Below are 288358 nucleotides of genomic sequence, written 5' to 3'. Positions count from 1 at the left end.
GGTCTCTTTATTGACATATGAAAGTTTTCTAATTACAACTTTAGCTTAACATGCACGCCTAATTTTGTTATTGTTTTGTAACTTTGTTACCAGTTGATAATACTGTTTCACATATCTCATGAATAAAATTGCATATTTATCGCTTACATAAATACAGTTATTAATCATGTTATCTGTCAAATTTATCCATTAAGGCTAACTCATTTTATAGCACAGTTATAATTTGGGTACAGTATTTAAATTCTATATAACAGTTTTCGAGTTTGATTTATTTTAGATACACTATTCTGGAAAACACTCTACCAGAATTTATTTAAAACAACAATTAACTAACAAGTAAAATACGTATTAGAACTTTATTTTTTTCAAAATGTATCTTCTATAAGGCACATTCAATAACCATCCCTAAAGGCAATGATTTTAAAATCTCAATCTATACTAAACAACCGTTAGTGTAAGTATCTCGATTTAGGCCTAATATAAGTGCGTGGAGAAGATTTTAGGGTTGATGTATTTTAAGAGTGCGCCAAACTGGCGCTTTTATCGTTTAGAAATTCGCCCCAAATTGGAAGGAAAATACCTGAGATTATGCATTTTATATTCCGATGTGAAATGTGGATGAAAACGTGAATTTTCTTTTCTGAAGGGGCTACTTTAAAAGGAGCCCTCAATTCTTGAACGTCAGTATAAATGTTTGGATTTCTTTGTTATTTGCATTAGAATATTTTGACAAAATAAAATATTTTAAACTTTTAATTGAAAAATAAATTGAACAAAATAAATGCAGATGAAATTTTTTCATAAAATAATTTTACACTGCGCCTCAAAATTATAGAGTACTTTCTATATTATTTTTTAAACGAATTAAGGGTACAATTTTAAGGAAAATCTATGAATATGTATTGGAAATGAAAAATGTACTATTAGAGAAATAATTAAAGTTTATATATACAATATGTAGTATTTCCACCACATGCGTTAATGTGTTTGGTGGTGGCTGAGGCGCTCTTATTTGTCTTCCTATATGGTCCCATATGTATTTAATCAGATTTAAGTCCGGACTTCTAGCTGGCCAGTTCTTCAGCGGAATATTTACCTCATCAATAGTCTTTGACAATTCTCGCAGTGAGAAAGTCGAGCATTGTTATGCATAAAAATAAACTCTTTACCAATAAATGGAGCAACGGTTACAACATGAGGTTCTATTATTTCTCTTATATACCTATCAGGCGTTAAACTTCCACCACCAATGATTACCAGTTTCGTATGTTACTCTAAACCAATGCATCCCCAAACCATCAAATGGACTAACAAAAAAGTAAAATATTAAAAGTAATTTATTTTATCCACTGTTAGAACCATTTTCAACAGGTACTATTACTATATTAATTTTATGTTTTCAAATATCTTATCCTTATTCATTTGAATGTTTTAATTAAGTTTTTTGTTCGCATCCACCATTTTTACAACTGTTGTTAAAATGGCGAATGCGCACTAGTCCAATACAGAAAAAGCTCCTTATTCGCGTTGGACAAATAAAAAAGTAAAATAGACCTCATTACAACTATGCCATAAGTATATTTTTAAATAATACCGATGCTATATTTTTTCGACCTTTGACATAAGCCGCCTTTGCCGAGATCGGTTGTTTATGAGAATTTAAACAAACAGTTCTATCCTTTGGTAAGAACCGCATTGCGCATGCATTTATAGTTTCATCTTTCCATTCGTTACAAAAATTGTGATCGAGTAATTGATCAATAAGAAAATCCGAAAATAAAATAAGGTAGTCTGTAGCTCAGACTCATTACTAAACAATACATGACTCTCCCCAATTATACTCTTAAGCAAAAATCAGTCGACCCCTACGATGTGTTGTAGTCAATGTTCCATATGGTACAGGATGATATTGCTTTCCTTTTAAGTATGGTGTTCTTGCTTAGTACTGGTTACATACCTTTGACTAAGCGCTTGGATTCTTAAATATCAGTTATGTTGTAGTGAATTTATTCTTTTTCGCCACTGTGTAGGTCAATCTTTCATACCCGTTTCGTAAAATCGTTTAATCAAATTTTAGTAAATATTTCATAATTTTGCGGCGCAGTTTAGTTATTGTTTTAAGTTAAATCATTATTAAATTGAGGTAACCTATTACTTATATGTTATTCAAATGTAATGTTTATATAACAAATTATATTTTTATAATATCTCCACTTGAAAATGAAAACATTTATTTAATATATAAAATCTAAATAAACGACTGGAATTTCAAATAATAATTCAATTCAATAAGAAAATGTACAAGGTATATCAAAAAGAGATGGTCAAAATTTGTGAGCAAGTAGGACACGTCCAAAACTGAATAAAAATATTATATTTTTTTCTGAAATTTTTTCTCTCTTTCTTGTCTTATTTTTATTTATTTATTATTGTAACGAATAATACTAGATAAATCTGTTGCGATCATGTATAGTATTGTATTTATTATATTAGTATATTCTAGAATACAATAAATTATATGAAACCTCAATAGAACTATAAAGATAATAAAAAAACTTGCTTCAAATAGTAATTCACCTTAAAATTTTATTGAAATAAAGATATTGAAAAATTAAAACATTTCTTCAATAAACGCAAGAAATTACTTTATTATTTGTTGACATACGATATTTGTTGACATACGATGTCATGCTCTTTATTAAACAAATTATTTATTCTCAATTACTCAATTACAATAATACAATACAAATTTGTAAGGTGCAAGAACTTAAATATTTTGAAAGGAGTGTTTCGCTCACACTACGAAACAAAAGTATAACTGAAATGGTAGAAATAAGTCGATTATTGACGTTTAGATTGCGAGATTCTTACGGTACCTAAATATTCTGGCGGAATATGTTCGTGATTTTAGGTTACACGCTATTCGTCTTAATGATACCTCTACCGGGTCCGTCGACGACATTAATGTGACTTAAACATGTATATTCCAGCAATTGTTTCCATACAGGACTATAAATAAGACAAACTTTTCCGTTAGGTGTTTTTTTGTTATTTTAACTTTTGTCTGAACCGTATGGTTTAATCGATAAGTCTTTGATGGAGAGATTGCGAAAGAAATTTATTTCTTACAAAAGACTTGTTCCGTATTTAATTACGAGTGGAGAAACTTAATTGCATGCATTTTGGGGCAATTAAAATGATATTTATATTTGTGTCAGGCTAATTATTTACCAACTGAAATTTATTTCCTTTGTATAAAATTGAAACCACGCAAATTTATCAAGATGAATATTAACATTGTAATTCCAACCAGTTAATTAATTAATCAAATTTATCCATTAACTAAATTAAAAATTACGTTGTTAATAACGAACGTTAAAAATAAAGAAAATAAGAAAACTAGTAATTATTTACATAAAATTTCTAACGCCTAGAAAATAATCTGATTACATTATAATGTAATTATCAGCTTAACACAGCATAAAACTTGGTGTTCCAACTCGTGCAAAATCAATCTGATGTGCGAATTTGTTTTTAATTACTGATGCAATATTCTAAGTTTTCGCTCCATCTTTCTTTGTTTACCTCATTTCAAACTCTAATTAGAACGGAAAAGTTTTTACCATTATTAAAACAAAGAGCATTAGGAGAAAACGTGATTCCCAAATTAAATTGTAAATTATAATTTATTAGTTATCTGATCAAAGTTTAAGGGAATTTAGCCATATTTCCCATGGCTTTCAACATTTTCCATGACTAAGACAAAAATGATTTCAGCTGATCTGTGGAAAAAAGTGACTTCTAAAATTTACCATTCCCTTAATCCGACAAATTATTCTAGATTTGAATTTCATTCATGAGAGAATTTAATAAGCCATTAATTAATTTCTTTTTTGTCTTTAGTCAAAAAATCATTCCAGTTAGTGATCACAGACCCTAGGCTTTTGTAATTATTAATAAGCTAACTTAATTCTAAACGTTTCACTGAAGACTCTTTGATTGGATTTATTTAAACAGTTCAAACTCGAAACGGTGAACCTTGATATTTGTGTGTCTTTTAATGTTACAAATACAATGTGAAATTTTTTTTTAGAAACATAATTAATAACTGGTAGGAAAATATATATTTAACAGATTATTATGAGTCATATCCACATTCAGCAGGGGGCAAATTAACCATACAGAAAAAAGCAAAAAAATCAGAGGCAGGGAATAATTAAATTATATACTAGCCAAACACGCCACTGGAAAAAGCCTTCCTGCACTGATGTTATATCAATTAAGGGCCCGTTTCCAACGTCAGGGTAAATAGAGCTAAGCAAACAAATTTTCCTGCTGATTGGCATGTTTGGATTGCAGCAGAAAGTAATCCGTTAATGTGGATTAAAAAAATGGCAATTAATACCACCTTTCCAAATAAACCTTTCTACATAAAACATATATTTTTTATGGCTATAAGTTTTAAAAAATTAATATTTGATCATGAGTGAACATTGATTAGAAAACAATGTAGGCTGAACTGCAGGTAAAACACATTTCGCGAAATATTCCGATGCAATTGCGGAGCAGATGTAATAATGAACTGTTAGATTTCCACATTTACATGATCGAGTAATTTTCTACAATGTCGGGATAGCCACGTAGCATGCACACAGCATTCGAACCACAAAGACTAAACCGAGTAACAACCTTGTCAAACGGACCAAATATCCATATATTTGATTGAATTGATGTGGCGCTTAGTTGAAACCTCGTAAAAGGGAAACAATAACGTACCAATTTCCATCCACTCGGGGGCCTGCAGTGGCGCACGTAATTTTTGAGAGGCAGGCGATAAATGTCTTTGGCATAGTGACCATATGTAATTAGGGAGCGGCATTGCAATAACCATCACAAAGGATCAGTAAACTTTTATTGCACGTAATTTCTTCTGTAAATAAGATATAATCAAATTTATTTCATTTATTTATTTATTTTTATTTTAGTTATTAATGTTAAAATATTCATTATTTTGCATTAAACAACATATAATTTTAAAACGAAAATTTGAGAAAAGTTATAAAAGAAATAATGGTACATACACGTGTATGCAAAAAATATCAAAAAATATTTTAATGTTGTATAATAACATAATAACATATTTTTTAAATAGAAGAAAATGTTAAGAATTATTAAATTGATATTGAAATTGAGTTGAAAATTTATTAAATATTGGTAGATTTAAAAAAGATTTATACATTTCAAAATATAAAACTTTATATATTAAAAAATAAAAATAACATAAAATTAGGAACTATTGATTTATGTGGAAAATTTTATTTAAATGGACTAATTTTCAAATTATTTATTGAATATTAAAAGAAATATAAAGAAAAAAAGAATCAGAAAAAATGTAAAAATATAATTTAGTAATTCAAAATATTAAAAATACCTTCTAATTTTTAAGTATAATTTTTATTTTTACTTCTGAAGCTAAATTTAGCATTAATAAATTGTATTGAAAATTTAATTTAGATCTATTTAGTCTTAAAATTATTTATTAAATTACAAATAAATTTAAATTCTGAAAAAACAGGAATATATAATTGTAAATTTAAAAAATTATAAAATTGAAAAACATTAGAAAAGTGAAATTATAATTTGATGAATTCTATCTTAAAATTCAGTTAATTTCCAATTTAAGAGAATTAGTAATTTAAATTTTCATTTAACAAAATTCATCGGATTTTAAATAAATCTAAAGAAGAAATATTTAGACAAAATGCGAAAATATAATATAATAATTTAAAATATTAAAATCTATAATAAACCTAAAAAATACTGTTTCATGCAGACATTATTTGATTTTTATAACATTTTTAAAATATATACAAAAAAACATTAGAATGGTTGAATTAAAAATATATATAACAGGTTTATGTAGTTTCCATTTTAAAATTCGGTTAATTACCAAGATTTTAAAAATATGTAAAAACTTCACTAACATTTTAACGTAAATTTTTGATTTATGAATTGCAGGAACTCTTACTGGATGATTAGAGGATATAATTAACAAAATACATAATATAGAGTATTAATTAAATCACATAACAAAGAATCAGTACGTCACTGATGGTTGATCGGTGGGCATATTTGAAAGATCGACAAAAACGCCAGACAAAACCGTGCTTATTAGTCAGATAAATGTCAATAATTGGATAAATCTGGGACGTTGTGTATTTTTGGTCCGCACCTGATCTCGGCTCACAATGATGCTAATGTTGGTTAATACCAACGGGACGTCCTGGACCTAATCCGCTCATCACTGCGATATTAGCCGCGTGCAATATTAAATAGCGGGTTTGGGTATTCAATCGGTGGGGGCGGTGGATGTTTCCGGGTCGGGGATCCGGGCCTTCCATGGTCATGACTCCGCCACTCTCAACCTGTTCATTTTCCTCTGTCTATTATGCATACGTTAACTAACTCCGTAATAATGTTGTATTACCGCTAAATTATATAAATCTTCTAATTGCTCATAAAATGTTTAATCGTCGATGACATGGCCAACATCTGGTGAAGGAAAATTATATTAACTGGATTATAATTTAACGTGTTACCCCAAATTTTGGACAAAACTTTTCGACTGGTTTATTACCAACAATAAATATTTAATTGTCTCGTAAATTCTTGTTCTTTACAAATTAATGTTTTAATCACAATCCAAACATAATTGAACAAACAAAAACTTAACCAACCCATTTATTATAAAATTGAAACTGTTTTATCGGCGTTTAAAATCTGTGTTTGGTTTTCGTTTGTAAACACCCATTTAAATAGTTCGTTGGAACTTCCGATCTATCTCTTTGTTCACGGGGTAGCGTGATGTGTTAATATTATTGTACCATTGCCATAGTCTGAACTTAAAAGCTTATCAGATAAATTTATTTTTATAAACAAAAAACATTGTGTTATGTGAAGTGCTTCAATGTAAAGAGTGCATTTGTAAATGGTTTCATGTTAAAAGCCAACTTCACTTTAACGGATATTTACTATTAATGGCTTTTTCAATTAAATATGAAAGGGTTCAGTTCGTGACAAACAAAAAGTACTATGAATTATAGTCCTGAAAGTAAGGAGATAAAACTGTAATGGCCTGATTACCTAAATACACACATAGATTACTTTTTAAATTATGTTTATTTGCACTATAAATTGCCCAGAATAGACAGCACGCAATTAGACTAAACGCTCAAAATTAATATTTATGGCGGCTTTTTAATATGTATATTAAATGGGGTGGTTTTAGTGGAATCTCATTGTTTCCAAATTAATACATATGGTCACAAAAAGAAATGTAAATTTTAGGGTACTTAATAACCCAATCATAATTTAGTCTTAAAGTTTACTCCAGTTGCGCCAACTTTAATTACAAGAAAATATTTATTGAGATTCAAAGAAGACACCGACTGAAAACAGCCTCGAAAGCGTTTAAGTACACGTGAAATGAAAATTAGATTTTAGTTCAGAACCGAGTGTTAAGTATTAAATGACAAACGTAAATAAAGAATCCTTAAATAGTCTGAGAAATAAATCTTACGAAACCATTTAAATGTTGAAGCCAAATGTCAATAGTACGTAAAGGATAGTTTTATTTGAATCAATACGTTGTATTTGTTTGGCAGATAAAATTATTACTTCCAGCAATGAATTGGAATCAGTTGTTATGTTTGAGAAGTAAATTAATTAACTTAATAATTGTCGAATATTAGTAATATCGTTGGAAATAGTGAAAATCAAACAGTAAATATTCATTCAGTAAATTTACAATAATTAGTTAACGTTCATTATCGGACTTTGTTAAACATAAAGCTCTTATTTCAGTTCTATCCAACTCGTTAATTCTACAAGCAAATCAAATTAAACTCTATTAATTTAATGTTTTTAGCTTATTTATAATATTTTTGTAACAAAAAGTATAAACTGAAAATATTTACCATGCCAACTTTATTATATTTTAATCGTTTCATAAATATTTTTTAAAATATCTCCGTTGGAAGTTGGTAAATTTTTAAACAAAAACATTTTGCATTGTTTTATTAGTTCGGCTCTATCATTTAAAATATTATTGAATAAAGCTTTTAATAAATTTTTGTAACAAATAACAAAATTTAAACATTTTCCAACAGAGCACAACTTTTCAAATAATAGTGAACAATTGTTGTATGGAGTATTTGCCTTGATTGTTAGAACAGGCGTAAAGCGCATTATTCATTGAATTATCTTAATTTAATTATACGTTCGCGTTTGAAGTTTTTTCCAGCTTTCGTTTACTCTAGCTCATTTTCATGGTCGGAATAATTGGGAAATTTTTATCTTTCAAAATGCCAAATAAGCTGTTTTGTAATAATGCCTCTGTGCATTTTAGTCTTTAATCATTTCGTGTTTGACTACACCGTTTTGATAACTGAGTAAGCACGACACTCATCTGTAGATTTGTTGGTATGAGTTAATTTTCATGGAATTGATATTTGTAACAACAATATTAATTTTAACTAATAGAATTTATAAATTGGTAAGAACATATAATTTCTATTTGTACAAATTGTGTCTCCATTAACGAGTTTTAAGTAAAACAATTGAAAACAATGAGAACAACCTGAACTGAAGCTAAAGCAATTATTTATTCTCTGACTATTTGCAGATTGATAATAGACGAAATGCGAATTCCCTTTTCTGTACTCGAAATGTACACATAGGTCTTCTTTCAGTCAGCAGTTAAATTGTATTTGAAAGCTCCCCTGACAATTTTAATGCTTAATAAATAATTACACTGCCATTGTGCGGATTCTTCGCCTAAAATTGTGTTTCCAAAGAAAAGCCAGAAATTACAGGGCTCTATATCATATATACGGATGCCAATTCATATTCATGTTTTTCTTTTTATATTTTAATGGGACACAACAAAAATACCCAAGGTTGATTTGAAAAGTGTGGCTTGATATTTTTTTCTGACCAATTGTAATTAAAGTATAATAAAAGGCAGACAAATAAAATTCTAACTTTAGAATAATATTTCATTTATACATTTTAATTAAAATATGAAAATAAAAAGGCTATTTTAGAATATAAATTTATATTTATTATTAAACTGTTCAAATTTTGATATCTTTGATTGTGAGTGTGAATTGTAATATAGGTGTAAAATTCGTTTCAATTTATTTATTTATTTAAAATGTTCTTTTTCAATATTTCCAGTATATAGTACCTATTTGAAAGAAAGAGAAACACGCATTTATTAGAAAGTTTACAACTCAAATTTGTAATAAGTCCTATTTTTTTTCTACAATTGATTATTTTCTATCAGTTTTTCTCTTTTAATTTTTAATTACCTCAATAATATCTTTCTATTTATTCTATTTATATAATTGACTGCTTTAAACAAAGGATTTTATTTTTTATTTTAATGTATCGTACGAAGACATGGTTGTCTAAGCAAATGAAATTCAAGTGAAACGTTTTTAGATCTAAATGTTAATTTAAGCCTATTCTAACAGTGATTTTATTCGAAAAAGATAAAGTAGTTTATAATAAATTTATAAACAAAATTTTTCCAAATACTTCAAATAAATCACTAGCAATATTTTTGAATATTTTATTATGATGTTGAAATACAAAATACAATAAAATTAAGTTTAAGTCGTTATCATTTAAACGAATAATTATAACAATATACGTTGAAATGAAAAACGTTAATAAATTGCTTGTTGATTTCAACGCAATTTTCAAGATGTTTGGAAATTTATAACTCGGCTCCAAGCTCGAAACCATAGTTGAAATTTTGAGAATTTATTGAAGATATAATAACTAACCTGAAAATTTGAAGTAAATCGAAGTTCCAAAAAAAAGTTTCAGCCTTCTAAAATAGCACTTTTTGAAAAATGGCTATGGATGGCCATATAATATCGAAATCGAGACAATTAAGAAATAAATGGGCAGATATCAACAGAATACGTCCTCACAAACAATATCAGCAGTTATTCAACTATATACTTTGAAAGCTGTAATTTTGAGAGTATTTTGAAAACAGATAAAATTTTGATAATACTATGGGTTAGTTGGAAGCTTCTAGCTAAGCCAGAAATGAGTTTAATGTTAATATTTATTTTTGTATTGAAAGTAGGGGGTCCACAGAGAAGAATATTATTTGGACGGTTAAGTTATATAGATGACTTGACATTTTTAAAATTTCTTTATTTTTGATATAATTTCAAGGAAAAAATCAGCGACGAAATCGGCACAGGAATTTCATAACTAGCGAGGTGGTACAGAAATGGTGTGGGGTGAAATGCTATTGGGAGAACTGATCTCGTTCCCTTCCAAGGATTTTTAAAGCAGTTTCTTATTTATATAAATCATATAATATTATATATAAATATTCCAAACAGTAGTAATTCCTTATCATGCAGAAATCGGGATGCAGGACACTAATTCGCCTCAAGTAAATAGGATAACAGGACCTTACTCATATAGAACGTATGTGGGGTAAGTTGCACAGAAAAGTTCTACATAAAAATGCTTTTTTTAATAACCCATAAGAACTAATAAACAATTTTTAAAGGGAGTGGAATGCTATTGCTAAGGGCAAAATTAATAATTTATTATCAGTTGCAAGGAGACATCTATATTTACTAAATTACAAGTTAAATAAAATAAAATAATTTTTACTAATTTTTTTACCAGAGTAGAAAAGTTTAATTTAGTTCACACAAGACTTATCTTATTGGAAATAATAATAATTGAATAATAATTAGTGAACATTATTCAACTTTAACTTTGTACAAGTACTAAAGAAAAAATCGAAATATATTTATCTAATTTCATGTAAATTTCGAGATATTTATTATTGATGTTTAAGAAGCATAGTAAAATAATTTTAAAATTACCAAATATGAAATTTGACAAAATATTATTAATGCCGACAACAGATAATTATTTTGAGGATTAGTACATTTTAGCAACTTTATAATAAATTCCACAACAGTTTTTATTTGAAATAAAAATACAGTACACTTATCTGGAAGATGTCCTGAATTTCATCCCCATTATACAGTCCTGAATTATTACTTGTCACATTTCTTTCACCCTTGTTATGCAATTTTGTTTACTTATTTGATAATACCCCATTAATTATCTCGTTTTCCGTTCAAATGGTAATCACAAATGTGACTGACTTCCTTATTCATTGCAGACAACCCTACAAATTACTAATAAATTATTTGCGTTGAACTTCTAACATTGTTGTCACGCAGTCGAAATTTGTTTCGTAGTAAGTTGCATGTAAAATCACAATCTGAGAATTGTAATATATCACGGGTAACGGTATGAAAATTGTATGACACAAGGCAATATCAATTTCTTTACACTTTCACGGAATAAATAATTTTGATTAACATAAACACATTTTATTAACCAATTCTTCCACAATGTCCTGTTGAGTTTACGTTTCCGAGGTGGCAAGTCCCAATTTCCTACTCTCGAGTTAGGCACTGTAACAAAAAAAAAATATATTCGCCGTTAAACTTCGCGAGAGCTTTGAACTTGAAACTTTCCGAAGAGAATTAAATCCGTGCTTAAGAAATGACAGACCCAACATCCAAGTCAAAACAACAAGGGTAAATAATATTGGGGAACGCCTGCGCTGCCATACGACACACACGACGTGCTTTTAGCCGGCGTAACCGAACGGCCGTTCTTCAGTCGGTATGCGGATTCGGTTCGAGCCAGGCGCTCTTTTCCATGGCTAAGGAACGCGCGCTATCACGTCTCGTGCTACTCTCGACCGCGATTGGATTTCTGACCGTGTCAGCTGATTACTTAGGTACGAATTTTTCATTTTAATAACCATTATTTTAATCAGGCGGTTTCGCACAAGTGAAATAAATAAATAAAAAAATTATTATTATTTATTGATTGACCACTTAAAACTATTATTAAACAAATTATTTTAAAAGCGCATCCACCAAAATTCCTCTTTACATACAAGATTATGAAAGCACATTGTGGCGTGTCCACAAAATATGGTTCCACTTTTATCATATTTTAAGTAATTATTATTATAATTATATTTTTAATGCGAATATTAAATGAGACAACTAAGAAGTTGTCAATTTCAATACCAGGAAAAACTTATATGCATGTATTTCATTCCAAAACTATTCTAATTAGTATAGTAATAAAAATAATACCATTATCAACATGGATCAGTTCATTCCAAAGATTGTCTAATTAAGATTTTATGTAAATGCTAAATTGTCAATATTTAATAATAATGAAATTAAAAAAATAAGTAATACCTACAGCATAGTTATAAGTTTAATATTAATATCATAATATGTAAAGAAATAAATAATATTTTAAAACAAATCTTTTTATTGCAAATATTAAATGGAACAACTAAAGATAATATAAATTTCCGCATCCATCAAAATTTTAATTCAAATAAAATATATATATATATATATATATATATATATAAATTACATTCCATATTACATAAAAAGTTGGGTGGGGTTGGGGTGCCCTCACCAAAATTATAATTGAATATACTCGCCTTCACCAAACAGAATATCGGGAAATCTAGGAAACAATCATTTATAAATATATTTAATTTCAAAAATATTTAGTAGTAGTAGTTACTACTACAAATTGTGGCCATATATCACTTCTCTCAATACATCAACTAAATAGAGTTTTTATGTTTGTGTAACTTATAAATAAATTATATATATGAGATAGTAAGGTCATAATAAAACGTAAAAAAATAATAGACGAGAAAACATATGTTTGATATGTATTACGTCTCATCTTTATATTATATTAAGAAAAAATGAAAACCGTTTTAAGCCAATCTATTAATATACTTAAAACATGTTCATTATATGTTAAGGAGACAAATATAAAATATATATTGCGCATTCACCAAAATTAAGTAAATATGCGCCTTCACCAAAATTAAAATTATAAATGCTTTCAAACGTATCCATTAAAATTTGCATATATTTCAGTATACAACTCACTTAAGAAATTACCTAATTAGATTATGTTTATTTAATCAATGAATTGTCAGTAAATATTAATAGTGAAATAAAAAAATTTTTAACATAATATTTTCATGAAATGTATTATAAATATTAAATGAGACAGCAAACGAAAAGTATTTACAAATATTTCATTACAAATAGGGTTTTTATGATTATTTAAATACTGAAGCAGTTACTAATAATAACTGTATTAATAATATATGTACAGAATAGTTATAATCCTATAATATGTAAAAATGTCATATGAAAAAATATATTTGATACGAAATATATTTCATATTACTTAACATGTTATGATATGCATTTGCTGCATATATCAAAATTTTACATATATTATTATTATTAGGAATACTGAATTTCACTACCTAGTATATAAGTGATTCTAATGTCCGACCGTTTTTTGTTTTCAAATTACAGGATGTTTTTGCACTTCCCTATTTATTTCCACAACCCATTGAAATTATAAATAAAAAACTTCTGTAACTTGAAAATAAAAAGTGATCGATTAAAATATAGCACCTCTTTTAATTATTTTTTGATTTTCTACCATTTGATGCACTACACATTGTAGTTTGTTCTTTGTCATTTCTGTGTATGGGATAGTTTATAAAAATGCAAAATAAAGTAAAAACATGTTTGATATGAAACAGGTTTTATATTACATATCAAGTTATCAAAGAAATATTAAAATTGTGTAATAATATTTTTAGAATATTCATATCATATCAAGTTAATTAGGGGTTTTGAGCAGTACGTTTCGTAATACGAGAAAATATCTCTAATGTTCGGGTTATTAATCTTCATAATATATTATTTTCAATTGATTTTATTTAAATAAAATATGTAATTGTAGCATTAGCACTGTCACATATAAATTATTAATCATCCTTATTAATTTGTTATAATAATACATTATTTATGAATGTAACTCTCATGTACGTATAATTTTATAAAGGGTAATGAGAAACTATATATCTAATATTATGTATATTATCATTATCATTATCATTTAATTATTCAAAATCCAAATATGTATTTTAGATATAATTTTAGATGGATTCTATACATTTATTGAGTTTATTTAAAAATATCATAAACTGTACCGTAATGTTGTTTTATTGTATAATAATGTAATTTTCTCTGATGACTCGCTAATCCGATTAACTTTTAATAATAACTTTTCTGGATTAACATGAGAAGTAATTTGTTTGGCACAGTTTTAAGCTTGCAGTCAACAATAGATACAAAACACAATATGTATATAATGTTTAATAGTATTTAAATTATGAAATTAATTAAATTGTTACGCTTTTAATAAATATTGTTTTGTTTTCGTAATTCATTTAATAGAAAATATGGTAATATAATTTTTATTTGACGCTCTTCAAAGTAATAGCAGAAGATATTACTCAAAATTTAAAACCATTGTATATTTAAAATTTTAATTCGGAACAAATCTAACAGAACAGTACTATCATAATACGTAATACTATTATAATTCAACTTTGTTGATATTAAATATTGTTAAGTTAAGTTTACTCCTGAATAAAATAAACTACGAGGCGGACTTTACATCTCTCCAAACACTATATTAGCTTGATGCAAAGATAATCTTGGTTTTTAAACCACAACTTAATCATCTTTATTGATCGAAATAAAAATCTTTCGAATCAACACATTTTGATAACGACAAATAAGCTTATTAATGCCGGTATCGTAGAAATCCGATAAACATATGTTGTTTTTCAACTTTTATTTCTTGCTTTACTTAATTAACATTTTTATTTTGCTTTGTTTATTTACATTTTCGTGTAGCTCACAACTCTCATACTTTTTCGATAAATTGAATGCTTGAACATATTTTCCTTATTCAACAACTATTCAAGTCATGAAATTTAATATCATATGCAATAATAATAATGAACGGTCTTGATTGTTTGGATGCACTGTAACTATTTGAAAGCTAGAAAGAGCTAAAGACAAAAATTATACTTACTCTAAAATTCAGAGGAATTTGAAATAATCAAACAATAAATGTAAATTCAAGAAGGTAACATTGATACAAAATATTTAGCAAGTCCAAAAAATGTTTATTATTTTTATTGCCTTTTGATTTTTTTAACTTGAAAAATTTGCTAGTATGATTTAGTTTTAGTTTTGATACAAAAATTATTTAAACTAGAAAATAAAATAATACATTTACAATAACTGTACCATAATGAAATCAGACCTGCATAAATTTTATGCAAATAATCAGAGTTTTGCGGAATTTAAATCCAATTATGTCGAGTGTGAATATATACATATATGTCATGTGTGTACGTAATTTATGTTGAATTGTAACAAAAAAAAATAAATATATTTTGAAGTTTTAATTTCACAACAATTTCTACCGAAATTTGGGCCTCTCAAGACAAAGGTGGGTCTTTCTACGATTCTTAGTTCAGTACAGACAAGGGTAAGGGTTTTAATCTAGAAAAATATTTTTAAAAGTCCGTGCCTCGATTTAATATATTTTAAAAGCGTTTCACTAAACCCGGTAAAAAAATTGTATCGTCTATTCAGCTTAAGCACTTTGAAAGTATATTTGTAGTAAAAACAGTAAAGTTATAAAAATTTTATATCCACTTAAAGCGCTACATGCAACATTAAAAACAATGTGTTCAAGACTCCGTATAAATTTTATAAAATCGTTTTTTAAACTCATTATATCACGTCGATGGATTAATTTAATTATAACATCAATTGGATCAACTTAATTAAATGTGACATAAAATTGTAAAAACCTCTAAAAGAGGCATACTGAAAATTTTTGACAATGTTCATTTTTAACGAAAATGCTACCGTTAATTATTACGCTGTTTGAAACTAAAATTTGTAAATTCTAAACGAGTGTTTTACCCTCTAAAATTAAATTTCAGTTGGGTGTGAGTATATAATTATAACTACATGCATTTACAGAAAATTTTATTTTCTATTATTCGCATCTCGAATGAAAAAATATTCCGTTAATTAAACACATAACAAGTTTATTAACTATAACAAATTAATCTATCACTTCCATAATTACCATCAAAGTCAATTCATTATGTATCATGAAATTCGATTCAACATAAAGTGAGTAGATTTTTGTTTGCATATTGTGTTTGAAATATAAAATCCATCAACTGATAATTAAATTGACCCTATAAACTCGTGTTAGTGGTAAAAAGTTTATTATGTTTATGATTATTTATTTCGAGTTCTTTATTACGGGAAATATATTTATTCTAATTAAAATTCTTAAAATAGCATTTCCAATACTCAGAAAATAAATATTTTAATTAACAAATCGAGTAAACGAGACGACACACACACGAGAGCAAATTGAGAGAGATTAACTAAATACTGAATTTGAATTTGACGGTGAAAACGTAAAGAGTTAATTAACTTACCTAATAAATGTGAGTAAACATAATTAGTACCTGTAAGCTGGAGAGTTTACAATTTTTAGAACATTAATATTGACAATTATTTTTAATTAAAACATCTTGATTGTGTTTCGGTTGCGCATTTCGAAGCGAAGATAAGAATAACGGAATCCAAAATTACTAGTGCTTAATCCTATTTTTATAGCCGAACGAAGAATGTTTACATTTTTATTATAGAAAATTCGAGTCTTGCGTGTTTTATTATGCAGCAAACAAAAATGGGTGGAATAAATGGCAATCTCACCTACATGAATGGAAAAAAATTCGGTCAAAGGTTGAAGCTTTGGGTAATTTTTACGCAAATTTATTATTCATTTGCGATAATTTGCAAATAATCCGGGTCATTATTTATTTATGATAATTTTAAATTGTCGTTTTCGATGTTTTTGAATATATTCTGAAATAAAGAATAACAATTTGCATATTTATGTTTCATTAATAAACTGTTAATTAAAGAAAGACTAATTTATTATCTTTTCTCAGTTTATTTTATTAATAATAATGTTAACAAATTAAATTTCATTAAATATAAAATTTAAAATAAAATTGTCAGTTATTTAAAAAATGAGAAAAATGATTGACGTTATTTGCTAATACGTGACAGATCAAAGTTCAAATATAAAAATGCATATGAATAAAAACAATATTTTATGTATTTCATTTATCAAAAAAATGTGTACATGGCAGCTTTAATACTTAAAATTCGATGTAGGGTTGTCGTCGGTTTTAAGCTGCATATTTCAATATAATTTTGAATTGAACATATAACAGGTATTAACAATTTACGTTCGAATAATTTGGTTTGTCACATACTTTTTTTAATCGTTTATTAAAAAATATGATTAAATAAAATGTTGGATTTAATTTTATTTCAATATATTAATTAATTTTTATTTTCAATATATACTCAATGACAAAGAAATTGCACATCAAGAAAGAAGTTTAACATTGTTTTGGTAAAACATAGATATTATAATAAGGAGTAAACGATTAAAATTTGGAAACAAAATATCAAAGATTTTAGATTTTTTTAATAATTTTGTTAATAATATGTTTGTACATCGAGGTTAACAACTGGATACTATTTCACATACCAATGTAGTCGTTCTCAATGGTACTATAGGCTTTGTCTTCGGTGCTCAGCAATCAGATATTACAAAACAAATAACAAAATTTATTTGAATTGTGGTAAAAATAAATTTACATAAGATACCTATACAAAACATTACCAAATTTTAATTGTTTAATTTTTGCTATAACATCTATGATTTACCAGAATAATATTAAATTTGAACACCCCCTTCTTGGTGTTGCATTTTCTTCGGTAAGTATATTTTATGGAGTATTCTAAAATCAGTGATTTTCTCCGGATCCATAAATACCGAAGATAAATTATGATGACGTGCTCGAGATTCTTTATTTATTGGGGGTTCTTTAATTTAATTTAATTGTCAAATGGTTGCCGAGACGACATTAAAGAGGTATACCTATTTTAAACACGTAGAAGAATAAATATTGTTATTTTAGAAACGTGGACAAGGAATGGCAAAAAAGTTAATATCGCATATTTGGTTTGCTTTGGTACCGGGTACTCATCGACTTGCATAATCCTACGTCATCACAGGGCAACAGGAATTACAATTCTAAACCAGGACCACCACAATATGTAATATAACTCTTAAACAAAAATTATATATAATCGAAAAATTATGAAAGGAGGTTTTTCATGTAAATTTTTCTGTATCCATAACATGAAAGCAGTTCAGTGTAGGTTAGGTGAAAGCCTACAGGAATATAAAATATCGTTAGAACGAGAATTGAAAGAAAATAAAATATTGGTGCGGAAAATACGACTTTATTTAAATTCGACTACATTCTATCAATAATATTTTATCTGTAATCAAAATATGCCCTTCGTTCAATGGATATTTCTTATAAATACGGGGTGGCAATAGTCAATATGCAATAAATTGAAAAATATGTCAATTTTTTGCAGAGTAGGATATGATACAGGGGATCAAATGTACTAAATATTCATAAAACGTCAGAACAGGGAACCACCTCATTCGAAACTATTATATCAGATATTGGATTGGGGTTGGAACACTCAACTTGAAAGGAAGACCCTCATTCATAACGTTGCGGTTTTATCGCCTAGTTACCCTGATCTAATTGGCATTTTACTAGGGATTGGGTTAACAAGATAACAATTTCCTATTTTTTCTGGTGAATTTACTGTAGCACCTCACTGTCAATTTAACAGAGAAAAATGTTAATATTTCTCGGGGGAAGACCCTTAAATTATTTCGCCGGCTAAAACGTTACGAAATGTTTTTATAACGAGTGGGGATATCAAATAAATGCAAGTCAGTAAACAAGTTGTAGGCTATTAAGGAGATTACTTTTTCAGACAAGGAGGAACACCAAAATAAAAAAAAAATGTGAAACACCACGCTAAAAGGAATGGGAGCTGGTATTTTCGCATTGAACTGATTTCATTTTAATGGTTTTAATTTCGATCGTGTGTGGAATTTTAACACGAATTTTATTGAATCATTTACGTTTCCAGCACAGTTTTAATTACGTAAAAATATTTAATTAATTTAATGTAAAAACGTTTATATTTCATTTAGGTTTAGAAGGAAAATATGTCAACGTTTATCGTTACTTTATCACGAGTGCATTTAAATTACGTGCAAACAAAAGTTGTTTATTCGTTCCCCAAAGATGTTGCCGTAGATTATTTAAAATAATCACCTGAAAGGAATTGTCAGCGTTCGTTTTCTTTTTTTCAACACGATTGTTCATTTAGGGAATCGAACTTTCGCCTAACGAGAAAAGCAATCAACAGTTTAAGCCAGTGGTTTTCAAATTGAAGTGCAAATGAATCGTCGGTTTCTAAAAATTCGGCAAGAATTCAAAAGCCACAGTGGCATTTGAAAAAACTTTGTCACTAAATTTCGTTCGTTTTCTCTGGTTTTCCCTGAATATTCATTCATCACCGTCGCAGGACAATTACATGTTTCGCAGGCAATGCAATGATGTATTTTAGGAAAATGTTCACCAATTCATCCATTAACGAACCGAGACGAGGTGTTTGATAATCGGTTGTATTAAAATCAGTTTTCATTAAACTATTTATAATGAACTTCATAATGATGCAATATGAATCTTAGCTTGTTTAGTGCCCTGATTTATGGACCTGGCGCATTGTTATGCTGCATAAAGAGTTTTTAGTGGATTAATGCCCGAATTTTAAACCGAAATTTTCCTAATTAGCGCCAGACTAAAAATTACCAGCAGCCACAATGAAATGAATCAGACGTTTTTGCTAAATTAATTTCTAGTTAAAATTTGATATATCTTTGTTTAATCTGAAATTAAAAAGGTCAGATAAATATGTTCAAAGTTACATGGCACATTTATAATACAAATATTTTATTATTCTCTCATTTTAATTTACTATTTACACTTTGATAATTAAATTAGAATTATTTATTGTGTTAAAATCAAGCTATATTTAAAATAAATTTGTTGGTGATTTCCGTAATACACTTTATGTAAATTACTCTATAAGAACTTGATTTAGTTGTTAATTCATAAACTTATATTATCGCTCCTTACGACATTTTGTCATATTAAAGAACTTCTTAGAAAAGTAATTTTCCGGTCTGAACAAAATATTATTTTACGAAGCTCAAAAGTTATAAAGCAGCAGCAGCAGGATAGATTTCATTAATAGCTGAATAAAATTTAACTAACCAACTTAATATTTCAAATTACATAAAGGCGTTTAACTCGCCTCATGTAAAATCATAAAATGCCGTGAGTTTTACAATGGACTTTATTGAATAATTTAATTTATAGTGTAATACTAGTAAACTCTACCTGTACACGCAAGTAAAATTGTTTTATAGCTTAATTTTATTTTATGCCGACAATAAACTAATAAAAAGTTGCGGTTTATTTTTGAACATATTTGATTTTATTCGTTTATTTAAAACTAAACGATGTTTGCCAACACAAATGGCACATATGGTACGTTATACCATATAATAAATTCACAATTTTTCCTCAATTTAATTAAAGTAACATTTAAAAAAATATAATGTTATTTGTAAGATGTCGGTCCAACTAATATTGAAAACGAATTATATTCTTCTGTGGGGGAGTCTGCTGCTTCCTTTACAACAATAAAATGTTGGGTGGCAGAGTTTGGTCATGGCCGTACGAGCAGAGATGAACAGCACAATGAAAGAACAGATCTGTTGACCATACCACCATTAATATTTAAGAAAATCCATAAGTGTACTACATCGCATATTTTTCAAAAATTTAGACATGAAATTATTGTGATAGAAGTAGGTTTTTGCTGATAATTTAACAAAAACTGCGTAATGGGGATGTTTCAACGAAGTTTTTTGCCGAAAATAAGACGAAAGAGTAGTCAAAACAATGGACTAACAGATTCTAAAGAAGGAGGAAACAGTTCCGACTGTTGGAAAAGTATTAGCATCAGTTTTTTTTGGGATACGTATGGGTACATTTTTATTGGAAAGGAAAAGCGTATCGGTTCGTTTTTATTGGAAAGGAAAAACCATAAACGCGGGTATTATATGAATTTATTGCTCTCTCCGATTAATGAAATTAAGAAAGACATGACAATGACAATGTTCAGGTCACACATTCGTTATTGCAGAGGCCAAAATCAATAAACTAAAAGTCGAATTGCTTCCTTATGCAAACCACTTTTAATTTTTTTAGATCGGGAGATTTTCAATTTATAAAAGTGTATTAAGGATAAGTTAGTACATGAATCTGCGGTAAATTCATCAAATTTTCGTAGTAGACGAAGCAGAATGTAAACGATTCGAATCAGATCATTGAAAGGATTATAGAGATATCGCGGCAATAAAGCAAAAGAACGTGCTCGAAAGTATGTTTATAAAAATGGGGATTTTATTGGGATATATTTGTTTTATGTTTTAATGCATAAGTTGATCGTGGGCATTACGTGAGTTCGGGCCGGGACGTGAACATTTACAAATTTAGTTTGGCGGAGTTCAGGGGTCAGCATCACGTTCCAGGTCCACTGGTGGGTATCCGACGATGTGGGAGATGATTGGATCACTTTTATGAGTTCCCGAGGGATAAACAACACATTTACCGACGAGAAAATACAAGCTAAGCGAGAAATGGCCCGACAGAGTGGCTGGATCACCGACCAACTGCATCTGCACTTAGCATGGAATTACGTAGCAATGCAACGTCTAACACTTTCACTTCCGAGACACTTAAAAACAACAACGAAACTATTACACGGTGGCCACTTCTACTCGAATTGCTGTATGAATTTTTATTAAAATTTCCGTTATGCATACAATGGTTTTTTAAATTGTTGCTGTAAACAAGGCGTAATGTGACAATTTAAAGAGATTTCCACGTGCAACCACAAATGGCGACGACAAAATTTTATTTTCGCCGTCTCAAACATTTCACGTCGTATTATTTTCAATTTATTACTAAATCATATCATAAAACTAAATTATAAGTATTTATACAAGGTGATTGACCTTATTCACAAGTTTATAGATCACTAAGGTATGTAAGAAATTTTTATTGCAGCCATACTGCCACTGGTACTTCCCATTCAAGCGGAACTGTCATTTATTTTATCTTTGTTTTCGAAATATTAACACACATTTTCATACATAAAATAACTAAAGTGTATTGGTATTTTCGCTTCCTTTTTGTAAATTTTAAATGCAATAATTTTTTTATTTCAAATGGAACCACCTTAAAATATTTATTCTCTATTGATATATTGTAGCATACCATTACACTTAATGGGTGAGCCTTGTATCTATAAAATTATTATCAAAGATTAACTATAATTCCGTCTATAAGTCTTGTTTTTGTTTTGTGCTTAGTTGTTTCAGTATAAAATAAATCTAATTATCCATTGGTGACTGTGATATTTTTATTTCATTTTATTATTACTATTATTATTTTATTTTATTTATTAGTTGAGAAATGAAAATTTGTGTATTCTAAGTTTCCGACCAGAGGTTTCAAAATCTAATAAGAAAATGTTCAAAAATTAGAGCTATCACCCTTTTTTAAAAATCTGTCAGCATTTGTTGATGTATACTAAGTGTATCAGAAATCAGATCAAAATATTTAATAGTGTACTTTGTTAGGTTACTAACTTTTTTCTACTTTAAATACCAGTATGGAACTAATTATTTTAACCACAAATGTTAAAACCTGCATTAAGTCTAAAATGGGTTATTCTGTATATATATTATGAAATTTCCAATGTTTAAAAGAATTTATATTTCAGTTAATAAAATGTTTTCTGGTTACTTGTTTCAATATAACTTTATACCCAATGTTAACAATGTATTCTTATTTTTATTAATTTAATTGGCAATAGTATTCTTATTTCAAAATATTTATGAAAAATTGAATCGGTTAGGTGAAACGGTCTGTACATCTATTTTATTTAAATTGTAAATAAGTGCAAATATTTAATTCTTCAGTATTAAAGCTAAAAATTAATTATATTTTACGTCGATACACAGTAAGGTCGTAAAAAAACGTCTCTGATTTTGAATGGAACAAGATATGAACCTTGAGTAAAAACCATATAAAATGTTGATAATCGTACTAAATGTTGCTATAAAGATAACATGTGTCAAATTACTCAATATAATATGGGCCTTATAAAATATTTTTAATGAAAAGTGTGGCACCTCGTTTCAAAGGTATTTTTATTTTCTATTCAAACCCATTTTGCTGGTAAAAATCAGATGAATAATTACGGAGTTACAGGTTGTTAATTTAATGTGTTAGATAAATTTGAAAAAATTTTAAATATTTAAAAAAATTTAATTTACACAACAGAAGAGATTTTTAGAACCTCATTTGAATTGTTAATTCAGATTTTTACACAGTCATGTAATATACATATTATGAATATATTCAAATACCAAAATAAACTAATTTTAACTTTTAAAATTATTATTTTTCAAATATTATGTATTTCATTATAAAATATAATCATATATATAAAGTATACACATAAATATTCATTAGAAAAACAAATTCATATTTAAAAAATATTTACAAATTTAAAATAACCTAGTTCATTATTTGTATGTTTCAGTTAAATTAGTTAAATTTTAATATGCCACATAATAAATGATTGTGGCGAGGGTAAAAAGCTTTTATATAATAATAGCTTATATTTTAATTAAAACTTTGTAAATTTTAAGAGTTTAATATTTTAACATTATCTGTTTATCAGTGCAGCGAAATATTTTTGCCTTATTTGAAATGACACGAGAACGTCAAAACAGTATTTCCAGAGATTTATATTATTAAAATTTTCAGTATTTAAAATAATATTAAACTTTAATCAAACATATTTTCATACAAAGTTTATATTTTAACTTGTGTGCAATGTAAATTTGTCAGGAAGGGTGGAAATAATTTAAATAAAATCACGAATTATACATAATCCTCCAATAACTTTATGCTGTTATTTTATTAGATGTAAATATTTACCCATTTCTGAAAATATAATAATTTGCAATTCCAAATGAACCTAAATAAATTAATTCTTTCACTGATTAAATTTAAACCCATTCTTATAATAATAAATCAATGGAGGACTCCAACTGGCAGTTAAAGTCTGTAAAGTTGTCCTATTTATGGAAATGAACAAATTCAAGTAAGGTCATCTTGGCAACTATTGCACAAGTATTACACAAACTTTTGTTAAATGAATTTGTTATGAAATTGTTTTCAGTTTCTTTTCAAATTGCTTTATTGAACAATGCGAGTCGTTTTATATGTCAGTTTATTAGGTTTTTGTTATTCACGCCAGTAGTGTTAATGTTTGAAACAATTTACAATCATATATTTTTGGTAACTCTTATATTATGTTATCTGGAACATTTAACATGCAAATTATCTAAAAATTTCATGCTCAATAGATTCACTTGAACGACACTTAAAGAGAACGGGCATACTATTAGACGTGAACATTGCGAAGGAAATTGTTGCATGAATTTTTATTAAATTTTCCTTTATGTCCTCAATAGCATTTTAAACTGATATGCTAAACAAAATGGGCTTTTGTCGCGATTTTTTAAAAACACTAATAGTAAATATTCAATTATTGTCATTTTATCAACGCAACATAACTCTTTATTTTGTGCATCAATGGAATATGAATTCAAACAAATACCTTGCAACTTTTTCTATTCAAAATTCGTGATTGGTAGACTTGGATCCCCGGTTGTGTTCGTTTATCAGTTCAAACAAAGAAAAATTGAATTTTTGCGCAACGATATGGGCACAATTAAATAACATAAACATCAATATAAAACAAGATTTATCATGACATATGGCGTTTTGACCTGAAATATGAAATATATAGACTCATGGTGCACAATGGGTTTGATAGAATTTTAATATATGGCTGATTTATTTCATTCTGTTGTGGCAGTAAGCGTTGTTTCGTTCGTAAACACAATCACGCCTCCAAAATTGCTAATGAAATATCTGTGGAATAAACCGTGAAACGTGTCCATAAATATATATCAGCGCGTATGTATTATTTTCTTCATTTCTCTTGTTTCCAATGTATGGAAATATTGATTCGCTCTGCAAAAAAATACCAAAACAATTTCAATTGGTTGTATTCAAAACTGTCTGAAACGAAAGGAGAATATTTAATTTAACATTGAAAAACGCTCAGAAATGTCAATTTTAATTAATCAGTTCGTTTGGACACAAAATAAGCGACAGAAACGGAAACGTTAACGGTAGCATTTTTATATATTTCTTTTATTTTCGTTGCGGAATTCTTAATTTGCGTCATAAAATAATTTATGGTGGCTTATAGAAGATTGAGCGTAAATTCATGCAAATTTGAATAGTGCATTGTGGTGTATATCCTTGCATAGATTAAGATAATAGCACGAGAGCATACTTTCCTTCTGATTGAGGTGTTTAGGTTAAATTAGGGGATTATATTACTTTATTACACTGTGCGTTTAACTAGGAAGCCGATTAACTTTCATTGTTTCTCATTATTATCTGTTTCGGTCGTTTATTATTTCCTTTAATTCCAATCCTTGCCCTGGACATTTTTAAAATTGCGAGTTAAAATACTATTGTTAGTGTTTAATTAAAGGAAAATACGTTAAAACAGTCACTGATTATCCAGTGCTCGAAGTGTAACGTAAGTGGAAATGTGAATTGAATAATAAAACGGAGATAATTATTTAGAGTCAATGAGTACGAATTTTTGCAAACTCATTCAGTTCATTTCATTTTTTCGATATTTTCAAATAAAAATAAAAAAATTAAACGAACGTTTTCCACATTTTCGCCTTTTAGAATAAATTATAATGTACAACGTTTTGTGTAATTTTTTCCCACTTTTCATATTTCAAAAATATACTGAATTAAAAAAAAATGTGTACACCTAATTTGATAGAATTTAATTAACAGATAAACATATATTTTATCTTTGCTTCTTTAATATTTCCCCAAATATAATTTTCTTTCCATTCTAACATACATTTTAGATTTACTGTTCATTTTTAATGTTCTGAATTGATAAATATCCACATTTTCATCACATCTAATTTTTCTACATAATTAAAATATGTTTATTTGAAATTATCAAAATAAAATCAATTAATATGTTATAAATATGAGTTTAAATATTTATAAAGAAAGTATCATTTACAATTAATGTACCTAATAGAATTATTTTGAGTGACATCTTATGCCTTTTTTTAAATTACGTCTGACCGTTATTTTTTTGAGCATTTAATTAACACTCTCAAAGCTTCTAATTCAGAAATATTCATTGTTGCTTCAAATTCTTTATCAATCATCAACTATTTGATTTAAGATAAAATGCTTTCCTTAATTTTTGAATCAGAAAATGATGGAAATTTTCGACACAGGTGCTATCACTCTTTTTTATTTAGAGAATTAATGTTAACTGTTTCATTAAACCCAATTTAATATGAACCGTAAGTAACAAAATTTTGTTATAAATAATTAAATTTTAACGTAATATATTTTTTGTAACAGGTTCGAGCTTAGATTCAATTGTTTTTTACGTAGACTAATTATAGTGTCCTACACTATACCAATCACAAAAAAAGTAACAATACTACTGTGCCAAAAAAATCCCCGTAATTTTATTATAAAAAGAAAAATCTTATTTATTCTTCCAAATCTATTTCATCGCCTTCACCGTACTCCTCGTCAGAAGCAATACACTTAGTCCAACGTTTTTACAGTAGCACTCTAAATAGACATTCTCCGGAATGGCCTTGAACTTCTTCTTCGATTTGACTTTTATCTCCTCAATCGGCTCAAAACGATGTCGATTTTTTGATGAAAAATTCACGTAAAAAGGTGTTTCCGGTACTAATCGTGATTTGACGAGTCCCAAAACATCTTTGAAAATAGTATTGACTGATTCTTTTGATATACCAACATCATCATCATGTTATTGTTAATGGATAGTTTTCAAGCACTAATTCCTTAATTTGACTGACATGTTGATGTGGATGGTTGTCCGAGGAGCTCTTCTTCAACGCCTTGTCTCTCTTTCTTTGAACATTATATACCAATCAAATGTTGTTGTTTTTGATCGAGTTTGTCCCCGAAAGAGAACATTTTTGGAAGTTGTCTAGGAACCAATTTTTCAGTGTCGGAAAAATTAGTCGATTTTTTGGTCCACCCTAGTGGCCCAATAGCTGTTTATGAATAAAAAGACATAATATAATAGAGTATGTAAGGTAAATAAAAAAAATGTTTCTTTTGATAATAGATTTACATTTTCATTAAATCAAGAGGGAGTTAACAAATCTTTTTCAATGTTTGATATGTCACTACCACTTCAATTGGCAAATTAAAAAAAGGTTATTTATATAAATAAATAATGAAATATATATATATATATATATATATATATATATATATATATATATATATATATTCATGTTCAATTGGTTAATTATAAATAAAAATTGATTTCTCTAATAAGTTAGTGGAGTTAAATCCCTAGGGTGTAGATAAAAATATTTATTCAGGGCTGCTTTTACTAATTTAGTTACATCAAAAAAAAAAAATGCTAAATTTTCTCAAAATAAGTAATGAAATATTTTAAAAGTACCGTTATTTGGTAAATTAAAAATTAAAATTGACGTTTTTTAAGGATAACTCCTATTAATAATATTTTGCTACCCAGTACATACATACACTCGTATAAACTATTCTAACACCGATTTCAATTTGCTTAGTGTGTTTAAGTAAAGTTTCAGTAAACCATTTGGCTGGTATAATTACGCGAACTTTTCCTATGCTCTAGTTAAAGTAAACTACTCAGTAATTTTCAAAGAATCATTTAAACTGCCGGGTAAGTTTGCCATTTTTAATTAGAATGGTACCAAATTTAAGGAAACCATTCATTTCCACAATGCATAGTTTCTAAATACGACGCGCAATATAACTTTGATTATTTAAAGCGGTGAGATGTTCAGGAACTTTATAACAAATCCCGGAAAATTTAAATAACCACTGTGTTTAACTTAGACTGTGCATGCTCGTGGCGCACATAAATTAAAACGAGTCCCATTTGATTGTTGGTTTAAAAATATCAATAGAGACAACATTTATTTTACCGAGGTATTTTGTCCGGACAATGTGGGTAGTTAGTTTACCCCGTGTGTTCTAAATAGGCGGCGCGGTTGCGTCGAATCGTTATACATGGAGAAATTGTGCCTCATAGTAAAGCACCATAATGGTATCAGGTACTTAAATAAAATTACGTTTTAAATACCTCATGTATATTACAATTAAACGGAGTAGTCACATACATCGTCTGCTTAAGCTGCGCGTTACCGTTACAACGATAATAATGGCTACCCACTTTATAATATTCTAAATTTAGTAATCATGCATTTCATTTATAAACTATTATATATATCGGGTTTTATTTTATGTGGCTTTATTATTGTTTTCATTTTTAATTAGTATCTAAAAGTTCATAAAATTTTTATCTGATTTCCTGAAGGACTTACATTACATTTTTTTTATAAATTTACTTCTTATGTAATAGAGTGTTTGGTTAAAAATTGTAGAATACGTTGTGAAACATTCTGTATATCGTATTCACTTTTATGCGAATTAATTATTTTTTTCTTTCTTAATAAATGTCTAAAAATGAATAAAAATGAAACAAAAAGTACCAAAGTACACTTGGATGTAACAGAAACATAATATATTGTAAAATGTTTTTTAGTGAAAAACGGACTCTGTTTTCAATTTGTTTATTGAAACAAAAATTAATTTTCCTGGTAAATCACTCATTGGTGCTTAAAATATGTATATTTTTTTCAGTTCTACTAATCCAGCCAGTTTTTAATAGAAAAATGACCAATGTTATCAAAATAAATAAAGAAATTTCTTAAATGTACCAATAGTTGGTAAAATACAAAGAAAAAATGTTTATAAGTTACTAGTGTCTAGCTTCTAAAGACCATCTTAGAAACCTAAAAGTATTCTTTAAGTGATACTTTTATTAATATGGAAAAATCCCACAAAACAAAATATATATTATATATATCGAATTTAGTTTAATGCGGATTAATTATAGTTTTTATTTTTAAATAACATTTAAAAGACAATAAAATTTAAACAAAGATAGTGTCATTTGGATGTGATGTAAAATTTTGTTTATCCGAAAATCGATTTTTGTTTTCAATTTGTTCCTTGAAATTAATTTAAAGCAAATTTCCACAACAATGCAACCCGGTTAAAGCGAAATTGGGGCAAGTTGAAATATAACGTAATTCAAATTATGGAGTCTTCCTGTTTACGGCACGAACTATTGCCACAGTACTTCGTATTTATTTCTCCCGACAGATTTTTAAAATGTTAAGCGTTCGCTGGTTTCTGACAAACAAAAACTTTCATATTATTTATTTACCTCTGCAATATCACTCTTGGGATTTGTCCCAGAATTTATTGTCATTACTTTACGAAATATTAGAATTATTAATGAAAAAAGTTTAAAAATAAACAACCATTCTAAAGAATATATTTACATCCGCACAATTCTGGGGTTGACTTGCGAATCAAAATTTTGATACCATTTGATTTAAGATCAAAATTAATAAAATGACGATGATAAATTCGATTTTAATTCTTCGACAGCACTAACAGTTTGTTATGTAAATCAAGTTCTTAAAAGTTAAACAAAATAAAAAATATATTTTTAAAGAGGACCAAAACTTTAATATTTAATTCTAAACTTCTCACAATAATAAATCAAAATTAAAATGAAATAGACGTGTAATTAATTCGTCAATGGAACATTATATTTCGTCTTAACGATAATACAATTGAAAATAAAAACACTCGCTAACATTGCTAAATGATAAACAAAGTGCCCACTTCCATCACAATATTACGCAAAGTTTTAATTACTAGTCAGTCTATCGGATTAACGATAAATCGATGCAATACTCTTATTCCAGGTATGTTATCAGTACTCAATCGGATCTGCTTTTCTAAATCAATCGGTTTTGTTTTTGATCCTAAAATGCGAGGATTTTAGAAACTAATTGAAAGGCGCTGTCTCTCGATAAAAAATGATAAGCCGATATGACGAACCGAATTTTAGTTTGAATATTAGTGGTTGGGTCAATGCGCATATTAATGTCAGTTAATCATCATTTTCTATTTCCTATTTTAATTTTAATTATAAATTTTCCTATTTAATGCTATAATACTGAAATTTATGATTTTCACAGCTCATACATATTTAATATCTACATTAAAACTCTAAAATATAGGTTAGATGCACTAAAAACATGCGGAAGGAATAAGGCTAAAATATCAAGCAGCATATAATGCATAATCTCAGATTAAATAAATTAAAGCCTCATCATTCCCTGGCCATAGAATGTTTAAGCCAGGCCAAGCAGTCAGAATGTGGAACACTCTACCGGTAATAAGTACATGCTAAATCTCATTGTAGTTCAAACCAAATGTGCTTTTGCACTATGTTATTTTAATAAAGTTAAATACTTCAATATGATGCACTGCAGAAGTTACAGGTAATATTAACCACATAAGTTAAGAGATACATTGCAATTTCTTTATTGAATCTTGATGTCTTTTTGGTGCTACAACTTTTATATATGGTAGATAATATTTTACACTCTGGAAATGCGATCGAAAATTCAAGTTTCAGATAGCTAATAATTCTCATAACTAATTGGGTACACCGTACATTACAAAGCAATGGAACCACATAGACATCAAACGTCTGCAGACGAATACGTACGTTCCTTCTTCGTTCTATTGAAAATGTGAAGGAAATGCAGTTTGTTATCGTAATTTGTAGGTGCTTGAACGCTTTGATGTGTACATAACTTTCCCAGTTATAGCTATATTCACTGATTTCGCAATTAAAGGGAGCCACTGGAGGATTTTTCAGTCTGATTCTTTCAAGAATTGTGCTATAATTTGTTTGCAGACGAGACACAAATAAATTTGATACTTGACATAAATCACCATAATGAAAAGAAGTAAAGTAATACAGGAAAATGATTCCATTCAAAATGAGATAATTGTGACTTTCATAAACCCTCGTTCATAATAAAGGAATAATCGATCATAATCTTTAAAATGTGTCGTATGGCGTAAATCCTGCATTCACTGTGCATTAATCTTTGTAGCTGGGATCGTTAGCCACCAAGTTCCAAGTATCAATTTCCGTGCTCAGTGAGAAATTAGAGAAAATTATCCGTAAAATATTCCGACGTATTAGTTTTACGATAATAGAATGTAAACCATCTGTTTGGTAAACTATTTGCTTTTGCCAGCTTAGCATAAAACGTTCCGGTATCCTAAAATTTAACAAGGATTACGCGCCTAATAAAATCCACATTACACAGCTTGTTAGAGACCGTAACCTCACATTAGAAGGCATTGCGGTGGTTTATTATCTGACCAACTTTATGGGCACTTTTATTTGGTATTATAAAGACATATTTTACAACCCTTTGGCGCGGCGACACTAAAAGCGATTCTATTAAACCTGGACCGTGATGGTTTCACACAAGAAACACATTTGTTGAATTTGCGATTCTCTCATGACCCACAACGATAAAAATAACGTTTCACGTATTTAGCAATGTCTTAATTCAAGTTTATTGTTAATGGGATTTGAAATAAAATTACCATTACGTTAAAGGAACATAAAGGTATCACTATTATATATGCATTTTATAAATATTATAATCATTTATTAGGATTTTTAAGATCAATAGTAAGTAACATTAGCACCTATAAAGATGTACTACGGTACATCGTTATATATTTTATTAGATACAGCAGGAACTACGTCAGTTAAGAGTCTGAATATAAACTCAGTTTATTAAACTTTTTCATGGAATCTACTCATTTTTTAAGAGTAGGTTTTGAACACGATTATTGGAGAAAGTGGTCTGATATTTTCTCTCATCTCAAGAAACGTTGCAAGGTTTAAATTTTTGGAAATTTTCTTTAGATCAAACGCCGTTGAATGTTCCTTCTGTTTCTCCTTTTGCCTGAACATCTAAAGATCAATCACCTTATATTTGGATAACGGAGCTCTTCAATTTATCAAGCTATCTGATAACCCAAAGGTTACTTTGCAATATTAGTAATGCTTGATTTGAATCCTGTTTATGGTCACAAATTCAAGAAACGAATCATAGATATTTTTGAATAAGTTGTTGCTAGTAAGACATTAAGAACATTCAAAGCTTTCTTCGCTGAAATTCTTTTTGCTTTTAGTAACAACTTACGCATGTGAAAGTAGATTTTCATCCTGGTCTTGATGAAGAGGAAATACAGCAATCGAGTGAACGCTAAATCTTAATTAAAATTAAAACTGAGCAAAACTGCTCCGTAAATCGACAAAATTTACGTCAAAAAACTCATATATCACATTAATTATTATGTTTATTTCTCTTTCATATTTATTTTTTAAATAAGTACCTTATTTATTCTATAGTCAAATTTTTAAAGGGGTAAACGATTGTTTTGAAGGTCTAGCAGATAGAGTAATTTGGTTTATATATTATAAGAATGTAATATATTTTATAAATTAAAATATTAATCTTCAATTCATAGTTTAATGAAATTTATGAAGTGTGCATAAAAACAAAGTATGCAAATTAAATAAATAAAGTTGATAACATTTGCAGTCCAATACACAAAACCCTGTTTTGTTTAAGAAATTTAATATAAGACGTTTTATAGTTGCACATTTGCAATAATGTGCATCATTTGGTTTGTTTGTTATATGGCTGCATGCGATAAGAATAAAAATTTTATTATAAATGGAGTTTGTGTATGCTCCACTGTTACATGGTTCTAAATGATAACCACGATAAATACATGGCTTTGAAAGAAATTTTAGAGAAGTATGATGCGCTTAAGGAAAGATGTTCGCAAAACTATTCAGAAAACACTCATAAAACTGAAGTGATGCAGATTAAAAAAATCTAATTTCCTGCTGAATTATTTATGTCAGTTCTTGAATGTAACTTTATACGACTACATAAATATGTCTATGCAAGATGCAGAATACAACTTTTCGAAGTAACATTCAAATATTATAAATGTTATTTTACTTTGTAATTTATTTAGAAATTATAAGTTTTGATCACAGACATGGCTTTGATGTTTAATATAGTATTACTCAGAAATATTTATATTAATTGGCAAAAATAAGTAATTAAAATGTTTAACAACACCACATATGTTTGTAATATATGTATATTTCTGTAATTGCCATTAAACATTATTTACACTCAAAGTAACTACTGAGTTCAAGTTAGTTTTCGGTTTGAAACTATATAAAATGTTCTGGAGAGCATCTGACTCAACAATCTAAAATATACTTTAAATTATGAATATTATTTCACTAATGTTAAGCATTTTAAAAACTAATGTTGCTAAATTGTTTATTAACTTGAATTTAACAGCATATATAATAAAAGAAATACTTATTCTTAATATAATTACATACATAGAAGTAATTTTCAGATATTGTAAAAGTAATGTAATTTTATAATGTCTTTAGAAATCCCAACGTTTGATGTTTAATATTACATTTCAAAGGAACATTTTATATTAACAGAAAATTAAATTAGAAATCTGATAACTGTACCAGACTTGCACAAATACGGCAAAGACCTACGGTAAAATGTATGAATTCGAAACTTGAAACAAAAATTAAAATTATATAACAGTGTCATATATGTGTTTGTGATATAACAGTGAATGGTCGTCCACATGCAAAATTATTTGCACGCAAAATAATTCCGGCGTATGAACTAGTTTTCGGTGTGGAATTATTAAACGATTTAAATTAAAGTTCTCGAAACTTCCGAAACCGGGATTGTGTTCATTTGTTAATTCAATTAGTTAAATAAGGGATCCAACTTTTTCTCACTCTCCCTCTTTGCTTATTAAATCAAGCATTTCATTTTTTAGGAGGACAAAACACTTTGATACAAAAGTAAGTTAGTAATAATATTTGTTTCGGAACTGGCAAACTAATTTATTAAGGCTAAAATGTCTATTTTAACACTTTCTAATTGAACAATAGATATGAGACCGGCTAAATTAATAGGTGAGCAGGAGTAGTAATTAACTTCACGCAATTCGCTATGAAGTTAAAATGTATTCCAGAGATACTTCATGATAATAAATTCCAAGTATTCCATTTAACACATATATTAATAATATGCATTTAAACTTTATGTCACGGAAAGCGATAAATATTTCAGTGGTGCACTTCCAAACATTCGCCTGAAGTACCGTAGTAAACAAATAATAAGTTGAGATAAATCTTGTGTTCATTGGATATGTAAATTTTTTGTTCGTATATTAATTTAAAGTTTTAAATCCGCATCTAAATTACAAGTTGCTTGTTTCAAAAAGGAATTTCAATGACACACGTATTAAAGCGACGACGAACAACTAGTGCAAACAGGAACATAAAATAAAGAATGTTAATTGAAAGTATCGGCTACAGCAAGGATTTAACATTTGCGAAATACAGGCTGGCAAAATAGCTCCCAGGGCTACAAATACAGGGATCGTTAATGAGAAACTCAACGCAAGAGTTTACGATGACATAAAATTTGTTCTTGTTTACCTGTAGTTTGTTAAATAACCTAACGAACACTTTTTGTAAACGAACTAAAAGTAGCAGATGCTGTTAATTTCTGGACTGAGGCCTCACTACGTGCATATTCCCAAAGGTTCTTGACTATTAAAGTGACAGCGGATGTTTTTAAATGCTCTGGGACCTGAGCGTGGATTAAAAGTGATTTACCTACATGTATTGACATACATAAAAACTTAAAACTTTTAATTAACAATTTGTGGAATAATATTATCATAATAATAATATCGTAAACATTAGGTGCTGAAAAAAGTTATTTACATTTACATTTATACTACGAAAAAAAATATAAGTTCTTGGCACTTAAGAATTAGACAACTTTAGTTTTGACCTCATATTTTAAAATTAAACCATTTATTACGTAAATAATTGAACACTGACTAACAGAAATATTATAATATAGATGAAGAAATATGGAACTTCTGTTGAACTACATAATCCAATATATTGTCTTTATAGTAACTTTCCTTTTGTATTGCGTTTATTTGCAGTTGAATTGACAGCTGGTCAATATGTAAAATCCCAGGGTCTGTTCACTATACAATCCCCAAATTTTTCCTGAATTAAGACAGTTTTTAAGTACTAAACAACTAGATTTACCAGATTCCCATTACCCAAATTGACGAGAAATTTAATCAACCCATATGTAACAATAGACTCAATAACTCATTTGCGTTGCGTGCAAGAAGAGAGTTGGTAATTGTTAAACGTCTAATTTTGTTATCGTCACTTAATTTATGATGTTATATAAATGTTATATGTCCAACTCTTTGATGAAATTAATTACCTGAAGCCACTTTCTAATACAGTTCGTAGTTTAGTGCTTGTATCTATTTCAGGACGATCTTGACGTGGTTTATCTTCAGTGCATTCATTTCCAATTGTAAACCGACGAAATCAAAATCCTGCTTCATTACTTCTTCAAATCCTTTGCAATGCAATGCGTGTTGTTTCCATTTCCGTTAAACTGATTTTTTCAATTTACTCAAATTTTACAGTACCAAATATGTAAATTGCAACTTCATATGATTTGAATAATTTTGGTAGGACTATAAAAATAAAAATTTATTGCACTTAATTTACATTATGCCGAAACTTCTGGCTCACATAAAACAGTTTCAAAGAAATAATTTTTTTTTTATTCCAAACGTGAAACAACATACAAAGTTAACGTGCTCAAAATGTTATAAAACTTGATACAGGTTACTCCATTAAAATAAATAAAACATAATAACTTTAATAATTGAGTAATATTAATTAAAAAATCATGTTAATTGATTGTTGCTACTTTTAAGCTCAATTATGATGAAAACTCGCTGGAGACACAACTTATATAATTTGATAAATTGACTACGCAAATTCGCGGAGCCGAAAAATTAAAGCGTACCATACGAGAAAAGTTTCGCTAGGAAAAAAAAATTAATAACTCAACATTTTATATATAACTGGGCCGGCGAAATAATTAAATTATATTGCCCATATAAAAATTAAAATTCATATTACCACTGACAATTTTAATCAACACAATGCGACCGTGGAAAATATATGAATGTTTTTAACGGGCACAGATCAAGTTTATTTCATACAATACCCATTAATTAAACAACTTCTTAATTTACCTTTCACATTTTTTACAATATTAATCATAGTTTAGCTTCGTTGTTCTAATATGTGTGTGTGCTTCAAAGTAGAGTGAATTGGATCAAACCTATCAAACCTTAATTACAACTGTCAAAACTTTCAATAGATTTATCGATTATTTAAGCAATATTTACTAATGGACTCAGTAGAGCTCGTCAAATGTAAGGAACTAATGGATGGGCGTTGAAGCAGTGTTAGATCATGTCAGGAAGGCACGATATTTTTCATTGCTCACCTTTTAAATAATGCTGATACGATTGTCTAACAAATGAAACATCAATGCGACAAATTTAAAACATACGGAATGGCACTGGAGAAGATTTAAAAGGGTTCATGACATTTTCTCGTCGAGTCACATACACGTTTATGACGGTACAAAGAAATACAATACTAAATTTTCAGTCAGTAACAAATAGCTAATTATAACTTGACTATGTGTCATATAAATGGAAACAATACAGTACGATAAAATTTTCGAAATAAAGACTTTAAAGTAATAAAACCGACCGAATATAAATGTTCCCTAGGGCACCTTCATATTCAAAGCAAATGCGGTAAAAACACTATCCAACTTTTAAAAGCTTCCCTATTGAAAAATCGTGTTATCAAAATCCAGTTTTTAGTTCATGCAATATTTTAGTATTCGATTAGGTTTTCAGTATTTTAAAGTTGCCAAGATAAAAGAACTGGGAAACAAATGTAATTTCGAATAGAGAGGCTCCTTGATGCGATAGCAATCTGATAAAACCAAAGTATGTGTATGGGCTATAAAATTACAGGTGCGGGTGTGTTTGTGTACCAGTTCGTAACATGCTATTTTGAAATCTATAAATTAAATGTGATTATCCCATTTCCGAATTAAATTCCTGATGCTGTATTGGGTGTGATTCATATCATTTTAATTTAATGTGCATTTTACTGTCAGTCTTCAGATTTATGATTGGGTTTAAATTATTATTTAATATAGGAATTCCGATCCGAACAGTCGAGTTTCCGGTTACTTTTGTTTTAAAAATGAAAAATAGGACAGTTAAATGTGCCAGAATTATCGATTGACATAAATGCGTATATCGGTTTTAGGTTTACTGTCCATTTCCGTTTTATTCCCAAATCTGCTTTAATCAGAACTTGAATTGTTAATTCAGTTTTTACCTTTTTGAAATTTACAGAGTGGCTCGTTTAAATCTACGAATAAAAATGGTATTTTTTATTCAAGTTTATAGATGAACGCAGAAAAACTTTTGTAACAAAGTTGTCTCTGCCATTGCATTAGAAGCATCCTGATTTGGCTGTCTACGCAGTTATTATAATTTGGCTCCCTTAATTTTTTTTTAAATTCGTATGAGTATTAGAAGTTTTTATGTGACTAATAAATAATTCCTTCTCCATTATTTTTTATTACTATAATATAGAGGTCACTATCTTAAATACCATAATGAGATCTTCTTTTCCAAAAAAGCTTCCCTCGTTCAAGCGGCAACGTCTTATAGATTATGAAATAATAAGTTTTCTTATTTCAACTAATTATTGACTTATATTCAAGCTGAAAAAAGCACTTATTTTATTATCCTATATTTTTTTCTCTAATTCTTAATTAATAGTTTCACACCTATGACTTTATTGCGGGTTGGGGCGTAGCTCAAATAAACACAGATTTCAACTATATACAAAATACTTTATTAATATCTAATTATAAATAGGAAACAAACAATTAATAATACTTATATTAACAAACATTTATACAAATGTCACCTTTAAGGATGATGATGACCTCTACATGATTGTACCCACAGTCATCATTTTATATTTTCTTTTTATTAAAAAATTCACGATTCTTATTAAAATATTACCCTTGACGATTCATCCATTCCGTATTTCGGTATTCCGTATTCCGAGGATAAATATTCAAAATGCCTTATTGTCCATATATTATAATATATAGAGAATATAAGAATAAATGTAAAGAAAATGTTCTAAAATCTAAAAAAATATATATATAAAAAAGGAAGATAAATTTAATTTTTATTTGGAGTATTCCGCTTTTAAATGGGTAACAGTATATGTGCAGACATTGGTAAAATACATTCCACACTTATTCCATGAGCGCGAACACATAGTAACTTTATGTTACATGTAATATTACTACGCAACATTAAATAGACATTTTATAATTCTCATTATTCCCTAGATACTATCACATACTCGTTTCATTGTTCGCTTTTTAATTAAAAAAATTTTAAATAAAGAGTTTGATTACTATCAACGAAATATAAGGGCGGTTGCATTTTCAGAACTCGACACTGAGAAGAACACAATGCCTTGAATTTGAAATTATAATACGAAACAAAATTTGTATTTTCAGAAAGATTCAAATTAAAACTCACTCAACCGTAGCTCATTCCTGATACAATGCGATGCAGATTTTTATTTAACATTGCATATTTTACGAGTGCATAGAACTGCACCGTTCAATAAGCCTGTCATTCGATTGGGAATTACGCCTGAATAATGTGGCAGGCTTTTTTCTTTAAACTTTCGTACGACATTATTGGATTATAATTTAGGATGACATATCACGGGATCAATGGGAGAGAGCATGGAGACTTGAAGTGTATTCAATCAATTAGAGAATTCTCCCCGGATCCACTTTGAAAGATTCAAAGACTGATAATGATAAATACCTAAAGGAAAGAACAACTGCAACCGGTACGACAGGCGTTCAATGGATTATTCCCCATCACTTACTTAGTTTCAAAACTTTATATTGAAGTTAAACTTAATTATGTCGACAAACAGAAGAGAGATTTTACCTACTCTGTTGAATATGTCTTCATGTTTAACTTCCTATATTTTTTGTTGAATAATAACTAAATGAAGTTTTTCAAATCTCTTTAAATGAATTAAAGTATACTTAATGTTAGAAAAATTAACTTATTTAATAGACTGGAGAAATGGCATACCAAAACTTTCTTAGGTGAAAAAAGTCTATGTATTTTTCCTGAAGAGAATAAATTACAAAAAATGTTTTTTTCTCATTTATTCTTTCCGTACCCTTTGGTAGTGTACGAGTAAATACTGGGGGTTGATATAATATTCTTAATCATTATTCCATTCATTGTGAACTTCTCTATAAGAATAATTTCCCGTAACTCATTTGAAAGCTAGACATCTTCAAAAAATTTATATTTTTGTCAGATTTGAACAAACTTCTTTTTCATTTGGAAAGTATATATATATATATATATATATATATATATATATATATATATTGCTTATGGACAAAATGTTTTTTTGTCTAAAACCAAAACCTATTGGATAATTCTTTGCATGAAAATTTAAAAAATCATAGTAGTAAATCTTTTACAATACGAGTATATATTAAAATTCATAGAAGAAATGAATATACATATTCATAATTCCGTGGAAAAATTACAAATTATATTTTTCTTTTGAATTTATTTTTGTAATTAAGTTGTCTATGGAATAAACTGTCAAAAAATTGCACAAATTATCTTATTTTTCAGCAATATTAGAATATTATTCTAATAATCATTGAATTGCACAGGTAGAAATAAATAAAATAAAAGAATATTAATAACAACTTAATCAATTAAATAATCAATTTTACTTTAGAAATTTACAAAAATAAATGTTTATATTCGATTAATTTTTCGTTGATTGTTTTAAATCAATTACATTCCCACAACATTGACAAATTTAATTTATTTAGAATATTTAGCAGAAACGCATAGTAATTACGTTTATAATTGCTTTTATTGATTAATTGCTGTTAATAATATTATGTTTTAGTGGATGCAGCCACACACGATTTTGAGGGTTTAATTTAAAATTATGTTTAAAAGCACTAGTTATAAATTAAGTTACAACATAAGAAGAAAAACATAAATATAATGGAAATATAAAATGTATCTAAAATGCGTTTTCGTTCAGGTAACTGTAAAAAGAATGACTAAATATAAGAAAAGATTATTGAATTTCTTTCGAAAAATGCTGCACAAATTAGGTTTATTGTGCTCCTTGAAGTATTAAAAATGTACAATCATAAAGAAAACAGCAAAACAACGACAAAAGCTTCCATTCGAATGTGGAAAAAATTCGCTGTCATACAAAAATAGATTAACTTGGCTGAGTGCTGATGGGGATATTACTTTATAAGCCGCCATACTCGTATATGCAACAATTCGCTAGGGGATTATCAGTAGAATTTTCAAAACAATATTAACAAAACATCCAATTCTAGTTGCACGATTGAATTTGACATTTAGATTTACAAACGGACTGTGAAAATAACATATAGCTAATAGGGAGTGCAATCATAAAATCCAATGCTTTTCACAATTTGTGGAAACAATACCGATTGAATCCGTGGGTGGATTTTTTCACACTGTGCTAAATGCTGATAAAAATGTGTCAAAGGATTATTAACATTCTATTTAACTAAAGGTATTTCAATGCACGCGTCACCCAATTTATTCAGTGCTCACCCCTTGTTATTTTTGTCGACCGTAATTTAATTAATTCCGTCAAAACGCCACTCGTAATGTCGCAAATCAATTCTTTTTAGGTCGATGTTAACGTACAGCTCAAAGAAAAACTTTCATTCTCCAGTTAAAATGAAATATATCATAAGAAACGAGAAGTAGTAGTAACTTTTCTGAATGATAAAAAGTTTCTAGTGAATATTCAATGGCTTGGAAAGTCTGGTTTTGCAACAGATTGTTTGATACTGAATGTTACGAGGACCAAAGCAAAGAAAAAAACAGAAAATTTTACGCAGTCTGTTTTTTGCCAATTGCTTTTATTGTGAAAAGAATAAACATATTTAATTAACCGGTTGAAGTGTTCCTACTCGTATATTTATCGATGGTTACAAATTTTCGATTCTCAAACCCGCTGAATGGTGAAATGGCCTAAATACATATTTGGGGAGACAGGTAAATTAATGTATTCACAGCGGCATGTGTGCACCAAACAATATTGCAATCACTGAGGTACCTTTGGCCGAATCAATTATATCACTTCGATTTATCCGAAGGATAGCTGACAGGAAATTAATAAATATTAGTCTAATTAAGCGACAATATTTAGGCATAGTATAAATCAAATTCCGATTACCGGTGACCAAGCATGCACAATGGCTTATTTATGTTTTGCATTGCAAATTAGTACAACTGGACGATGTAATTAACAATGTTTATGTAATTAGGTTTAGACACAGGCAAGCATAAGGCATTTAATATACCGCACTAATGCTGCTATTCTATCGTCAAGTCGTAATAATTGCACTATAATATTCATTGCAAATATTGCTCAAGTCAACAGCCACCCACTTAAATCCATATTCACTCCTAATGAACATTCATAAGTTACAAAACTGTTAGTCCGCATATAAATTCGTTTCTACCTCTGGTTATATATACATGTTTATCCAGATGCTTGAAACACAATTCGAAGTTTATCAACACAGTATCATGAATTTAATACAAACAATGTAATTTTAAGTGAATTATATGCAACTGGCGCTCCGTATCAAGTTTATGAAATTTCCATATGAGTAATTCCTCAGAGGTTAGATTTTCCAAAAAGGTTCAGTTAATTGGCTCGCGAAATCTCCGGACTTAACCCCGGCGAATTATTATCGCACAGATCATCGATTATTAAGTGAACACGTTCATATATAATGCAATATTGGATTTCTCTGGCTCATTGTTAGTCCAAACATTGATTAACTACAGTTTGTCGCCCTCGAATTTACAAATAAATTACGGGATCGCTTAATCTCTTGTTTATTTTTACGTAATTTTCCCGAACTTTTGCTAGATTCCAATCTTGGAAGTGGAATTGCTTTTAATGAAATATTAACCACCCTAATAATAGAAGACACAGATATGTGTAGATTGCGAACTTTATTTGTAACTTATAATTTACTTTGTAAATTTTATAGACGCTATTAAAGTCAGATTTTCTTTGTGAAAATATGTAAATAGAGTTATAGTAAATTAGTTATTCATTCAACCTACTCACGCAAATATGCTGGGTTTAGGCATTGATTTTGTTTCGTGGCAGGTCAGTTACAGTATTTGATGAAAATTTGAAAATAATTGCAATTGAATATAAATTGGATATTAAAGTGTAATTTTTAAGTAAGTACGTTTGGCAGATCATTTTTCAATTAATTTTTATTTGGTTCAATTTATAACTTTACTATCAATAATTAAGTCATAATAAGTTTTTTTTGCAGATTTACAAAAATTGTATTTATTTTTATAAACCACAATGTGAAGAAGAATTTTGCTATCTGTAATTTTTTAATTATTAGATTTATTTATTTGGTATTTACCAATAGCAATTTTGCTTATTTTTAAACAAGTCTAGTTCAGAGGTAAGTTAAAATTTTTACATTTTTCTGCAATATATATATATTTAAGATTTTGTATGCTTTTTTAACTAAAAAGACGTTTTTAGAAGACGATATAGAAAACTGGTCAATCATTAAATGGTCATGAATAGGTTTTATGTTTATCAAAAAACTTGTAGAAATATATTCGATCTAAATTAATTGAGTGAGTGAGGGTAACAATATTAGACGTGCGACAATTGCCAATTCTGTCTTTTCATGTAAAACAGATTAGCCTTTTATTTATATATTGTTACATGCGACAAAAAATAGTATGTAAAAAAATTCTTAAAGAAATAAAAAATTTTGAAGACTGTATGGCATTCCTTCCATGGAATTTTATATACCGATTTTGAAAACCTTTGATCCTACTTAATTTTGAAAGAGACATCATACATGACAGAAACAGTAAAAGATTCCCACAACTAAGCAAATTTCCAGGCTTCTACTGTCTCTATCGTTCATGATGTCTCTCTCAAAATTCAGTCGGATTAAACGGTTTTCAATTGGTATATTGACTACCTAAGAGTTCAAACTATCACTATAACTATAAAACTTCCATAAAAATGAACTTACCTTTAGAAAAGACAACAGAAGACCACATGTCCCATTAGAGAGTCAATTGTAGCTTAATATAAACATAAAAGCGTTCCGTCAATTAAATGCAAATTGCGTTAACACAACTCAATCTTATCATTATATGCACATACACAAAGAAATATTTTATCATATTAACTAAGATAATTCATTAGTGACATAATTTAATAAGGTTAAATATACGAAAAATTAATCGGATTAAATGTTTCAAAATAATTATAGATAACTTTAATATCATTATTCTAAATATTGCATCGTCAATCGTCAATCAAAATTCGTCTTTATATTAAAATTATATTTAATCATCTATAAATATTTAAAAACATTGAGTTAAAAGAAACTTAGTTTAAAATAAAAACTTAAATTTTTACAACTAGAATTGTTGGTAAGGGTATAAAATATCAAAATAGTGCCTTCAAACCATTTTCTTTAATATATATTATTAAATAAAATACAAATACAAAAAAACATAAAATAAAACATAATTATAATAACACTCTAGTAAGGTATAAACTTATTGTTTTGTAATTTAATATCTAAATGTTAAATAAAAGTAAGCAAACTCGAAAACAAAACAAAATTTTTATAATAAATCTTCACATCCAATATCCAGTATCCAGATATGATTAATCTTATTTAAATATCTCATTTATTCACTTGCGTTAAAAAAAAACAGTTTAATTCTAAAAAAAGTTCAAACCTGAAGAACTGGACTTCCAATAATTATTTAATTTTGCTATCAGTAAATATTGCAATATTTTATTAACTTTGATTAAAAATATAAATTTAGTTTTACTAAATTTTGTTTAAATCTGATTGACTGTTGTATGATAAACACACAGAAAGTTGTTAAATAACAAATTAAATTATCACAAATTGAAACAACCGTGACGGAATCAAAGCAAGTCGAAATTTCAATTCCCAGGCAATTTATCGAAAATATTTTATAAACAGGAACAAAACGGAGCATAAAAACGGCGGCTCCCCGTCTGGAATATTCCAAAAGCAAAGTCGTAAAAGACAATATAGATATGTGGATCCGAATAACGGCAAACAGGTGTCATAAAGCAAATACGTGCGATTTCAACATTTTACTGCTGCGTAGTCTCCAGAAAAATATGACAACATATACGGAAAATGTTTCATCCGTGACTCGTACAACTACGCCGCCGAGCCGAAAAACTTTAGCCTGCATCGCTGCGACCTGGGTATAAGTTGCATTTATTTTTTAAACTGTTTGCATTTAGATCCGCAACGGGATGGGATTTTATTTTTACGCGAACGAATGCATAATAAAACTCGACTATTGTCAGACAAGCAATTGTAAGTGAGAGTCGCACAGCGGAAAAAAAATTATATTTTGGGAATTACTTTCGTAAAACGTTATTTCACGTTATTTTTCGGGGTTTTAAAACTCGGTTTCGTGAACCGTTTCTTTTTCCTTTTTGAACATCTTTATTTCATGTTAGATACTTGTTACAGTCGTACACATTTACACCGAAAAGATTTGATACGTTCGGATAAATCCCGACCAAAAATTGTCGACAAACATCCAAACTGAAACTATAACCGTTTTGGAAGGAAATCTAATTAAAGCCGTAATTAATGTTCCGGTACAGATGATGTCAGTACAGCAGGTAGATCCAATAATCTCCTGGATAGTTAAATTTTCATTAAAGATTAATTCTGAGATATTCTGTGCTCCTGCAACATACTTTAATTGAATAATTATTAGTTTAACTTATATCCAAGTTTCCATAACGATGTATTATAGCCAAAGTTTGTATGGCAGCACAAATTAAACCACTGATACATATTAAATTGCCTATCAACAAATTACGACAGAAAAAATCTAGAGTTCACTCAATTTAATAAAAAAAAACGAAGAGCAATTAGGCTGAATATAAATAACGGGGTAGACGGTAGTTCTGATACCGTTGTCAGTTCATTTTCCAACGAATGCAGTAATTTAATGGAGTGTGTTAATGAGCCGCTTGGAGCAAACCAGGGCGGTACAGATTAGCGAATGAACAAAGCACTGCAGGACTTCCGGTCCAGAGCCCAGCGATTGTCAACCCCTGTTCCTGTCTACATGCAATGTTCTTAACTAATAGTCTTCATGTTCACAGGCCCAAAACTGGCCGCACTATGTATGTCAGACCAATTCATTTCAATTTAGTTTTGTAGCTCGTTTTAAATTCATTGTCAAGGTTTTGTATCACATCCATGTTTGAGTATTCGAGGATTTATTTCAGTCGGTTGCAACTGTGTTACAATTTAAGGGTGAAAGTTTAATAGTTAAATAGTCCTAATTGATTAATAAATTCAGTTGGAGGAGCCGCAACGTTTCCGCCAAGAGTATTGTGGGGTCGATAAGTTTACGTTTACAAGCATGGAAACCTTGCCAGGTATGTGAGCAATAAAATTGCTATAAAACTCGTCCTTAGGCCCTTCAGACGGTTCTAAAAAAGAATAATGAATAATTGAGCGACATTCAAAGATGACAATCTGCGTAACTGTTTTTTAATGACCAAGGCCAAATTGAATTATGTTTTTTGTATACGAGTGAAAGTAGTCTGAAGTCAGACTTGAATTATTTGCATGAGCAACCTGTTTTAATAATTGTACTGTTTGTTTCAGAAAATCCAAAATTCAGTGCCCCCATCACGAATGTGACAGTGCCAGTCGGGAGGGAGGCAATCCTTTCATGTCTAGTTGAAGACTTAGGGCAATTTAAGGTAACAATAAATCGTATATAGTATTTGAATTAATAAGTATTCTTAGAAAATTAAAATCGATTATTTTATAAAACATTATCTTTATCAAAATGACAGGAAACAGAGAAGACCATCCATGTATTGTTATGATTTAAATATGTTACAATCGGTAGTTTTCATTAATACAATATCTCCATCTCATCTTTGTTGGTACTTCTATTTTTGTTATGTCTTAATAAACAATGAATTATATAAAGCATGCAGGTGTAACAATAATTTTATCACAAATGGGACAGTATCAGCCGGGAGAGAGACAATGTTTTCACATACCTGTAATGGAAGATAATTTAAGGTGACATTAAATACAATAGAAAATTAAAACTAATAATTTCTCTTATAAAATGAAACTAACAATTTCCTCATCAAAATTGTATGAAACAAGCAAAACCCACTGTTATTAATTTCCTGATTTCTATCCATATATCACGATGATTTAAATACAATACAATAAATAGATATTACCTATCTCATCTTATCCTTGTTGCCTATGATATCCTTATTTGTGCCATTATTAATTACTAATGAAATAAACTTTTTATATATTTCATGAATTGTTTCACCCATTCAATAGTAGGAATATTTTTATAATGGAGTGACATCCTTGATCACTCTGCATATTTCACAGCCGTTTCATCCTTTATTTAGAACTGTTACGAAGTTATGTATTCACCGGAGTACAATAAACGTAAATGTTTATTCATAACTTTGACAAAAGGGTAACACGTACCACAATGTACTAGTTTAGCGCCTTGTTTGACAGTGATGTAGGTAGCAGAAGAAAAAAAATAACTTTATTTTAATATTTAAAAAATTTTTGTTTGACGTGGTTATATTTTTTGAATTTAATTCATCGGAAAATAAACAAAACTTCAGCGCGTTTAATATAACTTTTTGTATGAATATTTTCCGAAGTGACAGAGTAAAATTGTGGCACGAAGTTCGAACATTTTAACCTGAACTTATAATTGGCTTTCTGGTTTACTCGTGTATCATTAACTGCAACTTATGGATGAATCATCATCGTTAGCAGCTCTGTCAGTCACAGCCTTATTAGCGAAACTGTATAAGCCTGATGTATTAATTTGAGCCACGTGATCAGATTGGAAGTCTAGGGAAACATTTCATTAGAGAACCATAGCTGAATATGTTCAAAGGATTTTCTGTCATTTACCAGATCACACGTCAATTTGTATTATTCCGAGAAGAATTAAAATGTCAAGCGGGAGTACGTGCTGCCATCAGCAAAAGTATTAAAGCCAGTGTTATATTGATGTTTTGATGGGGGAATTCGCATTTTGCTAGGGTGCATCTGTAGATTTTCAATCACTATACAACTAAAGTATAAAACACGTATTTAATTGAAGATAAATTAAAATTGATTATTGGATTAATTTCATGCATTGTAACCTGTCACATTATTAGTGTATAATTTAATTTGTAATTATTGTTGTTGTGAGTTATTAATTGTAACATCAAAATAAAATATACGGCCGTATGGGAAACTGCGTTATTTATGCAAACCATTTATCAACAATAATTATTATAATAAGATAATTAAAATATATGCTGCGGGCTTGTTAGTCATATTTAAATTATTGTCCTCATAATTCAGTCTTTATTTATATGTTACAATTCGAATTGCCCCATTTACCGTTTTATTGTTGCAAATTTTAAATTGATATGGATAAAACACCAACGCACATATAAATATATCTATAAATCATTAACGTTTTCTATTGTCCATAAAATTTATTACCAATGACAAACGAATCTAATTAACTATTTGTCAGTCATATCATTAATATTGAAACGTACTATCGCGTTCATAAGTGGTCTGCCACTTTCCGAAGCGCTTGACCTCGACCGTCACATTCTGTTACAGTCTATTATTTCGGTCCGCGTAAAAATTAAAAACTGAATCTGAATAAGTTTTGACATGGTAAAAGGGGTATCGATTTTACAAAACAACATGCTACACTATAAACAGGGTTGTAAGGATTGGATCACGGCAAATTATGAACTAATTTTGTAAACATTAGTTATTCAGAAAATATTTGTTGTGTTTTGTTGAAATTGTAATGATAACTACAATATTTTAAACGATTATTTAAATAACAAATATTAAATTAATCTTAATTAATATTATTTTGATTTTTTACTAAATAAATATTTTTAAAAATGATTTAAAATAGTATTTGAGCTAATGTGATATATTTTAAAAATATTTAAAAGATTACATACAAGAAATAAAAATTAACTATTTTCATAACAAAACCAAGTATTTACGATATATAAAATAGTGCATATTAAAACATTTCAAATGTTATGAAATAATACACACAGTTATTTTTTAAAAACTTTATTTTATGGACAATTTTGTTCTTAATTTTTTTATGTAGATTAAAATTAAAAGAATAAAATAACAATAGTTATTAATAATATAACATACATTAACAGAATTTGGATACATGAATTCAAAAATGACACTTTGGTTTGTTCAAAAAGATCCTCACTCTTGTTTTTCGTTTATTTGAACATTATTTGTTATTGTATCTTATCCATGATCCATGATTTGTAATCTGTTTCTATAAATGGTATTCTTTAAATGTCCAAACAAAATGTAGTCCAAAGGAGTTGAGGGGATCTCGGTGGCCAAATTTATCTACCAGTGGCTCATCAGAGTGTTCTTCAAGAAAACGTTTATTTAAATTGTTTGAGATTCTGTACGTAATATTATACAAATATATAGATATTTGAAAAAAAAAAAAATAAATAAATGGAATTACTAAATTATATACTACTTAATTTTTATTATAATTATAATATTTATGTGTATATGTGCATTTTGTATTCGGAACGTTACTGCTGTATATATTAGACGCGAAGTAAACAAGTGTTTCTTCTTGTCTTTTTTATATCGCATTATTAAAATTGAATATGAGAAACTAACTACGAATCTACAACATTGTTGTTGATACATAATTTGAAATTAATATATGATATATAATTCACAAAATTCATGTCGCGTTTCGATTCGAAAACCAATACGTAGTTAAACTAAAACGAGCACTCGTTCCTAAATCTAAACTATCTCAGACCCCAGAAAGTCGGTTTGCAGAACGGCCATAATGTTTCCCAGTTCACAATTCATTTTATAATCACAAAATTGTATTTATTTTATTGTATGGAACATTCATTTGCAATATAAATTTTTAAAATTAAAATACTTGATAACAAATGTTATATTATAATGAAAAACCTAAAACATTAAATTATATATAGAGATTCTCTTCCTTCGCTACATATAAAATTCACTAAACTCGAGATCTTTTTAAAAATATCATGCAGTTTATCCCTGAACTATATGTAGAGGCTCTCTTCCTCCGCTACATATACAGTTCCTTAAAAAATAAATAATAAAAATAAAATTGTTGTACCAAACCGAAAAACAAAAAAAAAACGCACCCAAACTTTCAACAAAGATATACAACACTGGGGACATAAACATATTCTCCCAATTTTAGTTCTTACCGAAATATTTAGCTCTCTAGCTATTTCAGAAATATTCTTTCCTTGTTGATTTAAAAAGACGATTTTAAGGCGTTTTTCCTCGTTTAAATTCATGTTCGCTGTACAAAGGTTCGCATTCAATTGACAACACATTTAGGAATCGCATCTTACGATGTGGTGGGGAGTCGGCACTGCCGAGACGGTAGTGCACGGTAATACAGAATGTGACCGTTTACGGCCTGACGTCAGGAAAGTGGCAGACCACTTATGAACGCGATAGTACATGCTGAATATTTTAACAAACAAAATGTAACGTAAACATGAAATAAATCTCATTTCTTTGCAAACTTCTCTGAGCACAATTTTGATTTATTCCACAGAAATGTCCAAGTGATTTCAGTAATACATCAAGCGTTGACTCCGACATGCAGAAAAACTTCTGGGGTTCGAAGATATTTATTCCCCAATAAGCCTTATATCCAAACATTCCTCTTGCATCCCTCAGTACGTGTTCGATAACATCGACCCCCCGCCTACACCTTTTATACTAATCCGCACTGAGATATTTACTCAGTCGTGGGGGAGAATCTCTCATCGATTATTGGGCTTTTTTGCGATTTGCTTTAAAACAAGAATGGAACATTGTTGAAGGTTTAATGAAAATATCAGAACGTGATTTCTTTTGATGTCTGTGATTAAATAACAGGGATCTATTGAGAGCTGTAATCACAATACACATTTCGTTCTGTAACAGTTTTAATATGTTTTTGACGACATGTAGAGTTTTAATTGAGTTTCAAAAATAAATATGTCTATTTGATTGTGAACACATGCAAAATTTAAATATGTTAGTCAGGTATATATTATAGATATTATATTTACATTTTTATAGATTTTATTTTGGTAGACGATATTAATTTATTTATGTTTTCAAGTAAGCTTTGAAATTCTTGTTTGAAATTGAACACTTTGTTGAAATAAATTAAATGAATTTGTTAACAAATATATAAAAATCAAGCAAATCATCAAATGGTTTTTGCCAATATATTTATATTTATATTTTTTTTATCACATTTGTTTGTATTTTTTTAAGCAATAAGACCTTCAATTTTAAGGCACAATTTTTATTTGTTTAATGAAGAAAACATTTTTTTATTCAGTGGAAAAAATAATATTTATTTTTAAATGACATTAAATATGGTTAATATTTTTACAAAATTATATTTAATATTCAAAAATATTAACACAATATTGTGTTATATGAAATATTTTGTAATAAATTAATATTAAACATAGAGATGTTTTACCACCGATTTTCAACAACATGATTTTTTATAATATGTTAAATTTTTAATTAGTAATGAGTTTTCCTACAAAATTATTTTAATTTAAAATAATTTACGAACGGTATTTGTATTTAAATTACAGTCCAATGTAATTAATAAATAATTATTAATTTAATTATTTTTCATGTTACAAAATATTTATTATAAAATTATTTATTTTTAATAATAATATGTTTTTTATTTTTATTGTTTAATTGTGCTAAAACTTTCCAGTTAACCTATGACATAATTTTCAATTTTCATTGTTTTATGGAGCCGAAGTAATTTTAAATAATAAAATTAAAGTTTGTTTGTACCTTGAACTGTCACTTAAACGTTTAAAGCTTTTGTTTTAAATTGAAATGCATAATTTAAAACTCTATAAGCATCAAATGTCAGTCATAATCGTTTTCGCGTGCAGAATTGTATCTTTTCTGTTCTCGTATTTTACGATTTCAACCAAGCTATGTTATTTTTTATTTTCGTCTAAATATTGTTATTTAAAATTTCATTTTATAGTAGATACTTAACAAGTAGTATAATATTTATTGCCTTGTTTCGAAATTATGTATTGCTTCATCATAGTTAGAATTTCATAACTAATGTAAACTATCCATGTTACTAATTATATTGTATCAAGTACGTATGGATTTAATGATCATCATTCTATAATAGAAATTCCTGATTTAATATTGCTTGATGGTAAATCTTGAACTATTGTTCAATCAAAATTGTTTGTTTTTTACCATTCTAAGAAAGAGAAAATATTGCTTTAAAGTGGTTTGTTGTTTAATTACTTTTTCACAGTGTTTTATTTGTTGTCATTGTTGTTACCTGATCAATAACTCCAAGGAAATGAAAACAAATTAAAAGTTCAAGTACTGGAATAATTAATTTACTTGTGTTATGATTACAATTAGTGTCAATCGATTTTCATTAAAATGCCTTATTGTGATTTAGTTTCAGTGTCATTATAAAAAGAAAACTGAGAGACAGCCATCAAATACAAAAATGTTATAACCATCACAATATTTTAATATAAGAGTTGTCACCCGAACTCTTATAACAACCATAAAATTGTTTACCAAATAACAAGGAAATGAATAGGTCACAACTGAAGATAGAAACAAGGGTGTAGAATTGACAAGTTTACACAGAGTTAAAAAATTGGCTTGTATTAAGTATAAGCCTAATGTTAAAGTAATTTTTCCTGGGCGATAAAAATATGAAATTAAATTCATATAACTTTATGGCCAAAGGAAATGATACAGAATGTGGACAAAGAAAAGTTCACAACATAAAACTTTAATGGCGATAATAAAACGAAGAAGTTTCATGAATTTCATTAAAGGTTAAACTATATTAGGCATTTTTATTCCGGCGCGTCTCTTTTAATAGAGGACGCCTTGACCATATCCATATCAATAACCGTCAGCCATATTATTGCAGTTTAGCAGTTTCTCGGCACATTAATATATGGTAATAATAGACTTGTATCGCGCCTCTTTATCTGTTAACATATTTTTATGGCTTATTGCCGGGGTATACTAATCGTGAAAATTTTATTGACTGAGAATGGCCGTTTCATAACTGTTCAACAGGGGGGTTGGTAATTCTTGCCGTTGCAAGCGGATCACGGGAATTATAAAAATAGACTTTATGACATATAGTATTAATCTACTTCGTACTTTCATTGATACTTGCACATTTTCAATAAGCCGGGACTAGAGTAAACGTTTAGCTTACGGAAGATTTGCCATGTTAAACTAAATTCTGGGGATCATTGATTTTTATAGGGCATTCTTATACCTCAATATACAACGCTGTATCGTAATCTTTTATCGAATACATCATACATCAAAATATATTCCAAGGACCATTGAATAAAATTCGGATTCCTCACACAAATCCAATGTACTTTTTAAACACGTTTATTTACGTACAAAAACTTAGCTTTCAGTTTAATATTTATTGTGTTATTAACGAACATCTCATCATATTTAACTTTGTTTTTTGCCCTAACATCGGTGTTGTAGTGTAAAATTCATTACGGACTCCGGTCGTTTTGCCGCAGGTCGCCTGGCTGAGGGTGGACACCCAAACAATCCTGACGATACATAATCACGTGATCACCAAAAACCACAGGATAGGTGTGACCCATAGCGAGCACAAAACATGGTATCTGCATATAAAGGAGGTGCGGGAGAGCGACCGGGGCTGGTACATGTGTCAAATCAACACCGACCCCATGAAAAGTCAGGTCGGCTATTTAGATATAGTGGGTAAGTGGTTAAGTTTGGTTTGTGATTTGTTATGTGGCGAATTTATGTGTGTTTGCACTATTTTAATCAAAATTCATATTTCAATTTGGAAAATTATGATTTCTTAATAACAAGAAATATTTTAAAATCAAAATTATGGAAAATATTACCATTTTATTCACATTTAATTGATTATCTTTGGTTAAACTAGTCAATTTCTGGTCTATGTTTTGCTTAATAAAATAAAAATATAATCGATTTTGAAAAAATACTAATTTTTAGAATAAAATATACATATTATCTTTGATAATATTTAACAAAATATTTTTTTTTAAATAAATGAAATAACTCTAGATTAAAATAATATTTATAAAACTTTATAATTGTAGTATTTATTTTATTAATTTATAATTTTATTAAATTAGCATGTTTAAAATGTAAAATATAATTTCAATATTGACGAAAATTATTAATCAAATATCTGTTGCAATTTTTAAAAGTTGACATAAAATATAAGTTTCATATTTCATATTTACATTTTTAAGTCTTAGTTGTGGGTGTGGAAAAATGGACAAACCAATTTAATACAAATTAGAATTAGAAACAAAAAGTAAAACATTAATTTATTTAAACAACCTTTCATAATTGCTAAATAACAATATAACAGAATGATTAAAATATTTCTTGAAAATTTTACCATTTATTAATTACTATTAAGGTTATTAAATTTTCACACTAATTATTAATAACATAAGTATTAACTTTAGTTTATTAAATATTTTAATAATTAAATAAATTAATAATAATTAATTTATTCATTTTATAATATAATAATTTTATTATTCTGTGGTTAGAATTATATTGTACATCGTTGTTAAAACGAATCCAAAAATAGATTTCCACGTAATTTTGTGTAAAATGTATCTCTGAATTAATTATACAATTAAATGTTTACAAAACCTGATAAAGTGCATTATAAAGTAGTATAAACACAACAAAACTTCTCAAATATTATTACGTTTCAATTTGAAAAGTAATCATAGCAAATTAGTGCTTTCTCAACGATTTTGTAATTAAAATCTCATTACTAGAATTTATGATAACATCACTCGAACATCTTTTGTCATTTAAAATATGTATGTGGCATTCACAAAGAACAAAGTGCGGTGTTCTTGATGACAGAAATAACCTTAATAAAAGTGCAGTGAAAATATACACCCTCATATAATGTTCACAAATACCTTCATTTATTTACTTGAATTACATTATTACGAGTCGCTATACTTTTAATTTAAATGTGATTACGGTTTTATATTCATATTTTATTTATTTTGTTATAATTCTATTCTAATGGTGGTATTATTTTAAGCGGATGTGATTAGGTAAAATTCTATGCTTTTACATTGGTCATTTTAAATGTGCCATTGACGTAATAATTTCGAAAATATTCCTGTAACCGTGAAGGAGCGAACGTTATAAAAATTCATTTAAGATCACTATCTTACATTATTTGATTTTACTCACGCACGTTACACACGTTATGCTTATAATTAATACTGACGTTTTTACCAGTATGTTTAAAAATAATACGCAATTATGTGACTACTTTTTTAAATGATCTTAATTAGTTTATCGTTTGCAGTCACGTGTCAACAATACAGCTGCGAAAATTAAAAACGAAAGTTTTTTAGATTAGCCAGTCTGGTGTGAAAAATGTTAATTACGCACTTTATTGTGAAAACTCGTATGAATTGTTTTAAAGGATTTTTCACATAAAACTTTACTACATTTAACTAATTATTTTTTCTTTTAGACTATTTTTTATATTCTACAATTAATTTATTTCTAACAAAATTTTGTGCCAAAGGTGTTATACTCCATTATTAAGTACGAGTGGTCGGGAGTTCAATTAAATTTCTGAAAAGTTGAATTCCAAAGAAGCTAAGTGTTTTAAGTGAAGTTTACAACATATATAAATAGTAGGTGAAACGAGAATAAAACAATCCGCTTCCGGAAACCTCTTTCACTTCCTATTCAATACGTGCAGTGAAGAACCCTCTTTGGGCCGACCCCGATACTCCACTGAAGGATTTGTATACAATTTGACTCGGATTGGGGCATAAACAAGAAAAGAAATTTCTATTAGAACAAAGGAACTGTGTGTAATCGCGAATTAAAAATGAAATCAAAGAAAACACAGATAATAATTAAAAACGAATTGTAATTATTTGAAATGTTTTACAAATCTTGGAGTACAAATTTAATCTTGTTTGTTTTCTTGTTTTCATTCCTGTTCGGTTATATAAAATGTGTATACTCTTTTCATATTTTCTACATATAATCAATTGAATCAATCCCCAAAATTGTTATTTATAATAATAACTCAAAAAAGGGATTCAAACTTTTTTAAATCATTAACAAATTTGACCGTTTATCGATCATAGAATTTTATCTTGGAATTTTCAATTTACTCAATATTTCGTTAATTTATTTTTTATTTCTTCAGGAGAAATTGAATCCAATTAACCCATACATGGAATTTTAACAAAAAGTTACATTTGATAAAAACAAGAATTTTACGTCATTACAAAATGAAAAAAAAAAACAAAGATGTCCCGTATCTAGTCGTACATCTGGAAGTGTTTGTGAAAATTAGATGCAATAATCAGTATGATCATTAGTATCATTCATAATGAAACTTTGTTGTGTTTTCATTTTGAAGTAACTAAATCGTAGTTAAATCTTTTAGAAAATGACATGTATCTGTATAAATAATAGATAATAATTGTAATTATTGTTTTATGTTATATATAGTTGTAATCAATTTTAACAGCCTAAAAATTTTCATAGAATATTGCCTGTAAATTAAAAATAAATTACCGAAATATTAACTATATAGAATATTGAATATTTACTTACAGGCGACTATCCCACAAATATTAATAATTTCAATATAATAATTATCAATATAGTAAATTATGAATTGTGTTTGTAGGGTAGGCCTAAAAGGTTTTTTTTTTTAAATTTTGAAGATGACTGTGAACAATTTAATATCGTAACTTTATTCCGGAAGTCTGCAACAGAATAAAAAATAGAAGCTAAATTTATTCCACCTCCGTAAATTATTCTTTATCAGTAGTACATACACGATTAAATGGAATTAAAATTTGTACGAAAACAAAATATTCGAAATTGAATTTCAACATCACAAAATGTATTACAGTAAAGTTCGTGGAAAATTCAATGAATCAATGTGTTAAACATTTGTAATATAAGCCTAAACGTTTATGTATTCAGTTTGGGTATGAGTGAACGACACATCTGTATAAAGTCTTTTTATTTAGTCATTAGAAGACTAAACCGTACTGCAATGTGTTCTACTCTTTTCCGATACTTTCGAGTTGGAAAGAACATGTGGATCCGTAAATGGCGACCGACTTGAATTACAATTCGCTTGTTACCACCGAGGCTTGTGAAGTGAACACAAATTTACACTGCAACAATTTGACATATAAAATAAACAACGAAAAATGAATAAAATATGGAAAAGTTTAAGACGGCTATAGCAAACTGCAGCAAATTGCCGATATAAAATTAAGTTATTCTTTTACACGTCATTCCATGTGATAAATACGATAAACAAGCAATATTTTGAAGAAAAAAAAAACAATTCCGAAGACATTTTGGTTCGGCACATAACACTGTTTAAATGACAATATTTCCTATGCTCAGATTACCAACAAGTCCAATGTTATTCGAATTGACGCACCACCATGCTGACGTTAATTTGATGACCCGCTTAATGTACCATATTCACATTATGAGCAACATTGTTTACTTGTAATTTAATGGAGACAAAATCTCGAAATCTGAAACAACAGTAAATAATTTGTCCGCTATCTAATTTTGATGGAGTGCTGTGGATGCCTTTTAGGACAGCCTGTATATTTACTCGGTTGGTTCTGAGACAACAACAAATAGTAAAATTTGTGTGTTGCATTATAATTGCACGACCAAATTACTTTTAATAGCAGCACGCCAAAATTGTCAGCAAATTAAATTCAAATCGGCAATATTTTGCATAATTTTATATTGGCATGAATGAATTAGTATTTAAAACTCCATACCTATCTAACAAGACAATCCAAGTGAAGCAGTGGTAAAACGTTCTTGTGAATTGATGTTATGTAATTTGATGGCTATTTAGCATATATTTGCATGTTATTGGATGAAGGGGTGTAAAATGTTACCCCAACCGAACCACTAACCACACTGCCAGAGACATCTATTAGCTGGCAAATTTAGTGGCTCTTATAGAAGTGGTTTACCTGATGCCCCTTCGGATTAGTGGAATCCTCAAATACCAGCATTCATTATAACAGCTTTCCCTAATTTGATTATTAATTTATTTGGAAAGTTATCTTGGGTAATGTGTTAGTAAATTTAAACAATCTCAGCTAACCATAATTCAAGTAAGTTCCTCTAGTGCACTTTAGATTAAGGTAGTTATTAATTAATGTGTTGCTATACTAACTTTATTTTCTACTAAAAATTTTACATAAAGTCATACAATCTGAAATTGATTGTACATATTATTTTTAAATAGCCCAACTAAAAAAAAAAACCTTTGACAATTTGTTATTGATTTAAGTCGAAACTTTTACTCAAATTGTCAACACAACTGAAAATAATCAGATCCTTTTTATCCACAGCTTTTAGTAGTTTTACACATTAATCTAAAAGTTTGGGGCTAACTTATTTTAAGCCTTTCCATAAATAATTACGAACTTAAATTATATCAATATTATTTACCTGAAACTAATTAGTGTCATTCGCAGTTTGTTTGTAGCGTAATCGTATTTCCGTATTTTCTCAAGCGATATTGTCGGCTTAGTCCCGGCGCACCGACATTTACGACCGCACTAACCAATTAGTTATTTTATGACGCAACAGGAAACAAATCTATCGCATTCAATCACACTAGTGGACGTTTAAGCAGCCGCTAATTCCTTTTTGTCTTCCGTTTACAGTGCCCCCCGACATCTTAGACCACCAGACTAGCACCGACTTGGTGGTGCGTGAAGGATCAAATGTTAATCTCCGTTGTGTGGCAAAAGGATCTCCCGAGCCATCGATCATGTGGAGGAGAGAGACTGGAGAAGCTATAAAATTACAGTCCGGTGAAGAAGGTAACACACAACAATTGATTCGGTTTAATTTTACTTTCCGAACTTGCTGGCCCGCTTATTCTGTTGACGGAGTTTCGTGGCGGCGATGATTCTGATTGATGAACTAGACTGTTGGTGAACTTCTAAACAGTCAGTTCGGGGATTTATAAATTGAGGCGTTTTTGGGAGAAACTTTGTAATTGTAAATTTACATAAACGTTTGACTAAACAATAAAATAAAAGCTTCTCTATATTTCCTTTATTTTATGTTTTATTTCAGCAGTTCTAAAAATGGCTATGTTAAACAAAGTAATAATTAAAATATTTTTTTAAACACATGATCTACAATTTAACGTATATATAATAGAACTATATTAGAAATATTAGAAAAATACTGTATTAATTATAAATGTGTCTAATATTTTTAAAATTTTATAAATTTAAATTACTATTTTTTTAAGTGAATTATTTGTTATTACTATTTTTTTTAAATTAATTCGTTACTTAAAATTTATTAATTTTAAAAATAAATTACTAATTATATTATTATTTAATTAAATTAATTTGTCAATTTTATTTTATAATCCTAACTTGTTTATTTAATAAATTTAAATTATGTTGTTGCACAAATCTATAATATAATAACTAAACAAATAATCATTAAATAAGATACGTTAATAAAGTTATCAAATATTATATTTGGAAGCTTTAACATAGTCACTTATGTGAAATAGTATATTCCATATGTTTTAGAAACGATAATACTAAATATCCAGAAATATCATATTACTTAACTACAGATAATATAATATATCACAAATTATATACATTTGGAAAGTTATAAGATTTATTTCCACTTATACTTGCACATAGTTTCTTGAACTATTAAGAGAATATATATTATTCATATAAGTAACTTATAATACGTAAAAAGTGCCTTTGCCTAACCGTTTCTTAAAAATAAATAAATAAAGCTAATAACCAAATACCAATAATTTAAAAAATGAAATTGAGGACACATTTCTTCTTTCAGATCTGAAAATACTCGTAAACTTGAAACATCTTACATAAATAGTTAATTATTGACATAAACTTAAGTTAGAGAGAAATTAATCTTTGATTTATAATAATAAATAATTATTGCCCTATCTATATATTTTTATAAAATTCGTTGTAGTAGAAATAATATCTACAAACACGTCCATGTGAATTTGTGGTTATTTAAACTGAATTACATACTCGATATAATTGCGTTTAATTAAATTTCAATTTAAATCCGTAAATGCTAAATTGATAAAACCCAATTATTAACATAATGGTAACTAATATTATATAAATCATCCTTTTAATTACTCAAAAACATTAAAACGTAAATATTATTTTGTTTATTGCACACAAATTCGATAAAAGGATGTAACAACTAATTTTTATTAACAACTTTATAAAACTATCCATATTATAATTCTCTTACGTGAATATGTAAATTTCATATGCATGTTAATAATCCTCTTTTCCCACTTGAATTGTAAATATCTATTAGTTTATAAAGTTTGTAACACTATTAATGTAAGATAATACCTAAACACAATGTTTCATTTATATTAAATGTGTTAAAATTCTATCTCCATTTTAACTAAAATTGTGCAATTATTGTCAGTCACGTATATTATCCCAATTACACACTTCAAATTGTCAAAATTATATGGATGTAACTGTAATCATAGATTTAACTGATACTGTTTTGATCTGTGACATAATATTACGTTTTATACGTTTCTATAAATATTTAAATGTTTTGTAATACAGTTAAAAACGTTCCGACCCAATTTTTTATTGTCATGTCAACTTAAACTTTCAAAATTAATATCACAGAGTAACACACGTACCGCGAAGTCACTATATGGAAACTCTTATCGAATGTAAATAATTTAAGCGCAAACCCATGTAGAGAAACTTCACATACAAATGCCAATTCACCTGACATTTACAACAGTCCCATATAAATACCTTACAAAATAACGCGCCGCAGAAATTCATTGGATTTTATCGAGTTATACAAAGTATACACTTGAGTAAAATTAAAGAAATACAGCTGGCCTCATTCCCGATAACGCCGGCATTCACGCAATTTTCACGTGGAATATTCAAAACGAAAACAACGTTCTAGGCCATCGATATATTCAAAACAAAAACATCATTTCTCCTTTAATTCGTTTTGTTGTCGTGGTCAAAACTGAAATAATATTAACATGTGTTACCACAGTACCACACAAAACTGTCGAAAATCAAAAAAAATAAGCGACAATAACGAAACGAAATTTGCAATAAAGAGTCCAGTTGAACAAGGCTCGAGATTTTCGTCCAAACTGTGGACATTCATGGACCAGCACAATATTGCTGCAATGCCTAAGCGGATCCATTTTTTTTCCGGTATTGTGCATAGAGCTTGGTCCTTATGTCGGAACCGGAAATGTATTGCTCGTTTGTAGCAGGCCGGGCATATCGTCAAATAATGTAATCTGGAAATGCAATGATTTTACATGAACATTCGACCCAAATATCGTTCCTGAACGAAACGTTTTCGTTTTATTTTCTACCTTGAACTGAAATAATACCAAATTGATATCCATTATGCATAATTTAAATTTATAAACTGCATATGGGCATTTGTGAAATAACACATGACTGTAAAACTCTAGACGGCCAAAATAAAACCCCGAACTCTTCAAAATGGTTGAATGATTCTAACCAGCACATTAGGTAGTTTATAATATTGATTCAATATGCCCTTTTATGCAGCAACAAAATACAACGTATAATCGATTACACACTGCTATACAATTGAGTGAACATCAACCCTCAATGTAATTTTTCCCTACCAGTCTATGAGTTTCATAACGGGTTTTTATTCAAATTGGGATTTTAAATTAACGATGAACACACACATATTATATAAAATAAATCTATTTTGTTATTCTCCAATGAATTATAAATAATGCAAAATTTAGATTTGTAGATATGAAATTTATTTGTGCTAATAATTCCGATAAAATGGCTTTTTCAATATAGTGTGTTCATTAAATAATTTATAATAAAATATCCATGAATTTGTAATATTCATTTTATTGTTGGAATTATTTAAAGGGTTTCTATAACAAAATACACGCACGTTTTAGTTAAACAAACTGTGGTTATTATATTTTTATTCGAACTGTTTTCATTCATGACATATTTATATTAATATTTAAACAACAGTTTCAATTTAGTAATTGTAATTTCGTACGTATGTATAAATGCTTTTATGCAATTACTTCAAAGAACAACAAAACACTAAACGAATTAGACAAAAAAACACTTTAATTGCTTCGATCAATCTTGCAGTTTCAGATTTATGTTTTGTTCTGTGACATCAAATTAAACTAAAAGAATGTAAGATTGTGTTTTATTAAAAAGAATCGTAAGGAAGGAATTCTTTTAAAGATTGTTCTAAAAACCTATAATTTAAGAGGCAATTTCATTTCACTGGTTAACAATAGTGAAAAAAAAAATAATGTAAATTTTAATATAATAAATATTTTTACTAAATTTTTTTATCATAATTATGAAAAAATAAAATTATTAAACTAATTTGAAAAATGTATAATTAAATATAATACTAATCAACGAAATTAATAAAATAAAAGAAAAAAAACAAATTAAACGCTATATTTTTCATGTTAATTCTTAATCGGTGCCCATTTGCACACACTTTAAAGAGCTTCAATTCTCCTTGACATATTCAAAATTAGTGAACGAATAAATTCTTGATCTATAGCACACGATTTTTCTCTAAGCCTAAGCCTTAATAAGCTCTTCCAAATTCTCTCATATGTATTCAGGTTGCTGGATCGCAGTCTGATGAACGCGGTGGCTGATACGTCAAACACTGTCATCTATGAAAACGAAATTTGATCTATATTTTTTATTCAAACAATAATTATATTATATATTTTTGATTCGAATAATAATTGATTAAATAACCAAGTCCTGATATTGTGGAGCATTCAGTTTCTCGGTTTGATATGAGCAAATCCATATCCTCACCACGTTCATCCCATGCCTTAATACGGCTATCAGAATGATATAATTGATGATGGTAAACAGCTTACATTTATTTCAATGTCTGCACGAAGTCGAGTTTTAGAAGAACGTGTGATTTCGTCTAACAAAACGTCATTAGAAAACGTGAGAAATTTTGGTGTTCTAAATAATAGCTGGAAGACATGGAATGTTGTTTATTTATGTGTATTATATATAAATTCAAATTAAAATAAATTTAATATACTGCTAATATATGCTAGAAGTAATCAAATTATTTTTTTATTTTTATTCTTTTAATTTAGGAAGTTCAAATTATTATATTAATATTCTAATAATTTTTTAATTTAATTTTATATTAACGACCCTAATATATCTTTTAATACTCTAAATAAGAACATACATTTTATTTCTGGTAAAATATTTCAAAGTCAAAAAAATAAATTATAAATCTTACATATATAAAATTAAATGTTTATTCTTAATGCCATTTATAAAAACAAAATGTTTAATTAAATTAATTAATATTTTTTTGTAAAAAATGTTAAATTTTATTACGCATCATACATATTGCTTTTACCATTAATATAAATTATATTATCATTAAAATAAGACCTTTTAATCATTAAATATAGTCAATTTATCTATGTACATATTACAAAATAATATTGTTTTAAAGTTGAGTATAAGTGAAATGACTTTTCTCTCAGTTGGACAAACTCACATGTTTTATACAGTAATACAAATTATATTACAGTGAATAATAATAATAATAATAATTTATATATTTGTAATATAATTATTTTTAAATATCGTGACTTCTTTCTCGATTTATGGAATATTAGTGTAAATTAACTGATTGATAAAATGTAATTTATGTTTTTATTAATCAGACATATTAAAGATGTAATAACATCAAATTTAGTTCTAGTTAAGTAAAAGTTATGCGATTTGAATTGTTTTAAAAGAGTGTCTAGCAGAGAGTAAAGTTCCTTTTAGAATCCATCTGGACCGCCACGACAATCTGTTACTATGGAAACTAGAAGAAATTACACCTAAATTGTACAAATTAATTTGATAATTGGCCGAGGCCGCTGCAGCCGCCGCGCCTGCAAAGAAACGCGTAATTTCCTTAAGAGCTGAAACGCCATATAATAATCCTAATTTTAAAATTACTTTAATTATTTCAAGAAAAACGACACAATAAAGTAGGAAATAAGTTTATGTACCGTAAAATAATTCCGTTGATTAAGCTAATGCTTTCTCTGTGTTTCCAGTGCTGAGCGTTGAAGGGCCCGTATTAAATATAACCCGGGTGAGCAGGCAACAAATGGGCCCTTACCTGTGCATCGCTTCGAACGGCATTCCACCCTCTGTAAGCAAGCGCATCATGCTCATCGTGCACTGTAAGTACATTGGAAACCGTCTTTTTATTCCCCTCTATTGATGCTACACCCACAACACTTACATTTCCTAGACACATATCGAACATTACATTTACTACGGACTGTTATTCCTCTGTTCTTTCGTGTCTTAACAACGAGCGAAAACAAACCTAAAGTACCGGGAGGTAAATAGGATCGTCCATCAGTTTATTCTGAGTGTGTTCTATTATTATTTTTTTCACGAGAGATGATACCGTAATTCGGATGTTTGGTATATATTTGTTTCTCCTTTTTACATGGTTAATTACACATTTATCTTAGTCAAACCTCGATTAATTTCTACGCATCATTATCCACCCTTCTTAAACTATCTACTTTTTCAGTTCCGCCAATGATATGGATTCAAAACCAACTAGTCGGAGCATACGAGGGTCAACAGATAACCTTAGATTGCTACTCTGAGGCCTTCCCCAAGTCTATTAACTACTGGACCACTGATAAAGGAGAAATCGTTCCCCAGAGTTAGTACTTTTTTATTATTTCTGTATAAAAGAAAGACGTGTTGCTTTCAAAGATAAGCCGTGCTTTATGATTTATCGTTAGACACTCCTGACGTTGGATCTCTCAGTTGTCCAGACGGACGCTGCTTAACGGAATATTATCGAGATTCTCCCAGTTGCGTTTTTTTCTTTCCCTCTTTGTGAGATAATAATTTGCTGATAGAAAAACACGGTCAATTTAAAGCAGTCAAGTGCTTCTTTGATATGCTTCGTTTTGTACTATAATTGAAATTTTATTATCAAAGCACTCCGAGCAATAATTGACTTGTTATATTATTCAAGATAGTTTGTATCTATTAGGTTTTATCAAAATTTACAATATAACGTCTTTTGACACCGTGTCGCACAATTTTATAAATTGGAGATACAATAGAGCCAGCATGTAATAAATTCGTGTGAGCGTTTCCTTTGAATTTGTCTCGTAAAGTGCATAGAAAATTGGAGCAGTTGCGACATCCGGTTTCCAGTTGAGAGTTTGTGTAGGGGTAATTAATAATTGCACAACCTGATTCTTCATTGTGTGCAAATTTTCTATCGTCATTTAAGTTTTATAAAAATCAAAGTGTTTTCAAATCCCTTAAACATCCAATCTCGCGTAATTAAAATTTCATCAAATTATAATTATGAAAAGGTGTAAAAAATGTGTTGAACAATAACAACAAAAGTGAAACCAAAAGTTCTGACGCAGAAATTAATTTGTAATTCATCGAGAAAGTTTCGTTTCCATGAGGCATCAGTTTTTAATTAAATTTTGTGTATTAATACCTGAGCAAATGTTTAAAGGTTTGAACAGTTGAACAGGAAGACAACTGTATTAATCGCATTAATTAAATTATAACATTCTTCCCTCTTAGTTATCTACATTCTAAAAATGTGGGAATCTTTTGATTAAGTTTTGTCTAACCACAATGTGCGAAAACGGCAATTTATCATGGCTGATATAGAATTTAGTGGTACAATAAAACAAACGTTCAATTCATTCAAATCCGAAAATCATCACTTTGACATCCAGTACAGCTTCATGTGCATTTATTAAACGCCACAGTTTCACTTGCAGAAGAATGTGTCAATGCGCATAACTGTCGGGATTCCTGGCAGTGCAACCGAATGGGAATGTGATGAATTTATATGGGTCACATTATCGTGCTCATTCATTTTTACGCCACGCCAAAATCCCTCATCTCATGAGCGTTGTCACGGACGAACGTTAATATCTGTTCCAGTTCAGACACTTGCACGATTCGCGAGATTAACGTTTAATGACGTAAATATGAAGCGTTGCGAAAATACAATGACAAGTCCGGAGTTGGTTAACGCACACATCTGTTGAATATGTTTGTTGCTTTTAATTATGACCGTGATGCACCTAAAATTCAGCTGATATTGAAATTCGACCCGTTTTAGTCGCAAATGATAAAATGATGCATCAGTTTTCCTGCTTGTTATCATGGTTTATTACGTAGATAAATCAATTTTAAATTAATATATAATAATATAATATATTTCTGTTAAAATATTAATATAAGAAGAATAATCGTTTAATGGCATCGTTTCGGCAATATATTCTGCCTGTTAAAAAACGCAAAACCCAGAACATATTAAGATATTTTTATACAATTTAGTACACGATCAGTCAATCGAAAAAAGTATTGTCAGTTTTTTCTTTTATTTTCTTCATTTATTTAGGATATCGCAAACAAGGTTTTGTCACAATTTGTTTCACTCAGTAATTTATACTAAACGTTTAACATGTCTAGTGAACAAAGAAGTAATAATTTTAGCCAAATCAGTAAATTTGTTAGAGGTAGAATAGTGGGTTTGCATGAACAAGGAATTTCGATTCAAGAAATAGCGCTGCGTATTAAAGTTAAAGATATTTGAATAAAAGGGTTAAATAAAGAAAAATAATTGAATTTAAGAAGTTGTTATAAAATTATTTGTTTAGTATAATAACTTTTTTCTGAATTTGTAGAAATTTAATTTTTTGTTGAAAAAATTTTTATTTATAATCTTATTTTAATAAATTTTATTTTTTTAAATATATCCAACATCATAGAATATCTCTACACAAAAAGCATTGTTACTTCTAACATTTCAGGTTATTATGATTCACAGCACTCATTTACCGTTTTTAAGCCTTTTTTAAGGACAATTCCAAGTTAATTGTTACAGTAAGCGCCAGAAAATCGATTTCGTATCCATGAACTCAAAAATATCCCTTTTGGTTTGTTCAAGTTTATAAGAAATGTTCCAAATGTCATTATTATTATTCCAAGCAGCATTATTTTTACAAAAAAAAAACAGTAGGAACCCTTGTTGTGTGTGATAAAAAATTAATTACAAAAACAAAACGTCGTAACCCCATTCTGAATGCGTAGAACTGTATAATAAAGGATGTCCACAAAAAAAATAAACACGAATAAATTTACATATATATACATATTATATATATATATATATATATATATATATATATAATGAAAATAAATATCAATGTAATGTGTCTTGTAATAATTACGACACGAATAAATTTACATATATATATATACATATTATATATATATATATATATATATATATATATATATATATATATATATAAAATATATATATATATAATATATATATATATATATATATATATATATATATATATATATATATATATATATATATATATATATATATTATACTTTATAATGAAAATAAATATCAATGTAATGTGTCTTGTAATAATTATTTGTATAACTAATCAAATTAAATGAATTTAGTTGTTATTCATCGTCATGTAGATACTCTATCGAATATTGAAGCCAATTTCCTCCTGGTCTCCCTTATGGAAGATCATCAAAAGGAAGTTCTTTTCATCAGACATCGACCACCACACACATATAATAAGCATAAATATAATAACAATCCCCTCGGAGTTATCGCCACAACGTCTCATGAACAATATCAAAAACGATATACACACCGTATACATACTTCAATAAAAAAAAACCATCAATGTTCGACTTACTTTAAAGCATAAGAAACAATATAATTCTGAACAGCCGATCTCACATAATAACTTTAAAAACAGTGAAATCAAATTATGCAACGATATCATAAAAAATATTAACAAGATATTAGATGTCCGAAAACGCTGCTCACACTTAGGTCTTCAGAAATCCATACATGAGAAAAATTATTTTACGAGATCATATTGTTTCTAAATAAACAAGAATAACAATAAAATGATTGCAAATTTAGAAAATGCTGGAAACAGCATTTAACAGTGAATTGTAATAAAAAGCCACGACACGTACAAGTTTTACTCATTACATCGACAATAATTCGAAGATTCAAAATGAGAAAATATACTCTACGTTTAATCAAATAAAACAAACAAGATATTAATACAAACTGAGATAATATTAACAAGAAATATGTAAAATTCCTACCTAGATATTTTAAACAAGTAGTAACACGTCCTACCACTTCGAACACTTCAACGGAAGAGAGCGAATCATACCACTAGTCTAAATCTTTTTTACAAACTCATTACAGTCTTGCACAAAGATGATTTGGAACACTGACAATCAAAAATAATAGTACAATAATTAATTCGAATCATTAAACAATAAAAAACAATATCAATCATCTACTTAATATAATAACGCATATTTAAATATATCTAACAATAACAATCTTCATGGTTTTTTTATACAATATTTTTTTGAATGGTCACTCCGGCGACTCTCGAATATTTGCCGAATAAAAAAAAATGACGTCCAAACACGAACCACTACAAGGTTAACATTTTCACATTCCTGAGTCCATTGGGAGCAGTTCTTAAACAACACAAACTCTATATGGATGAAAATGTAATAACTTTTTTGCACATGGTGACATTACTGAGCTAATTGAGGCAATGGTTTCTGGGCACTGTGTTCCAAACGTTTTCGAATGTCTTCGGCGACTTTCTAGAACTGGATCCTATGACGATTACGAATGTAAACTTTTGATAAAAATTATTCGTGTTCAAGCTCAAAAACCATGGTCACAGAAGTAAAATAAAAAAGTTACATAAATTATTTTAATTTGACACAGACGATATATTTACCATTGTGAATCGCAAAATTACGAAGTAATCTCCAAAAAGACTGATATTATAGACTAAAAAAAGGTTTTGAATTTAAAAAGGTGTTTCCAAGATACAAAGAAGTTGGCGTTAGGTACTATTCATATTAGTAGAATTTCCTAGAAATTACCCGCGATGACAAAAATTGGAGTAAGAAATTGATAACAACCACTGCGGAAAGTAGTTTTTCCCGCACAGTATTATTGATCACTTTGTACATATTCCATATAAAAGATTAAATTTAAACAGGGTGCTCCTTAACTTATCCAAAAAATTTTGACCTATGCACTTCTAAATAAGTCGATTTCTTAAAAAAATTCTAGTTCAGCAGAAAACGAGATAAAAAAGGTCTCCATTGACCTGCAAGTTCGTCTAATTCAATTTCATCGTACTAGTTCCCACGTTCCTCCTTGCTGCTGTTCCCGGAGACTTAGATTTTAGGCAGTCCTTGTGATCCGTTCACGCAATTCACCGATATTTTGTACTTCCGTACGGTATACTTCGGTTGAAACAACAAAAAACCAGATAAAAATTGTTTGGGTTACAATAATTTAAAATATTAAGAATTAACCACTGCATAAGAAAGTACAAAGGTTTGTTTTAAACTTTAACATTTTTTATCTCGTTTTTTTTTAAGAAATCATCTTATTATTTAGAAGTGCATATCTGGTTAAAAAATTTCAGATAAGTTATGAAACATCCTGTACATATATAACGAAAATGAATAATAATACATAAATCATAGCTTTTTACGCATATAAATCAATTTTAAATTAATAGTATAATTTATGCTTACTTGTAATTAATTTTAGTATTAAACAAAATTATTTTTTCTTTTGCAGGTGGGAAATTTGAACCTTCCTACGTAACAAATGGATACAAAATCCACATGAAATTGACAATAAAGTCAATATCCCCTGATGATTATGGAAATTACAAATGCGTATCAAAAAATTCTTTGGGAGAGACTGACGGTACAATTCAAACTTTTTGTAAGTACAAATCAATTATTTAAGAGACTTTATCATAGCCATTAAATTTGATTCAGTTAAATGTATGTAAATGTAAATAAAATAGTAAGACTATTTATTAAAATTTGTTAATTGAAATTATTACGAGATCACTAAGAATTTTTTAAAAGAATTACGTATTAAGTTTAATTGACAAACATAAAATAATAATTTTCATTCCGTTAAATCTATATGATCAATTAAAATAAACTGTTAAATTATCGTGTCACTTTTATTTTTAGATTAATATTTTTTTAAATGTATTTTGTATAACAAAAATAATTTGATGTTTTAATTAAATTTTACAATATTTATTTAATTGAATAATTATTATAAAATAATTTAAACTTTAAATTAAATTAAAACAATTTCATCACAATACAATTGTTTCTCACCATAAATATACCAATCAAAAGTGTTGTTAATATTTTTATATAGTCCGTGTCATTCAAAATTTAACCGAATATTTCATACAGTTAATTGAAGATTTAATTAAAAAATTAGTGATACATTTTTATAAATTTAGAATCGAACAGTAATTGTAAGAAATTTGACAGTAAATCGATGAATACGGCATTATATAAAATTAATATAATAAAAATATGTCAATATTACTTTATGCTCTGTTATAATATAATATCATAAAATTTGTGAAAGAGTAATTGAAAAAGTATATTGCCCTTAGAGTCAAATGTAATATGTAGATACTTTGTTTGAAATTAGAATATTTTAAAGCATAACCTCTCGCCACCAAAATTAAATTGTTTTAAAGTAACATGTATATTTGGAAAGAAACAAAAATTTAAAAATTGAAAATATTTAACTTTTTTTGGTAAAAAGTGAAAAATAACAACTATCTAACAACTTGGTAAATTGTTCGAAAGTTGCATAAAATTCTTATTATTGTTCTGTTCTATGTAATATAAACGTAAATGGCTGTAACACGAGAACAACTTGTTGAAAAAAATCAGCGACTATTTAAATCTCAGTTGTGCCGTTTTGTTTACACGCATTCATAATGTTGAATAGCATCAAAGCCTACGTTATAATTGGTAGAATGCTGTGAATTTTGAAAACTAAAAGGAAGTTATTTAGTTCGGAATCTTTTGAGGCATATAATTAGATTATCTGGCTCGTTGATCAAAGTTGGAGAGTATAACTGAAATGGCGAGTCGCTGAAGAAAGTTTTCTTAACATTTGCGATTCATTTAATGATATAGATGTAATTATATTACTTAGATTAATTAATGAATCCAATATTAGATACAGCCGTTTAAAGTGGCAAGTTTCATTTACTAAATAGTTCGGCAACGTTGCTGCCAGACTAAAAGCTGTAAAGCGAAATTTGACGGGGCCTTTTTCCGTCCGGATAATCTTTCAACAACACAAACAGATATTTAAAACGGACGTTTTCTTAGTTAATAAATTACATAAATGAATTTAAAAGATTAAATATTGTGAGAACATTTTCATACACATCCGCCGAATTACATCATAAATTCAACTGGTTTAAGAACGACCAAGCGCTTGTCTAGTATCCTGAATATAAATATTTAATGTATTTTCCTCTGTCTGGTTGTTTTGACGTTAATACTGGTGAATAAATACGATAAATTGAATTCAATATGTCTTCCTGAGTGCCGGCTCCGTTTTAGTTTCCGGGTTTGGCATTGACATAAAACTGGCAAAATGTCAATGAACCAATTTTCAGGGACACGTTAATACCTAGAGAATACCAGGGTTACATCTGAATATATAAATATTTGATAGCGTATGTGATCGAACAACCATTAGTGTGAATTCATAAATTTATAAGTGGGGTGTAATGTCAAAATTAGCCCGGCACGCTAGAAAATAAAAAAGAACACATTCAACGTGATGCGAGTAAAACAAATGATTTTTATCTGTTCATGTTTTAGAAGTGCATAATTGATTGGAGGTAAAACCAATTAAATTTCAGGTCAAGTTGAATTGTTTTTTTAAGGTAATTCAAGTAGTTTTTTTTAAAGGAGTTCTTCCAATTGCAAATGATGATTCAATTACGCATGAAAAATCCTTTTATTAATTAAGAATACAATAGCTAAATCAAATAAAACACGGCGGTATAAAATAACAGACGCAAATTTTATAACAACGTTGCACTTTTAACCGACAATCGATAACACAAATTTAAAAATTCAATTAACCTGTATAAAGCACGCGGCAGAAAATCCGCCAGGTTTTAGTTTTTATTCCGGGGATTAACAATTTAAAGATCAATTTCACTATGAGTATTTAATTTAAATGCAGTGTTTAGTGCTTTAACCAGTTTTCCTCAAAATTGTTTGTCCGCTTTGCTTCATTTTGCTAATTATTTTATTTATTTATTTATTTATTTATTTATTCAAAAAATTACTAACCGAATTCATGTATCGCAATGGCCACCGGCCATAAAAAACTTATTTATATACATAACCGTTGATACTTTTTCCAGCTGTTCCTAAGCCATCAAAACTTTCAAATGGATTATCAAGGAAAGGTGAGTTTGTAGTGTTTAACTTTGGAAACTTTCGGCGTACGTGACGTAATTTATTAAAGCGAACATGAGCAAACCTTATTTATTATTATGCCGCGATGGCTATTCATGTTTTGTTGTTGCCTTACATTGCTCATGACAATCTATTAAGAAGAATATTAATTATTCGCCAAGATAAATTACTAGCGTGCGTTAAGCCCTTATTTAATTTGAAAGTTGATGTTTAGTACTTGGTCTTTTATACATATCTTTATATTAAGTAAAGATTAATTCCGACCAGAGTTACTGAATAATTAACATAAATTGCACATTTATAACATGTATGTTCTTTTGAAGTGGGGTGATTGTAATGAATATAAAATACTTTGGTCTTGATATGCACCAAACAATAAATAAAATTTTATAAGACTTTTAACAATGAAAAAATTTAATTTAACGACGACGTAAATATTTCACATGAGTTTAATGGACTTTAATAATAACAAATTCCTAATAAAAATTTTCTTAAAATGTGCACCATAAAATAAAAATTGCGGTTCACGTATTTAGCCCCGTATCCAGTTAAGATTGAAATTTATATTTCAATTACGGTCCGCAATCCAATTTGACGTGGCAATACACAATATACATCTATGATCAATTAATCATACTCTGCGCGTTTATCCTTCCGTAATTATTATTTTCCTCACAACCGTGTTGTCTTAAACAATTGCTGCCTGTAATAATTTTATGGTTGTGGCATTTAAAGTTCGCGCTCGGTGATTAATATACAGAATCTCAGCATGGTGCAGACTGTCACGATAAACAGCCACGATTCCTCACTTTCCAGTCACTTAAAATAACTGGGAACGTCATGTTAACATGCTATTCTATAATTTATTTCACTTACAAATCAACACGAATTATGTTGGCAAATTGTATTAGAGGTTAATACTGTATACCCTGTGCTTATTAGGAACGAGTTGTTTACATCTTAGGATGGAGTTCATTAATTCAGATTTCAATGGAAGGGCGGATGTGCAAAATTAAACGTTGAGTGAGTGATGGTTGAATGAAAAACCTTTCTGTATGTGGATTTAAACACGACACGTATCACCATTAAATATAGCCTCTCTGATTTATCAAATAATTAATATCAGGCAGCTTCAACACCACTATTAAAAATCATGTGTGGATTCAAAGCCAAAATTTTCAAAAAACATATGTGATGTACAATAAATAATTATTTTAATTGTAATCAAATCCACAGGGCAAAATGTTTTAATTAAAATAATATATTAAATATTTTTAATTGTAACTAAATCTTTGCACTCATGTTTTAATTAAAATTTATTAAATATTTCTGATTTTTACACATTACATATTTGCCTCATTATTCATCCAATAAATATTATATATACTAAAATAACTTTAATTTCCAAACTATGAATGTTTTTTGAATGTACATTTCTACATTTCCAAATTCGTTAATTTATTATATACATTCTAAAGGATTCATTTTAATTATATATAATTAAATCATACGTCCTGAAACTTTTAATGAACGAATTTTATTTTAAATATTTATGTGATCTTATAGACAACAAACACGAATACAATTTGAGGTTGTCCAATTTTTTTAATATTATACAATTATCTTTTAAGGCGCATTCACCATTTTTGTTCATAAATTTTAAATTCTCATCTTATACTTCATTTAAAATATAAATTTGGTCTTGTAATCAAGATTTCTTTAAGAGTATCCTCTCATCGTAGAATAAAGGGATTAAAAAGACCTCTTCGTATCCGTAAAAATTAAAACAAATAAAGGGTGAATATCATTGCATCTGCCAAAAAATAAGGCCCCGAATACATAATAAAATAGGCATCCGGAGATGAGCTCTTGACCATTTCGTGCTGACAACGTTGCTCATTAATTCCCTCTGTTACAGAATTAGCGGTAATTAAATTTAATGCTGACAATAGAATCCCTGTGGACCGTACAAAATTAAGATTGTGCCGACACAGAGCAAGTAATATACAAATATTTATCAAAAAAAGAGTTTAATAAAAAACGTCATACAAGGTTTTTAATAGCGAGCCCTATGATAATATTTTGTTTTTCGGTTAAGCGATTAAAATAATTAAGTTTAATCGTTCATCCGAGATCAATAACGATCCTTTTTTACAAACGTAACCTTTCACGTCAAGTCACATTTATTAATTTAGATAGGAAATGTTCTTACAACTACAGAAGTGATCGGATCTGCACGTGATATAATTAATAAATAGGGTGGAAGTCAATTTCAATGCTTCCAGCATCCAAATATAAAACTGTATCTTATATCCCGGATTAGGATCATGATAACTAATTAAATTCACCCAAACTTCTAAGGATAACAAGTAAGTTTGAATTGATTTTTTTGTATTGTAGACTGTAAAATAATGTGAGGCGTAGTTAAGAATTGTGGTAATTTGTATCAGATTATCATTGTGTTTGAATAAGGCTACGAATTTATCACTTCTCATTTTAATTCATGCAGAGGATAATAAGATTTATTTATAAAATTACTGCATTGTATGTTTTACGTGATCATTTTCAGTTTTTGGTTATTTGCATTGTAAGAAAGTGTGAATATAAATGATAAAAACAAGTATTCCTTATTTATTTAGGGCTGGGTTGGTTGTTAGCAAACAACAGCAAAGTGGACATAATGTTTCACTAGTAATTCAGTATTTCATACTAAAATAATGTATAAAGAAAATCTAATATATATAGTTAACAACTTAATAAAATATTTAATAATTAAGTTGAAATTCGAATATATATGTTGATTATGATATTTTATATTATGTTATAAAAATACATTAAAATATTTTAAAGTCATTCCTATTTCTATAATATTTTATATTTTACTGTTAAATTATTTCTATACTTTATCAATTCAATATTTGGAAACAAAACTTTTCAAATTATTTTATTTGTCGCATAGTGATGAATATTACCGTCCTATATTTGTACATGATTTTAAATTTAAATTTTTATTAGTTTTGAATATATTTTGTTTAATATTTATTTTTAGTGTAGTATAACATAAAAATCACATCAAGCTGGCTATTTTAAATTATTGCACATATTTGCATTAGTATGATAAAGCATTAATATTTATCTTCAATGTATAATAAAAATAACTCTAATATTTGCACAAATCGCAACGGAAACTACACAAAATAAAAATATCCTGTAAATATTTAATGTCAGCACGTTCAATTTAAATGTAGTCCATACACGCGGACTTCCAGATGTTAATTTAGTCAAAAGCCTTTGCATCTCTTTAATAACACTTCTTATTTGTTACAGACTTGGAGGATCAACCGGATTCCTTGTTTCAAGAGGACAATTCTTTAAATTCAGCCAGACAACTGAAATCACATTTAAGTGTTTTAACCTTTTTCTTCCTGCTGTTGCCTTTCTCCTTGTAACAACTGTCTTTATAAATTTTTGTACATAAAAATTAGCGAGAGTTTAGTAAATGACGATTTTTATATTTTTTCATAAACTAAAACTGTAAATTGCTTTGCGCAAAACTGTTATCAAGGGGAGAATCCCAGGTAATGCAACACAACGGTTGATATTGAGAACAGTGTTTAAACGAAATTAGTTAATCTGCCGCAAAGGAAATGCATTTAGGTGGCTAATTGCAGAAAAGTTAATTTGGTTACAACGAAAACTACCGTTTCCCCGAGGTCTAGACCAATAAAAATGGAGGCGTTTGGAATAATTTGAGTTTAATTAAATTAAAAATGGCTTTCCTATACGCAGTAACAAGTAGAAACAACGAAATAAAACGTGCACGTTACTTCTGTTAATTGATTACCGGTATCATTGTAAAACATAATAAAAGTTTATTTAGGTTTATTGAATTATTGATTTTTGAAATAATTTCATTCGCTTGTTATAACTGTGACGGTAAGCAAATAAATGAAACACATAATTTTAATTAAATTTGAATACACACGTATGTGAATATCGTATTGATTTTAATAAACGCATTAAAAATGTTGAGGTTAAATGGGGAAACAAAATTTTGATGAAAGTATTTAGGCCATCGTATTAGATTTCAAAATTGCTCCTTGATCTAATTAAATCCAAAAAACCCCTGTTCTGATTAATATAATTTCGTAACATTCTTTAGTTGAAGATTAAAATCATTGTTCCGAATCACGCGAGGTAAACGTAATTGTTGGGCACTTTGCCTAAAAATTATTCAATAAATACAAACGGCAATTAGCTAACAAAACTAATTTATGTTGTACGGTATTTTCTGAACCAAATCAAAATGTTTCGAAAGCGGATTGAATCCGATCGACTCCCAGTTGGTGAATGTTAAAAGCACAAATGTATGCGATTAACACGCTCAGTATTCAACGTGAACAACGATAACAGTTTTGCTGAACGATACATTTCAATAATTTCGTTTGAATTAGCGGCGACGACAGCTCTGGACTTTATCAATATCTCAACGAACATGCCAAATAAAATGTACTACGCAATTCCTCTTGTGTGGTTTTATGTTCCTCGATACCTATAGCAAACCCGAAGCCTAGCAAATAATTGAAGCAGTAAATTTCCTAAGAAGAGTGTGTTTCTAACTGAATTTATGCATTTGTTACGAATAAAATAAAATTGTAATTTTAAAGGACTCATCAACATATCATTTTCTTAATATCGATGTGAAATTATAATTTCGATTTAAATTATATATAACCGGAACAGGGTCTTACGTAAAAGAAGGCGAAATTGATTGTATGTTTTGGTTAAACCTGTAATTGTGCTTGTATAATGTGAAAATTTTGTAAATATAATCGATAATGTTTAGAGATGCTTCCTTATATATTGCTTTGAAGTAGGATATACAGTTTAAGTTGATAGATTTACAATATTGTAAACATTCCATTTTATATTACGAAAAGCTGTCTAATAAATAATAGTTTTGTACATATTGATTTGTTTTATTTCATGCTTTGACAACAGATCGCATCAGTTTTATTTGAATATTGCATATTGTTTATTTAAAATTGTTTCACCATAATATTTGTTTAAAAATTATTCACTATTACCTCCCAATTAATTTATATTTTTTATGTGACTGCTAACTTACACACTGAAAAAAACGAGTAAATGTCGAAATATTATAACAATAGGTAAGTTCAAAATATTTTAATTATTAATATAGCAATATAGTTTAAGAAATCACATATGAGTATGTTTAAAAAGAATTAATGTAAAAATCACAAAAATTTAACTTTAATAAAAATAGATACACGTGTTTAAAAATTTACAATAACTTATTCCTTTAAAAATAAAATTAACATTTTTTCGTTGGTTTATTTTAAGATTTTTTGAATAATAAAAGCTTGAAATTGTTTAATCATATTAAAATATATAATAAACTTATATTGTCAACTTGTTTAATATTTCTTATAATTTCGATTAAATTAGTATAAGTAAAATATAAGTTTCTGTCAATAAAAAATTTATCTTTAGATCACAATTTTTACACCGTTGGAAAGTCTTAAAGGCTTAATTACAAATTACTTTTTCAATCTTGGCCTTTAAAAATCATATAGTTTTTAAATGAACGAATTTTTTTTTTTTCTAAAATTAATAATCATTTTTTTTTAGAAATTATTTAACTGTTTATAGCATAATCATTAAAAAAATTAATGAAAAATTGAATTATGTGTAAAATTTTTTGTTTACATAAAGATTAATTAATCTTAATAAAAATATCTTAATAAAAATACATATACAGATTTATTTAATTATTTACAATACTTAATGTAATACTGCAGTTTTCTGTCTTTAAATATATAATTAAGATTTTTTCAGTTGGATTCTTTTCAATTTGTTTAAAATATAAATGTATAAAGTTAATTAATTTTGAGAAGTATAAGCGACTTATGTTGTCAAATTATTTAATAATTCAGTAATTCCGATATAAGGGATAAATTCATTAGAAAAATATAATTTTCTGTCAATTTATTATTATTATTTATTCAAAAAAAATTCTAATGAATCTTTATCTCCTTTTGTCTATATAATTTTTTAATTAAAATTGAGTAATAAATAAACAATTAAGGTAGTGTTATTAGTATCGCAAATAAGCTACCCCACATATAGTATACAACACGTTCCCCTATAATGTTTAAGACATCATAATTATAATTTTGGTACACAGTTGGGCAATCATTTACTTAATTATTATCAAATTATAAATAAAATAAAATTACATTACAATTTAATGTTGGCTTCTTAAAATGTTTAAAATTTACGTAGTTTTACTTAGAATAAAACTGACGAGCCTTTTTTTCTTCTAATAATTTTCCTTAGGAATTATTTAACTGTTCGTAGCATAATAATATTCGAAATTTTAAGTTCTGTAAAATATTTGAAATTTTCCATTTATATTTAAATAATAATAAAAATTTAATTTTACAAATACATACTTAAATGTTTACAATACTTTTTTACAAAGTTGCAATAATGTAGTTTCTCCTCTTTAAATATAACATTAATATTTATTTCAGTTGGTTTATTATTATTATTAATAATGAAAATAATCACCTGATCAATCTTTTTCATTTTTATTTTTACTCATGAAAATTATAAAAGCAAAAATTTCTGTGGTTTCTTCATCTTAAAAGTCACCTCCCTATATAAAATTTAAAATGAAATTTTAAATATATATATGTTTTATTGTTAACTATGCTTATTAGAATTATAAATAAAAAATACTGGTGTGTAGATTTTAAACGGAGCATTCTATATATAAGAATAAGAACATAGGGTGGGCATTTACTCAATTATTATTTATGTTATATATTTAGTATTATTATATTAATAATATAAAAAATTTATTTTTGTTAATAAATTATTTTTTTAATGTTGGTGACATTTAAAAATTAATTAATTTCTCAGAAATGAACGAATACTTTTTTGCTGAACTTAGTAATAATTTATTTGACTATTTCTATAGTAATTAAAAAACATGTTTATTTTAACTGTTGAAATTATTATTCAGAATTCAAATTCTAATTATTTGCAATTTTACTGATTGATATGCGTAATACCCTAAAAAAGATAAATAAATTTTAATTTAATGACCCATTCAAAAGACACAGGGTAAATTTATATGAATTTTAAAAAAATTATGTACGTATTGTATAAAAGTGGTTTATTGAACAATAAATTTGCCTTATTTATTCAAACTTGGAAGAAAATCCACGTATAAAGTAGTAACTAAATTCTAATCGAGCAGACGCTTTATTTACAATAAAATTTTATGTGTTGGGTTGAGGTAATAAAGAAACAATTTTTACATCCAACGTTTTTGATAACTTTTTTAATGGGGGTGAACAACGATAAACCAATTTATATGTAAAGACAACAGACACAGAATAAATTTCATTAGCACTTTCTGAAATGTTGCCGTTAGGACCCTTGGCACGCTTTTTCAGGGTAAGATAACGATTTGGCTAGGGTTCAGTAAGAAGTAGTAAAACTTCTTGTTTTACTTTTCCGCGTGGCCTATTATGTAAGGCTGACAGTGCCAAATAATTTCCCATGGATGTACGCGGAGGGCACAATGTAAATCCAACCCAGCTGAATTATTTTAAAGACAACACAAATTGCGAACATACCGTCGGAAAGGGCATGAGGGAGAGGACGAATGTCCCTATTTACAGTCGTGTTCTTTGGTGGGTGCGAGATTTCAATTTACCCGCAATCTTTCCTTCTCCCACGGGACCTATCAAAAATCTATGCAAGCCATTTCCACTTCTTTCTTTCTAAAACATACTGCCGCTTATTTTAATTCTTGGATAGACTGAATGACGTTACAAAGCGAATGATTTATTCAATGCACTATATAATAAACTGGGTAACGGATGGATTACACGTACTTTACGGTTGTACCTTCGGATTGCTAACATGAATTTTACCCACACAAGGTTAATGAATCTTCCTACGAGCAATTAAATGTTGAACATAAATTTCGACTGAACATGCATTACAAACATCTCTCTAATTGCTGTTTAATATCAGTTTAATATTATGGCTATAATATTAACATCTAATTCGACCATCAACAGCCAAGTTTCGTAATAAAAATAACAATACAAAAATTAACAATTGTTCCTAGTAAATCACCAAACAGGATTTTCCGGCATGCGTACATGTACATCGAACTTGGTGTTTAAATAAAATCGCTGAAATAGATTTTAATCTGGAATTCTCCCCCATTGTAACTGCAGAAAAGGAAATTTCAATCAACTTTATGAATATCGACTAGTCTCGCTTATTATCTTGTGGCAATATCAGTGATATATGGGAACATATGTGCCAGGTTTAAATACTGTAGCGATTTCTGACTGTCTAAACGTCGGTTTTGCGATATTAATTCATTTGACGTTTTCGATTTTACAGTTTCATTATTTTCTACCCTTTGAAAATGTTCCCGGGCTCGTTCCCTTTTATGTTTTCGAAATATTAATTTGAAATGCACTTTTTCTGGTTCCCTGTTTATCGGTTATTTCTATAACGTCAATAGGGAAATATTCATTCCAGATGTATCTACTGGCATACTACTCATTTGGTTTTACAGAAGCTTGCAAATATGCATGTTTGATAATTATATTTTAAACTGATTCTTTAGAATGCAAATGTAGAGTTTATAATATTTACTTTTGCATATACAGTAATTATATATTTTTTTTAATTCAATTTATTTTCTTTCAGTTACATACAAATTGTTTAAACCGTTTAAATGGTTTTCAAATATTACAAAAGTAAAATTTATATGCATAATTTAATTCCCATACATTTCTCTAAATTCAAAAATCACTCACTCGCTCCTGAGTAGAAATATTTTGATTACTTAGAGTTTACATCTGGATTTATTTACCTTGAATATAATTTACTATTTAAAATTTTGATTTTCATATTAACCTAAATGAAACGACAAATTTAATTTTTCATCACTGTAGAATTTTGAACATTGATTCCATCAGTTTATGTATCCCATTGATATTTTCCCAGACAGTCGGGCAGTAAATCTCTTGAGGAGGATCATCATGATTTTTAAAATTTCGTACCTTCTTTTCCATCATCTCTATAAACTTTCCATGAGGTGTAATTCATATGACGTTATGTGTTATCGATGAGTTTTAATTCATATTTTGTTATGTTAGCTCTAAGAAGGAGTATCATCTTGTTGGAGAAGTTTCTACATTGAACATCTCTTCAATAACTGAGGAAAAAAAAATAACCAGTTTGTGCCTCTTTCTACTGCAGCTTTGGAATAATGTCTAAAATGAGTTCTTAAGTTTTGGCCTTAACAAAATTTAAGATATCAAGATTTTCTCAATGTTCAACGCGTTTCTACAACATTATTTGAATAGATACAGTAAAGATTATAATAAAAAATATGGCAAATGTTCTCCAGTTAAACTGTCAGTTGTCTTTTAATTGGTAAATTAGAAAAAAAACATTGATTTTTCTAGTAAGTCGGTGTTAGGCCTTTATAAATTTATTAATAATCTTTTCTTGTGTGTCTATTCTATTGATAATATATTTTTTCTATACTATTCGATTAGTAGCTCTTAAAATGTTATAAATATTGTTTTATGCTTTAACTCAATATTTTTCTATTCAAAAAGACTCAAAATACTCCTATACACATTTTATTTAAGTGTGTTAAATTTTATTTGGTAATATATACCAAAAAGATTCTGAAGTAAATAATGGGTAAAAGAATCTTGAAACTAAAAATCTTCTTATTGGGTCAACGTCGAGACTGATAAAGCCGGGTCAAACTGGCAGTCTAGTTCGACCCGTAATTTCCATTATAATTAAACCAGTCCATTTAGGTAATTTACAATAAAAATGCATGCTCTCATACAAGGACTAATGCCAAACTTTTTAGCTAATACCTTGTAGAAGTCATTAAAAATGTCGTCGGTTTGATTAGATGTAATTTGTATGCAGGGGTTGGCGCGAAGTAGACTATTTGCAGCTGGCTTCAATTCGAAGTTTAGTGTTTTATGGATCGGAAAACTTTTACGTTGTTATGTTGGAAACCATCGTTGCATTGCTCGTGGTTGCTGACAAGAATGTTTGAGGATAGCTTCCTTTCTAATTATAACTTTCATGGTAATACCTTCTGCTCTACATTAATTCCTCGCATTTTCATTACTACGTGGGATTTTTAAAGTGAGCCTAAACACGGAAGGACAAAACTACTCTTCCATTCATACGGACTTTAATTAACTGTTTTTGTAAAATTGTAATTGGATGCATTATAATTATTGTTTTCGATAAAGTACAAATAAAATTTTAACGGTGTCTCTCTTGACGTATTTAATCAACAAATTCAGTTAATTAAACATGTAAATATGTTACTTGTACAATTTAGTGCAGGTTGCGAATTGTTTGTTTTCACTGCTCTATACTCAACGTTGCGAATACATTTGAAGCATTTAAACTCTCGACTGATGTTGTCATATTACTTAAACCACAACAAAGCAAAGTAATTGCTTCAAAAGTTTATTATTAAATTCGTGCACGGTGAATACATTTTAAAAATGTGAACGACGAATACATCAAAATACCCAATAACCATATATTGTAATATTTTTTTGTTATATAACATAAAAGTTCGCACATAAAAGAAATAGTTTTCTGGCCGCACATGAAAACTTATTCAATTAAAAGTAATGCGAGTTTAAGAGCTCACTTCTTTGTTCTTCAGACCATCTTTTACATAATATCGATTTTCGTTTATATGTAGTTTTATTTCGACAACAAATATCGTTTGTTTGTTCACAGTAGATGCGTCACTCGAAAAAGTTGCTCCGAATGTTTTAATAAAAAGCTCAAGAAACTTTCTTACTTAAATGTGTATTATTCACAAAGGAGTTTTTACCGTTAAAGTACGCTTATTGATTTTTATGATGGCGTAAAATGGATTTGGTTACATATTTTGATGTCAACCCCAAAATCAAACAATATACAAAGGCATCCATAAATTTAATTAAGCTACACACAAAAAGTTTTCTAATAGCAAACACATTAACTAAACAAAGATTAAATTACTTATGCATCATTCGAATCTGAATTTCATGCAAGTATCTATCGTGGGGATTTAGTTGTATTAAGTAACATGTTTGTGTCGATGTTTTATGCAGTATTACAGACTGTAGAAGGATGTCAGAACTCGCTTCCAGCATTAGAAACTTGTATAAGTAGATTTGTTCCAACAGCAGTTACAACCAACTATTACCGACGGTTCTGTACAAGTGCGATGGTAATTCCTATTTTACTAACTCCATTCCATTAAAATTGAGTGTTGCTTTTGCAAATAATAATAAAATACGTAACCATCAAAAGTATTTAAATTCAAATTTAAAATACAATATATAATGCAAATAAGTGCAACAAACTGAGAGAACTACATTTTAGCAATGTTTTTTCTTTTAGTTTTAAGAAAACTATTTAATTTTCATTTTGGAGCCATTATGTTGAGTCTTGAATTATTCTGATACGATTAGAATTTATCTCATGCCTCGAAATTAGACAATTTTAAATATTTCGATTTTTTTAGTATTACTATCATTAGTTAAAACTTACCTTTTTTATAAGAACTTTCTTTAAAAAAGTGTTGCACACCTGGAAACGGCTGTTCCAAATGTCACTTTTGTAAGATCAATACGATCTCTCGTTATATTTTTGTTGCAGTTACATAATTATTACTCAATAAAAAAGAAATAGTTTGCCAAGATATAGAAGAATGTTTTATGAAAGACATTTTTATAAAACTGGAAGTCTCCCACTTTGGGACAGACTTCTACTGTCTCTGTCATGCATGATGTCTCTCTCTAAATTCAGACGGGTCAAACGCATTTCCTACTATATAGTAATAAGTGGCCAAATATATAAATCATTTTGTGTGACCATAATATTGAAATTTTCAAATATATTATTATTATTATATATTTCATTCAAAATTTATGATTTTTATAATAAAATAAATTCATAACAGAATTATTTTAAACAGACAGTTAAAATTTTAATTTAAAATAAAAAAATAAAAATCGAATAAACAGTTATAAAATTAGATTATTGTAATTTTTATTATTTCTAAACAATAATCAACAAAATAATAATAAAAGTGATAAATAAAATATATATATCATAAAAATATGTTACACCTTATTAGGAGTGTATAAATCATTTTTTAAGTACAGGGAAAAACTATTTTTATAAATATGGGTGAAATAAAACGCTGAGTAATTTTTTATACATATTTATTACCACAACTTAAGTATCCACTATAGTAAGCGTATAAAAATAGCCCTAGAACTAGTTTATGACATATTAAAGTTAGAGGAATGTACTGTCGGAAATGTTTTATATATTACACCTTACGCTCTAACGATGACTTTTAGAATGGGTGGTCTAAAAGTTTGTTGTGGGTATGCACATTATTAAACGAATATGCAGTTTGAAAGCACACATAACCATAGCACTATAAGCAGTCTTGATACGGAGACACGATGAGCAGAACTGTAATATTCATTCTCGAGGAACAGCAAGTCAGCGCGGTCTATAATAATAAAATGACATAAACTTTTAATGACAGATGAAATATTTATTATATCTTACCTTTCTCTCTGCCTTGAGTTCGATATGTTACGTCGTTCATTTTTGCTGTACCTGAAATTTCCAATGGAATTTAGTCAGATCAGCTAACGTTAGAATAATTAATTAATTCAGTACACATTTTAACCAATAAACCTTTAAATGTTTTGGCAAAACGTAGATTCGTACAAGATTTTCTTTCTAAATATAACCCACCGACAGTATTTTCTGAGTTGTACTAAATTGTGAATCGTCTATCGAACTGTACCTAATACACTTCTTCATATCTTATTCGTGCTACCTGGTAATAAACTCATAATGACCCTTTTCTTATTCCCCAATTTCAATCTTATACCATCACAGCTGAAAATATTATAAAGCAATCGAGTTTTAATTAAGTTTAGACAGTTTATTTTTTTGTGTCTTAAGTGTTCGCAAAACATTTTGCTTAATTTGTTATGCCAGACTAAAATGTTAAAACCTCTGAAATATCCACCGTCAGATTCAGTTATGGAAATGTAGTTAAAGCGGACTACCATGATTTGCTTTAATTAATTTAAAAAATAGTTATTTAACGTTGTGTAAAAAATTAACACTGAAATGTTAAAGCTATAAAATGTCCACCCTTAGATTCAATTATGAAAATGCAATTGGAATGCAATACCATAGCCTGCTTTAATTAGTTTGGCGAAATGCTTTTTATAAAAATTAGTTATTTGTGATAGATCTAATCAGTCAAATTTCTATTGTTATTTACTGTTGCGTAAAAAGGAATAACACATTATTAACACTAAAATGTAAAAGGTTTTTAAATATAGAATGTCAGATATGGAAATGCAGCTGAAATAAACTAACACAACTTATTTTAATTAGTTTAGGGAATGTTTTTTTTTTTTATAATAATTAATAATTCTCTAATCAGTCGAATTACTATGGCTATTTACCATTATGTAAAAAAATAATAATTGACTATCACTAAGATGTTAAAAGTTCTGAAATATCCCCCGTCAGATTCAATTTTGAAAATATAGTTGAAATGAACTACCATAGTATGTTTTAATTAATCTAGGAAATGTTATTTTTTTTTATTATAATTAATCATTTCTACTAGGGCTAATCAATCAAATTACTATTGCTATTTATTGTTATGCAAACGGAATAACAAGTTATTAACTGACACGCATGAACTTCTGCTAGTTTCTAGAGAATTCCGGTTGCAACCATTCGAATAATCCAACATTAGGAGCTGAAAATTATTCATTTGATCATCGAGCAGCTGAAATCGATAAACATGACATACAATAATGCACATTGTCACGACGTACAAAGGTAAACCTAAATTAACCGTAGCATTTCAATCATTTGCTTGTTGTAAATTTATCGAATTGCGTTCTACGCCAGTTGTTTTTCTACTTCATTAACATTACGACAATGTCTGTGCCGATGCGATGCAGCAAGCAATATGATAAAGTTGTCATTTAATTGTGAACACACAATATGTGTTGGAATTATGTATACACGAACAATTGTTTGAAATGCATTCACTACATCATCGCGAAAAACAAAGTAAATGCATAAAACCGTTGTTTCAATCATTCCGTTCAACATCACAACTTGTGAGAAAAATATTAGTTCCGTAGTTGATAAATCAAAAAATTACCGTCGAGAACCTTACGTCGAAAGTGCTTGTTTATCTTGATATGTAAATAAAATTTGGCATGTATATTTATAAGTCCCGTTACACATTCGAAACACAATTCAGAAGTATTAAACTTTGTTTGACTTTGTTTTAATATTTTCCTATTATTTTTGTAACATTTATTTGTTTATCGTGAGTAATAATTTCTGTTACTATCGCGTTCGTGATTTCAAGAACTATACGATACGGGGGAAAAATATTAATAAACTGATATTAATACTCACGGCAAATCTAATTTTGTTGCATGCAAGTCCAAATTGGATATTTTTATATGCCTGCATTGTAATCAATTACCTCTTTCCAATATTATCCGAAAATACCTCACCTATGAGGTAAATCAATATTTTTTTTGAAATCGAATCATTAGATGTTAAACAGGATTAATGTATGGACAACCGGAAACCTCCTGATTTATTGTAAGCTATTTTGTTGTCATCGCATCGCGTGAAAAGCCAAGTTTACGAAACAATTCACCATTTAACTTCATGTGTTTATATTTGGGATGGTAATTAATGATTTGATATTGTTATTGACAAGAAAAGTATCTAAATTATAATAAATAGCCATAACATCATCTTTGAAACAGCTATTATGTCGCCCAAATTACAACTTCACTTTTTTATGATAGTGACGTGTGTATAACATATACGTTTTTATTAACCGAATTGAACTGTATGGTCAATAATGAAAGGCAATTCCAATTAAGAAGCATGCAATAAAGTTTATTGGTTAAAATGATCAATGTGTGACGTTTTAAAATTAACTATAACATGTCGACCGTTACTCGAGTTTAAAAACTCCACCGACATATTGTAGTAACTAGGGAGTTAAAATTCTATCAAATTTATATACTTGTACTTACTTTTTTCTCGGGCTGGTATTTTGTTGGGATTGGGTATTCCTGCAACAACAATTAATCATTAGCCAGCAACACTTAAACCGTGCAAGTCATTACTGACGTCCATTCAGAAAGAGGTAAGATTAATATTGTGTGGCCTCAATGCATTTAGCCACATTTTCCTTTAAAACGTCGGAGCTCTTATACCGGGGGATACACGGGGAAATGTAATTTTTATACGTTAGACCAATTAACGCACCCCAAACTCGGTTTAATACTCGACGTGATTATGTGGGGTGACTTTCAGCAGGGGGTAGTCAACAACATTGTAAACAATTATGTTCTTTGCCTCTTTTGAAAATATCAAGAACCGCTATTCTTGACGTGTAATTATGGAGAAAATTAAATAGTAAGCAATACTTACGATAGACATTTATTGTTCCTTCCATATCTCCTAACGAATTTTTTGATATACATCTGTAAATGCCGTAGTCTTGTGGTCCCAGTAGATTAATTGTAAGCTTCATGTGAACTTTGTATCCTTCTTCTATGATTTCAGGTACGTATTTATAATCTGTAATGGAACACGAATTTAATTAAGCATTTCATTTCCCGTGTTTTAATAAAACCGGGGTGATCCTTCTTTAATATTAGTTATGGATAAAACAGAATGAAATATGTTAAACAAAATTGATCGTTAATGACAATATCGCATGCATTGAAAAATTAAAAATTGATAAAATCTAAATATTATGTGCAATCTAGAATATAATTAAATTGACACTAGGGTGCTAGATACATTATAAGTAAAAGATTAATTGACAAAGAATTATTAGAAAATAAATCAAAGCGAAGGTTAATAAATATTATCAGAAGACTAAATGCATAATTTAATTTGTTGAAAACACTCGAATAAAATATAGGTAGGTATAAAATAGTGCGTTTCTTAGTAAATTATACAATGGTAAATAATAAATTTAAAATAAAGTGCTTACTGTGTGGGATTATCTCTCCTTTGTCTCTGGTCCAGTAGTTGATAGATTTGGGAAATGCTTCGGAGTGACATTCCAGAGTGATTTGTTGAGCGTCGTATGCCCCAATCAACTGATACTGGATCCAAACCGATGGAGGAACTGAAAATAAAAAAAGATTTAGTTTATATTTGTATTTATTATTGTGTATATCACTAACTTTAATGGTAATTGATGTTTGTTTATTAGTTTAGTACTATTTTTAATCGACTAATGATACTATTATATATAATTACTGAAATAGTGTTCAATGGAAAATGTCCAAATAACATTAGATCATTATCAGTGTTGTATTATGTACTTTTAAGTGTCCGCATATTATATATTATATTATCGTTATATACTTTTATGGGTGAAAATAATAAATAATTACAAAATTATCTAGGTTTATTTTTAAATTAAAATAGCATAAATTAGACGAAATCAAATATAATGGCTACTAATTTCAAGAAATTTATTATACACACGTTTCTATTATTTCAAATATGAGATATTCATTATAGCAGATATTTTTATACAACAAAATCCTCTGTGTTATTTTAATATTAATAATAAAAAAGTATTTTTACCGGGGGCCCAACCAAAAATGTACGGTTCCATGTGCTTATTATTAGATTAGTCATTTTGGAGAACTAACCATTAACAATGTTTTTTGATAAACTTTTTATCAAAATATAAATTCTGGTTAATGTGGTCGAAAAATGAAAATTAAGTTACCAAAATCAGATTGTTCATGATTAAAATTAATCATCATGTTATAACTAAAAATATTTTATTAATAAAAAATATAATTACTGAAAATTCTTATAGCACCGTTTACAGAGGTATAAAAGTTATTGAACCAATATAACTGTACTTTAATAAGCATTCCCGAGATATTAAATATTCATATTGTGAATTTTAAATTTTTTAAATTTCAAATTTCCATATACGCAGCTATGCATATTGTCATCTGCATTTCGGAGCTTAAATTTCACTGGAATATATCACGTATATCCCCAAACAAATATTTTCCAACGGGAGGTAAACGAAAATACTGCTTTGTCATACCGTTTGAAATGGAACTTACACGAACATGTACATTTTTTGTAGTTCAATAAAATCTTGACTTCAGCACACACATTAGTGGTACGAAAAAACTTATATTTCAAATATTGAATTTTTCATACTTACACTGTACAATTAACATAATACGTTTGCTAACGGAAGGCGGAATTCCATTGGATGCGATGCACAAATATGGACCCATATGATCCCTTTTGACTTTCGTCAAATTTAATATGGGACCACTTACAGAGACGGCTGCAACAAAAACAAAAAAATATTTTATCCGTTTTCACAAACTGGAAAATCGTAAATTAATCTGTTGGAGCCGGATAAAATGGGTTGTATTAAGTAAATATGTTGGAGAACGTGTATGATACAGGCGTAATAACCGCTGATAATAAAAATCTAAATTGAACTTTTATGAAAGATCTTGGATGGAAGGAATATAGTAATTTAACTTATGTGTACATCCAGCGATAAACATCAAGCAGTTACCGTCTAGAGTCTAGACCGTCGAATCAATAACACCATTACGAATAGATCATGAACGGGTGGTCCCAAAGATCGGACAACCGGTAACGCCACTGTTTTCAAATTATACACCTACCATCTAAGCCCGTCTGTAAATGTATTTGATGTCCATCCTCTCGTTTCCATGTGATTAGGGGTTCGGGGGATCCCTTCGCCACACACCGTAAACTGACATCCGAACCTTCATCCACCACCATATCGGCACTTGTTGGATAGTCGAGGATGTCAGGCGGGACTGGAACAGAATAAACGCGCTTAAATATTGATATGGTTCAATTTCACTCTTCGCATTTCGTTTTTTTCTCAAGCTTGTGTTTATCACTTAGGCCGACGAAAGGGTCTTTGTCCATCGTCGACGTTTTCCCTAGGACTTTTTGAATATTTTGTCTTTTATCTTACGTTATTATATTTATTTTTCGGAAATAATATTATGGAGTTTTCAAATGATTTGATGCAAAACGAATTGCAATCTTTACAATCTCATATATATTTCTAATTTTATAAAAATGTTCAAGATGTAATTTTGAATATTATTAAATATATTTTTGAATATTATTAAATTACTGATAATGCAGTAAAATTTAAAATTATTTTTTAGTGCACCACACAATCTATTAACAATCGCCATTGCTTCTTGTTAATAGAAAATATTTTGAAAGTACCACTGGTTTAGTACCCTAAATATATTTATATAAATACATTCTTGTAAAATTGCTGCTATTACAATTAAAATTAAAATCATATTTTTTAAAATATTTATTTAGTACGTTTAGTAATTAAGTAATTAATAAATAATGTTAGATTAAACTCCATGTTTTAAAGATGCGTGTTACGTGTAATTTGTTAAAGTTAAAGACAAAATACAAATTTTGACTAAATTTGTATACATTATACGTTATATTAATGGTTTATGCAAACAATTATTAACAAAATAAATCAAGAAACATCTTTAATCTGATTCTGACCCAAATCATTGCTTTAATTTTTTTTTATTTCACATACAAAATATTGAACCAATTTGAATGATCCACTTATTCACTTTGTGTCTCCATATACTTCATTCATATAAAAAGTACACGTGTGTTTACAGAAATATTTTATTTGAATATTTCAATGTAATATTAATTTCTTTACGATTTCTATAATTTTTTTTTTTGTACTATTAAATTGGACGTCGACTAAATTAAGACAACGCAATTATAAACAACTACATTAATAAAAATAAAAGTAATGATTCGGTGGAGTCGTCGCAATATTTCACATCAAATTAATTTACGACCATAACTGTAAAAATACCTTTACGATTTGTGAAATGTGCATAAATTTTACAGATCTAATCAGGACGTAATAAAAAATAACATAGATCGTAACCTGCGATTTGCCTTTATGAATAAAGTTAAAATCTCCATTTTATTATAACAGAATTGTGTGAGTGTAAACATTATATAAATAAACTGCATGCAGTCTTTGCGTGTATTTATTGTTTAAGACCGCTGTAGGATAATGTCTATATGTGTGTCGGGGTGTTATTAAAAACGGTTGAATATATCCGCAGTAATTGCCCTAAATATACTTATTTTTGTTAGCGGTTTATTTATAATTGCCATAAATTGTGAATATTCTTTTCTAGAATAAACAATTTAATTTATTGGTCCTTTGGACTTTAGGGATAAAAAAAATAAATATTTTTTAGCTTGAAAAATGTTTCGTTATTTCTAAAAGGGGAATATTAAATTTTATGTCCCCTTAACTTCGAATCAACTGTTATCAAAAATTTGATACCCCATTTTTAATCTGAATGGAATTTACATTTCAACCAATACATGTTTTTATTAGTGATATCATAATTTTAAAATGGAATCGATATATTTAAACCAGATTCACAATATCCAATCTAAACCAGAATATAAATCCATGTTACAAAATTGTTATATTATTCACAGTTTACGTAAACAAACAGAAATTCAATATAACATAATACGTCGAAAACAAGTTGTAAACACACCAACTTACCTACGACATTTAGATATCCCACTTGACTCTTCATAGGATCAGTATTTATTTGACACATATACCAACCCTTGTCACTTTCTCTGACTTCCCTTATATGTAAATACCATGTTTTTTGTTCGCTGTGAGTTACCCCGATTCGATGATTTTTTGTGATAACATGATTGTGTATTGTTAGGATTGTTTGCGTATCCACCCGTAGCCAAGCAACCTGGAACAAAAAGTCGAGGGTTTAGATTAAACGAATATTATTCGATGTGTTGATAAGTGGCAATTGTAGTTAAGATATCGCGAGGGACACAAATAATATTTACGTTTGGAATCCCACGGCATTCAAGAGATTATGTGTATTTAAAGGTGCTGAAAATTGCCTAAAGCTTTCCCAGCTACAGAGTATTAAAATTATTTTATATTCACATTTATAAATTATTTTAATTTAAAAATATTCAATTATATTGAACTAATGGATTTTATGAATAGATAATTATCTAATTAAATAATAATTGAATTAACAATTTCTCTTTCTATAACTATATTTATAAATTCTTTATATACAAAAAGTATTTTTTATTTTCATTTTAATTTTAATTTAATTATTAATAACATTTTTAGAGGGACTAACAACTAAACTTTGGAATAGGAAAATTAATATCCAAATATCTAATTATCCAAATATCCAAATATCCAAATACCCAAATATCCAAATATCCAAATATCCAAATATCCAAATATCCAAATATCCAAATATCCAAATATCCAAATATCCAAATATCCAAATATCCAAATATCCAAATATCCAAATATCCAAATATCCAAATATCCAAATATCCAAATATCCAAATATCCAAATATCCAAATATCCAAATATCCAAATATCCAAATATCCAAATATCCAAATATTCAAATATCCAAATATCCAAATATCCAAATATCCAAATATCCAAATATCCAAATATCCAAATATCCAAATATCCATTCCGTTTTCCATATTAATATACTTTTATAAAATTCAAATAAAACAATTATTTTTTTTATGTTATATGTGATTTTATTAATTTTTAGTGTTTAGTAATTAAAAAGCTGCTGCTTCCCAGCTGTTTAATTTTTATTTGACACTAATTTTCATATGTATGTTCAAAAAAATTATTTTCTAAAATTTAATATTTTTGCCTGTTCACATTAAAATTAGTACAAATTGAATTTTGTGTTTATAATTTATTTATCACTATACAAAAAATTAAGTTATTAATAAATTTTATACCATTTCATCCATGTTAACTGAAAGAGCTTTATCATGCGTCGTTTCAAAGTAATATTGTAGTATTCATATCAATATTATATTACGTAAAAAGTATTCCTCTGAGTAATTCCTTAAAACATTTTTTCATTAATCAGTTTGAAATGTATATAAAGAGAGAATTCTGTTTTAAAATAAGAAACTTCGCATTTTATATTTGCCGTGGTTCCATAAAACAAATATCTGCCATCAAAGTGTAATTAAATAACGCAGCAACCGTACATGAAATGGAATTTAAAATGGAAATTGGAAAATGGCAATTCAGAACAGTTGCTTAAAACATTTGTCATGTGGACTCTGGATTAACACAGAGCAGTCAGCAAAAGTAAAAATATTAAGCCATAATGTTTTACGAGGTGGAATAAAATAATAGGTCGGTGTTCTACAAGGCTTAAACCTCACTCAGTGTTCTCAATATGACGTATTAGATCCGGTCAGTTCGGTACCTGCTGCAACACACAATGGATATTGTTTTACGTCAACCACCAGTATATTAACCCGTTTGTATGGAAAAGCCGCCATGTCGCGTTTATTAAGCTCCCGCATTCAACACATAAATTATTGGACGGAGCGCTTCTCGTTTTTGGCTTTCAGCTTCGTACTCACTAATTTCAACCGAAACGTAAGTGTTATGAAAAGCCATTTCCACCCTTTATGTTTGTCTATCGATGTTCATGTTTTTACGCCAGTTAACTTTGATCGCCTTCGTATGTAATTTTCGTCGCTTTCACTTAATGCGCCAATCTTCATTGAACATTTTTTTGTACTCTACGACTCAATTCGACACTACCAAGAGATGAGTGAAGTGTCAATTCTGGTTTTAATAAGCTCGGCGACATTTTGCAATGCATTTATTTGCTATAGTCGGTTGACATTTCAGGCGGCGCAATATTAAATGTGAAGATATATAGGGCTTAGGGTTTGTGTGTAAAATATCATACACACAATTTAAATTTATATGTACCTCCACCCCCTCGGACTGAGGGAAACACATGTTCTGGCGGATGTAACATGAAAATTGAAATTGTTATCGACAACATGTGTTTCTTAAACCGCAATATTGGAAAAAATTTCACGTAATTTAATATTTTGTATTGCATTATACAACAGGAATTCGAATGTGTGACCGTGTTTTCATTAAATGCTTGAACGTCGGGATTATTTTAAAGCGACACGGAAGTTTATTTTTGGAACGCCCATTCATTTTACTACGGGGTTGAAAAAAAGTGGTAGATAAAAGTAATTTCCTAAACTTCTTTTGTCTCTTTATTAACTGATGACATTTTATTTGTAACACCACTTATCAGATGGGACACGAACATTTAAAATAATTTAATTGCTGTCAGGATTCAATTAAGATAACCACAAAATAACATTCAAATTCGCATTACATTATGCGAAAGGGATCTGAACTTATTTTAAAACCGGCGTAACAAATTAGAATATTCAATGTCTAACTACGGATTAGATATGCTTGATTTTGTAAAAAATATGTAAATATTTATATTGCATAATGTTTAATTTAATCTTTAAAAATAGTAGAATAGATTTTTTTTCTTTATGAAACTTAATTTTAGTTATATAAATTAAACACAACTAATTAAATTTAAATTATAAGTGTAATAAAATTATTTTTTATTAACAATTAACGATAATTATCACTTACAGTTATAAAAATAATAATCCTAAAATTAATAAAACTGTAATACTAATAAATATTTGTTGAACATAATTAAATAAAAAGCAGTAACACAATTCAAATTAATTATAAATAAAGCAAACGAAAACAAAGATCGTAACTCCCCTCAATGAATATACAAATGCTCAAGACAATTTTGTTATCGCCGCGATAAAATCTATAAATCTTTAATTTACGAAATAAATTAAAAATGCATTTACATGACATATTTCGTGCATTCCTCCACATATTTATAAACCCATTTGATTCATGCAAAGTAAATAAATTAATGCACACTTCACAAAACATGATGCATGGCCACTTACTGTATAAATAATTTGCTGTTTTGTGTATGAGTTTATATTTACTCCTTTCGTCAGATCCTGTAAAATTACAATGTTGCTTTTATTGTTTGTCTTCTTTGAGCACTTTGTTTTTTAATTTAAGTTATTGAATGTTGTACTTGTGTGTTTTCAAATCCTTTTGTATCGATTTACGTTGTTTATATATTAGAAGTTACAGGTAAATTGTTTCTGTTAAACTACATTAAAATTGGTTCCAAGTAAACATAATGATAATTTCAAAATTTACAATCAATTTATTTATTTCTATGTTTACTTTATTTGTTTGATAAGAAAATAAATGCACAATTTTCGTTGTACAACTCATGTGAAGAAAAATATTATTATTATTATTATTATTTTGATGTTACGAAACAAGTAACTGATTTAGAATTTGCTAATTGCAGAAGACCCATCGAATTTCATCTACTTTTTAAAATTTGAAAGAGGCATAAGTAAAAGATAACTTTTGAGATCAAAATAGAAATTTCATACCTAAAATCCAATCAACCCGATATATCTGAATTGTCCTTTATTCGACTGACCTTCTTACACTTACTTAATCCTCCCTGTAGTCCCATATTACCTTTTATCTACCCCTACCTTACCCGGCTCAGCATATTATTGAGCTTTGGGGAGTAAAATCATGCTATTACTTTGTACAGACTTTTGCTGTTGTTTAGAGTGAAAACAACAATGCCACAAAATATTACATATTTAAAACATGATTATTTCTTTTTTTTTTTTTTTTTTGTTGTATAGATTCACAACAAAAAGACGGATTCTTTGGTAATTGGTAATATAATTGCGCTGAAGAAAAGAACTATATATTGTACAATTAAAAACTGTATGTTCGCTTCTATTGCTGAAAGGCAACGACTACGCAGTATCATAATTGACAGAATACAAAATCTTAGAATCACCTGCAAATAGTAGCCATTATTATTATTATTGGACAATAGCATATCATTTATGAACAGAATGAAAAAGTCATCCAATATTGGTTTCCTGTGACACTCCAGATTGTGGTAAGTAGAATTTCGCAGTTCAGTAATGAAATTGTTAAATCCAAATTTCATTTGTTGAGAATTATAGTGGTTAATCTTATTGAATGCTTTCAAGAAATCTGTATAAATAACGTCGACATACCACCTTTATCCATTACACTTGACACATATTCAGTAAACATTGTTCATTTAGTTAATGTTGAGCGATGTTGAGTCAATCCGTATCGATAAGTAATACCATAAATAGTACCACACACAGTTAAAAACTATAAGTATGAAGTTGAAAAATGGCCTATGTAATGTATGGCGATCGATAAATTTAAAGTGAGTGAAGAAAGGAAAATCTATTTAAAATTGCAATAGTCTATATTGAAAAATAAACCCCTTAAGCTACTAAAATTGAAGTATCAAGCACATTAAGACATCGACTTATTGTGTCTCCGAAGCTTCTGTGCTCTCGGATACTGATTTATTCCTTTTTATTAAAATCTTAAAGCTTCTACGTTGATATATTGCCTGACTTTCGCCTTTATTAAATTTATTTACTAGTAAACTTTTATAATCAACTCGAGAATGTAAATTTCATCATTTAAAATAAAGCGAGACATGCAATCAACAGGGCTTATGATTTAAATAAAAAATCTATACTTAAAGAAATACAGATAAACCAACGTATTTGTAAATGATAGTTGAGTGTCTGTTTGAATTTTAAATAAACATGTCATTCACGTATTTATAATGCATCATATCGATGATTATTTAAAATATCTTTTACTTACCGTTTTTGAACAAAAACTGATATTTAATTTTTAGTGGTATATTCCAACAACTCAAACTGTGTGAATACAAACACCCATCAATCAGTTAACTGCATTTGGTAATGGTATGGCATTGTCGATTATCTGTAATGTTAATCAGCGAATGACAATTTAGTAGTCGGCGTAAAAATAGTCACATATATTTTTTGACATTAAAGTAACACTTGTTAGGCAGGGAGTTGTTTTAAAGACTAGTAAATATAAAGTTCCAGTTTACTTATTAAATCATCCTGAAAGGAATGTATCGCCTTTTTCCTTTTTACACGTTTCGTGTTGTGCGTGACAGGCTCCGCCGACTACTGATAAAACGTTCATTTTCCGACGCGTTTCTGAGCACTCCTTTAAATATAAAGTGAGAAAACCATAAATTTCATACGGATTATACACCCAGCAAACATATTTAGAATAAAAATCTAGGACAGTAATTATGTCGATCGATTTTAATGGCAAATCTGTCCGAACGGTGCTAACAAATTCCGGAGGCCGGTAAATATTGACGAAATCCTGTGTAATTGAAATGCAAACCTTAAATAAAATCTATAAAAGCATATTGTGAACGTGTACACATTCGCTATTTGTAGTGAAAATAAAATATTATTTCATTCAATTGGAACGCGTTCATTTGCGAAACGGATTTGTTTCTGTCGCCTGATTTAATTGGCTTATCCTCATTGGGAATTATATCTAAGCAAAAAAAGTTATTAGTTTCTTTAGATAATTGATAAGTTATATTAATAATATAAACTAAATATGAGTGAGTGGCTCTCTTCCGTTCGAACGTTAAAGTACTTAGGACTTAATCAAAATCTAGGTAGAAATTTTTAGACATTTCTTGTTAATAATGACTCATTATGTACTAATATCTGTGTTTGTTCAAATGTAGAGTATATTTTCTTAGTTTAAATCTTTCCAATCGTTGTAGGTGTAATGTGAAAAGCTTGTACGTAGTATACATGGCATTGTTCATAAGACGTTGTGGCAATTCCGAGGAGATTGTAATTATATTTATGCTTATTATGTGTGTGGTATTCAGGAAATTGGCTTCAGTATTTGATAGAGTGTCTACATGACGATGAACAATAATTAACAATTCATTTAATTTGATTAGTTATGCAAATAGTTATTTCAAGACACATTACATTGATATATATTTTCATAGTAAAATATATGATGTATAAATTTGAACAAACATGGATATCGATAAATGCCAATGATATCAATAAATCTGTCTATCTGTGTTGTATTTGTGGACCATCTTGATTATTCAGTTCTACACATTCAGAATGGGGTTACGATATATTAGCTATAATCGAAAGGTTAAATTGTGATATTTTGATGTAAATTAAGGGGCACCTTGTCCAACACGTTAAAATATTTAATTAGACTTCCTAACTATAAATTTTAACGTAACTATTAATTTTCTGACAAGCACTAACGTTGATTATTCAGGTTCGTCAGAAAATGATGAAAGTGAAATAAAAGTTAAGAATCAAAAGTTACTTATCAAAATTTATTTTCCTCATGTGATTTAATTGACAGATTCTCATTAGCAATATTTTCTAAGCAAAATAATATTAGTTTTTTAGATAATTGGCAAATGAAATTAAATAATTAAGGATTTTTTTCACCGTGTGATTTAATTGGCTAATTTTCATTGACAATGTTATCTAAACAAGAAAATTATTAGTTTTTCTAAATGATTGACAAGTTAAATTACTAATAACTGAAATATAAATGGCCGAATTTAAGATTTTATATTCATTTTTTCTGTATCTTCTATATATTAACTATAAGTTGACTCGCTAAATTTTGAGGACCTCGTCCAACACGTTGAAGATCGCATGTCCACCAGCGGGTCACTACGCAACAACATTACCGGCTCGCGTGCTCACGGGTGGGCACACAACACGTTTTATGTGACCGCTTGTTCACCGGTGGGCATGATTTAAATACAATTTATATACAGCAAAGATACTGTAAATCTACCTAAAATTATTGTACACTAAACAAACATTTAAAAAATAACAAGTTCTGGTAACTATTAATTTTCTGGCAAACAATAACGTTTATGATTCAGGTATACCAGAAAATAGATAATTGCCTATCAAATTAATGTAATTTAATTTTTACCAACTTTATTACCATTATCATCTAAGCAAAAAAGATTATATTTTTTAAAATAATTGACAAGTTAAATTTATAATAATCGAAACATGAGTTGTCAAATTTGAAATTTTATTTGCAATTTTTTTCAGTACTTTCTATACCTATGTCAACTATAATTTGTGTTGTAAATTAAAGGAATGCCTAACAAAAAATTTTCTCGTAATTATTAATTTTTAGTCACGCTTAGGGATTACCTTGTGATTTAACTGACTAATTCTCATTGCCAATGTTATTTAAGCATAATTTTTTTTAGATCATTGACAAGTTAAATTATTTTATTTTCAGTTATAGTCTGTACATTGTATATATCCATAACTAATTGTTGCCTGTGCAACGTATTTATTTTCATCGTGTGATTAATTATCTAAAAATGTTATCTAACAGAAAAAAGTATTATTTTGCTCCAAATAACCTAATAGGTCATAGATACATGCTATCTATTTTATTTAACTAAACTTGCCTTATTCAAAAGTTAATAACAGAAGTGCGAGTGATCAAATTTAAATTATTTTTTTTTAATTATTTGCGTTCAAAATATTCCATCAGGCAGTTTAAAATTATACATTGTTGCAATATGTGCATTAATTCAGCTTTATAACAATAAAGTAGCTAGGCCATTATACATTTTGCGCTTGTCAGGAAATTAATAGTTGTAGTAGTTGTTTTCAAATAACTAAATAATGGAAATATTGCAATAGTCGGAAGGTTTTATAGTACACAAAATGTCGGACGCGCTATCGCCTTCAATCGCATCAAAATTTAACTTTCACACAATTTTGCCAATACTGATTTATTTTATTTACAACTCGTAAGGCAAATTGGTACTAAAAATACTTAAACTTAAGTTAAAAATAAATTGTATATAATTCCAGGTGATTATGACAGCAATCACCACCTATATATTACAATTCCACCCACCCACCTACATAAAAAATTTGAATTTGTATCAAATACGTCTATTATGTTTCATTATCTGTGCCAACTTAATAGTATTAAGCCGCTTAAATCGATATGTGTAGGTTAAATTTGAATAAAGTAAATATTATTCAGCATTACATGAAACATCACTCTAAACTTTAAATTTTAAGTATGATGTGGGAATTGAAGTTAAATTTACAGAACAATTTTCAATTCAAATAATTAAATTCTGATTTATAAATAAGTAAAATAGGGCTACATACATATTACAACATGAAATTCTAATACTCTATTAATATGATTCATTCGTATTTTAAGTCTTTATCATAAACAAACAATACTGATGAATTTGAAAATATTTATTAAAATTATTTTATTTTCATATTGTATTATTGTGCAATCAAATTATAAAATGTACAATTTTATTTTATTATAAATTGAATTTTAATTCATTTTTCCTTTTAATACGATTGATGAATTTAAATTTTATTGTGCTACAAAATATGATTGAGTAATTTATATTTTTGTATTATCGTTCATTATTTTACCAAGAGGGAGGAATTAAACCTCAATAACGATCATTATGTTATGTAAAAGTAACGAAATATTCAATATTATTTAATATATATTTAACTCACTTTGTACGGATTTAAATTTTCCACTAAACACTCTAAAATTGCTTCTCGTCCCATAGCAACTGTCATGTTTGAAATGGGTTGGCTGAATCTTGGACTTTCTGTAAAATAAATAAATAATTATTATACATTAACATTGTAAAACATTCAGTCAAAATACATTAAAACACATCAACAAATAATTAATTCTCGCTAGGGAATTTACATTTTATTCACAACAGTAAATTCACAAACCATAACATATTAACTGAATAATTTCTCAACAAAATTAATATCAAAAACAATATAAATCATAAAAATTAAACAAACCCCAATTCAGTTTGTATAAATACCTTTTATACCTTTTCGTATAAGGAATATTATGATTAATTGACTAGAGCAGATAAGTTAATTGAACGTTAATTAAATATGAATTTAGCCAGACAGTAATTTATTATTTAAACGTTAAAAAGCTAGTTGTTAAAAATAAACAATACCTTTAAAAAATAATCGATTTTAGTCACCCACTAGAGGAATATACGGATAAATTATTGATGATTGCGCCAAATTTTCTTTACCCCGTGAAATAAATTAAATACCAACAAACTAAACAAATTGCTGCTGTTTTTAATTGACGCTCGCTCGTATTTCAAATATATTTTTCAGTAAATTTATAACAAACATTTTTTACACTAGTCCGTATTTGATGTTTGAAATAGGGTAGTTTTTATGGGAATTTGCACAGCTGCTGTGTATTTTGTAAATTCTATTTATATTAAAGATATTTTACATTCCCTTTGACGGCCATTTTTGCCCGGCATTAAAATATCGTTAATAAATCTAACCAAAATAAAATTACATATTTCTCCAAGTACTCGAAAAAAAATTTCGATTCATTCGCTATTTTTCAGACGAAAGTTGATAAACAATCTGTCGCGACGTTAAAAGAGTTCAGCGCATATGGACGTTTTTCATCATAAGCTGCCGTTTTCTTTTGTCTCTGTACAAAAAGCAATATAAGATAAGATTAAAAATTGTAAACGTTCCTCAATTGCTCCTTGAAGGATGAACTTCAGACCGCCACAAGATGCTAGTTATGTACTTTGATCATTTCAATATATTATACAAACAGAAACGGCACAGTTTCGAAGTGGAATTCGTCAAAGGGAACCATTGTTACATTTAAATTAAAGACAAAATCCGAAGAACCGAGTTTTTAATCTCGGCTGCAATTCCGCACTACTCAAGAGGCTCATTAGCAATGCAAAAGAGGCTAATAACAGGGAATATGTTGTAATTGAAGACACTCCAGTCCGTATTTAACCTGAACACATTTATTCTTAGTTGTAATTAACTCGGGTTTTGTCAGACATCATTCGGATTTCGAATCGAGTACAACGCCAAAAACTATTACATGACGTCGCCAATAAAACTCTTTTTTCAGCAAAAGAAATGTTTGCGACCAACTTCAGGTACTCGTGTAATTATTTCGGATGAATTAAAAGTAAAAAGAAAATTTCAATGTCTCTTGATAAATTATTCAAAGCTTATTAAATCAGTTTCGTGGGGGGCACAGGGTGAATTTTTTTTATTAAACAAAAACTCCAACGTGAAATTAAAACGCGGTGGCTGCCACAAATCACGAAGATTAAATTAACATTACGCCGCGTTTTCGACCTAATTTTCATAAACTCATTACAATGCAAGTGAAAGTGGAACATTACCTGAAAATACAGATATCAGTTCCCGAAACTCTAATTAAATAGTCGACATTTCCGTTTCTGTATTCTTGCCGCTTCACTCCTTTATAGTAAGATTATAAGCGAGTATTTTCTTGGGGGCGTTTGAAATATATTTCACGGGCAAATTAACTCGGAATATAAATATGATTCTATCTAAAGAGCATTAAGGGATGCTATTATTTAAAGCAGTATCTACTTGAGCAGTTCACTAGGATTAGCCACTGATTGCGAATGGGAACCAAGCTGACTGCGATACTCACTGCCTAATCAGCTTAGCGAATTTATTGTTTCCCACGAAGACTACGATTTACCTGTTAGTTTAAAGAAGGAAATAAGCGTGGCTTTTGTTTGCCGGATTAAAGTTATAACGATCACTTTTTTCTTTTTTTTTAATCGGCGGACCTGGTGCGAAGTTTTTAAATTGGAAACTCTAAGCTTCGGACATAAAATAGAGACTGTTTAAAACTACCAACTAAATTAAATATAGTGGATTGTGAATACGTTTTAATGACCATTCTATGCTCGTTTCATTTCAGAAAATATCATTTTCCACTTAACACTAAATTTAATTTTCATTCTATTAATATCATACATAATACCACATTGTTATTACTCGATACCACTCAAACTTATCAGTGCAAAACTATTTTGTATGGAAACAAAATTGAACAGGTAGCTATTTCAATAATGATTATACATTCAGATATATGTTTATTACACCGATTACAACGTAACTGCCCAATATCTAGTTAATTTTGTTGTAGGTTTGAGTAGGAAATTTCAGTTTGGTGTCATGTTATTGTGAGCTATTTTCATCTATCAAAATAAAATTATCATATTGCACGGAAAACAATTTCATTTAAATTACACGTCGCGCCATTAATATGTAAATACGTGTCATAATTAAATATTTCATTCCAATCTGGAAATGAAAACGTTTCAGCAGTAAATATTTACGTGGATCGTAGCTATGTAGGTACAGTGTCTAGTTTCTGAATACGGGGAAACCTTTTAAGAGTCCAGCGATTATTGAAATTTTATCGAATAACAATCTCTTTCAACATTGAACAAACTTGTTTAATGTCAGATCATCATTCGCCCATATACTTTATGAATGTGTAACATAAAAGCATTTCGTATTGATCGACCGAACTAAAGCAAACATGTCAAATATGCAATCTTTGATGATATGTTGGTCGGTCTTCTATCAACAAATATTTGTTGAAAAGGGATTTATTAACACGATGTTTATTCGGTCTTTTACGTTTAACCGGGGAAAAGTTTTATGCGTCGGTTTAGTGTGGGATTTATTTTATTTTCCTATGTTAAAAGGAACGAATCTATGTAAACAACCAAAAATTTGTTTCAAGCACATTAATATAATTTTCAATTTTCATAACATCAAAAGCAGAATAAATTATCTTTTGGTAATTTCAAATTTTACTAAAGGGAAAGTAGCACGTGGTAAAACTTCTAAATCTGATAAAATGCTATAAATAATAAATAACACGTCAACATTTAGATATACAAAATATTAATAAAAAAATTATTGCTTCAAAAGTAGAAAAGCACCATAAAAGTTAATCAGTGGGAATGCTCCTTTCTATAATGAATGTATAACTGTCACCATTGACAATGCGCATACACTTTCGTTATAATAAAAATAGGTAGACTTGAGTCTAAAACGTATGTTTCTTAAATTATTTAAGGGTATTTAAAATTTAAATACGATAGCAAGAATTGAGTTTCCTGGTACTAGATAGAGGCAGACGTTCAGTGTTTCGTATTATACACCGTTCAACAAACATAACGACAATTATTGACAGTGCTTTTTGTTTATATTTTTCAATATAACAATAAAGTATTTCAAATAAAATGTTTGCAGGTTTATTTAATTCGGAAATAACTCCATGGAAATAATGAATATAGTAGAGACGAACTGAAACAAACCAAGACTTGTTTTGTTCAGCATTGTTCAAACAGTTTGCTTTTAATATGATGAGATAAGTAAGTACACAAGTAAGTACACATAACTACGTTGGATCATATAATATTTGTACTTTTAGTAATTGTTACACATTTTGCAGACAGTGATTCAAATATAACTCATTTGTCTAGAGATGATTACATTTCAACAAATAGTACTAGTAAATTAGTAGCAGCACTGAAGATTATGTGACAATTATTATTGTTTTTAATACAGCATATGAAGTATGCAGAAATAAAATCACATTTCAAACTATTTAAAATGTTTTAGCTGAGGAGGATTCAGTACCAAAAGGTAATCTGAAAATAAATTAAATCTGTTGAACAAACCCTTTGACAATTATTTACCTTAAAAAATCTCATGAAAAAACTAAATTGCCCACTTGACATATTCCGAAGTCGTATTCTTATTTATCAGCTTCATAATTTACAATAAAATACTAATAAAGTATACATTATAGTTTCCAAACAACACAATCATATCGATTAGGTAAATATTTTATTACAACAATTCAAACAGATTAATTTAATATATTAATTACTATTAATTAGGCACAAAATGTGTTAATTACAATCTCGCTTTGATAAATTGCTCTTAAATAAAACAATATCACATTAAATAAAGGAATGTATGTAATAATATATGATTTTCCACCCTTAATAATTAAGTTTTTAAAATAGTGGAATATTTTAATGACATTAATTTAAATTTCACAAAACTTCTTTCACTATTTTTTTTGTTTTAAACTCATTAGGTTTATTGTCCGCCGTAATTTAGGTTAAAAATTGTTGTACCGATCGGATTGCACCATAAATTTTCTTAATATTCCATTAATAATTTCATTCCGCTATCAGTGCCACGTAGGAATGATGCCATTAACGGCAGAGGCTCGAACAAGTTTCGTTTCGGAACACCGGGAAATGTAAAATCAATATTTCTAATTTGAAATATTTTAGCAGTCAATTTAATGAGCTTCGCGTGCTCACGCAGTATTCTTTAAAGAAATCAGCAAATCCGATCAGTTGATTGAGATTTAATTGTTTCAGATTAAGGCGCAACCGAAATAACTAACCTAACAAAAATAGAGAACGGGTTTGACGATTCGCTTTGTGGGTTTCTAATTAATGTGTCATTTATACAATCGTCTACTTCAGAAACACATTTCCAGCCAGTTGTATTGGCTAATCTTTATTTTTGATTTTATGTAAATAATTTAGAGTATGTAAATTTATATTGTTCTTCCCCTGTGTCTAACTAGAGATTAATGATTTATAGAACAAATATTTCTATTACATTATAATTATAAGACATCATGGAAATTAATTAATGCAAACTATGTGAAAACCCGAGGAACTAATTTAATAAATTTTCAGCCATACATGAGGACTATTGATCACGTAGTGTTTTAACTAATTAGTAAGTTTTGGTTGAAAGAAGGAAACTGAACAAATTTTAGGAGCAGGTGTTCATCTCTTGATAATCAATATCAGTCGAGAATTTGCCTTTGCCAAAGGTAAGCTATTAATCGAACTGATTGTATACGAAGCTATTTGTGTACTTTTGGTAATCCCAAGGTATTAATTTCGATAAATTATTATAATAAAATTAAATATTGGGAAGTACTTTCACAAATAAATATAATGATGGTAATGTAAAGCATCTTTTATAAAATCATTACAAAAATTTAATATGTCACTTTAAATTAACAAATATTTTCATACATGGACAAACAAATAAATGAATGGGTCTGGAAATATAATATTTTGTAACCACATAACCAAAAACTGAATAGACCTCAATAGTTATATGGCAAATATTTTTAATCCATTTAAAATGAATCTTAAAAATATATAAAATTTAACTTTAATTTTATTTTTTCAAATTAAATAAATATTACAACATAACACAAAACAGTTATACTTACTATACTATAATTGATTTCCTAAAAAACACACATCAAATGTAGCAACATAACATATATCAATAAAACGAAATTTAAATTTGTAAAGGTAACATAAAACGCAATATATCTGAACGCTTGAAAGATTTGCTTTGAATTCGTTTTAAACGGTATTAAAGAAATATAAATGAGTTTTTGTTTGCTCCATGCCAATATCACGAAAAATTGAAACTTTGAGTTATTCATATTATATTGAAATATAAATTATTTTTCTGGCTATATTGACATTCACTTTATCTTTATATTTATCTATCACTCAGATAGTACACAACGAGAAAATTGTATTTTTTTTCTACCATCTACAAACGTTTCTACTTAACGAAACTATAAACGTCGTAACTTTATCGATGGTACGTTTAATAACTGGTTATTGGATTTTTGTTATTAATTGGTCTCGATATAAGTATCTCTATTAAAAAGCAGTTTTTCACCTATTCGCAGCTAATTAATTTTCTTTTGTGTTAAATGCTGTGTTTGACGTGAAAAACAACCTTGTTCTAATTATGATTGTGCCTGCTTGCACAGCCAGCCACTGTCTCCAATTATAACCTTTTATTGTTCATTATAAAGAATTATTCCATCTAAGCTCGTACAACGCGCCATTTATAAAATTAATTACAACATCAACGTGCTTATTAAAACCTAACGAAATAAGAATTCATTTAATATTTCTCGTTCCAAGACTACAAAAACCAAAATATTACCACGAAATAATACTATGTAATACTTTGTTTTACAAATTTATCAATATATTAAATAATTAATTGAAAACGTGTTAAATTTAACGCAATTTTTAGAATGAAAGCAAATTGGGGGAGACGACACTGATAAGACGAAATAAATTTCGAAGGATGACGAAAATTAACCGAAAATAACTGTTCGTTTCTAAAGATGCTTAATTTAAGTATGCTTTATAATTAAATCTTGTCGGTGAAGCTGAGAATTCTTATCTCAATTAGGACGCCGTATTGCTTGGAGCAACTGAAAATTCGTGGTCAACATTATAGAGACAGTTTATTTCATTAGTTCCTGAATTATTCAGCGAGGAAAAATAATTTTTAATAAATGTTTTAATTTTCGTTAATTAGGTATTTCGTAATTATTTTTAATGCTTATTTAATTGAACAACAAACGCGAAATTGGTCGGCAGAATTTTTTAATTAAAATTTAATTTAACCAGACTGCACGTAATTAATTGACAGCAAAAATATTAAACATTTTTCGAAAGTTACACCAATTTTAATCAGGCTACGTTTTACGGTCTTTTAAATAAAATATTTTACAGTCATGGTACTATATAAAAATGTACGTACGTAAATACAAACATACATGTAACGTTTTCTACCATGCAGACGCGGAGTTTAAATGCGGACAGAAGAATACAGCGTCCAATAAAAAGTGTAACGGCAGGTAGTATTTGATACGACATTCTTTTCGTGTTCCCGGAAACGTTTCGTCAAACTCTGGAGAGAAATTTGTAGAGCATGTTTGCATTATGTGAAGTTTAAGCGGACACCGTCATTCAACTGCGAGACGTGTGTTGTTCTCTTGTCGTTTTCCTTGGTATTCACCCGAAAGTGGGAGTAAATTAAAATGTGGGACTGTACGAATATTTTTCAAGCGGAAAATGTACAAGTTACATTTTATTAAATCCGTGTATGTGTGAAGTTATCAACTAGTTACACCACATTAAAATACGCTATACTTAATAAGCTGAAGAATGTGTTATGACTCCCAAATTGGTTGATCCTGTCTGTTACGAGTAATTCCAGACTAGATGAAGGAAAAATTGAAGTGGACTTAGCACTTATTATATATCTAATGGGATTATCGATATTTTCATGTGGTATCTTATCCCACACGAACTGATTCAGACGTCTTAAGTTCACTAAGAGTCCGCGGAGGGCGTTGTATGTTCAATTGGAGAAAGGTCTGAAGATCTGAGTGGCCAAGGCAGTAAATTCACGTGGGAGGCTCTAAGAACTTTAATGTGTTCCTCTTTGTAATGCTTTTGAATTTCGTAGAGATCATTCAAATTTCACAGACATTTTGCTTCAATTTTCTGATTAATTTCATCTCAAAGGTTTTCACTTTCGTTGGAGTCTAAGCTTTGTGCTGGCCAAGGCATGTACTCCTTGAGAAGCGAACAACTTAGTGTTTTGGATCGTTATTGAACAGGAAGATGCCCCTTAAACTCATGTTATCTTCGGCAGAGAAGCATATGATTCTACAGAATGTCCCGATAAATGAAACGATCGATTATTCCGTCTATCTTACCCAGTGGGCCCATGCCAAATACAGGAAAACATCCCCAAACCATAGCACCTCCTCCACCATGCTTCCCAGTGGGTCCAATGTACTTGGTATTATACCTCTCATTAATTGGTCTTCTGAAATGCCATCAAATTTGAACAATTGGAACCGATTTCCATTGGAAAATAAAATTGTTTTCCATTGCCTATCTGTCCAGTTCACATGTTTTCTTGCAAAAACTAGTGTCACTGCTCTACTTTTTGAAGAAATGAAGGATTTCTTTGCTGATTTTCTACCATAGAGACTAGCTTCTTTTAGTCTTCGTTTTATGGTACTCTCCAACACACTGGCCTCGTTGATTTAAGGGAGATAAGATAGTACTGATAAAAGGGTCGCAAACAACAATATTTTTTTTTTCCTATCCACGGTTCTGTTAGTCTTGCGTTTTCTACCACTTTTGGGAACTCCTTCCAATGTATTCCTTCTGCTAAAATTAGATAACGTTCTCGAAATAATCGATTTTTTAAATTTAAATCGACTGCAAGTTTACTGTGCTTTTCACCATACTGGAATTTTCCTACAATTTTTGTTTAATTTATACCTTTAAACGGACAGCTCTAGATATTTTTAGCATTAAGGAACGATGTCGGACACAGAAATAATTTATGAAATTAACCGTATTGAATAACCAAACCGTAGGTTGCTTTACTTATGAACCCCGCTCGAAATACAAAGATATCTAAAAACTATGTAAATAAAGAAATTCGTATATAAAGGGAGGTACGAAATGTTTAAAAACTTAATAATTATAAAATTAATTTAAGTTAAAAAGAATTGTTCTTTGAATAAAATGATTATATTTGTTATTTTGTTGATCTACATATGAGCAATAGTATATATAAAAATCGGGTAATCAACTTTTAAAAAAAGTTCAGTTGTTTTTTTATATTTATAGTGGAAATTCTTATAATAGTTAAAATCTAGGTTGATGTATGGAACACACTGTATAATAAAGATAATTTTTACACGACTGAAAATCGATATAAAATTTGGTCGTGAGCAAAATTAAGTGTTACTTACATGACACACAATAGGTTTCCATATAAAAGTACAACGGGTATAAACCGCTTACTTTATGAATTGGAGTTTAATTGAAAACGTATTTCCGATACGGTAGTCAGACGCAAAACCTCATAGGGCCCCCCCTATGTTTTAATTATCTTCCGAGCGCCCACGACAGGAAGTTATTCAAATTTAATCAGTTGGTGAAATATTCGTTTTGAATTTAGTAAAAGGTTTTACCATGGACAAAACTGTGGAACATGCCGATACGTACACACGTTTCGTAAATGGAAAACGTCTCGCAAACAGAACAATGGCCGGATACAAAAGGCACTTGTTTCATTCGATACAGATTTTTCTGTACTTACTGCGTATCAATCGATGAAAATTACATGCAAGAACTAATCATGTTCCACACGTAGAACTGTCAACGAATCACTGCGTCAGAAATATTATTTCTCCACTTTAATTTATAAAACCAACAGAGACGAATTTGCAAACAGCACAATCTGAAAATGGATTTGACACAAGTCACAATAAACACAAACTGTAAATCGTGTATAACCGTATATATGTTTTTATGCTAAATAACTGGATGTCTCTGGAGAAATAATGTGAATGGATTCGAGCTGGTTCTGATGGAATCAAATATTTAGCCTGAGTACATTTAAAATATTATTTTAAAGGGGAAATATATATTGCCACTTTTATAGAAAGGTTTCAGTGTGATTTTAGTGTATTTCAAAATTAATTTCATTAATAATTTGTTTTTCATTATGTTATTAAATATATTTCTCAACCGCAACGAATATGATAAACATACCTTATTAACTGAAGTATATTTACCTTTGTGTGATGCATATTTTAACAGACATGTAGAAAATGGCTTTTTCAATTTGTCATATCTAGGGGCGCCTTTTAAGACTATGTATTTTCCGTCTAGACGTTCATATTCGTATACTGTTTGTTTGCCTGAATAATTAAAACTTAAGTATGGTTTTATTACCGAAGAAAACGTCGTAGACTTTTAGGTTTTTGATGGAGGTCGCTTCTAGTCCCAAGCATTACCGCTAAATGCTGTGACAAAGAAAAGATTACATTAAATTTTCCGAACTTCTATATAATGATACTTGTTTTATCTCTACAGATTCTTTTGTGCACAAAATTTTTCATTTAACTATAATAAATCTACATAATTGTGTTGTTCTATTTTGTAAGATCTAAATTAATACTAAAAAATCTCAATAAAAAAGTTAATTCCAAAAATATTTCCATTTATTTTTACAAAAATTATTAAATTTAAATAATAATAATAATTTAATTTTATAAATTCAGGACGTTAGAATATATCAGTGTCATGTTAGCTTCTTGGTCTCTCTAGATACTTTCGTCCGCAATTTTCATCACACTTTTTGTAAATTATAATTTAATATTAGCAACTCCATTTCATATAATACTTTTTGAATTATTGCAATGTCAATTAACAATTGATTTAGGATACAGAGTTTAGAGAAATTGAATTCGAATCATCTACATAGTTGTAACATTCTACTTTGTAAAACTTAATTTGCTATTGACAATGTTATTTCACATAAATTATGATGATTTTAATTATATTTCCCTTTCAATACTAATCAACATATGTTTCAATAAAAATCAAACTATTAAACCTAAATTATTAAATATAGTTAGATTACTTGTATTTGTAAATTCATGTTTTTAATTTTTTTTTTCTTCAACATAACGATAAATTATTATCATATAATTGATAATTAATATTTTACTATATATTTCAACTTTGAAGTTGAGATTACTTGTATTTGCAAATTCATGTTTAATTTTTTTTTCCTTAACATAACGATATAGTATTTTACACTACAAGGGAAAAAAGTTTGAGATTCCTGCCCTGCGCGCCATATTGCCCGAGGCGCAGTGTATACTATTTTTGTGTAGTGTATACTATTTTTCTTACTACCTCGGTCGAAAGTACGTATTTTGCTCCCCGGTTCCACGACAGAAAAATACTATTTTCTGTCGTGGAACCGGGGAGCAAAATACGTACTTTCGACCGAGGTAGTAAGAAAAATTATTTTCATATAATTGATAATTAATATTTTACTTGAACTTCAAAGTTTCCTATGTTTCTAAAGTAACTAAACATATGGTACCTCTTATAAATTAACACATTTTTAATTAATGAAAATTTATTATTAAAATTTGATATAGATGCACATGAGCTTCTTGGTTAGTTCTAGTCCCCAGAATTACCGCTAAATGGCTTTTATTATAACATTTGTTCTATATCTCTAGATTATTTTGTTGATAATAGTTTTCATCAAACTTTTCCACTTTGTAAAACATAATTTAACAATTCTATTTTATATACATTATAATTAGAATCACGTTTCTGAATTTGTCTGCAATGAAATGTCAATTAACACTTGATTTAACATTATTCAACATTTTTGATATTGATAAATCTATTTTATGTAAATTTTGACTAGAATGATATTTTAAATTTGTTCTATTGCAATGTCAACAATATCACTTGATATTTTTTTATCAAAGTATATTCGAATACATAATTTTTTATATTTTTCATTTTGTAAAACTTAATTTAATATTGATAAATTTATTTCATATAAACTCTGCTAAATGATAATGCTGGATATGTCTCAATTGCAAATTAATTTTGCAAGTAAATTATTAAAGGTAAGTAGACTACTTAATTTGTATTTATAAATTCATGTCCTTAAAATTGAAACAATTATTACAATGTTTTGTTGATCATATTAAAATAGTCATGTTATCACAGAATATTAAATATAATATACAATAATGAGTATTATTAATTTGTTTTTCCATATGTATTGTTTCAATTACCATTTAATTTAAAAAAAAAAAATAAGTATTTTCTGAAAAGTACCATCTTATTATTCAATGTTGCTACGGAATTTCATTTCTCTTCAATAGGTCCCTATTATATAAATATTATTTTGAAATATTGTTAATACTAATATTTTAAGGAATTTAATTAATTTTTTATTAAATTTAAACTCATATATTTATAATGATACTTCTATTTCTTACATTCTTTTGTGTTTAATTTTTTTTATTGAACTATTCTATTTTGTGTAGTATAATTTAATATTGATAAATCTATTGCATATAAATTATGACTAGAATGATATTTTTGGACCAATATCCATTGCAACGTTAATTATTATTACCATTTAGCATTTTTTATATGAAAGAGTATTTTGATCTTGTAAGTAATTTTAATATACCGTATTTTATATAAATTATTATAATTATCTTCATTGCAATGTTAATTATAGTCAAATTAGCAAAAAATATGAACTATAATAGTTAAATTATGTAAGTAGATTGATAATTTAATTTTATAAATATACATAATATTCTTAAAATTGAAGCAAATATTGTAATGGGTTGTTGAAGTCATTAAAATAATCATGTTACAGAACAGAATAATGAATATAATATTTATGTGATATCTTTCACAGTCATAAACTATTGTATTTAATATGGATTGATTCGATTATAAGAAAAAAATATTCATGAATAAGGTTTTTTCTTTGTTCATGTTTTTTATTCGATTATTATTGCGCATCAAAAAGTGATGTCTTCCTAAAAAGTTATTTCACTAACATCATATTATAATCTATTAGATTTTTTTCCTTCATTACGACTATATAAATTACATCAATATTATTTTATACAAGGTCATATTTTTAATAATTAGCATTATAAATAATTTATTTCATAACATTGAAAAATAAAAATACAAGTAGTTTCCTGTGCTTTAGGAGTAAATAAATATATAATTAATAATAAAATTCACACACTTAATAAATAAAAACGATTGTTATAAATAACTCCATTTTTTTTTTAATTTACCATAGATTTGTTTTTGTGTCTATTAGATTGATTGATTAATATCGAATCGTATAAATAAAAATAGAATTTTGGTTTTGTTTATTTTTTAATTAGTGCCACGAATAAGCAGAGCATTTAAAAAACAATTAATCTATACTCCTTAAATATTTACTCAATTTATTAGAGCAAAGTTTAACAAACTTTTAAAGTCATGCACTTTGCGCCATCTATGACGGACGTCGCGAACACGATTGTTTATATTACAATAAATTTTGCTCTTTATTTTTATTATTATTATTTTTATTTTGTATAACGTTTTCATATAAAGTTTGTATCTTTAGAACAAAGTGCAATTATATGTTCCTAAAGCTGTGCGACTTCAGTGTTGAAATTTTCAGCATGTTTACAGATGATCAAACAAAAGCACGAAACGCATTTCGCTCCCGTGCAGTGCACATTTTTTCCTGTTAACGTCTCGGATTCACTCAATCGCATTGCGCTCAGTGTGTATTTTTTATATACGACGCATAAAAAAAATGGGACGTAGACAAAATGTTTTTACATGTGCCGGGTGAGTTACTCGGGGTGAATGGGGCATGCATAAAAAGGTCTATTTTCCTACCTAAGGGCCTAACGGGGACAACACACAATAGCAACACAAAACACGTCGATACGAGTACGAGGTCCGCGCGTGTCGAAGCCATGGAGTAGCAGTGCATCGGCGTCTTGCCGCATGTCGACTGAAGACACGACGCGTCTCGACGCTCCGCGTACTACGGCCGCGTCGGTTTGCAGGCCGCTTGCGCGTCGCGTACCGCGTTTTCCGATTTCTTACGTATATATATACGAAATAAGTTTGCATTCATATTTATTTTGGATTTATTGGGCCGATGCGAATGGGAGGTGTGTGAGGTGTGTGTGTACCCCGCGTTCTCGCGTGTTACCAGAACGCCCCGATATTTTCGTACACCTCGAAATATTAATAACCGGCATTTTATGCGGCGATTTTCTTTTATGGCATTATAATTATTGTCGGGATCGATTCCGCGTTTCGGCCTCACTGACGAACGTCAATCTTGTGGCGAATCAAACGGTTTTACGTCAGACCGGTCTAATAATCCACATACGACGTAAAGGTTGCGCTTTTTCTCTTTTTATTTTGACTGAAATTAAATAATATATATCTTCAATTTATTGTTATATTGTTATTTATTAAAACAACGTGATATTTAATTTAATACATATTACAGATTACAATTAAATGTACCAGTTAATAAGTTATAATAGAATATTTATTTAGAGTAAATTAAAAACTGATCTAAAATTTTATTGTAATATAAAACATTTTAATTAAATATACACATAATTGCAATTCATAATTTTTATGGGAGTACAAGGTCTAGAAAAAATTAATTATACTTACAGCGTTTATTGTCTCCTTTCTAGTTTTTCTGATAAATATAATTTAATTTTAAAATAATTATTATTTTTGTGAATAGAAAAAGTTAAAATACCATCAATTAGTTAATTAGTAATTATACCTATTTATAATTAAAAATAATATTAATTGTTGAAAAAATTGGGGATATGGGGAGCAGATATTTTAAATGTAATTGTTCACATGGTTCTTTTAAATAGAATAATTGCAATATATTGAAGTTGAATTCAGACAAATCGATTGAGTTGAATCAGAAGGATGTTGTTTATAAGGAAAACGTATATGCGAAATAAAAGCCAAATCATAATGGCTTACAAAATTATAAATAATTATGTTAATAATGATGATATTCATTATTTGTATTATAATATATTACAATTTTTAAAAATATATATTAGATAATATTAATATATATGCAGGATTTTTAACTCTATGGGAATTCTTAACAAACGTAAAATATGGTTAAGCAGCCAATGCAACTCTTCGAAGGAACTACATTAATATGAAAGCATTGCAGAATTAAAATAATTATATTTGCAAGATTATCACCATTCTAAGAATTTCAAAGAAACAAAATGGCAATTTATCTTCAACTTAGATTTTAACAAAATCAAAAATTGGAACGGAATCGAAATATAATTTGAATAAAATTATGTAATTTGAAGAAGAGTATTTAGATCAGATCAGTACTTGACTCTTTAATTCCACAAAGGAGTTACCCAGTTATTGGGGATACCCAGTATACGTGAATATAGGATACAAACCCAGACAAATCACAATATACATTAATAATAGTAGATGAAAATTGTTTTTAATTGAATTATTACTTAAAATAAAAACTTGTGCGCATAATAATTAAAATGTGTGTAATTACAAAATTAATTATTTGTTTATTAAGGATGTTTTTTGTTATATAAATTTAATTTTCATTTCAGTAATGATGAAAACTCCGGAGATAAGAATTACAAACCAACAGTGTTTATAAAAAAATAATAAAGATTGGGACAATTACAAGAAGCTCAGATATAAAACAACAGATATTAAAGCAGTAAGTTATTTTTTGTACAAAATTACACTAGAACGAAATTAACTGTACAAAATATGGACAACATTCAAAATAATTTGGCTGAAAATAATAAATACTTCACAAGTGTCCTTTTCTTTTATAATTGACAAATTTTCAGTGCAAGAAATTTATATAATCATGAAACAACTGTAAATTTTTGTTAATACTGTTTATAAATTAATATTGCCAGACTGCAAATTTAATTCGATTTACATTATCTTTAGTAGAAAATAGAACTATATTCTGTTTTGCTAATGACATAATGTAGTTTAAATTACAAATATAAATGATTTAATCAAAGAGATTAATGAAGATTTAAACATGTTTAAACGAGTGACATTGTAATAATGCTGTGTATTAATTTCAATGAATGTAAATATAATTTTCCATTTGACTTAGTTTATTGTCATTGTAACTACATTATGGCTGATGGCTAAGTAATTTTCTCATTTGACAATATACATATTAACGTTTCCTCATTTTTAAAATTATTAAATGTTCGTTGATCTGAAATTCTACTAACAAATTCATGCCACTACAAAAAAATTCTGGGATGTCGAAACTGAAAAACAGATCAATATCAGTTTAGAATTCCTTTCTTGAATTAAACCATTTATTATATAATAATATATAATATTTAGACAACATCGTAAACGAGATACAAGTTTCTATATAATATTTTGAAGTTTTCTTTAATGCATCATGTGGTTTTGAAGAAAAAGGTCATTTTTGAGAAAATTTGTCATAAACTTTGCTAGTAAAGAGATACGTCATCAAAATCATTCTTAAGTTAAAATGTTTTCATGTACTGCAACCGCCAAGTTTACCAGCTTGAGATGATAGTTTTTAACAATTCATTTTTAGTTGCATTTTTTAAATGCAATGTAGAAAAAAAGTATAAAAACGGTATATGTTTATATTACATTACAGTTTTATATAAAAAATATTTCATTACTTTTGTCTTTAACATAGATATATCATATCAAAAGTGAATTTCGCAATAAACTTCTTACAAAACTTGTTCATTTCATTCACCCTTTAATAAATTTGATACAACACCACACAAAAAAAGTAAAACAAATGTAATATAGACTGTCTGTCGACAATATAATAATTTTCCCAACAATAAAATTTGTAAAATATCCTGTCCACATTTGCGTGCCGAATACACTGATATTTGGCGTACACCTACAATAACAATAACTGAAGTTTTATGCGACGATTGTCTTTTATGGCATTATAATTATTGCCCTAGTCGAATCTTTCATGTTTGGTATCGTATTAAATCTATCAATCTACGCCAGATTGTAGTTATAAAGAAAGATAATGTTGGCTATTCGAATTTCTTTTGTGCGCTTTAAAAAGCAATGTCGATTAGCCAACCCCCGATTAGTAGTGTGGTGACTTTAAAACCGAACCATTAATTCCTCCTTAACCGATTAAACACGTAAATCATCCCACATATCTTGCCAGACGATAGACTGTCCCCTTCGAAGTGGCGGAGAGGCCCTTTAAAATTGTATCAGATATTTCAAACAATGAAGGGGGATCACGGACAACGTTTTTTTCTTAGTCAACAAATATGTCTTTTATTACGGCCCCCCAAATATCTTTGCTTATCCCTAAAATTGAGTTATGCCATTTCGACATCCGAGGGGGAATACCGGAAAATGGTAGTTTACTGCGCCTATCACACGGCTTCACGCATTCGGGATTGGAAAATTTGATTGGGGTTTGCAAATACGTGGTTCTAGGAATAATACAAACAAAAGTTTCTAAAGGGGTTTCCATTACATTTGCGATGGGGTGAACGAAACTTATCTGGTATTAGTCAACGTGGTGTTTGAATCTAGACCGATAATTAGATGTGTAATCTGGAAAATCGGACTACAATTTAAATATTACGCTAACTTGCTTCACTTCGCCAATTAGTTTAATGACGTTTCTGCGATTGAGTCGAGCTAATCATTTCCGACAGAGCTGTGTCTAATTTAAGATTACCGTATATTAATCAATTAAATCAAATCTCATATAAAGCATATTTTATTTAATTTCATAATAAAATAAATAAATCATTGTCATTAAAACAAAATTTGAATTAAATTGAAATTTGATAAATATCAATTTACCTATAATTAAAATAAAATTCGAATTTATTTATTTTACTATTTAGAGACATTTTAATTATTTCTTCCTTTCAATAAAAAATATTGTATTTACTGATTAAATAATTCATATATTAATCGATTACATCAAAGTAAAATGAAAAATTTTCATAAAACTTTATAAATAATAGGAGCCAAAACAAAATAAAAATATATTTATATTGCTAATTAAATCTGTTTTAATTATTATATGTGGCTATAAAATTTTAAGTCTGTTGTAAAAATTTTGCACTTAAAAATTGATATATTTGACAATTAATTTAAATTAATATAAGCAATATTAATTTCATTTGTCATTAAAATATAATTCTATTTTATTTATTTTCTTAACTGAAATATTTTTTTTTTTTTCTTATGTGTGTGCGACTATAAATTTTAATTATAATAAATAAAATAAAAGTTTTATTTTATTGATTAAAAATTATATATTAAATAATTAACTAGATCAAATCAATTTACACAATTTTTCATTAAATTTTATAACAAAGTTTATTTTGTTAATTAAAATAATGCTAATTATTATATTTGGCTCAATATATGTTTACATAATATTGATTAAAAAACTCATATACGTATTAAATTCAAATTAACATAAGGAACTCTTCATTAATTAATTTATGTTATTTATTAAAGTATCGGATTTTTCGGAAAATAAGAAATTTATACATAGAAATAGACCCAATTTTTGTGGGCGTCTTATGGTCCGAAGTTGAAATTAAAATATATTATTATTTTATTTCAACCATAAATTTGAGGTACATCTTATAGTCCGAAAAAATACCGTAAATTTAATTATATGATCACAAAATTTTAAAAATTTGTTGTTTTTATTTGTTAAAAGCCTTTGCACTTCTGTAATAATCTATAACACTATCAAATCGAATTAATATCAAAAATGTTTCGTAAAATGGTATAAATATAAATTTTAATTGTATCAAACAAAATATGAACTTAATCATTTTACTTATCAGTAATTATAATTTTTATAGTTGGTTATACAATATATATTATTTATTTGCTAACAATCTTACACTTACATTAATTAAAAAATTCACATGTTAATCAATGAAATTAAATTGATATAAGCATTTTTTCTTTAAATTTCAATTTCATTAAATATCAATTTTACTTGTAATTAAAACAAAATTGGTATGTATCCATTTTTCTATTTAATACATATGACTATAAAATAAGATATATTGCATTTATATGTTAATAACATTACACTAGACTAGATAATGATTAGTAGCTATAATATTTGAAAAGTTCGGTGTATTTATTTGTTAGAAACTTTGCTTTTATACTGATTTAAAAAAGTGTCATTCTTCGTTTTTAATTTTCCTTATAAAACAATACTTGTTAAATAATAAACCATTGTCGTGACACAAACGTAATTTATCTGAAAGGTATTGCTCAAAGAATCGTAACCTGCTTAAAATATATATACGGACTATTAGAAGCAGGATATCGAAATGTGTCGGTTTACATTTGACAAATACAACATGTTATAAGGTGACAAGGAACAGCGTGTTTGTCAACAACAGACTTGACATTCCAATTAAACAGATATGCCTATTGTTTAATGAAAACTGACGTTACACACCTACGAAACAACACGATTAACTATTACCTCCAAATTAATTTCCCTTATGCATATTAATTATTTGTTGTTTCTTAAAATATTATAATATGGGTAATATAAACATCTAAAATGTGTATAATTAAAATGGACAAATAAACTTAATCATTATTATTGCCCTTTTTATCGTGAATTTTCTAAGCTGCATGCGATGTTAAAAATGTTGGTAATATAATTTTATTACGTGGTCATAATTTTATTAGTACAAAACAGTACAAATATTTTTATTCAAATGCCGTTGTAATGAATATAAAGCACAAGATTTACGCCAATTACTCCTATTCAGTTTTTGTAAAAAATTCAGAAAATTGCGCTTTTGAATTTGAAGCATAAAATAAATTATGAAGTTTACTGACGCTTATTTCCACATTTGAACTATTGAGATATGCTTTGAATCATTTTTTAATCCAGCCTGTGTGAGTAATATCAATTAATTATCAACCAAGGTGAAATGGATAATTTTGTTTTATAGTTTCTTATTTCCAATAAAACAAATCCATCTCAAATACGTAATAATTCCAGACCGCTTTACGTCATTTTTACTTCGTTCCGTATAATTACTGAGCAGTAAAACAGTTTTATAACACCAGCCAAATTTTCAGTAAACTACCAGACCGACAAAATTGTGTTGAGCCCGGTTGATTTAATTCGGTACGGCTTCTTACAATTCCGGAATAAAATTTTGAATAATTTGGCCGATAGCATCGTGCGGTCTGAAAAATGTACTAAAAAATAACAATAGCTCTTACTGAACGTCGGCGCATTTGCAATAAGCTTAATTTTAACCAATCCTGTGGAGATTTTAGCCATTCCAATCTACCGTACCCGAATATTAAACTGTAAATTTGCGGTATTTATTCAGAGTCTCGTGATACTTCCACTTGCATCGAATAATGAGATACTTTCATTTGCAGTTTGGTTGTCGTTATTCCGCTTCCGATTGACACAAATTTGCTCAGTGCCGGTTATAACGAGATTTTTAAAAAGGATAAAATAAGCTGTGAAGAAATTTTCTTAAGGCAAATGCCATAATTCCCTTTCTGTGTGCTTAAAATTTAAGACCACTTTGTTCTGTTCAAATTCAGATTATAAACTTTTTTTAATCCATAAAACCTAGTATATCGAATTTGTGAGTGGGTTATTACAAAGTTGCCAAACAATGATTTAGACTAAAAAAACAGTAAATACCATACCATTCATTAAAGACAAAAATTTGACAATACCGACATCGGTCCATTAATATCACCACGCAAAATTAATTTCGGCACCGCCGAAAACTCCATTTTAGTCGCTAAGCCGACTTGAAATTTAAATGCTGCATTTGAATGATAATAGAATAACGCTGCCCCATTCCGGCAGTGTCTCTTAGTTGAGTCGAGAAAGCTGCGAATGCCACGATAAGCTTGTAAGCCACTCTGTTGAGTCACACTGTAACCGTATAATATACCATAGTTAATACATTGTTAAATATTGTAAATGGGAATTCATAAATATTTTTTATTCACAACTACAGAAAATGAGTTTTTTATAAATTCAAGCCTCTAAAACTGCAGCAGGGTACCAATTCCAATACAATGGGTATTTTTTGTAAACAACCCTTCGCCTTCCGAAAAAAGTGTAATTATGTTAAAAATAATGTTGAAAGATAACCTTGTCTGAACCTACGAAATATTTTAGGGGAGTTTATTCAAAGCTTTTTATGACCGTTTCAACATGTCGCACTTGTGGATCATCATTTTAAATATTACGAAGGCCTCTTTCGCTTTAATCATGCCACTTTAGTGTACATGATACAAATCTAGCGAATGGAAATTGAATAAAGGAAAAGTTTAAATGTTTATTACATCCTTTCACATTTACAGCAACTTAAATATATATAAATAAACTGTACACACTCCCTTTGAATCATAAGAGAGCTTCAATAAAGTCTAAGCAAATAGACCTAATAAAATTATTTTATCCATATATAAGGACGTAATTCAGACTGCGAACTAAACTAAATTCGAAGGAAAACAAATTTACGAGACTAAAGTAAGTAAACTCAAACTTGTATACAGATTCATAATAAGCGTGAATATGATTTATTGCCTACAAAATTCAACAAATCCTGTTTAATTTCAGTGCAAGCATTTGAAATGATGTAAATTTAATTTTGAATTATAGTATAAATTTATATTATATTAAATTAATTATTATAGATAAATGAGTTAATTAATAATACAGAGGGGCTACGATTTTATGAACTGATTTTACTAAAGCGATTTCACCATTTCGGTAGTGTTGACGTTAGTAGGGTTTAAAATTGGGGGCACGTATACAATGAAATAATGTTATAATAATATTGTACAAAAAATTGATTTTGGATTGCCTTTACTTCTTCATTGGTTTGGATGCTATGATAAAATTTATGTGTGGTGTTAATATTTCGTAATTAACCAATACAATTTTGCTAAATAAATGTAATAAATTGAAAAAGATATAATTTTTAATGGAATAATAATAAAAAGTTCAATATTTTTGATGTTCATTGTATTTAAAATCTAAAACACGTATATTGGAAATCAAATCTTGTTTAATAATCTTTTATGTAATATGCTAATTATAAATAAAGTTTAATTAAACTGAAAAACACATAAATTTGCATTTATTGGCTGATAGAGAAATTTATAGTGCATTAAAAACAATGCCGTTATTCTCTTTCGATATAATGTCACGTCATGAATACAAATACGATTCTTTTAACGCATTACATTTCAATTATGCAGACTTTCCATGATTAAAATTTTAATTGGAAATTTAGAAACGAATCGGGCTGATAAATTATAATCGATTTTCTTCTGTTCTATTCAGAGAATGTATGGATTAAGAACTTCTACAGCGAAAGTGTTCATACTTTCTATTTTAATGAGAATAAATATGAAATAGTATTTTATTAATATTTTCAAATATAAATGGACTATTTTAATTTCAGCATAGTTTTGTAATAAAATAAATATTATTCTATATTATAATGTTTTGCAATCTTTATGTACTAAAATATATTTTTTATCCGATTATAGTTATTTAATTATTTAATGCTATTGTCAATTGTATAAAAATATTAATACATAAAACTCTAGGCCTTTAATGATATTCATTAATTATAGTAATTTTTAAAACAAAAAAGATTAAACATTTTTTGATTACCGAAGGAGATTAAAGTATACTGCAGTAAATAAATTAACTGTAACGCTGATTTTTAATTAAGCTACCACATCATTTACATACGTAATATATGTTGACACGACTAAATTAAAATTTATCGAATACATACAAGTGTTTAAAATGAGGTGAGATTAACAAATTTATTGATATTTGAACGTGATTAAATACGAAACTGGTTTATTATACTATAAAAAAACGCATCATCCAGAACCCATATATTTTCATAAAATTTGTTATACAAGTAGGTACCTGTTGAAATAAGAATTGATTAACATATTGTCGGTTTTTTGTTCTTTTTTCTTCATATCTTTAAGGTATTTCAAACAAACGTGTACTTAGTTTTTGTCACCATTTGTTTTATTTACATAGAAACTGGGCCTGTATGAAGCAGATTCGAGAAATAAGTTGGCATTTGAACAGAAATATGAGTATTGTAATACGATATTGGCAGTAATGGAGTGAAGAGGGCAGAAGAGGTAGAGCAGGAGGTTCCGGAAGACCCAGAGCTACCACAGAGCTACAAGACCGTCGTCTGGGATTATTGGCCCTAAGAGATGGGATGAGTTCAACGCGGATGATTGCTGATAAATTTTTTGCCGATGAAGGTAGGTAAATTACGAATTTATCTCCCTTTTATCTACTTACTTTTAGCTTTAGCTTCTGACAATTTATGGTTTAAGATTTTTGTTTAATTTTTTAATCAATTATTATTCTGAAATAGGTTAACATTTTTCTAAAAAAAGTCGAATAAATCTACATATATATATATATATATATATATATATATATATATATATAAAATCCTTTCCAACCATATTTTTAAAAAAAAAATGGTGGATGCGAGGAAGTATTGATTATTAAGATTAGACTTTTGCATTGCAAGTATTTTAACTTTATCTCTAATTATTGTTTATTAACAAAATCGGATGTACAAAAATCTTATAAAATATTTATGCCGAAGTTATTAATTATTGTTAATAATTTCATAAATATATATCAAACGTAAAATATTTTTAATTCAATTATATTTTTATTTGCTTTTTTTAATGGAAGTAGTTAATTTAAATTTTTATACTCAAAAATTTGAATTTTAAACCTGCATTTGATTGATAAATTGAGCGTATCCAAGTCTACTTGACACAGTTAATCATCGATAGGAATATTTTAATGGGACTTATTGACAGAGTATAACGAATTGTTCGTCAAGAGTATAGAATATCGATATAACCCGGACTAAAGACTACTAAGACTGTTACTGTTTAATAATTAAAACGAGGATACAGACTTTACAGGCCGATTTAACTCCATTATACTTGTATATTTCTATTTTGTTTAAATACATCTTATTTCTACAAACCAGTATCTGTAAACAAGTTTTATGAGTGTTAATTATATATTTCAAGCAATTACATTAAAACTGTTTATTTTAAGTTTGTTTTTGAATTCTTGAAATATTTGTATTAAATTTAGTGTTTACAGTGTAAATGGCATAATGTTGATTATAAAGATTAAATTAAATACACTATTTTCATTTCAAAAAACACTTTTAAACTTTGAACTTTGGCTTGCAAATTATTTACGTAATACATTCATTTCACATTATTTTAATTGTGTTAAAGTAACATTAAAAATTATTATAAATAATTTTAATTTGAGATATAGAATGTTTGTAAACCAGGAGTTTATAAAATATGTGTGTATGTGTATTTGTTAATTTAAACAACAAACAGTCGGTATGGTAAAGTCGAATAAGGTACCACGATGAAAGTTCAAATTGAAATTAAAAAGTGTTTGCCTAATGAAAAACGGTCGAAATTGATGTTAGCTTAATAGCGGCCTAATTCCCCAGAGGCCGCATCCGAATAGTTGGAGCGACCTCGTAAATCAGGGGCTGTAAACAGGCACTTCATTTGAAAAACTCTCCTCTTTTCTCGCTTTTGTTCCACAGAGTTCGAACCTCATAACAGCCATTACGTTATCATTGTGACTTATTACTGGCTTTATAACGTGCTCCAAATCGAATCGGCCACCTGCGACTTCATTTCAATAAAATATGATGGCCAACTTCCTGAAAACTGAATTCAATTACTAGAAAGAAATACTGGAAGTGGGAGACGTTAAATAACCGGGTCGCTGTTATGAAATCTTTCGCCATTTTAATGGCGAATATTCGACCGGGTGATTCAATTTTTGTCCAGGTATTCCGGATGTGGTTATAAATATAAATTCTTTGATATCGCAAAACATTGCGCAGTCTTAAATTAAAAATTGAATTCAGGAATTCGTAGCAACACGAAACCGACAAAAGATTTCAGATTGTTCCTGGGAATTACGTCCTTATGTGAAGAAATAGACGTCAGAATTTATCTTGGTGTATTACTGGAAAACACGTTTATTCGGAGTGAAGGAATTTTCATGTTAAGATGGGTTGATTGTCTAGCGTTGCAGAAAAGATACAAGTTCAATTGTGAGAATTTTTTGTTTCGTTTAAAGATTCATTTATTTTTAGAAGGATGGATTAATGTATTTTAAAATTTCCTGAAAATTAAAAAAAATTGAAAAAGTTTTCACTCTGAAACCAATGATAATTGCTGGATGTTAAAAAATTAATAAAATATAGCCGGACTTTTTTAACCTATATATTAATGACTTCACACTAGTTTTGCATAAAGTACTATTGATTACTTTTAAAGATCTATAATAAATAGTCCACTGCAATAGTTAAAGTACTGTTATGTCCATCTATTGCCAGGCTTCGTCATTCTGCTTACATTTACCTACGTGATTGTGCACAAAAAGCAATAAACAAATTTTTCTGGTCTTTCTACCAAATTATTACAGATTTTCTAAATGGTGTGTCTAACTTAATTCAAATATTTAAGACACCTGATCTCTCTTAACTCAAAGGTACAACAGTGATATACAGAGGCACCATAATTCCTTTATGAATTCTGGTGTTGATGTATCTAAGGTTGGTGTCACAATTTGTTACAAAAATTATTCCCTATTGATGCACAGACAGCCTAGATCTGGTAAATCTATTTTACGACTTTCTATGATCATCTCCTCTAATTCTCAATCAGATGTATATTTAATTCTTATTGTCTTCACTAAAATTTATTATACTTTATTCAGTAAAGCTTGCTAGGTTAATATAAATATAAGGCCTACCGCACTAGCGGTATATAATTATTACAATTATTAATGGACAATAGTAAATCATTTATGAATAGAAGAAAAAAAAGTGGTCTTAGATTGGATCCTTGTGGCACTCCAGAGTATACCAAAAAGAATATTGACTTAAATCCTTTGTAGCTGATCTGTTTCAAATGTTTGAATCTAGGAATATTCATTTATTGAGATTATAGAGTGTAGATATAGAGAGACGTTGCTACTTGTGAAAGCTGAAAAAAAGATCAAATCCATAAAAACCTCTGAAGATACCACTTTCGATTAACGGTAACAATACATTACCACGAGGACTTTTAAGTGTACCCATAATAGCAGATTGGTGGTCGTTTAGTATAAATCGACGTATTGTAACATAAATAAAAAGTTCACTATTCCGTTAGATAAAAATAAAATGTGACTTTTATTTCGTCAAAACATCAAAGTCGCATCGGAATGAAAGATATTCATTTCAATAAAGGATATTAGAAATATATTACGTCGGGCATCGGGGTAAAAATGGGGCCCCCTTTGATAGGTGACATGTTCTTTGATGTACGATCGGACTGCTATCTTGCAATATCGCTCAAAGGGAAGTAACATATGAGTGGCAAAAGTAGCAACCGGTATTGTTGGATAGGTCGCGGAATTAGCGCAAGCGCCCGAAATCCAGACACGTTTTGGCGTTGCGACGCTCGAGTTAGTCGGCGTGATACACGCGGTTGGGAAACTCTAATGATGTTTTATCCGGGTGGACGTCTCTTGTTCGTCGTCAGCGTCGTAAACATTGTGGCGTCGACGTGCGGTGCGGTGCCGGAATCTTCAACAGGTAAGAGATGACGCTTACTAAATTATGAAACTCTTCAGATCCATAACTAATTACCCTCAAAGTTTTTAACTGTCAATTATGTATTCTTTAATTTTTATGGGACTAAAATCGAATAACTTATTCTTATAATTATAGAAGTTGTCTGTATAAAATGTAATATTTTTAGATGCTATTTTATTTTAAATTTAAATATTCAAATTTATAATATTACAAAACAAAAATAATATAAATAAGTAAATTAAATGCATGTATTAATTTTTATATTGATTTTATTCATTAATTTCTTTCAGTAATATTTTTAACAAGTAATTTCATTCAATTGAAACACAAAATTTGAAACATTTTAAAATCTAATTACCGCTTGGTGATTTTACATTTTGGTTGGTACTCTATGGAACGTGTAAAGAAATTAAAAAAATAATACATACTTAACATGATTTAAATTTAAACTTGTATTAATATATTTATGAGTTTTTAATTATGGTGTGCACCACAAACCACGTATATTTAATTAAATAATTTTATTGAATGTGTAATTAAATGTTTTACAGCATAATATTATTTTTTATATATTACAAATGATTTACATTTCCTTTAACGACTAGTTTAGTATCTATAATAAATTATATATTTATATTACTTTAAATATATATAAATACATGACATATTTAAATGTACTTATTTCAATATTTTTATATTGCTTTAATTATTGTATTCACTACAAAATATATAAATTTAATTAAATAATGTTATTGAATATTTGATTTAATTTTTTGTACATAAAGTTTTTTAATATAATACAATAATAAGACAATAATTTTAATAAAACAACTAATTTATATGATAAATTATATGATTCTATAGTTTTACATATATGTTATAACTATATATTTTATATGTAATTAATTTATGTTCTTTCTATATTATAAAACTTATTCTCTATAAACTATAATATATTAATTTAAGTTGACGTCAAATTATATGTATTTTAATTAAGAAAATTATGAATGTATAAAATGATTTTTATGTATTTTTAATGTTGTATAAATTTTATAATAATTAGTTTTCATTTTACATTTATAATAGATTATGATAGAGAATGCTACTTGTTTAAATTAATGATGAACTTTAATTAGAATATTAGATATTTTAACTTTGAGTTATAAATAATTATTTTCTAAATTTTATATTTGATTTAAATAAATTAAAATAAACATATAGGAATAACTTTTTAGTAATAATGATCAGGACATATTAAATTCCAAAAAATATATTCTAATTTACTTTTTAATTAGTCAATTATTGTTTACACACATACATGACTAAATTATACATATTTGAGTTTTTATAAAATAGGTCAGATTAACAATTTTATTATTATTTTTGTTATAATTAAATACGAAACTGCTGTTTTTAGTACAAATCGATTCTAAAATCTCTTTTGATTTCCATTATATTTTGGTTTTACGTGTATATATTATTTTATTTTATGATGATATAAACATAAATAAACAATGAATAATTAATTTTTTTCAATTATACATATCATACATATCATCATAAAATATTTTAATAAATAAAATATAACAGGTAAGAATAACAGCTATGAAATAAATTTTAAATAAACTGCGAAAATAATTATAAGAAATTTGGCGAATGCGCAACCTTCCATGTAATTGATTGTAATGTTACGTTGATTTAGGCACTTATCTAAATAATTATAATTTCAATTATTAGACAATAAGTGAATTAAGCCAATTAATTTGATATTATTGTTTACATTTCATTTTACGTTGTGCCGAGTAATAAAGTTTTTACACAGTAATTGGTATTGACCAAAAACAATTTGGCAAATTCTAGTTATTTTGTACGTTAAATGACCGGAATGCCAGTTTTTGTTTTTTATGCAATTTTATCTTCATTGTATAATCTAATCGATATATGACACGTTGCTTTTATTATTTCAATAAGTAAAATGTACATGAATTATAATATATACAAGGTGCCTACAGGACGTCAAAGTAAATAGTTTATTTTCAATTTTCATGATTTTTTATTGACAGGGCACATCAAATTTTGTAAATTTGTAAATTGCCTTAACTTTTTTGACATTCACTATGTATATTTCTAAAATATCAATATTCATTGATTCAGTAACCATTTGACAGAAAAATGTAATTAATGGACAACCAATAAAATAAAACTGGAAAAATGTAATTTTTTAACTTTTCAAAATAACCACCGTTTTCGTGCATACATACAGATATATAACGAATAAAATTACATTTTTATTATAACTACATTTTACTTTAAAATATTAACTGAACCTTGAATACGTTTCCATAATATTTCTACATCTGGAGTAAATCATTAATTTTAAAATATTAAAGTATTGAAAATTATTAGCTTTGACGCACTGTATCTCCGCAATTCTCATGGAAAGACAAGGTAAATTTTCACTTTGATAATTTGTGATAAAATTCTAAATAAATTATTCGAGGACACTCTGGATAATATATAATATGAAAAGACTATTTATCAATATAAATTAATCTTTACATGTGTATAAATAACTAAACAAAACTATTTACAACTGAACTGAACTGAAATTCACCCAAACAATATTTTAAATGTGTAAATATCAGTAAATATCAAGTTGATGTGACTGTTAATCGTAAACACACATTTTGAAGTATTTAAAAATGATACATTTGCAATATTTTACAACGTTTTTATATAAGTGTAATATAACAAACGCGTATTTTGTTTCATACAAATCTCTCTGAATAATTTTTATTTTATTTTCAATTTGTTGTTTATAATTTAAATTAGGATTCAAAGGCGCAGATTGAAAATAAAATAAAAGTCTAGTCGAAGTAAAGTGGCTTCTATTTTTGTATTTCGCTAAGTGAAAGGCATCAAAAGACAGTCTGAAAGGACTTTTGTAATGCAAATAAGCACTTGTTGCAAGTTGTGTCTTCATATTGATTCCAGAAATACGTATAAAACACAATCTAAAATCATTTCACTATATTAATTTTTAATTGTTGTTATCGAACAGATTAAGTATGCAACCCTCATAACTGTCATAACTGTTGGATCCTAGACGATACATGTTGCAGATATTGACTATTGTTGGATTGGAAGCTATGATAATAGGTTATGGACCAAATATTACTTAATTACTCCGAGGTAAACATGTTTATGACAAATTGATACATTGTTCAAATGAGCAGCACATAACTTGAAATCAAGTCGACAACAATTGGAGGGACTGTAACTGACTGACGTCGTAGATAGTTTAATTTAGAGTGTAACAAGTGTTATAGCTGTCAAACGAATTTTTGAACACGAATAATAATATGAAAAAGTGTGTATTTTAAACGATATTAGCTGGAGGCCTAGACCGTTTACATGAATGCATCGCTTAATTACAACGAGGTAAACATGTTTATGACAAATTGGTACATTGTTGAAGTGAACAGCACATCATTCGGAATCAGATCGACAACAATTAGTGGGGGGGACTGGAACTGATTCGTGTCGTCGATAATTTAATTTAGTGCCTGCCAAGTATTCAACTGTCAAAACGATTTTTCAACATACGAAGTACTTTGCGTCAAATGACAAATAAATCGGTGGAAAAGTACACTTTATAAACGATACTCGTTCGGAGTTTCAATCATTTACATGCTCATTACAGTCACATGAAGCGGGTAATTCCATTATGGAAAAACCACTATTGAATTTTCTATTTTTATGCTAATGGAAATTTTCTATCGTATCCTTAATATATTAATAGATTTCACCGGCGACTATTAATCACATTATTTTAAACCTGCTACTTTACCTCTAGGGTTGATGAATAACAAGACCATGCTAATTAAAATATATATACTGGTTTTGATGATAATGTGTGGGGCAAAATCAAAATAACACGCAAACCGTTTCACAATAAAAATTCTAGTTTCTATATGTTTGAGTTTGCTCAATCACAAAGGGATCTTGTGATTGTGGGTTATAATGCGACAAAACTTTCACGCAATCATCCTCGGCGAAAGCTTCTCGAGCACTATATTTGCACATCCTTTGAACACGTCCTTTGTATAGGGAGATAATAACACTCTTGAAATGTTTTTGTAAACAGAAATGGTTGGTGTATTTGATACATCCATAAAAACATGAAAAGAGGTACTCATTTCACTGAATTTGTTTGCTTTTTCTTGTTAAATTGAGTGAACGCGGGAGGAAATGAAATCTCGGGTCAAAAGATTGACATTGATCATCTTAGCGATAAGCCGTAATATTATCGAATCGCTTTTTGCCGTGTAATCTTTGCCTTTCTGTAATTGCCGAAGTATTGTTACTGAATCAATATTCGTGCAACTCGAAACATTTAATCAAAAACGAACTTGATTTTAGCAAACAAAATAACTGACTGCGTTTGAAAATTTAATTAAAAATTAATTTTCATGTTTTTTCAAATATTTCTCTCTATTAAATTTAACCAAAATATATAAATAAAGTTTTTAATAATATTTATCTCTGATATTTTACTTTTTGAATAACTGAACAGCATACAGATAGAGTATGCAAATATTCCTGAAATGTTAGTGACTGGTTCGAATTAGAGGTTTATTATTTGAATTAGAGATTTCACTGGACGTGCTAAATATTACTATCAATATTGATATTCATTCGGAATAAACATACATATATTTAAAGGCTTTATGCTAAATTAGCATAACATAAATAAAATTAGCATTTCTAATCGTATTTTAGCTGCCAACGTAGATTTCTACTTAATAAATCACAATTTAGTTAATTCCTAAGCATAAATTATTCATTTAATTAATTAATTACTGACATTAGTTTTAATTAGATCGTAAAATCCTTTCTTTGATATTTAATCCTTTTTATTATTTTTAATATCTCCCTTGAATATTTACAATTAATTATTAATTTGCCAAGTTCGCTTGTTAGTTAAAGTTACTTAATTTTACCATACTTCGTACGAACACTCTAACAAGGAACAATTCACTGCATCTCTTCTAGTAAAAAATCTGCTAATTTGGAGCTTATTCGCGTAATTTTTTAATAGGGATGAAATTATTCTTTAATTAAATAAAAATCTGAAAGCACATTTTTTTTTAGAATGATAAACGTACGTTTATCAAGTTAAGTTAAATTGTGGACTTTTCGTTAATGACCTCATGTATTTATTTTAGTTAACACATAAGTAATTAGTTTTTATTCCAACACACGTAACAAATTAAAAAATAAAAAATACGATAATAAGAGTGACATCAGTTATGGTGTCGGCATGTTTGATTACGGAGAAGTAGAATGAAAGTAAAAAACAATACGGACAAAAGGTGAGGATTAATATAAAGGGTTCGCGTGCAAAGCAGATAAAAGCAGCACGCTTATTTGATATCGTAAGAACAATTACATTTAAGTCGCAGACAGCTAGTCCCATTAGCTGAATAATAGTATTTATATGGCGTCTGATATCTGCGAAACTATAGTGCAACCACGTGGTCTGACAGGTATTGATATGTGCACGCTACTGCACTTGTATTTGTATCTTACTTTTGTGTCAAACGTTCGCATGTGAATGTATAATAAATGTAAATCTAGCCGAGTTTGAGATAACAAAAGGGGCAGTCAAATAAAAACCGGATTATTTTGTTTGGCTAGTGCGGTAATTGTGCGAAAATGTGGAGGGTAAATTAAGGAAATGTTCGCCAGCACATTTTATTCCGCCAACGTCACGACCAGAATACTAGATAAACCTGTGCCAAGCATGCGTTGTAAAAGGAATATATATTTTGATTAACGAAAAATTTATTTATTATATAATTTACTTAAATAAATAAATAATTTAAGTAAAAATCGTCATTATTTTTGATTACATCGAAACGAAACAAGCTAAAATTGATCATAATTTACATAAAAATATATATAAATCATAATAAATCAAATATTTAATTAACAAACAAAAAATACATGGAAATGTAATTATAATAAGCCCTAAAATGGCTAAACGCTTCGAGAAATATTAACTAAATTGAATTTAACTGTAGGTCGTATAAACGTTATGAAAATATCAATGTCAATATTAAATAAATCCGTCTGTTCTGTGAAGTAGAAAACAATGTACAAATACAATGAATACGTAAACTAAAATCATAAATTTATTCAGTGCCAATAAAATACATTTCACTCATGTCGGAATCTATATAAATGCGAATGATATTTAATTAATTTCAAAGTAAACACCAAACTAAAATTAAATTTACTTCTAAAGTATTACCTTTTTTTATAAAACCTCCAAAACCGGTCTATTCGAGGAAATAGATTCAATAAAGTGAAAAATCACAGCATTAACCAAAGCGAGATAGTGTAGAAATTGAGAACCGACAACAAAGACCTAGAAAAAGGGCCACGACAGAGATCGCTTTTTATTTTTCAACTTCTTATGGAACAAGATTAATGAAGAGATTTACAATTAACTTTAGCATGTGTGACGTAATCAACAAAAGTCATTTTAATTTATATGATAATTAATTTTAATTTTGATTTAGCTCTGTTACTTTGGTGCTTTTATGATTATTTTAATCATTGGCGTGCTAGTTATCATCCATCAGTCAGTGGCTTCTATAATAATTAATTTTAATTTTCATTTAGTTCTGTTATTTTAATTCTTTGATGATTATTCTAGTAATTGGCATATCAGTTATCAGACATTATTTATTGAATTTCTGCAGCATTTTTAAGTTAAAAATTAAATTATGAATGTTTTTACTATAGTTCCAGGTTATGTTTAATAAAATAAATAATATTTATTATGATATAATTTTATTACTATTACTAATTATTGGTACAGTTATCAGTCATAAATCATTGAGCTTCGGCAGTAAGGTTGAAATTATGAATGTTTTTCAATATTAATTCAGACAATTTTTAATAAGAATCTATAATATTTTATTTTAATTTTGGTTTAGCTTTCTTATTTCATAAAAATTAAATTTGTTGTTAAATATTTTTTACTATAATTCACAGATAATTGTAAAAAAAATTTAAGCTAATTTTAATTTTTATTAGTTCTATTATTTTACATTTTTCATAATTACAATCATTGGTATGTCAGTTATCATTCATCAACCTCAAGTTGTCAACAATTTTGATATAAAAATTAAATTATATTATCCCAGTCACATTTTATCTAGTGGAGTATCATCAAGAGCTTTTAGAGACACCCCGTATATTGCAGTAATGTCAATATACAAATCCTTTCAAATAAACATATGCAAATTGTTATAACAAAAATCAATTAAATCTGTTGGTACAATCTGCATAAAATAAACAGAAATCCAGGCTAGTCGGATTAATGAAATATGAATAATAGCATACTCATAACGAAAGGAATTCAAATTAACATGGACCAATTAATCTCTACTTTTCTGCTAATTCCTGAAATATCTTAGGAAGAAGCATCACACACAAACAAAGTAAATTCGTGAAGTCAGAATTCCAACTTACGACATTTGTATTAAATGAAATTCACTTAAATAGATGGAAACATGTACTGCATGAAAAATTCCAGCCGTGAAGTTTTCAACGTAAGTCATTTTGAATTCGTTAATCAAAAACAGTAAGAGCAAGAAAGTGATGGCTCCGGAGTATCTGAAGGCTATCATTTGTCTGGAATCAGTCGAGCAGTTTTCTATTTACCAAAATACATGGGCGTACTTCAAGGATTAAATTATTTTCATACAAAGACTTTGGCCATTAATATCTGAAATCATATTTTAATATTCCTTGATTAAATATTTTAATTAATTTTACTCTCGTAAAATTCCATTTTAATATAATATTTTTTATGACACATTCAAAGTTACGTTGAAAATATAATTAATTTTGTTTATCTGAGACGAAGTATTCCCTTTAGATTAACAAAATGGCTATTGAATATTAAAATTGCGAATATTTTGGCCACTATAAACTTATGAAACGCATCTCCGAATCCAGTTCGAAAATCTGGGACGCCAATGTTAGAATGCTCCTTGCCACCTTTAAATTCACCGAGAGTGTATCATTTTTTCTTTGATGGGTCGAATAAAGTATACATGATCTAGTAAGTAAATGGATCAAAAAGGTTTTAACGTTAAAAGCTGAAGGCATTATAAATGGACCCGCCATAAAATGCCGTTATTTCATAAAATTAAATTCTAAAATTGAAGTTAAATAAATTGAAAAATATTTGATCTGCATAAATAGGTGTGTGTAAATTTATCGAAATTAATTTTGCTGCGCAATCGTGTACAGTTTTTGCTTTCACATCACATCAATCAACAGCCCATGATTTTATTTCAAAATTACTGTTTCGTGTAAATCTCCATAAACGAACCAAAACACAAATTGGAAAGGTAAAACTGATTAATCATTTTGTCCCGTATTAACGTTGCGAAATTTATTGGGAAATTTTATTAGCAACGATATTTGTGTGTATTAATCCCCCGCAAGTGTGATAATGGAAACAAAACATATTTAAAAATGTAAAATCCGTAAAAACAATTTGTTGTCCAGTGTTGATGTATCCGCGGCTCACGCAATGCGGACACCATTGAAACCGGAGCATTCATTAACGGTTTAATTTGGAAATGATCAGAAAAGGGATGTACGAATTTATTTTTTTGGCCCGGTCATTAAATTAATTTTTTATTCTCCTGTCATTCGTCCATTCTGAGAACAAAACGAATTTGAATTTATATTGAACCTTTTTTTCAATTAATCTATTAAGGATTATCGTTGTGTGAATTTTCGCGTGGGATCGAAGGAAAAACTCAATTGTGTTTACCGCCGAATTTAATTTCTGTCCAACTTCAAATCGAATAACTTTATCAAAGTAAAAAAAATTGGTTCAATTCAATGAAGCTTATGAGCTTATTCCAAATTTGTGTACTGGATGTCCAAGGGTTCATTTTGTAATAACTTTATTTCCGTGTTTATCCATGGATTAAATAAATGTTACAACGTATGTAAAAGTCTTACAATTGTGAAATCATAGAAAATATTAGGTTTACGTGTACATTTTTCTATAATACGAATATCAAGAATTTTTATTCTTTTTAAAAAATTTGCCCCAATAATATAAGAAGATAAGAATATAATTTAAAATATAGTAGGTCTAGAATTTTTAACCGTCAACTTCACTGACAGTATTTTCGAAGAGTATATAAAATTACGTCGCAATCGATTTTTCAGATTGACATCATTTTTTGTTTTTTATAAACTTCAAATGGTTCAAATTCAGGTTACACCCTCAGTGTCTTATACAATAATTTGAATCTTATGTTAATTGATGATGATCATAATGATACAATAATGTTTATAGGCTTATCTAAATTTGTCTACTGGATATACAAAGGTCGATTTTGTAATACTCTTTATTTCAATTTTTATTGCTGTGGAATAAATAAATGTTACAAATGTATATAAGATGCAAAGTCTTACAAAGCTTGCAAACTGAATTTTGAAGTCAAAGAAAATGTTAAGTTTGCGTACACATTTTTCTATAATGTTCTTACGTTAGAATATAAATTTACCTATGCACTAACAATGTGTCAAAAGGAAAATGCTTCAAATCCAATAAAGCCAGCAAAACGACTCGAAATATTCTTAAAATAAAATGGTAAACCGTGAATAATTCAACAAAACTTTGATTTTATTATATTGAAAAATCTACAAAATAAACTGTTCGGCCATTACAGAAAATACTGGTGGTAAATAATATATTAGAGTGAGTAGGTGTTCTGTCGAAAAATGAGGGAGAATTCGATAAATGTGATCAAATTGTCAGTGTAATCCTTTCAAAATGAGACCAGTAAATCTATCCGAAGGAAGAATGACAATGCGTCGTTGGTGGTAATTCTAACAAGATGCCTATAATTAAGCTTCAAAATATAGTCGTGGCTTTCTAAAGCATCCTCGTAAACAACTCGACACACACTTTATGTATATTTCAGAGAAATGCTTTAGGTAAGGTCTCGATTGGAGTTGGCTTGACGCCCTTTGTTTCCTGCAGGATTGCGGCTTTCGACATATGTTAGTTGAAAACAACATGCTGTGCATGGTCTGCAAGAAAAAGATATTCTGCACACCTGAGTGCACTTCGGGTTTCCTATAATTTCGATTCAATAAAATAATATATGGAACGTATGGGAATAAAATTGCAAAAACCAGTTTTGAATCTTTTATTTGGATTCGCGATCGTTTGCATTTTTAATGAGCATCGTCTTGCCTCCTGTGGTTTATAAGGTCATTTCTATATGGCACAAGATTTTTTTAATTTACCTAGTTCCAATTACTAAGGCTTCACTTTGTTTCCTTAATGATATTTATTATTGGTGTGCCAGATGAAATTTTGTTTAATAAACCGTCTTCAAACAGTGTGTAATTAGCACTTGAGCAACAAAGTTATTCGTACATGATTTCCCCGTTAAACCCTTGTTAGAAAATTAACTGGCTTAAACGATTGACTGTTGAATCATTTCAAATTAAAATTAATCAAAACATCACGGAATATCAACTCCTGTTCGCGCACATAATAGCATTGAGTTGTCATGTAGTTCATTTAAGTTTGTGACATGTGTATTTTAGGATACCGCTCTGGTTTGAAGTTGAAAAGGCCAGTGGAGGGTCACGCTAGCGCCCGACATGCACATTAATTGCTCTTCGCCATCATAATTAAGCCAATGATATGGCATACACTTAATATGCTAAAATAATGTACATCAAAATAATTCTGTTAGCGATATTCAGTTTGTGTTGATTGATCCCAAAACAAATCCGTTATTGATTATTTTACAATAAACCAAGATACCACCGCTATCAAACAATCAATAACAGACATTATTTATGAAGTTGAATTTATTAATCATCAATTTTGTAAATTATTTGACGTATTAAACTGAAATTTCGAATAGTAGGTGAATTTAAAAATTAATCCAAATGTTCCCATTACTAATATTATTTTAGAATAATACATACGTATTTTTAAAGACGAAGAGAAAGATAATCGAATATTTTAATTCTTTATTTTGGTAACAATTAATTTTTTAAAATCTTAAGAAATGAAAATTAGTTGTATACAGAGTGATTCACATAATTGATTCATAAGAAGTTTATAGATAACTAATCATCAATTTAATTTTTTTTTTGTGTTTTGAATTATTATTTATTTTTTGATGTCCTATAAATATTTTGGATTATTGAACTTTATTTTGAATCAATGTCAATATATAGATAAATAATAAAATTTTGAATTACGAAAGAATTGATTGGGAATTGATATTTAACTGGATAAAAAATAAACCCCAAATTTTAATGTTTAAACCACTCTATTTCAAACGACTACCAATAACTAATATATTTTTTTGCTCTAGTCTTGTTCGAATATTCTTTTTTGATACCAATGGTTTTTTTACTGAAATATTCTAGTTCCTTTCATTCGGTCAACATTTGACTGCTCTAGTAAAACACACTGAAATTGTGTGACTCAATTAATTCATTTTTTATTTGCCTAGTAGATAAGAAAGGATTTCGATTATTGAATTTTCCAATTTGTCTGTTTATCGTAGGTCTTTTATTAGGGCGTTTTATTATTGTATTTTCAAAAGAATGTATTGTTACATACTTATTAGTGACGTCAACAATATTTAGGCTATATATGTTTAATACTGTGTTTTTTGTAGTGCGTATTACTTTACATTCAAAAATCTGATCATAAACTATTTTACATAGTGTATTTTTCGAAGTAATTAACTTTTTTTTCGTAGTTTAATCTGATCTTAATCTTCTTTCTGTGTCGCCAAATTTTGAGATCTTTAAAAATGTGACGCAAACAAAAGCTGAGAATCACTGCTTTAGACTTGATTTTATATGTTAATTATTATTTCCTTTTTCGATGGAGTGCAATATTTCTTTCTTCCCATTGAAATAATATAAATCTTACTAAGAATAAATTCTTACTATTAAAAGTACTTTTAAATAGTACAACCCAACGTAAATATTTTTGAATGTGCCATTTCTTTGTCGAATCAAATTATAATAATATATGAATTTAAAGTAATATCTAATATTTCTGAAAGAAAAAAGAGTAACAAGAATATTTCTCTGGACACCACTGTATCTGTCAATAATGAACTTTTCAACATTACTGTTAATAAAAAATGAAGATAGAAATACTAGGAGTCCTAGTGCATTGAAATAATATTAGAAAAATTCAAGGCGTTGCGTTTTAGCTGCAATCGAAATTTCTGGTTGACATCTTGTCCTGTTCTCTATATATTTCTAATTAATGAAATTCACTATTTAACAAATTTTATTAAATGTTGATGATAATGCAACAAAAAAAAAAACTCTAAAAACACATCTCATTTTTTAGGGGCAACCTTTAATTTAAATATTTCCTGTAACATCCAATTAATTTGGACCAAAATCGCGGTTGATTAAAACAATAATAAGCCGGAAAATCGCGTAACCCACATGAAAAAGTTATTGCCATGTAGACAAAACATTTTGAAATTTGCATAGGGAGAATTACGTATTATAAATAACACCCCTTGTACCGCAAAACCGTGTAGTGTGAATGTTCCCAAATTAGAAGCTATATGTGCGAAATCTATCTTATATTATCACCACTACACAACCCCCGGCGGTTAGCAACGGCTCTTGACTCGAGATTAAATCTTGAGAGGCTTGCTAATTAGAAATGTAGCCTAAGGAATGCAAATATAAACATTAGCTCGGGCAGGTTTTCCGCTAAAATATAAGACGAAATTGGAAAACGGAAGGCAAACTGGGGACTCCCGTTTATTTCTTTCGTATAAACACTCGACGCCAGAAAAACATCATTGTTTATCGTTTATTTGAATTTTTTCGATATCGAAACTGAAATAAGCATATATGATATTAAATGAATGTTAGTGCATGAGGGTTTCAAAAACGTGGGATTTTACGGCATTGTTTGCGTATTTAATTATGTTCCTCGGGTATCAGTATGGAGTATGCAAGTCGTGTCGCATAATAAAACGCGCACGGGTCTAGAATCTTCCGACATGGCCGTTTTTATTGTTATTAAGTGCCGCACTGCGTTTATCGTTGCACATTTCATTTCATTTAATCTTGCTGGATGTATTAGATATTAAAATGAAGCTGTATCATATATGATACTCGTATGTAAGTGTACGTCACAGTTTAAACAAAGTGACTATATTTACCTTGAGAGTTTCACCTGAACATTTGTTGCCCTTTATGATTTACTTTGAAACTAAAAAAAGAATTTGTTTGTTGTTCATTATAAGACTAAATTAATATGAAAATATTCATAAAAATTGAATAAAAATATATGAATGTATGATATATGTATACAATTGTCGAATTGCTATTTTCGAATTTTACCTAAACATTCCTTGTCCATTATGATTTACTTTAAAATTACATTGTGTATCTAGATTGAGAAGAAAAAATAAATACAGTAAAGTCTGGACTATCGACGTATCTGGATTACAAGAGGTATTTTAGATTTTTTATTTTGAAAATAATTAAACTTTATCAAAATTGTTGTTTTATCTCAAACATAAATATCGACATCTGTGATCAGACTAAAAATTTACTTACTCATAGTTAAATATAAAATTTACCTTGAGAGGTTTGAACATTTCTTATCCAATTTAATTTACTTTAAAACTGTAGCGTGTATTCAGTTTCAATAGAAAAAAATCATTAAAACTTCGATAATCTGGGTAGATGTCCTGGTAAATGTCCGGACTATCGAGATATTCGAATTACTGGATATATTTAATTAAATATTTGTCAATATTTATAAAACTAATTATAAATAATTCGTAAAAACTAAATGAATATGTATTTTCATAGAAATAAAGTTTACTATTTGTCTCAATGTTAAATTTGTTTTGTCTGAACATTTCTTACTGATTATAATTTACATCAAAACTGCCAGGTATTAATAAATAAATAAATAAATCTAGTACAACTTCTATAGTCCTAGAAATATCGATACCTAAAAATAAGATGAGCATGTATTGTCATATAATAATGTAGACAAAAAATTTATTTGTTTAATTATGTCTCAAATATGAAATATAAACATATTAAACAAATTATTCGAGACTTCTGGTTTCGAAGCAAAGGATAACGTTGATTGAGTTGTAATATCGTTTTTGTTAAGACAAATTATAAATTCTTTTTAATATTGTTTTTAGTAGATTTCACGAATGAGACAAATACTCAGAATGTTAGTACTGCTGAAGAGTCCGGGTTAGCGTGTGCCTGGACATCGGAAGTTATACTATACTTAACAGTTCGAATTATATAATGTTGGGGTTATTATTTTAATTATAACCGCTTCTTGTTTTATCGTCCTGCAGACTAACTTAATTACCCGTCGGGTTTAATTCGTTTAAAGGCGCATAATAAATATATTTCTAACCTAATAAATAATATTAATTGCCGGCATCTGTATGTATTTTGTACTTATGTGAAATATATGCTAATTATATAATATGTACTAACATAAACACAATGTATTATCAGATGACACATTATGGAAAACCAGTGGCAAACAGCGGCACTGCAAACAGTGTCGTATTTTGTGGAATTGTAACATTAATTTTCTTCTGTAAATGTAAACCACCCGTTTGTTATGCGAAACCCAAAATTCATCCTCGTCAATTTCAATTAGTAAATCATTTGTTTCAATCTCTTTTCGATGTCACCGGTGCGACGTTACGGCTCTCAATGTTTCTGTTTCTTATGATTGTAATGCATGTCGAAGTTCACCCGGGCAAAGTCAGCAGTCGAAATTAGTTCCGGATTCATCCACGTATTTTATCCGGTTCGCTTAGTTTTATGTTTGGAACGGGGACATTCACAAAAGACATATTTAAATCAACCTTGCATAGATGGATTTATGAAATGCAGTAAACACCATGGTGCCGAATGGCAATCTACTTTAATAATATATGTGAAATGTAAGTTTTAATGTTCTAAATAACTACATCGTACATCAAAACCTTAATTAAAATCCGGATATGATGGGTCGCAAAAATAATCTGCACCATCGAAATAATTCTGTGCGTTGTATTCCTTAATAACTGGAGTTTTAGTTTTACACTGAAATTCAATTACACGCCGAGTACGTTAAACAGAATGACTGAATTAAATTATTTTTTGCTCGCGTTCCGAACAAGTTGAAATTAATAAAATAACACGCTTAATAAACCATTTATTCCACCCCATAAATCTACGGGACAACATAAAAATTAGCACGAAACATTAAAAAAACTAATAATAGTTATGTAAATTAGCTTTTTATGGATGACAACAGAACAATGGCTTTAAATCATTTTTGTACGGATTAACGTGGTAAAATACAATGATTCCAATTGTGTACTAAATGTGAAATGCTGTGTGCTTATGAATTTATATAAAATATAAAAAATAAAATATCACTTTTTATATTACGCATCATTTCAAATAATTAAATCCAAATTAAACTTGTATAAGTATTTTTAGTACTCAGTGTTTGTGACGTCTGCAACTCCTTAACTAATACAAAATTTATAAGATTTCAATGTATTTTACAAATCAAACCTTGATTATTTCATCAAATATTTGTTGTAATTTCAATTTAGAAACACAAACGTTGTACCTATCAATTATAATACTGTTACTACAACAAAATAGTTTTTCATATGCCTTAAAATTAAAGTAAATAATAGTTAATGATATATCAACATTTGTGTTTATACAGGACGTGGAATTTGAAATAGTAAGTCTGTTCCGTGAAATCTGAGGGATGTTTAATTTTACGTTTTCATCTCTTTTACTCCACTTGCATTTATCTACTTTTACAAGTAATTAATTTTTTCTCTTTTTGTTTTATTTCATACAATATTTGCATCAATATTGTTTGCATGTGAGTATTGTTGAACTTAATTATATTTTAACAATTAGAAAAACGGAGAGCCTCTCATTTTAAATTAACTATTAACAAAGATGTTTGACAAGAAACCGACTTTAAGATGTTATGACAGTTGTTTGATTATTTTCGTTCGGTAAAACAATGTGAAAGAGATAAATTGGGAGCTCCTCGCAATAAAACGAAACTACATCTGCGATAGCCCATCGATACCCAGTTCTAATATACTGTTATCAACTTTTCATAAATTGTTTTCCATTAAAGAACAATGCCCCGGAGTAATGGTTTTCGCGAAGATTAATTGGTCAAAAATATATTTTTGTTTTTACTGTCGAATGGAACTTCTAACACAAAAAGCTGGTCGCCTTTCTTGTTTTCCTTGAAAAACCCCCATCATCTACTGGGGGGACATAATTCTGAAATGTCAACAGTGCCTAAACAATTAGAAATGGCTTGGATTGTTTTTACTACAAGAGCGAAGCTTCGGCTTTATTATACCAAGTAGGAACCTGTTTGTAGACATAATAATTAAGACTTGCGGACGAATAATTCAATTATAAAAGGTCATATATTATAGATATAGTTGGTCGTAAAATATTCCATATTAATAAACCAACGGGGGAAGTTATAAAAGTTTCTTCAATTAAAATTCAAAATCTGTCTACTGTGCCAAACAGTTTAAATCTACTATTTCCAACTGAAAATCATAATTAAGTTTTACAACTTAGTAGGTATATTACTTACAAAGTTTCCGAAGCTGTTGGTAATGATATAACAATGCCTTTAGATTTTGTGTACAAAAATTATTTGTATTTGTTTTTAATTGTCCGTTTTATGTGATTAATTTGAAAATTATATTTCGTTTGGCAATTAATATATTTATTTTCCACAGGGGTGTAGCACAAAAAAAAAATAAGTGGGCGATTCTGATTGAGATATTTTTCGCGTATTTGATTCTAAATTAACAATTTTGAAATGTATTCATGAAAGCTGAAAGCATCAAGTTGTTTGTGTTAATTTGCATTATTTTACATTAAATTGTTTTAGTAAATTATTCAAATCTGCATGGCATTATATTGCATTGTACACGTCTGCTAAAAACTCAATTTATTATTTAGCATTTAAATTGATTTAAAGTAAGAAAATGATTTAATTTGCATAGCACTTCGCCATTGTATCCCATTGCATTCAATAACTCAATAATTTGCATACAACACTCATAGAGATTTTTATTATTTTAAAGAAGTAATTATTTTTATCTGTCCTGTTATAAATAGATTAGTCTGCTTTTTATTTAAAGAAATTGAAACGGCTGAATGAATTTGTAATTAAAATTTTCTTCAATTATTAAATAATGGAGTTTTTGTTTATTCATTCTTTTTATTGTTCACTTCAAAATAATTAGTTTGTGAAATAAAGATGTATTCATTACATTGTTTGATGTTGACGATTGTAGGTAAAAAAACATTTTCATTATATTATATATAAATAAATCAATAATTTGCAATGCTCATGAACATTTTTATTATTTTAATAATTATTCTTAGATGTTCCGCTAATGATAAATAGTTTTTTTTTTATTTAATGAATTGGAAAGGTTAAACAAGTTTTTAATTAAAAGCTTTTGCGATTAGTCTGTAACGAACGCTTTGTTTATTCATTATTTTATTTTTCCTTAAAGAATTGAGACTTTTGCCGCCTATTAGAGTGAACCAAAAAATCGTCTATTTTATTTGTATGTTCTCTAGATAAATATTAGAAAAAAATAATTTAGAAAAACTTCGACCCAAAAACCCGAAAAATGAAATATATACTGGAATAATTATACTTTACTGTTTCGCTAAATATATGTTTTTTTTTATTTAACTGTTAATTATTCTGTAACTAAGGTTTTGTTTACTTAATTCGTTTTTTATTTAAATAAATTGAAAAATTAAATAAATTTTCAATTTTCGATTGTTTTGTAACAAAGCGTTTATTTACTCATTATTTCTTTATTATTCATTAAATTTAATTATGTAAATAATGAAGTAAAAAAGAATACTTTATATTTTTTATTATAATCGAGTGTAATAAAATATTCTTATTATCATTTGAAATATGTCGACAGTGACTTGGAAAATGAATTACAGTGTAGTTGATTGTGTGAAGGTAAAGGTAAATTCAGCACAATGGATATACCAAGGGTATTAACCTTATAGGATAGTGAGTAATTACTCAGATGTTTATTTATTTTTTATTAACTGCTATTGAATAGCAGACAACTTTAACAGATTGTTTATTATTATACAATTAAAAATAACTACGAATTCTTGTAATTATTTTAAAAATGGGATTAATTATTTTATTGTTTTAAAATTCAACAGTTATAAATTGACATATTAATTATTAAATTTTCAACTAATATTAAATTATTGTTTTATTGTTATAAATTTTAAGCATGTTTAATCATTTATTTCCATTTTGTGTCACGTACTTTAAAATTACATTATGTAAATTGAAAAACTTCTTGTCCCCTTTGTGTGGAAATATCAATTTTGTAATTCAGTCACGAATTAAAAAAAAGTATTGATTTGTGACTATATCAGATTATTCTGTTTAATGAATCTACCTATTCCTTTATGTCTAATCCATACATCAATTTTAATTTGCATTTTTATTTAATCACATATTGTGTCATTAACATTAATTTGTCTATCGATTAAAACATTTTAGATGGTGTTGTTTATTTTGAAAACAAACAAAATTGAAACAACAAAACCAAACAAGACTGTGTTAAATGTTATAGGTTTAACTACTAAATCGCATACGAATTTGTCAATAAAATTCTCGACAATTCACTTTTTACAATAGTGCCATTCATCGTGTTTGGTTATCGAACATTTACATTTTTTTTTTTTTGGCAAACAATGCACATTTTTTGTGCACATGTGCAAATTGTCATATTTCTTGACATTGCAGCACAAATGCAGAGTCGGCCGATGGGCATTAGTAACAATCAAATTATGTAATAAATTTTTGCTGTACGGCTATTCACTACTGTTAATAATTCATCGAGATATCGTATTAAACGAGAAAATTTCAACTGTCCGCCCGTTAATAATAAATTTTTCGTGTATCCAGTTTGATTTTTTCTACCTCAGTACACCTCAGTGAACGATTATTCTCAATTTACAAATGCCATGTAATAAATACGATATATAACCCAAATAATATTATTTTTTGGTTATTTATTACTAATTCGTATGTAATAAATTGACGTTAATCATTATCACGCAGTATTTAATAATATAATTCAATATTTATAGTTGTTTTTTGCGCAACAAATATAATAATTCAAAACTTCGATTGTCACAAACGATTAGATCCCTGAATCAATTAGTCACGTAGACAAAGGTTGGCTAACAAATTTGACAGAATCCAAGCGAACCGAACCGGAGTCAAGTGCGATTTCTCCGGACCACAGTCATTATCTTTATACCAGGGTCGAGTTTGCGTTACCATTGTCCTGTTGGTGATTGTTATGTGCGATAGGTGATTCAAGAAGCTTGCTGCGGTCAGCTTTGTGGATTAACGTGGGGGCGTCCCAGGGGGACGACGTTCTCGCAATCATCCCCTTCTCAAGTGCGGCCCCGCAAGGTTCCTCCAGAGTATCGTACAAACGAAACGGGCGTCCACTGTCAAGGATCTTAAACATACGCTCATAGATTGTGTTCGGGTGAGTCGTTGCATCCGCTCGATTTGTATAACTGCCGGACGCATTTCCACATAGATAAAAAAATCAACGTGGACGATCAGTTGGTGCGGGTTTTTGGCAGGGATGCGTTGGGCGATGATTCGTTTGAAATCCCGTGGTGGTCGTAAATGTTAAATTTACAAGTCTAATATGCAGTTGGTGGACTTCTATTATTATTAAAATATAACGAAGTAATAGAAAAAATATGTGGTCATATTCCCATTGTTATATCTTTTTTAATAAATGAAATTATGCAAATTAAAAATATATAACGAAAGGCAAAATTATTAATATTGTCCATCATATTTTAGAAATTAAGATTTGAATAAAAAAATATTACTCGGAACCATTGATTTATCAAAAAAATCAATGTCCAATTTTTCAAAGATATTTAAATTATTGCTTTGAGAATATTTACTACCATATTATAATTATAATATAATATAAAGTATGAAAAATCAAAGAATTGAAAGTCACATTTTGAATTTTACTTATTACCAGATAATCACCAACTTTTTTAAAGGCCAACTCCTTTCTTTTGTTATTCAATTCAGTCACAAGAAATACTATAGATTAAAAAATATTGAAAATATTATTAGTTAAATAATCAAATATCAAATACCTTTAAATGACAAATTAGAATTTTCATTTCTATTATATTAAGAATGCTTTATTAGATTCCCTACAGGCTGTCATAGATACTTAAAAATATCTACCATGTTTTTTTTTTATTACGTTTAAAATTTAAATTTTATATTTATCCGATTAATAGTTTCTGAAATGTAATCGACTACCCCCAACGTCTGTAATTTTTGATTATTTTTTGAATGTTAAACTATAATAGTATATTTAGCGACAGCTACAACATTTGTAAACTTCTTTCTTTAACATAAATTTCGACGTCGACTTAGCCAATTGAATTAGTATATATCTAAAGGTTGAAGTGAAACAGCTGCAAAATTTATAAAACGTGAAATGTAGAAAGAAAGAAAATTATTCCTTTGACTGTATTTCAAAAAAAATTGTAAGTAAAATATATTAAAAAGATGTAGGAAATCATCAAATATTTTAAAAGCTCTTTTAACTGATAAATTAAAGAGGAAAAACGTTTCTATTTTAGAGTTACTTATATTAATAATGCATTTTTTCTATAACTATTCGATTACTACCATCTAAGATAATGATGGACCATCCCCACAATTTGACAACTCGGAAGGCTTGAATTGTGTTAGAAATACACCCCAAGATAATTATGGCGATTAATTATTCAGTTTTGCATTTCTGATATTGCACATTCAGGTCTTTAATCTCCCTCATTAAATATTGCTAAAGGCCATTGCACAAACTATCTGTTTAACAAGTAATTTATTTACCCTGTAACTAACTACGTATGTGAAACCGAAATCATAACAATCATCTGTCGGTTAAATTTACCGAATAGCGATCGACTCTATAATCAATTCATAACATCAAGATGAGAAGATCTAATTAATTTTCACAAGCGTTGTTAATACAAAATTAATGAGTATGGCATCATCAGTCGATTCAATTTCTATTTATTCTGACCTTAAATATATTTTCACCAGTTTCACTTACATGTATTTTTTTATTATTTAAACCAAGATATTTTAGCGTTTCTAGAGGTAGATCTTAGAGAATTGATAGAACCACAAAAACGTCTCGATGGCTCGGGTTCACTCCATTCGTATTACACCGGTGTACTTTTCGAGCAAAATTCAGAACAGAAATAAAAATAAAACTCGCAACGATTCAATCTGAGTGCAATTCGATTTTCTGGGGACTTGTATCATAAATATACGATAAATTCGAGTGTACAGTACACACATACACCGTGTGTCTCCGAATGGATTTAAATATACTTGTAAACATTCGAATTTCACATTTCAAAAGAATTATAACTCTTAAGGATTTCAAAGACGAAATAAAGCACAAGCCAGATTTAATGTTAATAATGGGCGAATTAATTACGTAGCAAGATAATTCTTAATAATCACATTGACACGGCAATAAAGAAAATCATAATTCATAATTATGCCGTACCGCAAAGAACATATTATTTATGTGTGAACTCACCGTCGCGATTTAATCCAAGTCGTATATTCAGCCAGTAAAAAATATGCTAATATTTTTAATTAACCTTTATTCTCTTGCAGGTAATTTCATCTATTTCCAGCAAAATAATTAGCTTGTCTACGACGATAAATTTTCCGAAGTAAAATGAATGCAAGTTGCACAAAGTTTAGCATAAAAGAAGCAGCCAAGCGACTGTCTCGGAGGACATCAGGCATTGTGGTCGAGTCGAGATTGACATCAATTGCAGTCTTACTAATGAAGTATAATGCTGGGACCGTGTCGAACTGAAACTACAGGTGTTATATTGTTTTCCGAGAACATATTACCAATTCACTCAATTCAGTTTCCATTCGTCGCGATGTGTTTGAAAAATTTCATTTGTTGCTCAATCAGTGAGCAGCGTACGCATTTAATTTGGCACAAAAGGTGTTTTTGTGCAGTAAAAGTTTTTAGCACAATCTTGGACTGGGCTAACAATATGGTTGGGCGAGCGTGTAGGAATTTAAACTGCAAGTTTAATAAACCATTTTCAATATTCCGCTGTAACAAAGTTACAGTATGTGTTATTCATGAAACATAAATATTAGCATAATAAAAGACCTATAGTTCTAAATTTCTAATCAGCAATAACGAAGGTGGGTTCAACACGGTACAAATAGAATAAAAGGCGTCCGTGTCCAGCCACGCTTACTGAACCGGACATCTACATCCCAAAAGCTTACTGCAGTTTGATCTCCAATTATAACTGAAACATAATTAGAAACTAGTTTTGGTCGCAGTTTGTAACAAATGAATTCGGACGGTATTATCCAAATGTAACATCCATGAACGTTAATTGGGAACAGTTACACAAAAAATTAGTTTTTTAATTTCAAATCTTTTTAAAGCTTAGCCATCCATACCATGAATCTACAAATGTATAAATATTTTACGTATTTTAAATAAATATATGTACATTATCATCCAAAATTTCTTTGGAGCCCTCTTTTTAATACGAGCAAGTATCTGATTTTTTTCCATAAAAAACTTCGTCTGTTCATTTAATCCACTCCAAGGAAGGACGTGACATAAAATGATTTGGATAGGTTTAAATAGAAAATATAAATGCCTCAACTGACTTAGCCCTATTAAAATGACGAGCTTAACGAATGTATTATCGTTTAAGAAACAAAGATTAAAGTATTTATCCTTATAAGTCATTTGTTTGCAGCCGTGCAAATCCTATTTGATGTTTCAATTTATTCATCTCCTTTGTTTGCACGTTCCAAGAACATAAGGGAGAAGCGTCGTTCCCTTCTTGTAACAAAGACGTAGTAAGAAAGCCAGTAAAGAGGATTAGATGTGTGACCGCAATAAGCTTAGAACAATTATTACAAATAGCTAGTCCCGTTACGGTCTGTCATTAAATCTTTAACTCCAAGCCTCGGTGAATTAATGGACGCTGACAAAATTACATTTAAAACATCCTACCTATTTGGCCCTGCTCTTTATTGAGCAATGCTGTTAAAGCATGTTATAAGGTTAATAATCTGCTCTATATCTAGACTTCCGTGACTGTGATTAAGTCTGCTTACATACCCAAAATAAAATATTGTTAATGTAACAATTACTAACAAATGCGTCTTTTGAAGTGGCAATATATTGCAACAAAATAAGTTTTAATAAATAATATAATCCAACAACGTAACTTTCAAATGAGTAATAAAACTAATATTACCAAATTACTTGAAAAATTAATAAAATGAAATAAAAAATATATATTAAACTTTACATTTTTCTAATCAATTTGTTAGTACTACTTTACAAACCCTCCTTGGCATTCGTTAAATTAGTGAAAGAATAAATTTTTGATCCATAATGCGGCATTCTTCTCCAAGTGTCAGCAAGTTTCTCCGAATTTTGAAGTTGGTGATTGGTCTCATGTATCCAATTGGATTGTAGTTGGTGAAGTTCAGAGTCAATGCATCCTAGTAATGTAAACCAAATTCACTCATATGGTAAAACCAGGCGTTGTCTTCTTAAAAAACGAAATATGGCTCAAACTTTTGAGCTAACGGAATAACAATTCGTTGAATAACCAACTTGTAATATACTCTAGCATTCAAAGTTTTTTTGGTTAATATGAACAACTCCGTGTGTAACTCCACCGACACTGTCCCAAAACCACCTCCAAAAGCAATATTTGGAGCCGTGTTTTGCTCATGATATCTCTCACCTCATTCGAAAAAACGGCTATCCAAATAACATAATGTGTACCTATGTTTCATGCGTTGAGGGCAACCCCATGCTCTCTGATTAACAGAATATGCCGTTTCTGGCTCTAAGACTAACCATGCAACCTTCTGACTTACAATGATTCTAACGTTTGCATGAATCCTGGATGTAGAAAATGTGCAATTTCATCTAGGAGAAATGATCAGGAAACGATGTTGTCTTTTGGTCGTAGTTCGTTTCTCAACCACCACCCATGTGAAACGTAAGCGGCATTCTTTACAAGAATGACTTCTTTGAGGCATTTTGAATATAAAATAAAATCATATCAAATGCGTTTTTTGAAAATGAAAATTTTACAATAAATTGAGTATCTTTTATTTTTATTTCCATTGTATATATATATATATATATATATATATATATATATATATATATATATTTAAATTTATTTAATCGAGGAAATTCAAATTATTCACTTCAAAAGACACGCAGTATAATTTAAATTCAAGTGATCATTTTTGTCGTTATTTTTATAAATAATGCATCTTGCCAACAACATAATAAATATGGATGTCATACTGTGTAACATGATTTAATAGTCAAACATAAAACTTTGCAAATTAAATTTATAGAAGTCAAAAACTATTTCCTGGAGTTTACCAGGTTCGTATGTAAATGTAAACATTACGATTGATAGATGGATCATTACAAAGTTTAAAATCATTCGGCAAACTAGTTTCCGGATCCTTCTGGAATTTTAAAAATGTACGGACATGTCCTAATTTGAAATCGATATATGGCTGCAGTATTTCTTACTGATTGCGAAACAGTTTAGTCAACTTTGTAAGTAAGCATTTAAAATTATTACCATACTAGTATTTTACGTGATAAATAATGCACGGTGCCTAGTATAGAAATTTGAAGTGCGCTTTCACTAATTAACTAGCGCCGTAGTTTTAGGCTGTACGTCAATAGGTAAAAGCTTCGGAACTGCCGAGTGTTAATCCCCGTATATATGATGCTTTTAAATTAATCGTCTTATGAGATAAAAAATTATAAAATACATTCAGTTTTCGTGCTTTTCAGTCTGGAAAGATTCTTTTTGAATTCTAATCCATGTCAGTTTCCATTAGTCAAGCTGCATTGCTAATGAACCACTCCCGAGTGAGGGAGAATTTGAAAATAAAGCAAGGGGTTTTTATATGGTTGGATTATGCCGCAATTAAAACTCGAATAAAGAGACTGTTCCTAAATACAAGTCACTTCATTTGTGTCTCGAACTTGGAAATCGGAATTGCCGCTTTGTTTATTCGCAGGTTAGCAGTAAACATTTTAAAAAATGAAAGCTTATTGTGTGTTTTAGTCATGTTCACCTATTGTTAAGTGAAATTCTTTACTGTTTTTATTTCTATATTTGTGTGTAATGTGGTTATGGTGCATGAAAATGCTGTTATTTGAAAACTACAAAGAAATTTTGTGCAATCTAAAAAAAAAAAATATCAAAAACTAACCGGTTGTATTTTTCTGTTAAATAGGTTTCAATTTCAAAAATACAATTGAATTTTTCATATCATTATGAAAAACGTTCTATTATGCGTTATGCAATGCGCTTTTAAAACTCTTTTATTACAAAATATATGAGTTTTCATGGGTACATTTCCCCCTTGTTCAATTTTAATTACTGTTTTAGTTTTGTTTTTCCATGTAGGCATTGTTGATTTAGCACCACTACATATAGAAGATTAAATGAAAATACTAACTAGATCATAATTCATTAGAAATAATACAACATTAAAAGCTGTACCAAACCAACACAAAGATTTACAACGAACGAATTGTTGATAGTGAGAAATGCACGTTAAATTAATTCAGTTTGTCCATTACAGATGGTATATGATTGGAGCTATTGTAAAGCAATAGTGCCTACCATTATTTGAAATCCTAAACGACTCTGTAAATAGGAAAAACGCATATTTATTTGCCTGTTCTGTTTTGTTCATCCAAAAGTTCACAGAGCCAGTATTAATTTTACATCAGTAGTTTTGTAATGGTGAGAATGAAAGGAATTTATGGTAGAAACGAATATCCACTTTTAAAATCCAAATCAGATTGAATGATTAAACTCCCTTTCAACAATAAAATATTATTCAGATTATTTCATCACTTATTGTTTGTTGTGTTTTAAATATTCAATATCGACTTGTCAGATGATATTCATGAATGTGGTCATTGTTAATGCTGCGTATGTGATGAGAAGACACATGATCCGTATAATCCTATGTTGAGCATTTAGATATGGAGCATGAAATTCACTCAGTGAGAATTAACACAGTTCATTGTTGCTAGGCTAATTTAAAATTAACATTTTTTTAACTCAAGCAATATAACTCAAAACCTAACAATTTTACAAATTATAAGGAGATCATAAATAAATATAGGAAATGTTGTACCCAAGTATGTAAACCAACAATAATTTAAATGAAAATTTGTTAAAAGGCTACTTAAAAGAGACATTACCGACATGAAGAAGACATACAGGGAATATGGGGACCGCATTACAAACAAACAATACACAGATTGTTCAAATATTTGACCAGTACGAAGTTAATTAATTGCTGCAGCATCTACAAAAGCTATTAGAGTGAAAATGTGAATGTGTAATCGTTCGCGAGCAAACAGTCCCGTGGGCTGCCACCTCTCTTTGCATGGCTAGTTTAACTAGTCCAAATTATCGCGTCATTCTTACTGGAACATGTAGCTTCATTTCACTCTGGCCACACAAAAATTACACACGGTCGAGTTAACGGATTAAGCCAGACATGTTCCATTAATTTTTTATCAACATTTGTGTTAAACGCCAGTTAAGTGATTCTTTATGGAACGTGAAACGTTGCGAATCTTTTTCAATGCTTTAACGAGATTTATGCGTTCTTCTAGGCTTTTTTCTAAGCCACATTTAAGTTTCTAGATTGTTTTGGAAACAGTGATAAAAATCCGCTAAAACTAACAGGATTGCAATAACTGTTTTTCATTTTATTTCGTGTTGTAATTGGTTAATTTATTTCCCTGTTACCATTTAACAATTTTATTTTCTTAATATCGAAAAATTAGGTGTAAACAGCAATAAAACAGCAAGAAAGCGACGGCGAAAAAGTGGGTTGTTTACGTCAAATTTACAGCTTCTGAAGTAAATATTCAGCACAATAAGCAATTAAAACACGCTTGTTGTACTTTATCTCTTCTTTATACTTTGTGGCCGCCTAAATTAAACCGCATAAACCGCTTGCTCTAATATAATATTTTACAAAAAATATTTGCACAATTAACACGGACTTTATTCCCTTTACACCCATAAAGAGATTTATTACTATTTTAGACACTTTAAATTAATTCCGGTGTAAAAACGCTTCAATTCACGGCGGAAGAAATTAACTTTTTTGCAAAATTATTTAATATTTTACTATGTTGCCGAAGCTTAATTGGTTTATTTTAATTTGCCGAACTTGTTCACCGGTCTTTTAATTAGCAAATCTCTTAATTGTTCGAAACAAAACCACATTCTTGTGTTTTTGTACTTTCGGGGTTACATTCAAAGGATGTTCCTAATTAAGCTACTCAAACAAAACTCACATATTTTTAAATTAAAATAGGCTTTTTTGTGTAAAAGGTTACAAAATATACTGAAAGGAGTATATACGTTAATATGTATGAACTACACTGAACGTTAGCTATAAAGTAAAAAGTAGTTAAAAGTTAGACTTTTAATTGAATAAATTTTATTACCATTTTATTCAAATTAAGAACATTTGTGTCACAACTTAAGATATGTGTACATACATCAAAAGGTTAACATTTTAAATCATCCTCATTTTAAAATTATTTTAAATACTTAATTTTAATCTTATTTAGAAGTTGCTTAACTCTAACAATTGTGGTGAAGGCTCGAGGCTCATGAACTTTTATACAGCGCTTTTAAAGTGGAGTTTTGGATTAACACTTAAAGGTTCATTTTATGAAAACAAATGCACTTCTCTTCCATATTGCTAAAACCAAATTCATTTCTGTTTATTCGGTAAGTTTCATTTTTATCATTACATAGTTTCATCTAGTCTAAAATTAATGAAAATTGTTATTTTCCTAATTGTTTGACGGATTGTCGTGAATTTGCTTTGGGAATGTCGACGCGAGAATTTGACGTTAATTTCGGCAATGATAAATAAATCATTAAAATGGAAATGCACAAACTGCCTCTTGTTTTGTTTGTATAAAATCAGGAGTTGTTAAATTTTGGGAATAATTTAATCATTCATCTTACGAAGTATTATCTAGTTATCTCTGTGGGAAATTGTTTTAGGAGAGCATCTGCTTCCAACTTTGATATGACTAATTACAAACTGAAATATACAAGTGCGTTAATTAAAAGAGCGGAGAAGGCTAAAAGCTCTATAACCATTTATTTAGGAAGTTTTCCATATCAACATACAATTGCTTCTATTGGTCGTACTTCCCGATTTATATTTAACTAGTAAATAATCCTTTTAGACCCGATAATTAAAAAACCTGGATTAGACATTTAAAAATCTCTTTTCAGCAATGCATTCATCGTTTACATTAAATCGCTTAAAAGCTTTTAATTTTGTGCAATGTCAGTATATTTACATTTAGTGTCGACCACTCGCCCACACTATAAATTTATAATTAATAAAAAATATCGATTTAGCTTAAACAATGGTTTAAGTTTGAAATTATTTTATAAACTGACACGTCTGTTTGTATGTGATATGACGTTGTAATATTACTGGGACTGGCATCTCTACCGCAATTCGCATTCATCAAAATCCCAATCATATAGACAGAGCAATGGGCAATCATTGAAATCAAAGTCCTCCCCAGTGACACACAATGCATTATTTTGATGTCGTTTCAAACGTTTTCTGCCCATAACGCCACGAAAATCACTAAATTAATTGTATCATTTATTCATGACAGTGTTGTACGCAGTTTTATTTAAACGAAAATGGACGTTATTGTCCACTGGGTGATAATTCTTTGTGGAGCGATTAGCATTCGGAATTGGGACTTTGCATGACTCTTTTATTAATCAGTTTTAATTTATTTTTCCAATTGAAGCACACATGAACTTGTTTTTGGAATTCGAATGTATTTTTAAAAAATGATTTTGTGTAACTCTTTAAAAATGATAATGTTGTAAATGTAACAAATTGTGACAACATAAGCGAGACTTGCAAATCAGTTGTAAATGCACATCTAAATGAATTGCGTTCTTGATTTAACGCACAGATAAACGCATGTATTATGCATTAGGTTAATTACATTTGAACTATTAATTCAGTTGTTCCTTTCTAAAATATTATTGTGCACCTCAGCATTTGTTTAATTAAATGATGTTAATTATTATTTCAACGGCGCAGGAATAATAAATATAATTCTATATGTAATAAATTTGTAAATTAATCATAGTTACGTGCACTATATTTGTAATAAAACTTGTTTGTTGTTTTATTAAGGGCACATACACATTGTGTAAAATCGCATATTTATTTTAGCACTCTGGAACGAGACGAGTTGTAATTCAAACACAAGAGCTTCTTAAAACATAATATATTATACATATTACAGGTTTACTCAGATCCTTACAAATAACTTATATGGACTCATGAAAGTACTTAGAAAACCTCAAGAAACACAAAAAGCTCATATATCTCTTATATGATAAATTCAAGGATATACGTTTTGGGGTGTCGGATATTGTTTAGAAGCTATATAAGTGATAGATTACCCGATCTGTCTCCGGAAGTTACCTATGAACTTGACATTGGCGCAATGTATCATAGGCCAGGACATTTTAACACGATTACCTTTCCTGTTATCAAACTTGTCTCCTGCTTTCCCCTAATTTAATTTACGTTAACTTGATTCCGATCTTTAAATCCATCATTGTATCCAATCTCCTAAAGATTTTTCGTTGGAAGTTAATTCGGAATTTTCGAGTGAAATAATATTGAACTCAACGAGACAAAGACACAAACCAATGTGGCGACATAAAGCCTCTTTAAAATTAAAACATCCTTCAAATTACAGTCTCGCCAAAGTAACAAGGACCGGTGGAATCGATATTGGAAAATTTATGGTACACAGGAGTCCGTACCCGTAGCATATATTGAGAATAGTTGCCGTCACATAGAAGTGAAAATATTGTATGTTCCAGGGGGCAATGTATTTGTATCTCAATCGAAAGAACGGTCTGCTACCCCCGTACACCATTGAGATATAGTGCGGCCAAGTATTGTGTGCACCATCATCGATTACCATAACAAACTGTAACCGCACACTCCATGTTTTCGTTTTGGCACACTTTCTTCTAGGTAAATTTTCTATGCCGGATATTTATTTCGCACGTACGTTTAATAATGTTTGAACGTTTAATTTAATGCGACCGTAACAAAGAATCCAATAAATAGAGACCGCAGTAACGAAAATTCATTTGTTCCACACGAAGCCGCACAATGAAATATCAAACGGTCGCAGTTTATTTAGCAGTGAACCACAAAAAAAACCTCGCTATTTTACATTATCTGCAATCTGAATATGGGATGTAACTGGTTTTAATATTTAAAATTACCATTCAAAGTTCGGATAAGATCGGTAAATTTCTCAGAGTTTCAAGTTTATCTATGTCTTTAGTGCAAATATGCCCCAACTAGTGCAAAGTGAGTTCAAACGAATTACAACGACTTCATTAAACTACTTAAGACATGTGGAAGCTTAGATATGAAGAATATTTAAATTGTACAAGCACAATTCATTATAATAAAATGTTGGATTAAATTTAATTTTCTTGTCTAAAATTTTCATTTAGTTTCTTCCTAAGTTCTTAATGGGTTTGTTATAGATATTAAGTTATGATCGTCTTGTGTGAAAAGTAACCAATTAATGTTATATACTGATTGATTAACAATGTTTACCAGTGCAACTTCCTTAAAAATTGATAATTAATTAATAAATGATATTTGTGATATTTATAACACTTGTAATTTTTTATCATTTTTTAACTCGCACGAATTAATTTAAATGTTCATTAATATAAATCTTGTCAAGTGATTTAAAGTTATTGTCTTATGTAATGATAAAAAAATTGAATAGTATAATGGACTAAAATAAATAAACTTTAATTATTATCGAAGATTAAATAATATTTAAAAAAAATTTCATTTATCAATCATTTATACTCCATTTATTTCATCAATAAAGTTGCCACAAAAACCGATATGCTTTCTTAAAAAATGATAATTAAGAGACTTTATCATTTATCATATTTTAATAATAATAATTAAAAATAATTTTAAGTTTTTTAACAAAAGTGGAAAGAATTAATTTAAAAAGTATTTTATATAAATATTGTCACGTGAGTTTTCAGTAATTAAGATACTGTTAATGATGATAAACAAGATACGATAAGAAGAAGGGGACCAAAACTAATAACATCTGGAACCAATTAGTTCCTCCAGTCAGTCATCGGTCTCTATTTTTAAAATTAAACATCTTTAATTATACATGTAAAATATGATAATTAATTGATAAATTCTGACATTTTAAATAGAAGTTTTTTAACATAACCTGAGAGAATTAATTAATAAAATAGTTTATATAAATATTATCACGTGAAATTTGAGTAAGTAAGATATTATGAGTAATGGTAGATAAAAATAAAACATCTGAATCGTCGATCATTTTTAAACGCTCCGTATTTTAAAAATTAAAACATTGATTTATTTTGTGAATGAAATTGATATAGGATATAATCCTTTAATAAACTGAAACCATAATATTTTCTTCTTAATGTAAAGAGGGTATTAATAATTTTATTACATGTTTATTACAAGTTTAAGTAACAATAAATAGTGAAGAGAATTTATACAGACACAAAGTTTTAATTTCTCAACTGTCTGCGTGTTTTGTAGTCCTTAGTGCAAAATAACACCCGAAATTAGACAGGAGTTGGAATAATATTCTCTTGGTTAATTTAATAATTAAAGCGGCGTAAGTTGAACTCTCTTTGCTTCAAACTTTGACAATATCATAATAAATTTATCAAGTTAAAAATCCTTAGAAGTTGCGATTAGAAACTTCCACGAGAAAATAAAAAAGAAACGTATTATAAAGTCAAATAGATTTTAATTTCAAATTTAACGCACCACTGCTTGAAGCTTGAAAATAGAACCGGAATTAAATGGGGGTTATGAATCGATATGACTAATTAAATAATTTAAATTAAATTAATTGTTTTACGTCTACCTTAAATTATCATAAAGGATGTTTCAATCAAAGGATATAGGTTTGTGTCTTGTGTGGTTTTTTCTGATGAATATTCATGCGATTTTGGACGAAAAATATATTGGTCATTGTACAAAAAGATGGTAATCGCGTAGGGGAGATAAATCAGGACCGCTGGTGGGGCGTGTTTCATTTTAATTCATTGTTTATTCTATTATACGGAACGATTCGGGGGATGCTCTTTGGAACGTTTTAACACTCAAAAAAAAAATTACGTTAAAATTTTCATCGGCTTAGCTGCAAATGATTTTATTATTGACGTGCACTCGTGTAATGTAACGGGTTAAATGGGGTTTCAGGATCGAAATCCGTTTCATATTCGAACCGACCCAACATAAATAGTGTCATTTATTCGTGTTCCAAAACCGTCGTTTGTGGTTCGACGTGATATGAAAAGTCAGCATTTGACAAGCTTATATCCGTCGGTTACACATAGGATATGTCGTACAATAGAAAACATAGACATGTGCAGAACGGAAGGCATCTGAATACATAGGTAAATATCAATCTATGACGTCCTTCTGTTCAAGCTGGACAACAAACTTTTGTTACATTGTCACCGCCATGATGTGAAATATGCGACTTTATGTGCAATACATATTGCACGGTGTTCTTATGCAAATATTTGCATTCGGGAATAATATAATGTTTATTGGCGCATAAACAGGCAAGTGAAATTAATTAAGCAATTGTTCGAAATACAATGTTCTCACTAGTTCATTAAAGTTGCCTTCATAGATAATAAATATACAACTCACTGCAAAATGCAATAAAGCCGACAGATAACAGGGTTTATATTGAATAAACATAAGCTCAATCATCATACATCAGATTAAATTTTTGTGTGTGAACTCATAAATTTTTAATCAACCTTTTATAATAAAAATGTACATGTGCATGTGGTAATCTTAGTAAAATATATCTGAGAAACTAATACTTAAAAATTATTTATGAGGCAATAACCGGGAAATGGAAGTTTTAGATAAAAAAAGCTCGATACGTAAAAACTTCATAACCCATATGAATTTCATTATCTGTTACAGACGGAATATAAATGCGGTCTATTAAAATTGTCGGACGTGTGAAGCTCAAAGGCACAAAGAAAAACCTCTCTTTATGACACCTGTTAGCGGGAATACGACCAATGAGGCTTCGGCGGCGGTGTTTCGACTTTACGACTTTGACAAGTTTCGAACCAGTATAAAATTTTATACATAAAACTCTAACTTTCTAATAAACTTGTAGACACAAGTTTGCTGATAAAACATTCGCCAGGAAAACAGCATTTCGGTGATTAAACTTTGGATATTGGGTCATTTTATGTCTGGAATTGCGACTTTATTTACACCTTAAATGATATTGTCTGAACAGTGTTTACCTTCTACTCGCAATTCCTTAATATTATACGAGATCGCAATAAATTTATACGTTCGCACCGTATTATGTAAACTCGCAACTTCGGAAATTTATTTGCAAAGATTTCATAATGCAAAAGTCGTCACTAAAAGCATCTCCGATAAATTTCATACAAAAGAATTAATATTGATTTCCCAAAGCAACAACGGCGTTTCGTACAGCCATTTATTTGGCGTTTTATAATTTATTTCTATGGCAAAGTTAAAAGTGTCCCCTTCCACTTTCCCAACCCTCACTAAAAACCGCCTAATATCTTGATACAATCATTCGGAGAATGAAATCTATCGCTTACTCTGGAACGAGGAATATTGAAAAAACAATAAGTAGAGAATGCCGGGAGAAAATATTTCATGATTTGTCGGCTGGAAAAATAATTCGAGAATAAACCGGCGTAAAATTCCACTTTGTGTATTAAACGGTTCTTTCTGTTTCAATTAGGACTGTGTAAGTGAATTTTGTAAGCTCAGTTTGGTCACTCGGCGTACTCCATTAGCCAATCGAATTACGCTGCTTTATCGTAGATTAACCACTAATGTGATTTAGTTTTCAAATCTTATGCCCGTTAAGTCGACTTATCCAATAACCAACTAATTTTGTATATACTACTTGCTTTCGCATCATTTTAATACCGACGTGATTTTAATGGTGTTATCGGAAACATTTTCTAAATCAGTATAATTAATTCATTACCGATTTTTTCATTAATATTTTTGTTGTTTTTTATTTACTGAAAACGTAACGAATGTGTTATCTCCGTTAACTTCTAACACCATAAATTTCGAAATGATGAATGTACATACACAAATTAAAATTCAACATATAATAAAAAATATAAAGCGTTTTATAAATACTGTACCATTATTTTATTTTTGGTAATTTGCCATTCATAAATTTATCGTTTAAAAACTTCCATGCGAACATATTTCATCCAAGTTGATAATATAAATTATTCTAAATTGGTAAATAAGGGTTGTACCGTTGCAATATATAATAAATTTTTCCGAGTAAATCCAATAAATATAAATTGTAGAAAGCACACTTTCAATATTATTTTAAAACTGTAAAGATTTATTACACAGAGAGCGGCCAATAAATTTTACTTGATACAGGTGCTTCCGTTTTAATTGTTCTTTTGTAGCTATTTGTTTTGGTAAACACTTTTCAAACTAACAAAGTAACGTGGTTATTTATAACCCCAAACGCCATAAAACTGGCGCGCAATCGTAACGCAATTTATTTTTCGATCAGCCTAACATTTTTATAATTAATTAAAATCAAGTGCCGCTCAAGCCCCAATGTAAGCCACTCGTATCTGCACGTTTATTAGAAAACCTTTCGATGCAACTACGTGCAACCCATAAAGAAAATTATACAAGGAATGCGAATGGTCGAATATTTTACCCAACACAAGAAAAAAAAAATATATAAATTATGTCTTGCATATCCCCCACTCGTAAATTGCCTAACTAAAATTGAACATAATACCAGATTATGGCACAGGAAATAAGATATTCTTCGTTATCGCTGCAACCCATGCATATCTATTTAATAAGATTACTTTGCTGCTTAGGGTGGATATCACCGTCATTTGTAATGCAAAATTTTTGCATTGTCCATTTATGGGAGAGGAACATGAAAAGGACCTTTTGATTTTCATAACAATAAGTGGTATATGATCCGGAAAAATGCCGTTCAGAGGTTTCTAAGAGGTCTACAAACGATATTGTTCAAATATGATTTAAAGTGATAATTGGTAAATTAAAATTCAAGTGATAATATGGTTGTAATGTTCTCATAAATTTATTATATAGTTTTTATTTGAATGCTTTTTGAAATCAAACACAGTGAGGTACCAGGAAGATTAATTTACTTTTTCAACTTTTATGTTTAAAAGGCTCTGGAACGATAATAATGCCGAATTGACCCCAGAAAGGTATCGGGTTCATAATTTCAAGAAATGTTGGCACTCATAAGATATTTCGGTGCTGCAAGTTTCAGATCTTAAATCAGAAAATACTGAAAATCAGTAAAAATTGTTATTCTCAGCACCTTGTGAATCGATTGATCTAAATACCAGATATGTTTTGATGCATGATGGTAGCTCATGATAACCTACAGAATTTACAAGAAAATTTAAATTCTCTAAAACGTAGAAATATATAAACAATGGTATTTTATATTGATTTAATCATTATAGTTAAAATTAAAGTTTATAATAACGATTAGAGTTCTTTACATGAAAAACTATTATTTTTACATGAGTGTTCCTATTTTATGCTGCTGTTGTCACTAGTACAGCAATCGCAAAAGTTCTGTATATTATGTCCAGAGTTAAATCATAAAAAGATTTGATTTTTGAGCAAAAAATTAATTTTTAATTTTTTCAATGTAACGTACCATTTTAAAAAATTCCCGAAGCTCATAATTTCATTGAAAATTGAATGAAGAATTCAAAAAAAATAGTTTCATATTTTTATCGTTAACGTAACAAGGATAAAAATCGAAAAAATAACCTTGTTTTTTTAAGGTTCTTATGATCATGCCCCAAAACATATCCGGTATTTAAATCAATCGATACACAAGGTGCTGTGAATGACAATTTTTACTAATTTTCTGTATTTTTGCAATACAAAATACTATTGTATTAATTAAACTGCGTTTTAGAGAATTTAAATTTTCCTTTAACTTTAAAAGTAATCATCAGCTACCATCATGCCCCAAAACATATCCGGTATTTAGATCAATCGATTCATGAGGTGCTGAGAATAACAATTTTTACTGATTTTCTGTATTTTTTGATTTATTCAGGAACAGTAATAGATAAAGATCTGAAACTTGCAGCATCGTATCTTATGAGTACCAACATTTCCTGAAGTTATGAGCCTGATACCTTTCTGAGGCCGATTCGGTATTTTTATCGTCGCATGGCTTTTCTTTCTTTAAAATAACTGATCGACAAAATATTCACAATTACAATTAACAATATTTTGCTAAAGTTCTAGGTACTTAGAACTGAAGAAAAGATCAATTTCACTTATAAAGATGAAATTGGGGAAATTCAAAGATAAATAATTAAAATAAAGGGAATAATTGGATATGGTAGAACTTCCATTTAAACATTTTGAAGCTTTCATGAAAACGCAGAACGTATTTTCTATTGATTAAAGAATGTAGTATTTTAGTAAGTTTTTCAACTTATTCAAATTGCAAGCAGTAGATTGATCATGTAGCCTCGTGGTAGATAACAAGATTTACCAGCTTCAACCCATCATCCACACAATCGAGGATGATCCATTTTTTATTGTATATAACAATTCCATCAATAAAAGACTCATTTGCGTTGCGTGCAATGGAGAATTGTCAAAACCTAATTCTTCTATCCTCACATAATTCTATTTCTAAAGATTGATTCATCGCGGTTTAATGACTGGTCTTTTTTCAAACGTGTTACACGAGGATTTTGTTAATTGTTCAAGAGCTTGCTTAATATCTTCATTGATACAAATTTCAGAATAAACTTGACTTTATTCAACATATTAATTACTATTGATAAACCCAAAATCTTCAGAACCTACTAAGATCTTTTCCAAAAGTAATGCAAAGGCAGAGTGGATCTTCTGCTACTTTAAGTTGATTTTGAAACTCAGTCAATCAAATAAATTTTTAAATGCAATGTGTATATATGTATGTTTAAAACAAACAAATCCAAAAATCACATACATCCAGATCCAAAAACAGAAATTACTTTTTCTTGGACGTGTACTACATGAAACGTAAAAATAAATAAATAAAAATATAAAAATAAAGGCAACTTTTAAAGACCTATCATTAGAGTTAAACAAAAATATATATAAAAAAAGTAGAATACAAAATTCTTTGGTATCAATTTTAACTAGAGTTGTTGCTAAGTCGCAGAACGACTGGGAAAAATAAAAACTAGGTATTGATCAGGCGCAGCGAAATTAATTGAGGAAAGTTGGAAGCAAAGAAAATTAACACCGTATTCAGAAACAAATTACTTTGGCAACAACATGAACCTTCAGACAGATTAATCAATGACGATAAGTTGATATACGATCACAGTTGGTCGTGAGTTATTATTGTGCTGAAATCACGCTGAATGTTTCATGTTGGCCGAAGTGCGCGGCGGTGACAGCCAGTAGACAGCTGTGGTCACGCGAAAACTTAATGACGTCATACATTTCCGATATTTCCACACTATATTTTTCACATATTGCTTTATATTGACTGATTTATTGCGATAATATTGCCGATGGCTCGTGAGATAGGTACTCCGGATGTGTCCGTCCGAAAATATTTTATAGCACACCTACCCTCGTTTTATGGAGACTCTTTCACTTTTCCGAAGTAATCTTTATCGATCGTTATTACGTTTTGCTACACATGTACATTTGTTATTAATACCAATTTTTTCACCCAAATTGCGTATTGTTTTCCAACTTGTAACAAAGACTAATGGGACAAATGAATTATGCATGGGACACCGCGATCTACCTTAACTTTTTAACGCAATAATGTATTCGTAAAAATGAAACATCATATCATCGTTCTTAAAGTGTATACACTGTACATAGTAGTATAGATTCCCGTGTCCCTCGAGGCGGGAGCATTTTAATTCGGTTTGGATCACATTTACCAAGGGATAAAATGTCATTTATTCAAAGTAAGACCTTTAAAACATGAATAATAACGTCACTCTCGCTACATTAAACACGACTGGAAGCTTTCGAAAAAGGTAAGTAATTTGCCATAAGCCCAAATGTCAATTTTCAATTTGAACTCTTTAAGCTGTGCATTTTAAAATCGAATGTTGAGTGTTTTCAGTGATAAGAGACGTTTATTGGGGGTTTTCATTGGACGTTAACCGGGATGAGAATTATTGCGAGCTGGAATTTTATCTGATTAATAAAATATGAAGAGAGGTCCACGCATGAATACGAAAAGCTCTTGACACTACGCCTTTGTATAATGTATTATTAAAGGTTACAACTTGCTACTTGCTACAAAAAGCAATAAAGATGTTTCTAGAAGATATTATTTTTATTAATGCATAGCTCTGTAGTTTCTAGTCAGTTTTATGATTTTTCTAGTTTGGATAATGTAAGTTATAAAACAAATGGATTCGATTTTAAAAATGCACGAAGCCGAAAGAGTGAACAATGTTCTCATATGGAGAAAATCTAATTTGTACGTTGCAGTGGAATCTATTATGCGCTGTTTTGCCACAAACTCTATTGTGTTTTCAAAGGTATTTTGGAAATTTTGATACTTTTGTTTATTATAAATTTATATACACCAAAATGGAAGTGGTTTTATTAGATTTCAAATTATTTGATTTTATAATTGTAAGATAAAATAAATAGATTACTCCAAAGATATATTAATAAGAGGTAAAAAATGTATAGAATTTTTTAATTTGTTTAGTTTTGTGAGGAAAATTTAAGGTTGATTGTTATGTTATAAAAAAATAAAAATTGTTGTTCAAAACCCAATTAAATCAGTAACAGAGATTAGTAACACAAGCAAAAAATACTAAAATTGTTTATCTGCCAGCAAAACAAGTTAGAAATTAAGAGAAATTTCCCAACAAGTCGGAATGGGACATGGAGCTATGCTAATCATTGAGAGTCACGAGGACTGAAAGGTTACAGCATAACATAATGATATAAATATTTCATGTTAATTAGTTTAGAGGAACAGCCTGTAATTTATTAAGTAAAAAGATACCAGACATTAATCCTCCTTGATTTCATTATGTTCCCGACAAAAGAAATTAAACGGTGTAGTTGTTCGTAAAATATACATTCCAACCTTCCCTAGTTCCTGAACAATCGGTTATTAATACTTTCATACCGGTATATATAATTAATTAATGCTAAAGTTAAAACTCCCCCTTTGTTCCAGACATGCCCAAGTTCATAGGACCTATTCTGAATATAACAGTTCCTGTTGGAAGAGAAGCAGTTCTTGAATGCGGTGTCGACAACTTATCAACTTTTAAGGTGAGCCCGTCTCTTTAATTTTTACCCGGATAACGACCCGCAACTTTTAACTCATTGTCACCAAGTTTGCAGAAAATTAAAGAATATACAACGCAATTTAACAATTTTTTTACAGATCCATAAAATTTGTAAGACCAATTGTGCTTAAATTCAATAATTCAGTTTCAATATTGCACATAAATGTCTCCATACAAGAGCATAAACTAACGCTAACGTTACATTTCATGCACATAAATAATAAAACCGAATGCAAAGACAATTTTTCCATAGTTACTTCGAATGTCTGCTATTTTCTCCTAATAACTACAAATATTGGCAAATAAAATTCTTTCCTATCATGAATACGAGCTTTCTCGATATAGATATATTGGGAGTTGATAGCTGAAGTCTATCCTGAACATATCTTTTATTTACCATAAAGCAATACCCCAAGGTGGAATTCTGTCAAAAGTTTCCTCCACAAATCGAAATAGGCGTTGTTCTATAATATTATATCAGAGAAAATCTAGTCGTTTGTGAGACTTACACGCCCTTCCTGTGGTAATATCTGAGTGAATCGAGGTCGAAGAAGTTACACTAAAATAATGAAGGTATCTAACATTGGAATAATATTCAGTAATTTTCACATACTAAGTTAAATCTATTCTTTCTCGATCTGGAACTAAAATCAGTTTAAAATTTCAGATATAATTGTTTAAGTGTCACTAAATAAAATAAGTTTTCTAAAAATACTTTATATCTCACTTTATACACTTTTTTACTTCGTATAAAATAGTTATATCTTGATCTCGTGAAATTGTGGCTATAAAAGTAAAAGTTTTTAAAATATTCCGTTTTATTGACAATACCGTTTTAAGCACCAGCTGTACAAATAAAAGTTTTATACATCTTAATACTTATTTGTAATGACATAAATAAACTAAATGTTCCAGAACTAACCTAACTTTACATTAAACTATATTCATTGCGATTAAATAGACATTCTCTTCGTTCTATTTTTCTGTTAGATATTTAATACGATAAAAATATTTTCGTTGTCTACGAATAATAATCATGAAATTCAATAAATCAAATAACATATTTAAATTCTTTAATTTTATATTTTATTGTCGTACGATATAGTTTAAGCTATAACATAAAACATTTAACACGTTAATAGTGTCGTAAATTGTTGTAATTGATAATTACGCTTAAATATCACTAAAACGTTATTAAACATAAACATTGTAATGTGTCACATTTACACCGAATTCACCAAAATATCTTCTTTTCAAAACTTCATAAAGAAAAATTACAAATCGCAGTTGGTCTAAAACCTTTAAATATATTTTCTTGTATTCCTTTTGATCATTTTTCTAATAGCATTAATATACTTTATTTTAAATTTGTGTATAATATTGGTGGAGTATATTTAAATCAATTAAATCAGTTTGAAAAGAAATAATTATAAGATGTACTAAAAGTAATTTTTTATACACCTATAAATTATTAAACTCTACTGTGCTTTTTTATAGTTTATAGAAAGGTAAGATTTGCCATCAGGCTCCTATTCAAGATGTTTTTTGAAGGTTTGTATCTGTCAGTATATATATTCGTTTGTTATTTATTATTAATCTTCTATAATTGAAATAAAATATCAAAAATACAATGGTAATATAACAAAGGGAAACGATATCATTTATTTGGCATAAATCCCATCAATTTCAATTTATCAATCGAAATTACTATTGAATAGCCATTATTAAAGTTTCTCGACCTCTTTTTTCCTTTTGTTATTGTTATTCGTTACCAATATCTTATTATATTAACCGATTTTCTATTATTTATATTGGGAAAATCAAAATCATATTTTTCCGTAAGTACAACAGTAATTACTAAAATTTAATACAACAAAAAAATATATATATATATATATATAATATATATATATATATATATATATATATACGAAATCAATAACGAACAGAAACAAGGATATGGAATTGTAATTATGTTTTATCAGTATAAACAAAGTTTCCAAAATGAGTTAATACTGGTTAAAAAACCACAACATAACTATTACTAAACGAAATTAGGGAAACGGAACAGCACTCAAACATAATGGCTTGGACTAAATCAAATTTGTAAAAACTCTGAAAATAAATTAGAAATAAACAGTAATGTGTTGGTCTTACAAATTACAAATTTTTATGAAATATCAAACAAACCCTATAGCCTGCGCCAATGAAAGATATCTTATAATAATGCTAGGAATTTCCTGGTTAAAATTAACTAACTTTTTCTTTATTTCCTTGGCACACTACAATTATTTCGTAAAAGGCGAGTTTTATAACATTTTTCTGAATAAAAAAATCCACCGCCGGACCCCAAGCACAAAGAAACGTTACTTCTAATTAAAGAAAAAGTTCATCTTGGCTCGCCATTCCCGCCATACGCCTAACTTTATGTCGACAGGTAGTCAGACTGTAAATTTAAAAAGTGGAAAACATTTTCTCAAATTAAACTTATTTACCTGAAAACGGCAACTGGAAGCTTTTAAAGAGACGCCGGGGTTGACAGAATAAAATTCGTTAAGGAGAATTCCTGTGGAATTAATTTTCTTAAAAATTTTATTTGGTCACGCTCCACAGTTATATATACAGGGATAATTCTTTATCTCTTGGACTTATGCCAGCAACTACGTCTTCAAACGTCTAGGTATTGAAATTGTCCTATTTTGTTGTGTATTAACATTTTCAATTACGAAATATATTTTTTAAACAAATAAAGCATTAAAATTGTGAAGGATGAATACTAAACATGTAAATACATTTTACATTTGTTTTTGATTTGACTTTTTATGATCATTTAATAAACGTGTATTAAAATATATATATTGAAAGGCAGACAATTAAATGTATATTGCATTTTAATCAAGCTCTTTGTTTGCTTTCAATGCTGTGTTCAGTTATTGTTTGGCATTTTATTCTTTGAATGAACATCCCACAATGAAAAAAAAAAGATTAATTAATAGTTAATTTTGTAAATAATTGACATTTGCAAACAATTATTTGAAGTAACTTATCTGAAATATAATTCGCAATAAATCAAAGTAAACGTTAGTTCGTTGGCTCGTGCAATTTGATGCATTCCATACGCAAACTCACCGAGGATCAAACCCCATGACAATTTATTCTGATATGTCATCGCATTAAGCGATGCACACAATCCTACAAGGACGCCACACATGCATGGAGAAATGTCCAACCAATTTACTTTACGACAGAAAATCAATTAGCTATGTTTTTCCCTCACTTCCGCTAAACTGTTATTCGAAGCCGAACAATGACTTACCCCGATGTAAATCCAAGCAGCCCTCGTTGCTGGAAACATGATTTCGGTAAAAGCCGAAAGGGGAGTCAAATATCACACACGGAAAACTGTGGGGGACATATTAGAACGACTTAATTTAAGAAGTGCGTGGAAGCACCACCATATATGTTTTATTACACCATCATAAAATGCCACATGGTATCTTCGATGGCCGGATTATAATTTATTGCGACATAATAAAAAATCACTGCTCGGTGTCAGAATCCTATTACATTGATTGGATATTTCGGACCGCTTATCTGATTACTGTGGTGTCGTTTGCATTTCATTCTTCCAAAAAACCCAGCCCAGGTTATTTCTGTCACTTCTTTTAGTCTCACATTTAAATGTATAACACTGGTTTACAACTTTTGAATTATAGATATTCTTCTTACATGATTTAGGGTAAGTCTGAAACTGAAAATTATAATATCTTTAATTATTTAATTATTCACGTATAAGATGACAAATTCAGTTTATATCTTTAATTAAATTGACGTCCAGAACTAAAAGCCCGCTTGAATTTCATAGATAAATAAATTATAGATCCGACAATACTTAATTTATTTCGATTGGAAGAAAAATAAATGAGTAACAGTTGTAGAAAGTTCAAATTTCATAGAATTTTGTCGTTTTTCAGACTCTTTCGCCAGTAATCTCTTCCATTAATAATTAATTCCAATTTCATATTTTATTAGATTTTAATAGATAACTTGTTTACCTACAAATATTTCAAGCTCTAGCTGATGAAGATCGGATAAAAAATAAAAATGTTGTAATACAAACAAGAATACATTATGCAATTTTGTTCCTTAATATCGGTGTATTCCAATCATACAAACTAAAATAATCGGATGAAAAATTGCTAATAGAAATTTCCTGTAATTTCAATTGTATATTGTAGTACATGTAAATAGTATCCACTACAATTTTCCTATATTACCAAAATGTTCAGTTATTTAACGGTATTTAATGAATTTTTGAATATAGTTCAGTTTTTTAGTTAAACAGTAATTCCAAAATATACCAAAATATTCAATTTCAATTTGGAGGTTTAAATAAAACAATTCATTTTTTCATTTGGTTTCCTTCCTAGAAAATATACGTGGTCAGAACGCTAAACTAAGTGAAGAATTTTCACTATGTAATGATTGGTTTCTTATTCAAGAATATCTCATAGATCAAGTCGAAGCACTTTATACAGTTCAAACGGGTGAAACAATGAAATTTAAAAGTAAATTTAAGTATTTGTTTTTTTTCTTTCCATCAAAACATTTTTATTTATAAGTCTATCTAACTTTAACAAGACTGTCATATAAATTTACTTTCCACGTTAATGTCCCAAATTGTAATGAATATTCTTCATGTAGAGCACACAGTTTTGTTATAAATTGGTATGTGTAATAATTATTGCAAATCGATAACTTTAACCCCCACTTGGACCTGGTGTGCTGGTTGGTGGTGGACTAAACATCAAACAACATTATTATTATTATAGTCAGTCCGGGAGTCTATTCTAGCCATTGTTGTCCTTAATCATTGTGATGCCTACATCTAAGGGAGACTAGAGGGACAAATTTCTAAGATCCTTACAGTGAAAGAGACACAATCATACATTATCAAGATGACTTCCCTTATAACCGAAGGCGCTAGATTGCCAATAAAGTTTACTTATTTATTTAGAATAGAGGCAAGTTGGAAAGGGGACTCCGGCTATTCCGGAATTAGTTTTATTTACGATCCAATGCACAGCCATCATAAGAGGAAACAGCGATGGAATTATTTATTACATATATCCGGCATGTGGACAGAACGTTCGTAATTGCGGAAATAAAAAATTCTCCATCGATTTCCATCGGCCTGACCTTCAATTCCTTACAATTTTTTGGTAATTATTCAATAATATACTACGGTAGACCGGACTTCAAAAGATCAACTGAAAAATCATGATATTCCTTTAAAAGGACCCACTTTAATTAAAATTGTTCGTTTCAACGAGTGACTTTTCCAAAGGACAATTTGTCGTTGTGTATCCCGTTTTGCTTTAATCACGGGAATTAACATGAAAATGTATTCAGCAATAATTATTGAGGCGCCTCACGTCTCCTTTAAACGGTACTTATTAAGTCTTATCTAACGGTATAAGTAAAACGAAAATATTTGAAACGATGGGATTACCCGAATAAACTTTTGATTTAATGAAACACCTACTGGTATTGTTTACAAATTATTTCGGCCGAAAATCTTACGACAGCGCTATTATGTAAATTAGCTGGAAATACTTTCCGTATTCCATTTATAATGCAAATTTTCTTAAGGGCTTAAAGCAAGCTTTACACCACCAGACATGCACAAACACTTATGGGTTAATAGCCCGTTTAACTGGCAAAGTGTCACAATAATTTCATCTCAGAAATACTTACCCTTTTTTTAATGAAATTATCAATTTTATATTATGTATTATATTTCTTTATAACTAAATGTTTTTGTAAATCACGTTATATATTTTCCAGATATAATAAACAAGATTATTATATTTCATGAGAGGTAATTCCCCATAAAATTGGATTTCAGGTGGCCTGGCTCCGGGTCGACACTCAGACAATCCTGACGATTCACAGTCACGTGATAACGAAGAATCACCGGATTGCTGTGACTCACAGCGAACACAGGACTTGGTACCTCCACATCCGGGATGTACGCGAAACGGACAGGGGATGGTATATGTGCCAGATCAACACTGACCCAATGAAAAGCCAAGTAGGATACTTAAATGTAGTTGGTAAGTTTTATAGTTTCTGGTTTTATGACTTTCGAGACTTTATATTGCTGTTTTTTTATTATACATGACCGGCTGGGTTATTAAAAGATGCGAGATATTAAATATTAATGGGTTTCGGTTAAGGTTCGTACTTCGGCATGGTTTTTGATTTAACTTTGATATAATGTAATCTAATTAAAAATTGCAAATGATACAGAGTAACATTTAACACGGGATTAAGGTAAATTGGAAATAAAGTAAAATGTGTATTTAAAAAAGTACTCTAGAAGATAAACGTTCACATGACAACCAAGTGGAATAATTATTAGATTATTTTTTATAATTAATATAAAATTTAATTACCCGTATATTTTAATTAAAACAAATATTTAATTATAAAATAAGTGTTACGTTTATTGCAAACAACTGTATTTAATGTAAAGCGTGACTCGTTAACAATTATTATTTATTATAATTAGTTATGAGTTTTAATGCTGCCGGTTGTTTTTCTATATTTGTAATTAATATTAATATTATATTGTTTAACATCATCATCAACGATATTATATTAGTTACCGGAAAAAGTAATTTATGTTTTTGATGTATGATTTATTTGAATGTGCCATAGGGCAAATTTGCTTTATAAGGTGAAACATTAGCCAAATCCAGAGGTAATTTACGGTAAAAGTGGCATTGAAGATAAGCAACGCCAAGATCCTTCTGAATTTAGAACCAAAAAAGAAATTAAAAAATATTTCGAACAAAATCCTTGTGTAACAAGTTTGGAGAGGTCATTTATTAACTGTGTCTAATAAATTTCATCAAAAATGGACTCCATATCAAGTAAGTGATAACAAAATTAGGGTTTTAATAGAGAACCCACAACTTTTTTTTCGTAACATAAATTTGCTTGTAGAATGTTGGCAAATATTGTTGTTTAGTTGAATAGTGTTTATTTGTTAAATATAAGTTATTTTTAAAAAAGTTACGTTATTTCAAAGTTAAAATATAAATTATTATTTCGGTACGTACTATTTTTGCTGAAAAAGATATCGTATCTTAAATAGAAAATAAAAAAACGTCCTTTAGCCATTATATAAGCTTAAAATTCCGCATAGAATTAAAGTCGAGATAATTACCGAAAGAGAAATAGTTAGAGTGCAAAGTTCGTGGGCAATAAATATTTGGAAGGTATAAAATCCCACATCCAGTACGGATTGGCAGTAAAAAGTTTAGTAAACCTTTCGAGACCCAGCCGTAAAAATATATTAAACGGATTATATAACTGCATCTTCGGAAACCATTTAAAAATAACCATCCTCACAAAATTCAGCCGCAAGATTTCCTACTGGTATTTTATAAGTCTCCGAGGTGGCAATTATCCCTTTTTCCCCCTGGTTTGCAGTGCCGCCCGACATTCTCGACTATCCGACCAGCACCGACATGGTGGTGCGGGAGGGATCCAACGTGAGTTTACGATGTGCGGCCACGGGATCGCCGGAACCGACCATCGCCTGGAGGCGCGAGGGTGGCGAGACCATACCCGTGGGGGGTGGTCAAGAAGGTAAGATTATTTTATACTTTATAGATTTATGATGCTGATAAAGTCCGCACGCCCTAATTTATCTGGCCTGATTTGACAATGGCAATTATTTATGAGCCGCCTGGCGGATTACAATATAATATGATCAGGCATATGTCTAAGGGTTTATTCGTCATTTATTAAATTACACCGAATGATTAAAAGAAAGGAAAAAATTTAGAAAAGTCGCTCGTCGTTGTTCCAAATCTGTAAATCTAAAACCATTTTATTCTCTGAATTCAGTGAAGTGTTTCGCTGAAGCTGAAATTCGATTTAACAAGGCAACTTATTTAATATAGACAGAAGTTTTGAGTCTGATAAATTAGTAACTTCAGTAAAGTTACTCTAAATATTCGCATCATTTATATTAAATTTAATTTTTGTGTAAATAATATTGCAACCACTAGAAATTATAATATTGTTTTTCTATCTTACTTTTATTACTTTTATTATCAGTTTCTTTGAAAACTTTAACAGACTTTTATAGTCCCGAATTTTATTAGTTTTTATTTTATTATTTTTGAATAAGCAAAATATTGGTACCACAAATAGACATAGAAATTATTAACACCTTGTTATAATGTCTGATATTCTCAAGCAAAACATCATTAAAATACATAGCAATCACTACAAACAAAGGGTTTTAAAAACCAGCGACATTGAAATCGATTTTGCACCGGTTAAATAAATTCTATAGGTCGTGGTGGAATCACTTCGATATATTTAATTTAAAATAATACAAATCGCCTTTCGTATTTTTTGTAAACCACCTAAATGAGCGTCCAACTTATTTGTTTCAATGCGGGAAACATTGCAGCAGAAACCTGCTTAATCCAGGCTTTGCTAATTTGTTCGATAACGGCCCTATAAATTTTTACATGCCTTCTTGCATAAAGCTATTTAAATTTTTTAATAGTTTAGTTTTACTTTTTATAGGGTTACGATAAGCTCCTGGAATTATATAAAAGTTTCACTAATGTGCACATGAAACGCAATAAAACTTTAATTTATTTTGGTTCGGAATTACCAGCTTTTTTGTGACCATTTAAAAGTACATTCATGCCACCAATTATTGTAATTGTATGTCCAGCCTACAACATTTGAATGCTTTATATGAATATGTCGCAGCAATTGGTTTTATGTTTATTATCACCATAATTTTTAATTTTGAAATGTGTGGTTTAAAAATGACCCTTTATTCAAATGTCGTCAACCATGTCTGGAAACAAGTGAATAGGATATTTATGAATTATAAATAAACCAGTGGTAGCAATTAGCATCATTTACACAATAGGGTCGCGTGACATATAAAACAGGCACATATTATAAAGTAAATAAAATATTCCCTTTTCCATCCGAAACAAAGAAAGTGGAAGTTATTCGCTGTTATTAAGTGTACATTAAATGTAATCTAGTTTATAATATCTTATTTATGGCCCATTTAAATAGTAGCATTTCCGATTTCGCTATCTAAGAGCTTCATTAACGGCCGTGGGCGGTATTTTCTCCAGTCCAACGCCAAGAGATTATCGCCAATCTTAATGAATGCTCTAAACAGTGGCCTGGTGGATATACCGTGTTCATGTGGACTGGCCACAAGTATATAATGTCGTGGGGAGGTGTAAATGGCCTGGCCAAAGGTGGTAAGGGTTGGTTGGAGGTCGGTCAGCCGGAACACGCTGAGGAAACTCCACTGACGCTAAATCATCCACCTCTTTCCATTCAGATGTCTGTATTGTGGCACGAATCATTGTCTATGCCCCCTGCATACATTATCCACAGTCTATCTATTATGGCGGCGGGAACGTCTTAATAGTTGTATGCCCCCTTCATTATAAGCGCTATCCTTCGGTTCTGTTAGACGGCTGCGTGCACCAACATTTCTATTAGCAGTTAAAGAACTCCGGCTTGAAAGTAATCAGCCTCGGGTTATTCCATTTGTTTGCGGTGTAGCCCGAACCTGTCTAGGAAAAAAATGCCAATTAGTCTGCAATTTACGGACGCTTTATGTAGGTCGAAACAACGACGGCAACTTGTTAACAAATTATGTTGCATTTTCAACTGTTTTTTTACTTCACTTTGAAAAAATATCAAGAAAAAATACTATAGTAAAGAAAAAGTATTTTGTTTTATTGTGCAAAGTAAACACTATGAGATAAATATTGTTTTTAATATTCCTATTTAATGTATTACCCAGAAAAAATTTAAAAATAGTTTCCACTGTTTAAACAATCATTTACAAACAATAGTTGATCATTCGAGCATGATTAACCTAATAATTGACATGATATGTTTGAGTACATTAACACAATATTGTTCTAAGCAAATAGAGTTTGATAAATGATTTGTACATCATAGAAATTAATACGAAAATACGCTATACAATATTTTATATTAATTATACACATACAAAACTATAAACATGATTTACCAGGTAATATTTACTAGTTTATCCAAAATTCTACTAAAATTAAGCCAAAATTAAAAAATGCATGTTTGACAAACTTTTATTTAGTAATATTGATCAATAAAAGCAAGACAACCAAATAAAATATTAATATACAAGTTTCCTTTTTTACTTAAAAGTTTAACTTGTGTATTTTTAATCCAACTTTTACTTTATTTGTCATATTCCATAGACTTTGATAAACAGTCATTTTTTTAATTAAAATCCCTAACACATTTCATTTTCACAATAAAAGAGTGTTAAAATGTCAATCAAATATAGGAAAATGTATTGAAATATTTAGATGTTTCATCCAATTGAATCATAAATCCTTCCAATTAGATATTCTTTAAAATATAAATTTTCTTCAAAAATTTATACTCCCAATTATAATCAATATTACATTTTGGAATTTTCAATATTAATAATAATTAATAATTACTAACGACATAGCAAAGACATTATCAAATAATTTATTTCTATTGGAATACTGTATGTGATCTACGTAAAATATTTATAGTAACCTGAGTTATGAATATTTCATTCATTTCAAACTGACCCTTCCATCGATGTGCAAATGTCATTTCACCGCTACTATCAAAGATCCAATAATATGCAAACTATATATATTTTTAAAGCCGGCCTAAAAAATATTATGTTCCGAATTTCACCATTCGATAGAGGATGTTATACCCCATCTTATAATGATATTTCACTATTCGGTTTTGAGCATTTTCGAGGCTTAGAATTGAGCTTACCAAAATTGAACAGAATATCACGGTGTTTCACACGATTCAGACATGTACTTTCAAAACAGTTGAATGAAAAATAAATAAACACACATTGGAACAAAGTTCAATTCACAGTAAACAGGAGCACGCAACCGTTGGCCATACAGATGTCGAACCCTAAGTCAATATCACTCTTTCATCTCGGCCGATTAAACAGGAATGTAATTACAATTAGCGATTAGCAAAATGTTTGTTTCTGTATGTGCAGCTACACATGCCTATGTATAAAAGAGCGGGATGTACCTATCCAATTGGCTAAGAGCCTCCTGCTTTTGATCCTTTTGAACTCGAGACTAACAAACGTCAGGCATCCGTATATCGGTTAAGTGCATTCATTGAGTACAGGAAACTGAACTAAAAGCCTGAAATGTTAAAACACTTCGGTCGGGTAGAAATGCCGCCAATATTCCAAATGTACCATAAACAGGTAATAAAATTTTTAAACGAAATTTACATCATGCGTTCATCAACGGTCGTGAGTGTATGGCTACTTAGTTTCACCGACAATCGCTGATAATTAAAAACATGTTAAGCCATTGGAAATCCACTTTTTACATTTTACATATATATTACATCTCGTCCCAATAAATATATATATGTGGTGCTTCTTATTGATACGCCACCCTCTCACGTATTCTGTTGTATTCATCGAATACAGGAAACTAAGCTAGAATTTTGAAATATTAAAACACTTTGGCCTAGTAGAAATGCCGTCAATATTCCAATTGTCCCATAAATTTTTGAATGAAATTTTGTTCATCAACGGTCATTCTTATTTAGGTGCTCTAATAATCACCGATCACATCGACATTTTAAATGATACATCCCTTCGTAAGCTATATATTTTAAATTTGAAGTTAAATATGGTAATATTTAATAATAGTATCTTGTATTCTGTTGAATTCGCCGATTACAGGAAACTGAACTAGAAGCCTGAAACGTTGAAACCCTTCGCCAATACTCTAATTCTAGTATAAACAAGTAATAAAATGTTTAATCCGAATTTATCATACATTCATCAACGCTCATGAGTTGGTAGCTACTTAGTTTGTCTGACAATTGTCGATATTGGAAAACGATATTAAGCTACATTGAAAATTCACTTTGTCATCACAAATGATATTCGTCTTGTCGTAATCTACATTTTAAATTTAGAATCAAATATGGTGCTCTGTAATTATCGGCCGTTGATATAATTTCCTTTGTAACACAACTAATTAATTACAAATAGAGATAAACATACGCGTGGAAGTGTTGGAAGCCGCACGAGAACCGCATGATGGCAACGGATCAGAGAGAAATAATCTAGTCAAATTCTCGATTTAAACAGTTGATTAGTCATGACAAGTATAGTGGGCAACGCTGTAATATAAATGCGCACCTAATTTATTACCAGAAATAAGCTATGATAACAAGATAACATTTTAACACTTTTCCCGTGCGTGTGGAAAAAATCTCGCGTGTCCGTCCGTGCGTGTATTCCCGCTAAATTACATATATGCCCATGCTTCAAACTGACACCACCACTTATATTTTTTATTATTTCATGGGACGGTTCAAGAACTCGTTAATGCGCAATGTAAATCTAAATTGCAATAACTGCGGTGCTTTGACCAAATGCATGGTGCTCACGCTGGTGTGTAAAGCGTGCAATGAAATTAGAGTATGAGAACAGTGGTTGGTTGTTTGGTCGTAGTTTTTTGCAATCCGAGTTTGGAAACAGCGAACGATGAATAATTTAATCGCAATGGTTTTATAACAATTGCGTCCTCGATCCGTGATTGTTTTAATTTTCACACGAAATCCGGTCAGTTAATTAATCCGCAAAGTAATGAGATTTAATTAGATAAATTGCATTTAATTGTTAACCAACATGACAAATTGGAGGAAACTTTCAGTTATCTTTATAAAATCTTATTATTTCAGTTAAACACTTGAACTTTATCCATTATGATTCTTCCGGTTGGCCTGAATTCGTTTCTGTCCGCTTTGTGAGCGGCATCCCGTCCTTTCACAAAGTACATTTGAATTAATTTAATTATAAGGAAGTTTCGATGATAACCCAATATTATAATTTTTATCCAAGTAAAGTACCAATTAAAATTAAGAGAAAACATTGACCTTTCATGGCATAATTGTAAATATTCTGAGAATAAAATACAGTAACGAGAAACAGGAAAAAATTCAGCAGGAGATTAGCAGGACGATAAAGTTTCGTTTACAACCAATTATCTTTTGTTTACTGCTACATGCAATACATATTTCTGTGATTCGTTTCACATGCACAACGGCAAATTCAATTTTATAGAGATTTCGCCATTTTGAAATAGGTCGCATATCGGAGCGTGTAAATTTCTGATATCGTAAACATAATGCAGTCTCCGGTTCATGCAAGTTATTAGTAATTACTATATGTTGAGTTTATGTCCGCGACTCGCAGACTCTGTTGGAAATAACGAAATAGTTATGTTAAGCGGTGATTAACGTATTGTTTTATTCATTTCACCAGCATTTATTATTTATTAAACTTTCTAGCAGTAAGGATCTAAGTTATTGTCGATAACACTTCAAACAACTATAAGCGTTGCTCTAAAACTATAAAAGAGGACTTATTAGGGAGCACTTAATTTTATGTAGCAAAACATTTCACCTCTTGAAAGTTCACATCAAAAATAAATTTCAACTTCGTCGTCCTTGTCGCAGTACGTAATTTTATAAATATAGGTAATCTCTTTTCGCAATTTTATATATAGGTGTTCGAGTGCCTTTCCCATCCTACACGAAGAATCGCACGCTGAATTCAAATTTCAGTTCAAGTCTAACAAATTGCAAATTCACACTTTCAATTCACATGATTACTGATTTTACATACGTTGAGCAATAATGTAATTTCGTAACTTACGCATTCCCATATTTTAGTGAATACGATGGGAAATTTTTCACGATAAATATATCATTACAAATATTCAATTTTTTGTTGAACTGTAAATTATTATTTAATTTATTTAGAGAGAAAGAGAAATAACATTTACTAGAATATGCAATACATCTTATAACTTTATACATAAAAAAAATATTAATTGACTAAAATAAACAACTTGTCATAAATTATTGGATATTGTCAATGTGTTATAAAAAGCAAGATATTCAATTTAAATTTCTTCTAACTTATAGACTATATAAACATAAATTTAAATGAAAAATATTTACAAAATTATGTAGAATATCTTATAAACTTATACACCAAAAAGAGTATTAATCAAGTAAATTAAACAGCACGGCAAAATTATGAATAACGGCAATAAATTATAAAAAAGAAAATATTTCAATATTTTTATTTTTTTTTAATTACGTACCCTAATAATTAACAAAAAAATATTATTTACCAATAATCTATAAATTATAATTACATAAATAATTTAGTTCATTTAGGGAAGGAAATAACATTCATAGAAATATATAATCTAAATAATATACATCTTATAAATTTATACACCAGAAAGATTATTAATCCAGTAAACTAAACAGCACGGTATACGTTAAGAATAATATCAATAAATTATAAAAAAGAAAATATTTCAATACTTTTCATTTTTTTAAATTATGTACCCTAATAATTAACAAAACATTATTATTTACACTTAATAAAATATTCTGAAAAGGAAATATTATGCTTACAAAAAGTTGTAAATTGGTGATTTAAACAGAAAAATATATTTATAACATATATACATCAGTTTTGTTAATTACTAATTGTCATTTGCATAAGCAAAATATTTTTAAACAATTTCTTTTCATAATTATGGTAGATGTAGTTACGCAAAAATTACATGATAGTGGATGATGTTTTCATCATAACTATTATTAGCTATATTCAATTTAAATTTGTAATAATCTATAATTTATAATTACATAAATAATTTAATTCATTTAGGAAGGGAAATAACTTTCATAGAAATATGTATTACATCTTATAGATTTATACCCGAAAAATATTATTAATTGAGTAAAATAAGCAACACGGCATAAGTTAAATTATATTAGTAAATTATAAAAAGGAAATTAAAATTTATCCAGTTATCCAAAGAAAGTAAAATAATTTCTGGTTGTGCTACATGATTTTCGTACCATAACTTGCATTAACTGTATTCAATTTAAATTTCTATTAGTTACTAAATTATAAATAACTAAATAACATTTTTAGAAATATACAATATATTGTAAATGTATACACCAGAAAGATTTCTAAAATGAACAGCAGTGTAAGTAAGGATAATGTCAATATATTACAAAAAGGAAAAAAATATAATTCATATTCATATTTGCTCAACCAACATGTTTTTGAACAATTTATTCTCATAATTGTGGTTACGAAAAAATTTCTAGATGTAGTTGCTTGATCTTGAAGATGTCTTTCTAGAATGTCTAACGCTTGATTTACAGTATATTCGAAGAATATGTAGCTAAGCTGTCTTCAACAGGAATTCATGTAAATCACCTTCTTCAACAGTATGTATTTAATCTAATTTATGTAACCTACGGTTGAGGTTGTGCGAGTGTATTTGAAAATTGATAATTGCTTGATGAACCTATAGATTTGTCCTGCCCTACAGTCGTTATAAATCAACAGATCTGTTTTCCTCCAACATGGATTCCAGTCAAAACTATAATAGTACCAAATAGACGAAACCTTTTAACAAAATCTTCTGTATTTCCACATCTAGACAGATATCTAGAAATAAAATATTACGAAAGAACTTGCTACTTCGTTCTTAAGGGAACTATTTTCTAACTAACTTTATCTTGAACCAATTCACAACGAAGAATATTTTTTCACACACAAGATGTCATTTAAGAAGAGTAAGAATAAATTGAAGTGTGAAATAAACAATTCATGTGTATTTAAAGTTTTAATAATTCTGTGAAGTTATAATATTTTTTTAAAAATTCTAAACAAAAATACTCTTTTTGTTAATGTAAGAAGTTCCTCATTTAATTTTCCACATCCTTAATTGCTATAGTTTACTATTTTAATGTATATATTAATTTGTCGTAAAGCAAACATATTTCGTTAATTGTGTTATTTACCATATATACTTGAAGAACATTTGCCTGATCTTGTACACCGCCTATTGCTTGGCTATTTATGTATTACCAATTTCCTGCATTACGTATTTGCATTTCCCTTAACTGCACAATCGTATTTTGTTAAGATACATCCTAATGACATTCCTAAATCATATTTATTGTGCGATAGAGCCATTAGAAAGCGAATGATAAGTATCTTAATGTTACTTCGATTGAAGTTTATCGCAATTTCTGCCTGAATGATTCTGTATACTAAATAGTGGATTGTTTTGCAGTTCCCAGTGTCGATGGAACCGTTTTCAACATAAGTAAGGTGAACCGATTGCATATGGGACCCTATTTGTGCATCGCATCCAATGGCATTCCACCTTCTGTGAGCAAGAGGATTATGCTTATCGTACATTGTAAGTTACATGTTCAATAGCTTTAAATCCAATTATAACTGCTTAGGACTTCTACCGATAATGACATTAATCAAGAAGGCACGATTTAACGCAATTAGACATGTCAATTTAGAAATGCATTGTGGATGGAAACAAGGCTGACTTTATTGATACGATTACCTGGAAAAGACACATTTGACTTTCAATTTTATACTCGTAATTACTACCTACGATTTAAATTTATGGTGGATCAAAAACCTTCAGAATAAACCCTCTAAAAAAAACCTCATAAATCACGTACTCCGAAAGTTTAAATATTTTTACTGAACAAAAGCACGTTGTGTTATTTCCAAGAGATATATAAATTCTGGACATATTTAGAACATTCGACAGCCAAGAAACTTTTAATAACTTTCAGGAAATGTCGGCGTTAATTGAAAGTCCAACCACGGAGAATGACGCGTGTTTTCGATATTAAATATTAACGCAATCCGTGATTTACTGTGGCTTTAAATTTTTAATCTTCGATTCCTGACAAATAAATCCATCAGTACAAAAATTCACATTCAAAACTTTGATCAACGTTTGATTAAACTGTATCGCAAGAAAGTTGGTGTTTTGTGTAAATACCGATAAATTGTATTTTTTTTATATTATTTCAGTTCCGCCAATGATCTGGATCCAGAATCAACTTGTCGGAGCAATGGAGGGTCAACAAATAACTTTGGAGTGCCACTCGGAAGCCTATCCGAAATCCATTAATTACTGGACTAAGGATGATGGCCACATTATTTCACAAGGTAATTTATCATATGATTAATATTGCAATCGATTGCCCTCCTTACTGCTGATCCTATTCTCTTGGGCGTTTTACGTTATGTCCGCTACAAGGTTTTTGAATTAAATTATGTAAAAGTAACTAAGTGAACAAGCTCTTGATTATTAACAAGATTGCCAGATTTCGGCTGTTAATCAATCTTTTTAATCGCTGAGAGAGATTTTTATAATTAATTTCTTTCCTATAATTATAAATAATTCATTTAATTAAGAGAGATTAAACTGGTTTTAAACTAAAAATTTGATACTTTTATACAATTGTAGTTGCTACAATAATTTAAAACATTTTCAAAAATGGTTATAATTATTATATATTATAATAATATTGAAACACTATACTAAAAGCTTTGAAACAATATTAGCGAATATATTAACAGTCGAATAATTAATAAGAGAACTAAATCCAGCTACAGGAATGTAACATATAACTAAAGTTTCACTTGCAAATAAATACATAACATATATTGAAATTATCTGTCATACTATTAATTTTAGATGGATTGATTTGTGTACAAATTTTATATTTATTTTACCCATTAATGAAAATTAAATACTTGCCAAATGCATTACATAATTATAATTATTAATATAACTCCTTAAATATGAAGTTAAGCATGAAATATAAAAATAATTTGTTTGTAGCATATATACGTTTTGGTGCCGAGATATAATAAATTATAAAAATTATTGATGAATGAATTTACCAATATAAATTTTATTGAAAAAACGGCGTTAAAACAGACAAATAAATCAGAAGTTTTGTTTACAATTCAAAATTGTTTAACTACGTGAATGCATATGCTAAACACTTACATACATATTTATATTTTTGTTTATTTAGTTTGGTGTATTTGTTACGTTAAATTTGTTTGCGCCGTTATTAACAATGTTTTTATTAGTAATATATTCAATATTTTCATTGGATTAAGTCAGTTTTTCAACCATTTTTGGATCCAGACATTTAAAATTCATGCTACAAAGTTAAGTTGCAAAAATGGTGGATGCGCAAAGTTTTATCTAAATTTAAACTAACTTAGGAACTGTTAGATTGAAACGTGGAAGCAATGTGAATTGTTTGCGGATAGCTAATTGTATCGTAACTAGTGTAACCAAAGTTCGAGTCAAAATTCGCCACAACGACCAAACAGAACAGCATATTCAACAATTACTCTCGAGCAATAAAATAATAATGTCATCCAGTCTGAAGTGGTGAAGTTCGCGTTGGGGCATCACGACTAAGTGGGTTATTACAACAAAGTGTCAAAACATTATTCAGGTGTTGGATAGGAGATAATAAGTTAGTTTAGTAGTGAGGTAATGTTACGGTAAACACATGCGAGCTTGAGTAATTGTTGAAATACCTAATACTTTGGATAAACAGATCCCAGTACGCATTTACCTACATTTAATATCGGATTTGGCTTACCCATGTGGGATTTGCATTGAATTTTCTTCTACTTAGGCACACTATCAGTACTCTTGAATAATTTTGTTGAATTTTTAATTAACAATTACAAGAAAGTATTAGCAAGTAGTCAACTTATACATTTTCCACTAAATTTTTAGTAGAACTTGAAGTAACTAAATTACGTACGAGTAACTGTTCATTAATTAATATTATAATTAATTCTAAATTTTTTGTACATTTGTTTTTAAATACAGTTAAAACGAAGGTATTTAATTTAATGCCCGAGTCTAATACCCATTTAATGAACTGACAGTGAGTAAGAAATAGGATAACTTTGTGAAACATGATCCGCCAAGATTTCATAACAGAATAATGAAATCAGATGCGGGAATGAAGTTAAAAATAAAATTGTGAGTTATTAAGATGTCCTAAATTTTAACACTTTATTAAAAAATTCAAATAACATTGATTTTTATTAAAATTTTAATCTAGATTCGTTAGGGATTTATAATTATTTGTTCATAGTCATACATAAAAGGTTATATTTTTCGTCTTAAATGAGAAATGGAAAAATATTGTCTAATCTTATCAGAGAAGTTGAACTGTAAACTGTAAATATCTTCTTAATAAATTATAAAGTATTGATCTTTCGTTCATCAAGTGCAACACGTTTCTGCCGTATCTTAAAAGCCTATGAATAATCGGTCGTAAAATAAATAATATTTTCATTTACGAATGACGAAAAGAGTACCCTATAGTCGAATAAATCACATATTTATATCCAATTAGGATGTATGGTGCAACAGTATCGTAAACGTGAACAGAGATAACATGGGGGAAATGGGAGTGCAATAATATCGTTCTTTATTGCAAAATGATCTTTTCAAAAGTCGTAAGTCTCGCCTCTGATAAATGCGAATCAATTCTGATAAAATGTCCAAATTACAGCTTGATGTGGGTCTTCGGTTATCGTTATGAATATTTCAGATGCCCGGATGATTGAAACATAGGCGCAGTTTTGATGTGGGTTCTCATACTTTTCTGTTTGTTGATGCATCCCATTAATGAATGATCGGACGTTACGAACTTACACCAACTGAACTGCTGCATATTCAATTAACCTTATTTATGTTTCATTTGACTATTAATTTTAATACTTGTTTTAATTCATTGGAGACTGGTGCACAAATAAATTAATATTGTATTAATATTTTAAAAAGTATAATTTCACTTAATAATAATTATGCCACCGATTTTTTGATAGTCTTTTAGAGTACAAAATCTAAAATAGGCAATAAATTGTGTCTATCAGATATAGTTAATATTATTTCAAAATATTATTATTTCTATTAGCTCTTACTCCCAGTTAAAAAAACTACTAAAATTCAGTTAAAAATACGTTTCAAAAAGTTAAACAGTATATGTTACAGTACAGAATTTATTCAGGCAGTTCCACTGAAGACTGCAACAGTGGCTTCTTTACTACAGCTTTTATGATAAAATGTAATATTGGTATTAGATAAAGCGAATTATTTTCGTTTAATCTGGATATAAGCAATTCGACAGACTCCTTTGGGAGCTCAATTCTTTTATGATATCATTCAGTACTTACTAAAACGTTGAGAAATTGTTAAATCTGCTTCAAAGGCACTATAATTTTATTCATTATACGTTGTTGTTTCTGTACCATCATGCGATAGTTCCAGAAGATTTATGAACGATGAATTGTGTATTTATTAATGTACATATGTGTCTCTTGTTACTCTTAGCAGTTTTGATATTTACTAGACAAAAATATTAGTCAATCTAATGTTTTCTCATAGTCCATTATCATCCATTCAACACATGTTTTTACAAGAAGCCAAGATATTGAAACCAAATAATTCGGCAGACTGGTTCACCATCGTAAATATTGAACATATGTATGTTTTTGTTGTTGTTTTAACAACACCAAAAATCTGCATAAAATAATGACAACGAAAGCTTAATTAACATAACATAGTGGGCCACGCAGAAATAATTTCTTTACCGTATAGAATATAATAAAATTTTAGTCTGATAATCACATTGGAATCAATAAATTAAAAATATAAATCAGTTGAGGATTTTCCGACATTTCATTTTCTCTGAATGTAAACGGAACCAAAGCTTGTATTCCAATTTGAGAAATTTGGGTGTAGATTTTTGATCATGGTTAGTAATTACATTTACGTTTTAATTTTAAAAGATTTTAACTATTAATCTTTCAATAAAACCGTACATGTGTACACGTACATAATTTTAGTATATTTTCTAGAGCAATTAGGTTCTGAATTTACGACGAAATGCGCAACACATCTTGGAGAGACACTTACTTTTACTGCGGTCGTTTTATTGTGGCGCAAATGAAAAATTTCCGGCATTATATTGTGTGAAACATATTGGAATCGTTTTGAAACATATGCGAACCAATACTATTCTACATTCCTATTTTCTGATATATTAGAAATGAAAAAAACTATACATATAGAGCCATACAAACGGTTGTAATATTTCCCGTTTTACTACATGCTAATATAAAAGCTATATCAATGTCACATAGACACCTGTTGATCTCGTGTCGTAATCTATTTGCACAAGTATGCGGTTATCATTTCCATTTGTGAGATGAGGTTTCGCCGACGAAATTTATTTTATTTTTTTTTTTTTTTTTTTTTTTTATCTCTCTCCGTTCGCCGACTGCGTAATGTGAATGTGTTCGCAGGGATATCGTGAGACAAGAAACGAAACGAGACAAACGACTTTTACATGTAATATACATAATTTTTATTAAATCCGCTAGTCGATAAAACCCTTGTCGAAACCCAACTGTTTGGAAAGTATACTTGTATATTCCCTTACAAAAAAAGCTCTACCTTCAACGTAAGGAATTTAGTATTTTATTGAACTAAAAGCAAAAAGACAAAATTACTGTAAATCGGTACATTTTATTTTTGAACGGAATCAGTAATTTTGGTTGTTGCGATTGACCTCGTATAAAAAAAATCGCAGTCTGTTCTGTCGTAATTTCAAATTCATGGAGCGTTGGCCGGTCAATCGTGGAAGTCCTGCTATTACGAAGCAATCATAGAATCGTCCGTGGTTCAGATATCGTGCGTCGGAACCATTCGCCGTCTAAACGATCCTCAGACGCTTAAATTATTCATTATGGTTTATTTCACGTTCCTGTAAATGTGTCTGTGTATGTGTGTTGCGCTTTAAAACGGCCGTACATTTACCGTAAAATCACTGCAAGCGGTTTCTGGATATTTAATTAATTCAGTAACATTTTAATACTTATTACAAAAATAGATTTATTATAATTTATTGAACAATAGGTAATGTTAAATAATCACAAATTGTTGAAATGACAATGAAATACTAGAAATTAAATATTTTCATTTGATAACAGAGTATTATAAATGCAAAATTTCGAATGAGTTGCTGTTTAGACTCCGATATTGCATAATTTTGTTAAGTATATACAATACAATTTGTATGAATAATAATTAAATATTTTTAATTAAAAAAACAAATTTATTGTAAATAGTTGTTAATTAAATTTAATATAGCAATACTTGCCTAAATAAACAATGGAGATCATATTTTAAATAAACACTACAATTTGAAAGGACTAAATAGGTTGATTTTAGCTATATGGGTATTTGCGGACTGGGTAGAGAAAAAAGGTTGATTACCTTAGTTTTTTATATTGTTTACTTTTATCTATGGTTTGTAAATATTTTTTTATTAAATATAGCCATGCTATATATCGTTTTAAAGAGCATTTTTTGCTATATCTGGCAGTATTACTTGTTTTCCTTTTAAGTATGCTCTCTAGTTTAGTTTGGACATGGATGAAAAGCAAATTCGCACGATTTTCTTGTTTCAATTCAAGCTAAGCCGAAGAGCTGCCGGGACAGCTCGTGACATCAACAAAGGGTTTGGCAAAGGGATCACTAGTGAACGTATGGCACAATGATGATTCGAAAAATTCTGCAGTGGTAATGAGAGAGAAGATGAAGAGGGTCGCTCATCTGATTTGAAGCAAATAAGGAGGTCAAAAAAGCTCGATAAATGGGTGCCGCATGAATAGAAAGTTAAACAAAAAAGTCGTCGTTTTGAGATGTCTTCTGCTCTTCGTCTGTGGAACAAGAACCACAAAAAGTGGAAACCCTACGGCAATCATAGAGGGTTGGACACAGACGAAGCCGAATCTGCACCAAAAGAAGATCATGGTGACAATTTGGTGGTCCGCAGCCGGTCTTATTCTTTTTTCCAGAAATGAAATTTTAATAATTAAAATAATGTAATTTAAACAATTTATAAAACTGAACTGAAAAATTAAAATTTTAAATTAAAAAAAATTGAGCTCAAAAAATTAAAATAATTCATTTATAATTTTAAAATAAACTTTAAAAAATAATATTAAGAAATAGATTTTATTCAGAATAACATTCTTTAACAGTATTTTTAAAGACAAATTAAAATATTTTCCACTTGACATACTATTTCAAAATTTTAAGATGTTTTTAAGATAAATAAATTAGAAGACAAAAAAAGTTTCAGTAAAAAGTTTTACCGTTTGTTAAAAAAAAAAATAAACAAAAAGTCATTACACTTTTTTGAAATCTTTTTAACAATAATTTATTTCTACAAAACTCAAACGGAAGAAACTTTCGAGTTTATCCTTCAAAGTGCATAAAATTAGAGTATTTATTCGATATATCTTGCAAAACTTCCGTTATAAACAAGAATATATGTTATCAATAAAGTTTACCTAAACGGCACCTAAATCAATGTAAAATACACAAGTTAAGAAGTTTCTGACATGAATTACCTTGTCTATCCCTGCATGTAATCTCTTATTAAAACTTAAGGATATATTACCGCCAACCACAAGTTGCAATTTTTATGATCGTCAATAATCTACTCGCGAGAAAACTCAAATAAACGATTTCACTGCATATTTTATTTCTTCGAGTTCGCTTATCCATGAATCATAAATTTCTAAACTTTCCAGAAATAAAGATATCAAAAACAAACTGCTCTTTTACCATATTTAACGTTTTTCTAAAGAAGTTTTTTTCTCATTTTACAGGAGCAAAGTACGAGCCGAGCATCGTGGACAACGCTTACAAAGTCCACATGAAGTTAACGATTAAAGTTATTACACCAGGTGATTACGGATCATACAAGTGTGTGTCGAAGAACTCCCTGGGGGAAACGGACGGCACCATAAAGCTCTATCGTAAGTACAGTTGTACATGTTCGAATCGACTGAAAAACAAGGTGTTGACAATGTGATACCAAAGTATCAATGTCATTCGGCTCTTTTAGTTCGGGTCTGGTGTTTTAGAAATCGTGGCCGAGCAATTAAAGTGGAGAATGACCGGTGGTTAGGGAGACCGACTGCTATCTGCCGCGCATTTTTAGTTTGCAAATGCGCCTATAAAAATCTCAACGACGCCGTTAGCGTGCGATGGTAATAGAATTTTTATGGCGAACTTAATTATGATTTTACTGCTTGGATACAGAATATTACATATTAATTTTAAGAAATCAACAGCCGAAACTAATCCACCCATTTTATCACAAAGTATCACGAATATTATGGAAAGGGGGGTCTCCTTAAAAGCACCTGGAACATTCTCAAAATCACATTAGATCAGGGCACAATACGTGAAACTCGCCATTGTTAAAAAACGATTCTTCATCTTCGACCGATCAATATTAACGAAATGTGACCAGGTTGATCTTTTATCAAACCGAAATCAGAACGGTGTGATTCACGGCTAAATGCGAATGTAAGAAGGCATTTTGTGTAGTTTCTGTCCATGACGTGCTGAAAAGGCGTAGCTGACAGCATATGAGTATGACAGACGATCTCACACTATCACAATACTACCCCCTGAATCGCATCCGATTTGTTGGAGTCGCTTTATCAGATTGATGGTACGGCAGTGGTGTATCAAAGGGAATAAAAAGGATAAAGGAAACTGCAATAGAGAAATGTATTAGAGGGAGTTTTTTACAAACACTCGCCGGGAATTGTCTTCGCTTCAAATTGTTCAAGTGGGGGTTATGTTGTGGTTGTTATCATATCGAGGAAGGATGTTAATATTTCTGGGGCGATAGTGATTTATTACTTACAATCATGATGAATAATCCATAAAAAAGAACTTGTGGTTAACGCTGTAGTGCTAAACTTTTTAATGTGTCGAAATTTAAAATATTTTCATCTTAAATATAAACAGCTAGTTTTTTTTCTCTTACGAAATTTAATTAAGAAGTGGTTTAATTATTAATAATACATGTATATGTTAATACTTATAGATAGGGTAACATTTCATCATTTTCTCAAAGGTCAAGAGTATTTTTTCAAAGAATATTTGGAAATCGGTGGTTTGGTCGTGGATGATTTATACCACGGCCAGCTCGTAGTCCCGATCTTAATCCTCCTGACTTTTCATTTTGGGGGTTTATGAAAAATGAAATACATGCTGAAGAAATTAAAAGTGAAGAGCAATTATGGAACAAAATTGTGGAGTCTGCTGATTAATCTGAATAAATAAAGATGTAAAAATATTGTTTATTTATATTTTTAATAAAAGCCTACTCAATTGATAAATAAAAACTTCAACATCCTGTAACTTGAAAAGAAAAAGCGATCGGACATTAGAATATAGGAACTCTTTTTATTAATATTTTGGGCCCCTAGCACGTCGTGCTCCGCATTGTAGTTTGTTCTATGTCACCCTGTATTATATTCCATACTCATATAAATAAAAAACTTTTGTTGTAATATCGTTCTTTTATAATGATTGGTTTTTATAAAAGTAAAACAAATAAATATCGCTTCCAGGTTCTCTGAGTCTCTCTCAAAATATGTTGCATCAAAATGATTCAACTGTTTTTAATTCCTGGTAGAGTTATGAATCTTAAACGAGGTGAACTGTCTAGAAAAATGTCAGACAAAATCGGTAAAAAAATAATTTCCATCTGTAAATTCTATCAATTTTTGAGTTCTGCTAACATTAAAGCTGAAATTCAGGACAAAGACCATTCGTTAATGAATCAAAGTTCCACGTGTTTAAAACTGATAGTAATATATTTATAAGATATCGTATAAATGAGAAGAAGAGGCGATAATATTGTGGTTACTTTTCTAGTCACAGTCCAATTCACTTCATAGAAAAAATTATGTATATAAGAAAATAAGTTTTGGAATCGCCTGGCTTAAACCACATCTAATTTTGTGAGAGGTGATGAACATTTCCAGGAGATTCAAACTCTTTAGAAAAATGTCGATGATGATATTTATTGAAGTTTTTTTTGTTACAGATATTCCAACACCATCTACGACTAAACCAACCACTACTACTACAACTCCCGCACCAACTAAGTCATCTCCATTCAAAGGTATATAAAGAAATAAAATTTTCTTTTTAAATTTTAATTCTCACAAAATTTTTTATCTATTATTAATACTATTATTATTATTATTAATACTATTGTTATTATTATTATTTATTGTTATTATTATTATTATTATTATTATTATTATTATTATTATTATTATTATTATTATTATTATTATTATTAGTATTATTATTAATTATTATTATTATACCAAACAATGAAGATAAATGTGGTGTATTCATAATGAGACGATTATCCTGTTTCACAGATACAGCAAAACAACGCGGTAGAATCAAAGATCATATCACTGACGTTAGCACCAATGAAATATTAGATCCAGAAGTAACGAAGGAAAGAGGTGATTATTGTAGATAGTGGAATTTATGCTTTTGCATGCGTAATGTCCTGTCATCATTAATGATTCATTATGCATGCGTTCAATGTTTCAACATTTTAACGTCATGATTAATGCAACTGTTGTTCAATTTCCTTTCAAATGAAAAAATTTAATCATGCAGCTTTGGAGTGGTTTTTCCATATAATATTTAACTGACAATATCTTTCATCAATCATTTATGAAACAACCAGTATTTGTTGCATTTTCGATTTTAATTGGTAAACATCAATTTATTTTTCTGCGGGAATAATTTTGCTGATGTGCAAAGTTAAAATATTAAATTTAATTCAGTTACCAATCATTTATTTCGAAACAACTAATAAACGTAATCGGCGTTGTATTTGTAACTTGATTTCTTTTTTAAATAAAAAAGTTAAATTTTTGCAAATCATAAGCAAATCCGATTAATATTGAAATAAATTTTCTGCATGCACATGTAGGATTCCAATAATCTTAAACCCTGTCAACTTAAGCCGAGACAAATCAATTCGAAATAAACGCAATGATGGAAATGCGCATTTAGCAAGTTAGATGTTGTTTTACAAATCTCCGTAGTTGTGCACAATTGAATGTCTAATGCAACTTTACAAGCCATCGATGTTCTTTTAGTAGTTTGTCTCTTTACTGCATACATTTTATTTTATTGCTCGACAATGCGCGAGCCAAACTAAATGCAAGGCACTATGCCAATTTAATTTCAATATTTTACACAGATTTACGCCTTAGAAGCAATCCGAGCGACACAAGTGCTGAACAAGTTGACAATTTAGATGACGACTTCATGTTTTCTCTATCATGTGTGAACAAGTACAGTTACGTTTATGTTTTATTGTCTTTACTTAACTTAGCCATTTATTGGCTTATGTAATTTGTTGATTTCCGTAGCGGTAGGTAAATAACAACCAATTTTATAGGGTACTTCAACAGTGCATAACTAGTCTTCAGTGAGTGGTTAGTTGGTAAACAATATTCCTACAAAATTAAACACTGAAGTTAATTTAAACCAAGATTTTGAATATTTTATTTTATTACTATTTTGGAAGTGTCCTGTAAAGTTATTGAAGAAATATTTTATTCTAGTGAAAAATATGTAATATGTGCCAGATTATGTTAAGCTCCACAAAAAAGACTTGATTTAATTTAAAACATTATTTTTAATAAGGTCTTATGTAAAATTGTACAAAATATTCCTATACATTTTTTACATAATAATTATTGTATATAATAATTAAGAATTTTGCAATAAATTGTTTATTACAGTATTAAACAGCCAAAAATTTTAGGCATTTAAAATTTCATCAAAAGATTCATACCGTTCATTAACTGAAACCTTTTTGAAATACTAATTTGTTGTGTTTTCCTTCATAATAAATATGTTCATAATTAAGTTTTATGTTTGTAGCGATGTAATTTAATATCATGGCAATATAAATATATTGCTAATTTGTATAGTTCATTTCATTGGCGTGTCTAAATGAAGTACCTAATGTAATATTCATATGAAACGAAAACTGACACAATCATTGTTACGATGATCAAAATTATAATCAGTCGGTGTTTTCGCTAATTTTGTAATTAGATTGATGAATATTGACTTGATTGTAATGTATTTATTATTAACGTGGGCCTGTGTTGCAATAATATTGTTGCTTAAATAGATCGAGTGAATTCGACATTCCGTAGTTTTAGATTCAAATTATAGAGTGTATAGAAAATATTAGATTAAAACTGTAATATACTTCCCGATGTGGTTATTTCACGATTAACCCATAAACTATTGTTTATTTTACATAAATAAGTTATAAAATTGTTTTATGTTAAACGCAGTATTTGTATTTAAATGTTTTATGATTTTATTGTACAGTAAAATTTAATATAATCGTTTCGATAAATGTTTATGTGTTATACAATATTTTAAAGTTAATCGTGTTATAACAAATCCATCTAGATTTATATACAGAAAAATGTGTACATTTTTGTAAAATAGGTAGGATTCGAATTGTATTCAATGTGTTATGATTTGTCGTATAAGTTACCTTAAGACTGAAAATATTATTTGTATCGAATGAATCCCTAAGTAAATAAATTACAAAATAAAATTATGAAATGTTTGGGTTTACTATCATTCACTGTCCTTTAGATTGATCTACAAATATGTAGATAAAAGCATAAAATAAACGGTAAGTAAGTTGTGGTCATTCTAAAAATACACCTAGTGTCTTTTAACGTGAATAATTTGAATTTTCTGAATAAAATAGATTTAAAAATATTTTCAATATGTTTTATTTTCTGCAGTAATATGAAATACAGCGGTCAATATATTAATTAAATGTATTTTACTTTTTATATTATATATTAAATAGACATTAAAATAAATCAAATTCAATGTCTTGAAAAATTTACAAAAATCCACTTTGGTTATTTGAACAAATTTTATTCAGTTCATTCTTAATTTTTCGGTTGCTTAGCACCGTATAATGCTTCCTTCAAAACTTTCTTCTAAAGGAAAAGATGATATCACTTTTATTACTGGTTTAAAAGCTCTGTTATTGCTGCATATTTGTTTAATTCAGAGGACTCGTATATATAAGACCATAACAGATCGATACGTTTCACAACCTTAAAATAATCACTTATTCGAAAGAAAGTCCATCTACTTCCTCGCCATAAAACAAACCCCTCGTTAGATCCATCCCCGAGAGTCGTACGTTGAATATGAGCCGAAACAAAACGCAATCCGTGCGGGTGATTTTACCGATAAAAGCAAGGACGCGTAAGAAGTGAATGTTCCCAGATTCTCCTATGGGAACAGTTACAGGTTCCTAGTGGCTGCCTATTAACCTTTTACTCACCCCCAAGTTATGATATTTTACAAAGCACCGCGCCTCATATAATGAAGGTGTTTACATGCGTATAGCTACATCCCAAACGAAAAGCCCGATAATTAGGCAACCGCACACATTCCGGGCAGAAGCACTTCATTATCGGGCGCACTGTTAACGGACTAACGAATGATATACCATTGTGGGGGGCTATTTAAAATTTTCTCATTATCGTTATTATGAGTTAAAGTTACATTATTTAAAATTTTCATCATCAACTGGAATACTAATTGTAGGTGTGCTGCGAATTCGAATTAGCATCTAGTTTATTGCTATAGTAAAAATGATAAGGCCTAAAATTACTGTGTATCTGTTATGCAAAATTTATTCTAAAATTTTATTTATGTGTTGCAACAAAGTACAACTGTTAACAGCATATAATATTAGTGTGTAATTTCAGTCTGGTTAAACTGTTTAAAACTATTATTAAGCAGTGTTCGCCAATTTGTTGTGTATGCCTTCAAGCTTATTGAGATTTTATATATGTTTAAAATATACAAACCGTGTTTAGTTTCTAACAAATTCTACTATATTATGGTATACTAATTTTAATAAAAAAATTACAATTGATACCACTAGAAATATTTTAAAGATATTTCTCATTGAATATATAATATTGAATACATTTGTGCTTCAAGTTATAAGACAAAAGTAAAATGAAATAGGTGTACAAAAAAACTTGTGCCTAACACATTTTTTTTACTAATTAACAACATTTCATTATCTCAGAAACATTGCCATATTTTCTTACCATGTCTCTTAAAGTGATGGTATCAGGGTAAACAATGAAGAAGAAAAAAGTCAACCTAATTTCAATTTGACTGAATAGAAGTCGATACATTTAGAATCAAAATAAACATTTTTCTCTGATTTATCATCTACATCTATCTTTTTTACATTGGCCGTTAGAATGACAAAAAATTGATATATTTTATTTTTATTTACAAAGTACTTTAAAAGCTTTTCAAAAGAATATTTTCCATTTTAAATTATCAGATAGATGCAGTGCCTGATAACAAACATCAAAATCCATAGAACAGTTAATAAAGAAATTGGGAATTCCCTCCAAAAATTTAGTGCCAAATATTTTATTGTCCAGTAAAACTTTTTATAGTAATTCTTAAGCTATTGTCAATTAATTTCATTCAATTTTAATTAACTACTTTTTATGTTAAAATTGTGACTATAAATGACTAAAAAAGTTCTAAAGCTAAAACAACTTTGCACAATAATTTTATACTGTATATATACTATAATAACGTGTAATTAATAATAAAACTAATTTTTTATATTAAAACTAAAAGAAAAGATAGGTAAAAAATAATTCTGAAGCTAAAACAACTTTGCACATTTTTGCAATAAATTTGTACACCTAAGACAATTAAATTTGTGAATTATAGCCGCTGACCGATTTAAATCTCCGCATTACACAATCTCGTGGAAAAATATGCTGCGTATTCAAAACCATGTGAAAAATCCATAAATTCTTATTGTTTGTTCGATTTTATAGCCGACAATTTTTGTTTAGTGAGCATCCCACATATCACTATTGAGACACTTTCCAGTCGGAAGTACAATATTACCATCAATAGCCATTTCCCGGAGCGTCAACGTTTGTTCCTGCGAGGCTATAGCATTTAATTTTCAGAAATAATGGTCGACTGAACATCGAGCGTCCATATCGATTTCCACCTTTTTGATTATAAGTATTGTTCGAGGCACTATTCGTGCCATTAAAATTGTACACTTCGGTATTTTAGTTGGATTCTTGTATTGACACGAACAATATTAAATTATTTATGACGGACAAAACCAACTGTTCCGCCAAACTGCACTAAAAAATGTCCGCTGTAGCACAATGTGTATTTAATTTATACAAAAACTATATCAGTTGAAAATGCACTCTACTGTAGCTATTTACCTATACTTGTTTAATATTGATTATACAATGTTACAAATGGGAAACAATGAATCAGCGCACGACAAATGCATTTAAAATACTTTCAGTAAATACAGAAAATGGTCGAAATTAGGTTTGTTAAAATTTTCCGCTGTTAGGCATTGTTTCAATAATTGCGTTTATTTATAAAATAAAGTGTATTTTGAGTTGATAACAAAAAATATTGTCATCAGACACTTAACGAAGTGAAACTAGGTAAGTTAAGAAATATGGGTAGCGTGTACATGCCATTTGACAAGATCATAAGCGTTAAATCACATCTGCGCCTTTCTTAGTTAGTGTAAGTTAACGCTAAATCTTGGAAGCGGAGTAATGAAATTCCCTACGAAATTAGATGTGTTTGATAGTAAACTCGTGTAGGGGTTGCGGTGCATTAGTTTATAGAGACTTGACAAAATTGACTGAGTGGGAAGTGACCTCCAGTGCCACATCCGCCCGACATTAGCTTATCTTATTCTGTCGCGATTCGAATGGCACTAAGTGATGTCAGCTGCTAAATGAGAAATGTTCTCTGATTTCGTACTCACTTTGTGGTCCTTTCTGGTTCACTGGACCAGATATCGGGATGTGCAATTAAAAGTGTTACACACTCGAACGTGAAATTACTCATCGCGAAATGAATTTTGATAGCTTCGCAGGGTTCATTAGATAGCTCCCAGTCAGTTATAATGTTCTCATTTATTAGTTCTCCGTATATATAAACACACACACAACCAGTTTCTACCGCAATATTAATTACCACATAGTTTGACTTTAAATTAGCTAAAATTACATGCACATTGTGTTTCACCTATATGGCATAAACACACAACCAAATTATTCGTGTCAATAGAAAACTAATTGCATGATTTTGATTTATATCAGAATCTCTTAGAGATCTAACAATCTAATTAATATAACGCTCCCTACACCCCAAACACCAAACTCGTTACCCTTCAGGGGCAACGGCATTGCGTGACATAGTCACAATGTGTTTCTCGCGTGATTTGATTTGATTTCGAAGAATGGGATTGGAAATTCATCTCTAACTTAGCGTTGAAGTTAATTCAGCAGGCGCCACACCACGTTTTCCTTTTTGAGCTGTTAAACTAACAATTTCGATTGTGTGCACAAACTGTTTAATTTATTGTTACATAATAATTGTGTGCCATTACAAATATTTTATAAAGATTCACACTAAATTAAAAGTCGCCTCTTAAAATCTCAAATTGAATTATTATGATGAAATACATAATTGTCTGTCCAATTAACTAAAAAAAATATATTTAAACATTAGGTCACGAATTAATTTAAATGTGCCTACCTGTAAAAATGATGTGCCATCGAATAAAACCCCACAAATCTTGTACTCAACATTGTGATGCAAAGTCTGTAATAAAAACAGATTCCTCTTAATGTCCAAACCGTCTCGCAATGGAAAAGGATTTAGATTTAAAATTTTAGCGGATCTTTTGCTCTGAAATAATAAAATAAATACATTAGACAAAATAAAATATATGTAACCTATAAACTTACACTGCTTGAAGTCTGCCAGCAAACATACAACATATAAGAAAACTCCGCCATAGTAACCGCACTCCAAAACACCCCGTTAACAATCGTGAATTTATCTTTTTCCTCAGCAAATGTATGAAGTGCGTCCAATAAAAGGTTCAGGTTTCTCAGTATCATTAACAAAACGTATACTGAAAAGGATGAATTGAGTAACTTCGATAAGTTCACCAGGTCAAAATGTGCTATCGATATTTTCCTTAATATATTAACGGGAGTGTCAGAGTTGTAACGTAGATATCCTGAATTTTGTTTAGATATAAAACGTCCTTTCTTTATGAAATCTCTCATGGAATCGTTAATTAGGGAGAATTTTTGATGTAAAATCAAATTGAGGCCACAATATTCCGCATGAATTAATGAGGTAATTGTATATGCTAGGCTGTATACACCAAAGTAAACTGCACACTGTTTCAAACTGTAGTTGTTGAGAAGTAAACATATAATATTGTTAGTAATTATTGCTACAATTGCCAGCATGCATTTTATAAATATGGACATTTGAATCTTCCTGAAAATTACTACAATTAATCCTATTAGGCAATGTTAATGTAAAAATTACCTGTAACAAAACGTAAATCCCATTTTCAAAAGTTTCTCGTCTAAATTAATTAAGTCGTTGCACATCAAAGCTAGTTTGTATCTGTGTGTGAAACCATTTAAAATAATTAATATAATCAAGACGACCTGGGTCATTCTTAAACCCATATTTGTCAAACCTTTATTTGTAGTCAAATTACTATTAACCATATACAAATAGGTACCAAATGTAATGAGACTTAACATGGTGACACCATAACGAATCATACGAATTAAAGGTATGGGTTCAAATTTACTTTTTTCTTCTGAATATTGTATTGGAAAGGTACAAAATTGTCGAAAAAACTTCAAAAATCGAAGTAAATGCAAAAAATCGTACTTCATAGACATTCCGACTGTTAACTGACGACAGTTCTAAATAATATTTTGAAAGACCCAACCAGAGAATGGTTTCTGTAAGTGTATTATTCAATTATCATTAGAGAAACCAGTCGTATTTATTATAACCAATTTTGTAACCAATTGGACAATAGACCATTATTTAATATGAAATAGAATATTCGTAGTTATTTATATCCAAATCACTTTCACCTCTAATTCTGTGTGTTGACAAGTGCAAACTAAATATAATTATTTTAAAGCTTAAATTAAAGTTGATCTCTCAAATCAGTTCAAACTGTAATATGGCAAGGAAGAATGTCATAATTCTTCCTATTAATTTCAAGTTAATAAAACAATAAAACTTTAAGTAATTTGTATACTTATCAAAAAGTGTTTGTTTTAATTCAATATTTCTGTGCTGGTAAAAGCAAACTGACTTTTTTCTGCAAATTTTAATAATTATTATTTTATTAATTATCTTGTAACTTAAATTGAGGTTGACTTCTCAAAAGCTCAGATTATATTATGGTAACGAAAAATGCTACAGATCTTCCATTAACTACAATTTAAATAAAATATTTTTAATGAATGTATATTTGTCTGTTTCTAATTATAGACCTCCAAAAATATGTACCACTTACTTCAGTTCCTCAAATATTAAATTAAACATTATTATACATTTTGCATCAATTAAATCAATAAAGAAATAATTCAAGAAATTATATTAATAATTAATGTCTGTCACTGAATATTAACTTCTATTGATTATTTCTGTTGATCGTTTAGCCTAAAATTCACAAATATACATACAGTAGTATAAAAAATATACTATTGTGATAAAGCTCCGAAATAAAATAATAAAAGTTTCTTTTACTTTTGCAAACATATGAAAAGAAACAAATAAGAAATATTTACGTCAAGGTGTCGAATATTTCTTAATATGTTATAGGGATTTTCCTATTTGTAACATAAATATCTACTGTTATGACAACGAAATTACTCTTCGTTACAAAATCTGCCACCGAATCACTGGCAAAATAATTAATTAATTAATTAATTTCTATTCAAGATTGGTAAGTGCAAAACTACTGTGACTTTTTTTCTGTGAATTTTAATAATTATTATTTTATTAATTCATTATCTCGTAGCTTAAGTTAAGGTTGATATCTCAGAAGCTCAAACTGTATTATGATAACGAAAAATGTCATAGTTCTTCCCATTAACTGCAATTTAAATAACAAATTTTGAATAAAAATACATTTGTTTATAATAACAGACCTCCAAAAATGACGTACCACTGACTTCAATTCCGCAAATATTAAATTGAACATTGTAATGCAACGTTTGCATTAAATAAAGATTCCTCTGAAATCAATTAATAATACAAGTAATTAAATAAATAATTATGTCTTACCTTTACTTCCCAAACTTCACCCACTGAATATTTACTTTCATTGATTATTTCAGCTGATCGTTTAGCCTGAAATTCGTTATTACACCTTCCAACCAATAAAATAAATACTACTTACACTTGTCACCGTCTTAGCACTAACATATAATATGTATAAAAAATCTATCATTGTAACAAAGCTCCAAAACAGTACGTTAAAAATAATAAAAGTTTCTTTTTCATTTGCTAATGTGTGAAAAGAATCCAATAAGAAATTGAGGTTCCTTAAAATATATAATAAAACATACAAAGAAAATGTTGAATTAACCTTTTTTGTTAAGGATACCAAGTCAAAATGTGCTATCGAAATTTTTCTTAATATATTATCGGGCTTGTCGGATTTGTAACGTAAATACCCACTATTATGACGTGCTACAAAATTACCCTTCATTACAAAATCTGCCATGGAATCATTTACAAGCTCGAATTTTTCATTTATTGATATAATAAATCCGCTGAATTCACTCATAATAATCGCAGAGACTGTATACGTTAAGAAAAATACGATAAGGTTAATTGCAAATTGTTTCCAACTGTAATTATAAAAACAAATAATTTGGTTAGTAGTGGCTGCTAAAATATTAAGTAAAATTTTAATAAACCCAATAATGCGTAAACTCCTAAAATACAAATATTTTAAGAGTACATATTTAATATTTTCATATTTACCTATAGGAGTATACAAAGCCCATCGTTAAAAATTTCTCATCAAATTTAATAGTCTCCGTGCACAGATTTGCTATTTTATATCTGTGAGTGCATCCAAGCAAAATGATTAACACAACAAACAATACCTGTGTCATTCGCAAAATGATGTTAGTAGTCGAATTAGAATGAACAACATACAAATAAGAACCACCTATTAAAACGCTTAACATAATCGTACTGTGACAAATCACATGAATTAATGGTAGAGGCTCAAATTTTCTTTTTGTCTCCACGTATTGAATTGGAAACGTCGAAAATAAACGAAAATACTTTAATGATCGTAGAAATTGCAAAAAACTGAGCTTCGTTGACATAATAGGTGCCCTAAATTTTACCACACTAAAACTATATTTATGGTGGTACGAGTAATAAATATATATATTGAATAAACGTAATGATATTCGTGCAATTATCATTAGATAAATCGGTGGATCATTTTTGAATAATGTTCAACGATTTTTATTAAAATATTATAACTTACTCATAATTATAGTTGTATTTCTGGTTGATTATAATTTAAAAACATTGTGAAACTAATTAAATTAAATGATCATTTAGTTCTCTATCGTACCCATTTGAAGTTAATTTTGGATTGTATATTACAGAAAATTTGTGTGATAAATATATTATTTGTTCACGAGCTCTTTATAAATATCATACTCAACAAGAATTTAAACAACACAAGAAATAGTCGTTATTTGTTTACCTGTTTGTGGTAACTGCATAACAGTTTCACATAACTTTAGATTTTATTTTAAATTATTCATTTCTTTATTATTTCTAAATGCTTGTCTGGTATAATAAAAATACTGAAGTTAAAGAGTTGCATTCAAGTTAATTTGAACAGGCACATGTTGCATTATAAAATAATGAAAATAGACTAGTACTGTACAAGTTGTAGTGGCTATTACCATGTAATGTCACTCATCCTGGGCTTAAGCTAGAAATATATTTGTACTTTCATTGTCTCCGTTTTAAGCTAAAATGCAGAAGGAATAAGAATGAATTATTCCACTGGAGATTGTTTTGTGTAACTGCTTAGCAAATACGTACATTTATATGTTCGTTGTTCGTTGTTATCTGTTCCCTATTATGCAGTTTCAGTAAAAATAACTCCTCCATTCAGAGCTAAATAATGGAAACTTTATACCAAACTGGAAGTAAAATATTGTATACCTGAGATTATTTTAAACTTTTTTAAAGACATATTCGCAGTGTTTGGACTTTCAAATTGAATTTTTCAATTTTACGTGTCATTTCAGCATTAAAATGCGTTATTGCATTAGGATGTGTACCTGTCCAATTATTCTTTACCATTTATAAAAAGCATTCTGCTAATAAAAATGGTAATGTGGGTCTAGTAAACATGAAAGCATATATTTATGTAAAAGAACGTATCTGAACGGGGATATTTTAAAAGCGTATGATGATCATTATTGAAGTTTTGAAACGGAATATGTAATATTTATCGAACTGGAAAATCTTTACAATGAAAGCTTCATCTCCAAATGGAACATTTTTTACCCGTTTAATTTATTTGAATTTAATGCTTTTTGAAGTCAGTCACACTCATAAATGCTTTTATTTTACTTTTCTATGCCAAGCGATAACGTTATTTACATAAAGTTTGCAAATATTGAATATTTTTATAATATAATCGAGTTTTATAAATTGATTAACCTAATTTGTTATGTAGTAAATTAAAAAACTAAATACTCGTGTTTGTTCTGATTTAATGTGAATACAAAAATAGAAATATTACGAACAAATATATTTGGTGATGATAAATGAAATTTAAATGTAATCATTTCATTAATTAAATACAAATTATATTGGCTGAATTATGAAATCAGTTATCAAATGGTGTTGCAATATTTACTGATTTCAATTGCGAATTATTTAATAACGAAGTTATTTGTTGGTATACCTTCATACACATATTTTACATTTAATGTATCTTATTAAAATGCCACTAAATATTATAATTGAATTTATAAATAACGCAATCAAAAAAGGAAAATATGAAATAAATATCTAAAATTATTTTTATTTGTTACATGTTTTTAAGCTCTATATAAAAACAAGATAACAATGCATAAAATGATACTTTTGCCCATCAAACTTACTTTATGGACCATAAAATGCGACAGTAAAGTTTTGAAACTATCGATTTCATTGAGTAGGTGACTTGTATTGTAGTCTTATTATCCCAAAGGCAAACAAAATTGATATTGATAGCCTTGGGTAACACTTATTTATTTACATATTCATATATATTAAGAATGGTATTGTATACAGTCTGACATCGAACAAACTACATTGCATAGCACCGCCTGATAGGATATAAAAAAAATAATAAAAACAATTTCCTACCTGACCAATCCACCTATTTCAAAATCTTCTTTGTAATAAAGCTCGTGCTGTGGCGCCGTCATGCATGTACCACATTTTTCTAACAGATATCAATGCGACATCCTTAGTGTGCAGTACATTTTCTAAAATCGATATTTTATTTTTTATTTCCTCTTGACATTTTCTTTTCATGGAAGAAACAAAGTTGTCAATCTCTTGCTTAGAAACAGAATTCCAAATAATGTTAATAGCTTCAAAAAGAATTTGCCTGAGTAAGCTTTCCTCATTTTAAGATTTATCATGTCCCATATATTTTATTTGGAGTTTATATCGGGCCTTTGGGCTATGCAATTGGTAAGCATATGTAAGTATTGAAACGTATCCATTATCCCATTGATTTTTAATAATGGTCCCATTCCAAACACAGAGAGTCAAACATTTTGTTGAATGGACATCTAATCCATATAATTCCATCAAATGAAAATAAATTAAATTTACTTTCAGTTGAAAACATTTTTTTTAGACCAGTCTAAGTGCTCCCATGCAAACTGGAGTTTGGCAGCTCTATTTTTTCATGAAAAAGGATTTTTAAATAAACTGCGCCGCAAAGTTTGAATATTTTTTAATATTTTAATTTTTAACATATATTAATTTATTAACTTTGACACTTGTTGTATTTTTAAAACAATTAATTTCGGACTTGTAACAATATTTTACGGTTTACGGCTACATTTTAAAATTTTTAAAATGTATAACAGCAAATAATCCCAACATTTCAAAACAAAATTGCGATGGCCGCCTCATTATGAACGAATGAGTTAAAATACGATATCAAATCGACTAAATGTGACTCAATCGGTGATTTAAAAAGTGATTTTACGAAGCGGGTACCAAGGAACGAAGACTTGGACAGGGACGAAAAAGAATAATTTCACCACAACAAGACCAATATTTAAGAATCCATGCTCTTAGACTAAGGTTTGTAATCAGTACTTTACTGCAGCAACAGTTTTCATTGTGTTATATTAAGTAAGAATAAATCAGGACATCATAAGGATAATACTAAAAGAAGACAATATAACCGTGCCCTGATGTACCAGGTCCCTTATTGACTACAACACATCGTAGGGATCGATGGAATTTCGCTAGAGAGTACCATTGGGAAGAAGCTGAGTGGAATCATGTATTGCTTAGTGATGAAATAAATTTTCTTTAAATAGTGATGATCGTCTTAGAAGAGTATATAGATGACCAGGAGAACGTTACGAAAAGATCATAAAAATTTGGGAGGGCATTGATCAGGATGTCATAAGAATATTAATTTTAAGTAAGAGTCGACCACATATGGAATACGGAATGGAAATACTCCATATTAGTGTCAATAAACTTGAAAAATGTTAAAATTTTGTTAAATTTAATTATTTCCCTAATAGCATTGTATTTTCTTCTTGTTCAGTAAATATTCATAAATTTTCCTTAAAACGCTATCATTAATTTATTAAAAAAAATAATATAAAAAGGTAACATACTTATTTCATTTTTATTAATTTTTACAAGTATTCTATAATTTCGTGGCGCAGTGTATTTAAAATTCAGTTCAAATATTTAAGTTAAAAAAAAATTAAATAGATCATAAAAATAAGATTATCTTTAGAGTAAAGATCTTAAGAAAATACTTCGCTTGTTATAAATGATTTGAAGTTATCAAAATAAATATTATATTAATAGGTAACCTCATGTTTAACAAATATTTTCAATTTCTTCAATTTAAGAAATATTTTTATGTATGTAATAATTTTAAAACAATTTGTTTAAATAGTAAATACAGAAATTCAAAAGTTAAGAATTTAAAGTTTTTTTTTTTAAAATACAAAATAATAAAATATTATGTAGGCACATTGGTATGTAAAAATTTTGCAGGAGAAACGATTATAAAACGTAGCACAAACTTTAATTAAATTCTCAGTCCACGGGAATAGAGAAAAACGCATTAAAGGTTTTTTTAGTTGACAAACACCATTTACATTTAAAATCTCTAAGTAATAATCTAAAACTTCCGATCTGAGTTTTACTTTTTCTTGAAGCCAATTAATTCAGTCCTGGGAAGCGAGTTAATTAAGTTGTAGTGTCCGACCGAGTTTAGCGTACCGTGATTTTTATTTTAGAGCTTTTCAGCATAAAGCCCCCAGCTGTCAAACTTTCCCGGACCCGTATTACTTAAAGTGTATGCAATATGGCAATTCTCGCCTTTCTTTTTATTGTGTTCGCAAAACTTCAACTTGGTCACCACGGACATACTTGTTTCCAAGACTGATCCGATTGGCATATTTGACTTGCTTCCGATTTCCCAACTCCGAAAGAAAATTCCGCTTGAACCGAATAACCGCCGACGCTCCTTTCCAACCACCTACGTAGAAAGTTTTAAAGTGAAAAACTGTTATGCTCACAAAATATACGTAAGTAAAAAAACATTATTTATTAAATAAAAATTTAATAATAAATTATTTATTTTTAGTTTTCAAGTTCTTTAATTCGTCCTTGCTTAATTCGTAGTCCATTTTGTTACCCCGATAAGCCAATGGATTTTCAGATTTCCTTTCGGCCATGTCTGCATCCAATTCTGCTTTGGTAACCTCGTCAATAGATTTGCCAACCCCATAAAACGTATCTTCTGTATAAACGCGATCCTTCCTTCTATACGTTCCATGTAACTACAAATTTAATAAAGATTAAATAACAGATACTTTTACATGCCACATATTTGTTAGAAGAGTAAAGAGCATAAATACCTTATCCCAAATTTCCATGTTGAAAGCAAAATTGACGTGGAAATACTGATGGTGATTATCGTGAAAAATCGCATCGGGTTGCCAAGGCTGCCACCAGAAGGCTTTAAAATTTATACCGGAATGATCAATTATTCCATGGTAATAGTTGTACAAAGCTATCGTGTAGAATGTAACTGAAATTAAAGTAAAATCGGATGTTATATGTTACAATGCTTTGGCTTTAGATAAATAATGAGATTAAAGCGATGTGTTTTGTGTGTCCAATTTCAATATTTGTGTAGTGTAAAACAACAGGTGTTATTGACGGTTTTAGTGTAACAACAAATCTAAAATTTGATATTCGATATTATTTGAAAAGTTTGTTTATCGTGTTATAATTCATTGTAGGGTTCAATGATAAACAACAAAGTTTAAAACAAATTAATACTGAACACTACTTACCCCAATGTACAGGGATTACAAAAAGAGGTAAAACCAAAGTCATTTGAATATGCGTCGATTCTACAGGGTGAATAGCTGTTACAGACCAAGCAGTAGGCTGTTTGTATTTGTGATGCAATTTATGGAAGTGTTTGTACAAATACGGCAGGTGATAGATCCTGTGCAACCAATATGTAACGTAATCCTGCAATAATAACATTGTAAAATCCAGTTATTTTCTGTATAGGAAATATTTAATCGGAAAATGTTATCTTTGGCGGCGAGAATTTTATGTGTCTCAATAACGCGCCGAGTTTCCGGTTTTTAACTCGAAATGCATATCGAACTCGTAAAATTTTATTCCGAGGAAAATGTAATAAAACAATTCGCCACACCTACATCTGTACACACGGGTACATTTGCCGCAGAATATCCATTATGTACTGGATGCATCTTACGTTGGTATTAAGTTTTGTTCAGAAATTTTGTATACAATACCATATAAATAAAAACGACGGGCCATTGCAGTGCAAACCACCACCATCCGTATTCGGAAAATGTGTAATAAACCGTGCTGTATCCACCGTTCGCAATATAACATGCGAGAAAAGCAGATGTCGTTGCATTTAGAAATAGTGTGAAGGAACCAAGCATAATTTCATGTCTTTCCAGGTCGGGGCTCAAAAACTTTTTCGGCTGGCACTTCCATTCCTCCGCCTTGTCTCTTTGCCTCACGTAGTAGTACCACTAGAAATAATACAAATATCATAGAGGAGCTCATAAAAACTTTAATATAATTTTTGTAGCCGAGATGTAGAATCAAAATGGGACACTCAACATAAAATTACTTAATGTTGAACTACTTAATATTTTATTTCAAACTGATTAAATCATTTATGGCTTTTATTTAACTGGCAATCCAGTCTTCATTTGATAACCAGCCGTAAAATCAAAATATATCTTCGCACGTACCACGAAAAGCAGAAGAAATGACATTGTATCAGGCCACGTCCTATGTTTTACAATTTATTCCGCGGGCTTTATGTCGCACTTTTCCATATCATGCCGTGTAAAAAGAAAAATATAAAACGAAAGAGGTGCAAATTGGTTTTTATGGGCACGCATAAACATTTTGTCGCTATGGAAAGGAGCAGAAGGCGTTGTCGTAAAGTTTTAAAGGTCTTTCCTATGCATCGGTAATATTAAGCGTCTTGACCGTTTCATGGTCTTAAAATGAGAAAACGGCATAATCGTAAAATGTTTACTGTACAAAAATTTTAAACAACGAAAAAATAAATAGACTTTAGTGTTACGGTAAACTACCATAACCTATATTTCACTTGCCTCAGGAAATTTGCTGGTTATTTTCAGTTTCAAATTTATGTTCTTATTTTATGTTGAATTTTAATTGTTTAGAAATATATTTCAAAGTTCTTTATTGTTCATCAAACAATTAGTTTAAATTGCGTCCGCAAAAGTAATTGCAATTTTATTTCAATTGAAAAAATTGATGGATAATTTTAATTGCCAAATTTTAATTTTTAACAATAAAATGACTCACGAAAGGCTTATTTTTATACTTACATGTAGGAAACCTCCAATACCGACATACATAGCATATGAAATCACCATTGATCCCACCCAAAATTGTGGCAGGCCCTTTAATCTGAAATATTCTAGTGACCATTCGAAAGGTTGATCCGACGCAATTTGATCTTCATATCCTAATTGTTTTCTGAGATGTACATATATATTTATCCAATTTCCTAAAATGATAATTAACTTATCTAATAAACGTTAATATACAAATGTACTAAAGATGTACTCGGTTATTAATTATGATTTAAATCAAGTTCTATCTATAATTTATAGTTTAGATAAAATATCATTATTATCATAAGATGAATTTCTTTAAGTACAGGGAAATTACTTGAATGTACCAGGACAATGAACTACCGATGTATTAATTGAATTAAAAAAATCTTATTCATTTGGCATTCTATTTTTACATACTAATATATAACTATTCTACATTAACACTTGACTATTGTGATTATGAAGAATGATGAATGAATGATGAACTGATTTAACCAAATAAAGTCATCGATGATTTTAAATATGTTATATATATATATATATATATATATATATATATAGAAATCATAAATAAATTATTTCCAAAGTAAAACACTACTTATTATAATGTTAACTGATAAAACAAACACCTGTATCCACAACTGATAAAAATCTTACGTTAAGAATATAGAATTGTATAATAACAATATCACATTTTTAATATATAATTTTAACAAAAAATCGGAATTAAGTGCTTTTAGATAAAATCTCAGTGTTATGCATTTTACATAATTGTTGTAATAATAATTGCGAATAGTATAAATTCCACATGATTTTTTTGCCATTGTGTTTTTTTTTAAATATTAATTTTTAAAATTCTATTTTACTGTTATTCTACAATTGAGGAATAAAATATCACTATTATCAGAAGAATTTCTTCAAGTATGAGAAAACAATGAACAAAAATGTGAATTATTAAATATATTATATAATTGAAAATTAAATTACTAAATAATACATTAATTAATTAAATTGAATGTGAGTTACTCGTTTTCTAAATTAAAAATGTATATACATATTATAATGGTCACTGATAAGACACCTGTACTCACAATTGATAAAAAATTTACATTTAGCATATGTTACAATTATCACATTTTCTTTACCATATAATTTTAAGAAACTCAAAATGCGTGTAAAATTGTTTAAATTTCACTCTTTTGTTTCAAATTGCAATAAAAACTAACAATTTAATTACAGTTACCATAAATTTATTATATTTAACTGAAATTTTTAATTAACAATTATGATTCGTTATTTCGTTTATTAATTACAGTTTATTTCTTATTGAATCTAAAAAGTAAAAAATATATTGTAATATTTTAAAAAACGCAAATTTTGAAATAAATACAAAAATTCTTTTAAATTTTTATAAAGATTAAATTATAATTAATTAACGAAAAATAAACGATATAATAAATATATAACATTAAATTCTTCTTACAATGTAACAGTTTATTTATTACCAAACCAATAAAAGTCAAAAAGGAAAAGCTTAATATAATATTTTGAAATTATTTACATAAAAATAGACTTTTTATTCAATTTGTAGAAAATTAATTTACATTTAACTAAAATATGCAATTTATAATCAAAATTATAATAAAAATAAACAAATAATTATTAAATATATTTCTTACAATCGAACGGTTTATTTATATTTAATCAAAAAAGTATAAAAAGTAAAATATATTAGATCTGATTTAATATAACACAATTATTCAAGAGAATATTTAAGGTTTCAGACTTACCATTAATTGAAATTCCTACAATAAATACAGCTAAAGTGACTAAAACACTTCTTAAATTATTAGGTACATATTCCCACAATTGTTTAAAGTTGTCACTGTATTTTTCAGACCATGTCACAGCCATTGGATCGTATGGCCCGTTGCCATTATTTTCGGCCTTGTGCTTTGCACTTTTCTTCCCCATTTTAAATCACAAATGACAACGATTTCTATCAAAAAATTTTATTTATATATATCTGGCACTGATAAAATACAACTTCATAATCGAAATATCCATTGTCTCGTAAGATAACTCATACATTGTGTACTAAGATGCGACAATTTTTTAATTTATGGAGCAAATTGCATCTAAGTGATTTTATTTGTAGTGTTATTTCTTCATGCATATCTTTTAGTTCTACTGTTAGTAGTAAGTAAGTATACATTATAGTTACATACATAGTGAATATTATTGTAAATAAAAAATACAATATTAAAAGTATTATTCTTTTTAGTTTTAAGGCAATTTTCTTTTTTCAATTCTTAAATATTGTATATTAATAAGGTATTTAACTACAAAAATAAACTACATATTTGTGATGAACAATGTCACTCAGGTGTGTGTAAAATGAATACATGCACAAATCAACGTATCGTTTGAATTGTGTGTCGTTGAAATTATGTGATTGAATATTACAAATCAATTTCGGTTCAAATATCGCTTTGATAAAGTAAACAACGTGATTGATGCCAGGTGTGAATTCGACTACAGGGTGGTAACAATCAACTATTAAACCCGATTTAATAAATAACGTAATTGGCTATTAAAATGATAAGAATTATGATAAACTGCTGTTACAGAAATTAGTCAGACTAATCTATTAATATACATAATATAATAACGAAAAAAAATAAATAATTGTAGTAAAACATTGAACTAAGATTAATATTAAAATTATGAATATGAAGATAACATTTAAACACGATAATCTGATAAATAAATTAATTGTGTGAGATTCTTTAAACTATGATTTAAAAGATAAGTGACACATGTATGAAATATTTAAAAAAATGTGGATATTAACAGCATGTAATTAAATATTGACACATTTATTTCTTTTTTATGCGTCCTTATAATAGGATATTAAATAAATATTAGTTTATCCCTTCATAAATAGATCAGCTTGTCAAACAGAAATTCAATAGTCGTGGAAAAGAAATTTACTTGTGTTTGACTTCTTCTTTATGTAATAAATATCCTATTTAAATATTAGCAAAAGCTCATTATACTAGAAATATATTAAATCTGAGTATTAAGAAAAATTAATAGAGTAACGGAGTTATTTTCTAATATTTAAGTGACATTTTTATTACAATTTTTTATTAAAATTTTGGACCAACTATTTTATTTTAGATATAAGATTTACTGTAGACGACTTATCTACACTAACCTTACCAATTATAAATTTAATCCTAAAAATTCATATGAGTATAAAGGAATTAATTATAACGTATTTAGGAATATTTTGAGTAAAGCGCTTAAAGTGAAAGCAATGTATACCGCGCCATCTTTTTGATAAGTATGTAACTATTGTCATGAAATTACAGAATCCCTCTTCCTTCCTACGAGTTTTGGCATGAAACTATACTAAAAGTTAATATAGTTTTCTGAATTTACTATAGATGTCACTTTAAGTATAAATTCTATTTATAACTGAAATATAATACAATAATTCAGAATTAAAATAGCTATTTATATTTTGTGTCTTAATTTTCATATTATAGTAATTATGAACTCTAAAAAGACTTAACAATTTAAATTTTAAATTTTTATTCAAAAAATAAAGTTTTCTTATAATTGAAATTAATTTAATGAGAATAAAAGTCAATTCAACATAAACCCATAAACATGCAAAAAGTAAAATTATTGAAATAGTACTGAAAGATTTGTAAATAAAGTGCACAAATATTTTTCCATTATTTATTTAAATTAGATTATAATATTAATTGATAGATTACTGGAATAAAAAGTAATTGAAAGTATTAAAATTTATAACAGTTTTAGTAACATATAGATTTGATATTCGAGAGCTTTTTATGTTATGAATCTAATGACTGAAGATATAATTGAAACGTACAGTGTAAATGCTTTCTTTAAATAGCAGCTCTTTAAAAAAGCGACCTACAAATTCATTTATGAATTTATAAAAAATCTACACAATTGGAATATTTTTATGTCTTTAATAAATTTAAAATTTGTTACATTTCGTGCTCAAAAGTCTCAATAATATGATAAATAAGAAGAAAACTTGAAAAATAAAAACATTCAATTTAAATTAAATTCAGTATATCATATAATAAAAGAAGTTGTGATATGGATTTTCAATTTGGTGTCGGCACGTTTAAAGCATTATTGATACTGACAGATAATCCAAATAAATAAAAATCTATTGACGTATATTGAATGCGAACGTATTTACATAAAATGTGGCAATAAATAACGCAAAACATTTGATTGAAATTCATTTAGCCACCTTATATGGTTAGACGGGTTGGGGTTGTCGGCACTGTTTTCAAAGGAAGCCATTAATTTCGTCTTTATATTACCGCTAGTCGCAAGAGAAAGATGGCAACAGACAAAATGTATTCCCAAAACGTAGAAAAGGTATTGCTATGCGTAAATAATGCAACGACTGTTACCCATTGATGAATGTCTTCTCTTTTAGCAGCGCAGCCTGAACTTCCTAATTTACATGTTAAGCAACGCCGCAAATAACGAATTCAGCAGAAGTTCTTTAAAGTTGACGTAAAGACGGATACCACAATAGGATATCACTCATGTGCCATGTCAAGTCGACTCACAAAAACGGACTCCGACTGCAATAATAAGCAATGTAAATGCTGATGATTTCGCCTTCTGCGTTTATTACCTACCAATGAGCTGTGGTGCGTGTACCAGCCAGTTCAAAGGAAAGATGTGTCAAGCCATCCTTCGTAAATTTCAAATGGTCCCGCTTGAATTTCAAATATCTCCGCACTGTCGAATGCTAAACTTTTACTCTAGCGACTGATTAATCATTTCAAAGGCATACGCTTGATGTCACCACGATTTCCGTTCACCAAAATCACTTGCTCGTTTTTGATTTAGCAATTTATTTAACTATTAGTGGTGTAATGGATGAACAATGAATTTTAGAAAGAACCTTCAGGCTAATAAAATCAAAAATGATCACAGTATTGTTCTACAACGACAGGAGTATTTACAGCGGTCGCGATAGGAACATGCCGCAGCAAATGTTCAATGTACTCCGCTGAATAGAGAACAAAAAGGTACATTATATTAAAATATATGACCTGATTAAAATATATGTGCATGTTAGGTGTGAGAATATATGGCAGGAAGTCAACTATAAATCAAAAATAAACTGTATATCATTGCTGATAACATGCATTTATATTACTTGCGGGCCCATTACGGGAGAAAGGTATTAATTAAAACATAACAGGCCCGAATGTTAATTACGGTGTCAGTATACATATCCATAACATTAATATTCTAGCCAGCCTAATTAACAGATTTAATTATCGTAAATTAATGTTACTGAAGTGACGAATTTGTTTATTCGAATCGAAGTAATTTACTCGTGATCGACAATCTCGATTGTTTACCTGTAATCGAACCGATCATTAAGAACTATTGATATATGCAAATTTAATGACTGTTAATGTTGAGCTTTCATGTGAAGCATCAACGACATAAATAATTAGGGTGTGATTATGCAGTTCTCAGTTAAACTAGGACGAATGAAGTCAAGATAAAAATAATCAAATCATCAAATACCATATTTTTATTACTCTAGAAATATACCGGAAACAGTCGATAAATATTAAATTTGGAGGAACATAAAAGCTCTAAAAGAGAACTGCAGTATTTTATTAATAAATGAGCAATTTATTTATGAGTCGACTCGAAAGTGAAAAGCCTTAGAAACGGGAGAAATAACAACATTTATTAATAATCAGAACAAAATGAAATTAATGTACATTTAAATACGTGTATCTTTTATCTTCATCTTTTCATATGTAATTTAATTAGTGCTCCCGGAAATAATTCAAGTGTTAACAATTATTGTTTCAAAAGGAAAAGCGTTTCGATCCTTCGGGGCATTACAGCAGAGAAGTTTGATGTCTCAAACAGAATTACCTATTACTTACTCCGGGACTCCATTTTAGTGGACTCCTGAAGTGGAAAGTAATTGCTTGATGTTGATTCCTTAGTTTGTTACAAGCACAGGCGTTTCCTCAAGGTATGCACTGTACTGTTATTAACGTATTTTTAATTTATTCCCTTTTTAAAGGCAATCGTACTCAGTTAATAATCTGACTGTTGTTTTCCCGGTTCACCGACAGCGATTTGTGGGAAATGAACGGGAAGCTGCGGTTCAGACTTAAGGCGACAGATGGCAAACCGACCTCGTTTTCGGCTAAGATAAAATTTACTCACATAATAAATTCATTGCGGTCTAAATATTTAAAAGCTTAATATGTTATTAAGGCGAGTTACGTATGTTGTTAGTAAGCTCACGGCTAAATTAAAACTAACGAACCTACAACAAGAAATTTCAAAATTATAAATTTGTTGTTGCACCTTCAACCTGGAAACGGGATATGAATTACGGCGTCGTTTAAAACAACAAAATTATAAAAATGCTAATTCGGTCTTAAAAGAAAAATGCGACGTTATTAAAAGTTGACAGCCATCTAAGCGGGCACTAATTTGTTCCATTTCACAATATTGAGGGGCGAGATCAAGCGCATTAATCTCCATGAAAAGCAGTCATAATTTCCTTTCAAATGATAAAGATATTCATTTATCAAACGTAGTTATATAAATTATTAATAGCACGTCAAAAGTTGCAAATGATTTCCGCTGTTTAAGTCATAAATAACAACGCATTTACATTTTGAGTGGGGCAGCGTTTTCTTGACATTTTTCATAACTACGAAACGGCCCGGCATAATTTAATTACAAGACGTTTGATTAAGTGCGGATCTATCAGAAGAATTATTTACCGTGAGTTTCCACAACCACTTCGTTAATGATCGATTACACTGACTGTAACTTAAATTTAAATTTCTTTTATAATTAAGTTTTTCTTAATTCACCTTTACTTTATGGCTTAAAATATTTGAAAAAAAAAAAACTAAAACATCAAGGTGAATATAAAAATGCCAATATCTTGCAAATAATGAGTCGCTGTAATCAGAAGTTTTGTTCTCATGTTTTTCTTGTTGGTACATTTTTGTATTATTTATTTTTGTGATTAAAGAAGCGACTATCGCAAAGAAACCGCACCCTGCATAAAACCCCGGTGGCAGCGCATAATAAATAGATCAATTAGTTCCAATATAATGGAACTAGATTCGGTCCTGTAAAAAAGCGGAGATAAAATCGAGGGGAAATTAGTTCGAGGATTGATCTTAGCGGTTCTCTTTTAAGTCGTCGGTCCGCGTGTCAGGAATGAATAGACTGCCATATCACTACAGGTAATTGACCATTGTGTACTGTAATGCCGCAGCGGAAAGGAAGCATACAATGCTGAGTTATTATCGGGCTCTTTTCAGCGGCCGTCATAGAGTGTACGGCGACGTCATTGCATGTCACCAGCCACAATGAACAACATTCTAGATGGTGCAAAGTGTCTGACAGCTTGACAGTATAATTAAGAACTACACAAAACGACATAACAAATCCACAATTTAATTCACTAGACACGAACTTTACACATGTGACTGTGCCGGCACTTGCATATTGTGCTTTCTAAACGAACGGAAGACAAAAGCCCCTTCTTTGTGTAACCTCGGTTTCATCTAATTAAAAAAAAATCGTGTTCTGTTCATTGTCTTTAAATTACGTGACTATTTTTTCAGTTAAAATAGGTTAAATTCTATTCACTGGTATATCAGGACATACAGATGGTATTTCCAACTGACACACTTCTTCAATATGAGATTGTGATTAGATACTATTACAGGATCAATATGTTCATTTTCGTAAAACTGGAGCAGTACCAAGATTTCTTTCCAGTACATAATTATTTATATAATCTTCGATCTTATACGTGATAAATTAATTACACCTCAAGAGTTAGTTCTAAATGAAGGAGCTGATGAATACATTACCTTATCTTTATAAACTAATGTATAATTTATGACTGTGGTGTTATTTTGATATTAAGTTAAACAACATTACTACATTCAATGTTAAAAGAAAAGCACAATCTACGAAATTAATTAAAATAATTTGTTTAAATTTTAATGAACAAAATGTAAATTTATTAATTATCCACATAGCATTATTTGTTGATGGTAATTACGTAGTACATAAATTGATTTAAATACCATAGAGCGAAAATTACCAATAAGTAAAACAGTTACGTTAACAGAGGATAATTCCCATTTTATATGCGCGTTGATTCTTGAAATGGCATGCATGGTTGAGGCTCATCTATCATTTGCCGCCGAAGCTCGGGTGATAAATTACCCGCCACACCATCATTAATAATGATTTCCCAAGCGATTTTTATACATAAATTCCGATAGTATTGCTAAATTTATGCGACCATTGTGTATTTATCTACTTTTATTTACATCCCGTGTGATTTATGATTGGAAATAATGCCGCATAAATTATTTCTAATTACATTATTGGTGACACAAACACAATAATATATAGTGAATTACACGTTCCTGGTAGTGTTATTAAGGTCGCTTCATTATGTGTAATTTACTTAGGAATTATGTTAATTCGGTACTTTAATTATATTTCAGGATTTATTGCTCGCATGGAACACTAGACAGACAACCTTGTAATTTAAAATGTTTACAACTTTATTTTAATCCATGAAACATCACAAACATTTTTCACGATTATTAAATTGTGTTTGAAATATCTGTTACTAAAATGTGTCTAGGCTCTCACTTGGATGACACTGCTAGCAGGAGTAGTAGTGGAAAGTAATAGCAGTAGTTTAATTTTACATTCTCTTGTAGTTGAGGAAGTCCTGAGTTGAGTTATGGGTTAATGGCAAAGAGAGAATTGATGGATCTTTATTGAGAATTATATATATATATATATATATATATATATATATATTTTATTCATTTTATTAGCTTCAACCGTTGGTAATGTAGTGTGAACCACCCTCGTATATAAAATCTGAAGGAACCGCTGGAAGAAAATTAAATGGTGCGACAAAACGTTATGAAGGAAACCGTCGCACGCATTAAGTAAAATAATCATTGATGTACGAGATAGACATTTCCTAGAGAAATAGAGCCATTGACAAATCACATCACGCTCACCCCGACGACAATGATAAAGCGGGCGACAAGGCCCGACAAATGCGGGCAAAAATACAAGGACACGGCCCCTTCCTAATGACGCCATTTATTTCCCTTTATGAGGCAGGCGACATCACAAAGGACCGACGACCACCAACAATACATTTTCCGTAGCAGCGTCTGTTCGTGCTCGACAAAGCGCACTTCGCACTGTATCATACCCAACGCAGCTCTATCAACGTCACTGTGTTCAACACAACAATGGCCCATTAATTTGTGCTAATGGAGCTGCCACGGAAAATGGTTGTTGGTTGTTCTATTCCAGCCAGCGATCATTGAACATCATACGTACAGCTATGATGTTTTATCAAGACGTTTTCATGCTTGATGGGACCACTTCCAGATCCATTTATAGGACCTAGTTCAACCTTCGAGTTTATGACTTCAAAACGCACGTGTTAGGTACTCGTCAAATCCATATTTCCTGTCGAGTTTGACCAACCAAATTAACTTTTAAAAATGCCCTTAAACTTTACAAATTAATTTGTAAGGAGCAAAACTTTCCTTTCTACCTCTCCACGACTAGTTTTTTAAAGGATGGTTTGCTCACAATTTAAATTGATGGTAATTAATTAAGGTTAAATTTGGAAGGGATTTGATGTGCTGCGGAGTAATAATTCACGGTCAAAAATTGCGGCAAATTCATTAAATAATTACAAGTTTGACGTGTGAAACGCGAGTTACCAAGTCCCAAGATCGTATCTTTAGTCAGCAATTATAGTCACTCTATCATTGTGTTTACCAGTCCACAGGCGTGTTCATCAATGATATATTACCGACAATGCATAATGTGCCCGGATACGTACTATATATTTAATGAAATGGCTTGTGTGAGTGTTGCTGAATAATAATGTAATTTGTTGTTGCCAGCGTTGACCTCACACCCAGCGGCCATCAGATAATCATTAAAGTTTACAGCAAGATTTTAACAAACGCCTACATCACACAGTACAGTCGAGCTGCCGCATGCCCATTAATGTAAATCTACTGCCGTCATTAATCATATGATGAATTTTAATTTATAAACCCGAAGATTATATTTGCATATTTAATTTTGTTTAATACATCTGTATGTATTTTCTGACTCCGGTCACTTTTAACCATAATTAAATTTCAAGTGTTATCTGTTTTGAATAATTAATTAGGATATACCGTGCTAACAGATTTTATTTAAAATGATTAATTGTTTGTAATTTATAAGGTACACGGTATGTTTCCTCAAATTGGTCAAGGCTGTTTTAGATTATTTAAGCAAGAGGATACTGCGAGATCAAAAATGACTTACCTAGAAAACAACAAAACAAATATATCACTAGTAATTCTGCGAGTGTGGTACCCACGAATATTAGTGAGTAAAAAACATATTCTTTTTAAGTTGATTTCTTCGAGTTTGTTGTACGTTTCGAGTCACAAAATTGATCAGGATTTGTAACGGTAAGTAAGTTTATATGCGGAATATTTATCATCCCCAACGATTGTATCTGTATTTAAATTTTTCAAGTACAAATGAAGCTGAATTAAAAAAGGAAAGGCCTAACGTCACTTTAAATCAAAGAAAAAAGAGGTTCAACGTTGAAAGATTCTTCTCTGTCATATTCAACAGTGAAAGAGTGTACCTCCCAATTCAAGAATCTAGAAGACAGAAGGTTGTGTGCGGGTGAGGTAGTTGAGATCACCGAAACATAAACTCAAAATATACATATAATTTACATTAATATTTGTGGAGCCATAGTTTTCGTTCTGTAAACAAGGATTAAATCATCTATCTTGAAAATTAGTTGTTTTCCCTCAGTAATTTCTGGTTGCACGGTTTGATGGCGGGATAATAAATGTTCTACCTGGAGTAAAGATGGTCCCAGCAGTTCTAACTTTTTCTGGCATTCTATAATACCATTTCTAACTAACTTGCATACCAATTTTTAGGCATATTCCTCTGTCCTCTAGACAGATTCTCTCGTCTGGAGCACAAATTCGTAACTTTTACCCCAATCTTCTCAACTGGTACACTCAGTGGAGATTGAACATCAACCCCAACAAGTCTGAGATAAAAGGCTTTCTTTCCGACCCCAAACCAAGCTGACAAGGCAAAAAGCGTTGGATGCTTTCGTCTCTCTGAAACCCTTTTTTCACTCCAAAAAAGGCTCCCAAATCACTAAAGCAATGCAATAGTGTACAGTATATGTACATATGCTCTCCTGATTTGGGGTACGGTCAAACCAAGTCACATTGGTACCTTGCAAAGAACCTACATGAGACTGGCTTAGGCATAATATGCCCACTTTTCTCGAAATGCGCCATAGATATGCCCAAAATCTTCGGAAATCTCTCCCCAGTCACCTCGAAGGTTTCACGTCTTCACGACATTCTCTCCTGCGGTTCTGATAGATACAAAGGGTCCGTGACATCTTTTCCAATTAGTAGTTTCAACTACTAAAATTTCCCAAGCCTTTTTCTCTATTTGACCGCGACTCCGATCTGCATTATTCCGAATGGTTATGATCTTAGGATCGGTACCCTGGAGAGGGGTTTTTAGTCGGTAAAAATCCGACACTGCCTCCAAAATCCATCTGGAGTGCGTCCTTGAAAGATTTTCAAAAAAATTCCTGTTTGTATAAGTTTGATAATCTATTAAAGAAGACTCCTCGGTGGAATGTATGAATGGAAGGATTAATAAAGCGTGCAGTTATTATATATCTGTATTTGAAAAGCTTAACACATTTGCAAATCAGAGAAGAAGTGATTCAGTGAAAGACTTTTCTCTATCATATTTGACGGTCTAATCGTGAATAGTGAGTTTCCAAATTTAAGAGTTACACAATATTTACCACAATATTTGTCTATCCACAGTTATCCCCTTTAAACAATGGTAAAATTTTAATAACATCTATCTCGAAAATTAGGTGTTTTCCTTCAGTAATTTCTATTCTGCTTGTACAATGACTGAGTGGAATGTTAGTGGCTTGATATAAAGATGATTCCAACAGGTCTGATTTTTGCTGGTATTCTATATGACTATTCCTGATTAGCTTACATATCAATGTCAGTGTAGGTTTGGTGACCTAGTAAAAGGACTCATCGGTTGCTAACGTGACAATGGGTCAGGGAAGTGTGGTCATGAATTTACAACAAACTTTTTGTTGTAAAATGTTGCATATCTATAAAATTATACCAATTTTCAGATTGACTCCTCCCATAAATTTAACTATCAATTGAAAATGTCTTAATTGCTAACGTGACAATTGACGAATCAACACATTTTCCTATTTAAAAAACCTAACCAAAACAAATAAGAAGTGACTGAACACTAAGGGACTGTTCTTCAACACATTCGACTGACAAACATTGAATTTTTTAAATTTGAGTAAGGTCTTGCCACGTGCGTGAGGTCACAACTGTTAAAATTATAAAAAAAAGATTTTCAACTCATGATATGTTAGATTGAAAGTGAGTGGAGTAGCTGAGACTAGAGGGATATCAACTGAAATAAATACTTTACCTCAAAACTTGTGTGTGCATAAAGAAACTCAGTGCCAGGTGGATTTTGTTCATCAACCCCGAAACTTTTTATTCGTCAACAATATTTATTATACAATATTTTATATCATTTAAACGATACTTTAAGTACCGTATTTAAAATTGACTGTACTAAAATGTACAATATTTTTCAGTAATGACAGTAATGTTGAGCACACTGCGATTTGGATTGTAGCGGCTACACTAACATATTTTTGTTTTCCTTTTGAACATTGGTTATCGTGTTCGGCCTGATTTTAAATGAGTTATCGTTTATCTTGAAACTAGAAAAGACGCCACGGAATTTGGTAAAACACGTCGTCCATAAATTCAAAGGTGGCAATAAAACATAATTTATGAGCGTTATTAATTTAAGAAATATACATTTCCCCACCGATATTTCATCCACGGGGTGGTAGAAATATGGGCCGGGTAAAAAAACAAACCGGGAAAATATGTTCCAATTTCGCGTAGATAAATGGTCGCATTGAAAGACAGCATTTGTCTTCATCGTGTAAATCAGTGCGAACGGCAAACACAAACTCGAACGGTTCCGTAAAGCGGGTCGACAAGATAGAAAGATCGGCTGACAGAGCGGCAGAGTGATGAGGCCATACGTCTTGGCCGCCCCCAGCCTTCCCGAGTCGACGTAGAAAAATAACCCTCACGCTTGGAAGTCATGAGAAACGGGAGGGATGTAAGCGAGCATCTAAAAGAAACTGTTCATCTTCTCTATTTATATCTGTCAAGATGACATGTATATGTATGGCTGCAGACACATCTCATTTACAGAAAAGCATAATTCTTTAACACTTTTCGCGAGAGTGGCCGTAAATCTGAGTTTGTGCCTCGTAGTTTATAGCGAGCTGCCCGCACTGTGCTACACTTGATTTATCGATGGCGGTGCAAACCGGATGAAGGATAAATGTAATGGATGAACCGCTAACATTAATCTGCTTTGGCCTCACTCCCTCGCTAAACAATGACGTTTCGGGATATTCTCTTCTAATTTAATAACGCAGATTTATCACAGATTTAACACTTTCCCAAATATAAATTTACAATCTGACAGATCCGCCGGTTCGAACATTTCGTTAATTGTCCCATAAACAGACTGTTTGTTTGTTTGTTTCTTGATGCGATTCATTTCAATACTCGATATTGTCATATTTATGGGTTATTCGTGATTTCGTTTCCCACCCAATACGAGCGTTGTGACTTTGCAGTAATCGTGGTGTTCGCCTTGAAAAATGAAAGTGACTTATTTAAAATATAGCCATAAAATTAGTACGTCGCCTTTTTAATCTTTCGGATGTTGCAGTAATGAGAAAACACCATAAACCGCGACATCAGACTAACTTATCGCATTGGAACAAGTATCTAATTGATAACGCAATTACACCTCGACGGTTTTTTAACTTGTCGTAAATTTTAATTAACCGTAAGTGGTTGCAGGTTTGCCGCTTAGCTGAAAATCGCGTAGCCAAGCTGAACATTTTATATCCATCACAGCTGGTCTTTTAATGCGAAGATAATGAAATTATTATTTGCATAACAGCGGGCCGGAGTGTTTAAAGGTGTGGCCATTCCGCAAGGAACATAAATCACGGTGATTTATTGGCTAGTGGCGCAACTTGACTACAATCTAAGCAAAGAACATTCGTTATAACAACATACGTTTATACGGTGGGGCCTGTACGAACATGCATTTGTCAGATATTTTTCAGGCTTGAAATATGCCTGTTCCCAGACTATAATTAACTAAACGACTAAAAGCAACTTGCATAATTGCCTAAATGATATTTCCCATGCAAGCTTTGTTGGTCAAGCCCATTTATGGGGCCTTAAGTAAACTGACAGTGTATAAAAGGTGCGCGGAAATTCAGTGCGCAACACAGTGGCAATTCACAAGTTGTACAGACTCTAATAACCAACCATTCGTGTAACTTTTGTAACATAACCCGTAGACATAAATATTTTTCTATTATGAGACCAGCATATTCGTCACTTTCAGTGCTGTGCACCAAAACTAAAGTTATAAATACACAAGTTGATTTATTCAGCTAGTAATTAACGTTGCCAAATATAATTATAAAATGAGGAAACACTTTTCAACTTTTCCGTAATAATTAATATTTATTGTCCCATAAATTACGTGGGGATTTTATATTTTTTAATAACCTAGTTTATGCGACATTTATAAATTGCCAACATAATTTACCGGCAATTAATCACTTAACTTACCGTAATAATTTGGCATGTGTTTGCATGATGTCATTCATTATTTTAGTGATTAATTTCAGTTTAAAATTGTGAATTTAACTTTGTGCATTTTGTAACTTTTATGTATGACCATACAACCGACAAAATGTAATTCATAGAATCACCAGACTCTAAGTTTTAATTAACAATATTTCGAAAAGTCATTAGCAACTTATTAATACATGTACGTAGTAACAGTTTAGAGAGAAGATATTTTTGTTTTAGGAATTTACGTTATTAAATCTAGTTTTCATTTATAAATAACTAGTTTATATTTAATTTACCCATCCAGTCATTCGTGTTCATACACCATATTTGAATTAAATATTTTAAATGTGCAGATAAATTTTAACATATTTACACAAAAAATTGACATATTAATCTATTATAAGGTCAATATTTAAATTTTACAAAATACACTGCTGAAGTATTAGTAAAATATTTTCTTTCTTTTTTATTATTATTAGCTCCCGAGGAAAATTGTAAATTTTTGAAAATGTTTACCACAAAAAGTTAAAAAGTAATTTCTGAAAACGACAACCCAGAAACCCTTAAAATGAAATATATTTTATTATTATTATTATTATTATTAAAGAATTTAAATAAAAACAATGTATGAAAAATCATTAAGCTTTAAAATGATTAAATTCCTATTTAAAAATAAAAATATTTCAAAATATTTAAAACAGGATAATTTAAATTTAATTTATACGAGGGTGGTTCGATAAGTTTCTAGTTTCACCACCTGATAAAGACAGTATAGCAAAAGCAATTTACTATCGTGTAGTACATTCTCGTAGACGGCTACTGTCGAAATTTCACCCGGATCGGACTCGTAGTTTTGTTTTGACCGCGTGTGGAAAATGTCCGCGGATTTTAGAAAATTGGAAAAAGAGCAATTTCGGCCACATTGAGGTATGAACTACTGCTCCATCCACCGTATTATCCAGATTTGGACCCGTGCGACTTCCTTTTGTTTTCAAACTTAAAAAACTCACTTGAAACTTGAATGATAAGGTCATCGCCGCCATGGAAGCCTACTTTGCAGACCTCGAACGAAAATGATTATATTGAGAAATAAATCGCCATTTTTCCAAAATTATATATTATTATATTTCTTTTGTAGGCTAAGCACTTATCGGACCACCCTCGTAGTTTTTAATACTTTTTATAAAGGTGTTAAAAAAATATGTAAAATAATTATAACTTATTTGATATTTACAAACCAACAACAAATTTTCTAACAAAAAAATCAGAATTACAAATTATTTTCCATTATTTAAAGATATTTCTTACCACGCTTTATGAAGCAGAAGTACCATAGAATAAATTTTTTAGATATCCTAAATAAAAGAAATCTAAAGTGTTTTAATCAGGCAATATTGGAATCCATAATGTAGGATATTCTTTTCCTATCTATCTATCTAGGTGATAAGATTTCGTCTAAATGTTTTCTAATGGTAATGAAAAGGAGCTGGAACACCATCATGCTGCTGGCTACATTTGTTTTTTTTTAAATATTCCCCAAAATATTATCTGTCATCAAAAACTACCGAAATACAATTAAAGGGAATTTGAAAAGGTTTTAAAACAAAACTGATAATTCTGAGGAAATTCTATGGGAAGTGCGTTAATTGAAAATGCTTTGGTTAAAAAAAAACTAAGTTGGGCAGTATAGGAGGGAAAGGAATATATGCGAAGATAAAATATGTAGCGAATTTATGACGTGATCAATACGGCTAATATTCAGTGTGGTGGCAGGATAGCAAGTTGTTGCTGTCAGCTGTCTATGAAGCGCAGTCGGGCTGTCAGTTATCTGTCTGGTTTACATGTCTGTCGGGTGTGAGCTCGCCATCGTGATTACGGTTGATAGCCGGCAAAAATTGGATCTGCATTTTATCAACTTTCCAGATTACCATACGTAATGGAATGCACAATCCTATAAAATTATCCGGTGTCGCGCTCACTTTAATAACAGCCTGATAACACGGCCTGTCAGGATAATGACTGTCGACGCCTCTCCTTCTCTCCCCCGTCCTACGCCGTCTCACTCGCTCGCTTGCTCACCGCTACGCGCCATGAGGAGACTAATTAAGATCATTTGAATAACGTGACTGACAGCTACAGCCGCTCTCTACCAATTACACGCAACGCCAACAGACACCCAGTACTTATACTACTAACAGCCACTGAAAATATCATTTTATTCGATTTCGACGTACTTTAACCAGTCTCAAGATATAAAATTACTTTAAATTATTTAAAATATGTCGTTAAATAAGAAACTAAAATATTTTTTAATTGGATATTTATTTTTACAGTTATTTTTATGTTTGATATTAAATTTCTCCATAAAAAATCCAACATGGAGTATCTCAACAGTATTATACCTAAACTTATTTAATTAGAAATATTTATTGGCTTTTTTATAAGTACTCTGGCTAAAACATTTTAAAATGTAGCTGTTATTTTGAGATGTCGTCTTTGTTCAGAACGCAGTTTATATTTAATCCCATACTTGAAGTTCAGAATCATGTGTAACAGGTGTTGACAAACGTTAGCAGTGCCATGTCTACACGAGTTTATTAAAGAGTTAATGATGCCATGAGAGACTGTAATACTGTCATCTGCATAAATTAAATGCGGCACCGCCGTGCTGCACACGTTGATTACAATTAAAATATGTTTTATAAGGATATTTTTGTGCGCATCTAAATTTACATAATTAAAACTTGTAGACTGTTCACGTGACAGGACATGCATTTCTAACGTGCTCATTTTCTAATAAAATATAGAGCAGATATGTAATTTTTGTATTATTTTACATATAATTTACGAGTTTAATATACAAGCACTAACAAAGAAATATAAATTACCTGTAATAAAAACGAATAATTACAGCACAGATACGGATCATTTTATTTTAATAAATTCTGAAGATAACGCTGACTTTGAAACACGGCCAGCAATATTTTCATAAACACGCACAATATTATAGTTATGAATTTACATAATTATTCGCTAGCTTTTTTAATTAAGATACTATGTGCGTCACACGGATATCACATGCGACTGCTGATGAAGTTGTTCGGGATAGTGAACTTATAAAAGGGGTTAGTCAATACACGCAAAGGCGTCAAGGCTATTAATTTTAGTCAGTGAAAATTCTAATTGTGTTTTGACACTACACAGATTATTGGACGCGATAAACTGTTAGTTTACAATCGTTCTAAAAAATAACAATAACAGTTTGAGTAAAAAGCTGATTATAGAAAGTAATTTAGTATGAAGGCAGCCTTACACGAAATGGAAGAATATAAATATATAATATTTTATGATAAGCAGTTTTTACAATCCATAAATACGTTGATAGTGCACAGAAGGTATTTGCCGAGCACATTTGGGAACACATTTTTCTTTGTCAGCGCACCTAAGCCAACATATTACTAGGAACTTTGGGATTCTCGTTATATCTTAAGGTATCCCTATTTGCAGTTTATTTAAATTACTTTCATACTTGAGGATATGAAGCGATTTTCACGTCGACTCCACACGGAAATCGTCTGCCAAACCCAAATTGATAGATTTTGAATAAGCCTACGTGCTGCACAAATAAAGCGCTTATTCAAAGAAACGCCAGAAATCCTTTTCACATAAAAGGTATGGCGAAACACATTTTTATGTTTCCCCCGTATTTCATAATTGATTGCCAGGGGAACAGACATAACCGACATATCTTTTTTTTATATTCGACAAAAACAAATGAAAGACATTCGCGTTTAAAGAATGTGATTTTTAAATTGATTGCCTCGTAGCCAATGTTGCGTGAAAAAGGGGCATAAATTTCAGCCATTGTTTGCCTCCATGAAATCGTTTATCGCGACTCATTGACAAATCTGTTATCTTTCTGTCTTGTATGATATTCTCTCATTAGGGTGCATTCGAAATGAAGAATTTATTAAAATATTCAACAGGTTAATACATAAACTTCAAACACTGAAAGTCTTTTAATATTATTCATATTTGAGGGGGTAAGAAGAATTTTTCAAATATTTTAAAATAACTGCTTTTTCATTTGTAGTCTTTTGGTTACTTCTCTCGTATTTTAATATAAAAGTGTATTAGTCTCCAACTTTGACTTCTCAAGAAAGATGCTATTCCACTATTGTTTGCCTCCATAAAATGGAAAGGAGTATTCTTTCATTGCGGAGCATTCGAAATGAAAAATTTATTAAACATATCTAATGTTCATACGGAAATTTTAAATTCTGAAGTCCTTTTAATACAATTCATTCAGTGGAATAAGAAGAACAATGGTTAAATGTTCAAATAGCTACAACAACATATCTATTACTTTGAAATAACTACTTTTTCATTTGTAGTATTTTCGTTCGTTCTGCCGTATTTTAATAAAATAGTTTTTCCTTTCAAGGAAGATACTTTTCAGCTCTTGTTTACCATCATGAAATATTTTATCAATCTCATTGATGACGTAATAAATAATTTATTAAAAATATTAAATTAGTTACACAAAAACTTGCCTTTTAAATCTGTCATATATGGACAATAGGACATTCCCGAATGTTTATTATTGTTTATAATAACTTTATATTTGACGCTGGCTCTGATTGTACTACGTGCTGAATAAGGAAATTATCGGCGACATATTTTAATAAAATTTAGTGTTTAATTAATTAAAATATAAATGTATAACAGTTGACTAGTTGTGAGGTCGGAGGATAGTGAGATAGAAGATGGAAGTAAGTTCAATCATGTAAGGGTTAGTGTCATCCCCATCCTTAAAGATGGCCCTCAGCGTAAGTTTAGAATAAGTATTATTAGTGTTTGTTATCTATTGTTAGTTATTTGTTAATAAAGTATTTTGTATATATTTGGATTCTGTGTTTATCTGAGCTACTCCCCAACCCCCAATAAGTCACAGGTGTGACATGTGGTGGAGGCGCCTAAGGTTTCGAATCTGGACGAATTTCTCATAATTAGTTCATTTTCGGTGCCCTCGTGAATAAACAGATTTACAGACTATATGCTTAATATTTGATTTTTGTCAATCTTATTACCAATTTTCTGATTTTTGTTTGGTTCATATTAAACGGGAATCAATCAAATGTTAGGTTTTAATTATAAAATTGTTCAATTTGTTATGTTGGTCAAATTTTAAGGTTTTATTTAGACAAAGAATGATTTTTTATGTGCTTGGAAAAGATATAAACGAAAGAAAGGTAAGTTGTTATATTTAATTTTTTTTTTGAATTTTTGTAGAGTCCGCCATAGAGGAAGGTACAAAGGTCATTGGTAGACGACTTAAGGAAACTGGAAAAGGGAACCCAGAGTGACGCAACTACCAGGACACCTACGTGAAGTTAATGTTGAGTTGTTATTTTTGTGTAAAACCCAAGGAGAGGGGTAAGTTAGTCATATTATAAGTAAAAGTAGGGTAAGTAACAATTATATTATTCTGTTGGATGAATATATTTTCTTTTGAACCTTATTTTAAAATTTTGGGATTAAAGTCATTAATTTTGAGATAATTAAATATTATTTTTTAACTTTGTAACGATGGGACTTGTAGTGGTTCGTGTTTGAATTTAAATTCCCGTTGTCTTTGACGTCATCTTTGTTCAATTTGGCAAATATTCGAGAGTCGCCGGGGTGACCGTTCGAATAAATATTGTATTAATAACCAATGAATATTGTTATTGATAGATTATATTTAAATATGTATTATTATATTAAGTATATGATTGATATTGATATTTATTGTTTAGGGATTCGAAATCATCTTTGTGCAAGACTGTAATAAGTTTGTAAAAAAGGTTTAGACTAGTGTTATGATTCGCTCTCTTCCGTTTCAGCGTTTAAACCGTTAGGACGTGCGATTACGAAATCTAAATCTAGGTAGGAATTTTTATATATTTCTTGTTAATAATGCCTCATTTATACTAATATCTGTGTTTCTTGGACTTGATTCAATGTAGAGTATATTTTCTTGGTTTAAATCTTTGGGATCATTGTCGGTGTAATGTGTAAACGTGCACGAGGTCGCGGCTTTTTATTTCAAGCCACTGTCAGATTCTGTTTCCAGTATTTTCGAAATTTGCAATCATTTTATTGTTATTCTTGTTTATCTAGAAACAATATGATCTCGTAAAATAGTTTTTTTCACGTATAGATTTATGAAGAACTAAGTGAGAGCAGTGTTTCCGGACATTTAATATCTTGTTAATTTGTTAAGATATCGTTGTATAATTTGGTTACATTATTTTAAAGTTATTATGTGAGTGCGCTGTTCAGAATTATATTGTTTCTTATGTTTTAACGTACGTTAAACGTTCATGTTTTTTTTTATCGTAAGTATATATACGGTGTGTATACTTTTTTGACATTGTTCATGAAACGTTGTGACGATAACTCCTAGGGGATTGTTATTATATTTATGCTTATTATGCATGTGGTGATCGATGTCTGATAAAAAGACCTTTTGATGATCTTCAAAAATGGGAACCAGGAGGAAATTGGCTTCAGTATTCAATAGAATGTCTACATGACGATAAACGATAAATAAATTCATTTAATTTGATAAGTTACACAAATAATTATTACAAGACACATTACATTGATATATTTATTTTCATTGTAAACTCATATATATATATATATATATATATATATATATATATATATATATATTTGAACAAACATGGATAAATACCAAAAATGTCAATAAATCCTATTTGTAAATTTATTTGTGTTTATTATTTGTGCACCTCCTTGATTATTCAGTTCTACACATTCAGAATGGAGTTACTACATTTTTGTAATTGTATTTTATCACACACAACAAGGGTCCTATTTATTCTAGTCGATCACGTGGCCATTTCTTCGTAGCTTGTAATTTCAAATGATACCCCTGTTGGTACCATTACAGACTGAGCAGAACTGGACAGAAGGTGATAACGAGTATGGCGATTAAAGTAGTTTTTTGTAGATAATGCTGTGGAAATAAATTTAAGTTTAATCTTTTTTAGTAAATTAAAATCATAGTTCATTTATAAAACATTGCAGTCTGTAACAGTGGACGTTTAAAAGTCAACATACGTGGTTACTGAAGAAGGCAAGAGGTGCCTGTCATCGGTCTTGGAGGAAATAGGGAATATCCAATCACCCAGACATAACAAGTATCGAGGATAATTATTGGTGCCGACCTTTATTTGTTAATAAAGTATTTTGTATATATTTTTTGTTTATCTTATTGATTCTGTGTTTATCTGAGCTACTCCCCAACTCCCAATAAGTCACAGGTGTGATAATATTTTATTTTTCATATATTTGATATTTTTGATATTTTTGATGAAGAATAATGATATTAAATGTCGATACAGTTATAAGATTTCGAATAATTTGAAATAACCAACTTTTTATTTGTAGTATTCTATTTTATTTCACTCTTATTTTAATATTAAAAAAATCTTCCCTAAGGTGACCTGTCAAGGACGAACATACGAATTTAATAAATATATTTAACAGATTTATACAATAACATGACCGAAACACTGAAAGCCTTTTAATATTATTCATATTCAATGAGGTAAGAAAAAAATTGTATAAATATCGAGATAGTTATCACATATTTAGAAATATTTACTTTTTGATTTTCTGATATTTTGGTTTCTTCTCTTGTTTTTTAATAGGAAAGTACTATACTCCCTATGTCGGCCTTTCAGAGAAGATAATATGGAACAGTTTCTAATATTTTCCTTTACATTAATTAAAATATATTCAAGGGATATCGATTTACATTAAACGTTAGTAAAAATTCAACATATCAATTCAATTTTATGAAACAAACCTTTGTTCTGACACAAAGGTATGATTAAAAACGTAAAGGATAAATGAAGAAAATCAATTCAGTGGCACGACACGGCATCGGGGCCAAGGCAATACGATAAGATTGGATGAACAAGACCACAGCTCCACTATTGCGGTTGTCGTATCAATAAGGTGCCGGTCAAGATTTATGTGGGCAATTTGATTGCGACCGCCGCTTCCAGACCATAAATTTCCAGAAAGGTCCAGGACGAGCAGGGGAACACGCTTGTTTGGCAGCCGAAATGTCTCATCTTGTGTTGCCTTAATTACCACTGTGTTGACTTGGTTAAGTCCGACCACACTCGTCCCGCAACTACACAGGGCCTCTAATTAAATATCTTGTCGACACCGTCAGATGAAGTTATAAATTATCCCTCCGTGGCTTCGGTTCTCTTTCGAGGAATGTCCGATTTATACACTTCGATTAACCACCACAAATGTTTGTCTCTCTTATTGCTATACTTATAGAAAATATCGTTTTCGTTGACTGCAATTTAAATATTCGTATTTGCTATAAATTCCTACTACAGGTCGATAAAAACCACATTTTCAATAAAAGTAGACAACGTCAGACATGCTTATTTACATTCTTTGTCGTGATTCACTACTGTACTATTGAATAAAACATTACAGCTATCAGTTATAAATTAATAATTTATTTAAAACAGAAGTATTACGAGTTAATTTGTTTAAATTGTACTCAATTATTGAAATATACAAGACGTGTAGTCGAGGACAATAATAATGAGTTTCTAATAGATTTGTGTCGTGTCTTCATTCGTCGTTCGTCGCAAATTTCCCCGTCAGACTAACTGTAATGTGTTTATTTAAGTTTATTTAAGCCGACCTTAATGCAGCAAATAAACATTAATGTTCTTAATCGTTTGTTAAATTTATGGCGATCTGATAAAATATATGACAACATAAAGTAACGGTAGAATGTTGGTGCAGAAGAAATATTTATAGCGAAAGCAATAAACGTTTATTGCACTGCATGACGATAATAAAATGTCGCAATTTCCTTGTAATACCATCAGGCATACTGGATATACATAGTATCATCAGTCTGGCGCACTTTGTCACTATAACTGCTTAGTGTGATATATTCATGAGTTTCCTTTTCATTTCATTAGCATCGCTAATGTTTCTCCCCAACACCATAACTTTAGAACTGGAATTTTATTGGCAAATAACAACGGGTGACGGCATTGCTCTTTAGAACGTTTTCGTTGCTCTCTAAATTCCTCGTGTTTATGATACTCTTAAAGTGCGCTGTATATAGGCGTGATATTGCGACGTTAATGCGGCTTTATGGAAATATACAGCTCAATATCGGAGAGAAAGGCGCATTAATCATAATTAAGTGTTTGGTAACGACCGAAGTCGTACAGGAAATAGCTTCAATAAACGTAGACATGTCTGTAAGCGGAAGATCATATTGGTAGCGCCAGATAAGGTGAAAATTGCATTCCTTATCCTCTAACCCTAAATGGAACTCTGAACCAGACCACTAAAATGATGTTCGAAGCGATAAATGTCTACCGGCACGTCATTCTTTCCGATACCTTCAGAAATTAATTAATTTCATTGCTTTTACACCAGTAAACTACAAATTTACACTACACCATAACACACAATTTCATCTGTAAACTATATTATTTATTATTAGCCATATAATGAAGTCTGTTCAAAATTTTGTGACAATCAAATGTTTTTAAACACCGCATTTTTCTCTACTAATGCATTATTGTTAATTAAACCATGAATAAAAAATTATTTAATCATATCCGTACATTTAAAATCCATTTGAGCTAAATGTAGAAATGACACATGTGATATATAAATGGTAATACCATATAATTTTTTATTCATGAACGTTATTAATGTTGAGTAACATTAAAAAAAATATTAACTCCTAATAAGGGATTAAGGCTGTTATTAAGAGACAAGTAGCATCAATTAATTATCAAGTCTTGTAACTCAATGTGTCGTAGGCACGCATATTGTCAAAAGCGCCGACATCCGTTGTTATAAAATTATTATTATTCATTAAGCCGTCCATTCTTAACGTGAGTTTAAACGTTAATTAATGAACTCTTGGTACCAAATGGCTAATTAAAGGCTTGTAATTTATGTCCATACCGAAAGTAAATTAAACCTATTTTGATGTATTCAATTAATTTATATTATAGGCAACTTTTTACTTTCGGAATGAAATAATAAATAATTTTAATTAGGTGGTACCATTAAACCTGCATTTGAATGAGCAATAAATTGTTCGGTCTGGGCTTATTCTTTAATTAAGTTCTCAAGCACGGATCGATTAACACAGATTAACCCGATAAATGACAAACATATATTTGTTTAAAGCCCATAAATTTGTGCTTCAATTAAACATGTGTTATACTTTTTTATACAGTTGTTCTTTTATCAAAATTAACGAGCTTCGGTTGGAATAAATTTAATGGATATGTATTCTAATTATGAGAACTAGGCAAGAATATTGGTGACATAGCTTTCTCGGTAGTGAAATATAGTCTTGTTGTTTGTCAAAAAATAAAATAATTGAAACACAGGAAGTACTTTAACTAAGCAGCAAGCAAACAAAGTCCATGTTGAACATGGAGCTGGTCGAAGTCTAATTTATATTGAATATATTAGAGTACCAACGACCAAAGAAGTAAATTGTCATCTTACACGAAGCAGTTTATTACAAACACGGAACAATTCCATTGAAAAGCAGCAGTATTAACATATAATGTTACAAAAGAGTTCGCCGGCATGATACGAAATAACAAGTGGAAAAGATGTCGGCTCATTGTGAGCGGCGCAACAATAATAAATTAAATGTTCTTTCCACATGCACTTCACCTGGTGTCTCAAAAAGATTTACGAGAGCATTCAATCTAATCTTTTGAAGGCAGCGCAGCAGGTAATTATATCCTGCTACATGCCGTGAAATGGATCCCGTACAAACGCGGTCCACTCGTAGTTCACTGTCAGACGAACCAGCAGGTTTGGATCGCCTGTCATCTGTCCGCTACCACTGTAGCGTGGGTGATATTTATTACATACGTTACATAAATATAATGCTAATTGACACCCACTGAGCTAATTGCTATTTACAATTTTAGCCGCTGTCATTACAAGACTCTTATTGAACGGCCGCCATCCTCAAGGGTGTGATGGTTATGCAAACTGGTTACGTGATATGCATCTGACAGTCGGTGCTCTTTAAAAATACGGACAAATGTTCGGCACATGAAAAACGTGCCACGCACAATTTTTTTTAATGTTCACTTCGAAATTAGCATTCCTTAATGACGGTACTTGCGGTACAATATCTGGACGTATCTAATTATATGTTTAAGCAAACACTTGGCAATGTTTAATGTTCAATTTTTTATTAAACTTGTTTATGTCTGTCTCCTGTCGCCATCGGAACATGGTCCCAGTGGGGTGCACAGTTTGAACTGTCATTCAATTGCTCCCACATCTTTCCACTTTGTAACCAGTCCACTTGTATGTTAATTGTATTCCATTTCACATAAAAAGCTGACACTAAGTTGTAAGTGGTTGTAAACTTGACTGTTTCAAATTAGTCATTAAAGTATCACGATGTAATTGACTGTAGTAACCCTCATATATTGTAAATTAGGTGAATCCACCCTCCAATAAGACCGTCCCAGAAACACTGAAGTTTTAGAAAATGGCTCATAAAATAAAAACAAATTGTTACATTAATTTATATGCCGTCTAACAAACATGCAATTTACTGAAGCCTTGGTTTTGTTTTATGTGACACCGTAGCAGATAACAAAGAAACTGTGAGAGGCAACTTTGCAAAGATGGCTTTGAAAACGGTAATAAACAAGAGATAGTGTTCCTCTTTGAGAAATATTACACTTTTACAGCTTGGTAAATAGATGCTGCACGAGGTTTTCCAATTTATTGTTAATAAATAACCAGTCAATCTTAGAATATTGTTTTAAAGCACGTCTTTCAGTGCACATTAACTTAAAGAAGCAGTTGTTGAAATAAAAGCATTTTAATGGGATGGGAAAAATATTGCGATAACCTATAGCCAATTTGAGAATGTTCGCATTAAAGCTTCACGTGTAGGTCACATAAATCACTGCTTCAACGGAGACTAATTTGTTTATTGAAATAAATTGAAAATGTTTAAGAATTGGGTCAGCACATTATAAATATCATAATCACAATTAATAACGTGTAGCACATATTTCATTGTATAAATGTGCGTTGTGTGTATATGTAAATCGCACTTGTAGATACAGGTACACATCAATCACTCGGTACACCAATATCTTTTTAGTATTAATGCCAATGTAATTATTTTGTGAAAGTTGATTTAAAATAAATTGCAGTAATTATTGAAATTAATGTTCGTAATAAATATAACTCACAGAACGGTTGTAAACAACCATCATCTGCGGTGTAAATAACATAAGTTAGTACCAGTTAAAAATTTAATTATCTGATAGGTACTAATTATTCTACTTCAAACAATAAATGGAATGCCATAAATCTTGATTTAATTTTCAGATTGCCTCACACAAAGAGAGAATAATTATTAGTTAACGTGCCGTTATATTCAAAAGAATGTTCCGTGAAACATTCGTATTATGTTCATATATCACGAGATAACTTAATCATGGGTGTCCATTTTGCACCAAAATTTACATATTTTGAAAGAGGAGAAATAATGTTCGCATATATCAAACTAATTGATGTTTGCCCAATGGAATTGCTCAGTGCAAATCATTTCCTAATTACGTGCTGTGTCTAACCCAATTTCGAAACCTTCCATTTTACATGTACCACGTTTCTTTTACTCTCACTTTAAAATCCTTTCGAAAGGACTTGAAAATTTGAAGGACCTTCGATGAGTGTTAGATAAGGGGGTTGTAGAAACTGCGCCATTATTCACAAACACATTTATCTATTCGTCTCTACTCTAGAACCATAACGTATTTAGTAGCATAAAGTTTAAATTGATCTTGAATCAGAATGTGCAAGTCGATTAATCACTTGCGACGTAAAATTCAGATGGCGGCCGTTGCAATTGAAGCCGGCCGAAAATGGGACTAGGAAGGCGGCATTAAAAAGGTGCAATAACGAGTGAAATTAGTAATGAAGCGACAAAGCGCTGATTTGTACGGAAAGACTAATGGGTCTTCGAATGCAAGTTTCCGCCCTCACGTAGCCCGTTAATTCAATTGTTCGCCGTGCCACTTGATTAAACGTAACGCGTTAGAGATCGCCGTTCCCGCTATGAGGATGTCTGACTGCTCCGCCCATATTTCTTCAATTCTTTTAATAAAAGGCCTGCAGGATTAATGAGCCGAGCACTGCGGGTCTACAGAGTGTAGACCCTATTGATCATAGTCGACTTCTTAATTACCTCGCCATGCCTCCTTGGACGCCCTTCGCACCCTTGTGCACGTTCTGCCGATTCAAACTCGATTCAAATTGAAATAACTATTTCCTTTTCTCATAAATTATGTCTCTATAACAAGCGTAAAGCGCCAAGCTCTTTTCTTGACTGTGATAAATGACCGAGCGTTCCATTAAAATAAGTGAGCTAATATATTATCCACTGATTTATTTGTTTATTTGCCGAATTAGGAGTGAATTGTGCTTTCGACGGTCTCTACTTTTGCAGATAATCAACACGATCTCGTTCTTAATATATATCTTTGGTTCATTTAAATAATTGCCGCTACATTTTGTTTTCTTCCATTTCCCAATATCACTCAATGCCAAACAAGTGAAGGTGTTTCAGGCACACCCTACATATTAAATTATTTTTCAATAAAATTAATTGGATTTGAAGTAAAGGATTTTAACACCAGGAAATAACAAAGGAGTTTTTACCTCGAATTTATATGTCTTTTTTTTTTAATTCACAGAAAATTTAAGAATCTCTTCCCTTAACAGAAAATTAAATTATAAATATCATTTACGTTATAAAAAATCAATTAACATTTATAATTTAGAAGGCATCTTTAATTTAGGTTGTGCAGTTCCAGTGCACCGCTAAATAAATTGCTTGCAAAGTAGATTAAATATCCTCCTAATATATTTGATAAATAGCAGGCAATATATAAAATTTTATTTTCATTTTTCATTTCTTGAAGGCTGGAAGGCTTTAAGGTTTTATGTGCGAGAAATAAAATGATTTGTTGGTGTTATCCGCATTTGAGGATAATCTGCAGTCAGTTATGGCCTCATAAATCAAATAGACCGCAGGATTTTAAATCACGCCGGGAGCAAAGTACATAAGCCATCGTTCAGACTGCTAAAAGACTTTTTTTATCGAAAAAATCAAGTAATTTATTTTACGTTTCTTACGACTTTATTTTGTTCTTTGCGACCAGATTCGTTTTTGAATACGTACATTTTTATTGATGGATTTCGCACCTAATGTAAAATTAATTCAATTTTCGGGTGTGTGATAAATTTCATACGATTAAAATGATGATTAAATCTCTCGTATTTCGACTTTAATTTCATGCTCACGCATTTCTCAAGGCCGGATAACACTTGATACATCTGCAAATAATTAATGATCGTAGATGTACAACTTTAATGTTTTTAATTTATTGTTATTGTTTGCGAACAGTCATTATTCATTAATATTAAGTTGACAGGATAATAAAAAAGATTTATTAAACTTTCTTGTTTCTGTCAAGACTGTAATATTTCATTATACATATAATAATAAAACTGTCAACGTGTGATTTTGTGATAGACATGCTTTCTACATCATAATTTGCAGTTAATGTAAATTACGTTCTAACTTTCCTTAAATTTTGGAACCTGACGTTAATGTTTCAAAGTACACATACAAATTAGCACTTCATGTTATAATTGCTTTTAGTTTATAGATAAAGTTTCGGTACGAGGGTTAATCCAAAAATTGTTTTATCCTGCTGTTAAAAATTGTATTAGTGGTATCCGGTGTTAACAAAAAGCAAATGTGTAACAAAGCATGAACCAATAATAGCTTATTTGTGTGCCACATCCTCATTCACAGCTGCACACAACACTAATTGTAATCCTTTCACGGCAAGATGGCTTCGCATGAGTCTCAATGTAATAACTATTTCGAAATAGAATTAGTTCGTTCCTCACAATAAATCTATAATGGGGTCTAGATCCCTGTGGTGTGTGTGACGTGGCACAATTTCTAAGCCGCACGAGATCGCGGTGTTTGGCGTTAGATTTTGTTTGAAAACCAACTGACTGGTAGGTCTGTTGTGGACCTCCCGTGGAGAATATCATTAGACTCATCACTAGTCATTGCTGCCAACCAAGAATGAGAAGCTATCCCGGTGAGGATTGTATTGTTCGTGCGCTGTGGTGGTTCATTATTTGATACATTTGATGTATACCACATGCGTACGTGTAATAGCTTTAAAATGAAAATTTAAATTGATTGTTGTGTGATTTTACCATAGTTTGGATGGGGAAAATATTATGCATATTGCTGACTGAGTTATTGTACTAGCAACAAGTAAGTTGATTAGCTAACTAAGGGTTAATGCCGACACAAATATATTAAATTGAATAATCACGTTATTTCATTCTTAGACGTAACATACGAGGGCAATTGCAAAAGTACCCAGCCTAACAAAGAATAACAAGTAAATTAGGAAAATATTAATTTTTTTTCTTCTAAATAATCCTCTTTTATTTCTATAAGCTTTTCCCAGCGATGTTCAGTAGCTTCGATAACCCTGTCTACAGTGGAACTGATCGAACCTTACCACCGAGTTTTTTCAAGTTTGGAAATAGAAAATAGTCCGACTGGCTTAAATCTGCATGAAGAGGCAATTCGAATCTTAATTCATTGTTAGCGTAGCCAGTGAAATATCGGTTGAGTAAATCGGTTCATTGTCATGCAGGAACAATACTTTTATTTTAACCAAATGTTGACATTGTATCTTAATTTCATCACTGAAAAGTTTGAATACCTTTTTGAAGATTATCAATAAAAATTATCCCTCGCGCATACCAAAAAACTGACGCCATCACCTTTTCAACTGATGGAACTGTTTTCAAATGATTTTCCACTTTTAGTTCACTATTTTTACTGTTCTTTCGCTATGAAATTGTGGATCCACACTTATAAATCAATGCAAATTCAAGTTGGCAACAAAAAATTGCAAAATACTAAACCAAAACTCTTTCATGGATTTTTTTAAACATTTCTAATCTGGTCACCTCGTTTGGTCTTTCACTGCGCTCGCACAATCTCTTTTAAACTCTACCATCCAATACTTTACTGTTGTAAACGAAGGAGCAAACTTCCCCTGTGTAGAAAATAACTCGTTTTCGATGTTGGTTGGACTACAACCTTTTAATTGAAAGTATTGAATCACAAAATAATGGCCAAGTTTTTCATATTTATAAAATTCACCGAGAAAGTCCACTTTTGATGGCAAATAAATAAATATCATATCATGTAGAGTCTTACAATTTATGACAAGCTTGTGAAACTTGACATACTCCAATAAAGTAATTTAAAAAAATTACCACTTATAGAAATTGAGTACCTTTGGTACTGCCCCCGCAGACACAAAATTAACCATACTGTTTTCTCAATATTTTGGCAAAGTTATTCGCCAATAAGTAGTAATTTTATTAGATTTTCGAAGTGGCAAGAAGTGATGTAATTTCATCTAACGACGTCCACATTTCATAAAAATTTGGTAGCGGTGCGAAATCGCAGTGATATTTAAATTCGAAACGGCAATCCGGAGATTTAGGGACTTGACGATCCGATGTAAAGTGGACAAGTCGAGAGCAAAAATGACCAAGTTCACTTATCTGATATCCCGGTCGATATAAATTTTCCCATATTCGCCGGCCGTGTCATGCTAAATGGGGCAGTTTTCTCGAAACCTAATGGTTATTGCCTTTCTCGAACGGACATATTGCGTTCCATCTAGTGCAATGTGTGCTGGCCATAGATCACCGGAGCCCGGGATGCAAGGGAGGCTCTGCGGCGACCGAAATTGCCCCCGATCCTGCTTCCTGCTTCCTGTGATCCTCCGTTATGAAAGGTGCGCCGCTGTCGGTTATAAAAGAACGCGAACGGTCAACCAGCATCCACTATTGGATCTGACACCTGAGTTATGACCTTTTCAACTTTGTTTAATGCCATACATACTTCTCCCCAAGCGGGTATTCTATTAAAACTTTTCCGGTGTGATTTTTGTATTTATATTCATTTTTTCTTTTCCAAATATTGTCATAAAAAATATGATTTTTCCAAAGTAAATATAATAAAATACTTAAAGATATCTAAAATAATTTAGAACTAGTTCCATTTTATCATAAAATTATATTTATTGGTTGCAGTAAATTTATGATTTGATGATATTTATATGATCATAAATCGCTGAACATAATAATAACAACTTAATTTTAAATCTAAGATTTTATATTCTAAAAATAAAACGATTTAACATTTCATAAGATTTGGCGTGCAGATGCAATTTCACAGAATATTAAGAACGTAATAAAATTCTGTACACGTTTAAAGTGGTGTCAGAGCTAACCTGAGATACTGAAAATGGTCAGCTACTGCGATCAACTGATTTTTCGACAAAATAAAACTCTGGAAACGAGCTTCAATTTAACTAAATCCCCCGCAAAGAAGTCATGTTTAAAGATAAGATTGGAAAACTTGTATAAAGTGAGTTGAAGTTATGTCCCTATAACCATTTATTGGACTATAGTAAGGTCAATAATGTTTCTTAACTGTTCTTGAAATAAAAGAATAAAATTGTCTTGTATCTCGTTTGGCTGCAGATAACTTTGTATGTAATTTAAATGTCTGGAATCTGGGATAAATGGACTAAGTTAAAAATATGTTTTGCTAACTTTATAGATTAATCTTGTTTGCGCTTAAACTGTTTAAATTATTTTATTTACTTCCTACCCAACTAAACTGACCATTTATACATTTAGTACTAAAGAAAATAAATGCCCAAAATTAATGTACATGTTAATACTAACCATATTTTTCATTAAATCCTTGTTTAACTGTTTCAAACAAATTTCTTCTTGAATAACAAACATTAATTGCACAGTTGGATACTAAGCGGCAACATGAAACATATTCATATACAGGGTGAATATAAGTGGTTCTTTCTGAAATTAATGACAATAAATATTGTGTCCGCATCCATAAACATGTCGTGTTGAACATTCGCGTCCGCGAAAAATGTTACGCAATAAAACCATAAGGCTGAAACGCCGTCGTAAACGCTAACGTCATCACACATGTTAAGGCCCTAAATCATCCTGATATGTGATTACCCCGTCCAGATAGAAAATGTACAGTCTTCATGGATACGGATAGAGAACAGACCATTTATTTGTTTCTTACTGTCGCGATATTACTTTTTCAGCGGCCATCTTTGTGCGCCAGCTTGAAGTTACAGCCTCTCATAAAAATATAGTAACTTTAGTTAGTAATTCGGACAATGGCCCTTTTGGTCGCAAATGTTTTCGATATTTTGTGTTTGTGCGAAATTACAATATGTCTTAATGTCTTTGGCAAAACTGCAGTTTTATGTTTGTTAAGGACGTCACATGCTCTCCAAAGTTTTATGCATTAAATATCATCAAAGAATTTAGAATTAATGTCACCTCTGTAGTGAGAAAAGTGTATTCTTGAAACTTATGTGAAGACTCATATAAAATTGAAACCCGCAGGCGGACAATTAGAGAAGTTTAAGCTAGGTTACTGGCCACGATTATAAATCAAATTCACATGATGCGAAACTTATAAGGGAGACAGGTAAATAGGTAAGGTCAGAGTGTTCATGAATTATCTATGTGACCCGTACCTAACGGCTGGGAGGCCGGGTGTCATCATGATGAACATCGTACAGGCGTGTTGCCTTTGTAACCCCGTGATAAATGGTAAATGCCACAAACACCAAAACGTACATCTATTCTTTATTCAAGACGAAGCTTTTTCCTCGAAGCCATTTTCCAGACGTGCCACAGTTGATGACGGTTATATCTAAGTGATTATTTATCAGGTGTAGGCTGGGTGTAATAAGTTTATTGATTGATGGATATAATTCGTTTCGATCATCAGCTACGAATTTGTTTATCGGTGCGAAGCAAAAAACAATAAAGGTTTACAAATCAAATTGCTTCTTTAAACGATTCCGACCGTCAAGCATAACAAAAGCACAACAAATGTTCCGGAGTACTGAAAATAAATTGAAAAAGTGAATTCGAAATTAATAATAAGATTTCAACTCGCATGTCATTTAAGTGTACAGATGTATTTTGAAGCCGCTTCTAACGTCTTGGTGCAGACATTTCTACTTCATATTTAATTTCAAGCTGTCAACCAAGTTTTATTGCCTTAAGAAACGTCTCATTTCTTTTTGCATCTGCCGATGTCAGAAAGTAAATACTGAACGGAAATTGCGTGACGCCTCCAGCGTTTTCCACCACCAGATTGATATGAGTACTCCCACGTTTTAATTAAAATATTGGTAAGGTGAAACAACGATTTAATTAAATGTAAAGAGCATGCAACGTCACCCAAATGTTTACAGAAGTTTACAAGATTTTCATTAATTGACATCTGGGGAAATTAGATTCAGTACATGTTTATATATGTTTCCACACAATATAAATATAAAATACAAGCAATAAAATAATAATAGAGCTTAAAATGATTTAAAGTTAGTAAATGATAATCCTCTAGTTTTATTTATAAGGGGAACATAATGGTTTAATGAGTACCCACGCGATATTCTCCTTAAAACGTACTATGCCAATCTCAAATAATTTATGAACATTTCCTGTAATGTTTGTCGAATATGATACGTTGTATCATATCATCATATGGCTCATATTATAATATTGGAAAAAATAATTACATTTTCATGCATATTGTTGTTCAAGAACTGCTCCCATTGAACTTAGGCAATATTGCCATTTGTTTTTGATGTTTTGAGAAATAATACGTTGGATTTAACATTTTTCTTGGATGAGCAGCTGTTTAATTTAAATGGATATGTTATTTCCGAAAGTTATTGTTACTGGAATGCTGAAATCTCACTAGAGGCAACTCGTGATTAACAATATCATTTAGGTACTTGGAGCTGTTTTTGATACAGAGAATGCTGAAGGATAATTTTATTTGATTAACTTCACAGGATCACAGCAGATATATTTTCTACTTGACAATGCTTTTATCGATACTGCAGAAAACTTCGACATGCTTTTTATAAAAATACTATGATGGTTGAATGACTAGTAGATGAATTTGACCACCAAAGTACCCAGATTTAACTCCTCTGGACGACTAGGATGGAGGATAGGAATCGATTACACACCATCAAAGAGTTAAAAGATGCAATAACAAATGCTGTTTTTAAGCAAATATTACAAACTGTTTAAACATATGTATGATGATACTTCAATCATACAAAGAGTCATTTTTGATATCATGGATATTAATTCTCTTTTAGTCGCTTATTGTAATGTAAAAATGGTTGTTAAATTATTATACTAAATTATTATATTATGTCCATTAACCATTAATCAATGATTAACATCATAAGAGTAAATACAATTAAGATTATGTCAATATTATTATATCATTATTATTATCTTCTAATTATGAAATGGAATATATATTTTCAAAACAAAAACTCACCAATGTATTTCAAATGCATCTATGGGAAGCACTATTCGCTGAATAAAAAATATCTCCTTTTAATGACGAAGGTGTCTCCAACTTATACTGCTAAAGTGACATAGAACAAAGTGGTGGTGCATAGAGAATAAAAAAATATTAAAAAATACACTAATGTTTTCAAGTTCTCAAAGTTCAAGAACATTTTTATAAAGAAGATTTGGAAATGGGCGGATTGGTCGTGGGAGACCTATATCATAGCCAGAGCGTAGTCCTGATCTTAATCCTCTCGATTTTTCATTTTAGAGGTTTATGTAAAATGAACTATATGCCGTAGAAATAAAGGAATATAGAAATATCGTAATATCCCGAACCTATTTTAACTGAAAACTGTAAATCATTAACACGAAGATTGGAAATATTATATTATATATTAAGACCAATAATCTAAAACAGTCTTGTAGTAGTTTTGGGTTTTTGGAGAACCTCCTGCTCTACTTCTTCACTTCATGAAATTTCTGTTTCATTCAGGCCCACTATTAATCACACTCTAGCAATCTCGTTTAATTGGCTGAAATTATTTCTTCTTCGTACTCTTAGTACATACTAAGTACACACTTGTTTGAAATACTTTAAAGTTATGAAGAAAAAAGAACAAGCGTTTTCCGATTGACTTATATACCACATTTTATGAAAATAACTGAATGCGTTGTGGATGTTCACAAATATTCATTATTATATTAAATTTATTATCAGAAATACATTCGTAGTCTCCCACAAACCTGGTCAACAAATTTGTCACATCACATGATGCGCCTTATTTTGGTTCAAAGTCCGTCTAATGTATGAGAACAATTTCATTCAGTGTTTTGTTTCTTCAGCTTGTTACAATAAAGAACATCGGAATTCATGTTTAATAAAGAAGTATCAATATCAAATACAAAATTAGAAAGCTCTCACTTATTTATGTCATTAAGACACAAATGATAATGACTCCAATACTGAAACCTGTAGTACATCAATGTTACTATACATTCCAGAACCTTGCAGTGAAGTAATATGTTTGTTATATATTTTATATAAAAACAGAATAAAAAATGATATTAAGGATCCCAATTTATCGTTTCACAGATGAAAAATATGACGGATCCATAAATAAATGAGAGTTAATTGGCCGTAGAATGGTAGTAAATGTAAAAAAATGAGGTAGCATCAATTTGCCGCATGTTATTAGCCGATGTCTTTGATGTCAAGAGGCGGACTGACTGATATCAACATCCGGACATCAATCTAATTATACTGTCCGAACAACGGCCTTTGATAAACCGACCAACTTTAGATCCCTACATAAATAATACATTCTGTCACCACACACATTCCGTTTCACGACGCCATTATTTGTTATTCTCCTTTAATTAAAAATGTTATTCTATCATCGCACTGAAAATAATCACCCGGCTGTCAAATGTAATGTTTTACACTTTGCATCTGTTGAAAGCTACCGTTTGATCTGAAAGATGTAAATTTAGGTTCCACGGATTGTGTAAGCTTAATTAATTGACTCGTAAAATTTTTCCAAAATCACTACATAACATACATAAAACTGTTTAATCTGGAAAAGATGTTGTACATAAATTTATAAAATATATTTTTGGATATTATTGTATTTTAATCGGACAGAAAATAGGTCATTTTGAAGTACACAGGAAAGCGGTCCATTCGGAAACAATCCGAACCATCGTTCAGAAAAAGGCGAAGAATAATTAACCGCGTGGGCATAAATAAAAGTGAGTGGTTAGACCCTCGAGGTTATCTGTATCGTAGCTTTGTTAGCTGAAAGGTTACAAATGTAAAGCGCTTATCTCCGGGAGAGGCACTTCCGCCGAGGTTCCCGACGGGACACGCCAGATCGCCGGGTGAGTAATCGCCTCTGCCACCGGGCTAAGAGACTGCTGTCTGCTCTTCCGTCGCCGTGTCCGTTGCCCCGTGACCCCGTCAATTCATCTTCCCGGGGTCTTATCTGTTCGACCGGCCGACAGTCCGGACTCTCTTTCGGCCTCGCCTTTGCCGCCCCCTAATCGCTCACGCCTCCGCTGCCACCGCCGTTACTCGTCCGCCGTCACCAGACGCTTCTCCTTTTACCGACTCTAATTTATTATAGTTTTATTGCCTGTCTCGGACATTCGGATATCTATGTACGTATGTTCGGAAGGGTCTGACGTAATTAATTACCGGATGCTAATTGGTTGCCACTTCAATTCATTCAGATTTTACGACAGATTGTTTCTTGTTTTGAACGTCGTTTAGATAACTCAAAATGATTTATTAAAATAAAAAGCAATATTAATAAAGCAATTACAACAACATGCTGAACGATATCATCAAACAAACGAAACAAACGAAACACATCACAATTCATTCGAAAACCGAAAGGCATGAAATAACGATCAAGGAACAATAAAAAGCGGCGCGTTTCGTCGCAGTATTTTTTACGTTCGATAGTGTGTGAAAGAGGAGCCTGTGTTCGAGGGTTGAATGAATGGACGGGCCCAACCCTTGGCATTGAATAATGCGAGCATATCGTAAACTGCCGTTAGGTGAATCAATCTTTGTCGGCTTGTCAGGCGGGACTCACCACATGCCAATCATTCCTAGATTTACGCAATATTCAAATTGTAGTTGGGCACGTTGTAATGAAGCAATCCCGTTATTATTTTCAAATAAAATTCCGATACGCTGGCTAGTTGTTTCTGTTGCATTGTTCTTGTGGGTTGTGGTAATGAAGATGTTTTTGTTTAACTCACTCCGCCGAAATTGATTATTAAAATTATACGTTCCAACTTTTAAACGTTAATATCAGTCGTACCCAATATTTTCCAACCAATTTAAGATACACCACGTGTAATTTATATTCTACAAAAATCGTCTGAAACTACACCGAACATTCATAAAACGATTATGTTCCATGGACGCGATCAAAAAAAACCTGTGCTGTTAAACTAATGTTAATTTAATGTAAACATAAAGAGTAGATTCGGGCTACATATTAATAATACTGTCAGAGGATGAAGGAGTAATTCCACAATAATTGCGATTTGGCGTGTCTCGAACTCATCAAAATGTGAAATGCCTCCAGTCTGAGACTGAACAGTATTAATAATTTTTGTCGTGAGACGATATTAATTATATTCAATACGTACGAGCAAATAATAAATTATAATTTATTATCATGATTACAGTGTAAAGTGGCTTTAATTAAATTAGAACTTAGCATAAAAAATGTCCTTTCCTCAATTGTAAATTGGTCATTTTCATTTGGCTTGGGGAGATGAATAGAAAGAACAATGTGGGAAAGTATAAACATTGAAAAAAGGATGTTTCAACCGTCAATTACCAAGTTTTTTTGTGCAGCAAAATGATGAATTTAATATGCATATTTTTGAACCTTGAATGTGTTTCCCATTATAGAGTCATTAGATAATTACAATCCATAAAACAATCTAAGGCAATGATTAATGAATTTTTTAAAGTAGGCAAATATTATGAATTGAGTCGGTAATAGCCCATATGATTTATTTTCAGCCAGCACAGAACCAATAATCATGTAAACATAATTATAGATAATAAGCACAAGTAATTTATTTAACATTTGATTTCTACCTAATTATAGACGTATATCAAATAAACGACGTGTTGTAATAATTTAAAACAATAGAAGTCTTATTCTTTGGGTTATTAAAAAATAAGTGGCTGTCATAAAAATAACATGATACGATATTTAATGTTTTATGAGCTGATTGTTTCGAAATACAATCATAACTCACAATACTTGAACAAAAGCGGATATAAATCATCGATACTTTATTTCTGACCGAAAGGCTAGTCGGCTTCGACATAGAGGCAGTCCATCAAACCGCTGACAACGACTGTAATTCAACTCAACTGGACAGGAGAGCACTAATCAAAATATGATCGATTTATTTTAATATCCTCTTTTTGATTTAAAGCCGCCATTTCTCGGGCATTTTTGTTTTCTGAAAATTGAATTGGGATTTATGAGTGAACTATTAAATTCCGTCTGCAATATGAAGGTTCGAAATTTATAATGCATTATGCACATGTATTTGATTTAGGCGTTCGCACAAAGCAAATAAATATGTAAATCGTACAGACATGCCAATAATTTGAATCCAATTTTAGGAATGGAAATGTTGGACTAGTTGTTGTATGTTACTATAATTTTTGATAAACAATTAATTACAATCTATCTTCCTAATAGGTTTCAACTGATATATTATATTAATAGGATATTGCTGAATTTGATAAAATTAACAATCCAAGTAAATGTCATAGCATTTGAAATAGTTGTTAGCTGGAATAAATGAAATACCGATAGAGGACAACGAATAATAACCTGATTGCTAATGTAATGTACATGTACAAATGATTTACCTGAAACTGATATTATTTTATAAGCATTAAAATAATCAAAACATTTGCCTACAATTATATATAATATATTAAAAAACGAAGCATACATACATAAAATAAATATATAAAATCTATTTTTCCTTATTTAATATTATTATATTGCAATATATCCAAAAAAATTCAGGTCATTTTAAGATCAATGAATTTTGAAACTAAAAATATTACCCTAAATTTATTTATTCATTACTTATTTAGGCTTTGCTTACTGTAATATATAAACATTATAGTAATTATTAGAAGATATAAACAAAACACTATTAGATTTAAATATGCAAATATATGCTTGCCCTGTATAAAATTAATTTAATATTTTTAGTTACCGTTTTAAGAACAATATTTTTTTTTACGAATGTTTAATCGAAGTGTAATCTTCAATATTTCCCTCTTTATTATTTATTATAGACCTCTTCAAAATTTCAAATTGCATTCAATTTAGATAGTGTAACAAATATTGCATGTAACCTAAGAAAAAAACGGTGCAACAAAAAGTTAACCACATAAAAAATAGAAGAGTAAAAATATTACTGAGAATTTTATTGATCAATTGATCCTCCAAAAAGATTTCCTTTGGTAACAATATTATTAACGTTTAGAAAAACTTTAATAAGCCTTAAAAGATTGAAATTGTAATTTAATATTTATGATTTTTGCAATCCTTGTGAACTGTACATGTCATGACTAAGTAAATATTTTTAATAAAAATGGACTCAAGAAGTTTTAATCAATAAAACTATTTTTCTTCGTTTAATAATAAAGATAATAAATAAATTATTAATAAAACTAATCAAATTAGGTCATTTATAAATTTATTATGATAAAATTTTTTGTTCTAGGACATTCAATGTTGTTTTTATTGTCTACTAGCTGCCTGCCCTCCAAAAATAGTAATTTTAATAGTAGTAACACTCAATATATATTTTTCTTATCCACATCATACATATTTCTAAACTTTTAAAATGCTGTGGAATACGTGTCAAACTAAAACTAAAATTTTAATAATACATAACAATTATTAATAATTATTTGAGGACAATTAGGTATACAGTGATTAGCAAAGCAAAAGGTCGTCAGTATATAATCGATTTAAATTCACATAGAACAATGATAGACAACATTAAATACTTTTCTGTTCTGTTTTAATCGAATTTAACATATGACTCATTAATTTAAATAATTAACAACAAATACAATATTTCTGGCAACATATATATAAAATATAATCAATACTACAACCAAAAAATATTTCCCTGCCAAATGTTAATTACAAAAATAATTAAACTTATTATGGTTACTTGTATAGTATTGATTAATTAAAATAAAAATAATATTAATAATAATAATAATATTTTTTTTATTTTAGAACGGGAAATTTATCATAAAAATCGAAACTCATTCACTATATTTATTTCTTATATTGTTTTTTAAGAGAGATTATATAATTATAATAAACAGTGGTCATAGAACGGCATCCAAATTATATTTAATTATTCATATTTAAAATACATGACATAAATCCATACACTCTTTTTATTATCTAAAATTAATTTAAAAAGTTAAATTTTTTTAACAAAGAATTAATAATCTATACCAATCCTGCCAAAGAATAATCCGCACTTATCATTTTCACAAAACTTATATTTTCCGGCTTTTGAGTCATAATTATTGCCATCAATAATGTTTTTCTGTTTCTGACATCCCAACTTGTCCATGGCAATTTTAAAAGCAATTCATATAAATTTTCGAACTAAAACGGGTTACTATAAACAGAACATATAGGAAATGTAAAAAATGTATACTTCGTTGCTTAAAAGTTGACCAAAATAGATCATAAAAACACTGATTACCAAGAATAATAAAATAACTGAAGAAACATCAAGTATAATTTTCAAATTTGTAGCCTGAAATTAAAAATGTAAATGTTGCATAGTTTAAATCATTTCGTTACTCACCGAATATAAAGTAATTAGAGCACTTACATATAATCCTACTCCAGAAATAAATAACTGAATAATAAGCAAATCACTCATTTTTTCAACATTACGTATAGCCAATTTTAACAAAAGTAATTTTTTTAAAAACTGGCTAAAAAATTTATTCACTTTCATTTGATATGTTGTATTTTCTATTAACTTATAATTTATATCATCAATTTCAATCATGGAAATTACATTATTATTTATTAAATTTATAAAGTACAGCATGAAGGCGACAAAAAAGGCAAATATGACTGCTATAATTGGAACAAATGATGCCGTAAAGGTCAATATAATAAACCGCGTGAGAGAACCAATTAATAAGTTGGACAGTATTTTATCGATAACAAACAGCTCATCAGATCCGTACAAACAATTCACAAATGCCAAGATATAACAACTAAAGTAAAGAACTGCTGAACTAATAAATGTCAATTTTAAATACTTTTTTGAATTTTGCATGTTAGGAAAGCTTTCTTGCATTTTATGGAGTTCTGCAACGAATTCAATATAGGTACAAAATTCAACATAATAATGTACATATGTCACAAAACCCTAAAAAAGTATATATATTTTAAGAAATATATACCATATATTTATATATTGGTTACTTACATATAACATACAAATTATTATTATCGGACTTTTCCTATAGAATAAACTTGCTAACATTTCTAAAAAAACAATAAATGCACTACAGACAGCAAATGGGTTGCGGACTATAACAATAGCATTTCGAAATAGTTTAACAATAACATCACCTTAAATATATTGAAATTAATTTTAATTAGAATTTAACAAAATCTAATAACTTAATAATTACAAATATTAATTACATACCATCGTTTTCTATTTTATTTGTAAACACATCAATGTAGACTTTAAAAATAGTTGTTAATAATTTTATAAAGTTATTTGATATAATTCCTGTTATAAAATAATTTAAAAATGTGTTCACACTACTAGACCTCATCTTTTCAACTGTACTGCCATATAGTCTTTTTTTAATTATAATAATAATAATTAATTAATATATTAACGATATATACTAAAAGAAGTCATTATTAAATTAATTACATGTGCTTACCATAAGTACGAAGGTAGTTATAATGAAAATTATCATTCATAAGAATAAAAAAGTCTCACAAATGAATCTGATGGAGGAAATAAACTTCAAATAAGTGCACAAAAACATACAAATAATTAAAATTTGACCAAAATAAGTTATAATTGGATTAACAATGATTAACATTAATAAAACAAATGAAGAGACCTCCACCATAACATGTGAATTTGTAGCATTAAATTAAAATTTAAAAAGCTAGCATATTATTAATTAATTTCCTTATACTTACCGAATATAAATCTGTAAAGTAGAGATGTATAGTCCTAATGCAGGAATAAATAATTGAATAATTGAGGTTATTATCTTCTATTAATTTAAATTAATCGATTTCCACCATGTAAATTATATTATTCTTTATTATATTAATATAATATGAAGATAACAATATAATAAACCATATCAGAGAATTCAGTAAATTGACTGCTACAGCATGAAACAAGTAAAGTAAAACAGTAATGATAAAAGTAATTTTAAAATACTTTTTTGAATTAACTACCTTAAGAAAACTAACTCTCTTGCATCATATGCAATTCCTTAACAATTTAAGTGTAGAAAGAGATTCAACATAACAATCCACATATGTTACCAAAGTCTTAAAAGTAAAATATTATAATAATATTTTGTAGGTTAAGATACTGTAGTAGATATTTGCTAGCATTTCCATAAAAACTATATATACATTCGTAATAGCATATGAGCTGCGGATTAAAACAATATAGTTTCGAAATAGATCAACAATAATTTCACTTAAATAAATTCATATAATTGTAGAAAACACTTCATTTTCATAAATCCAAGAAATTATCGCACCACAATATTTGATCATTTTTTTCTGAAAATTGAGGATAACTTTATATATGTTGTACTATTTGCATTTTTACATAAAATACCAAAATTAGTATGTCCAGTATAAATATTTTTGACAAAAAATCTACACCTCTTGTAAAAACGATACATTTTTTAAAAGTTGTATACGAGAGTGTTTCAACTTTGATCTAATTAATATTAGTATTATATTAACATTTGGAAATTTTTCTAAAGTCTTCGATTTATGGTACTCACCGACACACTAGAATGATAGATTTGTTCAAATTTATATTAACGCTGATGATTGGTGATGAAATTTTTCCCGATGAAGGTAGGTCAATTCCTATTCTAATTGTTTACCTCCGTATAAGGTCTTTGGCCTACCGTTTTATCTCCCTTTTTTGGACTTACTTCTACCAGTAAACTGTGGGCGCCAATGTAGTGTAGTGACTGGTGTATGGAACGTCAACAGTGGGATGAGGAATAGAACTGCATTGTGTTTAGTGGTGAATCACGCTTTTGCTTGGGCGTGTATGATGGTCATGTGTTAGTAAGACGGTAACATGGAGAAAGACGTGATCCTCGCTTTACTGTGGAGAGTCATATTCATAACACTACGGATTTAAAGACATGGGGTGCAATTGCTTATGGTAACAGGTCACCTTCAGTTTTCATTAGTGGCAATATGATATCCCAGCGATATGTGGATGACGTTTTGGAGCTTTATTTTCATCCCTACAAAAGAAGAGATCTCGGATTAATTTTTCAGCAATATAATGCCCGTTCACATATTGCCAGTAAACTTCCTAGAAACCTCCCATATGAATTTATTGCCTTGCCCACCCAGATCTTCAGACCTTTCCCCAATCGAACATATGTGGGATATGATGGAGCGACACTTAAAGAATTTACAGCGCCCTCCACGCAATCTTAAGGAACTAAGACGTCATATTCAGTTTGTGTGGGATGAGATGCTAGAAGAAAATGTCGATAATCTTATTAGATCGATGCCACAACAGGTCAATGAGTGTCTTAATCAAAGTGGAGGTCCGACCCATTATTAGCTTCTGACAAATTATGCTTTAAGATTTTTGTTTAATTTTTTAATCAATTATTATTCTGTAATAGGTTAATATTTTTATAAGAAAAACGTAGAATAAATCAATTATTTCTACGTGTTGTTTTACTCGCAGAATAATACTGGTTTAAAATTCCCTCTTCCAGAAAGAACAGAACCAAAAAATCTATTTTTGTTCTGTTTATTAGGTAAAGATTATTAAAATAATAATTAATATGACAATATGCACATCTCGAATTTAAGATTAAAATATAATATTAAATTCAGTTAGTTAGTTAATACTACAAACGCAAATATTACAGTACATGCATATAAATACAACTTTATATGTTTCAATATCAATATTGATTATAATTGAGTAATAGAACTATAATAATTGTTAAGAAAAGCTATTACTTATTTACATATACACAGAATTGAAATTTCAGGAAAATATAATTGTATTTTATAAATTTAGTTCCTATAAAATGCAATATAACAACTTTATATCATATAACAATAGAAGATATATTTAAATTATGAAATTAGTAAATTAATTTATTTTTTTTGTAAAGAAAAAGCGGGTCTTAATTAATTGAATTTCTTATAGTGTCTGAAAATGAAATCGTCGTCGAATTAAGTGTGTGCGATCCACCGAGCAAGCGTCTGTTCGCATAGAGATTTTATTAAATATCTTTGGACTTTAGCGCAAGTTAGTCGCCTTAATACCGTCAAGATCCCCGGGTCTTAAGGCCCGCCGTTGAGCGGAAAGCTTCTCTCACCATTACAGACACTTGCTCCAACATTCCAGGCACGGCAACTTCATCAAAAGCCCTAAACCCGCGTTGATAACAACCGGCTAATCCTCGGTCTTCGGGAATGCAATCCCGGCTCACAAATTTATAGTAGTTCTGTCCAAGTGCCGACCTCAATATCACCTACAATCTGGTCTGCTATGTTTCACTTAAAATAAATGCCGCACACTTAATACCGGAGTATTAGGTTGCATTCTCTTGGTGTTGAACTAGTGTGAAATTTAATTAGCTGCCAGTGATAATGTATTCGGATCGATGTAGGTGATTATATTTCGTGTTCTAATTTAGTTCTAAGCAGATCATGAGAAATCCAAATAAGATTTAGATGTTGAATACATTTTATGTCACAAATATTCTTAGTTTTAACTAAGGTAATTTAATATTTAAATTCACATTTCCTTTATTGATTTTACACATTGATAGAATTTTTAATTGATTTATTACATGAGTAGTATATTTCAGCTTAGTATTGATTTAATAAAACTTCAATAACACTACTGGCCAGAAGCGAAGTTCGACTTATGAAGACGTCAATTTATCAAATAAACCACAAAATAGGTGTAGAAAAAAAATTTGCCCTGAGAAATACGTGGAAAATATTATTATTATTAAATTTATAGGATGACCACTATGGCACTAACACTACTGAGTTTACCAGTTAAAGATACAACATTTGACTATTTATCTTTATTATAACATTTACCATATCTTTATCACAATCTTCTCTTTTTCTATTTTTTCTTTTTTCTTTCTATTTAGTTGATCAAAAGCGATGAAGATGTAAGATTAATAATTATGTTATCTTTCCTTCTAAAAATATTTCAAAAATTCAACTTATCAAATATTTTATTAAAATTGTTAAATTTAATAAATGTTTCACTTAATTCTCACTCTTGACGTTGCTACCAACAAATTTCATTCGACTTACAACAACTTGTATTTTCAATTTTACGAATAATTTTCTATTAAAACTTTCTTCAATTTACAATTTTGGCTTCTAACGAATCAATCTCAATCAAGACTTTAATTAATGATCGATTTTACTGCATAGTGTATTAACGTAACAAAGTTTTTACTGTCTACCAAATTAAGGCTATTCATTGTAGACATATAATTACCCAAATTGCACGTAATTAATGTTCATTTTAGAAAAAAACTCTGATTACAAGCGAGGCTTTGTGGCGTGCCATAGAATTACATGGATGACAGTCATAATTCTTATATGTGAGGCACGGCTGTATAATTTGCACGTGATTGATGGATATCCACCATGAGTGGTTATTACCGAGTTCTCCAGCTAATATGTAGGCTATATGGGCAAGTCGCGCCAACGGCAACTTATTAATCATCCAGCGCTCGGCTCTGACATCTTTGCCCACCATTTTGTCAGGTCATTCATAATAAAAACACATGGTCTCAGTTCCTATTACTTCAGATCAACACTGCCACACATTTTTTATCCGTAATAATTAATTTGTTCATTCGTGATTTGACATAAGTGCTTTTATGGCTCGTAAATGATGGGACAGCTTAAAACTAAAATCCAAATAAAATATCAGCTGCACGAATTCTTCTAAGCCCAATTCGAATGGTTGACTATATATGTAAATTCCACTTAAGGAAAGGAACTGTTTCAGTAGCATATTTTATAAAACGGAGAACATTAAAGCTCTCCAACAGTGTAAGTACTTAGCAAGCAATAATATGCTTCTATTGTTCTGATAATCCGCAACTACGGAGGACTTAATCCCCGCCAGATATATTGTTTCACGGTTTCCTAGTGAGTTTGCGAATTGTTATTCGCACCTTTGCTATCCTTTTAAATCTCCTTTAAATAGGTAATCTGCTTTATGATTTAGGTTAACCGTAAAAGATTTATTCTGTCATTAAGAAGTGAATTACGGATGAAACTGTACACATGAAAGTCGTACATTATGTTAGAAAGCAAATTTAATTTACTAAACGGGTATTTTAATATAGTAGATGCTGTATTATATAAATATTTCTGCCACTATATTGTAAAGTTATTTATTTTCTTTTAGTTTTTTTATACTGAATGATGAACATAATTAAACAAATTATGAATGAAATTGAATATTTAAGAATTATATTGCTGATATAATTTAATATATTTAGTTTATTGTTAAATAATTTAAAATTATATATTATAATTAAGTAATTAGAATCTTAGATCACTCCTAAATAAGAAGGAGTGACGAAATTAATGAAGAGTAGATATTCAGTTATTTCATATGTATATTCTATAATTATTGTAAGACGAAAAATAATTTAAGGACTGAGTCACTATAATTGATTATATTATCACATATAAAATATAATGTTTTCAAGTAAATAAAACCAATAAATGATAAATGTGCTGCTAATTTTGTACCACCTTCGACATCTAAATTTTCTCTGAATAATTTTAAAGAAAATTCGAACTGAATGGTGTTGCCGCCAGAAAACATTTTTTCACTGATTTCGTCCATAAGTGTGTATCTAATACAATAATTAGTAGTTATTCAAAAAAACTAATTTTGGAAATTGATTATTGACAATAGATAAACTAAGTTGTGTAAATACTGAAAAAGCTTGTATTCATCCACCCAATTTACAAAAGTAATAAAGTTAAATATTTTTCTTTGCCTTTTGTTGTTTTTCATTAATGTTTAATTAATTTTAATATCTTCTTAAATTCAATAGCAGTTCTGACAAACCGGCCAAGCTAATTCGTACAAAAGGAATTATTAAATTGTCGAAATTATATCATATAAAAAATTAATTAATTAAATTTATTGTAAATATTTGAAAACTAAAATTTTATATTTTTTTATTATTCATTTTATTCATTTCATTTTATTCAATTGAATCATCATTTATTAGAATTGAAATATTTTATATTTAATTCAAGTAGTTCAACATTTTTCTTAAATTTCTTTTTTTTTTTGTTTTTCATTCAACTAATTTTAAAATTGTCAAAATTATCATTTTTATAATTATGAAAATTAATTAGTAACTAAATAAAAAAAATAAAACATAATTTTTGTCTAAAAAAACTTATTTTAATATAACTAAAAAAAGCTTTACCAGAATTCACAATTTAAATTAAAATATTTAATAAATGAGTCATGTGATATCATAAATAAAAATATCTAAAAAATTTGAAAATTGGTAAACATTACATGTCCAATTGAACTTTGATATTGCTTGTAATATTTTACGCTAGTATATATTTTAGTTCTTGGCCTGTGCAGTTAAAGCGAAAAATTATCAAGCAGCTGAAACAGTAAAATACTTAGACAGATTTATTAGCAATGGAAAATAAAACTCCACTTAGATTAAATGGGCCACTTTTACAAATTACTGTTGGAACATTATTCTACTTTAGTCACAGCGAGAAATGTGAATCACGGTTAGCGTCAATGAAACAAATGTGCTGTTTTGTAAATGCATTACTAACTAAAAACCGACCAAATAGTCAAAGATTTAGATGCAATGCAAATTTTAAATTTCTTTAAATACAAGTAACACAAATCTGTATTATACTAATTATTATTAAATATAGGTAACGTGACACATAAATGAATAATAATAACTTCAATATTTTTACAAATAATAAACAAACATTGCTTGGTTGTCTTCAATAATAAATTAATTCTCCCAATTTTAACTACACTTATAAATAATAAATTAATTATCTATCGGAAAGCGTAATTCGATATAATTTTATCGAACTACAATAATGCGTTGTATTTTTATTAGTTCGGCTTCGTGTATACACTCTTTGAAGTGCGATGCAAATTATTTACAAGAAAATTTATTATTTAGTACAACTGTACAAAGATATATTGGATTTTTGGAAACGCGCAAGGAAAAAGAAATTATCAGGTAATAAAACTTTTTATGTTAAGGTTTTTTTTAACATTTGTTACGTTTTAGACAACATATTGTATTGCTCTGATCAGTTTATTACTAAAATAATTTGCTTTCCTTATTCAAAACGATTGGGTGCCATTCCTACAATAGAACTTGTAGGTAACGTCATTTATGGATTAAATTGGACAATAATATTTACATTAACATTCGTAAGTACTAACAAAATACATATTTGAATTATGAATTAGAAAATAAAGTGTTTAAAATGTGAGCAAATGAATGATTAGATACCCTTTTCAGGTATTGATTTCTCACATCCACTTTGTATGTAATTGTAATAATTACAAGGCATTCTTTAATAATCTGGAAATAATTCAAAAACGATCTTGTGCCAAAAATCAGAAAGCTGTTAACTTGACAATAAGGTGTATTTCAATAATGAACATCGCGTGCATTTCAATGTTGCTGGGACACTTTCCATATTCCGAAGAACTTTTCTTTTTCCAAAAAATCTTCTCAAATCGTATTATCCAAGGAGTTCTCTATTTTCAAATAGCAATTTATATAACTGTTATAGGACCAATTGTTGCAATTTTGTTTGTGATGTATATAACATTTATTGTTGCACACATCGATGATATACACCATATTAGTAAATTGATTATTAACTTACCATTGAGTGAGTCTATTATTTTAAGTGAAGAATATCAAAACTCCATTTACGAGAGTTTAAAAGATTCTCTTGTATATTATTCATTGATCAAACGGTAAGTTAGTTACAATTATTGGTACATTTTGATAACAATAGTTTTATGATTTAAGGTCCACTAAGGAATTGTCAGATCTAACAGCAATTCTGGTTTTGTTGTTATTTATTAGCGGATGTGGAGTGTATTTCAGTTCCTTAATATATACAATCAAGGTTTGTTAATTAAGAGTGTTACATAAAATATTATTTATTTTGATATTTTAGGCTTATAATTTTATAAGCTTTATAAGACCATTTACAGGTATAATAATTTCAATGGCTGTGTGCATTCCGTTTGTATATTTAGGACAAATGTTGTGCAACAAGGTGAACATTTTTATCAACTTAATTAATTTATGAATAGTAATATTAATTTGTAGTTTGAAGAATTTTATAACGCACAATTAAAGTATCCTTGGCTGTACTGGAATATCAAAAATAAGAAAATGTATCTGATGTTATTAATAAGCACTCAAAAAGTTGAAGGAATAACTTTTGCTAATTTGGTAAATATTGATTACAAATTAGTCAATCAGGTAAATTCATAAATACTTTAAATTTATTTATTAATTCTCTTTATCTACATTTGTTCGGGTTTATAGGTCGACGTTTGTTGGAATTGTTTCCTGACGTTTCGCCAGCACGAGTGATTAGCATCTTCAGAGGTATGATTTGTCTCGTGTCTCTTTGACATATGATTGACAACTAAATGACAACACAGATAACTGATGTTCGAGAAATTTCGTTCTGTTCTTTGGCCATTCTTATCTGCTTAGCGATTTTGGTGTTTTTGAGTACTGGTGTCCATATTTTATCAAGTTTCAGTGTTTCATCCTATCTTTGTCAGATCTGAGACTGTGTTGAATCTTCCTCGTTGGTATAAAAACAGTATAGATGTTATGTTTTAATGAGATTTATCCAATTCTATCGGTAACTTTAGATATATTTATATGGGAGAAAAGGTCACTAGGTGGATCTTTATAATTAGTATTAGGTCTCATTGTACGTCTCATTTCTGAGAGCTTGTATCCGTTGGTCTATAGTATTCTTGTTTTTCAGCGAGATGGTGTGTGGCACATGTCCTTTTGGCTCGTTCTATTAGCATTTTGATGGCGCCCCCGTTTTTGGCAAAGATGATGGTTAGATAAATTATGTAGATACCGATCAGTGTGAGTAGGTTTTCGGTATACTATGTTATATGGTCTAAATGTAAACACCATCGCTAAGTAGATAGAACGGCCAATGAACAGAACGAAATTTCCGGAACAGTTGTCTATTTTGTCATTTAGTTGACAATCAGATGTGTAAGAGACACGAACCAAGTCAGACCTCTGAAGATGGTAACCACTCGTGCTACCGAATCGTCAAGAAATAATTCCAACAAACGTCGACCTATAAACATGAACAAATATAGATTTGGAAACAATGGTCGCAAAGGTCTTAACCTTTACATTATATTAATACTCTTATTTTTAGGTTATAAAAAAAGTGTATGGTGTTTTTTCATTTTTCATAAAAATTACATAAGAGGATCTTTTAAAATATATTGTATGTTAAATCAATAAAATTTAATAACTAAATTATTATAAATTATTATTATTTTTTAAATTTAACAATTTTTATCCAAGTTATGAATATACATATACCACAAAATAACAAAATAAATATTATAATTAATTATAATGCGAAATTGCCTATTAGGTAAATGCTGCTTAAATATACATTTGAATTAAAACAATACTATAATTTCTGAAATTATAATGCCTTTATTTAATTTTATTGTCATAATTTCAGTTTACGTTATTTTTGCAAACTATCAGAATAAATTAATATTGAAATTTATAATGTAATACAAAACATTGTAAATAAAAAAAACAACAAGTTTGTAAATTAAATTAAACCAATTTAATGAAATAATTCTCTTTGCACACATATGTATATTTTGTGCGCATCCGCCATTTTTATGAATCGAGAGATAAACAATTATTATTATAATTAAAAAATCAATATTTTTGCACAACAAAACTGAATTGAAAAATATTTGTACCATGCACTGGATATTTCCCCAAACTTTATAAAAACAAGTATTGCATATACCGGACTATTTATAATTAATTGTTTGTATATTCAATTTTAGTTATGGATATTTTCCCAAACTTTATAAAAACAAGAATTGCATATACTGGACTATTTATAAATAATTATTTGTATATTCATTTTTAGTAGTGCCTAATATATATAAACCTGTCAAATAATTAATTGTTATAATTATTATTATGTATTAATAATGGTTAATTTCATTGATTTCGAAAAATAGTATCTTTTTAGAAAAAAAGGTTGCGTATCAAAAATTATTAAATTATCTTAATCGAAAGTAATTAAAAAACGGATTTTTAGTTTAATAGATAATCAAAATACTACATATCAGAAATATTACACACACAAATAATTAATAAATATATTTTTGTTAACCTATTACCAATAGTACTTTCCCTTAGTAAGTTTTATTTAATACATTAATTATTCTTTAACAAATATGTGCATAGCATCGACAAATAAAATTAATTAGTAATTACTTATTTTTATAGATTGAAAGAAATTTATAGGTTATTTATGTTGAGTATAGTTTCTTTATCTACTATTTATTATTTAACTATTTAAATAATATTAAACTCACATCATACGTAACGTATATTAATATTGTCCCTGTTATCCGATATTTTGACGAGTTGACACTATCTGTACAGAAATCAATGATAGGTCTGCAATTTTGTTAAGTTGAAGTATAAAAGTAAATACAAAACTAGTCAAATATGTTACTGTTGAGTGACACGTCCACACGACACTCAAAATCCATCAATCACCAGATCAATATAGTTTTATCCTACTTAATTTAACATAACAAGTAATTGTAATTGATTTTTATTTAAAAAAACAATATGTGTAATTTTATGACATGACTGAAATTGATAATTTAGACAATGATGTACTTTATAAATTAATGCAAAAATGTAAAATGTGTAGTTGCTTAGATAAAACAACATTTTTTCCGAAAGTCAGTGATAAATCAGTGAAACAAAGCTGAAATGATCCCACGTAACCCCAAATATGTCAATCCCATCATCCTTTCTTTCGTTGTCTTTCAAGAGCGAGAGGCATTCCGAATGGTATAATCTGGGCGGTGTCAGATCACTATTATTACGTGCTACTGTGTGACAGGCCGCCCGTAAACCCTCTTCATAAGAGCGGCTGTCTCATATTCAGCGAATGGAAGAGAAAGAAATTCTCCCCGAGATGACAACCGGGCCCAGTATTACATCCGGCTGGTTGACTTGTCTCTGTCAATTAGACCCGGCCGCAAGGTTTCAACTCTACTCGTGTTACCTGCTGACAGCGCAAACAAAACAACCCATCGCTTTACCCAAATTATGTTTACTCCCCAATAATTTCTCATATTTCCACTCCGCCGCAGCGGGGGTGACAACTGCCACATCAAAGGTACCAACCGTTTCGTTCCTGACCAAATATAAAGATGTCACTTGTTGAGGATTCCCACTTCCACTATTAATGGCTAACCAAATATTTGTTGATGCGTTTCAAACATGACGCGACAACCGCTGACCATTCGCTTTATCAACTACACTTACTGCATCTGTTTAAACACACCTACACTTTCAAAATCCTCCTCGTGATCAATCATTAACTCTTCATTGCAAGGATAATTATATATTTTTTAAAATTTTGTTAAATCTTATAGTATATATGAAATCAGGGTTCTCTGAATGAATGAATTAACAAATTGAACAGATTACCGAAGAAAGAAGCCAACCCATTTGGCGCCCTATTAAACAATATCCGTCACAATGGCAAACAATTGCGTGGAAATGAATTTGTAGCAATGAATGGGGACAGACGACATTTGGTTAAGTTGGCATCCACACGAACAATAATAAAGCAGTAAAGTGTGTTATTTAGTAAATGTAGCGGGTGCAATCAATCAGTATGTCAGCAGGGAGTGACGCCGTGACGGCCAAGCAAACCAGGACTCCGCGTCCCGACGCGCTTGTCGTAAAATGAATAAGTGCACAAACCATACATCACTGTCAAGCTGAATATAGATATAAAATAACGATGAATGAACAGCTCTGTTGAATGCAGATAAACTTTCCTATTACACACATGTCAGATAATTTATCATGTTGCCTGACATTGGTTCCTGCCCGTTGCTAATATTTCAGCATTAATAAATAACATATTGAACTGTAATTATTTGACATGGTAAAACCCATGTGATAGCGAACCATTAGATGGCTGTTAATCAAATTTGAGTTTTTAACTGCTAATTATCCTGCCAATCAACGCCACGATGGATACGTGGGTACATATTTGATTTAAAAATTAGCGGCATCATTCAAATGCGAACAGATATTTAGCAACGATGAACCACAATTTCCCACAAAACAATGTTAAAAAAAATCTTTCACTGTTGGCAATTCATTTTATCAATTGACAGTTAAGCAAAAGTAATATTTTCAAACAACTATTTTATTCTACCATACGTTAAAACCACAATGAAAACAATCCAGTGACATTCTGCACGCCCACTTTTAAATGGACTCGAATGGCAAAACTAAGATGCTCATGAAACGCTCATATACCTGTCGCAAAGCTTTGTGTGTATCTTGATTCAGCTACTTTTGCATGCATTCAGTAGTTTCAAACATGACTGTAAAACTGTTTGTGCACTGTTTACGTGTTCCAAGATTTCCAATCATGAAATATTAAAAGCCCACTTTACATGCTTGAATTATTTTAATGGTTTGCCTCAAAGCAATAGAAGAAATGATTCGAAAAAGCTTTCTTTGTCGTTGTTTGCTTTCAGCATTTTTATTTTCAATATTGGTTTTAATCTTATTGTGCGGGTTATCCAACCCTGTGACTTGAATGAGTTTTGTTAAGTTTGACTGCTTCCACATCCTGTTATTTCGATTAAAAAAAAATTAATTGTCTTGGTAATTAGTGGTTAAAACTGGAGTCACAGACACTAAATCAATCTCCCCCAACCGAATTTACACCTAAGTTTATCTCTTCCAGGGGACAACAAACGCTTAACGTACAACTTGAAATTAACCTCGCATTAGTTGCAGCTGTCGCAGCATTTATCGTTGTCTGACAGTCGGATCACATTCGTATTTTGTCGAAAGAAAGGCCAACTCTAATATGTGTTTTCCGTCTATTTGGTTTTCTATGGCCGACTAAATCCACTGTCAACACGATGAATCGAAATACATTAGTCTCTTTTCATGCGGTCTTTTAAGGTACCGCATTGCTATTGAAACGGAGTTACTTTGCCAGAGCAGATTGTCACCGATTTCTTTACCGTTCGGTGCACACGATTAGCTATTATTACTTAGGGCAAATCCTTCAATAATCCTCTTGGCAGAGTCATAATGGCGTTACACTGAGGATGATTGTTCTTCAAGTGCTAGGCTTCAACTACATGCAGGTAGACGAGGCGTTCAAGAAATCGAAACAACAAAAAATAAACGACTGTCGTGAATTTCCATATAAATAACTAGCGACTAATGACTGTTAGTTAGACAACTAATCAGTAGTTTTAACACCAAATACCATTTACGCTTATCTATAAATCACAAATGACATCTCGCCTTGGCACTTAATAGATAAACACATACGCCCATCCATCATCATTAATTTCTTTTACTTAACACTTTAAATAGGTTTAAACACATTTATTTATTTAAACAACGACAACTTTTAAAACAATTTACATCTCGACTTTATGGTTGTGAACAATGTTAAACACCATAATTAAATATGTAACGATAATGAATGTACACGTAACAACAAAATGATTTTTACGAAACTCAAAGCTGTTTCTAACCGCCGACAAAGCCACTGGTCTCAACAAATACATCGGGGCTTCTGGTTTTTAAGTAGCACCGTTTAGAGAAGGTAAAGGCAATGTTGGCCACTCAATTAGGACAATGTAAATACTAATATTGACACGGGGATTTGTAAATGGATTTTTAAAATTTTACTTTGAAAGTCATTCACATTTTAAAGACATTTTTCGAATAAATATTTACACCTTGGCGACGAGCCTGTTTGATGTTTAAATGAATTTTGACTTGCAATGTTGTTTTTATTATAGAAGGAGTCGGTTTTATTTTTTTTGTATTTATATTTTAAATTGTCTTTTGGTTTTTACACCAACTCAGTGTATGGTCTAACCCATAAATCCTGAATTGAACTTTCTAAATCTAAATCATGTTCAGATAACATCTAACTAATTGAAGGCATGCCATTAAGTAGATGGTAGCGAATATACCCCATACAACACTTTAGTAACGTGGGGCAATAAACTACACATGTGATTTATGTAGTGATACAATCTTCTTTATCTAATTATTAAGTACATGGGCAGTTTATTATTTAACACGGCCGCATACAAATAAAGATTGATTAATAACAAATTGGGTATGCACCTATGTCGGTTGTTTATAACTTATAGGAAATGTTTATAGGTGATTTATAGTCATAAGGAATAAGCCATTTTAATTAACATTTCAAACTACCACGGAGCAAATGCATGATTTATAACATTTACAGTTCAAACATGGAGCAAGTATTTAAAAAGAAGGTTAAAAAGTTATGAGTGTCAGTATTATATACATACTTGTATAGATTTAACGAATTAATTATATGGTTTGTAATTGCTGTCCCACTTTTAATTATCGCGATATTAATTACTTGATAGTTTAATGAGTTTGATACATAAATAAATTAAACCCGTGAGTTCGTTCGAGCGATTTATTAAAAACGTCGAAACTTGACTTTCACTGGTTTTATGGCATATTTGAAACACATTTTGTTTTGGGCTGTTGTGAAAATGTTACGGCGTATCCGTTAACCGGGATATTTGTTTAAACAAGAGATAATATTAATTTGTTTCGACGACAGAACATTTTCACTAGTGCCCGGGTAAATGTATATTATATGCAATTACTCAAATCATATAAATAGCTGATAAAACAAACTTTCGCATTCTGTTTATTTCTTCTTTTAACATCAAAAACAAAATATTTTATACAAATACGAGGTAGAGATTTATTATAATTTGATTTAGTTTTTGATGTGGAATCTCGAAAAGATGTTTTCCAATATGAAAAGAGGATAATAAATGAGCTCCTTTGAAACAGTCAGAAGTGATTGATCACAACAGATAAACAAGGACGCTTTTGATCCGAAGTGCGAGAAGGATGCTCACAAATGGAGCAGCGATGAATCATATCGTGTCTGTCATTAATACGGGTATAAGTCACTTAAACTATTCTCATTTGACAAACGAAAACAAACTTTACTATATAAAATATTACACAATAATATATTACTTGCCTTAAAGAAGAATTTTTAAATAAAAATAAAGTTTAATTATAAATATTCATAATAATACTTGCATGATTTACATAAAGGTACAGTAAATTAATTTACAAAGTAGGAATACACTAGAATGAATGTTATAATTTTAGTTGATTGTTCCTCGTAGAGAAAGAGATGGATGCTCGGGATGTAAGAGTGATGAATCGCACGGGGTCGTCATTAATACATGTCAGGGTGCGTATTGGAGATGCCACTCACTTGCACTCCAAACTTATCCTGCCGTCTCCCTTTTCTTGTTGAATGTTACGCTCCAGGATATCTGTAAGATCTAACAGGAATGTATCTGCGGTCGTCCCTGTCACTTTGGGTTACGGCTCCTGTCCACTGACCACTCATAATAAGATATATTGCTTCGGGCACGCCACTCGACAATCTCATAAGAATTTGTCAAATCTATTTCCTCTCTAGTTAGTGAAATAAGATGGCGTTGCGATGAGAAATGAAATTGTAAGTGGCACCACTGACAATTCACTCGCAAGACATTGTTTTCTTATGTCTGCTGTGTAACACAAATAAATTACAACGTTCGATAATTACTTTACCATATATTTCAACTAATTTAAGGAACATAAACGATTTATTTATTACATATATTTTTTAATATACAAGAAATTTTGAAAGTTATAAATCTTTTCAAGTGCCGCATAATTTTAAATACACAGAAATACATGTTTCCATCTAGAGAATAAACTCCTGTAGGACACATTTCAGGTTGCAATATGTTACCCGTATCCCAGACAACATTATGTGCTCATGTGCATATCTGAAACGAGGAAAGATATAGTGCAATTCGCATAAAGATTGACTGGGTTAGAGACAGTCGCTGACATTTTAGATTGGCTGAGAAAACATAGAGGCACTTTATCATTTTTAGGAATGCCACGCCAAGAAAGAGCGGAAGCTACTTAGATAAACTGTGAGCATGATTGTAGTTCGTATTTTTCCGAATTCAAATTTCAGCTTAATAATAAATTGTGAAGGAACGATTTTCCACCCCTTTGAGAGCAATATATAAGTCAGAAGTTCCTTCAATCTCCGACTGAAGGAATAAATCAAGATATCACTAATAATTTTCAAATGCGTTCCTTGGAGTTTCTTATGTCCACATATCTTGAAAACATGCCCATATACATGACAGCTTTAAACCCCAAGCGCTATAATGTTTCATATCGCTATCTTTTATATGTATGCTAGTGCCAATTTCTAAGAGCAGTATCGTATAACATAAACGACTGCCTGATGTATAGATATTCGTTTGAACTGGGTAGGATAGGGTGGAAAGTGGCGGCTAAGAACGCCGCTATATGGTGCTATATGACTCAGGGGATGAAGGTAATATCACAGAAGGCTCTCCAGATAGGGCTTCATACAAATGAAGTAAAACAAATTCTTCTTCCGAGCCAGATCTCATAACTGTTCCATCTATAAATTATATTTTATTGCCCGGCGTCTTATATGAAGTTATATTCGCAACTAAAGGAACCCCGTTCGTTGTACAATTTTCATATTGTGAATTTATAGACAATATTTCTCGGTAGTTTGTATAACATTCGAGGCATTTCGCTTTTATTTATTGACGAACATTATGGGCCCCCATTTTCAACCGTTCCTCCGTTTAGTGGCTGATAAATGGCCATTTATAAAAAACTGCATTAGAAAAAATTTAAGTTAATGGTGGTGAACCATTGTCAAAACAATGGAGATGCTGTGACGTGACCGGTATAATTAAATTCAATTTTAATTACCACAGACATGCCATGACCCGATGATTTCTCACAAAGAAATCCAGCGAGCATTCCGATGGTAAATCGGCAAGGGCATTTCTTTATGTCTTCGGAATCATTAGTGCGAAACTGGCATGCCTAAGGTCGAGTGAGTGACGTTGACTGACTAAGATGAACAGGGCTGTCATTTCTGATTTGGCCATCAATAACCGGCTGCACATGCCGCTCGGATGATAAACGTCCTGAAAGTTGCTGGCAAGAAGTGAGCGCAGAGAGAATCCGAGGAAGATATCTCGATCATTAGAGACCTACACTTCTGTCATCTATCATCTCGGAGAGGTTTACATCATTGCACCTTGCCTTTCGCTTTATCTGATTTTCAACGTATTTCCCGATCGATAAATATCACACGATCCTATATAAATTTTCTTGCGGGACTATTTACGAGACGGGCAAATTCAATGCAGATCATACGGTATCACTGTGAAAGTATCTCATCCTTCGTAACTTTTTTAAACAAGGTTTCCAAAACTTTCTAAAGTATTTTTGTTTTAGTAGACCTTTGGAATCTTATTTTTCGTCAAACTAATGTTAATGGAGGACTTGGAAATATATGTCAACAATTTTCGTAGACTGAAGAATGTACATAAACAAATTAAAGTGACGATATTTTATACTGGAGATAGAATTAAAATTCCAACTTGCATAGAAACCTGATACTCAAGGATTTGCGTCTCATTTAAACCTCGATTCCAATTATGCGCATGAAATACATAATACGGATATACATGACACAATAATCCTAAATACATAAATCGTACAGGTTACGAGTTAATCCCAAGCAAATGATATTCCGACACAATTAACATCAAATAAAATAAATATTTAAATTTTGTGTAATGAATACAATATGCCCGATACGAGGCGCATATTTTGTATTTAATAGGCGTCCCACTGGTTTATAATTAATAATCAACATCAACTATATTTTGTTTAAGGCAAGCCGCCTTAGCATGCGGCATTAATCTGCGGAGGTATGACCGTACGTTTTCTTGCCCGTCTTTTTTCAATACACGGTTGAATGGATCCGAGAAAGAGACGGTGTTCAAGCTGTTTTCTTTAAAGAGCACTTCAGGCCATTAGACTGGTCACTCTAGGGAGCGGCACTGTAGTATGTTGATAGCCTCCTGTCAGTCTTAAGTAGTTTTCTCAATTATAATACATGTCAGACACGTACATTAGTGTTGCTAAATATACGCCATAACACATCTAATTTATAATCTACCAGGGATGGACTCTACGATTTCTTAATTATTTAACTTCGATTACTTAAACCTGGTTTTTTATAATGTTTTCATTTATTGCCCTTGAACATCTTGTTTTTTTTATTAAAATATTTTATATATATATATATATATATATATATATATAATATAGGGTGGGCCAAAAAAATCATTTATTTTTAATTTCTGACACTGAAAAAATTTGTTCCTAGACATAAAAAAATGCTCTCCAAAGATGAACTCTTAATTTTAATACGAAGGTCCTGCTCATTCCAGTTTTTCATTTATTCTTCAGTTCCATATGGCAAAATCCATATCTTGGCATTACTTGATCGTACAGAAAATTTGTATTTTAGACAATGTGGTCAAGGGTCGGTTGTACTGTAAATTTTTTACAGTTTTATACAATTAAAATAAAAATAAAAATTCCTTCGTTGGTCATTTTTTTAATTGTTTACCTTTAATTTTATTCGTGCATGTCAGTATGGTGCTAATTAACTATGGAGTGATCATATTTAACTACAGAAGAATTGATAAGGGCAGTGGGTCTTTTGGAGGGTGGTATAAATCAAATTCAGATTGCGGTGGAAATGAGCACTACTCAAAGCATAATTTCACCACACCTGCTATGACGGCACCAGAACTACAAATCAGACTCCAGCAAGTACATAATGTTTCGACTTTTGTGGGCACAGAAACATTTTTTGTCGCAATATGAAAATTGGTCAGCAGTGCTTTTCAGTGATTCTAGAAGAGTGCGCGTGTGGAGAGGGCCACACAATACAAATTGCCTTCGCAATATTCTGGAAGTACACTCTTTTTGTTACGGTCTAGAGAAGAATCAGTATTGGAGAAAAAATTGACTTCATATATTAGAGAACTTTTGACGAGTGGTGGATCATACCTGGATCGGATACTGACACCAATTGTATTTCCATATACAGGAATGATTAAACCCAACTTTGTTTATATGTATGATACTACCAGACCACACACTTTAAGTTGTTTACGAATCGAGGAGGTCATACAAATTATTAAACCATAGTTTTAAGTTTTACAATCTAGAAATGGCTTTTAGTTTTTATACATTTTCACACATTCTTAAATATTCGTTTTTTTTTTAATAAACTTTTCTTAGCAGTTCTTTCGTTTGTTTCAATGATCTACTACTCAATCGTGTATATTTATATTGAAACTAAATTAAAACCGAAGTTTAAAATAAAATTACCGTATATATTTAAATTATCCCTAGATATTGGGGTGGAGTGCATAATACCGGGTGTCAATGAATCCATTAAACAAGGCTTAACTTCTAGGACACTTGGTATATCAAATTGAAATCCGGTATCGCTATGGAGGATCACGTTTAAAAATTCGAAGACGGAATCATTTCTTATGAAACCGAATGTGATAGAAGAATGAAAAATATGCAAAAATTTGCCTCTCTCTATGTCACGGTCTGATCGAAAATTGTGTCAAAAATCCAAAAACATTTCCGATGAAACCGGATGCAAAATATGTAAAAACTCGCAAGATAAGAAAAAATTAATTGTTATATTTTTTAAAATCAAACTGAATTTGAGATAATTTTGTATTTTCTTGATTTTTAGCTTAAACATGTATCGTTAAAAAATGTAAAAAATATCTCTACCTAAACTGTTTAACATTATTATACTATAACATTTTTTATTTATATATTGATGAAGTTAATGTTCCATTAATAAATGTTTAATACTAAAATGAAAACAATTTTTTTATTTTATTTAAAAACCAACTAAATTTCAAATAATTTGTTTTTCCTTATACCTGCAATTTAATTTATTTTTAACAACCAGCTGAATTTCGGATAATTCGCATTTTCTTAATTTATTATGTTGAAATATCCCTGAAATATTTAATATTTTTATACTAATTTTCATACTTTTTGTAATTTTTAAACATATTTTATTAAAATATGTTTATAAAGCTGCTGCTTTAATTAGTAAATTTTTACCATATTTAAATTTTTAATTTTTAAAGATACATATTTCTTAAAGTTTTTTCAACAATTTGAACATACTTCTATAATGTATCATAAATCATTTTTATTACTCATCAAAATCATTTCATTAAAAAATTATAATAAAATGTTGAAATGTAGATAAGTTGATCTTTTATCGATTAGACACGTCAAATGTGAAAATTAAAAACATTCGACCTCCAAATATATATAAAAATAAATAATAAAAGTCAAAAAATTAAAATCGTGAACCGTCACATTAACATAATAAGCGTTTTTTATAAATACAGCGACATGATTTATGACTGCGATATTAATCTTAATACATTATTCCTATACATATCTCATGGTTGTCAAAAACATGTTCAACGCACTTATTATATCATTTTGGTGTAAATGACAGAATGACGTTTTAATACGGACATCGGAGTCCGAGGAAGAGAGCGAGCGAAATTGTTAAAATTGATGACTGAAAGCACTGAAAGCAGAAGGGGTCGGGCACAGTTCAGGAGCGGTCAAATCCAGTCAAATAAGTGAGAAACACACAACATTAACACGACATGACATTACAGCGCCTCATTTGATGAGATCAAAGCAGTCGGCATTTGTCTAACGGCTCCCCGCGTCCTGTTGCTTGATGCAACGCAACTGTCAGACAAGATAAACTGTGCTGCCATGTGTAATTTGTCAATCCTGCTTTTCGTTATTGTTTTTATTATAACTAGTTTTGCTTTCGCAGCGAGGAACCGTATTTTTTGATTACATGAAAAATACATAAATAAATGGAATCTTTCAACACAATCAACTACAAAGCAAGCGAACCGTTTTATGGTGCTACGCAAATATCGGGGGAAACATAAATTTCGTCCGGTTAACGTTTAATGAAACCATTTATTATTATTAATTGCTTACGTTATTTAACATTTTACTTGACAGGTTTTACGTACCAAACACTCATCTGGAGATGTCAGTTTTCTTAACTGATGTTCTCGGTAATTTATTATTAATTTATCCTGTCTTTTTCTAACGTATGTCTTCCTTCTTACTTTGTTCATTTGCGTCACGTATATTTTTGTTTAAATTTAAAACCGATTCCTATGCCAGCTGGCTTCGATCATCTTCGTCTTTTGCAGGACATTATATTCGTCATTTACTCAGTTGAAAACATCAAAGTACACATTTCTTTTAATTTGAGTAATGTACCTTGGTACTAAATTGCAACAATCTGCTTTCTACGTTTTATGGGAAGATATAAATAAAAACTACGAAACATATTTTTATTGTTATAACATTCATAAAAAATAACTAGCTAGTTGTTCTCATTAAAATTTTGATAAAATGCTTATGCATTAAAACTAGAAGATTTTCTGTTCTACTATCTGTGGAACACACAATTAATATTAAATAATTAAGCTATTATTATGTGAAAACAAGAGAATTATACATATAATTTAAATATTGCATGTGTACAATACATACATAATTAGATTACCTAAATGATAATCCTCATTCATACATAAATATTTTCCACTTTTCAAGTTTTTCTAGTGGTAATTAATGCATTTATTTTAAATATCATGAAAAATGCAACTATTATACATAATTATGCAAAACAGCACTTACTTTCTACGCTTCAAAAATTATGCTTCTATCTGTAATTTATTGGTAGTTACATTTTGCATACTGATAAAAAATAAAACAGTCAACGATAATTCTTGCCTTTCATGCCTAATAAAAACACCAAGTTACGTTATAAACTTGTAAATTATATTAATTTGTTTTTTTGAAATATTTATTATGAAAATGTGTTATTATTGTGAGTGAGTCTCTAGCCAGACAATAAATACATAATTAGTGTTAGTAACCTAAACTTACTCATTTACTTCCAACTAAACATGTTTGACATTTTAAATAAATACTTATTAGAAAATTATATACCGTATGCGAGTGAATTACTAATTAGCATGTGTCAATCTACATTATTTATTACCGACATAAAATGACACAATCTTGCGTGTTTGAAATGATTAATGTATGTATTTATTGTTTCTAATTACTATTCTCTTTAGACATTACCTAGTCTATTATCTATTGTTCTTAATTACCACCTTTCGAAATGCTTTAATTGAAATTTGTGTAAAATATTCTAATGTATGAGTTTCTTTTGAACATAAATTGCAGCTAATTACAATAATAATGTGTTTATAATGAATGAAAAAGTTATGAACGATTAATATTATTTTACCTACTATTATTAATTTTTTTCCTTCCATGGATATAACATATATGACCAGTGTATTAATATTTGCTTCTTCTAATAATCTTGAAAAGTTCAAAGAAATAAGGGGACACTCGCCTAAAATTTAGTTGACAGTTCTCAAAATCGTAGAAATCAGTTCACCCACGAATAATATGATTTACACTCTAGTTGGTCCAATTTCACGTATGAAAAGAAAACGATTATGTCCTTTTTCATAACGACGCATTGTGACATTGTTAACTAAAATTAACCGCACAAAGCATATTATGCAGGTCCCGAAAATAAGAAAAAAAAGACGACTTATAAACATAATAATGGTATTGTTGGCTCAAATCCTTTCTTATTATATGCTCCATACCCGTTGGTTTTCTATACATGTCATGGTGACTCGATAAATATCAGATTAGATTTTAACAGCTGCAACTGACTGGAGTAGAAAGAAATGGTTAGACATTATCTCGTTTCTGCAGGACACTTGACAATTACACCGCTGAGCATAAGCAATATTTATTGAAATAAATTATTTATCGGTTAATAATGGCGTAATAATTGTTGGGGAAACATACATTATACAAATTGATTACTAACACAGGGACGGTTTTTAAAATTTCTTAAAGAAATACAAAGAATATATTTTATTTTGAAAAGCTGACTAAAAAGACAAAAGTACTAATGAATATAACCTCATGATTATATAATCTTTGGATATTAAAGTAAGCTCATTATAGGACTTATGAGATTTGAATGTATATGTATTTTTACAAATACATATAATAACCTTATAATGCTGGAATTTAGTAATATTAGCTCTATAATAATACAATTTATAACATTCCCCATATCCAAAGCATATAAAACATATGTTAATACGACAGTTTATAAATAATCCGAAGAATAAAGTGCATATTTATTGCTTTAGTTTAATATATACCTATTAATTAAGCAATAAATATTTTTAATAGCTATTCACGAGACACTAACGACTTTGATTTGTGGAGTTGTTTTGTAAACTCTTAACTTAAATAATTGCCTCGATTAATCTTCAACTTTCTTGGACTCTTCCTGAAAGCTTCTGTAAAGATTAATGTTATAATTACACACCTTAGATAACCATCTATCGTTCATGCATAATAAAGAGCCTTTCCTGCTAATTAACATTTATATGTGTACATTTGTGGGCAAAAATACGTAACATTTAATTTATGTGAGGAAAAGTTGTACATACATAAACATCCACTTCTCCACTACTTATTACGTTAATCTTTAGTGATTATTTGCAATATAATAATAAATGTATTATCACCATATCCTTATAATTTTACATATCTGCATAATTTTATTAGGAATTTATTATATGGTTTATTTTTTTTACAGATATAGTGTGAAATAATAACACGTCTGGAACGTAAACATAAAAATAAATCTGTATATCTCGGAATAAATTATGGCACGATTATTTTTTTAACTACTGAAGAAAATTAATATGATAATTTTAATCAAGTTTTAGCACAATAAAATACATGAAACCTTCAGAAAACCATTACACGCGTAGTGATAAAACATTGAAAATAATTAACATCATACGGAAATGGTCTTCGTGATAAACGTGTATATTAAAATCTAACATAATTTGGAAGCGTCAATAAATTTTACTTTGGCAGCCACACGGTATTTATGTTTCATATGAAACACCAGAAGCCATTATTGACGGCTGTACATTCTCTTGTCAATTAAAACTGGTTACAGGACGTATTAATCAAAAACTTCATTATAATATACATACCCAATAACGTTTAACGCAACCTTTTTTATTTATCCGACAGCAGAATATTATTTATGGATTGATTAAATTAACTCGAACGAAGAACGATTATTATATAAAGTAAATAACGGCAAGAGGAAACAAATAGATTTAAATTTAAAATAAATTTTTTCACTTTCCTTATTAATAAACATTAAACATGCGGTTTCCGTAAACGCATAAATCCAAGAATCAATTGAATTTAAATGAAGAATTACATAGTTTGTAATTTGCAGTAAATAGTACTTTTAATTTAAATAATCAAGTGGATGTTGTTATAAACAAATATTTTTATTTAACTAAAATACATATTCTCACATTTTAATTAATCAAAAATTCTTATTTTACTGCAGTTCAGTTGTAAAATAAGAATGTAAATAATATTGAAATATAAATAAAACTAAAAATAAACATGAAATTGTACAATAACATTGTTATAAATTTTAAATAAAATACGCTATTTATTCTTACGTCACAAGTATCAAATGTATACAATATAAATTAAATAAATAAATGTGTACTTAACCTTTACACATGTTTTTTGCACTAATTTCTTGCAAAACTCGTATTATGCCTATCTATTAACACAGCAATAAATTTTCAATAGCCGTTCATAATTAAATAATGACACATATTGTAATTTAATTAATGGACATTAGTCTGTATTATTTACTTCACGTGTCTTTTGCAGTCTGTTTAGTATTGCGTCTATGTACGCAACTGGTATAAATATGCATATCGTGAATAATTGTATTAAAACTAGCTAGCAACATAAAAATTTTGTGATCTTTAAACACTTTCTGAAAATAACTTATTATTTAAATGAAGATCTTAAATACTTTAATGAAATACGAAAATTTGTCACAATATTTTTGCGATATGAATTATATCATTTATATTTTTATAGATGCTTGGACATAAGGCAATTTTTCAATTGAATCATATATGTTTCACGTGCAGTTTTATTGAATAGATTCGTGCAATTCCCCTGCGGCCCGTGCATACGCTGCATGGAATAAAGTTATCCGTTAAATAAATGAGAGAAACGCGTAATCTTAAATTGGAAAACATAACCATCGACATAAAGCGTCGTAAATCATTTATTTGTATGAAAGTGATACTATATTTTAACGTCAGATGCGAATGCAACGGCAGTCTGTAAATGGCAATAGGTGAACGAGTTGAATGCAGATGAGTTGTGTAGGCCGAAGACACTCTTTATAGGCGCTGTTCATGCACACGGTCCGTATAATGTAACACAACACACCAAGGAGATGCCGATAAATATTCATTAAGTGCAATTATAGCACCACCGAGTGAACGCTTTATTGCATCGTATATTTTATTACAGTTTTACGAGGTTCGCATCCATTTTATGAGAGCCCCACGTTACAATATTTAATATCGTGCGTTTTGAAATTGTGGCTTTTCTTTTAATTTAACGTGATTTACGGTTCTCCCGGCCGACTTGCCGCTTGATAAATGTTCCTGTTGCTAAATAAATGTTACCTGCCACAAGGCTTAACTGCGTGAACGAGCTTGTCGCCTAACACTGCTTACAACAGATTTACTCAGCTTTATTGTTGGTAATTAGTCACAACTAAAATAATCGGGCCATTTTTCATTTTAAAGAACTCGGGTTTATCGAAATATTCTGCATTCATCCATTTTTATGGTAAATTTTCTTTATTCGTCAAACTCTCATGATTTTTACACCATAGACACAAAAAAACAGAGATGCAAAAATAAAAATTTTTACATACAAATATTTCTGTTTTTATATTTTCAAAACTTTCAGATTTTCAGATATTTTTAGATATTTTCAGATATTTTCAGATATTTTCAGATATTTTCAGATATTTTCAGATATTTTCAGATATTTTCAGATATTTTCAGATATTTTCAGATATTTTCAGATATTTTCAGATATTTTCAGATATTTTCAGATATTTTCAGATATTTTCAGATATTTTCAGATATTTTCAGATATTTTCAGATATTTTCAGATATTTTCAGATATTTTCAGATATTTTCAGATATTTTCAGATATTTTCAGATATTTTCAGATATTTTCAGATATTTTCAGATATTTTCAGATATTTTCAGATATTTTCAGATATTTTCAGATATTTTCAGATATTTTCAGATATTTTCAGATATTTTCAGATATTTTCAGATATTTTCAGATATTTTCAGATATTTTCAGATATTTTCAGATATTTTCAGATATTTTCAGATGATTTTTAGATTTTTAGATTTTTAGATTTTTAGATTTTTAGATTTTTAGATTTTTAGATTTTTAGATTTTTAGATTTTTAGATTTTTAGATTTTTAGATTTTTAGATTTTTAGATTTTTAGATTTTTAGATTTTTAGATTTTTAGATTTTTAGATTTTTAGATTTTTAGATTTTTAGATTTTTAGATTTTTAGATTTTTAGATTTTTAGATTTTTAGATTTTTAGATTTTTAGATTTTTAGATTTTTAGATTTTTAGATTTTTAGATTTTTAGATTTTTAGATTTTTAGATTTTTAGATTTTTAGATTTTTAGATTTTTAGATTTTTAGATTTTTAGATTTTTAGATTTTTAGATTTTTAGATTTTTAGATTTTTAGATTTTTAGATTTTTAGATTTTTAGATTTTTAGATTTTTAGATTTTTAGATTTTTAGATTTTTAGATTTTTAGATTTTTAGATTTTTAGATTTTTAGATTTTTAGATTTTTAGATTTTTAGATTTTTAGATTTTTAGATTTTTAGATTTTTAGATTTTTAGATTTTTAGATTTTTAGATTTTTAGATTTTTAGATTTTTAGATTTTTAGATTTTTAGATTTTTAGATTTTTAAATTTTTTGATTTTTTGATTTTTAGATTTTTAGTTTATCAATAGTTTTTGCATTTATAGGAAGTAGAATTACATTTGTAATTTTAGAACTTTAAACCTTATACTAATATTAGACACGTATTTAAAAATGTATTGAAACATTTGGAATACATAAAACGTGTAGTTTTTTTAAAAGCATAACTCAGATTACGAAATATGCACTTATTTCACATAAAGATAAGGTCGTCACGAAAAATTTGCATAATGGCATTAACGTTAGTCGCAATACACGGTTGTAAATAGTTCAGATTCCCCATATGAAATTAACACAAGCATAAAAACAACACAAAAAATAATATGCATAGTTAATAACTCGAAACTAATATGAATGACTTCCTGTAAGTGATGATGCACAAGACAGCTGTCAAGTGTCGTGCGATACTCTTAAAGCCATCTAGAAGATGTGTATCACACACTTCACTGTTACATTAACTATACCGACAGACACTCCACCACTCAAGCAAATTAAAACGACCTAAACTTTTTTCCGTTGAAATATCCTGCTGAGAATATAAGAAAATTCAACTTAAACATATTTTGACTCCTCTACACCCCTATGCATATTGTTACGCTATAGTAAACGATGCACGTAACAAAAAGGACAATATTCTCACTATATAAATTTTTGCGAGGATCCAGCACTTCTGTTGGGCCACAAGGAGCTGATGAATAAATAAAGTTATCTCAAAAGCCATTTATCATACCCATATCAGGAGAGTCGCCATAAATATTCCGCTAACCTCGATAAGAGTTAGTATAAAGCGTAATAGCGAACCATGTGCCGCAATAACTTAACCCTTGTTATAAAGCTTTGATTATTATCCGATACGAATCTCGCGCCGCTACCGAATAATTTCGACTTGTTAATTACCGGTTTTGGTTGTCTGTTTTTCGATAATTTGCTCGGATTGCGAGATAATGCGTTTTATTATTTATGGGGTTAGTTCCTCTGTCTTACTAAACCCCACAAACAATTAAAAGATGGTGGAGATAAATTTATGCGATAAACCTTGCTCTTGGGAAAGAATTATTAATAGTTATTTCTGTTTCATCCACCTTGGAAATACAGTATAAAATTTTATTCATAATTAAATGGGTGCAAAATAAATAATTTCAAGGAGTAATATAACAATAAAATTAGAACTATTATGAGAAAATAAACGTAAAATATATAAAAGCTGCATAATTGAATTTATGAATAAAAACCATTTAGAACGTTAATTAATATTATTTAAATAATACAGTAAAATAACTGGAATTACGGTTTATAACAAAGATATAAAGTAACACATTTAAACATAATTAATGTAATATATTTCTCTTAATTAAATGCTTTCAATAACTTTATATCTAATTAATTATTTTTATACGCATAATAAAATTGAATGTCATGGTAAAACAGTAAAAATATATGTGAATATAACCTGTGTAAAATTCTATATATTTAAACCACATAAATTGATTAAAAGTTAAACCACTTAAACCATTCAATTAATAAATGCAATCCCGTTGACATATTTATAAAAAAACTGTTTATAAATATTTTCCAACGAATAACAAAAATACCCTTTTAAACTTTAAAATTTATTTACGATGTTATTATTGATGTATTTGCATTAGTCACAATAAATTGTCATCAATGTCAGTTTCCGAATATGTAGATCCCCCGAAACGATTATCTTTATCTTTTAAGTCAATATTAACTTACTCATGGTCGAAGATTTCCCATAATAGGGGGTCTTACTGCCATTTCAGCTAATCTTGTCGATTATTTATTGCCCATATCTATAAGCTACTTTAATTGCCATGTAAGCCTAAATTATAAACTTACAGTCCAACATATTGAAGAGCTGCTTCCAATTTAGGCTAAAATAGGTTACAACATAAATCTCTCTTTCCTTTTAAATGAAAAAAATGTCGTTGAATTGACAGAATAGGTGAACAAATTAAACCAATTTAAAGTAACAATAAAACAATTATCTTTATTTCCTACACGTGGTCAATTAACATTACACTTACAATTTACAAAAAATATGTTTCAACAATTTAGTTTTATTACAATTTTGTACACTGTAGACAGTTTAACTAAGTTATTAATATTTTTGTTGTTACTATTCAGCTCAAGATATTTCGGATATTGACAAAACTCAATCATTTACCACTAGATAAAATGTAACGCATACATAACAATAAATAAAAGTTAATCTTCTAGCATATGTGCGGAAATTTTATAATTGACCGATAGCGAATGTATAAAAAATGTGATACATGAACGCCAAATGAATTATGATGCTTTTTAGGTGGTAAGTCGTAAATTACATTTTTACACATTTTATCAGCAACGTGGCATTAAAAGTTTTGATTTACGGTGTTTATGACTAAATTTATGACCTGAAGCTTGTCAATTAATATCGTTCTCAGAGAATTGTTTATTATCATTTTATTTTTATTATTTTAATAGTATGATATTTTAAATCAACGTCTGAGGATAAAAATGCGAACGTTTTTATCATTTATTTGTCATTTTAATTATATTTTGACTAATATTTATAATTATTTTTTAAGGTTATTTTAAATGTTATTCTTTAAATTCTCAATCAGTATGAAACTAAAATAATGTTGAAAGATGATTTTAAATCATCTTTTACATATTTTCCATGTTTTTACTACATATTTCTTTGAGGTACTTACACCATTTCATACATTTTATTTACTTGTTTTGATTTAAAACATTCCGAATTCGAATCGTCTTCTTATGAATATTTTCTTGATGACTTACCAACGATCTCATAAGGTATATCCAGTAAGTTAAACTTTGAAAAAGTGGAGCCAGGTTGGAAACTGCTAACAAAAGAGCTCCTGCTGAACACGGGTGGTACGAAATCAGTGTCCGTTTTTTGCATTTTAAATCGGCCGATTAGTGACCCCATAAACGCATAGGATTGGTCGGAGGTTTACAAGTCAATGACAGTTCCGAATGTATCAGATAAGCAAAAGGCCATAATGTAATCATGTCACATGCAAAGTGAGTGGTAGGTAGCGTGCATTTATAAGGCATGTTGCTGCGTAAAACGGGTTGCGGTTGACACGATGCCGTATATTTTATTAAGAGTCTCACCTGTCGTAGCTCGTTTGGTTGTTTCCCAAGCAACCGAAGCAACGGATGTCGTGTCTGTCTGTCGCGGTGACGGGTAATTATACGCTGACAGTGACATAGTGTGCGGCTTGCTTTTGCATTTTTAAAACTCCATTCTAACTCCTGTTCGCCTCTAAACCGACGTTTGACGTCGCGATGCCTTCCCCGTTTCGTATAATGAGCATCAGTTATCAGCGGAGTCGAATTTATGCCAAGGAATGTTCGCGTTCATTAGACCAGCGCTCCTCAACCACACCGACGGCCATTAACACTTAACCTACGCCTCATGCCATAATTACAGTTCCGGTATCGCAGGATATTTACTTAGGTTACCACGTTTTAAGAGATACACTGCTTTCACTTCTAGCAACAAGTAGAATCTGCCCAGTATCACCGATTGCAAGATGTGTAGTGTAGTATTTAATCTTACCAAATCTAATTATAAACCAACATTGTATCAAATTTAACTGTTTTGTATAGAAAATTCTGTAAAGAAGTCCAGTGTACAATTTTTAAAAATTTTCTAAGCACTAAACACTTTTTGAAAATTCACAGACATTAAACTCGAATTCCATTAACACACGAGGTTTAACTAATGAAACTCATTTACAAAATCTCATACAAAAAATACCCGCAAGATATTTAGGATTCCATCCATGACATTTCAATCCATCAACAGTGACTTTCAAATGAAAAAATGTTTGAGATTCACTGTACTAGACAAATGTTATTATTTTTCTACAAAGATTTATTTCCCCCTTTTATATTTAGTCGCCAACGTTAATAGTTGTTTCTGTTTAATGGTCTTTCAGCGTTTAAATTTATAAGTTTGCTTAAGGCGTTGGTATATGTCGCTTCAATTTATTTTCAGTAGAATGCTATGAATTTTTCTACTGCGACACAACAAATTAGTGAAATAAAACGCAAAACACTGAAAACTGCCGACAGAAAAACTCAGACGATTGTGCATCTGCAACATGGTTTTGGCAATGGAAATTCCGAAAAACAAATATATGATTATTAAAGCTTATTTTCAATTTACTAAAAGAGATCTCATGTGTTTTTTATTTCATCTTCGAACAAGTATTTGATCAGGATTGCATTTTTATATTTTGAAAGTTTTTCTTTCAATAGTTAAATTAAGATGCATTTAGGAAAAAACTCCGAACAAGAATTTGATCAACAATTTATTTTCATATTTTGAATGCTTTTCTTATACATTAAGATTTCATATTATCAAATAAAACTTTAGAGAAATGGATGTTTTCCTTTGATGTTCTTAAATTAATAAAAGACCAAAAAATAAACAGTTTTAAAACTGTTCACTTTTTTGAATACTAAGAATGTGTTATAAATTAAATAAATATTTTATATAAAGAGAAAGAACAAGTAACTAAATACATGCATCAGAAAAATTAAGTTAATTTATTTCGAAGTATATAATTACTTTTATGTTGAAGATTCGAGTATTCGCAGGAGCCTACCTTATTAAATAAAATTAAACATTTATGTTTATCAGAAAACACGAAACTCAATGTAGGTTATTCTCTCTCAATATTATATTTTTATCACACCATAAAACCTTCTTCGTGCTAATTAAAAAATTTCGTTTCATAATAAAATCCCAAATTTAACGATGTTATTATATGTCGATAATATTTTATGATTAACAACATATTAATCTGCTGATAAATGTAAACATTAATTACAATAAAATATGGGCAATTATAATTTTACGACTATATTTTAGGACATTGCGATAATAAACTTATTTTAATATCGCTGACTTTATTCATGGTGTTAAAGAAGTATTAATAATCATTTTAATGACAGTTTGAAAAATAAACTACCATTATTATTAGGCTTTCGAAACTAGCAGTCACAGAAATTTATTTATTAACATAATAGACTCGTATTCTATTAGGTGTGCCAACCTAGACGATTAAATTATTGAATAGGATATGGTAATGATAATAATTCATAATAAGTTTAAATCAATTATATATATTCAAAAAATGCTAAATTTTTATTATATGATTTTCTGATAATTTTTAAATAATAATTTAAATTATTCCAGTTGGGTTTTTATCGTCAATTATGAAGAGTTGTTTAAAGTTTTTCAATTCTTTAAAATATTTCAAATGTGGTGTTTTAACAAAAGATAATACATAGTATTATCCATTTTTAATACTATCAGTTATCATGTTAAAATTGTTTTGCAGGAAATAGAACAACTGGTAATTGAAAATTGGTTCTTTCTTTATTGGAAAAAATGGAAACAGGATAACATTAATAATATTTCATGGAAAACAACTAAATTGGCATCTGAACAAATCTCCACGAGCGAACAAACTATTTACAATAGAGGTTCATAAATTTCTGCTATATTCTTTGTCTCTTTATACCGTTTTGACATTGTCTGTAAATTATAGATGTCAGTTTGCAGCGAACCGTAAATATTAAAGCCAATTCCCCCAGTTTAATAAATAAAACAGTGTGTAGATTAAAAATCCCTATTAAAGTAAGTGTTCATTTAAAAGATTTATTCCTGATGTTTATAAGCAAATATCTAAAGGAAGGGAAAAGAATAATAAAACCGGATTATTTACGATCACCCCCCAAGAAAAATAAAAAGGAGGAATAGCTTACTTGTAAAACTTGGCGCTAGGAAGATATATGCCCGAACTTGCAACTTGAACCTCAGAGAAAATAAATTTCAGTTCAAAGATGAATGTAACGCGAAGGAAGGTTTGACTATGAATGGCTGTCTTTTCCGTGGACTGCTCAATTTGTCAAGAATAAAAGCACAAACTGCTGTGCATTACCAAGTAATAAAAGATTTTATTTATTGGTATACTACTTTTTTACCAACACAAAATATTGATACCATTAAATAAAGATAGTTTTATATTAATATTCAGAAAAATGTCGTTTAAAGGATATAGCTTAATTTGGTATGGTTTGACACTAATTAATAAACCTTCATGACTTAAATCGAAATTCCTGATACCTTTTCCCTCGGAAACACGTAACACATGTTGTAATTAAGCCATTTGAAACAGCTTTTTATTTTAACAACGTTGAACCAGTATTCACGTACCAATTAAAATTTTTGTATAGTATCAATTAAAGCCGAATACAACTATTATGTAGTTGTTATAAGGCGAATTCTTCTATATATGTAGCCTAGCGTACTTCATTAAAGAAAGGCATGTGTGTTCTGTCAAGACAGAGTTATGCCTTCCTTTCTGTGGATGGACAAGTCACTACAAAGAAAAATGCCGCCGACAAGAAGCAAAACACCAGTACTTTGTCATAAATTTTAAAAGGAACTCAAACATAATGCTTATAAATTATACTTATTTCTTTATATGGCGTTCATCCTATTTCATTTTCAACATGCATAATTTTTATTATGGCTTCTACATGTAGTAATGTTTGATGTAAGATTACCTCGTAAAGCGTTTTATTTAAATAAAAGATGACACGATACTGCATGAAGAAAACCATAAAAAGATAAAATAAATGTGAATGTTGTCTGTGTGGCATTGCATTTTAATTAATCTCTAGAAAATAGTTGGGAGCTGTCTAATCCGCCATAAATCCAACGTTGTTTTCTTTGAAAAGATAATTAATATTAAATATCACTAATGAATTTCTTGTCAAGTCTCACCGAGGATAATTATCAATTTCTCAGATGAAGAATTTGGATAAAAATCGGTTACATGTGTCTTCGAATTTCTCCTTAATGGACTTTCTTCAGATCTGTTAGTAAATGATCACCCAATCGTGTAAAGTTAACGAATTTGGTTAATATACCCATGCTAATGCAGCTATTAATGAAGATAGTATGGAGGACATTCGGTGTACAGCAATCCGAATCAATTAAAAGATTGTAACCGCACCTACGAAAGACGGTCATGTTGGGTGCGCTACCCACCGTGAACGCCATCATCCATCTTTGCGTTTGGACCACCCGACTGTCCGTTGATAGTAGCCTACACTGGACACTCTCGGGCCCCCGACTGAGACCCTCTTGACAACCAAAGATAAACTGAGTGCCGTGGGTGGTGGCTTGTTGTCGCAGACCTAATGTTCATGTATTCATTATTTATTAGTGGAAAGTCAAGAACCACTGTCGAAGTCTGTTTGTTATTCTTGATTTCGACCACTGACCCACCGGTAGATGACTCTGTTATAACTTATAATGGGGATTTATGGATGATCGTTTCAATAAAATATGCACGAACAAGACGGTAAATTGACCAGTTGATCCTTGACCTTATTAAAGCGTCAGTTAACTTATACTTAAACCATAAAATCGATACGGGCAATTAATTATTTCACTGTACAATACATTTTCCTTTGATTTTTATTATTTATTCTAAAGAAAAAAAGAGTTAATCCTGTTATGATTATGTAAAAACATGGTTTCACGTGGCTGATTTCTAAATCCCAAAAGCAACACTAAATAATTGTTTATAGGCCGCATTTGAGTGTTCATTTGACTAAAATAACGAGGAATAAACAGCAAACGACTTGGTTGGTATCCTGTTGGAACCCAGGTGTGAACAATGACTAATGGCCCTAACTCCACAGGATATAGCAGTACTTACTCTTGTACCAAAATAAATCTTTCTGTTCCTGTGGCTCATTTAAATACTCGTTGCGTAACTTCAATGAGAGCGTGCATTAATTATCGGGCTTTACACATTATTACATTTCTGTCAGAGTGATAATAATTTGCTGTATAAAGGCATTTGTCGGTGAAAGATTTATTATAATCATTTAATTTTATTTATGTCATTGCCACTTGAATGATTTATAACCATTAATCATGTAGGTAATTCATATTAATTTTTTATTGCTGCTATAAGTCAATTATTGTTGTTATTAATGTTTTAAATGCTAATACCATGCTAATATTTACAACAATTAATCATAGAAACTTGTTTTCTCGAAGCTATTAATTTAAATGACTACGTATATCTGCTTTTTAACGTTCCTAGCCACTACAGGGAGCGGTAAAAAGGCTTTAATGATTAATTCGTTCCATTCAAATGATATTATTGAGCAGTGCGAGATGAAAGAAACCGCTGGTAAATAGAAATTTATACGTTGTCA

The 288358-nt window shown here is 29.4% G+C and overlaps 4 protein-coding genes and 2 long non-coding RNA genes across 7 annotated transcripts; 4 read left to right on the top strand and 2 right to left on the bottom strand.

Annotated features, from left to right (window-relative positions):
* The first annotated feature begins 11752 nt into the window (after positions 1-11752).
* Positions 11753-77190, top strand: LOC109596286 (neurotrimin-like). The gene is made up of 9 exons (XM_020011799.2): positions 11753-11860; positions 46138-46235; positions 53184-53391; positions 58401-58559; positions 63893-64021; positions 64384-64521; positions 69526-69675; positions 72167-72211; positions 75549-77190. The coding sequence occupies exons 1-9, from the start codon at positions 11779-11781 to the stop codon at positions 75668-75670; spliced, it is 1131 nt and encodes a 376-aa protein (XP_019867358.1). The 5' UTR covers positions 11753-11778; the 3' UTR covers positions 75671-77190.
* A 7346-nt stretch (positions 77191-84536) lies between these two features.
* LOC109596278 (limbic system-associated membrane protein-like) lies at positions 84537-114533 on the bottom strand. Its single transcript, XM_049965785.1, has 10 exons — positions 114406-114533; positions 100907-101004; positions 92047-92254; positions 90110-90268; positions 89629-89757; positions 88420-88557; positions 87849-87998; positions 87449-87487; positions 84912-84962; positions 84537-84852 (listed from the first exon to the last, which is right to left on the bottom strand). The coding sequence occupies exons 1-10, from the start codon at positions 114500-114502 to the stop codon at positions 84734-84736; spliced, it is 1188 nt and encodes a 395-aa protein (XP_049821742.1). The 5' UTR covers positions 114503-114533; the 3' UTR covers positions 84537-84733.
* Positions 114534-127199: 12666 nt separating this feature from the next.
* On the top strand, positions 127200-195700 carry LOC109596277 (lachesin). Of its 2 annotated transcripts, none has more exons than XM_020011785.2 (10): positions 127200-127292; positions 167042-167139; positions 173065-173272; positions 174657-174815; positions 183434-183562; positions 184204-184341; positions 190906-191055; positions 193149-193226; positions 193495-193584; positions 194337-195700. In XM_020011785.2, exons 1-10 carry the CDS (start codon positions 127202-127204, stop codon positions 194489-194491), a joined length of 1296 nt encoding a protein of 431 aa, XP_019867344.2. In that variant the 5' UTR covers positions 127200-127201; the 3' UTR covers positions 194492-195700. The 2 variants fall into 2 exon arrangements, with proteins under 2 accessions (XP_019867344.2, XP_049821741.1); XM_049965784.1 differs by lacking the exon at positions 127200-127292 and adding an exon at positions 130659-130733.
* A 12208-nt stretch (positions 195701-207908) lies between these two features.
* LOC109596276 (uncharacterized) lies at positions 207909-283328 on the bottom strand. Its single transcript, XM_049965786.1, has 6 exons — positions 283217-283328; positions 210241-210422; positions 209155-209403; positions 208678-208861; positions 208237-208409; positions 207909-208158 (listed from the first exon to the last, which is right to left on the bottom strand). The coding sequence occupies exons 1-6, from the start codon at positions 283311-283313 to the stop codon at positions 207949-207951; spliced, it is 1095 nt and encodes a 364-aa protein (XP_049821743.1). The 5' UTR covers positions 283314-283328; the 3' UTR covers positions 207909-207948.
* On the top strand, positions 231072-232454 carry LOC126265116 (uncharacterized). Its single transcript, XR_007547658.1, has 2 exons — positions 231072-231116; positions 232284-232454. It is a non-coding gene; the product is annotated as an uncharacterized LOC126265116 (long non-coding RNA).
* On the top strand, positions 260757-262263 carry LOC126265115 (uncharacterized). Its single transcript, XR_007547657.1, has 5 exons — positions 260757-260857; positions 260909-261010; positions 261064-261560; positions 261624-261685; positions 261743-262263. It is a non-coding gene; the product is annotated as an uncharacterized LOC126265115 (long non-coding RNA).
* Positions 283329-288358: the final 5030 nt, after the last annotated feature.

This window comes from Aethina tumida, chromosome 3, assembly GCF_024364675.1.
Source record: "Aethina tumida isolate Nest 87 chromosome 3, icAetTumi1.1, whole genome shotgun sequence".
In the NCBI taxonomy this organism is placed as follows: Eukaryota; Metazoa; Arthropoda; class Insecta; order Coleoptera; family Nitidulidae; genus Aethina; species Aethina tumida.
This window is presented reverse-complemented; position numbering and strand designations above follow the sequence as displayed.

Excerpts from the sequence above, each read along its gene's own strand:
- LOC109596286 (XM_020011799.2), top strand. The coding sequence starts at position 11,779 with ATGGCTAAGGAACGCGCGCTATCACGTCTCGTGCTACTCTCGACCGCG. Across the intron at positions 46,236-53,183 it reads AAGACTTAGGGCAATTTAAG|GTCGCCTGGCTGAGGGTGGA; the intron begins GTAACAATAAAT and ends GTTTTGCCGCAG. Across the intron at positions 72,212-75,548 it reads AAATGGATTATCAAGGAAAG|ACTTGGAGGATCAACCGGAT; the intron begins GTGAGTTTGTAG and ends TATTTGTTACAG.
- LOC109596278 (XM_049965785.1), bottom strand. The coding sequence starts at position 114,502 with ATGCACTGCTACTCCATGGCTTCGACACGCGCGGACCTCGTACTCGTA. Across the intron at positions 88,558-89,628 it reads TATTATGTTAATTGTACAGT|TTCCTCCATCGGTTTGGATC; the intron begins GTAAGTATGAAA and ends TTTTATTTTCAG. Across the intron at positions 87,999-88,419 it reads AGGAGAGATAATCCCACACA|ATTATAAATACGTACCTGAA; the intron begins GTAAGCACTTTA and ends GTTCCATTACAG.
- LOC109596277 (XM_020011785.2), top strand. The coding sequence starts at position 127,202 with ATGTTTTATCCGGGTGGACGTCTCTTGTTCGTCGTCAGCGTCGTAAAC. Across the intron at positions 127,293-167,041 it reads GGTGCCGGAATCTTCAACAG|ACATGCCCAAGTTCATAGGA; the intron begins GTAAGAGATGAC and ends CCTTTGTTCCAG. Across the intron at positions 183,563-184,203 it reads GATTATGCTTATCGTACATT|TTCCGCCAATGATCTGGATC; the intron begins GTAAGTTACATG and ends ATATTATTTCAG.
- LOC109596276 (XM_049965786.1), bottom strand. The coding sequence starts at position 283,313 with ATGTCACTGTCAGCGTATAATTACCCGTCACCGCGACAGACAGACACG. Across the intron at positions 210,423-283,216 it reads AACCAAACGAGCTACGACAG|GAAATTGGATAAATATATAT; the intron begins GTGAGACTCTTA and ends TTATCATTTTAG. Across the intron at positions 208,159-208,236 it reads ACATGGAAATTTGGGATAAG|TTACATGGAACGTATAGAAG; the intron begins GTATTTATGCTC and ends TTAAATTTGTAG.